Source organism: Apus apus, chromosome 2 (genome assembly GCF_020740795.1).
Source record: "Apus apus isolate bApuApu2 chromosome 2, bApuApu2.pri.cur, whole genome shotgun sequence".
Classification (NCBI taxonomy): Eukaryota; Metazoa; Chordata; class Aves; order Apodiformes; family Apodidae; genus Apus; species Apus apus.
Window position 1 is genome coordinate 43,277,617 of NC_067283.1, and position 230,917 is coordinate 43,508,533.

The following is a 230,917-nucleotide window of genomic DNA, read 5'->3' on the forward strand; positions in this document are numbered from 1 at the left end:
TAGACATATCAAGGAGATGGGGGTCATCAAGAGCAGTCAACATGGTTTTACCAAGGGTAAGTCATGTTTGACTAACCTCATAGCCTTCTATGAGGAAATTACTAGGTGGATAGATGATGGTAGAGCGGTGGATGTGGTCTGTCTTGATTTCAGTAAAGCATTTGACACTGTATCCCACAGCATCCTTGTAGATAAGTTGATCAAGTATGGGTTTGATGATCAGGCAGTGAGGTGGATCAAGAACTGGTTGAAAGGAAGAAGTCAGAGAGTTGTAGTCAATGGGGCAAAATCTAGTTGGAGGTGTGTGACTAGTGGAGTCCCTCAGGGGTCGGTACTGGGACCGGTGTTGTTCAACATCTTCATCAACGACCTGGATGAGGGTACAGAATGTACCCTCAGCAAGTTTGCTGATGACACCAAGCTGGGAGGAGTGGCTGACACACTGGAGGGCTGTGCTGCCATTCAGAGAGACTTAGACAGGCTGGAGACTTGGGCGGGGAAAAACCTGATGAAGTTTAACAAGGGCAAGTGTAGAGTTTTGCATTTGGGGAAGAAAAATGTCATGCACCAGTACAGGTTGGGGGCTGACCTGCTGGAGAGCAGTGTAGGTGAAAGGGATCTGGGGGTCCTGGTAGACAGGAGGATGACCATGAGCCAGCAATGTGCCCTTGTGGCTAAGAAGGCCAATGGCATCCTGGGGTGTATTAGAAAGGGTGTGGTTAGGAGGTCAAGAGAGGTTCTCCTCCCCCTCTATTCTGCATTGGTGAGGCCGCATCTGGAATATTGTGTCCAGTTCTGGGCCCCTCAGTTCAAGAAGGACAGGGAAGTGCTTGAAAGAGTCCAGCGCAGAGCCACAAAGATGATTAAGGGAGTGGAACATCTCCCTTTTGAGGAAAGGCTGAGGGAGCTGGGTCTCTTTAGTTTGGAGAAAAGGAGACTGAGGGGTGACCTCATCAATGTTTACAAATACGTAAAGGGTGAGTGTCAAGAAGATGGAGTTAAGCTTTTTTCAGTGATGACCAGTGATAGGACAAGGAGTAATGGATACAAATTGGAGCATAGGAGGTTTAAGGTGAATATCAGAAAAAATTTTTTTACTGTGAGAGTGACAGAGCACTGGAACAGGCTGCCCAGAGAGGTTGTGGAGTCTCCTTCGCTGGAGACATTCAAAACCCGCCTGGACGCCTTCCTGTGTGATGTGCTCTAGGTGACCCTGCTCTGGCGGGGGGGTTGGACTAGATGATCTTTCGAGGTCCCTTCCAACCCCTATGATTCTATGATTCTATGATTCTATGATTCTATGATTCTATGATTCTATGATATGTATTTCCTTCTAGTCCATCGGGCTGCAGCTTGGGTGCCACTTCTGGTTACAGCTTGCACGGTGCTACTGACACGAGGCAGAAATTATCTACCTGGTGTATTTTTAGTCAAGTAATGCTCCAGCCCAGCCAGTGGTTTAGTTGCTGAGTCTGAAAGCTGTGAGGCCAGGGATGCCAGGCCTGGCCATGCTCTGTTTAGCTTGATCTCTGAGCAGAGAATAAGAGAGGCCATGGGGAAGCGGTAGGAGAGGGAAGTTTGCTGCCAGTGATCTCCCAGGGCCAGGAACCTTGCACTAGCACTTCACTGTCAGAGATTTTCAGGAAGATTGCGAACTCTGAAACTCATCCCTTCTCACAGCAGGAAGCCAAGGAAGAGCCAGGACTTTAAATAGTCAGTATAAACCTCATCTGGACCAGTTCTTAAACATGAGGTGCATTTCTTCAAAAGCATAATATAAATATTTCAGTAATTCTTCTGACATCAGAATTACTCAGATGAACTGAGATTTAAAAAAAAACCCCTCAAATACAATGCATGAAACTGCATTGCATCAAATCACTCCCAGTCACCAGGTACTCACCAGAAGGGCATGATTAACAGGTTGGATTGCAGGAGCCTGTCACCTGAGCTCAACAAGAGCAGAGCAGGGCTCAAAAAGGTTTGGGGAAAACAAGCGAAAGACTAATGCAGGAAACAGGAGCTCTGCAAGGCAGAGACACAGCAGAGTAGGACTCCGTCACCAGTGAATGACACAAAATGACCATGGCAGGAGAGAAGGTGCCTGAGTTGCAGGAGCAGTGGGCAAAGGGTGCGCCAGGGGCCTTTACTCGCCCTTCCAGGGCTTGTGTAAGAAACCTGCGGAGTCCTCAGTCTTCAAAGAAAATTAAATATTTAGAGATCAGATTAATGAAAAGAAAATGTTTACTTCCCCCAAAAACCCCATACCTTTTTTTAGACAAGCACTGTATGAATTTAAAGAATTCATTAGTATAAGGTGTAGCAGACCCCAAAACCACAAGTGAGTGAAAAAAACACGGTTGAACAAAGACACAAGCCTCTTGCTTGCCTCATAAAGTAAAAGCTTTATGAGTACTTGTTAATAACTTTATGAATACTCATTTCACATAATTTAGTTTGGTTAATATTGTTTTTCTCTACATTTCCTGGGGTTTTTTGCTAGTATTTTTGGGATTTTTAATAGGACTAAGCAGGCCAAAGTGTTTGCTTGTTTAGTAGTATGGCAAATTGGCAGATTTTTGCCTGGTTCTGGGAGCTTAGGCACTGATTTTGGAATATTGCTGATGGCCTGAGAGTGAACTTAAACATCCTAGAAAACTGGAGTCTTTATAATCTTGGCTGTTTATTTGTTTGTTTGTTTGTTTTTCCTTTATTTTTTGTGTTACATTTGTAGGGGTAGCATGAATTGCTAGAGTTCATGTAGTAAATGTTGAGGAGACAGCTGAGCATCCTCCTGCTGTATTTCAGTCCAAGGGTAACTTCCTAAGCTTTTATGACTTTCTTTTGTTATGAGAGGAGTTCAGGGATGTCTTTTTATTCTGACAAGGAAACTGCTGAAATGCATGTTAAAGAGCGATTTTCCTTCCTATTCTGCACCTTTCTCCCCTTCGGCGTTCCTGCTGAGATGCCTACACTGAAAAGTCAACATCTATAAAGAGATGCTAATGCAAAAGTTGAAGTCAATGCTGGTGTACATGTAAGTTACTGTAAAAGCCAGGACAAGCCAGCTGGATTACTAGGCAGGGTTTATGGCTTCTCTGGAGACATGAGGAACCACTGTCTGCTGCAGCTGGTGTCCCTCTGGGCACCTCTTGCCCACATTCTGCAGCCAGAGGTGACTATGAGCTTGGCACCTTCTTCTCTGCCCCAGGAGGAAGGGGCCCTGAGCCAGACATTTTACTGTGGGAATAGGGCTGGTCACTAATGGGAATGCTGGTCTGTTACATACTGTGCAGGCAATTTACCTCCTACCTCCCCATCATGGCCTGATGCCTTGCAGAGACACACTGTTTAGATAACCTGGTCATCATGCTCTCCACTGCAGAGGAGACCCTAGGTTTCTGAGAGGGTCTGGCCATTTACATCCTGCAGCTGATGCTGAGCAAATGTTAAAGAAGAGTCCAGGAAGACCCTCCTGCCAAGTCACAAGGTTCAGACTGGATGCCCTTGCTTTCTAATTCCATGTGATCCTCTATCAATCAGTCTGTTTAAGGTACACCTCTCAAGGTGATTGGTGTCATGTCTCTTCTGCATGTGCTTTTGATGTCATCTTTTGTTTCACCAGCACCTGAAATTCACTGGTCTTCTGCTGTCTCCAGGTAGAATGGACCCTTTCTTCATTATCTGCACCTGGAATTATAGTTTCAGTTGGCCCTCTTCCTGTCATGTAGTATTGTCTTACTGCCATGGGGGGCTTGCTTCAATGCTTTTTCACTATATTAATCTATTCCTAGTACCTTTCCAGGTAACATTTTAACTAGAGCTCAACAACAGTCCAGTGCAGCCTGAGATTCCAAAATCTCAGCTGCTTAAGCTAAGCAAGAAAGCAAAGCAGGGTCTAGTTTGGCCAAGCTCTAAGTGTCTAGCTGCAAGCAAACCCAGTATTCATTTGAATCCCCAATAGGGAACACTTGGCAGGGCCTGTGCATGGGAGTGGGACACATGCATACACACGTGCATGCACATGTGTGCTCCTCTGACACGTTAGCAATGAGTGTGCAGGGGGAGATGGGCAGGAATGGACCCACTTACGGTTTTAAATTAGCCTGAGAGAAGACAAAAGTCTGGCTCCCCTCCATGTCCCAGGGAATTTCTGACGTGCAGCTGCAGGAAGGGTTAATAACTGGGGCTGCTTCTTCAACAGCCATCCTGGCAGGCAAGCAGCCACGGCCAGAAAATGAATCTGGTCCCATGGCATGGGAAGGAAGTGGAGGCAAAGGCCATGAGCCTGGCACATGCCATCCCACTGCAGATATCAGGCAGGCTCCTGGGCTCGCCAGGGCTTTGCAAAAGCCAAGGTAAATATGAAGCAGGGGATCTGGGATAGACCTGGTGTAGGAAACTAACAGCAAAGCACGGGAAAACAAGTGGTATGGTGTGAGATAAAATGAGGAATGGAAGGGCTGTGGGGTAGCAGCAGCCTTGGTTTTTTTTTAGCCTCAATCCAATTAAAAGAGATAGATAATTAAATTGAAGCAATTAACTGTTCTGTAATTAAATACAAAAATAATTAAGTTGAAATTGAACACAATAACATCTAATTGTCAGGACAGGATTTATTTGTACTTTAATCTGATGAATTATTTTCATTGTTCTACTGATTGCATTCCTGCGGAAAGAAATGGGTCCTTTCTGCAAGGGGGGATGCAGGCTGTAATTCCATGTCCTCTGGGCTTGTTGAAACTTGAAGTAAGATGCGACTTGTATATGGACCTTGATTCCACATTTCTGCATTTTGGCCAGTGCACCAAGGATTTCATGGTATAAGCTATTCTTACCATTACACTTGTTTATAACTATTTTGAGGTGAAAGCACCATGTTCCACGTAAAGTGCCTTCTTTAACACTGATTTTGTTGCTGCATAAATGGTGGTGCTTTGTACAAAGTTTCAGACCAGAAGGAATAAGTACCCAGACATGAAGTCCACTGCAGTGTAGCAAGTGAAGGAATGAATTTACAGCCACACTTGGACAAGTACACCCTGATCTCTTGATGTTTATGAACCTGCTTATGTTTCACTGTGCTTATATGTAGGGTGTTTATGTTCTTTGCTAAATAAGGGCATTAAAAAGCGGGATTACAAATGCCCAGGTTAAGAGTAGGTCACTCATTCTGATGCCTTTGCAGAGGTTTGAGTACATGGGTTTAGACTTCCCACCTTGAAGAAGGGATCAGACAAGTCTTTTCCTCTTTCTCTGAGCCAACAGTGACAACTCAGTATCGCTCATCTCAGAACAAGGACATGTCTTGGAGCCTTGCTTGTCTTCAGCAGAGCTGCAGTGATTTATGAAATAACTGAAATAATCTGGGCAAAAGACAACCAAAAAAAGTTAGACATAGTGTAAGGATGGAGATCCATCTTTCATTTGGACATTTTCAGCCAACAAATTTCTTGCTGGTGTGGGGATTTAGGACATGAGTAGTGTCCTTCCTTGCTCTTTACTTGAAGCACATTACTATTTGTGTAGCTTTTGGTCTTCTGTACTACAAGTCTTGTGCTTGCAACAGTGATGGAGTGAGCCTTGTCCTGAGAAAATATATATTAGAAGGTTGGTGGACTCTTTCAGATGAAGCATCTGTTTCAAGCAGCTGCCTGTTAGTGAGACGAATGGTGACCTAAGGACCTTTTTGCAGTCTCACGTCTGCACTTGGAAAAAAAATACAAGTGTGGATTTATCTGTGAAAAGAGTAATTTCAGTTAAGATCACAGGATCTGCCAAATTTTTCAGCCTCATTGGAGACAGGATACTGGGCAAACCCAACGTTAGGTGCCTTGAAGAGAGGCACAGGAAAACCAAAGCAGGCAGATGTTAAATAATCTGCTCCTGCTGCTCGCATAGTTCTCTAATAGTTAGGCTGGTGTAGGATACACACACACACACACACAAAACAGTTTAGTAACTATTCCAAAACCTGTTGTCCAATTTAAGGAGCAAAGTTGATTGTGGGAGGTAATTAATAGGAAATCTGTACTGCAGAGAGAAGCCCAGCTGTGATAATGGATATAAAAAGAAGCGTGGTAGTGGTGAGTAGTATAGCTCAAAGAATACCTATCATATAGTAAATGTTATCTCATTGTTCAAGAAAATGATGGCACTCCTCCACAAAGATTAAAATATAATGCTAAATTTGCTCATAGATACCTCAGTAATACCAGAAAGATGGCAGAGAGGGAAAAAAACCTCATAAATGAGGAACAGAGAAAAGGTTGAAAAAGCTGATTTGTGGGGAAAGATTAAAGTAACTAAACACATATCATTCAGCTAAATGACATCTCGAGGGAACATAATTGCTGACTCCAAGGACTTGAAGGATTGGGCACCAAGGAATGGGACAAATCCCCAGGGCAATGCAAGGCTGAGAGCTATATAATGGAGAGAAACGGGTGAAACTGGACAAATGAGAATTCAGATGGAAGCATGAGAAAAGGTTCCTTATGAAGAGATTCCTTGAACTGTGTAATCGTCTCCTAAGGGAACCAGTGAAATCTTGGGTTATTTAGCACTAGAGTAGAAAAAGCAATTGAAAACATAGTAAAAGACACAAATCTGCATCTGCAGTGGGTGCACCGAGTAAGTTATAACTCTTTTTTTATCTCTAAACACTATGGCTTCATTTTTTAAAAAAATAAGCTGAGTTATTTTTCTCTTATCTATAACATCTGCCTGTGACCCACTGGTCCTTTGCATTCAGCATCTTTCAGAGCCCCAGCCCTGTCGAGCCCCAAGCTCTGATGCAGCAGACTCTCCGAGCTGAGTCACGCCTCAAAGGCAGCCGATGCCACATCTCCACGAGACGGCTTCTTTGCTTTGTACCCTGCAAGAAGAAGGGTCACTTGCTAATTGTATAGAATCTCTTGTCTCTCACGTACTTTGCTGGCAGCAGCAGAAGATGTAGTGGTCTGTTGGCACACACCAGTGGGGCCAGCCCTGGGTGACAGCCAGTTGCACACATGCAGCAACAGGAACAAAAGTCTTGACCTTCACTTCCAAAGGTGGGGATGTCTGCTGAAGGACCTGCCTGGTTAGCTAGTCCACAGTATTTTAGAGGAGTTAATGCATGCAATTTAGTAAAGGATAGCAGAGGAAATAAAAAAGTGTTTCTTACCAGTGACACCAGGTTGCAGAGTCATTTCAGGTACATTGTAATACTCAGAACACAAGCTGATCCCAGAATAAAGTCTCTTGAAAGGCAACGGTTAAAAAGTCTTAAAAAATCAAAACAGAGCAAGGGTATTGGGACTGCATTTTGTGCTAGAGAAAAATATATATGTCCAGACATTGTCCCATTATTCATCTGATTTTTTTATGGCAACCAAGCAGAGCTGGACTGGTCATCCTTCTTCCCAGCAAGCTAAGGAACCCCACAGAGACAGCGGTTATCTGAGGACAGCTGGTTCCCAAGCCTTCCACACATCCCACCAGCTGTGGGTAGGTGCTGGAGAAGGGATTGGAGGGGTGAGCTAGACTGTGCTTATGCTGAGATCCAGCTCAGCTCTGCAGCTGGGGCTGTGCCAGAGGATCAGGCCAGCACTACCTTGTGCTGGTGACAAGGACAGGAAGGAGATGTGCTGTCAGACCTAGGCAGGTAGAGGCTGTTCACAGCTCTGATCATTAGGTGGGTGGAAATTGTTCATTACCTTAATCCCCACTACATGATGTAGAACAGCCAGCCAGTGATTTTCACCTGTTTGCCCTTTCTGTCTGGGTTTTCCCGCTCCTAATTTTTTTTTTACATGAAAAAGGAGGAGATGGGGCAGAATGAGAATGATGTCAGCATCAAAAGGATGATAGTCCCTGTGTGGATGTCTACTTTTTTCCACTCTTACAGGGTGACACTTGCTTTGGTAGCTGATTGCAATGCCCATTACCAGCAGCCAGGATCCTCTTGACTGGCTGAGAAGAAAGCAGTGGCATAAATGTGTCAATAGAGCACCAGCCGTTTGTCAAGTGGTTATAATGCACTAATCAGGGGGGTTGATGGGAGAAAACCCTGCCAAGACTCAGCCAGCTCAAAGGGAGCCACTGCTTGTGCATAATGCTGAGAGGTTCTTTCATCTATGGGCAAGCCTCGTAACTTCCCAGAAGTCACTCAGTAAGGAGGAAGGATGGGGCTCCCCTGGTTTCATTCATGGCTGCTCAGCCCTGCTCTGGTCCCCTCACAGCCACCCTATGCTGCCAAGGTGTGCCACAGCCTCTGAGTGCCCCAGCAGCAGGAAAGGGTGTCTGTGAGCATCAAGTTCTTTAGTATGAGGGTGGTGAGACACTGGAACAGGGAAGCTGTGGATGCCTCCTCCATGGAAATGTTCAAGGCCAGGTTGGATGGGGCTTCAAGCAACCTGGTCTAGTGGGAGGTGTCTCTGTTCATGCAGGGGGGTTAGAACTAGATGATCTTTAAGGTGCCTTCCAATCCAAACCATTTTATGATTCTATGAAGACAGCCTTCCAAGCCACCCAAAAGGACACTGCCTGTGGGTGTCATCCACCTCTCTGGGCTCACCTCAAGACCAAACAACCTCGTCTTTGCAAAGGTTAAAAGAGTTGGACCTGTTTAGACCTGGATTATTTGCCACAAAGTACCACTCAGCACCTGCTTTCCAAAGCTTGCCTCACATAAGAAAAACATTCCAGTCCTTCTGTGGTACTCTCCCAGGTTTTTTGTTAATGCAGCACATTTTGGCTGAGAAAGGCACTTGAAAAGCATTGGTAGGCACAAATATAAATATACCCATGCAGACAAGCAGCAAGGGAAGGAGTACTGCAGTCATGCATAAAGTTGGGGGATACTTCTGCAAACCAGCCCCCATAGTCCTTAAAAATGCTCAACCTCCCTTGGGGTTGGCAAAAAAAAACCTTTGAAAAAAAAGACATCTCTCATGCACCTAGGGTTGTCTACATTCTTTTCCTTCGTGGTCAGACCAGACAGGAGCAGTATTGATCCTTTACTTCAGGATTTGGGGGGTGGGAGGAAGGGGAGGGTCGGCACACGGCAGTACTGCATATTCCCCATGCTATCTTATCATTAATGCATTAAGGAGCTGAACAAGCAATAAGGGCAAATGGACTTCAAAACACAGGGAACTGTCTTCACAGGGCTCAGACTGATTTACAGCAATTACATCTTGGCAGCATCACCAAAGCCCATTAAGCCCTGCACCTGGCTGTAACTTGAACATCCCCCGGTTTCAAGGGGGGACTCATCATTAGTCACCCCGGCACTGCCACGAACCCTCCTTCTCCGTGATGGAAGGCGAGATGTAAAACAATGTGGGGAGGATTAACAAAAGAGTTAATAGGCTGCAGAGCACAAATTGATCCAAACTTCAGGGTCGGATACTGTTTCAGATACCAGGATGCTCTGCTGGCCTCCTTCCAAGGTCTGAGGGGAAGGGATTGAGACGGAGCCTGGAGCCATTGCATTTGACTCAGGTTCTCCTTGTCTACCCGCTTTCTGTTTCATCACCAGAGGTGGGTTGGTTGCTCAGCTATTAATTACCTTTTCCTGTTTTAAAATTTTTATTGCTTTTTAAAAGGTGTCTCTTTGTGACACCATGACGGTGGCAGGGAAGCTGTGTACAAATCACCAAAAGAAAGTGCAGCACTGCTCGAGCTGAGACAGGCAGTGTAAAGCCATCTGAGGGATGCTGCTGCTTGCTCAGAAAGCCAGGGCACAGGAAAGCTGGGTTAGCCATGTGCATGCTGTTTGCATCCAGGGTGGGAACTGATAGTGGGGAATCTCACAGCAAAATCACAAAAAGGAGGGATACTTCTACAGCATCAATGCACCAAGGATGCATAAGGAGTCTCATGACAGATCCCTATGCTTGGACAGATGCGGGTGGATGAGGTTTTGAGGAGAAGCAGTGAAATATTTCATTGCAGATACCACCAATGCAAAAGACCTTTGGAGGAGTTAAAATTTACTCAGTGTTCCAGAAGTGTTTATGGCCCATGTAAAATTTACCAGAAAAATGTCAGATGTCAGTGGATTATATTAAATGTAAATATTATACAACTCGCAGCCTCTGTTTCTTATTGCAGCTCGACACGTAGCTCTCATGGATCTCCTGTTTGAAGGAGAGTCTCTGGAGGTGCTGCTGCTTGGCAGTGGGTTTGGAAAGGTTTCATCTTTACTGGTGCCAGCCAGCACCTCCCCCTCGCCCCTGTGCTGCACTGCTGGAGACACCGACCAATTTATGGTAGCAAGGGTGCCTGCTTCATCAGAGAAGCCCACACTGATATGTCTGCGACAGGCACTGCTGCAACACCACCATCCATTCCCCCTTAATCATCTGTGTCCTCTGGCAGCACCCTGGCAGGGAGAGGAGTGAGCAGCAGAGGATGCTTTCCTGGGTCCTACCACTGCTGCCTCCAGCCTCACGGGCTGAGCTGTCTCCTATGGGTGATGCAGGGAAAAAGCTTGCTTGGAAGAGGCTCAGGTGCATGGTGGCAATGGGATCGTGCAATCATTAAATGAACTCGCATTTAATCAAGGGGAAGACACTTTGTGCAGCTGCCCTTGGGGCTCAGGCAAGTCCCACCAAGGCTGAGACAGGGCTCGATGCAGCTTTCTCCATGAACCTGTCCTCAGCAAGCCTGAGAGACATCTGGCACGCTTACATTACTGCTGAACTGCTAATCAGCTTTGTTGGATGTTTCGCCCATTTAACAAATTACTGCTGCTTTGGCCTGGCCCGTGGAACTCAAATGCAGCTTCGTGCACAGGATATGACTAAGGGCTTGGTATATATTTTCAATATTAAGACATCTTGAGGAGTTATGATGCTAAGTCACAGCAACACGCTTCCGCAGCCAGGCCGAGCCAGGGAAAGTGAGTCAGTGCAGAGCACTGCGGCTGGTAGCAACAGACACTGGGAAGGGACTCCATGCCATAGGAATGATGCTGGGTGTAGTTCATTGTGCATGTTACTCTCATGGTACCAGCTCTTACAAAAAAAAAAAACCCAAACACATGGAGGGATGTTTTTGTTTGTTTGCTCCCCAGAATGTGTGAACGAAAACCCTAGCCCCAAATGCTTCTTCCTGCAACTTATATAGTTTAGAACTACAGTGGATTTCAGAGTACTTTTCCCAAAAATATTAGCTTTGATAGTACTGTTCCTGAAAATCTCTCTCATGCAGTCTCTGGGAAGATCACTGGTAGCATGCACAAAACACGGGAGCCTGGCCCTCTTATGCTGCAAGAAAAAAGTGGTTCAGAGCCACACTTCTCCTTTAGAAAACATAAATATGATTGCTTTTACAGATAGATTTTCATTCTGCAATTTAAACAGTGAGTTTACTATTTTTAAGTCAGGATAATGTACACTGGCATTATCTGGAAATAGCATCTGGAAAACAATTTCAGTTCTTGCAGGCATGTAAACAGGGACGAATCTCAAATACAAATTATATCATGTATTTTTCTAATACGAGAGACAAGACCTATTAACAGTTCATCCATGTGTTTTCCAGGAAGCTGAGGAATCCTGTTGATATTAGGAGGAGGGAGAAATTGCCTGAATGAGCAAAATCCTTCTCACTAGTCATTACTGCAGAGCCACATTGCGGATTTGGCTTTGAGAACAGATCTCTCTTGTGCAGACCAAAGAAACAAACTTGCTAAAACCGTATAACGAGATAAGCACGTGCAATTCCTGCTGATATTCACAACAAGCCGAGGCGCCGTGTGCTTATCAGAGACCTTGGCCTTCCTGAGAACAGCAAAATGCTTGGCCACCCCCTCAATAATAAGCAGCTGAAAGATGTCCCAGCAGCTCACTGCATCTCCTGGATGGCTTAGGATCAAGCACGTGCCACAGTTCTACATTTGGCTGCCAGAAGGCAATTTGGAAAAAAAGCAACAGTGCAGTTTTCCTGCTCAAGAAACACCCCCACCAAATCTACCAGAAGTTGTTAAAATAACTTAAGGCATTATTTATGTATTTTGATCTGGCTATACATAAATGTTTTTGCTGGGTCATGGGAGAATTTCATACAGGGTTTAGGGTTTGCATTTCTCCATAATGCTGCAAAGCATTTAAGACTTGGGGCACAGGAAGAGCATCCTGTGAGCCCCATGGACACCTTCACTCTCTTCACAGAGAAAGAGCATGATTTTTCCTGTTCCATTTGACATAAACAGTAAGACCATTTTGCTTTCAGTGTCTTAAAGGAAGGGTTTGCTGCAGCAGTGAGTAGATCTCCTCGGACAGACACAGTTGAAAGGTTAGCAGTGTTTATTGATTTAATAATTCTCACATTCTTTCTCGACAGATTATCTTCCCAGAGACATTAGCAGAGGCAGGGCCCAGAAGTGCATGAGAGCATCTCCGATACATTAGGAAGGCAAAGGATAGGGGGGAAAGGTGATGAATTGCTCTGTTCCTGACCTATTAAGCCCTTGGTGCAGACTGGAACATAGAATAGGAAATCCATGTACCTATTTTCTATAGGGAGTGTTTATAAGGGCACTGTTTATGTTGAACTTTCACACTGAGGTCATGCACCACTTCGTATTACATATTGGTTAGTCAATCACTGGTGCAGCCAGCAGGTAGGAAGAGATCAACACTCAGCACCTTCTTCCTGTGGGAGCTGGCAAGCTCATGGGCTGGGAGGAATTATGCACCCTGTTCTGAATCAGTGTAAAGTGTTTGTCTAGAGGCAGAAGAGTGGGATTGCAGCCCTAGAGTGCATTGGTCCTGAGTGGCAGCAACTGCCAGACACCTGCAAACATGCTGTGGGCTTCTCCAGCCCAGACTTCACCCAGCCCACTGAACGGATGAACAGCTCAGCTCTGCTACCCTGCCTTCCACTGCCACCTGGTTACCATTTCTTATTATTTTCAGAGCATCAGAGGGAATCATCGACAGCCCGTCATGTTTTATTTGGTTTCAAGCTGCAACAGGGGAGGTTTAGACCAGACATTAGGAAAAAAATTTTCACAAAAAGAGTGGTCAGACACTAGGATAGGATGCCCAGGGAGGTGGTTGAGTCACCATCCCTGGATATGTTTAAGGGTCATTTGGAAGTGGTGTTGGTGGATACGTTTTAGGGGAGAACTTTGTAGAGTAGGGATGATGGTTGGACTTGGTGATCCCAAGGGTCTTTTCCAACCTAAATAGTTCTGTGGTTCTATGGTTCTATGATTTCAGCTCCCTCTGGAAAAAAGGGGTTTGTTACATGTGGGAAGGAAGCCCCATATATCTGGCAGCTGAGCAACTGTATTTTGGGCATGCTGGTGCCAACAGAAGTTTATCACACTATCCAGCCAGATCATGGCAGATCCTGGGATCTTGTCCTCTCACCACTAAGATCAGTCCAAAGCAACGCAGTGATTTTCATGATTTTGCTGTATTGACTGAAAACTCCCTTTCTGAGCACCCAACCAACACTCTCGCTCTAGGTTTGCTGTCCTCTGTAGGTTTGTTGTCCTTCAGAATGCGTTGCTGCTAGTGGGTCTTCTGCCTGAGTTTCAGGGCCAGGGTGGGCCCTCTCCTGAGTTGCACACCATACCCTGCACAGCCATGGGCATGCTGAGACCTTTAATGGGTTGTTAATTGCTCTGATTACAAGTCAAGACAGAGGAGAAATTGTTGGATGATGAGCTCCCTGGCAGACAAGAAGATACCAGTGGAACATTTTGGATGAATAATTCAGTAGGCAGGAATGGGAAATGAACAAGTGTTCCGTCTGCTAAAGAGAAGGAAAAAGAAAAAAAGACCAAAGAAACAGAGAAGGAAAGACATCTCCTGCATGAGTGAGGCAGACCCCTCTGAGCTTGGGTTTCAGGTCACCAATGGCAGCACAGCCTGGCTTTGTATGCGAGTGGTCAAGCACCATGCAGGGCCTTTGTATGATTGCACCATACCTAGTTACAAAACACTTTGCACAACAGATTAAAACCCTCTCTCTATAGAGATGGCTGCAAAGTGAGAGCTCACAGGATCAGGTTCTCATGTGGTGTAAATCCCTCAAAGTCTATTCAGCTGAAAGAACATGCACTAGTCACAAGCTAGCAAGCCATGAAAGCTAGAATAGAGATCTCACTTTGGGGGAAGGCAATAAAAGGGGTTTTTTTGGATGTGTTTTTAGTGGAGTTGGAAGGTCTTAGCACAAATATGTCCCTCCAACATGAAGAGGAATTATTTGCAAGCGTTGCTTTTTTGTTTCCAGACCAAAGGGAGATGTGCAAGTACAAGTCTTAGTGTAAGACAGGAGCATTTGCAGTGAGGGCTGCTTTTATTCCATTCATCTGCTTCAACGTGCCAACAGCAGTGCAAAACTTTCTCTCCATGCATGATGCTGGAGTTGCGATATCTTTTTTTGTCTCTTAATACTTTGCAATTACTCCTGTAACCCCCATTCTGCAGATACAAACTAACTTAATCTCTTTGCTAATGAAGGTCTGCTGCTTTAATCCGATGGTGACAACAGTGGCAAATATTTCAATTAAAACCACGTTCCACAAAATAGCTTTATTCATTATTTTTTCTCCTTTCCTTTGCAAGAAAAGAACTAGTTGCTAACAGCCGTGTGAAGGACTTGCATCCAGAAATCTGCAAATAGAAAGACGCTGGTTACTCTTCAAGTGGGGAGAGAGGGAAAGCAGCAAATGGGAAGCAAGCATTCCAGGAGTGAAAGGCTTCAGCCCAGTGTCCTGGACCATCTCTGGATCCATTCCAGAAAAATCCTTCATGCTCTTGTAAGGTTTCAATGCTGCAGGCTGTGGAGGAGCCCATTTACTCGGTTGCTACAAAGCTGTCATGGATAGGGGTGTCTGTAATAGTTGAGCTTTGGCACCAAAGACACAGCGTGCTGCACATCTGCTGCAGCTAGAGGTCCCCACAAAGGGGAAATGAGGAGGAAACTTGATTTAGGCTCTATTTTCTGTAGCAGTTCATATGCATAACTCATCTTTGTGGCACGTTCTTCAGTTTGCTTTCTCCCTTGGAGTCAAATTTGGATGCTAGTTCATTTGGACAAAACTGGTAGGATCTCTTTTGAGACTTGAGGCCTTAAATCCTAGGCTTTGCATCCAACCATTGTTTTTTCCTTGGGAGAGTAGCTCACATGAGGAAAGTATAACTAAACTCCATGCAGTTCTCCTCACAAGCAAGTGCAAAAATAATTTCCCAGCTTCGTTTACAGCTACATCTAGAGAAGTTAAAAGCCTGCTGAGACAAAGACTGGACACCCCTCCCCACAGTAAAGAAAGATTAATTTCATTTGGGACCCTGTTGAATCAGTGAATTGTACATTGAAATCTTCTGTACTGAAAAGCAGCCAAGTTTGCCATTGAGTACTGTCTTAACAAAAAATAAATGAATGGCTGCAGCAAGGTGTGTTGCAATCATTACTCTTGAGCTGAGGGGGTGGCACAGATCCTTGCCCAGAAGCTTTGCAGCAGTGTAAAACATGCAGTGGCAGGACTTTCTTTCTCTGCTCTCCTTATCCAGAGGCTGATAGGCACCACAAACACCCTGAAAGGTTGTGGGTCAATTTACCATCTCTTTCCAGAGAGTTTTAAGTAGGGTTTTCTAAGAAGGTCATGGATAAGCTGGTAAATGTGTGCTGCTGCTGGTAAAGCTCATCTCTCTGATGATGTCTAGTGAGACCTAAGAAGCAATAGGAAGGAGAGGATTGAAGCCCAGTATTTCAGTGTTCACCTGCAGTAAACCCACAATTTTCAGATGGTGGAGGATCCTCACACTGCTTCAGCTTGAAACACTGAAAGAGCACTCATCCTTTGTACCACACCGAGTGCTTTCACCATTGCTCCTACTCCTTGTTGTGTACTTCTATGCCCAGATATCTGTAATCTGAGCTGCTGTGCTGTATGCAAAGGCTCTCCTGAAACCCAGTACCAACAGCTTGACTTCTGTGTTCTTATCAATTTATCCATTGTGGAAGTATATGACACTCATGAAGGCAGTGTTTGCAGCACAAAGGTCCTTGATGAGGTTGGAGAGTGTGTCTCACTTTTGAGTGTTGGACATTACTCCTTGGCCACTCCAGTAATATTCAGGAACCTCATTCTGTTGATTCAGCCTGAGAAGAGGACAAGGATGGAGTCAGCAAAATGTTGCAGTGTGGATTTGAAATCTTCTTTCAAATGCCTCTTCATGGTTTTTATCTCAACAATGAAATATCATAGACTCCATAACACTTTCCTTTATGCCAAACGTTATTTCAATATCTTAAACAGACAATAATGTTTGTTTTTCCAGTGGAAACCGTAGACATCCCTCTTCAAAAGAGGTGGGACTGAAGGTTTGGAATATAGTTTTGCTCAAAATGTAAACAAGTTTCCGATAAAAATTTCCTCATTAAATACACCCAGTGGAATATGGCTCTAGGGTTATAGGTCACAGGCTCTGTCTCAAGCTTTGTGAACACAGAATCCTTCTATATTGTTGCTGCATCATCTTTCACTAGTTCTGAGTCTGATCAGTTTGAAAAGCGTGTGTGTGTGAGGGAGCCCAAAGACAATTGTAAAGTAACAAAATATTAAGGAGAAGGCTTATGTAAAATCTGGGCAATGCCAAAGCATTCGTGATGCAAATGAGCTTGCAAACGCAGCCCATCCGCTCTGCTTCAATACTTTTCTGACAATTTAAAGCATTATTTATTTGGTTTAATAATTTTCTGACCTTCCTCTTGCTCTCCCTCCCCAAGGAATAACCTTGACCTTTTTCCTTTGCAGGGAAAGCTTTAAGAGTGGCTTTCAAATGAAATCACATTGGAATAAGAGCAAACCCCAAACATGCTATAAATGAAAGCAATTCCATGTCAAGAGGCACCAAAGTCTTACTAAGCATTGTAAAGAGCACTTCTACTCCTGAGAGGAAAGGGAGACTTTGTTCTTCCAGGTGGTGCAGCCGGTGGGGGGAAGGATTCAGTAACAATGGTAAATAATTTGTGGTTTCACACAATTTCCTCCAAATCTCAGAGGGACTTTATGTGCTAACTCAACCCAGACACAGCAGAAATGCTTCCTAAGTTGCACCGGGCAGCAGAGTATCCATTCCATGCCCCTATTCAGGCACATCCCATGTGCTCTTCTAGGCACAACGGTGGCTGGCAGTGCCGGGAATCGCCAGCAGCTGGACTGTGTGTCCCTGTCTGAGCAAGGCAAGGCAAAGCAAGGCAAGGCAAGGCAAGGCACAGCTGGGACGATGCTGAGCTTTCAAAGGGGAGAGGAGGGAAGACTCACCACTCAAGCAGAAACATTTTCAGAATGAGAATATAAAAAGAAAATAGAAAAGAAAAGAAAAATCCCACCCCAAACTTTTAGAAGTCTTGCAGCTGCTATTGCCAGTCGTGTGTGTGACTCAGAGGGTAGACTGTACGCTATAAATGGAAATGGGTTACTTACAATTTGACTGATAATGTCTTGGTTTTTGTAAGAAAAACGTCTTTTGAAGAAATACTATAGTGGGGTGGCAAGCTGTACCATATGTTCTTTACTGCAGCTGACTTCATAATACATCTCAGCTATGCTTTAAACTGTATAGCGCTGATTGCATTGTACCTCCTGTGTCCTCTGCAGATAAAGTTATGGAAATATAATGATTGAGCTTCAGATACGTGCCAGCTCTGCCTGTGCTATTTCAAATCATCAGACAAGAGAAGAGCACCTGCTTGCCTAGGCTTTCCCCACTTGTTTATCACCTCCTGCATCACAGCAAGTGAGGCCTGCAGGTCCCCCAGGGAGAGCCATGACCAAAAATAAAAATTCATGCCTGCTGGAGCTGTGCTTTGACTGTGCAGTGCTTTGTGGTGAAGGATGGATGCCTTGTGCTCTAACACAGGGCAAAATTATGGACTACAGCTGCTCAGGTAGTTCCTTCAGAGGACTGACAGGGGAGGGGACAACCAGGAGACAATCTAGCTGATGCCGTCCTCTCTGAGGGAAAACAGGTCTGGAAATGATGGCTGTTGCGTCCCAAATTCATCTCAAAATGACTTGTCTGTTGGAAAATTCCTTGGATCATCTCCTGCCGTACCTCCAGTAAATGCTGACTGCGTTCACGAGAGCTGCGGTTTGGCCAGCACCCCTGCCATTATTGACCTATTACGTTGTGAGAAGATTGAAGCCATCCAAAATGCTGTGGTGTGGTGTCTTGGTGGTGTCTTGTTGTGTTGGAGGTAGTGGAGCCCTGCCTTGCTCTGTCTCTGGATAAACAAAGTGGCAAGATGTCTATCTGCACTTGAAAGCCTGGCTAAGTATTGACATTTGGAGAGGAAGCAATTTGTCACTGTAAAGCTGTCTGTATGGGGTGAGCCATAGAAACTGGCTGAAAAATAACTTTCTCCCTGAAGATTTTGATGCAGTGTCTTTGTTGGTGAGTTTACCAGCAGGAGGCCTTCACCATTGCTTTACAAATGATATTTTATTGTAGGGCTGGATCAAAGTCTCTTTGCACCATGCAGTCAGCCTCACTCCTGGGCTGTTCAGGTGGCCCAAACGCTTTACCATATCTTATGGCAGGGGAATGCCATAAAATCATTGGGGAGAAGCAGCCACTGCAGTGTAAAGAGTCCCTAAGACCCTGCACAACCTCCTGCAGCACTCAGTGCAGCCCCTCTACCACCTTTGGTGGTAGGGTTGTGGTGGTCCTGCATGTTGAGCGAGATCTCAGCAGCTCTTCCCCTGGCTGCTCCACCCTGTTTCCCTGCTTTCGTGCAGTATTTTATTTGTTCATGATATCACAGCTTGAGGACTGTGCTAACCTACACCTGCCAGGATTGGCCAAAGTCTCAGACAGATGCTCAAGCTGTTTTTCCAGCAGCAGCCAAGGCCAGTTTTCTCAATTACCCCATGTGCCTCCAGCAGGCACTTGGGCAATGTCCTCTGCATGGCTGGTTGTTGTGGCATTAGGCACATACCACTTCATGAATTATGTTTGGGTCCCCAACATATGGACATGGAACTGTTGGAGTGAGTCAAGAGAAGGGCCATGAAGATAATGAGAGGGCTAGAGCACCTATCCTACGAAGACAGGCTGAGAGAGTTGGGGTTGCTCAGCCTGGAGGAGGCTCTGGGGAGACCTTATAGTGGTCTTCCAAAACCTGAAGGGGCTACAGGAAACCTGGGGAGGACAAGGGAGGTGGTGGCTTTAAACTGAAACAGGGTAAATTTAGATTAGATATTAGAAAGAAATTCTTCACTATGGGTGTGGTGAGACACTGGCACAGTTTGCCCAGGGAAGTTGTGCATGCCACATCCCTGGAAGTGTTCAAGGCCAGGTTGGATGGGGCTTTGAGCAACCTGGTCTAGTGGGAGGTGTCCCTGCCCATGCAGGGGGGTTGGAACTAGATGATCTTTAAGGTCTCTTCCAGCCCAAACCATTCTATCGTTCTATGAATTCAAAAAGCAAACATGCCAGGGCAGGGGGCTTGATCCTTCTGTGCCCTCCTAAGCAAGGTTGCCTTGAAAGGTTATCATTTAACCCACATACTGATTGCAAATCATTTTATATAAGACCAACACTGAACAAGCAAGGAAAAATGCTGTGAGAGATGACAAGAGGCGATGGTTTATGCATTGCAACGTCGTACACCTCCTTCATATACATGTATATATATCAGCCTGAATGCACTGTGTCTACTGAATGCTTTATGGGGTGAGGAATGCACAGGCTAAAGGTTGAAAGGAAAATTTAATATCACATTTAAACAGTGACTCAGTGACTTGCAGAGCTAATTCCTGATATGCTGGTTGGGTCAGCACCAGAGAGGCAGCAAGCGTGACTCAGAGGCAGGGGGGAAGGTGGCGAGGGACAGGAAGGTGTCAAGGCTAGGAAAGGGGTGCTTTGAAGTCTGGAAGGTGAGTGGTGGAGCAAGCCCTTGGAAAGCTCTGTGGTCTGGAAGGATACTGTGGGAAGGAGCTGAGGGGCAGGCCAGTGCCAGAGTCCGTGGTAGTGTGTGACGAGAAGACTTCTGCTGTCCTCAGTTGATGGAAGTACTCAGGGACTCCTAAAAATTCAGAGAAATGGCTTTGGGCGTAAAGCTATTTTATAGAGTCTGTGTTGGAGGAGTGCTGACACAGGGAAGAAGCCTCAGGAAATATTCCCCCCAAACAAAGACTGTTCTATGTGGACAGCATCAAAAGAACATATCAGTGGTGGTGGCAGATGGTGGGAGGAGCAGAACAGGAACAAGGGCACCAGAGCCACACCATGCCTGCAGCCTCATGGGGTGTCATCTCTCAAGCAGTGGGATGGCATCACTGTTACTTGCTGCCTTGCCTGTGGTTTGCAGCATCTGTGAGTCATGGAGGGGATGATGCTGCTCTTCCAAAGTTGGACTTCTGCAAATCATAGTGTCCTGGGCACAGTCTGGGTGCTGTCATGGTAAGAGAGGAACAACAAGGAAGTTAGTAGAGAGCCTAGACCTGGAAATTAACTTATATAACCTGTGAGGTCAGAGCCTAAACTGGGAATAAGAATTTTGGCAAAGCCAACTTAGAGATAAGAGTCTATCAGCAGTCCAGAGGTAAAAAGTTAACTCATAAAAAAAGGCAAGGAAACATGAAGCTTGTGAATCCAAATACTGCTAAAGATGACACCTTACCCAGCTCAGCTAATCGAGGCTTCCCCAGGAGGCAGCTGAGAGACAGCCAGAAAGTGACCTGCACAGAGGCCAGTCCTGGGGGATCTCTACACTGGTGTCAACCATGGCTAAAGATGGACCCAGGCAGACCAATGAAGGAAAACATCCTTATGGAAGAGAAGGGTTTTGGAAGGAAACTGAGCATGCATCCCTCTAACACTCATGTGTCTTGGTCCTTCCATGGCATGGCATGGAGAATACAAATGGAAATGATGCTGAGGGGAGGTCTGCTGTTAGTCCTTTCAGTCTCCTGTTTGGTTATTAGCTGTGATCCACTCCTGATGTACAGTGGATACAGTTTTATTGCAATAAGCAAGTAATTAATGCCCGTTGCTTGCTGTTTTATGCAACTTGGTGCACACAATTGTCTTAATACACCTCAGATGAAGTGTGGTAGGGGAGGATAGTCCTTATATCAGTATGCACTAAATTTCATCAGATTATTTATACTCCTATCCTAATTTTTTGGCAGGCACAAAGGAACCACAGGATTTGCTTAGACTGGGAAAGAAATCCTGTACTACTATCAGGCAGGATACCAGTGCTGTTCCAGACTGCTGCATATTATTATCCAAATATCATTTTTCTCCTTCAGAACCCATGCCAGCAGTGGTGTCAATGGAGCAGCCTATGGAAAGGACTGGTTCCTGGTGCTGGCAAAGGTGTTTTCCCTCCTCCTTATGCACAAAACAACAGCTGAGTCTGGAATTGACTATTTTTGGTTAAAGCATCATCATGTAACTCACCAGGAAATATGAGTATTGGGAGGAAAGGAGCCCCAGGTCATTACTCTGGCCTGCGAGTTGGCTCCTGCTGTCCTGTTCTGTCAGAACAAAATATAGTCATGTTTGTTCCCTGCTCTCCCATCATTGAGATATCATTTAATATTAAGATGCAGAGGACCAGAGACCTCAAAGGCAGCAAGAGGAGATTTATGGCAGAGTGGTTGTCAGTTGCTTTGGTCTAATTAAATGGCTCCTGCTTCCTTGATTCAGTTCCAGTGCAGTGGAGCTTGACTTGTTAAACATTAGGGAAGCATTCTGGCCACTCACTGTTACTAATTCCTCAGCCCCAAAGTCTAACTGTCTGCCTGAAATAGTCTGTAAAAACTTGTCTTCCCACCCCACTGCGGGTGGCTGGACCTCTCTCTCTTGCTGAGTGTCTGCTGAGTGACAGCAGCGACAGACCCGATGGGGCAAGGGGCACCACACAGGGGCAGCTGGATGTGGGGCTAGATGCTCCTCCTGCATTGTCACTGCTGCCCTTGGACCCTCTTTGTAGGTGTTTCTTCTCTTCTCTGCCTCCTTTTTGGAGGGGACAACGGGAAGTTGACAGTAGAAAGGCAGTCTGGAGGTGAGGACCAACCCCAGCAGTGGTCCCATGAGGTCCTCTCCATACATTCCCAGGCCATTCAAGCAGGAATGTTCTCCCGCTTTGCCTGGAGCCACTCTGCCCCTCCTGGGGCACTTCTCAACCCACCCTGTTGCTTTCTGAATTTCTAAACGTCTGGAAACTAAGCCAACCAAGACATCCACAAGTAACTCATCCAACACCCTGAGCTTATTTTTTCATGTCATTGAAATAAAGAGCAGGTCATGGTTTGAGTAAATATGTCTATTGGCCTCATTTGCTTCAATTATTTTTGATTACGGATTATTAATTATGTCTTGTTAGCAAATTGGCTGGTGTTTGTCATCAGAGCACGTGTCATTTAATTGGCCGTTTACATCACATGTTATTCCCTCCCTTCCCTGATTGGATGAATTAAATTTTCTTTCACAGCATTCTTTCTCTCTTGTTTGCAGATGATGTATGGACATTTGTAGCTAGTTGGCAATTCTGTTGTGAGACAATGAAAGAGCTTTTCAAAATGCCAAGAGAGGAAATCCAGTGTGAATACTCTTGCAAATATTTACTTGTGCTTGCATTTGCAATATTTTTTATGTAATGGATATAATGATGCTATTTATCAAATAATTATGATTGCTTTCTTTAATGTATTCAAATTTAACAAAGTAATTTCCAGAAATATCTATCAAAATGAAAAGAAAATTCCAGTGCACTAAACACACAAGGTAAGGGAAACCCTTATAAACAATTATGGCTACATGGTGCATAGATATTGCACAAATGTGTGTTTCACAAGTACCTTAGAGGAGAGAAAACAAGCACTGAGTTGGATCAGATACAATAACAAACTAGCAGGCAGTAAATCTCCACTTCCTCAATTCGGCAGCACAGAGTCAGGACACAATGAGCCGTCCTTTCCTCTGCAAGCAGAGCTGAGCAAAGAGGAACAAACCCAAAGGTCTGTTGCTTCAAGACAGGGCTGTGATACCAGCTGTAGTTTAGAAACCAGAGGTGATTTCAGGGTTTGGGGATGAGCAAGGCAGCCTCGTCCCCACAGCCTTCCCTGCTCTGCCCTGCCCTGTGATCCTGGCCCCGATGCCACCCAGCTCTATCTCTCCAGGAAGGAGGAGACAGGACCCAGAAGCAACAGGGATGTCTGAGAGTCCCTCAGGTATAATGCACTGGCCAGCCAGCTCTGGTCATGGGGCTGTCCCATGACCATGGTAGTGGAGACACTATCAATCCCTACTTATTTTTGGCTGTCCATTATGCCTGTGAAACTTCCAGCTTTCACAAAGCTAATTTCTTGCTACCTAGTACATTTTTTTAAAAAATAAGAATCACAGAATCATGGAATGTGTGAGGTTGGAAAGGACCTTTAAAAGTCATCTAGTCTAGTTGCCCCTGCAGGGCACAGGGACCTTTTTGACTAGATCAGATCACTATGAGAAAACACTGAATTTCAGAGGTATTAAAGAAAACACAGATGAGTCTAGTGAGATCTTCCTGAGGTGTTATCTTCATGCTGTTATCTTCATGCTTTTATTTTAAGGATCTTCAAGGATATGTTCCTGAAATACTGAGGCTGAGGTCATCTTCTAAGCCTGTTCCCTTTACCTGGAAGCTGAGGGTTGGACATATTCCAGTGGTCATGACTTGAAAGGCTCCATACATACTTCTATTTAGTCACTAAGCTGGAAGTTGTGGGCTGCAAAAGTCCCTCAAAATCTACAGGATCTAGGCTAGGTCTATGAAAAAGCAATAAGGACACGTTCTTAGCCTAGTCTCAAGGGATGCCTAGTGAGCATCAGAGAATGGGACCATCTTGAAGACACGCTGAGTCATACTGAAATCAAACACAGTATTTCCTCATCCGATAAAAATGGAGGTTCTGTCTTTTTTCACATTGCTGTTTTGACTCATGTCTTGTTTGATTATGCAACACCAGCCCCCGTTTCCAAGAAATGCAGTAAATGTGGGTTCTTGGAGAACCACATTTCTCTTTACTAGTTCTGAAGCACCCAAATCTTCAAAGCAAGAAATATTTCCTCCAGCTGTCCATGCATGAAGTTGATTTATGGCTAGTTTTCTGTTCAAACCACTGTAATTTTGTGAAATGATAGCAGTATTGATTCTAGCAAGAGTTTCACTTTGCTGAAACTACCACGGCAGAGGGACTAAATGGAGCCTTGGAGTGAATAATATAGCTTTCCACTTTATCAATTTCATCCGTTTCACTTCCCACCTTCACTTAACAACCTACATCTCTTCTTTCCTTCCTTCTTTTTCCTTTAAGGCACTGCTCTTTTGCTCTGGTTCACAGCTATAAATGATGGAGCATATTTTCTTACCTAGGAACTCTGAGCAGTATCAAAATACAGTCGGAGCAATGGATAGACTTCTTGACATCTCTGAATGGTTTGTGTTGCTGTGTTGGAAGCTGATTTCTGGCTCTGAAAGATACTGAATTATGGGGGTGAAAGATTATTTTTCTTCTTTTTTTTTTTTGCAAGATTTTTTGTTTAGTTTTTCTTAAAATAACAAGAGCAAAAATATTTGCTTAGGACTAGGAAGTTTAGTCTGGGCTAGGTTCTGCTCTCAGTTATGTTGATATGAATTAAGATAAACTTCACTGAAGACAATGAAAATATATTGGCATAAAACTGGTCTAAATACCAGCTCCACAAACACAGGTAAGTACTCACCTATGTAGGAGGGAAATAGAAGGGAGTCGGATGATATTTGTGGACCAGTAGCATCAACAATGTCCAATTTCAGAGAATAAGTAAAAACTGCAGATTAACTCCACACATATTCCATCCATACTCCCTGTGTGCAGGTGTTGCTGTGTTTCCATTTTTAAAGTTAGAGTGGAAAAAAAGCAGAAAATATAAATGCTTCAGTGGCACTATTAATTCAGCCATAAGCACAAGATGTATATCAGCATAAATCTTCAGTAGCCTAGTAGCTACTGAAACTGCTACTTCTGCATTTCCTCTCTCTGTACTTACTTAAAGGAGGACATTTCAGAAAACCAGAAGGCCATAAAGGTGCTAGGAGGAACTGCCACTCAGAAAAATTAAGAAAAAAGTTAAATAAAATATTCTGCTGGTCATACAACATAGAGTATGTATTTTTATAAATAACTTTGAGCTCTTGGTATCAAATTTGCAAATGGACAAGTTGAGGTTCCATAAGCACATTAGGTGTCTGAAGATTTTAAGGCAAGTGCTCATGAAAAAAAAAAAAGCAAATAATGCAAAGAGGTTTTATTAAAATCAAGTAATAGTTTGGATTCTACCATAGGAAACAGGACTTCAAGTAGAGCTGCAACATGCTACATTACCCCAAACGCTGCACATGGCAGTGGGGCCCCACCATGGGGATGTCACTGACCAGCCCCACACACAGGGTCAGGTTTGCAGGTGGAGGTGGATTATGGCCTCCAGGTGGGTGCTAAACATCTCTGTGGTGGCCATAAAAGACCACTGCCTGCAGACTGTCCCCTTGGCCCCAAGGAGAGGGAAAGGCAGGTAATAGTTCAGCAGCCCTCAACATGGAGAGCAGACCCACATCGTGATGCAGGAGGGAGAAGCAAGCCAAGGATGAAATTAGTATTTCCTTTACAGTGGGAAAAAAACAAAACAAAACAAAAAAGAAAGCCTGTAACATGAGAATAAATGTAAACTTGAGGCTTTGAACAAGGCTTTGAATCTCCTTTCCAGAAGGGGAATGCTTTGGCTGGTTTATGTCTGTCCCTGTCAAACAGCACAGCTCCAAAGAGGTCTAGAACAAGCTGCAAGGTGACATCCTGAAACCCAGTCTGCTTCCTGGGTGAAATGCCTGTGGGTCTTGTATTCTCTGCTCACTGGGGAAAAGTCTCATGCCTTTGCAAGTCTTCATACCCTCAGGAATGGATTAGTTCCTTCTCCCCCCAGCTCCAAACACTGCTCATCAGGCAGCCAGCTGCTGAAAAACACTGCAGAAAGCTGGTGAGACTTCAGAAGGGCTTCTCTGCAGACTAAAGGGCAGCCGTGCTGGGGAGGTGTGTGCATCAGTGGCCATTTTTGTTTCCATGGTTGGGTTTCATGAGGTATTTTTATTTCTTTATCCCTCTGTTGCCTTTAAGGAACAGTTCCCAAACACGTTGTGTTTGGAACCATCAGCACCAGGACTGACCAAACTGTGATGTGAAAGTAGAGAGATCCCCACAGCATCACTGACACTCCCCACGGGGGGGAAAAACTCTCAGTTTTGCCATCACTGCTGAGTAGCTGAAGCAAAGCAAGTGACCAGAGCCAACAAACTGGGTGACAAGCGGAAGCAAAGCCACCTGCAGTGGAGAAGATCCACATCCACCCAGGACAGGAACATTTTGGAGGATGCTGGCACAGGCAGCAAGCAGGTAAATATCCAAAGTGTCATGCACTTAACTGCCTTAACACCCTGAAAGGTGTGGGATGAAGGAGGGAGAGATAGCCGCTCTGCCACAGAAAGAAATGACCCAGCTGGGTTTTTGTGTTTTGAAAAGCTTGTGTTTGGAAAATGCACTTGAAACTAGGCTTCACCTGCCTCTGTTCTCCTGCCTCTGCTGGGTTGAGTCATAGCTGGTTCATGAGATTTGATAGGAAGCAATGGTGCTGCTAGGTGCATTGCCATCTTTTCCCTGCCATTCATCCAACTTTTTGGTCACTCAGACATACCGGAGCTCAGTGCTGCCTTGAAAAGCCACCATCTCCCTCTAGTTCATCAAGTTGCCCTCCTCTCAGTGAAGAAATGAACATGCCTGTTTAAAACAGCAAAATAATTCCTTTTTTTCCCTGCAACTGCTGTTTCAGAGACAGTCCAGCCAGTGCAGCAGGAGCTGGACTTCAGCTGGTCTGCAGTACCGGCTTTTCCCCAAAAATGCTGTGCTGGAAGGGGTCTGACAGGAGGCAGCAGCTGGGGTGAGGAGTCACCCGGTGTGCTTGGGATGCCATCACACTTTTGGTCCCTTTCCCTGGCAGGCTGCCACCACCCTCCCCCCCCACCCCACCTCCAGCCTTCAGTGTGCCCCCAGGCCTTTAAATTCCCCAAAAGCTCTTTGCTTTGGGAGAAAATAATAATTTATAGATAAATAAATTGGCTGAGGAAAATTCCTCCTTGATTGCTGAGGCACTGATGGCAGGACCCCTCCTCCCCAGTGGGTTTTTTTTTCCCCACTGAAGCACTTAATCAGGCTGGCTCCGCCACCTCCTTCAGCCCCCCTGCTCCTCCGCCCCCCCCTCCACCAGCAGGTGCCCACTGAGGTGGCCTCCAGAAATCTCCTCATCACCATCAAATGGCCCTGATGATGGCACAGCAGGCATCAAGTGAGGCTGGCTCTTAGCAAGCGCAGAAGAGCTTCACTGGCAGTGCAGGAGCATTTCAGGCAGGAGGAGACTGCTCCATGGCAAGTCCATTGAGAGGTTAAGGGGTAATGGCTTAAAGCTGGAAGAAGGGAGATTTAGATGAGACATTATGAGGAAATTTTTTACTGTGAGGGTGGTGAGACACTGGAATAGGTTGCTCAGAGAAGCTATGGATGCCCCGTCACTGGAAGTGTTCAAGGCCAGGTTGGATGGGGCTTTGAGCAACCTGGTCTAGTGGGAGGTGTCCCTGCCCATGAAAGGGAGTTGGAACTAGATGATCTTCAAGGTCCCTTCCAACCCAATCCATTCCATGATTCTGTGATTTGTTGGGTTCTGGCCACTGGCTGTGGATGCTGAGGATGCTCAGCCCTGAGCCCTGGCGCTGGCAGTGATGGCACAGCCCAGTGCTTGATGATTTTGAGTGGAAGGACCTGTAGCTCCTTGGATGGTGAAGAAACACTGTGATTTCAGAAGAAAGGAGGCATCAAGGAGCCACCTGTGACACAAACCAACTTCACTTACCATTTTCCTGGCATCGCACCTGCTTTTTGCTTACAGTAACAAGTTCAAGCAGGCACTCACCACTCATCCTCTGGGAAGATGTGCTTTCACATATTGCCTCCATACAGGGCCCTATTACCAATCTGAGCAAATTTTTATGAATGAAGATGGAAAGCACAATTTTGGCACAGCTGCAGTGTTTTTTCCTTGGTTTCCGTACCACAAATACCAGTGCTTTCCTGTGACCTGCAGCTCTCTGCCCTGGTCATTGCATGGCTGCCCTCTCAACTTTACTTGAGGTGACGTGATTACAGTCCCTGTCTCCTCTGGATAAATGTCTTCAGTTGCTCAGCAACCTCCACACCAGGATTAAATTAACTTTGATTACAATTACAGACAGCACGAATCAGCCTGCAACATCAGAAGAAAACAAAGCACGGGCTGGTTTTTTTCTGGAGAATTTTCTTCCCAAAGCACAACTCTCAGGGTGAGTTGCATCTTCCCCCTTTGCTTTGTGCTGAGCATGGATGCATCCCAGCCCCGATGCTTTAAATGAGCAGTGAGATTGAGCACAAAAGAATATGTTTACATGCCTGAAAGTATTTCCCTGAACAGGGAAGTAAAGCAGAGGGGAAGCCCAAGTGCAGAAGGTAGATTTGCTCTCATGCCAAGGTCCCAAAACTTCCTCTGGTGAAACTGATAGGCTTAAATAGGGCTATTTATCATCCTCCTAGGGCCTTTGCTGTCACTTCCTCCAGGTCCTCAAATTAATATATGGGAATGTGCAGTTGTTATATATAGCTCCACAGCTTCCTGGAACAGACTTCTGGCAAGAGGCATCTAAAGCCTGGGTATGGGTAAAAGTGAGGTTGACTTGCTATGTGCCTTAGTAGAGGGGCAGTATGGATGCTTTCCCTGGGAAAGGATGAAGAGGAGGAGGAGGAGAAGACATGGCAGGGCAGTGTGGCAACTTTTGCTCCTCTCTGAGATTCCCTGGCTGAAGACTTTTGCAGACTCTGTAAATAGGAGCATCATTTGCTGCAGGAATTGGTCAGCAGCAAATGACTGTTCCCAAGTGGGAGCAGGGAAGGAAGTGTGGAGGCTCATTACACTTAATGCAATTACTCTGGACTTACAGCAGGGTATGCGACAAAGGAATTTGGCCTTAGCTCCTTTTTCCCTTCCCTGCCTTAATTTTCAATGTCATGAGGGCCTGGTCGTATCAGCCCTGGAGCCAAAGCAGCTCTCTGCAGCTTCTCCTTGAACAGGGACATTCCTGGCCCTGCACAGGCACAGGTAACATGGCAGAAAAATTTATAAATAAGTCTAAAATTTGGCCAAGGCTGCTGCTGTGGAGAAGTCTGACACAAGCAGCTCCTACCTTGGCGTGCCGCTCCAGGAAGGTCCCTGCTTATGGAGCTGCTCCCCACCCAGCTCTGTCAGGACAGGTTTCGAGCTGCTCCTTTGCCATCTGCCCATCATGTGCACAGGAGGAACAGCCTTGGAGGCCAACAAAGGGTTGCAACCCACCACTAAACCTGTACCAGCTGCAAAACAGGTAACTGCAGAAGTTTTGACTGTGATGTCCCTGAGGAGGTTGGGATATGGGGGCCTTGATCCACTCAGTCCTCCCACCCCAGCTCTTGCATTTGCCTTCTGAGCTTACTGCTGGGGGAGAAGGAGGTGGCTAAAAAGCTTTGTCAGCGCTGTCCTGCTCCCCTGGGATTGTGCCCCTCCTCGGCATCCTGTGCATGGGGATTGCACCCCTGTTCTAGCTTGGACCCCCTGGTTTCCAAGTACTTATCTTCACTCTGGGACTCCCAAGGCTTGTCTGTGAAAGTCAGGCTGGGGCCACCTCCTGCTGGACGCCTTCATGGGTTACACAGGCAGGTCCCTGAGTTATGGCAGTGAGTAGTCACCCTGGGAAAACGCGTGGTCATCATCCATTACTGCTCACAATTGTCTTTCAGTATCTGTTTTCTCTCTCTCGTGAATGTCTTGATGTTTCCTGACACTTTCACCTTCCTCTTCCTTGTGCACACCCAGGGGAAAGTGTTTTTGACTCACATTTCCATTTCACTGTGATGCATTTCAGTCCTGCTGCAGCCTCCTCTGACCACTCGCCTGAGCGCAGTGTGTCAGATGCACCAGAGATTGCCAGGATTTGTCTTTCCTGACTGTATTTCTTATGAGAGGAACCTTTGCACAGCCCGCCTCTCACAGACCTTGTCAAACACACTACTTCAATCTTGCAATAGTCAAGAAATTGCAGGCCCATGCTCACCTTTTCCTTGGGTCGGGTTGGATCTTCAAATGGCTTGAATTTGGCTCTCTTCTGTCCCTTGCTGTATTATTCACAAACATCTCAACTCCTCTTTTTTCCAGCAGGAAACATCCTCTGGCTGATTGTCTTCAGGACTGCAAGGTATATGTGTTTCATGCTGCCAGCTCTACATTTGCTCTCATCCTAAAGCAGCCTGCTCTAAAGAAGCCCCCATCTGTGTTCGCTTCTCCTCGTTTTCTGATACTGGAGATAGTGCAAGACCGGTGATCTTTCCAGTCTGGCCATGGACAGTTTGCTGCCTTCAAGCCACCCTGCACCCAACCCCACTCAGCACTTGGCAGGAGTGCCTGAAGCAACCCACCTGAGAGGAGGAAAGGGTTAACCTTTTCTTCCACTGAACCTTCCCCGTGTGTCCCACTTTCATGGAAGACACCTCCTGCTCCACATACACGTGGAGCCACAGCTATTGTGTTTTGCAGACAGATGATGCTGTCAGCCAGGGCTCCTTCCTGGTGCTTCCTCCTGGATGGTGATCAGGCTGTGCATCCTGCTGGCAGCCAATGGTAACCACCCATCTTCTTCTCCCTGCACCTCTCAGGGCTCTGCTGCAGAAAGCTCCAGGACATTGTGTCTGCAGGAGCAATGCTCAGTCTCTCGTCCCCAGTGGCACCTTTCCATACTAGCAGCTCCACCTGCCCCAACATGTCAGGGCTTAGGCATCCTTATCATCTTATCGTCACAGTGGTGAAACACTGGAACAGGTTGCCCAAAGAGGTGGTGGAGGCCCCGTCTCTGAAGACATTCAAGGCCAGGCTTGATGGGGCTCTGAGCAACCTGATCTAGTTCAAGAGATTCCAGCTCACTGTAGGGGAGTTGGACTAGACAACCTTTAAAGGTCCTTTCCAATCCAACGCATTCTGTGATTCTGTGATCTTCTTGATGTTTCCAAATGCTGGTCACAGGCTGAACTGCTGCTTGCAAAGGCGTCTCCTTCTCAAGGGTTCTTGCGGTACCCTCAAGTTGTTGCTTCAGCAGCAGTGATGGAGGCATTGAAAATGAGATGCCCAGGTGTTCTCACTGCCCCCTCCCTCATCTCAACAGCCACAGAAACACTATTCCCTGCCATACAATCCACACAAGTCAGCCTACAGCCTCTGGTCCAGGTACCATCTGTCTTCTGTTTCCCTTTCAGGAGCGAGTGTCCATGGCATCCGTTTCTCCTATGCAGATAAATCCAACTCTCTGATTATGAAGGACTTTAGGTCCATTTAAATACTTATTTGCTAACACAAAAGCAAGTGCCCCCATAATTTAATATTCTTCTGGAAGAAATTGGATAGAAGCCCTTTGTTTCTTTTCCTCCTGTCAGCTTGCATTTGTTTAATTTGGTTGTCATGACACGAAGTGACAGATCCCATGCTCCTTTTTTACAGATAGCAAAACTCTGGGATTCTTCTTTCTGCGTTGTTAGAAATTTATGTATTCTCCCCATTCACCCGTACATCACTATTGTGTCAGATTACTGACCCCCTTAAGAATAAATGCATTTTAATACAGCTGACCCAGAAACCTCCCAGAGGGGAGATAAAGTGTAGCTCTGAGAACCAGCTGAATTTGCTGTAGCTTAGAGAGGAATCAGAGAAGGGTCCAAAGCAGGCAGTGGCTCAGTGCCATGGCTATTTCCTATTAACAAGCCTCCCACCATGTCCACATTTCCTGCTGCTCACAGCACTCCAGTCCCAGGGCCACCTCTGCCCCTCTGGGTGGGAAGGAGATGCTCGCACAGAGTTTTCTGCAACACTTTCCCAGAGATACAGATGCAGGGGAGGATCCGGCTTTATCCCTCTGCAGAGCAGGCAACAGGGCTGTCCCAGGGTCCAGGGATCCTGGTGTGAGGCACAGCAGGCACCCAGGGCAGCAAAACTCAAGGACAGGCTTTACTCAAGCTCAGTGTCTGCAAGGGTGAGAAGGCAGGGGATGAAGCTGTCTGCAGAGGGTGGGGAGGTACATTGCAAATAATGCCTCGTACTACATCTGCCTGGCAGGCAACTTTCCTGGCGTTTCAGTTTAAAGAATATTTTTCAGAAGAAAGGAGAAACAGCAGGAAATTGCAGATTCAACCTTGTATGGAAATGCAAAGGTGCAGAATGCAGGAGAAAAAAAAATAAAAGTAATCTTCTCTTTCAGGAAGTCTTTAAACATTTTTCTCAAATTTCATACAATGAATCTTGCTCCCTGTCCATTTTAGCCAGTTGTTTTAGACTGATTACTATTAAAATTCATTCAAAGCTTGCAGGACTGGATCAGTTTTCAGGATCACAGGCCAGGAATGCTTTTCTTGCTTTTAGGGTTCTGAGTTGTGTGTTTGGGTCCCTGAGGGGATCTTCAGAGGAAATGTCTTCACATGGCTGTGGCAAAGTGTTGGGGCAACATTTGTGTCATGTTGGATAACTGCAGTTACCCATCATGTTATTCTAATACCTTTCCCAAGCAACACAGGCCTTAGCTGCTTAATCTCTGTCCTACACCGTAACAGTGACCAAATAAAGACATTTTCAGGCAAAACTTCTCTTAATTTATGAACTGCATGTGGAGTGTTATCCTCAAGCAGTTTAGAATGGCCACTAAGAGCTTGGTCTTGCAGTGGCCCTGGCAACAGCCTTGCCTTGTAGGAGCAGCAGACGCTGGACGCTGCCTCCCAGGAGCCCGCCTGCACTTTCAGTTTGCTGCTACAGCTGGCTTGGCTGCACGGGGTGTGGGTCCATGTCCCCAGGAGGGATGGATTTCCCATGCAGTGCTGCTGAAAGAAGCACCAGGAAGGTCCTTTGCCCCAGCAATACACTTTGCACCCATCCTTGAAAGGACCATACCCTCCACCGTGCTCTCCCCATTTTCCATCCGCACATGGAGGTAAGGTCCCCTCTCCCACCCTGTGATCACGAGCTGAAACAGGTCTCTAATCTCACTGGCCAAACACAAAGTTGTGGGCAGAGCAGGTAGTTTCTCACAAACTTGCCATGAAGGTGCAGGAACCAGTGCTTCTGCATGTACTGGGAGGTGCCACACCTTGTTTAACTTGTTAACCCAGGAAGGGCAGAGCCTTTCCACTGCTTTATCACTGGTGATCTGTGGTGTAGGGATGGATCAGAAACCAGGCTCTCCTAATCCATGTTTCTCTTCCCCCGGGTGGTACGAAAGCCAAGTGGAGAGTAGCTGAGGTTTCAGATCTCAGGTTGATTTTGCAGCACGGCTAAAGAAAAAAGAAAGCAAAGCGCTTCTCTTGTTTGGAGCTAAAGAACATTTGCTCTGGAAGCCCTTGAAAGACAGTAAACACAATGCAATATGGTGTTGTTTGTAAAACCAGTTTTCTGTGAAAAACTTCACTTTAAATTGTTATGAAGATCTGGGTAATGTGTATGACACTTGTGGATTTAAGAACTATACAGTAACCAGGGTAATATTTCTACAAATGCCTAATTAGGGAATATAGCAGGCTACAGAGAAAGATGCATTTCTGAGGACTACTCTCCTCTCGGATACAACAGGCTCACACTCATGCATATATATACATATATGTACTATAATTTGTTTAGATCTAAGGCTCATTAAACAACCTGGCTTTAAGACTCATGATGAGATTAATCGGGCATGGTAATTACATGTGCTTGAAAATTACTTAGCAATTATACTTGAAGTCACCAAGAATTTTTATGATGAATTACCTTAGGATTTTAATTTTGAAAGAGGTAAGGACAAGGTTAACAGAGGCCTAGTTTGAAGACACTCAAGCACCAGATAATTATCTTGTGCTGCTGTATATTTACAGCATGTACTGCTGCCATGAATCTTCAGACCTGTTGCAATGTAATTATTTCTGTTTTCCATAATATGCAATTAATTTTGCAGCATGGCTTGGGATTCCCTACTCAAATCTGTCAATATTTTTTGTTGGTGGTCCAGAGAAGGGACTTGGCAGTTTCTCAGGTCACTTCAAGTGGCTTATCCCACTCTTCTTTCCTTACCCACCAAGATGTGGATTACGATGCTACATGTCAGGCACCTATTTTGGGAATTTTCATGGAAGAGGATTTTTAAAAATCTGTTTTGAGAAGCTGAAGCATTAAAGTTCTTTAAAAATGCCCAGTAAGAGGCTGCTGCTTGCCTTTATTAGCTGAACTAAGGAGAAGATGGAAGGCTGGCATACAGAAGCACACTTCAATCTACAAACATCTACTCTGTGCATTAAAACCGAAGAGGTAATGAATTTCCTTTGCTGGCTTCAGCCCTCCCAGGCTGTATGAGGGTGTGGTCCTGGTGAGAGTTGGATGGAGCAGGGATCTCAACCCAATGGGGACCAGGGGATGGTTTCAGCAGCCAAGTGTGGCACACTGGGACTGCAGTGGCTGCGTGGGCATCGCTGGGGCATGGTGTCAGTCCCCGGGTTCTCAGGCAGGACCTGCACCCTCCTCATGGCAGATGACAGGCAGAGCCCAGCTCGTTCTCGGCAACATCACTGGGTCTTCAATGGAGTTACACAAGAAAAGGGTTTCATCTCAGGTGCCCAGGCAGCAGGGGAGAGGTGAGGTTGAATGAAATCTCTGCAGCACTTAAGTTCCCATGTAAATATCTAATTAGAGAAATGTTTGACTTTAATAATACATGAGCAGATTATTAGGAGACATGAGTCCTGGCAAAGTACATCTACAGCAAAGTCTTCACAATGGGGGAATTTTTGGCCTGCCCTCCTATTTAAAATCCTCATGTAAGTGGAAAAACCATGTGCTCAGCTGCTAAGGCTAGGGCATGACTTTCCTCTCTCTTGCTCTAACAATTTGGAGGCACCCATCGGCAAACCCACCCTCATCAATTCTGCATCTTCCTGAAAATGTACTTTTAAGCACCTTAATTGCATTTCAGAGATAACCCTGCAGGCAAAGTGACAGGAAGAGAAACCATATGGAGCAGTTTGGCGGTCGGGCTCTTTGTTTTAAATCAATCAAACATCTGCGGCTAATGTAGCTTTGGGCTGCTCCTCAGGAAACATTAGCCCTATTAGTCTGGGCTGGCAGGAACACAAAATAATATATTTATGGACAAAGCACATGTGCATTACTGCTGTAGAGCAAGTGGAGGAGAAGGAGGAAGAGAAGATCTGTGGTCAGCACTTTACCTTCTCAAGAGGTCAGCTCCAACCAGCAAAGAGCAGGGATGTGGGGTCCTGTCTCCTTGCCCCAGCCCCATGCCACCCACATCCCTGCCTGGGTGCAGCCTCCACGCTCGCTCCCCCAAGCTCAAAGGAGAAAAGCCACCAAAAAGAAGCTGGGCAACTTCTCTCCTTGGAGGAGATGAGGTGGGACGGTGCAGCACGACGTGCTGCAGTCTCGCAGGGGCAGGAATGAGGGAGGAGTGGTGGGTCCAGCCATGGGGCTGCATCTGGCTCCCCGCAACCCCGCGTCCCTGTAGGGGTGATGTACCCCAGCAAGCACAATGCAGGCATCACACCCATCACTTACAGCTGAAGGCAAAGTCTGTGCCCATGAGGTAGCAGGGTCTTACCAGGTTAAAACCACCATTATACACCAAGAGCTACAGAAGCCAGAATTCTACAGCTTTCCTATAGAGTGTTCTCTGGGAGATTCATGCCATTTCCCTCCCATGTCGTGCCTTTATGTGTGTTCACCTCACAAGAGCAGTCCCAAGGAGGAGGTGGAAGATGGAAAGGTTAACATGTTTTTTTTCATTTACACTGCCATGGAGTTAAGTGCATGTGCATTTGCATGAGAGGCATGAGAACATGTCCAGCACTGCCCCAGTGCATCCACCCACTCATCCATACTCCTGTACCCTGGGAAAAGGCGAGCCACGGCTGAGAAGAAGAGCAAGAACCTTGGGGCTGCCTTGCAGCTGGCCTCTGCCCATGTGTGGGAGGGAATTTGCACTAGAGAAACCTTAAATGGTGTGAAAATACCTTAGGTAGTCTTAATTAACTCCCAACCACAGTTTTAGGCTTCGTTGTTTCCATTCCCCACAGGGGAAACTGAGAAAGCCTATGACTTTGAGGGGGATGAGGTGGAGCATTCATAGTTAAGGCAGAGTACATCATTGGCATGTTTTAAATCTGCCAAAAAAAAAAAAAAAAAGTGCTTTGAATCCTGAAAACGCAAAAAAACTGTTGAATTTAAGAAAAGACCCGAACTTACTCAGAGTAAGAACTTTTATATTAGGTAGGCTGAGATAAATCGTAACTGTGCCCGTTACTGACACTGTGAAGTGATCATGTAACTGACATTTCAACTAACTTTTCAGTCCAGCCCTAGATGAACCTGATTTCCAAAATATAATTTAGTTAATGCTGTTTTATTTTTTTCTGATGCTATCAACACTACACAGAGTCAGGGATTTGGAGATGCCTCAACTGTGACTTTCTAAATTTTAAAATGTTTTATTCCATCTTTGCACTTCCCCAGATTATAATGGCAGGAGCTGGGGAGAGGAGGATGGCAGCATGTGCAGTTTGGGATTCTTTTTTTAACCATGTTTCCATGGATGCAGTTAGTATTAGTGTGCATGTATCAGTATGAGGAGTTTCCTCTTTTGCCCAGGTTGAAAATGTCAGATTTGTACAGTGACTGCAAAATTCAGGAAGAACACTATTATATGCAGGAAGTGTAATAACTTAAATCTGGAGGATACCAGTTGTATTTACATTTCCGGTCTTTCACGAGCATGCTCATTTGCAAGCTCCTGCCCTCTTGTAGGGTGGCAGAGAAGTTAAGGTGCTTTGGTGAAGCAGAGCTGCCAGAGCAGGTAACTAACTCAGCATGCCCTGCAGTCCTTATTGCTGCCTCTGCAGCTTATGTCCCCTCACATGCTCTACATTGTCCCCCTCTTACCTCTTGTTCACACCAGTGCAGATGTGTGTGCCTCCACATCCTGCTCCTTTCACAATTGTTGTGCATTCCCAAAACATGCCAGCTCCCAGTGTTTTCAGTTGCACTAAAACTACTCCTGCCCCAGCAAATATCCCAGTATCTGAGAAAAAAAACCTTCCGCCTTCCTCTTCTCTAAGGAATGGATGAACTGTGTCAACTCATGACCCCCATTCTCCCAGGAGGGAGCTCCATCCATGATGAAGTGGGGCAATCCCTGGAACAGCTGTTACTACCTTTTTCTTTCCCAAAAAGTTGACAAAGCTTTGGTGTTCAACAGCAGGAGAGAGACTCACCTGCCATCCTTTGAGAACCTGTGAATTCAGCCTGTGCAAAATACTTAGTCTCTAAGAGAAGGCTGGAGAAACATCTACGCATTTCCTCTGGCGCATTCATGAGGCAGCAGAAGTCTGAAGGCTGCTGCTAAATTTGTCAAAGGACGTATTTTCCAAAGTACTTCTAACTCAGTCAGATTATCCAATTTATTTGCAAATTATTTGAAAATCCATCCTCTACTCGAAAGAGTAAGTGCTGTAATTGTGCCAGAGCTCTGCTGCATCCACACCAGTCACCCACCACTTTCTCCAAGTGCAAAGAAATGTTGAAATTCTCAGCAGAATTCCCATCATTCAAAACTCATCAGTTTGATTTGAATTTTCCCAGCATCACAAGCAAAAGTTTTCCTTGAGTCATTCAGAGCTGAAGGGCTGCAGAAGGAAACTGAGGGATAGCTCAGCTGTGAGGACAGGGATACTGCTGCCAGAGGAGCTTCCCAGTGTGGTCAAGGGCCTCCTGAGAGGGTGGGAAGAATAAGTAGGAGGTGTTTCTCAGAGGGAGAAACGGTAGATGGGAGTTTGCTTTGAAAATAATGTGTCCTTCCCATAGGCCACAAACCGTGAAAAGGGAAGTACAGGAGGTAGCTGAGGTCTTGCAGCAGACCTCCCTCGAGCACTGGCTGCCCCACAGTCCCCTTGGTGGCTCAGTGGAGCTGATACCTGTGTTTTGTGAGTCACAGAGCCCATCAGCCCGGACAGCACATGGGATTTGAATTGACCAAATTTCCACAGCTTCCCACAAAGAATATCACTGTTAGGGGTCATCCTTGCACACACAGTCTAGGGAATCACTGTATACAATATATATGTAATTGTCAGCTGTAACAATATGAAATTTTTGTCTTTCTTGACCCATACTTCGTGGTAACTCTTTCTCCGAGGAAAGAGATTGGGAGCTCCTCATCAGCAATGACAGCAACCCAAAGCAAGCGCGACAGTCCGTCCCCACATGACTGAAGGTCTCTCACCCAAAGAGGTGATACTGCAAAAAAAAATTCAGAGAAGAGTCAGTGTAATTCCAACTTTGGTTTATCCTGTTGCCAGCTGCTTGAAAGACTTCAATGCTGGACCAATATCTGAAGCAAAGGACATGGAGAGATAATGATGCAAGGAGAAATGAAGTTCTTTGTCATGCATATTTGTTGCTGAGGGGAGAGAGAAGTTGTGCTACCCTTGTGAGAAGTGTGCCTCACAACTGAGAGAAGAGAGAAACAATATGGTGGCCACGTACATTTAAAGATGGTCTGACAAAACTCTGATCTATGATCAGAAACAGATCTAGGGGAGGAACGTGACCTCAGTGGAGTAGTCCCACTGCCTTCACACTCCTTTGGATGAGAGCTGTGGTATCCTCCCTCCCAAGGAAAAAAGGATGTACAGGGCTGATATCAAGTGAGCTTTGGCCCTTGGCCTCCAGGCTGGGGTCTGTTTGCTTCTTGCCCCTTTGTTAGAGCTGTTCCTTGATGAGGCTGTCCTTGGGTGGGCTGCAGCAGCTCTTTGCAAAAAGGCAGTGGGGAGCCTTGCCCAGCTGGCATGGTGTGTCACCAGATAAGGTGGGCTGATAGTGTTTCTTTGCATCTTCACCCTGACCAGCACCGCCTCTGTGAGCTTTGCAACACCCATTGTCCAGGAACATGAAGTGTGACCCTAACCTTCCCCTTAGGTAACAAATCAAATGGTGTTTGTTTCCTTTTGCTTTCAGCAGGTTTTCTAATAACTAACCATGCAAAAGGGCTTAGGGTTTACTGCACAGGTTACTGGGGAACACCTAGCTTGGGGAAGGTGCTCTAGAAAAGCCAGGGGATTTTTTTGCTCCTTGGCAGTCCTGCAAGATAAGCAAGACATTTACCCATGGGAACCTAATAATCTTAATTTTCCCCCTTGACCAGTAATTTGGTTCATGGCATTTTTTGTTTGCCACTGATGACTAAGGAGGTATTTCATCTTTACTCCAGATCTATGCATAAATGAGAGGTACACCTCGTGCAATGTAAAAGACTTATAGATTTAACCCCTTTGAGTAACAATGGACTGCTAATAACATGCGCAGATCTCCAGATTTTGCAGAAATGATAGATACACATCATACAGTGTGAAAGACATTGATTTAGTCCCTTTGCCCAGCAAGACACTTCTAATAATATGTGCCTCAGAAATAGTGCTGTGGCAGCAGAGGGGAGAAGTATTTTTTTTTTTTAAATCTACCTTTGATTAGGGAGATACATTTTTGGAGTGATGGCCTGCCAGAAATACAGTGTTACACAAGCTCTCATCATCTGAACCAGCATCCTGGAGTAGCTAATTTTTCTCTCTCAAGGTCATTTTATTATTATGCAATTGCACAAGCAAGGCAGGGACTAAAGGGGCAAAAAGACAAAGAAAGTTTTGACACACTCCCAGGAACACAGGGCCTTTAGCACTGTCCATTTAAGGATGTGATCTTGAAATATTCCCCATTCTTTCTCTCAATTTGGCCATTTTTTGTGCAGCCCCTGTGCAGTCTGGGGCACAGAAGTGCCACCCAGCTCTGCATGCCAGGGTGCCTGGAGGTCCTGTTCTCCCTGTGCCAGCCTGCAGCCATGTGAGAGGGTCTTGTGCAAACACCCAAACCTCCTTCCCACCTATCCATAGCATGGGACGTCTGCTGCAGTCTCCTCCTTTGCAGTCACAGCCAGAAACCCCTGTGCCAAATCAGCCTGGCGGTCCCTCCAGCCCAGTCCCTTCTCCAGCATTGCCCAGTACAGCAGAGGCTTGCTGCCACTAGGACCAGTATTGGCTATGTGCAGCGGCACCCCAGCTGGTGAACAGCACTCACTCATGTCCCCCTGACTCCCCCCAGATGCTGGCAGGATAATATATGTGCAGGCTAATAACAGTACCGAAATGGTGGTGGTTTTCCAGAGCCCTCCGGAGCTGACTCATGGAACAGAGCTGAGCCAGAGACGACAGGGGGATAGAAGTCAGGGTCCTAATGAGCTTCCCTGTCCATTATCTATTTATTTCGCTCACCGTCTTCTCCTGCCTGTTAGCAACAAGGAGAATTCATGAATGACGGTAATAAATGCGAAATGACAGCTAATCTTAATTGACCAAAGCTTCCCTCAAAAGCCTGGGTTGTGCTGGATGTAATATGCTCTAAACGTAAAAACATAAGCCAGAAAATTATGCTGGCAGCTTTACGTGCTTTTAATCGGGTGGGGTTTATGCTGCCAAGCAACAAAATCAAGGTGGGAGCTGGCTACGAGGAGTGATTTTTTTCCTTCCAGATGAGAACTCTGCAGTTGGGTGGCCTCGTGTTGCTCCTCCACCCTGCTGCCTCTGCTGCCCAGACCTGCAAATCCGGCCTCCCAAGCAGCACCACTTGGTAGGGGCTTATTTTCTGCCTAATCTAACCTCATCACTCTGGGCATCTGCTCCCTGCTCGGTGCAGCTACTGTGTCGAGATGCAGCCCCATATTTTGCTGGTGAGATTTTACCTTGGTGAGTTACTTTTTTCCCCTCTACACTGTTATTTTTCCAAGATAACATTTTTCCTCCCGGGAAGTGGGTGTTGATAGCAAGTTGTCTCCTTCTGTCCCATCAAGTCCAGCACATTTCTCTCCGGCAATTGACGCAGGATGCCCAGGGACTCTTTGAGGTCGTGGCGGGGGGGGGGAAAGGAGGAGGCCAGGCACAACCCCAGCTGTTCCCTTCCAGACAGGCAGACAGTGCTTGGTGCATCCCTGGCAGACCTCTCCTCCCTTCAGAGGGTGCCCTAAAGCTGCAGTATTTTCCACCACTCCCCACAGGAGCAACACTCTGCAAATTTCTTGGCTGAATGGGCAGTGCCTGGGATGCTGGGGCTGGGACATGTGAAGGATAAGGGCCAAAGGAGAGGAGAAGATGAGAAAGGAAACTTGAAGGCGACAGTGTTTTTGCAGTCATGCCAGCATACTCCTGCTTGGGGTTTTTTCCCCCCCTTCCCCAGCTTGGGTGGGTCCCCTCCCTGCCTCCTCCACCGCCTGTCGTGCCAGCTCGGCTGGGGTGGTACTGCAGCACTTTGGTGAGAGCATCCCAGAGACTTCAAAACCTCCTCCTCATCCTGGCAGAATGACTTGCAACTTTTCTAAAAACTGGCAGGCAGCCTCAGTGCTCTACCATGGGAGGAGGTTTAACCCCTTCCCTCCTTTTCTGCTCCTCTCTCCTTCCCCTGGCATGTCGCATCGTCCTGCTGGTTTGACTGGGAATTGGCTGGGAGGAAGGGCAGCAGAGGAAATAGTTTATTTTGAAGAGCATTTTAAGAGTCCTCACAGCTCCGTGGCTCAGGGTGACCGGAATGCATCCTTGTTGGTTCAGGGTGATGGGAATGCAGCCTTGCACAGACAGCCTGAGGTTTCATTTGTCTGAGACCATGAGATAAAATCATTGGCATGTGATTTTTGAAAGAGGCAATTAATGAGGATTAGGAGGTTGGTTGATTGGGGTGTGTGAAACATTTAGAAGTGGGAAGAAAAGGTTTATTCTTCAGGTGTGTTGCAGTGAGGAGCTGGAACTGGCTTAAAGGGCTCCTAGCCCCAAAGGAATATTTGAAAGTTTTCCTATTTTCTAGCTCTGCCTAAGAGCAACCTGCAGGAATTGTCAGCAGGAATCAGGGACTCCTGCCTCCTCTTCCTAGATTTGCCTTGGGCTTGTGGCATGATCTTCTTCAAGAACACTCATTTGTTGTGGTTTTTTTTTCCAGGAAGCTTTGCAAGTGCAAAAAACTTTGGGGTTCAATATACTGCAGCTGCAAACCCAGATATCTGCCTGGCTCCCTAGCTTCCACCCAGTTAAAATGGCACCCTGGGGTGCTGCCTCCATCCCCCTCTCCCCTTGGAGCCCTCCATTCCCCCCACCTCCCCAGGGCACCCTTTTTCTCTGCCACTGCTCAAGCAGGAACAGCCATCCTTCATCCCTGGCAGAGGAGAGGGATGTGTAGCAGGAGAGGTGAGGGCTGAGGAGGAGAAAGGTTGAGGGGATGTTACCAGGAAGGGGTACAGCCCAGTAAGCCAGGCTTTAAACTTTTTCTTTCTTCTTTTGCAGACATGATTTCCATTCCTGCGATGTCAAGACTTCAGATTATTGGGAGATAAATTTAGAATAGATCTGAAAAGTAATTTAGAGATGTAAAAATAGCCTGTGAGCCTGTCTATCCAGCAACTGTAAAACCAGAAGGAAAGAGAAAGGAAAAAAAAAATGACTGGAGACTGGGGAAAAATTCAAATAAACAATTATTAGACTGGGCAACCATGATAGAGAGAAATCTTGAGCTCCATGTGCCTGATCACTGGGATCACAAACGAGACAGCAAACAATTTTAACTTGTCCCTGCATGCATCGAGAAAATACGGCTTCCTATTTTGATACTAAAATGGAGAGATGCTATTTCATGCCACAGTGGTGGACTTGTGTGACTGCCCACTGGGCTGTGCAGGGAGGCAGACCCCCTGCACCCTTTCCCAACCAGAGGCATCACTGGTGCCCTTAACCCAGCAGGATGTGATCCCTCAACTCTTTTTTTTCTTTCTCTGATGAAGTCGTGCAAAAAGACATTTGCTCTGGGTGCTGAACCAGGCACAGTACTGGTGGGAACTTTATGGCAAAGGAGGTTTTTTTGGTGGAAGTTTTGGGAAACTGAGTAAACACAACTTGGCCAGTGATGGAGGCTGGGGTAACAGGGTTGGACCTGGGGACCATTGACAGTCCCCACTATGGTGAGCCAGGTCTGCGATACCACCGGGAAATCTAAGCCAGAGCAAGATGTCTGTGCTGGGAAGAAGCCACTTGCAATGCAGAACCACAGTCCATGCTGGGGGCAGTACCAGAGAAAACGGACCCACAGTGCAGGCAGGACCAGGTGCCCCAGCCAGAGCTGAAGCGTATCTCATGATGCCCTGTGAGAAAATTAACCAGAGTACTTGACCCCCATCGCAGCACTAGGGTCCCCTAGGAGGAGTGTGTCTGTCCTGGGCGGGGCATGAGGAGGGGCTGGTGGGGGTTGCAGGTGTTTCCTACACACTGAATTTGAGCTGCGGAGAGAAGATAAATGTTGGTGCTGTGAGCTAAGCCTCGCCTCGTATCGTGCCTTGCTTTTATAATCTCTGCTTTTTAATATCCTGTTGAGACAAACAGCCCATGCATGTGTGCTGGGGGGACCTGCCAAGCAGCTGAGCATCTTAGAGCATCTCAGAGCATCTCAGTCAGAACAGTGTGGAGATGTCACAGAATTTCTTAGAGCATCTCAGTCTGAAAGATGCCCAAATGCCCCCTGGGGCGGGGTGGGAGGAGGGCATTTTCCAGGCTGAGATGTTCCAAGAAATTCAGTATTGCATCAAGTGCTGGGATGCCAGACTGCTACTGTCCTGACCTCAGCTCCTCCAGAGAGATGTGACATGGCCACAGGGTTCGGGTCGGGCACCTTGGTTTGGTGGTGACAGGCGATGGAGGGCAGGGATTGCAATGGGACAGGGAGATGATAACACAGGTGCCCAGATGGTCAGTTCAAGGACTCGTAGGATGCCACAGACATCTTCCACCTGATCCTTTCAAATGTCACCTGAGCACTATAATGCTCTTGCATGAACACAGGCATCAGGTAGGCAAAACATGGCTTCATGTGTAATGACACTGTTGGCTACCAGGAGTCTGTGTCCTCAAAGCACTCCTGATTGCAGCAACGTCACCTCTCCTTCTGTATCTCCCATAAAATAAGAGGTGATCTTGCTGCAGCTTGAAGTATCCTTGACACAAATCCCTGTTTCTGGAGGGTGTTTTTAGATGTCTGGCAGCACATGGGAGTGAGGAGGCAGAGAGCAACAACCCCTCCTTTACTTGCACCCATGCCCCCCTGATGGGGCACATGGTGGCATTTGTTTTTCCCCTGAACTACAAATCATGCCCTATTTCTGTAACAAGCTCTTTTAGGGCAGACGTGTCACCCCTTGTGTGGTCTGTCGCTACATTCCCACCTCTGATTGGAAGGAGAAACACAGAGGAGGTTGTGGCCATGGGCTCGGGTGTCACCTCCTCTTGCATCACCAGCACCCAGACCAGGAAGGTGGATACCTAGCAGCCAAGTCCAGCAGCACAATGCCCATGTGAGCTTGGCCATGGCAATAATCTCCTAAGCTGTGTGATGACCTTTCAGCCCTCACAGGCTTGCCCCAGCACCCTTCAGCATCCCAGCCAGCCCCATGATCCAGTTGTGGTAGGGTCAGATCCTGCTCCCCACTGTGGGGCTGGTCACCCTCCTGGGTAGGGGAGCTGAGGCGAGGGAAGCAGCCTCACCTTGACCCAGGTCCCACCATCACCAGCCCCACCAGTAAGGTCCAGTGAACTCTCCCTTTCCCTTAGGAGCAGCTGGTACATCCCCAGTTGCTCCATTGAGGGACTGGGGTGACTGGGAATGGCTGGGAATGGAATTTCCAACTCCCCTGTCCTCAGTTATCAACACCAGGTGCTATTTTGGTGCCTCTCGGAAAAAAACAAAAACAAACAAACAAACAAAAAACCAACAACAAACAAACAAACAAACACAAAACAAAAAAACACAAAAACAAAACAAAACAAAACAAAAAAACAAAAACAAACAAACAAAAAACCAAAACCAAAACCAAACAAAAAAAAACCAACAAAAAACCACACACACACACAAAAAAACCAAAACCAAAAACAAAAAAACCCAAACAAAACAAAACCAAACCAAACCAACACAAAAAACCCCCCCACCAAAACCAAACCAACACCCTTTGAGCTAAACATGCAGCTCCTCGTTTCCGTCACTTTGTGGACAACCTATCTTTGCAGAAGGCACGGAGCCTTTCGGCTGCTTTGCCTCCCCCCCAAAGCCCGGGCTCAACATCCTCTGGTGTGGGGCGCCCGCAACCCATCCCCACAGGGGTGATCCCTCCCTGGGGACAGCGCGGTCTGTCCCCACCGGAGCTGCACACCCCTCGGCCAGCCCTTCCCGGGCCGCGCTGTCCTAACAGTGACATGCAGCGGCGGCAGCGGAGCCTGCAGCACCCGGCGGCTGCTGGTGCCCGACAGGTACCTTTCTTTTCCTGTTTTGGCTGTTTGGTTTTTGTTTGTCTGTCTGGTTTTGTTTTTTGTATTGTGTGGTTCTTGTTTGGTTTTGTGGGTTTTTTTTTGTTGGTTATTATTATTATTATTATTATTATTATTATTATTATTATTATTATTATTATTATTATTATTATTATTTACTAATGGGCCAATAATGAATTCTGCCCTTGTGTCGCACAGCATTGTTTTCCTCTGCTCTCGTTGGGTGCAGCATCGTTTTCCACACGCTCCTTTTTGTGACGCCCGTGCGTGCACACACGCCATCCTACTCCAAAATTTGCTGGGGAGATCCAGGGAAGCAGCAGTAAGGCTGCCCCTGCTGGCCCCTGGGCACGGCCAGCTGTGAGCTGCTGCATCTCCCAGGGCGAGCAGGGTGCACCGAGAGGGAAGGCTGGCACAGGCTGGGGGATCCCAGCTGTCTCACCCAAACCCTGCATCTCTCCATCTTTGGGGGTCTTGACAGGTGCTGGTGGCAGCCTCAGTGGAGCAAAGGGTGTTTCTGCACCACTCTGCAGCCTGGGGGTGGCAGCCCTCCCCCTCAGCAGGCTGGCAGGGCACAGCACCCGTTCAGCCCTGGCAGAGCATCCCCACAGCTGTGCCCCAACACATACTTCGGTGCCACATACCTGCTGCTGCTTGCAGATCAAATATCTAATGTCTAAGCAGTCCCATTTAAACCCACAATCAAATTACAGGAACAAAATTAGAAGCCAGACTGGAGCCACTTTAAAAGTTGCCCCTTATTTAATAATTCTGTCGCAGTTATTTTTTCCTCTTATCACCATTTATTCTCATTCTGGGGACTGTCTGTAATAACAGAGGAGGTTCATTTGTGTACCCCTCCTCTTTCCAATGTCTAGCCTTTCTGTGTGGGTTTCATTTCTGCCTTGTGAAAAGACATTAGGATAAATAAAACTACGATGCAGTACTACAGATGTCTGCATTAATGGGACCACATTGCACTCACCTCATCCATGACCCTCCCTTTCCTGTATGGAAGTGGTGAAACAAATAGATTAAATTCCTATTTCACCCGTTTGCACCTATAGGTATCTTGGATTATAGCTTGGACTTCATGATCTTAAAGGTCTTTTCAAACCAAAATGATTCTATGGTTCTATACTCTATCAATCTGCCAGGTGAGGAAAAAGAAATTGCAGTGCAGCTCTTCCCTTCAACGCAGCACCTTGCAGAAGCAAGGAGCCCAGAGGGGGTGCTTGGGTGGTTTGGGGGCATCATCTCCCCTCTAGCAGGATCTGAACAGAACTGATGGAGGAAAGGAGGTGAGAGCCACTGCTTCCCAGCTGATGGGTTAAAGGAGGCAAGAGTGTTACCTTCCCCCCTGCTCCTGCTCACCCCCTGCACGGCCAAAAATGCAGGCATGGTGATAACAGGGTGACAGGAACACACAGCCCTGACTGGAAGCTGGCTTGCACTGAAGGACCTGGGGAAAATGCTTTTGTAATATTTTTTCTGTTATAACTAAAGATGTGACTGAATGAGAGCTTGGATTCATTCACCTGGCTGGATTTTCATGTTTCCAGTTATCACCAGGGAAAAAACAAACACAGCTTCTCACTAACCCTTTAGTGTTTAAGTAAAAACTATTTTTAGATCCCTTTAAAAATCAAATCTATAGCTAGCCTGAAATAGGCAAGCACTGCTCTGTGGTTAATAGTTGTCCCCAAAACTACTGCTGAAATCTGCCAGTATTTAAAAAAAAAATAGTTTATGTGACATTTTGGTGTCAACTGCCTCTGTGCCACACCTGAATTCTTGTTTTCTATGAACAAGGCATGACTCTAACTCATGGAAGGTACCAACCTGACCATTTGCTAGCAGGAACCATGGCAGGTGCCATACAGCCTGGAAGCTGCTACAGGAGGATGCAGAATCCCAGCACAGCCTCACCCTGCCTGGGCAATACAGGAAGCCCGAACATGGGAGCTGAAGCACAGGAGGTCTACAGGATCGAAAGTGTGAGGATTTTGGCCAGGGAGAGGCATTCCCAAAGCAGAGAACCAGCTGCATGCCAAGTGCATTGCAGGGCATGGAGAGGGGCTGAAAGCTGGGCAGGAAGCAGTTGTGGGGGATGAGCTGGCCAGAGGTGATCTCCTCAGCCTTGTATGTGCCTTACCTGCACCTACTATTACCCTGCAAAGGTTCTTTATAGAAACAGGCATGTATTCCTGAAGGCTTCAGCTGGTAAGTGGGCTAACTGATGGTGGATTTCTTGGACAGGGATGTTTAAGATGTCCAAGAGGATTAAAGGTTTCATCATGCAGCTCAGGACAGCTGGATACAGGGAATTAAACTGTGAGTCGGGGGTGTGCAGCAGAGATGACAGTGGTATCAGGCCCTGTAAGCTTGGAAACAAGCCAGAGCAAAGGGCTGGATGGGGCTCATCATCCCACCACTCTCAGGAGTCCTCAGGTGTTGGTCCTTCTCCCTTACATCCCACTACCAGTGTATTTCATGTGCACATCCTTTCTAAGCAGAGTGTTTGCAGAATGGTTATTTTCCTTGACCCTGTATTTATCAAAGCATGTGCTGGGGGTATTCAGGAGACAAAACTGGCCACAAGTGCATGGTCAAACACAGGGGCTCAGCATCCAGCAGGACAAGCTGAGGGAGATGGATCTCCCTCCTGGCAGGTGCTGAGGAGAACATAAACCTGAGGTAAACGGGAGCAATAATCCCCTTTTCAGCTGGGCATTCTAGCTGGGGGGGTTGTATCCACTGAGCTGTTCAGCCTGTTTTAGATTTGAGCTCTGAGTGAATGCAAATATCTTTAAATAAGTCAAAGCAGAAAGGCTGCTGAATATCAGACACGCATTTAAATATCCCAAAGCTGCAAAGGAAGTGATAGCCTCACCTTGCTCCACACACAGCTCCAGTCATTCACACATCCAGGAGGCGAATCTGAGAATGCAGAAATAGACCTGTAAATATATGGAGATTCTGCTTTGGCAGTAGTTAATTTTCAAAGCACATCCACTTCTTGGCTTACATTTGGGGTCACACTCCCCCTCACAGCCCTCACCCTGCTTTCCAAAACAAGCAGTTTCAGCTTGGTAGCTTTCCTCTACAAGTTAAGCATAAAATACAAGTGAACACCTAACTTTTAGTGTTGTCACCATTTTCATCTTGCTCCTAATTGCTTTGAAAATTATGTACATACCCAAAAATGTCTAAAGTTCAGTGCAGTGCGTTCTTGCTACTTGTGTTTCTTCTTTTAAAATACATGTAATAAATCTTTCCACATTTCTACATTTTACTGACGGCATTCAAATCTTAAGGTAGGATATTCCTGTGATCAAAATGCAATGAGGCAAACTGGAACAGAGCCAAGGACCTCCACTCCTCTTGTACAAGACAGATTTATGACCTTTATTGGCAAGTCTTGACAGACATCTTGATTTTTCACCATTCCTCAGGCAGTCTAGCATCTCCCCCCTACCTCATGCTTCACCATTCGCTCATTTTTGACTTGTGAGAATCCAGTTTCTCCTCATTTCCCCATCACTGCAGGAGACAGTCTTTCTTTAAATGTTTCCCACCCAAGTCTGAGGCAACGGTATCCAGCTTGTGAAACAGCACTTGCATTCAGAGGACAAGTTTTAGTTAAAGTGGGGATACCAAAACTTGACAGTGCCCCACACAGTGTAGATCCAGGCTCTCCAGCCAGGTCTCCTTCTAGTTGGAGCTGCAGGCATCTGTCCTACCTCAGTGAGCCATGTTGTTGAGCAGCAACCTTAGCTAGTTCAAATAAAACTAAAGGGAAGGGAGTTTAGAGATGGCAATGCTAGCTTGCTGTCTAGTTCCAGCACCCAGAGAGAAAGCTATTGTTAAGACAAACATACAGTGTTTTATGAAGGCACTAAGGAATTGATTATATGCGATACTTCAGTTCAGCACTCATCTGGATCACAGATGATGGATGCCTGGGGATTTGTCATCTCCTTGCAGCAGCCAACCTTCTGCTCTAGCTCAGAATTTCCCACCTACTCCAAGAACATCAGCCAGGTTCTTCTGTCTCCTTGTTTGCCAGTCCTTGCTCTCTCTATACCCTAAGCACCCCAAACCTTTCCTTCATCACTTCCCTTATCCCCACCCAGAGCTGAAATGGCTTTTAAAGCAAACATTTACACCCTCCAACTCTTCAGCTGAATTTTGCTGTTTTCAGTTGCCTTGTTCCTTTCTAGCTCCTACTGTTCCTTGTGGTACATGCGGTCATTCTAGTAGTACGTGCTGCTACTCTATGCACTGGTCCATCCATCATCTTACTGAAGACCTGAAGTCTCTGTCCATTTCCATCTACTGCCACTAACACCAGAAAGCAGTTGCTGCTCATAATAGGACTTGTGTCCTATTATGATCTTACTAGTCCCACTAAAATGCGTTTCTCTCCAGATACCTCTAGTGACTCTTTGAAAAGCTTCACTTGTGTTTCCTGCAAAATAAACCCCCAGATGAAGGCTTCTGGCAGCCTGGGTGCACTGCCATGCTTAAACATCACAGGATGCACTGATGGCGAGCTGGCAAATGTAAAAGAACCCAACAAAATGACAGTGGAGGAGCCCCAAGAAATTACCTACTAAAGAGCAGTCGACTATGCACCTTAGGATTCTGGAGGCTCACATTTTAATGAATGCTGGCAAAACAGGCATTTGTGAGGGTATCTGGCTATACACTGATTGTTGATGTTTTTATGGTCATTAATCTTGTTTTATTCCCAGTCAGAAAGGTGAATAACTGTGATCTGATAGGGCTAGGAGTTTGAGGAACCACAACAGACCACTGAGAGGGCTTCAGACAGAGCCTGTCACATCAATTCAGCATGACCAGTTGTAACAACATTAAAAAGTTAAAGTTTAAAAAGAAATGCCAGCATTGGTTGAATCTGACTGAAACCAGATGACAACATTTCTCCTGTTCGGACCCATTTTTCCAAGCTCAACACCTACAAATTCATATTCTCCATTTCCATTTCACAATCAGATACAAACAGGGACTTGCTTGTGATGGTTGTGAATGTTTTATTATAGAGTCTTATCAATAAATTACTTCTCCGAAAATCAGTTTTTCAGAACTAAAATCTGATCTAGCAGGGTTCAATAAGTAACAAGATGAACTCAGCCATGCAAACAAAATATCACTAAGTTACTTTAATAACATTTTATCACAACAACCTCAGGAAGAAAAGCGTGTCCTGGAGACTCAGACTGTTAATCTTGGATTTTTATTAATATTTTGGCTTCTTTTTGTTATGGCTTAGCCTCTGGTACACGGCTGTCTGCATTCTGATGATCTTTGTGTGCCTTTATGCCTGGGACTCTTCTTTTATTTTGTAGCACTCTTATAAAATTAGCACCATCAGTTTTCAGTGCTCACAGTACATATAGGCAACTGGTTACCACACTGAAACTGAACTTCTGGAGAAACTGAGCTTATTCCTAGACAGCAATTACTCACAAAAGGCCTAGCTCCCAAAGCTTTTCACTACAGGCCATTCATTTTCTGTTAGGCACCTCTCAGGATGTTTATTAATGTAACTTTATTGGGTTATGTTGCACACAACAGGATATTCAGAATTCCATCTTGACCTTCACAGCAGTATCTAATACTGCCTGGAAGATATCCAACAAACATTTTCTTTCTATATACAACCAGCATTCTGAGCTTGCAGCTACTTGTTGACAACTGCTTACTAGTTTCAGTTAAATACAAGAAAACCTAAGAACACCGAGACATCTGAAAACAAGCCTGACCATATTTTTAATGTATTTTGGATAGTTTAGCAACTTAATACTCTTGACTCCCAGGGGGCTTAATTACATACAACTTTTACAAAAGCAACATCATGTCTTATTATTACACAAACATAATGTTTAACTTATTTTTTATTGTGCAAAATTTAAGCAGTAAGTCTTATCAGTACAATAGGCTAAAAAAGCAAGGGATATTTAAAACAATATTCATGTTCAGTGTGCAACTTTTATCCATCTTTTGATGTGGAATCTAGAATTCCCAACAGTAAGTGCTACCTGATACTAATAGTTTGATTCACCTTTTGTTATTTGGAGAAGACTCAAAATATATTTTTGCATTAGTTTTTTTACACACAATTAAACAGCTGTTTAGGTTGATAAACACAAATTAGACACATAAAAAGGTTGAAAAAATACATAATGAAGGCATCCACCTAAATGGTGGCACATCTGATAATTTACAGTTTACATTAAAAAATATAATTGCTATTCTGATTTTCTGTCTTAAGCTCAAGATTTTAGAAAATAACCCAAAATTTTGTTTAAAATGTGGGCATCTGCTAAGTGAAAAAGTAATTTAATTCAATAGTTAATTTTAATTAAAATCTTTAGCTGGTTAGATATTAAGTGCTACCAGTCAAGGCAATTACAAAGACTGTTTGATGTTTACATAGCACCATATAGATAAATATCTCCTGCAGAAAGAGAGAGATTATGTTTGGCTGGGAACATAATCAGAGTAATTCCTGAACATTTTAGGTATCATTGCTTTCCACATCATGTATGTGCAACAATTCCTTAATTTTAGAAAAAAACACACAGAAATCTACTCAAGCTTTAAGACAGTTCTATCATTAATTCAAATTCTCCATGTATAAAAGTATCAAGAACTGTTCAGTAGTCAATTTAATATTCAAAAACTGATCAGTAGTTTTATGTAAACTTGTTAAAAAACAAACCACCACATAATTTGGCTTTAAAGTGACAAAGTATTTTGCTTAATATAATTTACTAAACATGTGAAGACCTAATGTCAAGCTATGATTTTAAGAAGATGCAGAGACTGGATTATCCCTGAAATTTAAATCTACATTAAAAATATATATTATAATATAAAGACTCTCCAAAATGTATAATTATAATTTGTTACAGTGGCATTGTTCATTCCAGCAATAATCCTTCTTATAAGGAGGCTGCATGTCAACGAAACTACAATAACCTATTGTAGCTCCCCATGAGAGAACATCAATATTCTCCCCCTGCCTCTCCTCCACCCTGAATTTCCTAAAAAGTGGACTAGGTTTTCTACCTAAAGAAAAAGAGAATTATGGTCACTATCCAGATGCTGTTCTCTAGCCCTAATCGAAATCTTGACAACTTATCTATAATTGTTAGCTTTAGGCTAGGAACAGATCTTGTAGTAAAGTGTTAAAAATAGATGGAGTAACTAACAAGTCATCTTCTGTATTTTAAATCACTGAAATCTATATATCAAAATATTTATGGAAGCATGAGTGCTGGTGACATCATTGACTCTTTCAAATCGAGCCTTCCGTAAAAATTGCAGAGATGAAAAAGATGCCTTGAGATAAATGGAAATAAAATCCATCAGAAGAAAGACTTCCTAACACTGAGCCCCAATTCCTTACAAACTAACACACATATTTCAGTGACAGACACTGCTCATTGTTTTTGGACCTGCTCCTTCCCAAAATCAACTTAATAAGCTGCCATCAATCCAATAAAAAAAATACTACACCTTCTTAAAATATTGGTTTTGGAGTTCTGGATTCCAAAAATATTTAAAACTTAGAAGCAATTTCATATTTTTGCTATGAAACATCAACTAAATAATAGAAATCTTTATAAAGAAACCAAATTGCATTTTATATTGCATCTATATTAATACAGTTCTCTGTGTTAGTGGAGAATTCAGCAGTTTTAGAGAGTTCAACACGTGCAAAATCCAATTTTGACAAAAATTCCAGTTTTAAAAGTTACATGTAGTTTCATATAAGACAGGTCAATAATCTACAGACCAATCTAAACAAAGCTGTACAAAGTTTGCTTCAAATCTCCCTACACCCCCCCAAAAAGGCACTCAGTGGTTTAAGTGTGCAAATGGCTTCTTAGAAGAAACAGTGTGCAAACATAGGCTTTTCCATTAGCTTCTTGCTCTTTAGTGATTTCCTAGAGAGTATTGCTATTAAATGCTACCTATGGTATGACTTTCTAAAGAACAGAAGACAGTCAGTCCACAGAGTCACAGATATCTTTCACTTTCTGATTGAAATCTTCCGGTTGATCAGCATACACATAATGACCTGCACCAAGGATAGCCTGGAGGATAAAGGTGAAGAAATAAGTCAAAATCACAAGAATGTAATGAACAAACAAATAATTAAATACTGGGATATGTGAAGAACCTGACTTTTATACCTTACCTACTTAATAGTTTACTACTTGAAGTGAAAAATTTCAAAACCAGAACTGATCTCTTGCACCCTGCCTGGGGTAATGCAGTTAAGCACAACTGCTGCCAGGGGGTGGTATCATACAACCTAAAAAAAACTGTAAGCAGAAGGAAAAATGAAAGCTTGTTTCGTTGAAGAAACTTTGCTACACAGGACAAGAAGGTGAAACTACTGCTTACTAAACTGCACACCTCACTGAAAAAAACCCCACCATTCAAGCGGACATAAGTCATTGCAAAATAAACTTAGACGTTTGATATGTAAAGCATGTTCTCCTGATTCATCTTCATCCTCTGCCATCCTCCACTCAAATAGTTCTGCCATACTGCTTTCTAGTTCTCTAAGTGTTCACCTTAAAGAGAGAATCAAATAATTTGTATTCTCTTATTAGAAAAATGATATGGAAGAGACTAAAGGTACCAGGATATATTAAGAACTCAGAAGCTTTAATTGCTGGGGATTTTCTGGACTTGTGGAAGCAGATTTCAACTCTCTGAATTAACAACTACTGTGTTAAGCAGGGACAAGTAAAATCCAAATGATGCAATACATGGGGGGAACCCATGACATTTGTGACCTAGATTATTTCACTGCAACTATGTAACAAAATTAAGGGCTTAAGTATCCACACACAGGGTGGTTACCCTATTTCTAGAATCTAGTATTCTCTGCCAAAACCAGTACGAAGCAAGTCGTCACCACAGTGAACAGTAAAGGTATTTGACCTATTTTCATTTCATAATCAGGCCAAGAGCAGTTTGTATATAAAACTATTTTCCCCTCTTTCCACTAAAATACTCCCTCTTAAGTCTCTAATTTAAGCCCATGAAAGTATAGCTATGCTATTGCTTAAAAAAACTCCACAAACTAAGATTAAAAATTAATTAGAAATAAACACACACAATAAAACTGCAGAACCTCTGTGCATTTTACCAAGGATGGCACTGCCAGTCCATATCTCAGCCTCAGTCTCACGAGAACCCTTCTGTCCTATTTTTTTTAAATGTCCCTATACCTTCTACCACTCCAATCTACCTTTTAGAAGCTGTATTTGGCTTGCTAAAATTTTTACTTGGAATGAAATGAAGTTTTCTACAGTTCCTTCTAAAAGCCACTGAACGGATTGGAAAAAGCTGCCTGAATGCTTATCCCAGCAATCTTGCACACTTCTTAGCAGTGACTTTTTGTTACAACTTCCTCTCTGGTAAAGCAGTTAAGTGACACTTTGAGTCTCAATGTCAACATTTATTAAATATGTTTGTGCTCCTTAACATATGTAAACAGTTCAATGTCTTTTCTCTGAGTTCGAGCTCTGATGTCAGCTATATAAAGATTATAAAATTTTATTTGAATGACTTTTTGTAGTGCACTATTGACATCACGTATTGTACACTTCTGTCCAGCTAGATCTAGACATCAATAAAAAAACAGCTGGTGTATTCAAACATTTTATCACCTCATAGCAGTGTAATGTTTATATATATCCAATTATCACGCTGACTGATGTGACAAGGGGTGAAGAATACTTTTAAATGTTTGTTTTTATAGAAATCAATGCAAAATGCAGTGTGCACATTCACATCAAGTTACAAGTACACACAATTTAGATGATTATGCTACACCTCTAAACAGGAATGTACGAGCAAGGAAGCCCACACGAAGTATTTTTTAATGACTGAAATAAAGTTAAATATGCTTACAAGAGCCTAAGCACCAGGTACAAACCACTCTCTTATGAGAGAAACAAAAGCATTATACAGACATATTAGAACTGTTTATGAGGGCCTCCTCACTTATGCCTTACATACATGCAAATATTAGGACAGCTGTGGCTTAAAACAGAGAAAACCACAGATACTTACAAGTGACCACAAAAACTACTTGTATTAGCACAGTGAAGAGCAAAATATTTTCTAGCACAGAAGAATGACCTTACTCAAAGATCTAATTCAGCTTATAGTGCTACAGTTAAGTTTCCTTCTTCCTCTGAGAAGTCAATACTTTTTTCTCTCTACATTTCCTCTGATCTAACACTTATTTTCTCTCTCTCTGTTACAGAAATCAAAAGTTATTACCCCAGGCTTTAAATCAAAGGGTCAGCGTTTCCACAGTTAGTATAAAAAACAGACACAATTTAAACAAACCCACACAGTTAACAAAAAACTGCTTTAAAAGTCAACTTACTATTGTCTTCACGTAGGAATTTGGTCTCAGAGACTGGATAGTGCTGCCAGAATTGCCATCTATACATGAACGTGCTCCATAGATCACAGTGATAGGAATGTCTCGATCCATCTGTGAAATCCGTTGCAGCATTGGCCTTTTTGCCCATCCGTAAGGAATAGTCATGTTCTTGAAAGCTGTTTCACCACTTCAAGACATTTGAAAGGGTAAAAACAACTGAATTTCCATTGGATCTGCCTTTTCTCTAAACTGGAGTATCTGGGCCTTTTGGTAACATGAGTGCACATGAGGCTGGGATTTTTTACTATTAAGAAATATAAGCTTCCACGATTTGCATGTAATTTTCAACAGAAAGAGCCTATATTTTTACAGTACTGAGTGACAGCACTTAATGTATTATTTTACAAGTTTAAAAAATAAATTCTTTATAAATACAACTACTGTATCAATTTTTTAATTAAAAACTTGTGTCCAAACTCTCTCAGAATTAACACACAGGTAGTTTAGAAGAAACATGGCATTAGGATAGCTTCTACATTTTTTTCAGTTTCTGGAATTTAGAAAAGGTGCAATGCTATTTTTTTTCTTTAACTAATACAATAAATGTTTCAATGTTTTAAAAAACCAGCATGCACACTGCTGCCATGGCCATTGGAGGGAGCAGCAGACACAAAGTAAACGAAAGATGAGCTTCAAAACATACACTGGGAAACCCATACTCACCTAGGTGACTGTACATTGCAGTGATAGATATATTCAGCCACAGTGTTATCATCAAACATCGATGAATATTTTCGCTTGAAATCTGGTCTTAAACGCTGAACAAGGCTTAATCCTGTTAAAACAGAAAACACTATTAGAGGAGGAATTAGTACAGACCACTTTATCAGGTTGGCTAGTGCTTTACATTACAACCCTCCAAACAGAATCACAGAATCATTCTGGTTGGAAAAGACCTTTAATATAATTGAGTCCAACCATAACCTAATGCTACCAACTCTATCATGTTCCTAAGCACCACATCTACATGCCTTTTAGACACCTTCAGGGATGGCGATTCAGTCACCTCCCTGGGCAGCCTATTCTGGTGCTTAATTACCCTTTCAATGAAGAAGTTACTTCTAATATCTACTTTAACACTCCCCTGGCACAACTTGAGGTCTTGTCCTATTGCTTGTTACAAGGGAGAAGACACCAACTCCCACGTTGCTACAACCTCCTTTCAGGTAGTTGAAGAGAGCAATAAGGTCTCCCCTCAGCCTCCTTTTCTCTAGGATAAACAGACACAGTACTTTCAGATGCTCCTTATAAGGCTTGTTCTCTAGATTGTTCACCAGCTTTGTTGCCCCTAACACGTCCCCTTGAAACTCACGTGTCTCACGTGACACAAATACAGTCTTTCTTCTTGCTCTGGCAGCACTGGCTGGGCCAAAAGTATCCCATCTTTCAGAACTAGAACACAGTGTTGGAAAAGCTGGGTTGTTTTTCTTCCTTAGATGGAAGTATGTGCTCTCCTTTTACAGAACACTTCTTCTGAAGCTAGTTCGTCTAACTAGCGTTCAGTTGAAAGAACAGCAGTCTGTGTTGGAAAGCAGCTGTAGAAATCTTGCCATGAGTATAAGACACAATAATTTGTGGAAATTAAAAGAGATTTAACCTAGGAAGGTTAATGTCTCCATGTTTTCTTAACAGCCAAAGTAGAAAAGCGGGTCCCTTCTGGGGACAGCTCAGGCTTTCTAAAGTTAAGCTCCTATTCTGAATCACTTTTGTAAGGAAGAAGCCTCTTCTAGTTGACCAGATGGATCTTTGGGACTAGAGCCTCATCAAAGTCTAATCTTAGTCTAAGAATATTATTCATCCCTGAAGAGACAGGCTCGTAGTTTACCACTTGGGTTTATCAACTGAAAAGACCATTGTTAATCTGTGCAACTACAATGATGTCACTTCTTCCCACCTGCCCCTGGCCAAAGGCCTGGTACTATTTATGTAGACCTTGTCACAATCATCTACTACACTTCTGTAACTTTGAGATTAGAGTATTGCAACACACCCTTACGTATGCTTCCAGTCAATTAAAAAAATGAGAGCGCAAGACAAAACAGTTCCCTTATGAAACAACACTTTAAGCCGAGAAGAGTTTAAGGTTTTGCAAACATTCTGCAACTTGCTGTGCTGCTTGCATTTTCTTTATAGAGTTTAACTCCTGGACTTCTGTCCTATTCTGTCTGTCTGGGTTGTTTTTTTTAACACAAACAATACAGCTGGCTTGGAATAAGAGCATCTGGAAGGCAGAGACTAATTTTGTGTCTTCCCCTGCTACCAGCATAGAGGCCACAGCATTCCCACTTCCAGTAACTAAGAGACTGAAAGTTACAAAATTCACTTTCCTTTTCGACAAAAAGTATTTTGTCTGTGGGCCCAATTGTAAAACCATTCTCTTTCCCCAGGAATTTACAGGGGAAAACGAATCAAGGAATCAAGGCACATTGGAACAAATGAAATCACACTGATTCATCCTTTAAAGCTTAAGTTTATTAAGACACCTTCAATTTTCTGGCTGATATTTCCTTAGAGCCTATGAGAAGGCTAAAAGAAATGGTAACATTAAAGACTGAGTTCCCCAAAAAGGATGTGACATTACTGTTGTCCTGAGAAATTTTTAGGCATTCAACTCTAGGAATGGAATTCACAAATCCAGTCTAAGCACCAAACCCCATATACTGTCAGCCTCCTGGTTGACTGTGCCAGTTAAGTGAAGGAAAACATGCAAATCAATTAACAGGAAACTAATCAAAGATAAAAATCCCTCTTGATTCTGTATCTCTCCCGGGTTCATGTATCTGCTGGAGGGTCTGATTAAATATCCATGTGATACCATTGTGATATTCCAAAGAACATGACTCACATTTAAGTGCCTAACTCATACCTTTGAACAAGAGCAGTTGGCTTTACAGTGAAGCTCAGCTATGCCTGCCCAGCAGCTTAAACACAAGTGCACAAACCTGGGTTTGGTTCAGTGACTTCACCAGGCTGGGTTTGATGCCTAACTTGCAGCACAGTAGTAGAAGTTCCAGTAGTTCTAGAAAAACTATGCTTCAGTTGTCAAGAATTTAGCTGTCTACACTAAGTTGATGATGAAAAACTTTTTTAATACATGGAGTGAGAAACAGATGAAAAATTTTGAGAAGCTCTGCTCTCCACAGCAACCTGTAAGTTAGGCTAGTCTGGGGATACTTTGCCAAGACAGGGTTTGTTTCTCAGCATGGTTCTGACTGCACTTACCTGCTGGGGGAGACAACTTCAGCTTTGAATTCTTTCAAGTCAGTTGACTTACTGCACACATTTGTTATCGAATAAAAGGCATTAAACCAGTGCTTATCATTCAATACGCTTCAGGTTGTTTTGTTAACTGATAAGCATTTACTTAAAAAAAACCCTTTTGTACAAAACCCGGTGCTTGTCTGAAAAGCTACTTTTTTCATACTCCCAAACATAATCTAATAGATCAGCTTATTAAAATATATATTTTATAGAAAGTGATTTAGGAAACAGATGTGGTTTAAATGTAAACAAAGCCCTGAAATGTCTATAGTTTATCTTCAGGCTGAATACTACAAAGGATGAAGAGGTGACCTACTTGTAGCTCGTGAGGGGCCCGAAGGCTATCATTTTCCAAGCCTCTGCGGCAGATACTGCTGTAGTACACAGAGTAATAGACAGATAACCTCTTTCCCCTCTCAAGGATGAATTTTAAATTTGATCACATTCTTCCCCCACTCCCCACATAAACTAAAACCATAGTGGGTTTGGGTCTTCCCTACCCAGTCCTAGTAGTAGGGTAAATAAAGTTTATTTAATATCAGTGCTGTTGAAGAAACATAGAAATATGAAGGATACACCAATGAGACCCACCAAATTTGCTAGAGTACTATGAAAATGGCTAATGGAAAGAACTCAGATTCAATTTAACTTCTCTAAACTCAGGCCAAAGACTAATAAGTTTATGAGAGATTGCCTTCTGATGTTAACCAAATTTGGAAATCCTAGTTGTTAATCAAACTGCAGCTGGAAGGGAAACTAAATGGACTATGACTGGAGGCAACCAGAAAAAAAACTTTTCCCGTTCATGTCTCTTTGTCAGGCTTCCCCAACAGGTGTCCACATCTGATGCACTGTAACTGTAGCCTACAACAACATAATGTAGCTTGCTATAAATGATCTTACTAGTCTTTCTCATAAAGAGCTTGCACTCTTCTCCTGAAGAGTTCATCTTTCCTTAACAGCTCCCACTTTCTCCTCCAATTCTTTTCTTTGTGGGTGATACAGGCTTCCAACAAAGCTTATCTTAATGGAGTATCTGCCCCATGTTTATATTCAACAAAAACAGAAACAGTACTTAAGAGTAGATAAAACTCACCAAATGGTCCTGCTATCCTCAGCCCAGCTAATGGATTAAATGGACTCAGTATAGCTCCTAGTGCTTTGATCCAGATTGGAATTGGTCTTTCATGCTCAGCATTGTCAGGCCTCTCTGGAAAACCCCATGGCTCCACTAAGATAAGATGTTTGACCCTGTTGGCAAAGAAGGTTCAGAGGTTTAGAGTACATTAATTTTTCTTCAACTGAGTATGACAGAAATGTGTTATCCGTGGACTACGCAACCTGCTTTAATCAATTCTATCATAGTGGCTTATTACCTCATTTCTGATTCATCAGTAATTTTGCTCTCGATTGCTAATTAGAGAGACTGAATTGCAACTAATCATATGTATGAACACCAGAAACCTAGAAGCTCATGCCACAAAGAGAAACTTGGTATTCGATAGATACCCACTGACATACACATGAGAAAAAGGCCAGTCTTGCTTTTCTTTTTAAAATTAGCCTAATCTATATGCTGAGTCAATATTATTTGCAAGGGCAGTTTAATTTGAGAGAAATGAAGATCATTATATGTTTCATTTAAGAACACTTGTTAGAAGTCTTTCTTTTCCAAGCCACGTAAGATATCTGATGTAAGTAGAGATGTAATTTACCTGAAAAAAATCTTCTTATCAAAGTAAAATTTGAACTGAGAGAAGCAGAGCAAGATTAGCAGATGTTTTCCAAATGTATTGATTTTAGGTCAGGAAAGAAATGTCAGAGAGACAATTTATAAAATTATTACTCAAAGGAATCTGAGTACAGAGAGCACAGAAGGAGTCTCCAGCACACGCAACTATAAATCACTTCATGCTGCAAATCCCCCTCAAGCAAAAAAATCTATTTCATCTTGGAAGATTGGAATCATCCATTTCTGTTTAATCGCGTAACAACACCTACTCTGTCCTAGATACTTCTGATTTCTGAAAAAGTTACTCCTAACTATAGCTTTGCATATTTAAGGTGATTTTTCATGCAAGCTTCATCACCTTTACTTCTTCTTCATGAGCTCCTTCTCTTTCAAAGCTAGGAGATCTGGTATTTAATACCACAGAGTTCTTAGTGCCTAAGGCAATGTCAGAAGTGATTCCCAAGGCTATTTCTGGACTATAATCAGTTGGGAAACCAAAAATCTGTGCTTGAAATGAGGAGCTGAAAAGGATGAAGCTCACAAAGATATTTCCTGGTTGTCAGCTCAGGCATGAGCACATTCACACACAGGATGAGACACCAACACCAAGAAGGGACTGGGTAGAATTTAACTACAGAAACTGAGCAGCAGAGATCAGAGGCGAAGCAGTGCAAGCACTGAGATGTTCAGGAAAGCCACACATTCTGTGTATAAACTATGACATTAAACAAGACACAGCAAACATATTAATAAAAATAGACTAAGCTTTTTTCATGTTTCCTTTTCTTAGTACTTCCTACTTGGTATTTTCCGTTTGGACATCAACCCTAAAACCCAGCCCAGAATAACAGGAAGTTGATAATGAGAATAATTCCAAAAGTAGTAGGCCAGAAGCTGCAGTCTTTGAAAATTATGAGCCATCACCACCCAGAAATAATCTAAATGGGAATCTTTTGGCATTAGTAACATCAGTTGTCCCATGAACAACTCAAGTACAGTGCAATAAAATTAAAGGATCATCTAAGCTTGGAGAAACAGATCTACTTTCCTAACACCATGTATCCAGAATCCTTAAGCCTCTAAAGCATTGTTAAATAATTTGGCTGTGCTCTATCACTGCTGTCTTAAGATCCTATCAGTTAATTTGCTAATTTGATGGTGTTAGTTTAATTTCAGGGAAAAAATCAGTAATGTGAGTGCACAAACTAAAACACCCCCAAATTAACTAACCCCAGCTTAAGCACAGTGAGGCATGAAAACATAAAGTGTCACTTTTGAGATAAGTCAGCAGGAGACAGAAACAATATCCTATGCAACAAGGATTGGATAGAGCCATTTATAAATACTTTAGAGGAATGCATAAGAAACTTCTAAGTGATCCCTGCAAGAAACTATCTGCAGTTAGCTAAAAGTTGCTTTATGCCCAAAAGGAAAACAGGCTTGCAGGCCTAGAGAAGAGGACAGCATTTATACCCTGCAATTAAGGATTTAGACACATGCCTGCTTTCACGTATCATTTTCAGCTGCATGTGCCAGCTGTCATCCACTTGGAAAGAAAGAGGCAAAGTGTCTTAGAAAAAAATTATGTCTTAATTTATTTCAAGATCTCAAAATCAGAGACAAAGAAATGTGTATGGCATAAATTAATGTGATTATAAGATAATAAGCAATGTTCTGTGTCATACGACGTGGAAAGCTAAACTCATATTCACGGTTTTTCAGAGGAGTCCACATCCTTTTTTGATACAGAATGACCTCAGCTAGTGGGATCTTAGCTCACCATGGGCTACATAACCAGACTATAAAAAAGAGGCAAATTCTCAGTTTAAGGGTCAAAAAACGGCTTAGCTGTTGGCCACAATGTGGTGCAGAAAAAAGGTGATTAAATACAATTACAGGACCACTGCAGAAGGGTTGTTTTGCAAACAAGAAATATGCAGTGGCATACAGACAATTTAAATCAGTCACTAAAATAGTTTTTACATCATCACGCTGGCACCAGGCCGACTGCTAGCATATGGCATAAATTACTTAGGGGAATTACGTTCAGAAGTTTTAATGTTATCACCGTAATGGGAAGTTTGGCAGAAACAGGCCTGTTTTCCCTTCACAAACCTATGTTGCATCAGAGATGTCACAAAACATTCACCCATGAACAGAAAAGTACATAGAAAAGCATGTTTACTGTATCTATGTCCTTCTGTTCACCTGGAAACAAACCATACAATACATACTTCAGGCTAAAAACCCAGTATTAAGTTTCCTTACATCAGCACTCACATTTACTGGAAAATAATCTTTAAAGAGCCTTATGAAAGAAAATCTGTATTAAAACCACTAATCAAATACGGAAAGGAATTGCTTAATTCCTTTGTTATTTACATACCTTGACGGGTATTTTAATGAGTAAGCAGCTGCCAGGAATCCACCTAGGTTGTGTCCAAGTATAATCATTTTTTCTATCTCCATCTCCTTTCTCCATTCTTCTATGGATTCCACGAACTGATTTTCTGCTTCCCGAGCATCAGTGTGAAAGTGTGGCCTACTGCTACGTCCAAATCCCAAGAGGTCGAAAGCATGAACGGTCCTGTTCTCACAGAGATCTTCAAAATTGAGAGCCCACAGTCCAACACCTCCTCCAAAACCATGCAGGAGAACAAGTGGAGTTTTACGTGAAAGGTCCGGAGAGAATGTCAGTGTCCATATTTTATTTCCATTAGATATATACACATATTGTTTATTGTATGTGCTTGTAATACCTGAAGAAAAAGTGGAAAAAAAGATGTCTCTGGACATACTAGACATATTCTAGACATACATACGAAGCACATTCTATGGAAATTGCTGTTTTAAAATGTAGCTCCCTTTCAAAGGAGAGAGCCTACAATCAAATATCCAACTAAAAGCCATAAAAATCTAATTCTAAACCTTTTTATTTCATCCTAGTGCAAAAGACATCCTATAAAATTTAATTAATGTAAATTTATAGAAAATCTAGTTCTATCTATAAATCTTACTAAAGACCAAAGACTTACATTTTAGCATTTTGTCCTCAGCTTCTTTAAGGTGTAGCAGCGATGTGGGACACCAGGCAGGAAGCCAGCTGAATAACCATCCTAACCTATAACAGCAGTACAGAATAAAAATTTCTTGAGCAAGATAATAATTTCTGTGCACAATTTGATGCTTTGACGACATTTCTTTTGCTGCTCTTATAAAACAACCACTGTAAGCTACACAGCATGCAGGACAGGAGTGTGCAGTGGGAGGGGAATTAACATTCTCCTGGCTTTATAAAGTAGTGTCATGATCAGGGGTGTTCTTCAAACAGCGCACTGCTTCTCCACTGTGTGTGGAGATCAGAGTGTACTGATCTATGTTTGTCAGAGCAGGCTTCTTCTGGGAACCTGGTGACACCAGCCACATGCCAACACAACAAGCCTGGCAGGATATGTAACTCAATCACTGGGGCTTCCAGCTTTCTCTCAAGTTCCCTTGGAAGTCAGCCTGCACACACATTATTCTGCATGAACCTACTATTTCTAAAAATGCAATAAACTGCACTCACTAGCCTAACCTGAACTGATTAATACACTAGATAAGTTTAAAAAAGGAAAACCAAGCAGTAGTATTCTAGCAAAGCAAAAAACTAAGGCCTTCCTTACCAACATAGAAACAAAGTCCCAGAAGAAAACAAAATATAGTAATTTCAATTCCCTAACAGAAGCTGCTTTTCCAGCTGTCAGCTACTATCTTGGTAGCATTAGCTGAACCATGAGAGCAGGGGCGATGACTCAGCTAGCAGCATTGCTTCACCCAAAGTGCTTCAGAGGACAGAGCAATTGAGTACAGTGCTTCTTGGATGCTAATTTATCCCTTGTTTTCAAGAAGGAATCCTCTTTTTCCCTCTCTCACCTGTTTTGAAGTGGCCCAGATTATCAGTGCAAATGCTGCTACTGTAGGATCCCAGACCATTCCTCATAGGGAGGAGGATAAGGTTTCCAAATTCACAGTCAAATTACTTTCTTTAGCACCTTTTTCCTACACTGAACTTATTTACTAGTTAGCTATAGTACTTTCAGGACTGAATACTGCAAGTATTAGTTGTACGATTGATGTTAAAAGACTAATTCACTAAACTGTTACTAATGTCCAGTTTTTCAGAGTGTACACAACCGTAAAATCTGAGTTTAATAATATCACTAATTGTGTCCAATGTTTTTAATTTCTCTGGTAAATTATTAAACAATACTTATATCATCACCCTTCTGAGCCAAACTTTCTGCTAGTTATATGCTTAACTAGGCACTTTCATTCATAATTCCTAGGTCAGAAGCAAAAAACTCAGTATTTCCCTCAAGCCAAAACTGTATTAAATTTTTCTTAGCAAAACCCCTAATTTAGCAAAGAAACTTCTTTAAAGATTCTTTTTCTAACAGACATGTATAGCTGCAACATGTCAACATGAAGACAGTGCCGAGACAGACCCCAGTGAAATAAATATTAAATCTACTGTTCACAGTTCCAGAATTTGATTTCCCAGACTTAGGGAGACACCTGGATACTCAAGAAAAATATTTAGAAAATTGTATCAGAAGTTGTAACACAGATGCCTACTCTTTCTTCTGCTAATTATCAGTACTGTTTATAAACACTGATATTTTCATTTAGAAGAGCCATCAGATATGCATGACAAATACAGTCAGCAAGCTCAAATACTTAAAATTATGTTTGCAATTCAGTCATTGTGCACTTGCTGAACTAAAACAGAAGTGAAGAAGGCTGTCAAAAAAAAACCCACAAAAACAAAACAAAAAAAAAAACCAAAAGCAATCACTTCCTAGAAAAGTTATTTTAGAAAGAACATATTGAGTTATTTATATTCAAGACTTAATCCTTTGGTTTCCCATCACTCCTTCCAAAAATTATTTATCACACTGCTAATTGTTTTCTACATGTGGAGAACAATCAACTATTTAATCTACTTGAATAATTCCTCTGATAGCTTTGGAAGAATAGAGTGTGGCTGTACAATTTATTTTGTATATCTGTGGTAAATGTGTCTTCTAAGTGCACACAGGAATGTCAATTGCTTACAGACTCTATAATATTTATTTCTGTGACACAAAGTTAAAAGAGCTACGTAATGTCAAAGAAGAAGCAATGGACCTTTCAAGACAAGTGTGCTCACCAGCAAAGGAGAGAAGATACTACACAAAACTTCAGATTTCAACAGTAGTTTCACATTTTAAGTGCCAGTAAAGGCAGACCCTACTCTGCTTTCACCACCCAGCACTTCCCAGACACTGTTTCCATCTCTCTTTCTACAAAAAGAAAACTCAGCAATGGAATCTTGTGTCTTGAGGAGTTAAGAAATCCATTTGGCTTAACTGCTTACTGTGTGAAATAAATTAGGCACCTGATGGCCCAAATTCCTACCATTTTTATACTAATTCTACACATGGGTGTTACACATCAAATTATCAGGCCACATAACTAGAGGAATTTAACCTGTATGTTTGCTTGTGGCCATGCATAAACCAGTGTGCACATGCATGATAAAACAAGCAATAACCAGCAGGGTGGAGAGAGCATGCCACAGGATGCTTCTTTACATCTCCTACTTGGGGTCAGTTACATTTCACAGCCACCTGAAAAAGTCTGGAGTACAGAAGGCCTGAAAAATCAGAGGCCAGTAGGTGGGTCGCTGCTGACCTGCTGAGCATTCAAAGAAGATGCTCTCTGCCAACAGATATCCATACTTCTTGTAATGTCTGGGGGCAGGATGCCAGAAGGTAAGAGAAAGCCCAGGGGACATCCACTGAACAGCCTTAGATACAGAGAAAGCCAAGGTGATTAGTGTAAGGCTAGAAGATTAGTGAGACCATCAGTGCCCTATGCTGATGATGAAAACCAGTAGTAAATAATAAAAACAAAAGGGTCATGGGCACAGACATCTGAAAATGTGGAGCTGCAACTGCTATGTGCAGGGGCAAAGCTGCTGGCCAGGACATAACATGTTAGCTGGTCGAAGCAAGTGACCCATTTCCCTGGGTCCAAGCATAAGAAAGGACAAAAACAAATAAATAAATAAAAAATCATTATTTCAAAACAAATGATTACTATGTTTAGACATCTAAGGAGTAAAGAACAATGGGACACTGTTTAAAATGTAACTAAGGATGATACTGCTTTTCCTTAACTGCTTGAATGTTAATTTAAATAATGAGCTTGCTGTCTCAGCACAGCTTAAATTGCCCAAGGTAACTTTCAGAAGAACTGAGAATCAAGTGAAGGCACAGGCATAGTTAACCTGAGCCACCCATCACCTCTGCTAATTAGGTCAAAATAGATGAAGAACATGGCAAACAGGTAACTCAGATATTACCATTCTGTCAACTAGATTAATCCTATTTAGCTGGCTGATAACTGATTACATGGAAGACAAGTGATGGATCCACAGCCAGCTACAAATTTGACACACTCCACAAAAAGTTCATGACAGCTTAGATAACAGGGCAGAATTGAAAACATCTGTTGTAACACTGAGGTATGTGCTCAAAGAGCTGAATAGTCCCTCTGATTTCTGGCTTGTAACGTGGATTTAAAACATGAAGGTCTACCATATAAAGATGTTCAATGAATGTTCAGCAGAAGTTGCTCAAAACTCTATCTAGGAGAAAAAAATGTACATACTTGGAGCTTAGCCTCTCGCTTTTCAATATTATAATTTGTTTACTCATATTAGTATTATAAGAATGCACAGCTTACAAGACATATTAAGCTTAAAATCATTTAACAGAGGTTATTTCCCCATGTGCACCAACACTGTAGAGCTAGCTGTAATAATCCATGCAAAACCTGCATGGCCAAAAAGCAAAACAAAAACAACCTGTAAGCAACAGAACTCCACTAAATCAGAGTAAATTAAAGCAATGTCATTTGGTTAATTATGATTTGTCAGAAATTGCTGATCCATTGAGACAGGAAATGCAGAGGACATTTCCATGATACTGAACATAAAATTTCAGGTTTTCACTATGAATGTTGAAGTTAGTAAGGTAACCAAAACTCCCTGTATAGACCAAGAAACAGGTGCTGAAATGTGCATCCATGACAGAAGAGTGGAGAGTAGAACCTCCTGTCATGAAGATTACTTGGATTTAAAAATGACATCAGTAGGGAAGTCAGAGCTCAAGGTACACAACAATTACACAGTAACACACAAGCAAAAGATTACAGGAATGTAAATGAATGCACAAGCAACAGAGCTGCAAATCTTTTCTCGTCTTGCCCTCAGCAAATGAACATACATAATATTTTTAACTGGATTTGTCAAGACAACGTAGCGAATTTATCAAGGGTTTAGCTAGGGAACAAGCTCAAAACTTAAAAAGCTGAAACAATGAGTAAACTAACTCATAAACTATTTCAAGCTTCACCCTTGCACTTAAATCTTATTAGAATCAAGCTGATCTTCCAAAAACCCTCACCCTCTCCTGACTCCCAGAATTAATTCCAGCTATTTATAAGGAGGGAAACAAAATCAGATTAATGCAGAGAATTTGTTGAACTGTTTGTCCCCAGCACCAAGAGGAATGACACTGTGATTTTTCAGGGCTACCTAGCTGGCATGGTGGTTATGAATATCCATCAGTTTGAGCTAGACCCAAATTAAGATAATCTGGCACTGTAACAGAAAAACAAGGGTAAAAAATGTAAAGACAGCTCAGCCCTTCCCATCCTGTTTCTGCATAAAGTATTTTTGAAGTACTGTGCTACCAAAGGAATTAAAAACTGCGAATGTACTGAAATCTAAATATCATAAGCATCACAGGGTTACAGGAGACCTTAGAAGAGTAAGCCCTATCACACAGAAACACTTAAACATTGTACTTCAACAAAACTAGTCATACATTTAAGTGTTCTGCTGAACTAAGGTTGGAGTGCTCAGTGTTTTATCCAAACAAACCCTAAATACTTAAATATTACCATTAATCTGTAAGATCAATAATTAAAAAAATGAAGCAATCACCTGCAGGGAAATGAAACTCACTCAGCCCTTTCAATTGTTACAGAAATAATAAGAATGGGCAAAACAACAGTGAAAAGGAGCATCAGGTATTCATAATGGGGCAAGAGGTCAACATATCAAAGATAGGACAAAGTGCCAATTCTAGAAGAAAAACTATTTTACTCTAATGCTCTAAGAATACTCTACAGTTAAGCATAGGATTTTGGATGGATAGATGCTTAAGTGAAACAACCAGAGATACCCTCTTACCCTTCTCATTATCTACTTTTCTCTTTTGTCTTTTTTTTTTTTTAAGAGGAATAGTAGAAACAAGTCTGTTTCCTACATGTTTTCTGCACCTTCCTCAGCATCAGCAGTAGTCTACACAAAGCCTAAGAGGTAAGTAGCCTGTGGTTTCTTCCATCTTCACCACCACCAAGTTTTCAGAGCCAATTCTATTTCTGATTACTAAATTTCAAGTTTGCAGGTAATAACCTGAAACAATACAAAGTAAAAGAAACAGTCAAGAATAACTCAATCAAATAGAACTCTGTGTGTCAAAATATAAGTGAAAACTAGCAGGTTTACATCTGGCTAATTTATGTCCAAGATAGAGTTAAGTTATAATAAACGTTTCCTTTTCCATTTCATAAATTTAATGGCCTGTAACACCAGAATACTGAGTGCTGTTTACATGACTGGTTATGGCAAGAATTAATGCTTTTTTATTAACAATTAACAGCAACTTTACCATTACAAAACCCATCATATTTAAGTAAAGAAAAATATTTTTCTTTCCAGCATTAACTATTATCCAAGGTCCATGTCGTTCTCTATTTACTCCCAGGAGAATTTCTCTTGGATGTAGGTTGTTTAACAAATCACTGGGGAAAAAAAAAATACTTTAGAGAAAAATGTAATAAACCTGTTTCAAACTAGTGTGTGAAAGAACAAGAAAACGTTTCTAAAGTTACAGTAAATTGAAAAGTAAACTTGAGTGGATACAGAAATGGCAACTATTTTCAATTCAAGACAGTTTAAAATGCTTTTATATATTGGAATTGTGTATCTCTGAATCAAATTTAATTACATTTTTTAATGTTTGGTAACAAAATACTAAATTACTAATAGTGATAAGAAAATAAATGCATAAGGTAGTACCACTAAAATTAGGATGTTACTTAATCATTGCAGATTTAATTTTATGAACAGTTTCAGGTTCTTTCAAACAAACCAGCACACTCGTTAGTACTTCAGCAACTGCAATAATCTAAAATCCAAGAAAATTACACATTCAAGCTTGGTACCAGTTTAAAGCAGAAATCTTGCTACTAGCGAGAAAGCTGGGGTGGAGAAAGTGTTAATGTAAAGAAGCAAATAAATTAAATTCTGAAAGACTTCTGTTCAAAGAATATAAGTGAGATTTTATTAAGTATAAAATGAAGTAAAAACTATAAAGCAAAGCACATTTAATTGAAAATGACAGAATGCATTACTGATTAGCATTAAAGAGGATTCAAATTCCCTAATTAAATTTGGAAAGTTTAGGAAATTAGAAAAACATGTTTACCATGTGAAAGCAATATGCTGTACATGAAACTGAGAACAAGATGCAGCAAATAAACACAAATTGGACATAAACCTTTGACAAGAAGTAGTTGCCTGCAGTTAATACTCAGTGTTAGTCTGCTAAGTCAAGGAAGCCAATTTAAAGTATTAGAAAGATAAAACACACAGAGAAGTCTGTGTGTTAGTCCAGTTCTGAGAAGAACCCTACTACTGTGTTTTATTCCTGCTGCTGTCAGGGTGAGGTAAACTAGGTGATATAATGCCTGAATCTCAGACCATCCTCATTACCAACACTTCAGATCAAATCAGATCTACAAACTTAATATTCCCTCCATTTTGCCAATTCAACTATTTTGTGGCTCTCTCTCTACCAGATTTGTGAAATTATCCAGCTTTCAATGAAACTATGTTTTAAATCAGATAATTATGGAGACCCAGCTACAGAGAAGCCAAACAATTAACTGGCAGACCCATGAGCTAAAAAGGTAGGAAAAAAAAAGACTAGTGAGGCACGGTGGAGGATAGCAAGAGTTTAAGTCAGAGCTGCCACTGACAGACAATAACATGTAATCATGACCTCAGTCAGCCTGGATTGAACTTGGCAGGGATGTCTCAGGAACAAGGCTCAGGATATGGTTTCACGAGAACTTCAAGGGCATAACCAATTTTAGGACTCCTTATAGTCCTTCAATCCTGTCCCCAAAGTGCAGCATGTTCTTTAGTGCTTCAGTTTTCTGAGAATAACAAATACAGTCAGAACCATTCCAGCGTTCACAATCTGTGTACAGTAACTGTTATTGCAAAGGCTCTATATCCAGGGACAGAGCTTCTGTATGTACAGTAAAAGTCAGATGTAGTAACCACAACAACAATTTGAAAGAGATGTTTGTGGGACAAAAATTAGGCTCTGGCATTGCAGAAAACAGCAGAAGAAAAATATTCCATATTCCAATTCATGATCATTGCATGAAAAGACCAAAAATGTTGCAATCCTCAGGGAAAGACCTTGAAGAGCATACCGAAGTGGCAAGACCCAGAAGCAAGCATTAGGAATATAGTATGAGAATGAAAAGCCTCAATCCTTTAACAAATACCTGTTTAACATTTTCATGAGGTGACCAAAAAATACTAAATTGCTGTGAATGGGTTAAAAAGGAAACAATTTTTTTTCCCAAATGACATTATAGCCCTGCCTATAATGTTCTGTTTAGATGTTTGCAGCCAAGATGTTCCATAAATATAGCTGTTGTGAAATTCTTGGATACTTCAGTAACATTAAAATGGAATGTTTTTAAAACCTCTGCATAATATTTCTAGGAAGTGTAATGTACACCACCACCATTCCAACAAAAAGCCCATGATAGATTATTGCAGGATATTGCTACACCAGGTCAGAGGTAAAAACAATGCATTCCTCATGTAATCACTGCATTTTGAACTCTGTATTCAGAACATTCAGCTTCAGAATTAATGTAAAAATTCAGAAGCAAATGTTATTGCTGTCTCTATTTATATTAACAGTGATACACAGGACTACCACTTATCAAAATTGACCTAACAATGTAAAAAACAAATGTGAATACACAACCAGCATATACTTTCTGACTGTTTTAGGGATATTGAACTTTATCACGTTATTTAAAATTATTTGAGCAACTTGAGCATTCAGGCAGTGGAAATAACTTATAAATTTGCTTTCTCCCATGCTGAACCTCAGCCACAGGTACACCTTGCTGTATACCTTGCACCACTGCAGCCCCCCCCCCCCATTTTCTTCTCTGTCTCCCAGTATTGCCTTTCACATACTTTTAACCAAATTTATCCTTTTAACGTTTCTTTCCTTTCTTTTTTCCTTTCTTAGCTATATACAGTGTTGCTCATTTCAGTGTGTGTGCATACCACAAGAATCAAGTTTATCCATGGACCTTCACCCAAGCCTACAACCCTCTAGTGTTCACACTGCTTACAAAGTAAGCACCCTATGTGTGCTAGCACCCAATGCAAGAAACTATTAAGCTCATGGCAGGGAGGTTGGAACTAGATAATCTTCAAGATCCCTTCCAACCCAAACCATTCTATGGTTCCATGATTCTATGCGTGCAATAATGCAGAAACCATGTGCATGATCAGCTGTTTCTTATTCCTATTACTGCTCACTGCTGTATAGGTTCCAAATCTACAAACGAGGGTGGTTTCCTTCCATCTCTTCTATAGACCTATTATTTTATATTTCTATTTAAAAGCTAAAATCAAAGACAAACCTAGAGAAAAAGTGTATTAGCAACTACAGACCAGGTATGGAAGAGTACAGAGATAAAGATGCAGATGCAGAAGAGAAAAAAGGGAGGAGTCCCATATAAACTACTCAACTTTGTGACAGAGTTTATGTGTGTAACACACAGGTTAGGTACCACTGAGGACCTACAACCCTCTGGCCACTCCGCAGTAAACTCACATCTGATAGAACTTGGCATTGCCACAGCTGTTAAGCGTTTTTACAAACAACACATTGCACTAAGAATTTGTGAAGCATAATTAAAGAAAATTAAAATATCTTAGTGCCCTTCAGATGTTATGTAACTTTCTACCACTTTCATTTTATTCATCCACCTACTGACATACTCCTGCTGCCCTTCAGGTACTGCATAACCTCAAACTAGCTTAGACCTTCTTTGTCAGCACTCTTATACCTAACATGAAAGAGATGCACATATCAAACTGTCCCCAAGTGCCACCAAACAGGACAACAAGAAAACACACATATGACAGGTACTTCTCATAAATCTGCACTGTTGCCCACCCACACTTTACCCCGCTTATCTTTTGTTTACATTCCGTAGTGTATCATGCACAATTTAGATCACTACTTAAATAGGAGATGGAGGTTTCCTTTTTCCACAAGCAGTCACATAAGAACAAAGATAAAAGACTACCTAAAGCACCGGACTATTTCCCTTAGCTCCAAACACACTATACACAAGCCCCACTCATAGTCGAGTTTGAATACACAGGTTGTTTCACTGCAGATTATCCTAACAGCTTCTACATTGTGTTCCTTTATCATAGTCACCTATAGTGACTAACAGTTACCTATATTAAACTTTAAGAACTGGGTTACCTAGCCTCATTTTCACTTCTTGAAAAACCTAACAAGTTCACAACCTTTTTCATAACTGGCTCTTCTGTGCACATGACTACACTACCAGTGCTTTAGATGTCAAGGAAATGTAAGTAGTCTTAAAAATAGGTGAGAAGTCATATGGGCCAAAAAATCCATTGAATCAAATGTGCCCTTATGGAAAGGTATGATGTAATTAATAAGCCTTTAGCGTCACTATGATAGTTACTAAATGTAATCAAGATAAAACAATTCTACAATCATCTGCAGTAACCCACCCCACTTATTTATTTTCTTCATTGCAATACCTTTCTCCTCCTGTCTTCAGTAATGGGTGGACTTCCTAAATGGCAATAAGTGCTCTTGCATCTTCTGTTACACAATGCATTTTTACGCCTGTATTTTCCCCTCCTTTCTGTAGTCTCCTATGATCTGGAGTTTTCTATTACAGCTCATTCAGAGCAACTTCATCCTCTGCCATTCCTCACCATGTTTTCTTGTTGTCACTTAAAATCCTTCTCTTTTACCCTCTTAACCTTATTCCAGACTGACCTCATTCCCTTACACAGCTTCACTGACTCACAAATCTCTCTTCTCCACTGACCTCTATCCTGCTGTTCAGCTTCTCATCAGGACCTTTCAGAGCTAATGCAAATGCAGACGCTCACCTTTCCTCTCATGCCCTCTTCTCTCTGGCTGTGAATACAAATAATGTACAAAAACCTATCCTGAAACAATGTCAGAGTTGCAAGTAAATACTCAAAAGTTACGAAACATGAGAATAAAAATTTCTTCAACAAGCAACTTAATAAACCACTACAGAAGAATGGAAGAGAAGAGATGCTTTAATAATTGATCAGTTGGAAAAGTTGTTCAGATTTTCCCATAAAAGTTCAGAAAAATCAGAGATCCTCCTGGCACACACACTGTCCCTTTTGGAGGGGTAGGTCTCAAACTGAGCCTACCATCCCCCTAGCAGGCTCTAAAAACTTCAAATATACCCAAATGCATGAAATACTGGCTAAAGTTTGTGCTCTTCAATGACCCATAGTCACCAACACTATGACAATCTCTCAGTTAGTTCCCCCCTCTGAATTTATAACTCCACTTTAATTTCCACTGGGGCCATAAGCCTACTCGCTCCCAGGTACCCTAATCCTACTTTGACAAATTTTGGAGTAATCTTTGCTTGATACTTGGAAAGTTTCCCCTTGACCCACACTATTAGTAGCAGTTTCTAATGCTGCCTCTCTAACCTGCCTTACCTCCATCAATAACATCCTAAATGTAAATCAAAAGCTACAACATAATTATTACCTTCCTCACTCCACTTCTCGTACTTTTCTTTAAAGACTTGAGATGGTTGATAAATCTAGTCTGATTTGATTTTTATGGTGGACTTCTGTCACAGCACATGACTTGGCCAGGTAATCACTGAAGAAACGCTAGATCTTCTATGGGGGGCAGTGGAAAACTTCAGGCCAGGCACTGCAAGTGTCTGTTCTCCAGTGACAGTACCTGTAAAAAATTATGTCCATCTACTGCATACATGAAACGTGAAGCACATGGAGCATGGGATCACCAGCAGGCCCAGGGGTGGCAGTGGAAACCATGCACTGGAATGCTGCTTCATCAAAGGCAGAAACCAGCATTTCCACGGGAGACTGGAAAGGAGAAACTGAGAGGATGCCCTGCTGCTTGAAGAGAGGGACAGACTTTCCACAGCTTGCTGAAGCACATCAGTGTGGCCTTTACTCCTATCATGATACCAGAATGAGTTTCAGAAGGAGTGGAGAAGGAAACCTCTCAGCCTAGATGTCTCCAGCCTGTGGCCTTCAAACCTCTAGATGATGTTTCCTAAGGCACTCTCAAGAGCCATAAGGAATTACAAAGAACTAAAGAATTATCTGAAAAATCACAAACTTATTTGCTGAATTATATAATAAATGTATGAAATGACCTAATTTTACTTGGTTTGTTTAAAACCATGAAAGAAAGTCCACGGGCCTTACTGTTACCTCATAAACACGTTTTGACCGAGGCTGTGGTCCTTCAGGAACTCCTTGCCAGCAATTCTGTTGTTTATTTTCTGCTAAGCTGAGCAAGCTTGAAAAGTGGTAGATAAATGTATAAATGGGCTTATTCAAAATCTAAAAAATCCCCTTCACGAAGATAAGTACATTACATAAAACCACAGAGGACCAGTGTGAAATAGGTGAAGCAAACAAAAAAACCTAACAAATAGAAAATGGGTCACTGCAATTCAGTCCTAAACCTAAATTAAAGCACACCTAGAAGCAAGAGAATCTGAAGAGTAGTCAAACCCAAGTAAAAAGAGCTGAGCAGATCACCTACTCGTGTATACTCACTGCATTAATATTTTTTTTAACCTTTTTTCTTATAGTGTTTAATCCAAGCCTCTCACTTGGGCATTTAGATGAGATTTTTCCTTGCCCAGGCCACAATCACACTGCCATGCCCATCTTTCTTGGAACAAGAAGATTGCCCCTCCTATATTTTTCCGTCTTTCCCTCCCTCCCTTGATTCTATGCTGGGGGAGAGATCTCTCTGATCACCAGAAACTTTCCCTTCCCAAATTAATACATGGACAGGAAAACAGAAACAATCCTACAAATACCTGAAAACCTGCTCATACATATACTTTCAGATGGGCATACAAATGTAATGCAAAAGGCATTAAGCACTGAAGCTACAACTGACACAATCCTGCCAGTGAAAAAGACAAAATCAGAAAAGAGGAAGGAAATGCCCTTAACCTTTTGCCACGTGAACTTACCACACTGCACTTACATCTCATGCACTCTTGAAAAATGCAAGTTGAAGGTCCCAGATCTTGTTATCTGCCGCTTATGCTATAGGCAAGGTCCTTAGAAATAGTCTCTCCTCACACAGAAAAGCAAACATGTCCCTTCTGCCAGCAATCTGCTGACTCAGTTTGCTTTAAAACCCAGATGATGTAATGAGCAGAAAAATCAACCAAATATTTTGAATTGAGAGGTCCTTTCATGGACTTTTCATGGTCCTTTATGCTTTAAAACACCACTATGACATCCATGTGAACCTTCCAACTAACACGCAGACATAGGCTCTAGTAAGCCTAATAAACTTCTGTTTTATTAATCAAACAAGTCACTTTAAAATTACAAAAAGAATTCTGTAACAAGTTTGAAGGATAATACAAAAATAATTGTGATTACTGGTGTTGCCATATAAGTTTTAATCTATTACTCCAAGCCATTATTTTGTGAGACTACAGGCCACTTATACACAATGTAAAAGCAGATCCCTTAACATTTTTGTTTTAAAGAAAGCTATTCCACTTATCTCAGAAGAGGAAAAACCACAGCATTCCATTTTGGGGATTTATTCCATATATATACACATACATATACTAGTTTCTAATACTAGTTATATTGCAAACCATAAGCAGTCCTGTTGAATCCAGAGTGAGTATAAGTTAATTCAATACTGGCAAAAGACTTATTCTAGGCTGTTTGTCTCACAGGCAGAAACCTACATCTAAAACCTATGCAGAGAAGGTCCAAGGACGTGAAGAGGTTTGGAACTTGTTAGCAGGTGACATGTTAACCAGACAATCTCTTCCATGATGAAGACCAAAACATCTGTTTAATCTTCTCATTCAAAAGTAGGGCAATGTAATGAGTATCTTTCAGCTGAGATCTTCTAGAAAACAACTGAGCCACTCCTGTTTTCATCACACTCTTACAGTTACCAGTTTTCAACGAACTGAACGTGTTGCATAACAAACTTAGTCATTCCCAAAGCAATAAATGTCGTATTTATTCTTTGTATACACCTGTCACTAACAATTTAATCCAGGATTCTGATGGTATATCGAAACTCTTCTGCTCACTGCCACAGTTTTAAATAAAAAAAATTATAAACAAGTGAAATATGTTAAATATTTCCTCTGAGTCCTGAGCTTTGCTCAACTTGAAAAGACTTAAGAAATGCTGCTCATTTTGACTAGTGTTAGAAACAGACCAATAAAGCACTAACAACTTGAAGCACTAACAATTCATCAAAGCTACTGGGCTTTCTGAGTTCATGGAAAAAAAATACGAGACTTTGTTCTTAGAAGTCTTTAGTGAACTAGGAGCTTACCCTGAATATTTTCACAACAAATGGCCTGATTGCTCAGGAGGACACTGACAACATCCTGGAAATCAACCCTCTTTAAAAGCTATCTAGCTGAGGCGACCGTGATGAGGAACGTGCCATAATCCTTTTGAAAATTTAGCCAGCGATTCCTTACTCTGTCTCCAGACCATCTGGTGTTAAAATCCTGCAATCCTGACAGGCGACTGAAGTTGAGGATGCTTGGCACCATTTAAGCAGCACTCAGCACTCCTTCTGATCAAACCAGACAGCTAATACAGTTCAGACTAATGTGCTGCATGAGCATACAAACAAAAAAGGTTGAGGCAGAGCTATTTTAAGATTCTTACTTAGAAAACCTGTAAACTGTTACTAACGACATGTATTTTATGAATGTTAACAGATCAGAAAGTTACACACCGTGTGTCCCCGCTGCCCACACAGAACCAAGGAGGCTGCAGTTTCAAATGGGTAGGGTTGCAAAAGGCAGAGGTGGGGGGAAGATTATTTTAAACAGCTATTTTTAAGTTCAAGGAAGGGAAGAGAGGACAGAGTTACAGAACCGACGAAACTGCAGAGTGCTTTGAAAGGGAAGCCTTTGAAATTTATACTTAAAAAGAGAATGCTTTGTATAAAGATGGTGGTAAAGGCATAACAGGAAGTTTGGAAAAAATATGGTCCAATTCTGATCAGATTGAGCTGGCAGAGCAGCAAAATATGTAAAATGTCTCAAGCTGGAAAAAGGACTACAAAGAAAAAAAGACTGAAAACACAAGTAGTTTTGAGTAACAGAACAAACACATAACATGACAATATTCAAATAGTAACATCCTTGATATGAAGTCATGAATGCACAGAACAGTTTTCATGCAAGTAGCTAAAGAATTTTAAGTAGAATTTCTCAAAATAACATTAATTATGAGAAAAGGGTAATGAAGGAGAAAATGAAAGAGGTGAGTTTTTGAAAGCCAGGCAATCAGTAATGAGATACAACCCCTGGTACTTAAAGGATATTTGGTTAACAGATTCAGAGATGGTTTGACTGTATTATTTTACAGTGGAATAAAGGAGGGCAGACAATATATTTGGGGGCAATGGAAGTGTATAAGAAGAGGTCTATACTGGAAGCTGAAGTGCATAACAAGAAATAAAACATACACTGAAAGACAAAGTATGAAAAGGCCTACATGACTAACGATATGTGAATGGAAGATTAACTGACCACTGATTAGTAACTTGATTACTATGGAACCCTTTGGTTGGACACAAACAAAAGACACAGTGGGGAACTATGTTATGTCAGCCAGAACAGTGATTAACACCTATAATGAAGTCATACATTAAGGCTGTGAGTAAGTAGTTAAAAACAAGTACTAGGGATGCATGGTAAGAACATGGAACAGGTTAATTTAGGCCAGAGGAGTTATTTTGTTACACACTTGGAATAGTAAAAGGAAACAAAAGTTTAGTAGAGACATCTGGAGATCAGGTAGGCATACAGTATTAGAAAAGTGAAAAGTTAGAGCAACAGCAGATATGTTCATAATTTGAAGATGTGGTATCATATCCTGTTCGTATCAAGGATTACACAGAAGAATTATGATACAGTAGCAGAGAGGCTGACAAGCCTTACTGTCTGCTCTAAATGAAGATACCGAATGGATAGAATGAGAAGACAGGATACTTCTGTGTACAGGTCAAGTTGCAAAGGCAGGCAAAAGCACAAGGCAGCATTATACAGACATGTGCATCCCGGGCTCTGGGGTGCAAAGGCAGGGCAGATGACCATCAGTGTCTACATCTGCCACAGCAAATTAGATAGCAAAACACCTACGTACACAGACAGGTGCGCCATGACAACAGCCGTGCCAGGAAGGACAAGGCTCGTACGCGGCGGCTGAAGCAGCAGGGCACGGCGCTGAGGCAAGGCCTCCCGGGCGGGAGGTCTCACGCAGCCCGTGCGCGGACGCCGCTACCCGCGCGGGGGGAGGCCAGGGCAGGCAGGCGGCCTGCGCGGCAGGGAAAACGGCGGGCAGCGTGCCCGCACGCCGCCGGAGCGCTGCGGGGGCGACGCGGGAGCGCAGCGGGCAGGCGGGACGGCCGTGCCGGGGACGCTGCGGGGCGGGGACCCGGCGGACCGCTCGGGGAAGGGAGAGCCCAGCCGGGCTCCAGCCCCGCGGCGCGGAACGGCAGACTCCCGGCGGCACACCTGCCGGTAAGGGCTGCGCCGAGCCGCTGGGGCAGCCGGGCGGGCAGAGCCTGCGGCGGCAGGGCCGGCAGCGGCAGGGCACCGCCGCGGCGCCCCATTGGCGACGCCAGGGCCCGCCCCCCGCGGAGGACACCTGAGGAGAGGGCGAGGGTCGCCGCGGGCGCGCTCCACTCACCCTTCGCTAGAGCTCTCCTCCTCGGCCATGGCAGCGGCGCGGCGGCGGCCGGGCGCTGACAGCAGCGGGACGGCGGCGGCGGCGGCCGGCAGGGCAGCGAGGGACAGCGCGGCGACGGCACCGGCCATCACGGGCTCCGCCCGCCCGCCGCTGCGTCATCCCCGCGGCCGCCACCCACACCATAGAGCGGGGCGGCCGCCCGCGGCCAGAGCGCCGCCTCGCGCGGCGGGGGCGGGGCCCGGCTGCCAACCGCTGCCAACGGCTGCCCACCGCTGCCCGCGCGCCCCGCGGGGAGGGGGTGGCGGGGGTCGGGTCCGCCCGGGCGGGGACGAGCGCCCGGGCCCTGCCCAGCCGCCCGGCTGGGGCCCCCCGCCCGCCAAGGGGGGCCGCGGCTTCCGGGGCAGGCCGAGAGAAGGGCCTCTGCCCTGCCGGCTTCGCCGCTGGGCTGCGGCGCCCCCAGGTCTGCGCTGGGCGGGTGTGCTTGCCGCTGTCTCCCCGCCGTGTAGCGTAACGGCCCCGGGAGGGGGCGAAGCCTCGGAGCCCGCGGAGAGGAGGGGTAACGGCTCGAGCAAGAGTCTCAGCCGATCCACAGACGGGCCGTTGGCCAGCTTGGCCTAGCAGGGCCCACAGAGATGGCAGCGCCGTTGAGCACCATGTTCTCGGGTTAATAGAATCACAGAACGGTTTGGGTTGGAAGGGACCTTAAAGATCATCTGGTTCCAATCCCTCTGCCATGGGCAGGGACACCTCCCACTAGACCAGGTTCTTCAACATCCAACCTGGCCTTGAACACTTCCAGGGAGGGGGCAGCTACAGTCTCCCTGGGCAACCCCTTGCAGTGTCTCACCACCCTCCTAGTGAAGAATTTCTTCCTAATGTCTAAGCCTACCCTCTTTCAGCTTGAAACCACTCCCTCTTGTTCTATCACTTCAAGGCCTTGTAGAAAGTCCCTCCCCAGCTTTCCTGCAGCCCCTGCAGGTACTGGAAGGACCCTATGAGGTCTCTGCGGAGCCTTCTTCAGGCTGAGCAGCACCAACGCTCTCAGCCTGTCCTCACGGGAGAGGTGCTCCCGCCCCATGATCAGCTTTGTGGCCCTCGCTCCAACAGGCTCACGTCCTTCCTGTGTTCAGGGCCCCAACTTCAGGTTTGTGGTTTGTGTTTGGTATTAGATATAAGAAGCTAATTACGAGCTTTGGATGCAGCTTAAATAGTATCTGTCCTGACAACCATGCAAGTAGAACACCTACTGAGATTTTAACTTTCAGGTGTTTTGAAAGACTTAAGTGCAGCCATGCCCGCGGGAAGGAGAATGCTGGGCAAAGGGATGTGCTTGTTTTAGACAGCATTTCGCCTCATGATTCAGGTTGCGTTATTCAGCTGCATAAGAGCTACATTTGTATTGAACAATCAACAAACTGATTGAAATAAAGCAACAAGGTGCAGTGAGTAGAAGGAATGGCAAGAAGTTTTTAAGTCTTACATTTTTTCTCTGAATTTTGCCACTGAGCTGAAGCACTTCAGAAAAACAGATGGAAGACTGATTACTGTTTCTTTTAGTTTCTGAAATCATGTGATAAAAGGCAGAAGGTGAATGTGGTAATAGCTGAAATTATTCTCAGCTAAAACCATTATGAAATTTTAAGAACAGTAATTGTTGAGATTACACAATCTCAGTTAAAGTTTGTTTGGCTGTGTCACAAGGGTTTGGCAATCTGACATTTTACTCTAGAGAGTGTATTTATTTTTTATTATTGCTCTGAAAGATTTTATTTACTAAAAATATGACTATAAGTGCAGAAGTATGTGATTGCTGGCAAACATTTGCAATGGTGTTCTCTAGAATTTGCAAGCAGCCTGAAACAATAGCTCCAAATGCCATCATTTTTTTTTCTTCCTATTTTCAGTGAAAAAGTAAGTTTGAAACCTCATAAGCAGGATTTATGCCCTACTCCTGGAACACATAATTACCGCTGTGATTTTAATTCAGTAGGGCTCACACAGTCACTTGTTTAATAATGTAAGTGTGTAAGTAGCCCACTCTCACTTAGCAGCCCCTCTTTCTCTTACTTTTTCAGCCTTTGATAGAAATTACTCCGTTTCTTTAGAACTGATTTGATGACATGGATAAATCAGTTGTATTTCTGTGCATGAAGAAATGACTGCAACAGTGCTGATAGAAAAAAGAGGGCCATGCATCAGTTGACTGATGTGGAATTTTAAGTGAATGAAGGAGAGCTCTATCATAGTGAGAAGCAAATAGGTCAGATGAGTATTTACATTTTTCTATTTTAGAGAACTTTCTGGACAATGAAAATGTCTCTGACTCTTAAGGGAATGGTCCCTGCCAGTGTTTAGTCTCCCACTTCTTTATGTTGATTTCTAATGGGACTGCATCTGGCCCTCTTTATTTAATTAGTTTAATGATTTTCCCTTTAATTAAAGGTTGCTTTTGTAAACCAGAATTTTATTTTTATATTCCATCATCTAATGTAAGTAAGGTTAAAGTAGAGAGACTTTCTTCTCTCACAGTGACAAAATTTTAAAAAATTTTACAGATACCTGCTCAGTTTGTTGTTATTCTTTCAGCTTCCTTTGTTAAATTACAAACATATTTTTCTGCTAGCATCAGAAGAAAAAACAAATTCTCTTTGGTGGGAGAAGAAAAGCAACCCAGATGACCTCACAAATCATTCTGCTCCTGGACTGGCATTTAAAAAAAAAATAAAATCAATCTTCATGCTAGAGAAAAGACTCCATGTGACATTACGGAAGTTTGAGCAAGCCATCTTGCTCACTCTGGATTTCACCTAATAACTTGGAGGCTATCTGTTTTAGAGGTCAGTTCACAGTAAGTATCATTGTTCTTAGCTGTCTAAGATTTGGGGTTTTGGTCTATGCCAATATCCTTCAAATACACAGAATTTCTATGTTATAAGTTTTATGCTTGTGATCCTACTTTTGATCCAACAGGAATCGCTACTTTTCAGCTAGAGATTGTGACTTATTGAAACATGAAAAGAGAGCAGTAGTGCTCATCACCCACGTATTTTATAACAACCCACTTAATTAACTACTTCTCCAAACTGCATCACAAATTGATTTCTAAAATCAGTCTGAGCAAAAATCACGGAGGAGGCTGACCAGGCCAAGTATGTACAGACTGAGGGAAAAGGTTGTTTATGCTTGTTATTTATGTGAAAGTGATAAAACCGGCAGCTTGGTGAAGGGAGCATCGTATACCATGCCTATTCTGATTTGGTAGCAAGAGCTAAGAAGGCACCCCAGCTCACAAACAAATGGGCTCACATCAGCTGCATCCTGTGGTGCTTCAGCAAGCACGTAATTAGTACCATACAGCCCCTACAGGCCCATTGTTTCTTGTTCTTGCAGATCCTTTTCCTCTGAATGTCTGCTCCACGTGTTCTCTGTTTTAGTTCAGTTCCAGCTGAAAACTTGAGCCTTGCATCCCAGGTAGCCCAGGTCAAAAAGGAGAGCCACCTTATTTTGACATTTTGCAGGGACTCAGGATAACAAGGAAAAAGCAGAATAAAACTGGTTGATTTCTGCAGATTAACCTGTTCATGATGGCAAGAGGAAGCCACCCATGATAGGATGTCTGTAGGATCTCCTATCCATGCCTTGCTGTCACTGGAGGACTTAGCTATCTACCATGCCTGTTCAGGGGAAAAGCCTAATGTTTGTCAGCTGTCTCAGGGTCTGAAGCTGCAGGTGTTGGAGCTAGCTGTGGCTGAGCATGTCAGTCGTTGGTAGAGCCTGGAGATACACGTTATTGGAGCATTGTTTGGAAGTGATCTCATGATAGTATAGCACATTGGGCAGTGTTCTAGAAAGGGGGAAGAGTGAGCTGTAGGGAGCTTCCAAACTGTGTGGGATTGGGTCCAAAGAAGTATTGGCAAGAGGGGAGAAGCTGCATGCCTCTAAGCAAAAAGCAAGTGGCAAATGGAACATCTTCATTGCTTGGAATCTGAATGGTGAGTGCGTTTTCCTGCTATGTCAGGTGCTCCCCTCCAAGCTGGAGTAGAAGTCTACGACCATGACAGCATGCTTGTTATGTTCCCAGTGTGACTGCTCATGTTACCCTGTTTCCTAGACACATTTGGGTGTGGGAAAGGAGTTTAAAATCAGTATAGGTTGTCCAGGAAGTGTTCAACTATTTGGAGGTCCTCCTTCACATGAATTTTGCCCACATCCCAGCTACCATGACTCTCCCTCTGGTGAGCATAAGGAGGCTGTTTCTACAGATACCCAAAGTAATGGAAGCTGTGAGAGGTGTTGGTGATCCAGAGACCCTGCTCAAAGTAAGGCTAGTGTTTTGCTATGGTCTTCTTGCCTGAGGCCTGCTCTGCATAGGGAAACAATCTCAGCCTCTTGTTCTTTTAGTTTTGCTGTGCAGGAGAACAAGCCTTCTTCTGTGTCTTCTAAGACTCATGTCTGATCCTGCACTGGGAGCAGGCTGCCTGTGGACTGGGAAACCTATAACATTGTGGCCATGACTGAAAAGGGACAGTCCTGGAGTGAATGGGTGAGGCAAACAAGAGTCTCTGTGAGTCTGGCACTTGAATAAAAGAGGTGCAGTTGAGGAGCTGCAAGAAAGTTCCACTGGTTACTTCACCAGGGTCCTATCATGTAAGCAAAGTAAATACCAGTCCTGGCTGTGTTGCTACTTACAACATCTCAGAGTGGGTTTGCATCTCAGAGCCCCTGTAGCACCGTTTTGAAACAGCGCCCACAGCAGTTGCAATGGGAAATTGTGTAAATTTCTGTGTGCAAGGGTCAGTCACAGGGAGGCCAAGAGACGTTTTAAGTTCTCCAAGAAGCGAGTGAACTGCAAAGAGAGGTGCCTATATATCATTATGGAGGTACCAGTGCCAGCAACAGCTGTGGCTGTGACAGGCTGTGTTCCTAGCCAGAACTTCCATCTTGTCATACTTGGCTATTTCAGAGTGCATGACTCACATCTGATTAACCTGAAATTCCCTCCTGGATACATGAGTGGCTGGGGAGAGTGGATCGTGTTTTCAGGTGGGTGGAGGGGTGCTCCCATGAAGGGAACTGTGACTATGCCTGCCTGTGTTGTACATACTAGCTGTGAGAACCCATGCCAGTGAGACATTCAGCTGTATGAGACAGGACATCTATTTTAAGCAGTGTCCCTGTGCCACAACCTTCTGTCTTCTCTTCCTCAACTGTGAATGTGTACCTGCATGAACACAAGCTGGAGACAGGTGAGGCTTCCAGGCTTCTTGGAGAAGTGCACACCTAGCGAAGAGACAATTCTAGTTTTGATTACAACCAGTAAGAAGCGACTAGTTGAAAAGGTCAGGCTGAACATTAGATGAGACTGTCCGTGAAGCAGCACGTTTAGTTAGTGATCTGTAACACCAAAACAAGAAGTAGGATAAATGTAAACACCATGAAATTCTGGATGGCAATCTTCAGTGAACTTGAAAAATTGGAAGGTAGGGGTACCCTGGGAAGCTTGTATAACAGGTGAACAGAAAAAGTGAATTCACAGGAGTTGCTAGTTCTTCAAAGGAATAATATTAAGAGCAGAAGCACAGGTTTTCATTGTTAAGTGAAGTCAGCAACTGTAGTTAGGAAACCAGCTTGGCTAAATCACTCAAGATAAATCTGCAGGGACGGTGAAAGCACACTAAGCTATGAGGACTGAGAATAAAAGTATAACAGAAACATGGAGGAAAAAAACTTTAAAAAGGCATAAGCATGAAATTAAATGCAACTAGCAAGCAAAATAAAACCCCTACATCACTCTAGAAGCCCACTAATTATATGTGAAAGAAAGGGTTCTCTAACTGAAGTAAGAGACAACCATGGGTTGTTATTGCAAAAAAAGATCAGCGTCATGCTGGGATGTTGTCCTGGTTTGAGCCAGGATGAAGTCAATTTTACTGATTTTTATTTCCCGCCCCGCCCCCCCCCCCCCCAGTAACCTTTCTTTTAACTAGCAGCAGAGTGTTCCAACTCAGACTGATAATGGTGGAATGTTTTTCTAACTGCTGGGGCTTCAAGGTCGCACCTTCACTCTGCCGGCTCAGACACTACGGGGAGATCTGTGACCCTCCCATAGGAGGCTGAGTTAGACAGACAGCAAAGTTAGCCAGAGATACTCCATTCCATGTATCTACGTAAGCTCAGAGGAAGGTCAGAGATCACAGAAGACAACTTCCTTCCTGCTGCTTCTTTCCTTCTCTTCCATCCATGGCCGATGTCCAGTGAGGACTCTGTCCATCCAGCACCGTCGACCCCCAGGCTCAAACGGTGACGGATGTATTATGATGATCAGAGTTTGCAAGATTTGGCAAGGAATTGTGCTTTGCTTAGTAGTTGTAAAGCTAGTTTTGGATGTTGCATGCGAGGAAGGATGTGGACCACCTGCAGAGCAACCAAAACGTCAAGGGGCCTAGAGGAAATACTGAATTATTTCAGATTGGTTAATTAAGCAAGATGAAGATGAGTGGGAGAATGACAACAGTCCACAAGTATGTGAGAGGTTACTGAAGAAATGGAAATAACCTGTTTTCTATGTCCACCAGAGCAGAAATTGCAACCAGGATATTTTAGGTTAAACATTAGGACAAATGTTTTTCAAGGGTAGAGGTACTGTAAAAAAATTGCCAGTGGTATGGCTGGGGTATGTCATTGAGGTCTTTAAGAACAGGCTATGTGCATACCTTCCATAAACAGAAATTAAGTAGGTGTAGTGGAGCTGCCTGGAGGCAGGGAGGCTGTCAATATGACTTTTTGAGGACCTTTCAGCCCTATGTTATCCTCCTCGTGATCCTGTTCCTACTTAAGTTCATTTACCAATGAAACAGTGCAACTTCTCTGGTGTAATCCTGATCTCATCCTAACTGCTGGTTGTAAATAAAAACTTATGCAATGTTTTCTTTTTACATAAAGCTACATCTGTCTTTTTTAACCTTAAAACTTATGCTGTAATATACAACTGGTCAACAACCTCCAAACATCTGCTACAGGTGAACACAGGAAGTCACTTGTAGGTATTGTGCTTGGTATCTGATAAACTCCAAACCTGAGAATTTCTAGTCATTACTCCTGATAAATTATTTTCTACTGCAGGTTTGTTTGGGGTTTTTTTGTTTGGTTGGGTTTTTTTTTGTAAAAAATGTGATTTTAAAAACTTCTCTGTATGTGAAATAAAATAGTAAATGCTTAATTTTTTCAACCAGATTAATAAAAATAACTGATAGCTTTCCAGTCATGTTGAGCCCAGTTATTTATGTATACAACAAGAGTAAGAAATAATAACTTGTAACATCTTTGTGTTTATGAAGAAAATATTGAAAGCAATATTTAAAGTCAGTAAACATGTTTGGTTACAATTTTTTAAATTGTTTCTTCTTTTAAGATAAATTGTTCTTCTTTTGTTCTCTTTTAATAATAAATCATTAAGGCTCAATAAGGCAAAAGGAAATATTTGTTATTTGTATTGATTCTAGCTGGTAGAAAATAACAGTAGTAAGTAGTAATAGAGTGGAAAATACATCCTTGGAGTTTGACCTTTTTAGCATAAAGGTAATTTTTGTAAGGTACTGTCAAGATGCATAACTGCTTAAACTCAGTTCAAAAGTTGTGGGATTTTTTTTTTCTATTTTGTAGCCTTTGTCACTTGGCAAATTAATCCTTTTGAAGTTGTTGTTGTTTTTTTTTTAATTAGGGAGCACAGTGACAGAGAACCCAGTTATGTCTGTGATGCACTGTTTTCATTTACAAGAAATGTACACAAATTCCCGTGTCCCTGGAAAGAAGAAGAATCAAAGAGCACGAGGCAGGTTTTCTGCTTACAGTTTGCTCCTTTTCCTTTCTCTTGGTGACATACTACTATTGGTTCTCTTGCTCTGTGTGAATTTTTTTCCATTTGCTTGCTGGGTGCTAATGACGCACAGATACACACTGTCCTTCCAAACTATCCTCAACCTTTGCATTTGCATTCAACCCAAAGTGCTACCATTTATAGCACGTATCTTAGTTCCTACCCCAGTCTTGTCATTCTTGTCTGGATTTCAGCCAGTATTTTTTTCCTGTGTCAGTTATTGATAAGTAATGGCCAGTTTAGCATGATTAGATAATTCTGTTCTGCCCACTACTCTCAGCACTGCTCACAGAGCAAAGTCAGTGGCTACTCCCAGAGACAGCAATCTATAGGTCAAATTTATATGAAATATGCATTTATGTAATCTTGGTGTTCAAAGTGCTGCAGTATATGGCAGAATGCATGCTGCATTTGTGTCTTTTTTTCCCCTCTGAATGAAAGCACACTATCACTTTTGAGGGAAAAGGTCTCTTTCTCCCACTGGTATTTCCTGTAGGACTTTTAGAGAGGGCTGGCTTTGGAATTGCTGCTTCCCACAGTAACAGAATGGTGCTGAACTGTTGCAGTGAGAGACAGAGACCCCTGGAGCACAGCTCCTGCTGAGTTTTGCACTAAACAGAAGGAAAGGACCAGTGACCCTGCTGCTCACAGAGGCAGCCCTTTCCTTTTCTGGATGCTCTTGAGTCTCTTAGTTCCAGCTGTCCCACAGCTACTGTCTACAATGGCTGCCTCTGTGTTGGGCAGGGACTGCTCATGGAGTTCAGAGCTTGCCAAAGGTTGGAAAACCTGCTGTTCAGCATGGAAGTAATGGCTCCTGTGAATGGCAGAGTTGGTGCATCTGAGGTTGCAGAAACTCCAGTATTACAACTAATGCTATCTATGAGTGTTCAAGTATTTAACGAGACAGTCTCTGAAATGGAGTAAAAATCCTTTGGGGAGGAAAAGATTGTCAGTTTTTTTTCCTAATTCGTTATGGAAGAATTATTCTTTCAGTGTTACCACATCTGTGCCTCACGACAGCTAGCTGTCACTCACACCTCCAGGTATAAGCTCCTTGGTGAACAAGTTCTTCAGCTGAACTACCTAGATCCCAATAGGATGCCAGTGGCAGCTGCAGTGACACCTTTTCATTAAATCAAGCATATGGTTCTATGTGATGTAGGGGAGTTCTGCTATTTATCTAATTAGAATCAAAACCAAATCCTAATGGCTACCTGCAAGACCCTGTGATGTCAGTAAAAGTTTTGCCATTGTACTTTTATACCAACTTCTTGACACATCATGACTTCCATCTGCATGTGCACAGACCAAATCAACTAGAGCTCATAGCAAGCTTCTGGGATAATGCTCATAAAAAGTAAAATACTGGACCAAAATCTGATTTAAGTTATGTTTCATACAAATTTAAGTCACTTAATTGTAATTAAATTTCTTTGCAGTTGCCCTGTTGCAACCAAATGCAGAGCTTTTGCCTCAAATGTCTTCCAGCTTCAGAAAATGTTCCGATCAGGAATCTTTCATTTATGTATTTTCTTTCATTTTTCTTGATATTGAAGTAATTTCACTAGCCTTTCTTTATCTTTGCTGCTGAATATACATTTTATTACTAAATTTAGTCCTTCTCTTCACATGACCTATTTCTTTTGAGTCTTAATGCTGTTGCTTGGATACGCTTCTCTCTTCTAAGTGAGACACTTGGTTTCTTCTTGCTTTTTTCTGTGCTTTGGGCAATACAAATGGATTGTTATTGAATATTTTTTCAGGTTTTAAAATGTATTTGGTTTGTCTGGCACCTTGGTTTCAGCAGAACTTCTGTCTTTGATGGCAGATTTGTGGTTCTGTGTTTAGTATAACCTGTGTAACATGGAATAGCTTGCTATTCTTGCTTTTCTTTACAGTTACAAAAGTGACACCATTGTGCCAGGCTAAGGCAAATCACTACATAACTTATTAGAATACCAGTATTTACAGAAAAACAGGGAGACACTAAATTTCTTTTTTGTATGTGTAGTGTAGCTGCAAGTTTAATGAACTCATATTTTTGTTTTAGTCGTGGGCTAGCAAAAGTATACAACAGGACACAACAGGAATAAACTAAAGCATTTTAATTTGGACTGAAGTTTTGCTTAGACCATTTTGTAAAAGGTTTAGTAGACTAGAACAAGAAAATGGTGAAGGGTAGCAAAGTCTGTCAGAGGTAGAGAGTAGCTACCATGTGTGGTGAAGTTAAATAGGTTAGAATTCTTGGCCTAAAAGAGTGACAATGGAAAACAGCACAAGAAAAGTTCTTTAAGGGGATGGATGGTACAGAAAGGCAAACAAGAAGTAAGCATTCACATATTTTCACAGTATAAGAATTGGTGCATCCTATGAATTACATAACAGATTAAAAAAAACAAACAATAAAGCAACCAAAAAACCTGAAACCATCAAAACAGAAGGAAGTACTTTTTCATGTAACAGAAATAGTGGAGTGTGATGCTGTTGGAGATGAAGAACCGGTAGTATAAAAAAGGGAGTGAAGATGGCAGGCAGATACAACCCCCATCTCAACCTTTTGGTCACTGGTTGTTGGAAGCTGAAAAAAATGTACAACAGGAGGGTTCAGAGTGTGTTGCTGAAATGAGTTAAGTACTTGGACATTCGATTTATTAACATTACTAGATGTTACTTGTATTAAGACATTACCGTAGGCTGTGTGAAAGAAAATGAATGCATATGCTTGTTAACAATCAAAATATATAATGTATATACTATTACTATGTACTTGATAGGTAACTTAACTCCATAAAGAACTGTTGTTTTTTGAGGCTGATGCAGAACACTGCTCTCTCAAGAAAAAGAAAAAACTGCCCACCTAACTAGAGAAGCAAAAAGCTAAATAAGCTGCCTAAACATAGCTATCTACTACCATTCTAGTTGCTATGTGGTTTATCTCTCCTGTCCTCCAGTTGTTGCTTCAGAAAGCTGCAGATCTATTATCAGTCCTGGGTGTATCTGCCAGCCCTCTGCAGTCGTCTTTGATACTCAAGGGTGTGTCAAGTGGCACTAGATGATGCAAATGATTTCTGTGAGTGGCAGCAGAAAGGTCACCTGGGGGGCCCTCACTGACACTCCTTCAGGAAACAAAAGTGTGGAGGAACCTCTCTGGGGAGCCAGTTCCTCACCTAGAAGTGTCAGAGCACTGATGTACAGTCCCAAGGATACAGAAGTGTATACTTCAGTTACATGTGCTGAACTTAGTGGAGTCAATACAAATAAATCACATTAAAAAGTCATGTATGTGAGTTATGCAAGGGCAGATTCCACACTGTATAGGGTACAGTACTGGATACATTACTCTGATTAAATTTTTACTTGATTTTTGTATCTAGTATAGAAGAAACTTTAATAAAGGTCAGTTAAATGCTAATGTATTGTTTATTCTGGTCTTTTAAGGAACTATAATTTCTTTACCATTTTTGTCCTTATTTGGGTAAGTTCAGATGCTGTTGAAATTGTCCTGTACCAAATGCGTACATTTAAAATAGCAAATAAATGTATATGACTTTTGAAATTAAAAAAACCTAATTTGTGAACTAGCTTTATTATCAACTACATCCCTCAGAGAGTTGAATAATCACACATTAGAAAATAAATTAACTATTAAATGCAACTACCCCATGGCACAGAAATAATAATGAAACAACCATTGCAGATCTAGATAACAAAATCCAAGAAGATATTAATATCTATAATATTATGTAAAATCTCCATTGATAAAAAATGATTAAATATTATTACACAAATAATATTACATCATACCATAAGAGGTCTGCATCTTTTAAATTGATGTTAAAAAATTTGGCAAACTTACCATGTTTTCTTATTATTTATCACACAGCAGTAGTTTGGTCATACAACAAAATTCCAGGGCTATATTGAGACCTCCTGAAAGACTCTTGTCACCGTTTGACTCAGGTCTGACAACAATGCTCTTGATCCCCTTCCCCTCCCTCCCAGGTAGGGAAGGAGAGAGAAAAAGAGAGAGACTTGGCTGGATTGAAAACTAAACTACACAGCTTTAAGTAAACACTAATGATGTAAGAAAATATATACAACTATATACAGATATGTTCAGATATGAGCAAAAGCCTCTCGCCTCCTCCCACCCCCAGCAACTCCCACCACAGCACTCCCCTGAGCTGGAAACAGTTCTGAGAAATCCCGGAGCTGCTGCTGGTGAAAGCGGAAAGTGATGAGGGTCAGGAGAGCTCGAGCCTAAGGGTCGACAGTGATGGATGGACAGAGTCCTCCCCAGACATCGGCCATGGATGGAAGAGAAGGGAAGGAAAAACAGGAAGGAAGTTGTCCTCTGTGATCTCTGACCTTCCTCTGAGCTTACGTAGATACATGGAATGGAATATCTCTGGCCAATTTTGCTGTCTAACTCAGCCTCCTATGGGAGGGTCACAGATCTCCCCGTTGTGTCTGAGCCGGCAGAGTGAAGGTGCGACCTTGAAGCCCCAGCAGTTAGAAAAACATTCCACTGTTATCAGTCTGAGTTGGAACACTCTGCTGCTAGTTAAAAGAAAGGTTACTGAAAGGAAAAAAAAAAAAAAAAGTAAAAGGAAGATTGGCTTAATCCTGGCTCAAACCAGGACAACTATTTAACTAAATGAGGCACAAATGTTCATTGCAGGCAAAATGCCATTCACCTTTGAATCTTACTATCCTCTTGAAAAATGTCAGAAAGGAATATGTGTTTGCTTACTTTGTTAGTAATTAAGGAAAAAAATCCAATGTATCTGATAACTCAGTATTTCTTCATATCGACAGCTGCCTAAGAAAGGGTTATGGAAAACCTAAGTATATTCACAACATCTTTCTTCTGGCTGGATGATATTGATATCTATAGTCTTACAGCACAGTATGTCATTGTTGGTAAGAGGATGACTACCTTCAGTGTGAGGTATGGTAATTACATCATCTCATATTGCCAGTATTTATCCTAATCCTGCCATTTAGCAATCTCCCTACTTTTAATAATGTTACATGCCCAGAATCTTTTAGATGTGAGTGTTGCAAACCTAGGTTAGTGTGAGTTTCAAACTTCACTGAATTGATAAATATCTGCAGCTGTGTACATTCTCAGAGGTTTCCAAGCACACAACTGCATTAAGCAGGAACAGGCCCAGAATAGCCTGTTCTACCAATTGTTGCACAGGTCCACATTTCCAGGCACACAAAGATCCTAATTTCCAGCAGGTCCCATGTATCTGGCATGTCATAAACCATCTCTCTGAACACACTTGTCAGATACTACTAAGGGCAGCTTTTCAGCCTGTACCACCAGCTCCTTTTAAGTGCTTGAGGGAACATCTTGCCTGTGTGTGTTACCTGTGCACTTACACCACTACTTGTGGACACCTGAAACCATCTCATTTAGTCTGGAGGTGAGATTTCAATTCAGACAAGCTGTCTTAGCTGGGACACTGAACTAGCCCTGCTTCTTACTTTTGTTGGTAGGCTTCCAGTTTCAGAGTGACAACATAAATAAGTGCTGACAGTCACCAGTATTTCCCAGCATTTCCAGAGTGCCCAGAAGAGCAGACAAGGTCTCTCACAGTTAAGTGAGAATCATAGATACTGTTGCAGGTGTATGTTTAATAAAGTAATGAATGATTTAATCCTCCCACATTTCAACATTAGCCTTCACTGTCTTGTCCCCTGCTGTAATACAGGGAACTCGTGCTATTAGTAACAGCACTGTGGCTTCTCTCAGTCTTCAGTCCCATGTGCCAGAAGCTCTGGCTGTCTCAAACAGTCAAGAAACGCGTACCTCTCTGCCTCCACTGCTGGTCCATGCAGTTGTGTGTGCCAGCCCAGGGGGGCTGCCTATGTTATATGACCTCAGGGGCAGTGTGTTCATGCTGTGTAGTCCAATGTGGCCAGGGTGTGCACCTCTCATGCATGGCTCAGGAGCCTTTGTCCATAGTCATCCTGTAGAGCCTCCATCCACCCCAATACTGCAGTAATGTATGAAGCATTCTGTTCCCTGGAGTTACAGGGTATTAGTTGGGATACTGTGGGGCTCACTGTGACTCACATACAGCTTTAAATACACCCACTCATCCCCATGCTGGACTAACTGAGATTGTCTGTACCCAAACACCTGTCACTCTCATTAAATCTGAAGGGAATAGAAACTCTGGGTTGTGTAACATAATACCAAAATACAATTTTATTTTTCCTGAAAAAGAAAGAAATCCCAAATGGAACTTGCATTCTGTGCTCTGTTTTCAGTGTAGGGCTTCAAACCCCCCAGGAAAAAGGTTTTTAAGGGCAATATTAATTTCTGATCTTTTCTTGACTTTCAGTTGACTTGACATTTGATATTAAGAATGGAGAATCCTTTTTTAATTTAATGTTTTGCTTAGCTTATTTCACCATAGTACTAGCACAAAGGAGCAGTCCCTTCTGTAGATTGAAACGGGGCAAAATACTACACTTTTCTGCCATTCCATCTTGAAAACACTAGACTTCTGCTTCAAAATTAACTAAATGAGGAGAACAGAATAGGATTCTTTTTTCCTACCACATTGCATTTCTAATTGCTGATTGGAGTGGATTTTCACTAAAATAAAGACATTTTAAAATTAGTTTTGATACATCTGAGTGTTCTTCAAATCAGATTATAAAATTATACACCACAGAAATGAAAGACAAATTCAATGTCCTTGATAAAATCAAGGTTTTCTGTTAGTCTTATAGTACTAAATTTTAAGTGGACCACTTAATATTAATGAATATACTAGTCTCTAATTGGAATTTATAGAAAATTTATTTAAATTTACAAATATTATGCCTCTGATATTTCTGAATGTATTACTATAGCAGACAGGTCAGGTTAAACACTTTTTCAGTTTGACTCAGAGTGCCCTGTGTTCCCCTGAACTGACAGAATATACCATATATATTTATTACCACATGTTTTGAATGTTTTCTGACAGCAGTGGGACCCACGTGGATTCAGATGGGGACAAACTACCAGACTTTGCATTCAAGGAAGCAACTAGCTACCAGAAGTACATATTGAACCAGATTGGCACATGCAGTCTTTTAACAATAGCATATGCACACCTCCTTGTTCTGTTGGTACTTTGCCTGCCAGCCCTGTAGAAGACATCACAACAAAAGACTTTCAGCTTTAGTGATGCTTTGCATTATTCCACTGATTATTTCAAATGGTACTATTTTCATGACTTCGGTATTTTGTTCTTGGAGTTGTTGGTTTCTAAGGGGACAACTTCCATAATTTTGCAAAGTTCAGTGATCACATTTGTATTTTGGTCAAAAAATGAAGAGTGATTTATTCAAGGATTGCCATTTTAATTTCTGTTTTGGAGTCTTGGATCAGTATATATCTGTATGGATCAATTGGGGGTCATCTGAAAATGAAGGGGAAGCTGTGTTTCTGAGGATGTAAAAGTAGTATGTAAACTAGACTGACATCAGTAATTATGAGAAGCTTGGGCCCTTAGAAATAGCAACTAACGGGGTTAGCAACTAACAGGGTATCTGTAGTTCAATGGTTTGGACTTGTTTTGTCATTTTCCAAGCATTGGTGTGAGCAATCAAATGAACAGATGTACGTTCATACTAGGGCATAGTAAATAAATAAAGAAATTATATACAGACTTGCATATGTATCCTACAACACAACAATGTATACTGCATGAAAGGAAAACAGATCTCAGAGTTTTTAGATTTAGAACTGTTGGAAGGCTGTCAAACCTATGATTGTTTTGCCAGCAGTATGTCAGTGCTACAGCCCTTGCCTCACTGGATAAGCCAGTGGATTTCCCTAGAGAAATAAATTTATGACAGTTTGAAGAATCAGCTAGGAAAACTTAAACAACTCATCTTTTTATAATCAGAAGTTTAAAAGTTAGAGTAAAATAGACTGTATGAAGTAAAAATGTGGCATCTGCATTTTATCTAGATACTTTAATGAAGTTGTCTTTAAGAACACATGTACTTCATGAAGCACAATAAAACCCACTGTGTGCACGTCTGGTGTAATTTGGAATGGCTGATGGTATTCCTGCTCTCTCATTCTGGTTTGCCTTAAAGCCCCTAGCTGTGGTTGTCCAGCAGCTGAACATGAGCTGAATTCAGGCACAAGGAGTGAAAGACAACAGGAATAATTAACTTCTCCAGCCCTCCTACAGCCATTCCCATTCATAATTCAGAGCCCTCAGAGCAGGACTGTAAGGGGATTTATCACATCCTTATCTTCAGCGAGTCTTACTTTGAAGGTAGTGGCTGGAAGGACTTTTACTGATTACAGAATTCCTGCACTTGCCTCTCCCAAACCTTGGTTCAGCTCTTTCTGCTATGATCATAATTTAGCAGCCTAGCTGAGAGTTAGCATCATCTTCCTTCAGTTGCAGAATCTGGGCAGAGGTATCATTAAAACAACTCTTTGAAAAACACAGTCTGCTGGAAGGCTGCATCAGATGGTGCAGTCAGGGACCTCTGGGAGGCACAGCCCCAGTCATAGCATCATGGCTATCAATGAATCCAGTCTCTGCACATTTTCTTAACATGTTTTAATTTTGCTAATTTAATTAATTTGCTAGAAACAGCACAGTGCTGTTTCTAGCCACGGACTAACAAATAGACCAAGTATGTTCTGCCCAGGTGCAATGAACTCTGGATCTTGATGACTTTTAATTCACTTCCCTTTGGTTAATGTATAAACTATAATTCACATCTTATGCAGATGTTTTACATTTTATCTGCCTCTTTTTGGGTAGTAATTTCAGAGTAGTTTCTCTTGCATCTTCCAGGCTTAGGCAGGCTGATCCTCTTTTTATGCTGCTTCCATTTTGTTTGGCAGGACAAGGTTTTCTGCTCTTTGATTAGCTAATTTGGGAATAGATACCTGAGCTAAAACTAGATATTTCTAATCAGCTAGACACTGTGTGAAATGGAAGAGACATGTCTTCCTTGTAACTTACATATTAAAATTGATCGGCTTCATTGTTCAGTGTTTATGACTCAAAGCTTCCACACTTTGATACCAACAATGTTTGGACTGTCTGAAAAATTCACAAACTTATGTGAAAATTCTGGGCAGGATGTAAAAATTGTGACACAAAAAAAGTATTATCCCTTCCATTTGCAGGAAGCTGAAAAAAATTTAGTAACATTTATTACACTGTTGGAAAGATCCTCTATAATGTGACCAAAACCACCACTGAGGATTCAGAAAATGTCACTATATCTTACTCTGATAAATATCTCAATTTAAATTTAATTACAAAAAATTTAATGTAATTACCCAGTTAGCCTTAAACTTTAGGTGTGCCATCATCCATTTTACACCCAAACCAATATGCCATTAGGTTGTGAATTGAAAGCATATTTTTACTTTTAATTGCTCCTTACTTTTATGATAACACCGTGTTCCAGTATGCCTCAAAACCAAGACAAAGGTAAATCTTAAGAGAGTGACTATTATTATGTGTGACTTCAGATAAGAGCCAATAGTATTCTCATTTCTGAGGCTATATAAAGTAGGGTTGTCATACCGTGCATATGTCTATCACTAAATCACTAAAATAAAACCAAGCAAAACCAGCCAAAAAGGCATAGTTTTCTGTGGAGCTGATGAATTAGAATGATGGAGAAGAATGTGGTGAGCACTAGAGCTGGTGCAAGTGTGGGGCAGAGCCTAAGAGCTGGCAATGAGGGCACAAGGAGAAGGAAATGGTAATAGTGGACTGGGAGTGTCACCCTTTTAGTAGCAATGAGGCCGGATGGGCTCAGCTAGCCACTGAACTATACCCAAAATATCAGCAGAGTTTAATCTAGGTTTAAAGAGAATTTAACTTCACAGTAGGTTAATGGCTTGTTAATTTTATTAAGTACTGGGCTAGTTATTAATTCAGGGAGAAGGTTAACCGCTAACTAAAAAATCCTCTGCTCTTGAAATGTCGATGGATTCTTTTTTTTTTTTTTTTTTCTTTTCTTCTTCTTTCCCTGCTCATCCACTACACTCTGGCTACAGTCTGCATTGTGACTGGCAGAGACAGACTGTGAAAATTATATAACCAGCTAACAGAATCACAAGACTGGACTACAGTAGCAAATGGTTACAAGCTTGGGATTTATATTTAGCTACAGTGATAGTGCAGTTTGCAATTTAGGGTGGGCATACCTGATCCAGCCTTAAATTAGGTAATCCTGCTAATGGAAAATGTCTAGTCACTACAGCACTGTGCTTGGCACAAGGTAACTTACTTTTTGTAATCGTGCTCCGACTGTTCCCACTGTGCCAGCAGTGTATGTGTAATGCACATTACTCTGTAGACACATCCACCATCTACTTATGATTCCTATTTTCCTTTTGTGAGCATGGGATTATGTGCTAACCTTTACGCATGGTTAGCAAAATGCCAGCCTTTTAGAAATAAAGTCTAACAGTTAAGAATTCATTGCATAGCAAGAATGTGACACCTAGTGGATAGATGACATTGGGGAAATATGACAGTCCCATCAAGGAATATTGACATTCAATGACCCTCTGCAGTACAACAATTAATTTGATACCAGAAAAGACATTGATCTTGAATGGCTTTATGCAGAGAGCCAAAGTAATTGGATAATGACAAGTCCCCACTGAAAGCTCAGAAGTGATGAAGGTGTCAGAGATTGTTTCAAAAGGATTTTTTGTAAACCACTGGCAGAATGAAGATGTCAGCCCCGGGGCTCCTAAAAGACAGAGACCAAAGCCTATGAAGATATTGTGGCTAGTTAGGAGATACATTGGAAGTGGAGACTTGCAACATGCAAAACACAAGAATAAAGTGTGTCAAAAAAACCATCGTGTGTTAACCTCATGTCTGTTATTGCCACGTTTATCTCTTCAGGAAGTGAGAGTTTTCACAGTCAGAAATACTCAGTGCTGAATAACTATATGGTTAGGCCACTGGGAGCGGGACAAGACTGAGACACATTTTAAGAAGTCTGACTGATACATTCTGCCCAAACTAGCTGATACAGACTGTGTCTGTCTGCTAGTCTCTACTGCAGTCTGTAGTGCATGAATTTCAAGTATTTACATATCTCCATTTTCTGGGGTGCCTGCTTCATTGGCTGTTGTAAGAGTCGAACAGAAGGTTGGTATTGTCTCAACATTGTCATCAGTGACTAGAACCCAAAATCTGGACTAACATCTCAACATGAGTTTGCAGTGGCTTGCTGAACTGGCTTGCAGATGCAGAAACCATGGAGAACAGACTGAGGTACGGATAGTGCCGGTGCCTGGTACAGGTCTATTCTACTGGACCAGCAAAGGGAAGAACTGCTGTCCAGGAAGATGGATCACACTTGCTGTGCCAACACCGATGAAGCCTCAGTTGAACTTTCCTTATTATAATGTTATTATAAAACAAAAACACACCTCCTGGTAAGAAGCTACCCGCCTCCAAAGCTGGCCATGCCTCAGACGCTCCTCCCTGGGCATGCCTGGAAGCCTCATTCCAGACAGGTGGAGGTTGGCACATTTCCACAGGACAGAGGTGGAGTGGAGGTGGGTCTAAGGATGAGCAAGGTGTGCTACCCAGGATAAAAGATGGTTCCTTAGTAACTGAATTTTTAAGATCTTCCCCACCGAGAGATCACGATGATCAAAGAAGCAGCAGCAGAATGCCTTCTGGATTCGGGACCATATGGACGTGTTTGGACCTGTGGTGGTAGCTACTATCCTCTTTCCCCCCCTTTTTACCTCATCTTTCCTATTTTTCTTCCTTTCTATCACATGCTGCATTACGGGCAAGGCCAATAAAGTCATTGTGTGTAGATAACTTAACTCCCTGGGCTTGTTGCCATTTCATTTTTGCACTTCGGGATCACAGCTGAAACGAATCATCATGGCTCCACCAAGGAGTGGACCATGACAGCTATAAGTAACAGAAAAAAATCACCAGAAACTGGTATTTTTTTACTGGCTATGGAATACAAACCAAATTTTCCACAAATTTTAAATCCGTATGTATTTCCAAATACGGCGAAAAAAATGCATGTTGAATAATAACTATATGCTAGAGGAAAGATGAAGCTTACCCTCTGGCAGTTGTTTTGTTCTGTATGGGGCCTATACGTTGGCTCTAAAAAATCCTCTCACACCAGGGGCTTTTTTCTGCCGTCAGTCCCCAGTTCCAACGGATAAGCCACAATGAAGCTGCCTTGCAGCCAGCGGGTTTACACAGGTCTCAGCTGGTAAGCTGTTATAAACTAGCTCTTGGTAGCTCAGAGCCACTTGCTGTAAGGCAACGTGGTGTGTGCCGACGTGGCATAAACCACAGAGGCAAACTGTGCAGCTCCCAGCTGGCACCTTCCAAACAGTGAGGAGCAGCTTCTGTAATCGCTCTAGATCTCTATGCACGGCTCACATCTGCGGGTCTGCCTAACCTGCAAGAAACGCTGAAGGCCCCACTGTTGCCCAGAACACCAAATATTGGGAGGACATGGTTTAAGAGAGCTACCACAGGCCCAGCAGGGCCGTGTGGTTTGCTAGGCAGCCTCTGCATCTGCCATCCCTACTCACTTTGCCCTTCTCAGCTACAAATGTGGGACTATATTCTCTTTGAAAATCTTGGCATCCAAACGCAAAAGCACCTCCTTTTGCCTGCAGGACACAGCGCTTAGGCATAAAACCAACCCAGCTGACGTGCAGGGACTTCAGCTCAAGCTCTAGAAGGAGAACTGGCCCGACAGGAGACAGCACCGGAAGGGAAAGGTGCAAAGAAGCCCCCAAACAAACAGAAGAATACGCAGAGGGAGCTCACGACCCAGCACGGACCCAAGGCCTCCCGGGCGCCTCACGCCTCCCCCGCCTCAGGCCTCCCGCGCTCTTCCCGCGGGCTGGCGGACGGGGCGGGGCAGCGCCGCCTCCGGCCAATGGGAGACGAGACCCGGCGGCGGGGGCGGGGCTGGGGGCGGGACTACGCGCGGGGGCGTGGCCAGGCGTGGCCTGTGGGCGGCGCCACGTTGGGGCGCCCCGGCAGAGCCCGCTGCCCGCCCCGCTGCCCGCCCCGGCAGAGCCCGCAGCCCGCCCCGCAGCCCGCCCCGCGGATGTGGAGCCGGCAGCTGGCGGTGAGTGGGGGGGAGGGGGCGGCCGGCACCCGCTGGGAAGGGGCTCTCGCCGCCTTGCGCCGCCGCCGCCGTCAGGGGAGGAGCCTCCCCCTTGCCCGCCCCCCCCCCGGCCTTCCCCGCCGTGGCAGCGCTGGGCTGCCCCTCACGCACACGCGTGTTCGCCCGGCGGTGAAGGGGGGCCGGGCCCCGGGGCGGGGGGGGCTGTAGGCCGGGCCTGGAAGCGGCTGGGCTGCGGGGGCAGGGCCCGTTACCGGCGCGGTGCCCGCCGCAGCGGTGCCCGCCCCGCCCCCCGCCGGCGCCAGCACCGCTCGGGCCCCGGGGCGGCGGCGTGGTGGGGGGGCAGGGGCCCGGCGGCAGCGGGCGGGTCACCCGGCGGGACGGCCGGGTCCCGCAAGCGGAGGGCGAGGCGCAGCAGGGCTGTGCTACCGGCCCCCTCCGGTTGCGTCCCGCAGCGCCGGGCTGGTGGCGGGGCCGCGCGGCCACCGTGCGGGCCGCCCTTCGGCAGGAGTCTCCGGCTGCCTCCTCCCTGAGGGCTGGGAGACCGCCCCGGGCGGCCGTCCCCTGGCTTCGTGGCCGCGGGGACAGGGAAGGCGTTTTTCCTTGGGTGTCCGTTCCGTTGGGCATAGATAGGGAGGAAGAGGCCGAGTTCCGTCCCGGGGAGTCCGAGCGAGGCGTTAAGGCTTCCTGCTCCGTGGTGCGGGGAAGCTGGAGGGATGCTTCCGCCGTCTCCTCGTCTTCAGAAGTAATAAGCCTGAAAACAGCAAATCTTAACTGGAGCGGCAAGCGCAAGGATCCTGAATAAATGGCAGGAGCCAGGTTTTCCGAGTAATGAGCTTTTCACACAGTCTGTTTCGGGAGGTCACTGAATGTTCTGGTTTCGCTGTGTTAAGAGTCGTAGAAGCAATTTTCTGCTCAGAAAAGCTACGTTTTTGAGAAGCCCAGCACCCGGTTTGGTGGGCACAAAGTTGATAGGACACTTGGTTTTAGTCTGCGGCCACAGCCCTGGTGCGTGGGTTCCCGCAGGGATCGGGGCCTGTAGCCCTTGGGAGTCGTGCAGGTGCTGAAGCTGGGAGGCTCATTGGCCAGGGCAGCTGACCCAGGCTGGCCAACACAGCTATTCCGTACCGTAAATAAAATTCTCACTATATATTGGAAGTTCCCTGGGGAGGCATCTCCCTCCTCGGCGGCTGCCGTCCCTGGAGGGTCGCTCCTGTCCCGCTGCCAAGGCCTGCTCTCCCGTTGGTTGTGGCTGTCACGCTTTCAGTGGAGCTGTGGCCTCGCAGGGTTTGACATCCCAGCTGCCCTGGGAGCCTGCAGCTGGCAGACGCTGCCTGGCCCAAGCATAATGTCGTGTACTTTGTATCCGTGTTAGTATTGATATTAGGTTTTTTATTGTTGTTTTTTTTTTGGTGGGTTTTTTGGACCCTTCTTTTGTTTTCCTAATTTCTTTTCTTGGGTGGGGAGGGGTCATTCAGCTGGTTGAATGAAGACACTGTCTGTCACTTTAGATAATTAGCAATAACTATTTTTTTTTTAAATTCCATGGAAGTGGCAATATGCACAATGTGACAGGCAGTATCTTTTTTAAAAACATAAAACTGATTATGAAAAGTCATTCAGTAAAGCAGAGTGACTTAACAAGACAGTGTAGTCAATCATTGGCAATGACAGTTACAGTGCGTAGTTCCTGATAATTTTGTCTGATTCATGCTGCTTGTTCATCTAAAATGTTTTTAAATACTTTATTAATCTTGTGTATTTATTTTAGAAAAAAGTATATTTGAATTCTCAGCTGTAAATCCAAATACTGCAGAATTGCATGCCTATGAACTGGCAAGTGAAACTAACTGAAGACTCCATTGAAATTTGGCCTGAAATCTTTTTTGCTCTGTCAGTAGCAAATAGATTTATTATGATATGTATATGTTTCCAGTATCACAGTATTTTTTAGGATAATTTATATGAAACACGAGATTGTGATTTCTCTGTGAATCACACAAGTATAACACATAAAAGCTGAACTGCATCCTTAGAGCAACTACTTAGAAACTAATTTCAGTCTTTGAACAGAAGAGGTAAAACTGCTTGAAGACAGTGGGTAAAATCCATTCTTCAGTGAAGTTAATAGCAAAAAAAATCCCAAAACCTAAGTTTTCCCTTCACTTTTAAATTCAGTAAGTTCAGTCTATGATAGTTTTTTGTTTGTTTTAATTACTTTTAAAAAAAACTGGTTAGGTTCTTTACCAGATGTATCTTTTTATATCAACACCTCTAAGTTGCTTTATGAGGCATGATATTCTATCTGTAGAACCGTGTATATAAACATTGAAGGCACAGTGTCAACAAGACCTACCAGGAGTGGCTGAGGGAACTGTTTAGTTAACCTGCAGAAAAGGAGCCTGAGAGGAGACCTTGTTGCTCTCTACAGGTACCTGAAAGGAGGCTGTAGCGAGGTGGGTATTGGTCTCTTCTTCCAAGTAACACGTGATAGATGAAAGCAAATGGCCTTCAACTTGTGTCAAGGGAGGTTTAGACTGGATATTAGTAAAAACATCTTCACCAAAAGGCTTGTCAGGCACTGGAACAGGCTGCCCAGGGATGTGGTTGACCTTGGAGGTATTTAAAAGATGTGCAGATGTGGTGCTTAGGGCCATGGTGTAGTGGTGGACTTGGCAGTGTTAGGTTAGTGTCTGGACTCAGTGTTCTTAAAGGTCATTTCCAACATAAGTGATTCTATGACTCTTAGGTCATTTGGACTATTTACATATAAAGTTATGCTGATGCTCATCACTTTGCAGCTGGACTTTGTCACCGAACACTTAGTTTATATCTTTCAACAAGTCATTTAAATGCTTTGTTCATAGTTCGCTTATCTATATGATAGGTGTCCTGCTCACCTACCCAAGGTGGTATGAATTTCCTCAATATGGTTAAAGCTTCACCAGATTAACTGAGAAGGTTCCTCCTTAAATGTATAATGTGTCTGCACACTCTTAACAGGATAAACTTACTGGTTTTAGATATCTGTTTGATTAGTGTTCCTCCCTGTTAATCATAGAATCATAGAATGCCAGGTTGGAAGGGACCTCAAGGATCATCTGGTCCAACCTTTCTAGGTACTACTATAGTTTATATGACATGGGTCAGCACCTTGTCAAGCTGAGACTTAAAACTGTCTGATGTGGGGGAATCCACCACTTCCCTTGGGAGACTACGCCAATGCTTGACTGTCCTCCTGGTGAAAAATTTACCTCTTGTGTCCAATCAGAATCTCCTTGGGGAGCAACTTGTGCCCACTACCCCTTGTTGTTTCCATGGGACTCCTTGTGAATAGGGAATCTCCATCCTTTTGGTAGCCACCCTTTAAGTACTGGAACATTGCAATAAGGTCTCCCTGAAGCTTCCTCTTCTCAGTATTTTCATTTGCTGAATAAATACTCTGTAGGAAGTTGCAATCTGTTGCTTTTGATGTTAGTTTCTCCTTTGGTTTTATGTATTTATTTGCTTTCTCATCACTACTGCTTTGATACATAGCAACAACAATTTCCCTACTTACAGAGTAGGACATAAATGCCACTGAAGCCTGCTACCATCTTCCCAAATGACAGTGGGAGAGGTGACTCAAGCTCTTCTTTTCAGTAGGTCCACAGAAATGGGCAATTCCCACTTTGCGAGGCACAGACACGTTAACTCACTATAGTAAAGTTTTGTGTCTTTGAGGTTGATGCAAAATATTTTTTCAACATTGGCGTTTTTGTTTTGTTTTTTTTTACTTAGCAAGCTCTCAAAAGATGGCGGAGAGCTGGTCTTTCTTGGATACTTTTGAGGCTAACTTCAGGCCTCTGGTAGTAATTGAGCTTGCAAAAGGCACCAAAGAGGAAACCATAAAATGGTTCACCAAGCGAATTGTGGACAAAAAAGCGAATGGAGGTGAGTACAGTATCGTCTTCTGCAACACTTTGAAATCACATTGGCTGTCGGTATAATATGAAGACATACAGACATTAGTTTTCAGGTGATTTGTTGAACTCATGAATCCTTCCATTTTCATGGTGAAACCCTGATAACCTCTCCTTCTGTGTAGTTTTGATACCGGTTTTCATAGTAATTGTCTAGGGCATATTTCTTTTGTTGCTTATGATAATGTTGTGAGCCTTGTCAAAATGCAAATGCATCACATCTAATGTCCTGTCCACAAGACTTGGTACTATGTTGTAGAACAAAATTCAAGTTAGCAGGAAGCAATTTCCATTTGATAAATTCATGTTGGCTTGTAATTATATTTTTGCTAGCCTGTAGGCTCTTACAAATACAGTGTTTCAGATAAGTCAGAGATGTTTCTGTTTTTAAAAGTCTGTTTTCCTTAAAACAAGTGGGACTGTTTACCAAAGCACTGGTTGCTTAGGTGACTTGAGCATGATGGGAGTAAATCCACACTTTCCATCTTGTTCCAGTTCACTGTGAGCACTTCCACAGAAACAGGGCTAAATCAGGGAGTGACCCTGCAAGATTCTGAGCACCACACACCCACCAGCTTCTGTTGAAGCCTTAATTCTTTGTGCCCTTAAAAAGATACAGCTTCAGTGCTCCTGATAACTAGGTCCAATATGATGCATGCTAAAATACTAGTGTCTTTATGTACTCTCTTCCTTTTTTTTAACCTTTCCTTAAAGGTGCACAACTGCTGGTAAAACCATTGGCCATGGAAAATGGAGATGAAAATATTTATCTGGTTGGAGCTTCCCACTTAAGGCTGTTGCTGGGAGCTGAAACTGTGGGTTTGGTGAAGGAATGTAATGATAATTCAATGAGAACTTTTACATACAGCAGTAGAAAAACTTTCAAAGATTTTGCAGGTAAGCTATTTTAGAGCTTTTCTGTCATTGCAAAGCTGTAGCTGAAGATTATGAGCAATTACACTGTTAAATCTTTCATGGTCTTTCTATTCCTCAGAATGGTTAACAGTGAACATAAATAGGAAGAACAAGCTATGAAAAAATACACATTTTTACCTCTGGAAATTCAACACATATAATTAAGTTAATTTTTTTCTTTCACTTTTTGTTTGTGCTTTCCTTTATACTTTTATGTGCTCCAAGTATGGCAGATTTTCTTGGAGAGATTTTTGTTCGAAATGAGACAAGATAAAATTGTTGATAAACATGAATGCAGGATTAACAACCAATGTTATGAATTAACATAGCAATTTAATTTCATATCAACACCTGTGAGACAGTTTTGAGGCTCATTATCTTTTGTCTTGATAATACTTTTCATGCGCCTGTTTCAGTGATGCGTTTTACCACATTTTCAATATGAAGGTTCTTGAATCTGCTGAACCAGTAACAAAGCTGAGTATTGTTGTTTGTTTGATGCCAGTTTATTCAACATTGCCGCTCTGTTCAATAACTGTCGCAGTGTCTTTTCTTTTGTGACCTTGCTTTCCTGAAATTAGGAAGCCTTGAGAAGAACTGTCAGTTGCAAAGGTGCCATTTCTATTTCTGTCGTGTGTTTACATTCTTAATGCGAACCTGACTGTCATTGCTAACAGATTCTTTAGTAGCAGCTGGAATTCCAACTGCTGTGTCTTGCTGTATTTCCTTGTCTTTTTTAAAACACTAACATAATTTGTTCAGAGATGATTAGGGGATAAAAGAGTTGACCATGCTTAGACAAGGTGAAAAATGTGTCATTTTTTAAATAAACCCTGTGGCCTGTGTTGTCGTCCTGATATTCCTACTTGTTGTGTTAGAGATTTGTTGCTGGTTTAGCTTCTTACATAGTGTATTTAGGGCCATCCCTATAGTCCTTATTCCTAAGGGGGAACAAGAATAACCAACTAGCTGTTATCTCAAGAAAACCAGATTCTGTTTCCTTGATTATAAGTTGATGGGGTTGATAATAGGTTTTTTGTTGCAGCTCTTCAAAATCTGGGATTTTTTTTTTTTTTGGAACATGTTATATTGGTTTACCTTATTTCTGTATTTTTGCCACAACTAATTGTGTCAAATGGCTTATCATTATGTTGTATGGCTAATAAATAGCAAGATACTGTGATATTTGGCCTAAATGCTTACAGAAAAGGAGATTTGTCCTGATGTCTTACTAAGTTTCATTATGAAAATAGTTCTGGAACTCTAAGGCAGAAGGAGCTGTAGGAATTCTAATATTGGCAAAGGGTGGATGCCAAAGTGAAGTCTTTCATCAGGGCAAGAGTATGCAGCACTGGTTCGTGTACTATCTCAGCCTCTGTCAAACAGTACTTCGTAAGTGTCTTGGTCTCTTGAGTGGTTTCATTTCTTATTTCACCTAGGTGCTCAAAAATGCAGTGAGCAATATGTGCCAGTTAGAGTAAACTGCTTCCTAAGATGTTTATTTTAAAAAGGGGAGTTCTTGCTACTGTATGTTGGTGGCATTAATTGTCACACAATTTATATATATATGTATTTTCTTATTCTGGTAAGTTTTGATAGTTACTTGTAGTCTTCCTGCGCTGCACACTTTCATCCTACATTCTTTTTTGTTTAGATGATAATCACAATTTCCTTACAATGGCAGAATGTCAGTATATCATCAAACATGAACTCGAAAATTTGAGAGCTAAGGATGAAAAAATGATCCCTGGATATCCTCAGGCAAAACTTTATCCAGGAAAGTCAATTGGTAAGCAATATAGTTTGTTGCCTGTAACTCATTGTGTTGATGGTGTTCATGATGGAAAAAACTTAATTTTCCTGCAGTGAAGAGAAATCCTTCAGACATTAAAGTCCCACTGTTTTAAATCAACTTTGTCTTTTCACTGGTCCATGGTGATAGGACAAGAGACAATGAATGCACAGTGCAACAAGAGAAATTCTGAATAGATATTGAGAATATGTTTTTCACAATGAGGGTAATCAAATATTGGAACAGGTTTTTAGAGAGATTGTGGTAGCTCTGTCTTGGGAGACTTTTAGGTCTTCATTAGACGAGGCTCTGAGCAGCCTGATTTAAGCTGGACCTAGTTCGAGCAGGAAGTTGGACCAGATGACTCCCAGAGGGCCTTCCATCCTGAGTCTTTCTGTGAGGCTGAAAGTCTGGCCTTATATTCTTTTCAGTGGGATAATTTACACGTATGTTCATGTCATCCATTATTTTTATATTTAGTATGAAAAATATTTGTGTGTGTTTTGTTTTTTTTAAATACATAATGCACTGTTCCAGAGCCGTAAATTTAAAAATACGAAGGAAGTTAATTTTATTTAATTTATCTTCTTCTTTGCTTCAAGAACTCTTCCTTTTCATGGGAGAAAGAAGCAATGAGAGCTAGTGCTGTTTTTGTGGTAGCTGGAGCTAGTTCATTAGTAGAGATGAGACAGTTTCTTCAGAGAATTGATCATAGTGTTTGTATGTCCTTCTAGTGACAGTGTCTTTATTCTTTAGTGTTGGTGCATATCAGTGGTTCAAGCAATGTAAATAAATGTAGATGTCTGATCAGTTTACACTGGTGATTTTTTCATATAGCTAAGATATTTTTTTGGTTATGCTAAGTGGACACTGATGGGAAATGGTAAAAAATTATCACAAAACTTCCAGTGCCTCCCCTCTTCTGTTTCTGAATTTATTTTCTTTCTTAATGTTTCTATAGTATTAACTTTCAGAGCAGTTTGTTACTTGTTTATCCACACAGGTAGTATTGCTTTCCATAGCAAAGTTAAATACAAATTCTGGAATATTTGGGGTTTTTTGCAATGAAGATGTGTTGTAATTTACAAATTAGTGTAAATGGACAATTCAAAAATGTTTTTAGTATCTTTCCCATAATTAATGCAACAATGGTTCTTCAGTTTAGTGTTTTGTTTTTACTATGTCAGTTTGATTTTTTTTTTATGCTTTTCTTTGCTCAAATGCAAGTGCCAGACAACAAAATTCCCCACAAATCTACACATGGCATTTCACTTCTAACCTTAGCACTTTTTTTTTTTTTTTTTTATTCAAGCTGCTACCGATTAGATTGCAAAGCTATGGAATAGTTACTAGACGTAAAAAGGTCACTCTTTAAGTGGACAGCACAGTCTTTGTAGGAATAGGTAGAACTGCTCTCTATAACCAATAATTTTTAACTAACATGCAGACAATTTGTTTTTAGGATTTAAATGCTTGATTTATTTTGAATAAACTTCAGGCTTGCTAAGTACAGTGTAGCCTGTTTACTTCTATCTGTTTCAGTGTCCTTTGAAGGAGTACTAGGTACCTCATTATTATTATTATTATTATTATTATTATTATTATTATTATTATTATTATTATTATTATTATTATTATTATTATTATTATTATTATTATTATTTTAGTGAGAAGATTATTGACCAGTGGTATTCTAGTTCAGATTTTCCCACTGCATGATAGAGAAGAGTTGAAAAAGCTCCGTCACAGCTGGTATGGCCGAGTGAAAGTTGGCTATCAACCTTTAGGTACGTGAACAATTCTACTACAAATAAAGTGCACGGTTTCTTCTGGGGAAGTTTTCTCTGCAGTTTGTGTGAAGAAGACCAAGGGTTCTTTCTGTCTTCTCCAGCATGTAGCCTCTATAGAAGTGAAACTTCTGTGCAGAAGGTAAGTATAATACCAGGAAGTCTGTTGTTTCACTAAGAGTTTAGCTTTTCATATCCCCAGTGAACCCACTGCAGTTCACCTTCTCTAACATTACCTCAAACATTTATTTGGCCATTGTTAACCTAAGTCCTTGTTTTACCCAGCCTTGCTTTTACTGGTCTTGGAAACAGTAGACTGGCTTAGGCTCTGGTTAAAGAAGCATGCACGTTTCTAGACTTGTTGACACATTGAGGTCTCTTAATTCTTTTCTATTCTAAGATAGCTGTAAGATAGTTTTTTGCTATAATGACTCATAATGCAACTGTTTTGGAGTGAAACGCTCTGTGTGCAGGCTGCTGTCTCTCTTAAACAGGGCCATTCCTGTTTAACATCTTTATTGATGATTTGGATGAGGGGATAGAGTGCACCGTTAGTAAGTTTGCTGAAAACACTAAGCTGGGTGGAATTGTTGGTCTGTTTGAGGGCAGGGAGGCTCTGCAGAGGTATCTGGACAGGTTTGATCAATGGGCCAAGGCCAATTGCATGAGTTTCAATGAGGCCAAATGTTGTGTCCTGCCCTTCAGCCACAACAACCCCCAGCAGCATTACAGGCTTCGGGAGGAGTGGTTGGAGAGCTGCCGAGCAGAGAGGGACCTGGGGATGTTGATTGACAGGCAGCTGAACATGAGCCAGCAGTATGCCCATGTGGCCAAGAAGGTCACCATCCTGGCCTGCATCAGGAATAGAGTGACCAGCAGGACCAGGGAGGTGATCCTGCCCCTCTACTTGGCCTTGGTGAGGCTGCACCTCGAGCACTTTGTGCAGTTTTGGGCACTGCAGTATAGGAAGGACATTGAGGTGCTGGAGAGGGTGCAGAGAAGGGCAACTAGGGTGATTAGGGGTCTGGAGAACAGGTTTTGTGAGGAGCGACTGAGGGAGCTGGGGCTGTTCAGCCTGGAGGAGGCTGAGAGGAGACCTCATTGCTCTCTACAACTACCTGACAGGAGGCTGTGAGGTGGGTGTTGGTCTCTTCTCCCTAATGACTAGCAATAGGAAAGGGGGTCAACTTGCACCAGAGGAGGTTGAGATTGGATGTTAGGAAAAATTTCTTCACAGAAAGAGTGGTGAGGCATTGGAACAGGCTGCCTAGGGAGGTGGTGGAAGCACCGCCCCTGGAGGTGTTCAAAAAACAGGTAGACAATCAGGAGATGGTTGAGTGGTTAGGATTGTAGGGCAGATGGTTGGACTTGATGATCTCAAAGGTCTTTTCCAACCTTGATGATTCTATGATTCTATTATTTTATTTCCTGTGGCTGCAGGAGTTGTGTGTATGATTGCAGGAATTCTGTATATAGGCCGTTGGTCATAGTTTCCCAGTTGGAGCTGGGGGACTGTTCAGAAGCTCAGCATTTGCACATTGATCAACTAGCATAGAGTCTTGAGATGAGACCATTGCTCTTTTACCAGTTGGATAAGTTTTTCATTAATAAATGAGTATATTTTACACACTGAATAAGCTTAAAATAAAAATAATTTTTAGTTTGGCCGTGTGGAAAGTTAAGTTCTGGATTCTAAACCTGTAAACTTAACTTTAAGAAAGTAAACATTTAGAAGTTTGCCTGATTCTCTGGGTCTTGCGGTTGCTCGTGATTTTTTCCTGAGCTACAGGAAGTTCAAGATCTAGCTTGATAATGCCTTCCTCCAGAGTATTGTGTGAGGGGTCTTATTGTGTGCTCATCTTGTTTATGCAGGAGAGAGAGTTTCTTGACTGACCTTGAATACATACAGATTTTCAAAGTAAATCCCAGGAACCCTGTTATGTATTTGCTAATTTAGGGATACCTTTTATGTTGTGTATTTGGAGTGTGAAAGGATGCTGATTTTCTACATTTTAACTTACTTGTTAATAAATTTTTGATTGAGATGCATGTTGGAGTGCTGGTTCTTCTGTCCGTTTGCCTTCCTCTATTGCTTTCAGGGACTTACCTGGCTGGCAGTTGTGAATTTTTTCTGCTTTGTAAACCATAAGCCCTAAGAATATTCTGGTGTTGTGCATGAGATTTTTATGTGCTAGTGTGTTATGGAGAGTACATTTTTGGTGTCAGTTCAGAAGTCATGATGTCGTGGCTATTTTGTTAAGCTGGTGAATACATAGGAGTGGCATACAAGCAATCTGATCTTCCAAGCAAAGATAAAATGGGTTTCAGGATTTGTTGGTTTTGTGGGGGTTTTTTTCCCCCCTCTAGATATCTGATATTGTTACAGTATTTAGATATTTGACTTCCCTGCCATCTGAATATATGGATATATGTTTGTGTGTATACATATAACATTAAAAAAAAAAAGTGAAATAACTTTGAGTTTTTAGAACATGGGAGAAAGAGGAACTAAAAAGCAGTAATATTTGTTGTGTTATTTAGAAAAAAAACCTTGGGCTAAGGGATAAATGTGAAGTCAAGTTTGATATTGCACTGGCATCTACTTTAAAGTGTAGTTTGAACTGATTGCTTTTTCTCTGCAGATGAGATACGCTGCTACTTTGGCGAAACCATTGCTCTCTACTTTGGCTTCTTAGAGTACTTCACATTTGCTTTGATTCCAATGGCTGTCATTGGGATTCCTTATTATGTGTTTGCATGGGAAGACTATGACAAATATGTGATGTTTGCCACATTCAATCTGCTGTGGTCCACTGTGATACTAGAAGTTTGGAAGAGGATTTGCGCCATCATGACATACCACTGGGGAACGCTGCTGATGAAGCGACAGTTTGAAGAACCAAGACCAGGCTTCCATGGTGTCCTTGGTATCAATCCTGTAACTGGGAGGGAAGAACCAGTGTACTCAAGTATTAAGCGACAACTACGGATTTATCTGGTGTCCTTACCATTTGTGTGCCTTTGCCTCTACTTCTCACTATATGTGATGATGATTTACTTTGACTTGGAAAACTGGGCTCTGGATTATTATGAAGAGAACGAGTCTACCTTCAGTAGCCTGATGCTGTTTGTACCCAGCATCATATATGCTGTTGTGATTGAAATTATGAACCGCATCTATCGGTATGCTGCGGAATTCTTAACATCGTGGGGTAAGAAATGTGTTGCTGCTTCTTCCTCAAAGTTAGAATCCCTGATGTTTAGAATTTGTTTCTCTGTAGAATATGTTACTGTGAGTTCTTGTTCAGTGGAATGCTAAACAAATTTCCTGAGCTAGATTTTTACTATGGTTTAAAAGAGATGGCCATTTAAACTTCTTAGATTTATTTTGGGTGCCCTGAGACTGCAGTTTCACGTCTGTTTTAATTTGGTCTGAGTCTAGCATGCCTTCAGAAGGGATTATCCTGCCTGCCTCCTCAGCCTCTCTCTGCCTTTCGTGCAGAACTCTCCCTTCCCTGATTAGGTCTTTATCTGGCTATATTGGCTCCAGTGATGGCAAGAGGGACAAGGTGAGATCATGAGGGTGGTGGCAGCTCAAGGAGTGGATGGCAGGAGGGGCTGTTGTGGCAGCTTGCACCCACGATCTGGTTTGGTTGAATACTGTTAGTCTACTGCTAAATCTGCACAGAGGGCAGAGGCACTAAGATAGTGGGACAAAATCTAAAATCACCAGCTGAATGTCATATGAGAGTGTTTCTGTATGCTATCTATAATGAAGACTAAGATTTTTCCATCCCTATCAAAAGATTTTGTTCTGGGCACTCTCAGAAGTGGAGTAACGTTATAACATATTGCCTTTTTTGCCCTGTGTATGTGACTTATTTAGCAGATTAGGCCTTGGGCCTATGTTTTGTGTCCTAGCATAAGGACAGTGAAATGTTAGTGTTTATTTGGAATTTTAGCACTTCTATAGACCTTTGCAGTTAATTTCAGACAAAGTTAATAGATGAAGCTAACGAGGAGTTAAGTGGTTTGAGTAACACAATATGGCATACGTTTATAGGACAGCATTCACGTTACGGAAGCTGAAGACCCAGAAAATTAACCTCAAAAGGATTAATCAAAAGGGAGGTTGATGCCAAAGATAGAATAAAAAACAGTGTCAAAGTGGGAATTTTTTTTTTTTTATTCATGCCAAAATTATTTGCTCAGCAAATTCAACTTGACAGCAGCAATAGCAAAAGCTAGCAATTTCTTGATTTATGATTGTTCAAGGATTTCATTTAAATAATTACTTTTAAATTAATGTCTAGGTTTCATTTGCCTGTTTTGTTTCTTTTTTCACTATATCGCAAGAAAACGCCTTTATGCAAAATGCCCGTTTGTGTTGATCAGGTAGATTAAAATGTCTTCAACAGGTAACACAAGTATTTTTTTAACGCAGGTATTTTGTTTTAAGCTGATGTTTCATACTCAACAGCAACAGTATTTACGTAACTCACTACACTGACAGCTTGTGCCTTTTCTTTGCTATCCAATGTGTTTGTGCTGCCATGTTGAGAAGAGGTTGAAGAGCTCATTTGGCTGTCTTTCCTCCCCTCCCACCTGGCATATTTCCTGCTGTTACCTGACTTAAGCAGCTAAGCTGACAAAGCATAGGACACAATATGGGTTATTTTAAATCACACCTCTTGCACCCAGTTATCATGAGGACTGATCATTTAGTGAAAATTAAAAGTGAAAATGGCCTTTAGTCGCTTGAGTGCATCTTCCATATGTCAGGTCCAATCTCATGCCCTTGTCAGAACAGAACTCTGCTGTTTTGTCCTGAGCAAGGTCAGCAGGTGACCGTCTCTCAGCCTTGTTTGACACAGCTCATGAGAGTGTGCTGCCTTCTCAGTTACTGCTTACCCAGGGTTTTAAAGGTACAATCTGACAAACTGGCAAAAAGAAATAGGAAATCTCCCATTCATTTCCCTTTCCTCCCCCCTAGTATCCAGCCTTGCTTAAACATCAGCTTCTGGCAGTTTATCTTGAATGAACTGAAAAATCGTAGTTTTAGAATGAGTAATGCAGCTTCATGTACCCTAGTGTTGCTTTACAGCTTAGTGTCTGATTTAAATTCCTTGGAGGTGGATGGGAATATTTCTGTGAGCAGTTACTGGTTTTGAATCAAATCTGATACTGTTATTCATCATATATTCCACTTAGTTTTGCGTTTGCTTTCAGTCAAAGAAAAATCAATAACTAGGCACATTTTATTAAGTGTTAGGAATGATGGATGATTTTTCTGTTATAAAACTGTTCTTCTGATAAAGATGTAAAAGGAAGAACTTCTGCATTAGAAAAAATACTAGAGTTGTAGCCAAAAATAAGCATGTCAATATTGTGCATCAGGTTAGCTTAACAGATTAAGTGAGGTACTGGTACAGTGTGAATTCATCTTGCCATAAAATGTTGGAGGAGCTATTCCGCATAAACTATCCGTTAAGTAATTTTCAGGTGGAGTAAAAGAATTGGTTTACTCTTTTATAACAATGTCTAGTGTATGGTAAGTCCTTCTACTGTTTACTAATCAGTAATTTTGTTGGTATTTTAGAAAATCACAGGCTGGAATCTTCATATCAGAATCATTTAATTCTGAAAGTTTTAGTGGTAAGTATGTAGTATAAGCAGCTTTTAAGATTATTTAAAAAGAGAACTTGTCATGTGTTTTATTCGTGCTTTCCCAGCATTACCTCACTGACCTACAGTTTTGTTCAAGGCCAAATAATAGCACAAATATCAGAGTAAACAGGATTTCTATTGTGGTTGCAGTAAGTGCTGGACTGTTTCAGAGGCCTCTTTTTATAGTGGAGAGGTTTTTTTGTTGGTTATTTTTTTAAATGTTGATTTGTTCTTCCATTAGGATTCTGTATATGTAAGTTTTTCTGTTAATTGATGTGGTCCTGTGTTCAACTGGGAACTACTTTCACTTTTTCCAAGACACTATGGTAAACCATATTTTAAAAAGTTCATGTATTAACCTTGACCTGTACTAACATTCAGACCATCAGTCAGAGGAAGCTGGAGATACATGTCCATCAGACTGCTCTTATGCAGTAGTGTATACTGATCTATTTACTCTGTGGCTCTGAACAAGTAGGTTTTGTGTGTCTTAAGTATATGTTTGGCTTATTTTTTGAGATTTAATCTTCTTGTTTCCTTTTTGAAAAGATCATTTAAGTCTCTCCCAGTGTCCCCCTTTTTTCTTTTTTTTAAATCTGCTTGCTATCCTGTTACTGCTAGTCTCTAGAGCTAAAACACTTGTATGTATCAACTATAGCTTTGTTTCTGCCTTTCTTAAAAAATAGCACCATCTCTTTTTCCCCATAGGAAATTTATCTAAAATAACTTGAAAAAATTATGAAATATGAAATCCAAGTGTGTCCCCCCGTTTTTGGTTTTGCCATATAGGTGGCTCTCTGCATTCCCAGTATTATCTGTGTTGTCCATGAGCTCCAAAAAAGTAGCTCCAACACTGAGAGCAAGTAGGAAGCTTCAAAGATTGATTATGATATTTTGGGAACAATACTAATATTTAATTTTAGAAGTAGCGAATATTTCTCTTGGTCATAAAACATCTTGAAGTGATTAAATGTAAAGCTCAACTAACATATATTGAAGAACAGTTGTACATACTGAAAGAGATGTAATCCAACACACATTTTGATAAAGTATTTCTTAAAAATAATAAATCATTACTCTGAATTAAAATCAATATGTCCCATTTATTGTTAGTTTTATTATTACTTATGAGGAAGCAGCCAAAAGATGAGAATTAAGTAGAAAAGGACAGAGTTTTAATGTCCATATTTCATAATTGAAGTGTAGTTCTCTTTGTGTACTGTGCTTTAGGAAAGCCATAAGGTTATCAGATAAAATCTGACTAAAACCAGTATTGAAAACTGGGTTTATCTGACCTAACTTTAACAAATGGTAAAGAAAATTTTAATGAACAGTTTACATCTGCATGGAAGCTATTTAGTCAAGGTAACTGTTAAGGTAAGATGATATTCTGCATTTGAACTTCTACTTGAGTACTAATAACAAGTATTTTTATTTGCAGTTCAACTTCTTAAATTGTTTTGCATCTCTCTTCTACATTGCCTTTGTGCTGTTTGATATGAAGCTTTTGAGGCAGGTGAGTTCCAAGAAGATCTTAAGAATGTTGATGAATCTAGGAAAATAAAGGATTGATTGGAACAGGACTTTAATCGTTTTTCTATGATATTAGCTTGACAATGAATGTATTTCATATATATATTCTTAGAAATCCAGCTCCATATTTCAGTTTCTCCAGCATAGTTGCAGGATCGTGTTAGAGTGGAGCAGTTATTTCCATCCATATAAATGAGGAGCTATTTTCAAATAAGCTGGTTATTTCCTCACACAGATGAGGCAGGAGAATTTTCATTTCCTCTTGCTTTCCCTTTATGTTACAAAATGGTTTTCTCTGTCGTGTACTTAATGAGACACTCTTGAGAATAGGAGCATGATTAAATTTATTGCTACAATGAGGAGCTGAGACTAAATAAAAGCAAAAATAATGTGTAGTTGGTATTTTAAGTTAGCTTTTAAATTCTTTGTGTTCTTTTGCACTCCAATGCATGAAAGTTAGGTATAAGGAAAATATTTTTGCTCTAAATATTAATGAAAACACAAGAACTGTAACTCAAGATCTGTGTTCCTCTAAAGGGATCTTGACATATTTATGTCAGACATGACATTTGTGACATTTCCTATACTTTGAAGGTAAAAAGCAAAAAGAAGAAAAACATTAAGATGTTCACTGTTTAGCTCTGTGGATGGTGATGGCATAGTGTGTATCTTTACCCTTCATTGGACTTTGTGTACTGTCTCCAAGATACATGCATGTCCAAAAAATTATTAGACATCTAACTGCTATTTTTTCCTTCGCAGCAAATTGCAAAGAATGAGAACTAGAGCACCTATACTTTTCATGTGGTATTGCAAATTTTCTTAGGCTGGTCTTCTTTTGTCATAATATAACAACTTGCAGTGTTACTAGAATGCGCAGAATTGGAAATTATCATAGGTTTATCCCAGGTCTACTTATTATTTTTTTGTTTGTTTGTTGTTTTGTTTTTTTTAAACTTAAGAGCTTGGCCACTTTGCTGATAACTTCGCAGATACTCAATCAGTTTGCAGAATCCTTACTTCCTTACTGGCTCCAAAAGAGACATAAGAAGAGGATGAAGAAACGCATGGGTTCTCTGAAAACAGATACGGACCTGTCATTCGTTGAACAAGTCAACTTGGAGAAAGAAATGGGCACCTATGTTGTATGTTTTACTGCTGTTAAAAGGGGTAAAAGTTTCCTGGGCTGTAGTTGACAGAGACATCAGCCAGTGTAACCTAAAATATTTCTGGCTGTCTGGCCTGGCAGGTTGTTTCTAGCTTCATCACTTTTGCTGGTAGTTTTGTTTATGCAGCTATGTAGTGCACTGGATCAAGAAACTGATACAGTGTAGGATCCCAGTTACACCAAACAAAGGAGTAGGAATGAATAGCTGAATCTGGAGCTTCCTAACCCTGTATCACTGGAAGGAGTATTTAAGTAATATGCCCTTAGTCTCCAAGGGCAGCCTGAAGACCAGCAGGATGAGTAGCCTGGCAAAGGGAAGGGGGAGGCTGTTTCTGGTTTAGTTTGCTTTTGCAGTGATACTGGTTTAAACTGTTAAACTACAGTTGGAGAGAGTGTGCTCATGTCTGGGTAGGGCCAGAAATGGAGAGTGCAGAGGAGACCAGCTCTTCAAACCAATACCACTGTTGGAAACTCTTGCTTTTTGAAAGCACACTTTTGACATTCTCAGTTTTCCTAATTCCATTCCTGACCACATCCTACCCAGTACAATTTTTAGTTGTATTTAACAGACTTTGTGCAATTCAGTATTTGCAGTTTTAAATCAAGTTAGACATCAGTGTGTATGTTAAGGCCTTACAGACTGGCTGACAACTTGCTTGATTAGATGCCGTAAGCATAGTCACAAGTCTTTTAATGCTGTATGTCTCATACTTTCCCAGAATAAGAATTATATGCAGATAGTGTACCTTCTGAAGAAGGTAGACAAGAGCAGTTTGAAATTCGATATTAATACCATGTTGGATTCCTATCTTCCCAGATTAAGTACCATGAAATGGGAAGAGGAAAAATTTGCAATTGAAAAACTGTACAAATGTTAATACTTGTGTTGCTCTGGGAAGGTTGGCATTTCACACATTTTATATGGAGGGAAAGAGATTTAGAGAGCATGTCTGTCTTACAGTGGAGAACACAACAGAAATCCCCAAGTTAGCATCTGAACTGATAAATCAGCACAGCCCAGTACTGTGCCTGCAAATAGGCCAGCACAGCTCCAAGAGCTGTGTATTGGCATCAGGCATTGATATGCCTGACCAAATAAGCTCTGTTGCTTAGTCCCAGTGCTTCTTGTGCAGAGCTGGATCAAATGTATCTGCACCTGTTGAACCATTCTGCCCTGAACAATTTTCCATAGAGACCTGACAGGTCAACTCTAAATTTATGAGTTTGCCTTGGAGTTGTCCACTGATAGCCTTAGTTTCCATTCAAGATACTGTGTATTCAAGGATAAATTTTATTTTCAATCTAAGGATTTAATTGTGCTGTCCTTGTGAATTCACAGTGTTAGACCTCTGATTTGTTTGCAAGCCGTGAGCTGTCAGCAGGCAAGAGTATTTCTAAAATTAAATCTGTCACAAGGGGGAAGCATTTGACTATGTTTAGTTACTGAGTAGTTTAGCAGGAGTCTTGACAGGATACTGCATTTCAGGGTCTTCTTTCTTGATTTCCTTCACTTGCTCTTTAACAGTGAATTCTCATTTATTTCCCCTCTTTCTCACTTTTCAAATCTCCTGCCCAATTTAAGATTTAAAAACATCCTGCAAGAATTTTTTATTTATTTATTTAATTTCTGCTTCTCTAGTTATTTTTCTCCCTGAATTTCTTTGCTTCCTTGATGCCATAGCTCATGTGCTTGTGGCTGACAATGGCTCGCTTTGAAATTTCTTTCCCATCATATCAGATTCCTCTATTCCTGCACAAAGTGTCATAATTTGAGTAGGAGAAAAAGAAATACTCATTTACTTCTCATAATCTGCTGTTCTAAAAGTCAATAAGTACTGGGCAAGGAAATGAGAAGAAAGGTGTGAGGAAGCAGTGGGAACACTGTGCAGTTACTAGGAGAAGCACAAAGGGAAGCATAGCTCCCTGCCGGCAGCAGTTGTCTGAGAAGGTGATAGCAGGGACAAATATGTCACTACCACTCCAGTGAGTGATCCTGCACAAACAATCCTAAGGAAGACCTTACTAAAATTTAGAGTTTGTACAACGTGTTTCTGTGGGAAAACCTCAGTGGTTTTCAAGTTAGTTAGCTCCTCATGGCCTGGCCTGCAGATCTGTTTGTCAGACTCAGCTATACTCTACAACTTGAAAATGAACTCAACTGAAAAATGCAGCTAATGACAACCCCACATTGATTTCTCTCTCTGCTAGAGAAAAAAAATAAAAGCAGTAGGTTCTAGAGAGGGCAGTCAGTTTAATACTATAATCAGCAGAAAATATGAGAGAACCATATGTCTGATGCATGGAGCCAAAACCAATTTTATGTGGTGTCTGTAATAATCTCAGTCAAGTCTTTGTTATTTCATTTTTGAGAGAGGACAACATATGAGTCTAGGTGAGTACTAGCTAGCTAGATTCCAGTTTAACTTGTTCATCCTTTGTACAGTGAACAGTTTTTCTTTAAAAATGGTTTATTTGATTCTTCTCTTTCCTAAGTAATAGCTGCAAATATAGAAAACTCTTATTAATACTACAAAACTAATATGCAAAGATGAATGATAACCTACATGCAAGTACTTAGCTTTTAAGCACCCACATTCTTGTATTAAAGATCAGGTGATAGATGTGAGTTTGCCAAAATAGGACTTTTTATTTGTACTGGTTGTTGGTTTCAGATGTCAGTGCTGCATTTTGTCATTTTAACTGGATGACTAATTCTGACGTAGCCTTTTTTGAAATAAACAAGAAGAAATACCAGAAAAGGGTTGCCTCGCTAGCAACCTACCTTTCTGGTTAGGTCTTTCACAGGTGGTTTGAAATACTAGGACTTCTCTTGTCATAATGTTCTTAGAGAATGTTCTTCCAGTTTAAATGTATGGTGCTGTTTTCCTATCTCCCACTGTTCCTTCTGTAACTGTTTTACCTAGTTAGTCAGGAACTTGAATGGAATGAATGTGTTTATACAATTACTTCATGTAGTAAGAAGTGTGAGCGTTGCAAAAAAAAAAAAAATGCATTGGGCAAGAGGAAAAACCTTGGTCTCCCTTATTAAGAAGTTCTAAGTAATTGAATAATTCCATATTGACTAGATGAGGGTTTTTTTTGTTGTTACTTTGTATCACCAGTCATTCGTAAACAACTGATTTGAGATAAGGAAGTGTATTTACAACAATATGGTTAATTCTGTTTTTCTTCATATATTTTTGTGAGTTAAAGTTGCTTTTACTTTTGCTCTGTTTTTCAGGGTACTTTTGATGATTACCTGGAGTTGTTCTTACAGTTTGGCTATGTGAGTCTTTTCTCATGTGTTTACCCACTGGCAGCTGTCTTTGCAGTGTTAAACAACATCACAGAGATATATTCTGATGCCTTAAAGATGTGTAGAGTTTACAAGCGTCCATTTGCTGAACCCGTGGCAAATATTGGTGTTTGGCAGGTAATTTTTATATCTTTTTCAATTCATTTGTTTTAAAAGAGGTTTCAAGAAATGTATTTAAACTGTGGTTTTGACCCATCAGCCACTTTAAAGTTAGTAGGTGCTTTATTCTCTTTAATGCCTTAGGATAGTATCTATCCAACTGTATATCCAAGTGATTGTAGGCTTTTTGACCACATGTCTTTCAGTTGCCTTTGAAAAGAATACAAATCTTTCCTTTGAAGAGTGGTATGTAAGTACTTGTATTGCTAAGTCATGCTTAGCTCTGTGTCCTTGTGATTAGTGGTACTCAAGCTAATTTTAAATAACCTGGATCTGTCAGAAGGAGCTGGATCTTTCTGCACAGCCTGAACATTGTGGTCTGTCTAAACAATTTAATGCTAGTTGTACTGTGTTAAGGATTTCCTGTCCTCAGTTGTTTGCCCATGCAATTGTCCTGGCACCAAGCTAGTTTAGAGCCTGCTGAGTGAGCTGTATCAGTGAACTTATTTGGCTGAAAATTAACCCTTTAAAATCTCTCCAAACCCAGAGATTTTTCTGAAACAAAGGCAATTACCAAGTTTTATCCAGACACTTCTGCATTCTGTATTAGCAATGGCCTGATAAGGAATGTGATGTAGTTTGGAGGAAATCTCTAGGGCATGATCCATATTCTAGTTTTATTTGGCAACTTTCTGATGATGCATAATGGAGACAAGCTGCTGGACTTTTTAATTTGGAGGGTTTGCAAATGTTGGTACCAAAGGAAACAAATGGGAGATGAGAAATGAAATAAGGAAACCTCACATGAAACATACTGTAAAAACATGCAAACCAAGTATTCTGAGCAATGTTCATTAGACATGTACATAAGTATTAGCAAAGTGGACTTAATGGAGAAGTTTTCATATTAAGTCATTAAAATGTGTATGTTACAATGTGATTGTGTTTTAACAGTCTGTATATTTTCTCAGTCCAAGTTGATGCTGGGTAGGTTGATGGCGTAGCTGCATTAACCAGTGGTGTGACCGCCACATAAATGAGGCTTTGTTCATAAGTCCCAGACATAGCTGCAGGTATATTATAGTAGCATTTGGTTTTGCCGGAATAGTTGGTTTCAATCTAGGGAGTAAGCCAATAATGGTACAGTTGTGTTGTTAGGTTTTATTTATAGTGTAGTGTACTAATAGTAGAAATGCATTTGCTTTGTGAACTAAAAATAATGACTTAAAATTTTAGTTATCTCAGTGTTTAGTTAGAACACTGGCTGAAAGATTTTTGTTAAAGGAATACTGGAATGATTTTATCAGGCAAGCCAAGTCACCAGGTTGTTGTCAAGAGGTTACTTCTTCTAATTCATTGTGACAATTGTTACAGTTCAACATCAGCCTTTCTCATTCCAGAGAGGAATAAATAACCATATTACATTGCAAAAGTAATTGTCATGCTGTAATAATATTTTCAGACATTTTGTGGGAGCTCTGTAGGCAAGATCTTCTTAGACTGGTGCAATTGCATGTGTTTAAGTGTAAACCTTTCAACGAATTTCGGCTTATATAACTGGTTCTGATTTTAAAAAGGCATTCTGAGCCATCCTTACAGTTTCCCATGACTTAACATTCAGACAAAACCTCCCAAACCAGTGTGTTCGGCTTATTGGTTTCTCAAGGAACTTTGCGTTTTTTCCTTTATTCTGAAATAAATTTATGTTTGCAACTATAATTGTAGATGAGCACATGCTCTTTGTTGTGTTCAGGTTATGAATAATTAATATACCAGGGATAAGGCTGCTTTCCTGTCCACTTTTTTCCTTTAGTATTCCAAATTTTTCAGGAGGTGATCTGGCATTACCTACATCTAGGATGTCAGTGGTCCCTAAATAAATTCTCGAGTCCACAGTACTGTGGACTTGTGAAAGAATACTGCTTTAACTTCTTCATAGCAAACACACATACACAGAGACAAATCTGAGAGTGGTTTTTGTGGTAGTGCAAACCTTGTCCTTGCCAGTTCTTGAAGCTCATGCAGTCTGAACTGCTGGCCAAACAAGTCTTACGTCATAGAATTTGAAAGATGAAGGAAAATAAAAAGTTAAAATAACGGGTCTTCAGAGGATTTGATGAAAAAGATGTATTGTCCAGAACAATTTGGGGACTGGAAAATTGGAGGTAATGGTCATAATTATAAATATATTTGTGTTTTCTTTCAGTTGGCTTTTGAAACTATGAGTGTAATATCTGTTGTTACTAATTGTATACTGATTGGAATGTCTCCACAAGTGACTGCCCTTTTCCCAGATTCAAAAGTGGACCTTATTCTGATTGTGGCATTGGTAGAGGTAAGTTGGCGTTCAAACAGTACGTGTGTGTTTTAATAGCAAACAACATGAGCAGCAGTGCAAGTGATACCAGTAAGTGGTTTCCCCCCCAGCCCTAATATTGAAAGGAAGACTTCTCTATCAAACAACTGTTTCAAAGTTTTACTTTTTTTGATTTCTTTCTATTCTGTGTTTTAATTTACTCTGAATGTTGTTGACATACTTCTCCATACCTTCCCAACATATCATGTATTTGTTGCTTCATGTCTTAAGTGTCATTCCTTTTCAGACAAGGAGGGATGACTGTGGGCGTTTTATATAATAGCTGAGATTGTAGGACTTTGCCTTTATGTATCTTGCTTTTGAAGCTTTCTTTTATTGCATTGCTTTGACTCTCATCATTAATGCTATTTTAGCTTTTAGGAACTGGATTACTTTTCTTGTGGCAAAAAGTCTGGGTTGTCTGTGTAGTTTTTAAACGGCATTACCTTACAGAGGTGGAGCGGGAGCACTTAGTTGTTTGTTGTTGTTTTTACAGGTGTTAAAGCATTATGCAATTAATTATGCGCTTGCTTAGAATTTTATTTTCCAAGCCTCAAGGTTTGCAGAGTTAACTGTAAATACGAATCATGTCAACTGGTTTACTGAAGTTGGAGTCTGCAGACAACCTATTGTATTCTTCTATTATGTGTGTGTAACATTCGCATTAATGTCAGTCATGTATTTTTATATAAAACTAATTTGGCAATTTATATGTAGTGCTATAGTTGCTTACCTAGCAAGATGTTCAGGGAGACCATATTATGAAAACTGTATGACTAAATGTAGGCAGTATGGAGCTGTTTTGCCTTTGCTTTGTCGGTATTTGTTCCCATCTTACATGTTACGCTGGCACTTTCTTTTATCTGGTGTGTGGTGTATCGGATTAGGGACTTGACCTGGGAGAAGCTGTCTGACCCTGTTCACTGGTGAAAGGGAGCAGGGCAGAAGCAACTGTGTGTGGCAGACACAGTGGTACTGTGGGTTTGTGCTGGATTAAATGTGTGGGACTTCTGTACCACTGAGTCTTTCTCCTGGAAGTACTACTTTGCCTACAGGAAGATAGCTAAACTATGAGAGAAGCACAAATACCATGCTCCTTTGCTAAATAAATTATTCAACTGTGCATTTCACTTATAAAGAAAAAAACCAGGAACAAAATACAGCACATTAAGCCTCTAGGACAAATATGGGGCATCTAAGGTTTATCAGTGTCAGGGTACGAAAAAATTCTGTTGAAGATATCAGCGTGTTGTCAGAAAAACATTTTAGATCACACAGAGATACAGAAACATATGATGCAGGGTGAGTTATTTTACTTTCTGGTGTTTGCTGCAGGTGAAGATGAGAATTTTAGTGTGTTTATGCTATTTTGGCAGAAGCTTGACAGGCAGTGTGAAAATGTTAAGGAACCCAATTTCTTTTAGTAGGTTATCTATGCTTTCACATGTTCAACTGGTTGGGGTAACCTAATTAAGACTTATCTGTCATCAAGTATTTGTATTAGGTTTAAGTACTTGAGACTCCAGTTTAATACAGAAAAAACAAAAGCTGGGCATAGGTATTAGCAATGTCCTGATTATGTCTGTGTTTGGTTTTTGTTTTTTCAAAAGAATATTAGCACTTTTTAATAATACTACTATTATTCTTCAAATGGAAACGTTAATATGGCAACATTTGACATCAGTCAGTACAGACATAGTGAAGAACTATATGTGAGATTCTTGGAAGCATTCTGTACTCAACCCCTACAGATTTATGCAAGATAATTTTTTTTTTGCATTGACAACAGTAACTCTACTGCTGTCTACACTTTTGATGGGTGTACATACTGTATCAGCAAAGGAAATGCTAATAAAATAAAATATTAAGGATTTCATACTAGATAATGGCAAGCATTAAAATAATAACTTATAATATTTTTTAAGTATTAAGAGATCAATTTATTTATTATTTTGAACAGTTGACCTATTTTTATCAATCCAACATCTGCTTCCATGGCAACATGATATGAACCAGGAGCAGAATCATGAAACTCTCCTAATTTACTTATGGATAGACGCTAACTGAGTGCAGGAAGTGCAGTTTTCAAACAGAAAGAAGTAGGTGAATGTCCTAAAAGCAGAAAAAAATAAACCCGTACTAACATTTGTAAAACAGTTATATCCTATAGCGTGTTTAGTTCTTCAGGCTTTACCATAGGCACATACTTCTGGTATGAACCACGTGTGCTAAGTAGATATTCCAAGCAAGTCATTGTACTTGGGTGAAACTCTTCCCCCTCACATCTGATGTGTTACACTGATTGGAAGAAAAAAAAGAAAAAAAAGAGGAAATTACTCTGAAGAAATCAGGTGAATAATTAGGGGAGTGGGTTAAAACAAGGTGTATCCTTAATTCTGCAGTGCTTTTTTATTTTTCTTTGAAAATTGTTGACAGGGTTTTATTCCTGATGACCGTTTCTTTTCCTTGTAGACTGACATAAATTCAAGGAATGCTAATTAAATCAGTTTCAGGACAACTCTGAAAACTGAGTCCAAGAAATCAGTTGGATCTACAACTCTTAGTAGTGATTGTTTTTCTTTTTAAGCGGTACATCAGTAAAGGTGTTTTTAAGCGGTAGCTGTAAAAAGTACAGCTTAACGTGACTGTATCCTAATCTCCAAAAGTAACTCAGTGTATGTTCAGCATTCAAATGTAGTAAATGAATGGAAAGCTTTTATGTAGAAGTGCACTTAGCCTGGATCCTTTGTGTCATGTCAAGGCATTTGGGGATTAGCTTGGAAATATTAAGTAATAATGGAGGGCCCTCTTGATAGCTGTAGTATAAAATCTGACCTTACAGTCTATAAATAGGCTTTTGAGAAGAATATAATCAGTTCTGTCACAGATGAAAATTAGGACCTTAGCACAGAGGACAAGACTAGCATGTTTGTAGTAAACATGGCTTAATAAACAGTTGTGCCTTGTGGATTTGATTTCATGGGGTCCTCATAAGGATTTAAATGGATCTGCATAAGCTTCATAAAAATGCATAGATATTCAAAAGTCAGTTCTGTAAGAGGTATGTAGTAGAGTAAGGGAAGTAACCCCTTCTTAAGCTTAGTTTTTTCTGCGGAAGGAGGAGCTGACAGTCCATTTATCAAAGGCTGGAAAGCAGGAATCATAGCTTGTTGATAAACTGAAAAATTAATGGTGTTAAATTTTAAAAGTGATAGCTGATCCAAAATCAAAGGGGTTGAGAGTTGTCTGGTACATCTGCTTTTCTCTAGAGTTTCAATTTATTAAGAGTATTTCTTCATCAAAGGTCTCCTTGTGTACAGTAGAAGCTCTTTGAGCTTCTGCTGAGCACTCTTAATGTCATGGCCCCAACACCCAGGCAGCTCAGCAGTAAACATTTGTTTCTGGAATTATGTGCCAAAGAAACAGTGAAACACTACCAGGGTCAAGCAGTTTGGATTCTAGAAGATGAGGAGATATACTCATAACCTAGTTTTAGACGTTGTCCTACTTTGCTTTCTGGATAAGCTTGTAAATTAGTAAATTAGTTGCATTCTGAGTGCGGTTGAAGATCTTGTGAATTCACTTCCTGAGCAAAAGTAATTTCAGGTGGCTTGTTATATCAAAATTAGAGTCTTTTCCCTTTATTTCCTTTTTTAAAAAAATCCTTAAATGTTTTGCAACCGATTTCAGTGCTATCTGTTTTTTCCTGATAAATCAGGGGGTTTTATTTTTATTTTTTAAGAAACAGTACCAGTTGGCGTATTTCTTGGCATTAATGTACATGACTCCATTACAGCAGGGTGGAAGTGAGGTGTGGTTCTGCATGGTGTAGTGTTATTCATGTGTGGAGCAAACAGTTTTACTCATGTAGAATTCAGGAGTTTGGGATTTCGTAGGTATGCAAAGTACACTGACATTTCCCAACTTTACATAGTAAATAAATTGGAAAAAGTGTGGAAAAATAGGCTGCATCAGCATACATACATACATAATAAATCCATTGTCACTAATGGAATTATAACAATGCAAAGCTGAACCAGAACAGCTGTGCGTAAAGCAATTTTTGTTTCTAAATTATTGTAATGTTTTGGACAGGTACTAATTTAAAGTACGGTAGCTGCAGAGTTTCACATATAGAATCAGAGAGCAGTCTGGGTTGGAGGGGACCTCTGGAGATCATTTGGTCCAATCTTCTTATGAAACCAGGACTGGAGACTAGGTTGTCCATGTCCTTGTAAAGCTAAGCTAAAACTTGAAAACTTCCAATGAGGGCAAGTCCACCGCTTCTCTGGATAACCTATTCCGTTGCTTAGTTGTTCTCATGGCAAAGAATTGGGGATTTGACAAGAAAAAATTTCCCTGGAACAACTTGTGGCTCATGGCCTCTTGTCCTTTCCATGTACATCCTTGTGAAGAGGGCACCTCCATCTTCTCTAAAATTACCCCTTAGGCACTGGAAAATGACGCTTAGATCCTCCCCACCCTCCCAAGCCTTCTCTTTTAAGCAGAACAAACCCAGTTTCTTCAGCCTTTCTTTGTTAGGTTCTTCAACCCCGTGGTCTTGTTGCCCCTCCAACAGGACAGGTTGCCTCCAGGTTTTCAGTGTTGGTTTCCAAGCTGCCAGTGCTGCTTTTAAAGAAACAAGAAATATTTTTAATGTGGGCTTATCCCTTTATATCTTTCTGCAAGTTGCAGTGTGTATTCTTGCTTTGTCCTCAATCAGTTTGCTTTTTAATCAGACAAAATAATACCTGGGAGCAGCTGTGCAACTCCTTAACTTTCTTACTGCTGGAATTTTTTTGACAACAGTCTCCAGGTATCTGTCTTCCCATGTGCTAATTCTTTTCTGTGTGGCAGTGTGCTTTTTTTTTCCCACAGTGATATGCGTATATCACTAGATGAGGTAGCTTAATTATAGCCCGAGTAGTTTGTCAGTTTTCAGGTATAAGCTTGAGGAGTAGTATTTACTGGTAAATATATGATGTGTGGTTTTGAATGTGTAAGAAAAAAATATTTATTATTTAGCTATAAGGGATAGGTATTAATTAGGAAGTGATACCCCTTTTCTGAAATGTTTCATGGTAAGCTACAAACCTTACTGATAGCTTTACAGTTCCTTCTTGAGAAAATACTTAGCAATCTTACTAATCAGGTGTTTTATTTTAGGGAAACAGATATCCTGGCCAACAACTATATATGCTTGCACTTGTGACAAAATTTGGAAAATACAGAAAGACAAATGGAGAAATTTACTTCATGTAAATTGTATAATTATTTGGTTCATTGATGTGTACATACATAAAATAATCCTGAAGCTTTACTAATTCTGAATGGTAAAAAAGGTTGATCCAAGCCACTGGTGATTTCAATTAACATATTGTTTCTGTTCAAGTATACCACTACTACAGCTGCAAAAATATACATAGTATATTCATAGTTGGCCAATTCTAAGCCATAAAAATAATTTGATATTTTAATTTCAAGCTCGAATCCTGTCAAAAATTACCAGAAGAAGCTGAATAGCTTTGTATAACACTTTGTGGAAGTTTCTGAAGGTTACTATAGCATAAAGACTTAAAAATATAACTGATTCTCTAGGTTACTGTTGGAGAACATTTTAAGAACAAAAACAAACTAAAATTCCTGTGCATTTTATGCACATTGTACTTTGCATAAGATTCTTGAAATTTTAGGTCTAGGTCGAATATAAAGTTAAGAAATATGAGTAAAAGAGGAACAGATGGTTCTCAGAGTTTTTTTCTCACCTCAGCAAGATTTCTAACCTCTCAGATGAGGGTAGAATTTATGGATTTGTCTGCATAAAATTTTACAAATGCTTGCTGCTGAGCCAGACTCCTGGAACCATATTATCGGGGTTAAAAAAAAAATGATGATTTTGCTGGTTGTGCATTAACACAGATTACATTTATTTCCAAAATTGAAATTTATCACAGATCTTTTTAGTGCCATCTACTGGTTCTTTTGTGATGCACACTCTGATTTGGTGTAGTTTTTGGTCACTTTGAATAGTAAAGCTTAATGGCAAAAGCTTGACACAATGAAAACAAGCATTAAAAAATCAAAGATCTAAGTAAGTTTGTAGTTGCTGGTTGTGTTTCATAGCTTTCTACTAGTGTAGAAATGCATATTAACATCTATCTGTTCTTAAATAATCCAGTGGCTTTCTGGAAGTCTCCGAATTTGAAACAGTACTGTTGCATTGTCCTATCTGAGAATAATTTACTGCGTTCCTCCTTACTTTCTGTTCTTTTCTCAAACCCTTTGTTTTCCAGGTGCTTAATTTGCTTTGTTAGAAATTGGAAAAAAATCACAGATTAATGAACAGTGCTGTTCAAGCCATGTACAAACAGTGAAATGTGTTAAATATGTGGGTATGTGTAGTAATGTGTAGGACAGCAAGAAGCTGCTGTATTGCATCAGTTTTTTCAACCTGAATACCTGAAATGTGTTGATATTTTAATACTGTGTTCACCCCATCTGAAGCATTGTATTTTGACAGTAATTTTGTTCCTCACTTTAGAGTGATGAAATTCACAACGTGATTTTTATCTTTAAATACAAATACACGTCTTTATTTGTATTTAAATACAAATACATTTAAATACACATCTTGGTTGTAGCCATGCTTCCTTAAAATCAGTTCCTAGAATCTGGTGATTTGCCGTGTAAGGACCTGTTTCATTACTGAAAACAAGATGACCAGACTTGTATATGAAAGTGTGCAATGCTTTTATGCAGTGGCATATCCACCATTTCAAAAGAACATTAATTACAGTAAAAAGCTAGCTAAGCAAATAATGTTAATATACTCTTAGCTTAATAATGGATTTTTCTAGCTTTTCTCTGCTCTACTTGTGGTTGTCTCTTCTGTTTAAGAAGGACTTGTAATTCTAAATTGTTTACTGCCATTATGGGTGTGACGTTTAGTGGAGGTTAAGAAATCAGTGGCACAGGAAGCCCTCTCACTGGGAAAGAACCTGGGAGGTTTCTTATGGAAGCAATGATAGCAAATAGGGAATACTCTCTTCTTGCCATCAGCCAGGTTGTGGTAGGAACAGGGAGCCCCAGAGGTTATCAGGTGCTACTTAGCTGAAGGACCTGAACTTTCCAAAAGGATCACAGCGATGCTTTAGCTCATGTTGGCATCCCTCCAGTAAGAAGCAGAAATGGGTGTGTCACCTGGGTGTCTGCCATTCCTCATTAGTTTACAATTATCTGGTAGGTACTGCAGTATTTTTAAACCATGTGCATGGTGAGAAGGTTGGATGAGGGAGATTCCTTAGGATTTCTTCCTGAGAGACCTATACTTAACTGGGAGAACTTAACTATTGCTAGTAAGTGCTTTAAAAGTGTCAACCTGGGAAAACCGGAGAAGACTGAGTAGGAATGTATTTCTGTTCCTTCTGGAATTGTGCAAGGCTGCCAAAATGACAAAACTTCAAAAGAAGAAGGTAAACAGAGAACAGATCTTTGGAGACAATTACAAGACATTTTAAAGAACTTCATAAGAATCAGACTTTTGGACCTCTAAAACCCACATAGCCAAATACTTCCCACAAAGTTTCCTTAATTGTATAAATACGATATTTCCAGCTCAAGCCTGATGAGGATGTGCAGCTTCCTTGCTGGCAGTTGGAAGTAGAACGGCCAGAAAAAAGCCAAGTCAATACCTATTAATATTAATTCTTTACCTTCCACTTGATTAAGATTAGTAATTGTTTAATGATAAGATAGAGTATCAACATGCAAGGCCTCCTGTCTTCACAACCATTCCAAGGTTGGCTTAGCATTTCATGCACCTGAATTGTTTTGTAAATAATGTATTAGCTTATTCAGTTAAATTATTTAAATAATTTATTGCAAATGTTGATATTTGTAGCTGCCATCAGAAGCCTGAGTAATGGCGTTTCCTAGAGAATAGGTAGAGCTATAGGATTCAGACACCAAACCTTCCCTACAGCTTTGATGCATTTCACAGTAGCGTTTCTTTGTATCGTTCTTACTAGCACTTCCTTTTCAGGTACTGTGATGTTCTTCCTATCTCCCAAGTTTTATGTCACTTCTTTGTCTAAGGTGGTATGTTTTGGTTGGTCTGTTTGGTTGTGTTTTAAACTGTGTGTAGGGGATGAATCCAGTTCTTCATTTGTATCCTTAGATGACTGAGCATGGTAATGAGTGGCTCTGACAGGCAAGGGAATCCAAAGGTAGAAGATGTGCAGTTTGCAGCTGCAGTTGGAAAAGAAGTGGAGAACAGGACAGTAAAACTGTCTCCAAATAGCAGGAGAAAGCCATTAATGCATGTGTTGGAGCCTCTGATACTCAACTAGATAATAAGCACCTCTTTTCAGAGAGAGTCTTAATGATTAATTTTCTATTTTGCATGTTTTCCAGATACATGCTTGCAAAAGAATTTACTTTTATTAAATGTTCTTTGCAATAATTTCTAATGCTCTGGTTTGGAGTGTCAAGCCTTCTGGATCAACTTTTGTGTTCATGTTGCTGACTTTGTCACACACCTACTTGGTATTGTAAATGTAATTAGCATTTATTTATTGGAAACTTGTAGTGTGATTTCTACTGTCTCTTATTTAAAAATGAGCTAATTTTTTGCTATAGTATTTTTCTCTCCTGACTTGCTTATAAGAAGTTCTAAAGCATAATTTACTTCTTAAGATCTGGGTTTATTTAAAAATAATAAAATCCCTTTGGTTTTTGTTTGCTTGCTTTGTCTTGATTTTTAAGTGCTGAGAACCACCTGTCACACTTAACTGAAAACTGATTTTGGAACTCATACTGTGCAAGAAAATGCAGTATTTGACTGGAAGGCTGTCTTTAGCAGTCTATGTGAAAACGTTTTTTTTCTAAATGCAAACTGAAGATGGTCATATGCCATGCTGTAGAGTAAATGTCTGAAGAAGTAAGGCTATTTACTTCATTTTTTCACTAAGTTTTTATCTTACACTGGAAGGAAGTGTCAAGCCAGAATTTCACTCTTCCAGTCAGAAGAAATTAGTGGAATGATGTGTCATTTTCAAAGGGATTTTTCATCAACCGTGTCAGTGTGCAAGCCACCTGGGATGCTGCTTTCTATTCTAATACCTTGAACAGTCCTTTTGAAGTCATGGGAGATTTCTAATGCATGCCTGTAATCAGCTAAATCTCTACAATGAATAATACAAAGGCAATACAGTTAGAAGCTGCTGAGAATCATAAACCATAATATGTTTGATCAAGGTTACTTTTAGTCCGAGATAAACAAGTGTGTGAATGCCTGGTATAGGGATTACAGATAAACCAGAATCAAATATAAGAGTATCTTTTATTAAACTATAAATACAGAATGTGCAATTTGAGTTTATCTGCATCTGAGTGTGTTTTTTTCCAACGTTCATAACCATTGCAAATTCTGAGTGACACTTGTTTTAAAAGCTGGTGAAAAGGGAATAAACAATTTATTAAAGGAAATATTTAAATTTCTACTGTTACTGCTTAGCAAATAAAGTTATTGAATTCAATGACTTTTTTGTTCTTCTAGCTTCTAAAAGGCTTAGTTAAAAAAAAAACATAGCAATGCTAGGAGTAGTTTGTAACAGATAAATTATTAATATGTCTTGAAGAGTAGTATGTTTGAAAAAAATGAAGTATTATTTTATTCAAACACTAGTTGCATTTGGTAGTCCTGCTTTATTTCCTGTGTAATTATAGGAACTGTGGGAGCAATCAGGAGAAATGTAATGGGTATTAGTGTGACATCTTTCCAGTGGTTTTCATGCCAGTTTAACAAAATAGTTCTAGGAAAAATGTATTGCTTTTTAACAAGCAAACAAACCCCAAAACCACCACCACCAAAAAACTCAAAAACAACAACAATGAAAAAACCATAAAAAGTGACTCTAGAGAGCATTTGAGGGTTACCTCTTTACATATGCATAAGGAATCCACAACCCAGACTATAGTGTTCCTCTAAGTGCCCGTGTGTTTCACTCCCTATGAGTACAGGAGACTATAAAATTAATTTAAATTCTGACTTCAAACTATCCTTTAAGAGTCAAAGTACACCCAGCAGTGAGAGTGGGATGTGGCCATATTCCTCCCTGTGAAGGCAGCTGGTTGGGAAGTGACACTGGTACATTATGTTAATAGGCTTATTAATTGGTCTTCCCTACACTTAGATGTTCCTGTCAGGGCCAAATAAAACTGACTTTGGGTATGTCAGAAGGAAGGAGTGAATCTGCCATTTTAGGGCTTCTAGTCTGGATTATTTTTGGTGCATATCTGGGAAGCCACGTGTAGCACAAAACATAACTGCAGATTTCCTGGGTAGAATGGAGCCTGCAGTTCTTTGACAATTGCCTGATCTTAGAATCAATGTGATTGAAACTGCTGAATTTGCTTAATATAGGTAGAGCCTTCTACCATTTTGTTTTTCTGTTTTTATGAATTTTTCAAGCTTCTCAGGCTTTCCAAGCAACTTCTGATGCTCTGAGAGTTACACTAAGGCCTTAACTACCCAGAGAAATTAACAGTAGCAGGTCAGTTCCGTAACAGTTAGTGAAGAACAAATGTCATAGGTTCACCTCCCCATATGAATGCTGTTACAATATAATAATAATTTTATTCTAGTGTAAATCTTTAAAAAGAAAACTGCACAATCTTCTGAGTCTTTAGTCTGTTTTCTATGTCCCCCCCCAACTGTTTCTGAAGGTGAAGTGAGGAACAGTAATGGCAGCTCACTTTCCCCTCTGGCCCTCCCAGCCAATGAAGATAAAACTCTGAGATCTGTAGTTACGCTTTAAATACTAAATAGCTTGTATTGCAATGGATCAAAAGCTTTGCATTGTAAAATGCCTTCTAAAGCTGAAATGTAAGAGTATGTACAGCTAGCTGCATGATATATTTCTCAAATTTTAGCTAAGGAAGCTATCTGCAATAACTGCCTTTCTAATAGAAACACTGAACAAAAAGGGGGGAGGGAATCCAGTTTCCTTTGCAGTGTCACATTGTATTAGCAAACGCAGCTGTGTCTTGCTTTGCTCAGCTTCCTTCTGAAGACATCTGAGCTGCAGAGGTGTAGCGAGTGATAGGAGCTTAATCTTACAAGCCATAAAAGAGAAAGATGCTTGTTTTGATTCCACAAAGCAGTTGTGGCTAATATGAAAAAAAAGTTGTATTGTGGCTTCTTTCAAAGTTTCAGAGAATTACAGCTTTGACTTGTTCTTCAAACAAAAGAAGCCTTCTGTCTTGTCATTTTCCTTTAGTGTATTGTCTAGAGATTTTGTCTTGGTACAATAACTTTGATATAAATATGTTCTTGTGTGTGTATACAATTTATAACATACAATGATAGCTTAGAGGTTTTTGGCAGAAAGTCAAGACTTAAAGATTAATTAATGTTAGATTCTTAGTACTTACTACTATCTATAGCTAGCTACAAACTGTATAGCTACATCTGGAAAACTGGTGTTGAAACTGTGGAGATGAGAGAGTTACCTAGCATTTTGGTGTCTACTTCAGACAAATCTTGACTTTGTCAGGATGAGACTCAAGCATGTCATTCTCCCTCTGCTTCCATCTAGCCTATATTCCATCAGGAGAAAGCATGAGTGACTGTTAGAAAGTGGAGGAGCTGCAGTGCAGGGTAACAGCTCCTCAAGTCTGGTTGATTGGGGAATGAGAATTCAGTGTTTTGTGAACCCTGCTCCTATGTTTAGCTTATCTAACTTTTTTCCCTGCTCTAAACCAGGATCATGTGTGTCTTGACCAATCCTAGGAGATGTGAGGTTCCTGGCATGGGGGTATTCGGCCTTCCAAAGTAACCTATGCATGAACTTTCTATTCTTGTCGTTAGAAAGCCTTTAACCAAAGTCTCCCAGGTACAGGTTAAGCTCATTGCTACTTGTACAGAAGAATAATTGGTCACTGCTTCCTTTATGAGACCTTCAGGCTGTTATTATGCCCTTCTTTTTTCTAAACTATACAAACTCAAAAAATCTTTCAGCTCCTCCTCACAGGTAATTTTATTTCAAAATAATTGTTTTTGTGCTTAGCTGGGTTGTCAGATTTTATTTTTTTAAAAATTATTATACTTGAAATCAGATACAAATGCATAAGCTTTACCACTTCTAAGCATAGAAAAAAGTTCAAGCACATCCTATGTTGCATGTGATGCTTTTTCTAGCATGTCAATTTTTAAATATTTTTTTTCTGCCATGGCCCTGTATTGAATCTTTTTTTTAATGAATTGATGCAATACATCTTTTGATGTGTAGCTGTTGGTGTTTGCTTTAACTAAACCTGGTCTTGTTCATTAAGACTATTTTTCCAGTTTTTCAGGTTCACTGAGTTCTAATCCTGCTCTTCAGAGCGCTACTTGCTTGATACTTGCTAGATGTGCAGTTCTTAAGCAGATTTTCCTGTTCATTCACCAAAATTGTTAATGAAAATACGGAACGAGGGTCTTAACCAGCACAGATATTTGTAGGCCCTCAGGGGATAGTCCTTCCAGCTTGACAGTTGCTAACAATTACTGTTGGAAGGATATTCTTTTCCAGTCAGTTGTGTGCATCCCTATTCAGTAATTTGGAGTGTTGTGAGAGTGACAGCTACTATCAATCATGTAAGACAAGTTGCATTTACTTTTTTTGTTGCTTCTGAACCCACATTTGAGGTTATATGCATTTCTGCACTATGATTTGATTTGTGAATGGTTTTGCAAAGAATTTTTTAAATGTAGAATTTACTTTTTTTAAAAAAGAAATTTAGTTAGGAGACATTATGAGAGTAACATTTTTATCTTGGAGAGAAGGTGCATAGAAACTCTGCATGTGGTAGGTCTTACGATTATTTTACCACTAGAGGGCTTATTTGTGTAAGAGTGAAAAGTGTGATTAAGAAGGTTGCCTTGAGACAGCTTTCTGATGCTTCACATGGTCCAAGGAAAATGCAGAAAAGCTCCCCATATAGAATTGTGACATTGAAGAGATGGAAATCAGACTACAAAGTTAAGAATGTTATAAACTAGCAATTTGATATTCCTTGTTCTTCTAAACTTGGAAGTTTATTCGGAAAATGAAATGAGAGATTGTATTTCAATATACAGCTAGGCCTGGAGGCTGGTTAGGAGTAAAAAAAGATTGGAGAAAACAAATTAAAATGTCCCATTACGTTGTGTTTTTGAAGAGTTTTTCTGTTTATTTTGGCTATGCTTAGAGCACCTCTTTGAAGGAGCCATGCGTTTTTTTACATCAGTTGCATTATCTTGGTTTCTACTTGTATTTTGCTTTTCCTCACATTGAACATTTCTTCGTTTTTACAGTCCACACTAACATGCAAGATACTCCCTTGGGAATCAGCTTAGCACGGAATGTGCCTCATTCTCAGTGCCAATAAGACTGCTGGTGCAAGTATCCTCTCTTTCCTGTTCATAAAGCTTGAGTTGTAGTGGCAGAACATAACATCTCTTTTGGCACTTTCCAAGAGCCTCTCTTTTGTTTTGAAACATTTTTTGGCAGTTGCTTGGCTTGTCAGCACAGAATCTGTGGAGACAGCTTTCCTGAAAACTGCTACTGGCTTTGGAGTTTTGCATGCACATGCACCTAAAACTATTTTTTGCAAAACCAGAGTTCTTTGTCTGACGCTATTATTTTGTTAACAGGTCCTACAAATCCTGTTTAATTACTCTTAATATACACAGTTGTCATTCTGAGTTTTGTGTCTGTCATTAGCAAGTATGGAATCCCTAATGTAGACAGCGAAGCTTCATATTTTCTCAATAATCTCTAGACATGTTGTTTTGGCTTTGTTGGTTTTTTTTAATAAAAAGTACATACAACTTGGCAACAAACCTGTTGATTATATACGAAAGTTTGTTGCTGGTAGTAATAACACAACAAAGAGGTTAAAGGGAAATTTGATAGAATATCCCCTTCTAAAAAAAATTAAAAAAAAAAATTAAGGCAAAATTTTGTATTTTAAAGCACACAAAGAGTAGTTGGCTAGTTTTTATTTCTGTCTTCTTCACTGATAATTCTTTTCCACAAGAAACCATCTCTCGGCAAGTCTAATGTTCCACACCACTGCAAAACTGTATCTCTGCATATAATATTTTTCTCATTTGATGTAGTGGCTTAGTGTCACAAGGCTGTGATGAAATAAGTGGTGGCATGTATTGCCTTTCAGCGCTAACTTGGCTCTTAATAGTTGTAGATAAAGATTTGGGTTTTTTTCCTCTTCCTGTTTTGCATCTCTTTCCAAAAACTGTGCCTTTTCTCATGAGTGTCCCTGACAGCTGTAAGACCTGGATGCCAAGTTCTGGCTTCCAAGCCTTGACCTCTTCTTTGACATCTTTTCTGGTCTCTTGGCTGGCTCCTTTGCTTGTTGCTGTGGCAGCTGTGGAATTGTTTCTGGAGCTGATTGATGCAAAGTAAGCTCATTTGGATTCTGCTTTATTGTTGGTGATGCCACTTTTCTTAGACTTAGCTCAGTGAGAATTATACGTATGTTTTTATTTTATTCGAAGAGTGAGAATGTTTTTAATTCTGAAATTGCTGTGATACAAACATTGATTTTTAATTTTCTTATAGTAAAGAGCTTCTACTTTGCTTGGAAGTAAACCAGTCTGAAATATAAGTACATGGCACAGAGAACAGTGATCTTCCATCCCTGACATTTTTGTTTGGCACTAGTTTTCTGGATAAAAAGAATGACAGTGCTTTCATTGTGTGAAGTATTTCAGCAACTTTGTGAAGAGCAAGTATGTATCAGACATGTTTTAAATGGCTTAAAAGGCATGTGCGTATAATTTGGAGACCAGTATGTATTCAATGTGTGTTACCTATTCATGCATTTAGTATTAGTAGCTGTGCACTAAGAGAGACTAATCTGATTTGAAATAGGTTTTATTAGAGGAAAAGGGAGAGGCAAATGTTGATACGGGGTGCAGGGTTGGGTGGTGTGGCTAAACCTTGTTTTAGACAACTGAAATTTATGAAGAGGAAACAAGAAGTACAATAACATATTTTTATCTCAGCAAAAAGTGATGTTTTAATGCCTAACAAAACTGTCTGTTGAAATGTAGTATCATTAAAGTCAGACTTATGGTGAAAAAATACAAATAAATATCCAGTGATGTTAGAGGTGAAGTACTATCCATGTCTTCAGCAAAACTGTAAAGCAGGACAAAAATCAGCCCTTCAATGATAATTACAGGGTTGCACATTGACAGAGGATGTGCAGAGTTTTAAGAAAAGCTGCTGTAACTAGATAACCTCTTGGTATGTTTATCGCAATGCCTGTGGTTGTATTTCAGAGCAGAAGAGACAGTTATAAATACTGAGTAAAGGAATGTAAACTGTTTCTGAACATTTCAATAAAAAAAGATGGTGGGATAAAAAAAAAAACAGGTTTGACCTTAACAGTATATTATAACATAAACATTCTTCCTCAAACCAGTCCAAAATAGCTGTGAAATAAACAGAGAGAGAGAGATTCAGAAGGGCCAATATCCCATCGTGCTGGAGGAAACAAAAAGAACCCAGGGTGTTAAACTGTGACAATTCCTTATATCAAGAATCATCAATATAAATGATGGGTTGGTTACTCATCACAAGCTGGATTTGAATCATTCCATGTGGGCGGACTCACAGCGTTTCAAGATGGTCAGGGATTGGTTATATCCACCAAAAGGTGTAAAATGCCAGATCCTTCTGTCTTCTTGCCATCTTGCATCTCAGAGAATGAGAGAATGAAAAGCAGAACAGTGCCATAGTGGCTTGCAGGAGAAAATGTGGAGCTGTAGGAATGAGTAAGCACCCAAACCAGCTGCAGTCTGCAGAAGCACTAGCTCAGAAAGAAGCAGGGTCTGTTTAGTTGGGGTTTTCATTCTCACAACAGTTTCTGATGCTGTATGCTGAGTTAATACTCCTTGCGTCTATGAACTGGAGAGAGAGCGAGCTTGTCATGCTCAGCCTCAACTGTTTGGAGAGGCAGAAAGAGAAGATTTAAAACAGAAGTTAAAAATATAATAAGTATATGAGTAATTGCAATACTTCACAGATTTTTGTGGACAGGGAACATCCAGTGCATAACTCTACAAAGGATGGGAGAAAGGAAGGACTAGATCAAAGTCCTTCTGGTTGGAATTATTAAAAGATATTTGCATATCAGTTAATAATTTGCTGTAATTCTTAAGGCACATATTAGCTTTCTAAATCTTTCCAGAAATATACACTGTAATTTACACAAGTAAATTAATTCCCTACTGTAGCCACTTCTTAGTTTTTACCATTTACAGTTTAAACACTAGTAACAAAAATAAGGATAAACTTAATAATGTTAATGCCAAGATTTTACTCTAAGTGCAAAGTCAATCCAGAACTGATTTAATTATATTGATTTGGGTCTCTTAATGAATATATAACTTTGCAAGACCTTTAGTCTGAATTTCTAGCACATGGGTAGTTTTATTAGCCATTTGTAAATGTGTGTTCCCAAATGAAAATTCCATCCAGACCCACCTCCAGATCCAAGGTTCCAGACATTCCCTTAATAGCCTAAATCTTCTTCCTCTGACTCCTGGAAATCTTTTAATATGGTTTCAGGTTTTGAATCTCTGTGTTGGTGCATATTTGAATCTACATTTCAGCTGTCTGTGAAGACATGTAGCAGAACACTGCCTTTGTTTTGCACAGGAGTGGCCTTTTAAATGCAGAAGGCTGTGAATGCCTGGCATTCTTTAAGGACTTCTGTTGTATCTGAGATATAAGGGGAATGTTACTTTGCTTAACGGATTTTCCTCTATTTGTTCTTATTCATCCCAGTGTTACTGCCTCCTGTTGCCTAACTATATATCCTCTTATGCCACCATGTATGTGTTTTTTGGAGGTTTTTTTTGTCAGTTGCTCATTCAAGCCCTCTGAGCTTGAAGCTGCCTTGGCTGTGTGCTGATCTATTTTTATCTGATAATTGGTTTTCCTGCTTGAGGGATTCACACATTGTAAATTGAACATTCTGATTTGTTGTGTCCCCGCATAGTGTTTTTATTTCCTGGTGAATTGCCATGTTGCTTGGTCAGACTGGTTTATTTTAGAATATTAACTGCAGATACCTTGAATCAACTGAAGTGTAAATGAAGGGAAAAAACCCACAAGTAAATATGCTTTGATTATCAAATTCACAAAGTTTGATAATTAGTTAAAATACGCTCTCCTGTGGGCATACAGAAGAGAATGTTCAATTGAAGGCCATCTCTTTTTTTATACAAAAATAATCAATTGATATATGATACATATTCTTAAAATTGGTTTAAACCAGCATTAAATTTCAGCATTTGTGAGTTAGAAAACTGGAGTTGAGGGATGAGGTTGCTCTTACCAAAGCCAAGCACTAGTCCATGTATTGGTGGAAGGAAAATGAGGAATTTAAGTTCCTCATTTATCTTAGCTCACATAATGGAGGACATATAAATACTTTACTTGGAATTTGGTCAGTTTACTGCAGCTAATGCTCTCCTCTTCTCTTAGAACAGAATGCCTGCCCAAGGTGATCCATGTTATTGACCTGTAGCTCAGGTTCACTTCCCCTGACAATAATTCTATAGGCAGATTTCTTTTTCTGATCTAGCTGCATTTTTCCACTCATGTTTTCCCCCCTTCTGTCAGAGTCAGCTTTCCTGCTAATATGTTGTGAGAGTGCTCCTATATCCATATCAGTCAAAAAGAATAATAGTAAATAATATATATTTGCTTATCCAACATGAAACTGATCAGAGGCCCATGACCTTCAGGCTCCGTAAAGGTCATCTTGGAATAACCAATTTAAAAATATCCCAATACTCTTAGGAAATCACTATAAGAAAAAGTTGGAGAAGGCTAGAATGCTGAAATATGTGGAAAATGTATAGTTATAATCAAAAAAGGCACTATGCAGTGCATCATCCAGGTAATTTTCATGACGTTAATAACTGTAGGAGTTGCTAAATAGAAGCAGTGTAGTGAGTTTAGCTAGCTGATGTATTTTTTAAATTAATCCTGGGAGTTGTGTTGTTGCAGGGAAATAATTTATTACAATATCCTTTGATATGTAACATTGTTTTGTAACTTTGTGTCAGATCTTCACATGCAAAACTTTGAAAATATATTTGAGATGCAGTTTGATCATGGATGTTGAATTGAAACCTCCATACATTCACTACAAAATCAGTTATTTCAAATATTCAGTCAAATTAATATTGAATTACTACAGCATTCTGTCATTCCACTTTCAGTATCGCGATGAGTTCATACAGTTTTGTATATTAATGTTTTTTTCAAGCTATTTTCCCCTAACTGATAAATTTTTATTTCCCATTTAACATTATGAGCATGATGTTAAAATTCTGGTTAACTCTCTTGCATGACAATGGTATTATTCCAAAGTGGCATACTAATGTTAGTTTGTTTAAACTGCAAAAAAGCATCTGCAAGACAGATGTATATATTTTCTAGCTGATGGCTAATTAGTCAAGGTTAATAAAAAGGAGAGGTAGTATGTTTATAGCCTCTTAGCAAAGGGAAAGTATAGCGAGTGGGATTGAAGAGCCACTTTATGGGACAGAGCTAATTATGAAAATGGAGTTTATAATGGGAAATATAATTTTATAGTCCGTATGTGAGTTATCTCCATAAAAGATAAATTGGCAGTATTTTTTTTACTATATCTTTAATATTTTATTTTCTGAATGTGTTGACTCAGTAGATTATTATTTTTTTTTTTAATTTTACTATTTTACTTAATTTTTTAAAGTGATTAATACATGTATATTACTGCTTTTAACACTGTTTTGCTGAGTGGTGATTGCCTGCACAAACACAGGACATCTTCTCATAGGGTTAAAAGAAAAACAAAAAGTTAATGCATTCTCAATAGCAGCATGTTTGGTTTGGAGTATTAAATAGGGATAATTCAAAAGAAGTTTTTAAACAAGGTTTTGAAGTTCTCATTTGTAATTTCACATTGATAACTTCTAGTGTGTGTTACCATATGAAAAATTAAGTTAGATTTTGTTGGAGTGGGACTCTTCACGTATTTTATTAAATACGTTTTCATAGATGTAATTTTGTTGTAGCAGTTGTTCTTTAACTGTTTCTCTTCCATGAGGCACTCTGACTTTTGCCTGGAATACTTTTGATTCTTTCTGAATAACCTTATATACTTACAACTGTGATCCCTATTAGGTAGCTAGAATACATATAAAGTCAGAGACTTGGTTTTATGTTATTCAGTTTGTTACATCCAGGAATACAATACCATTGTCTTCACTTGCAGTTGTACCTTGCACAGGACTGTTCACGATCTTTGCTCAGTGGGGGGTTATTTTTTTCTTTCAGCTAGTTACCTCATAGCTCTTTCTCTAAAATAGCTTTGAAATGCAGGATGTGAAAAAAACTACATAGTTAAGTGAAAGGACCTTGTAGTGTTAAGTTTGTTACAATGTTTCTTTTTAAGTAGCTTCTAATAATAAAACAAAATGTTACATATATCTGTAGTTACAAAAAAAAATCTTGAAATGAGAGAGTGACAAAGATTGACTGGATAAATCATGTTGCCTCAAAATTTAGACAGCTTTTTCGTTTTTCTTTTTTGATGATCTGTTGGTGTTTTTTCTTTTTCCCTCCAAGTTTTAACCTGAGAAAGTTAAAATGGTGCCCGTGTAATTATTTTGCGCAGTATGCTGCATGAACTAAAATTCTAAGAGGCGTACCAAACTACATAATCTGCTCTTGTATCAGGTTTAAAATATCTGCAAGGAATTACAGTGAAATAACTCTACTTGTATAATGTACATATTATCCCATATTGGTGTCACTTCTTGATTAGACAATTTCTAAATATTTATAATATGCATTTCATTGTTCTGCAAATTTCCCTTTTTCACTGCTGATTTACCAAGGTACTCAGAACTCAAAACAGTTTCTGCTTGTTTACTCTTAGAGTTTTTAATTGTGTCCATGTTAGCCTTTTTAACTGTGTTCTCGAGCTAGATGGGTTTGAGAAGTTCCTTAGTATCGTTTGAGAGGTGGAAATTTTAGTCCAGATCGGCACTAAGTTGGAAAATGTGTTTGAATTCTGATAGAGGATAATTTTGGTAGGGTTTTATGGAACACACTAAATGAAATAAAAGTGACACTGAACTACCACCAAAACTGCTTCAGTCTAGCAGAAATGTGGAACTCATTTTCAGAGAGATTTTGATTGTAGAGTTGTTTTAAAAACAAAGGCAAATTCTTAGGCTTTTTTTTCTTTCATGCCTCCTCAGACGTAATTGGTAATTTGCATTCTTGCATGCAGATGTTTCCCTAGTGACAGGATGTTTGGGCTTTGGGAAATAAACTCAATGAAAGTTGACTTAAAATAGTTTTAACAGGTATCTGTTTATGATCAGCAGTAATGTAGGTGTGATGCCAGAATAAGCAAAACAATTATTTTGCTCAGTGGAGAAGAGCAAGTCTGTAATGACTTAAAATGAGCACTTAAACAGTTTTTTCACTCAGTGCTGAAAGCTTTTTAATAGTGCACACAGACACAACCTGTTTCATTGTTACATAAACACAGTTTTGTAATACAGTAAAACTAGGTTGCTGATCCTTTGAACCAGTAACACATTTTAAGTGAGGAGAAATGTTTTAGTCCTGTGTCAAGGTAGGTTGTGATCCTGTGTACGTTGCTGGGTTACCTGAGGAGTTGGAAAAATTGCCTAAGCACAAATTAATGGTCTGACAAAGGCCAGCATTCTGTTTCGTCTTCCATTTGCAGGCATGTTTTCTCCTGTTGATTACTACTATGTGGGAAGGTGTGTAATGATGAGTTTAGGTTTTTGTACAGGTAAATTAATGTATTCCTTCTTGTTATCTGATGCATACTCATTTTGTGGTAAATGATAAAGTTCTTGTGAATTTATAACTCTGCTTTTATAATGCAGCTAAGATGCTATTTTAAATCCCAACTGTGGGAAGCAAACTTTGGGAAAGTATTACATAAGCAGATGGGATGTCATTTGCTCTCCTTTTCCTCTGCTTGACACTGAGCTGGCTCTGCAAGTCTCTTGTGTATACTCAGGAGTATTTTGAGCCAAATATTTCAATATTTATATCACACAGAAGCAAACAAAACCAAACAAAACAGGCAAAACACAAGCCAGGAACCCCAGTGGGGTTAATTTGGCTGCTCTCTTCCTCTGCAGCTCAGATTTAATGTATTTATTAAAGCACAGATGAGTCTTCTTATCTTAACATCCAGAAGATATTTTGAGAATCATTGTTGTGCAAGTCTATCTCTTTTTAAAGGAAGCTAATGATGAAACAGAAATGCTAGCTTTGATCTGTGCTGTCAAAGTTGTTTTGCAATAGTTGCTTAAATGTAATATCTGGTTTTTTAAGATGCAGTTAGGATGGGGTCCCATGGTTGGTCCTGCACTTAATCCATTGTAAAGAGTAAATTTTAGGGTTAAAACGTTTTGATGAAAACAGCTTATTGGATCAGTTTCCCTCTAGCAGTGCTGCATAGTGATCAGGCAGCGAGGAGTAATCAATGTGTTTTCAGTTACATTTTTCAAAATGTTTTATGAACAAAAAGACTGACCCAAAGATACAAATAAAACCTCTGGTATGAAGAGTCCTGAAGCAGCAGATTACTTAGAGGTGCACTGTGGGAAGCCATCATAATCCACTTTTCTTCTGCACTTTCTTCCAGGGACAGGATGTTGGATGGTTCTTTGTTCTGTTCTTAAGTAACACAAAAGCATTTACTTCATGACATTCTAAAAACAGCTTTCACATTCTTAAATTTTAAAACCACTGTCAGTGGGATATGGCAAAAGAAGAAAGAAAAGGAAGGAAGAAAGTTTGAGGAGGATTGGAAGGTGGGGACAAAGATACAGCTTCTGCACCACATACTTTCTGGCTAATCTGCAGTATGAAACCGTCAGTACTAACTTCATTATATTGTTTTAGGCAGGGCAGGTGTTTTTTTTCATGGAGACCTGTGTAGGTAGAACAGAAAAGTTACACCTGTTTCAATCAGCAGAGAGTCAAAAGAGCAAAAAAACTTGGTGTGAAGGACAAGAAGTCAGGGAAATGGCTGCTGTGCTTCTGCAGGAGCTTGTCTTTCTCCAGGCAGTGCCGTTGAGCAGAAACTGAGCACCATGAGTTTGAGAAAGCCTAAGCACTGGTGCAGAATGCATGATGTTAAGGGGAGAAGGGCAGTGCACACAGCGAGGTGCATCTGAGGGCAAAAGAGATTTTGGCTTCTTAGGGGAAGGGCTGGTGGCGCTTGGAGATTGTAGGATGTGAGTAGGATGGGATACAGAAGTGTTGGGTAGGAAACCTTTCTGAAAAGGTATGGAGTTTCTTTGCATTTTTGCACATTTAACACTGAATTCCTTGGAATGCATGAAGTTCTTCCTGAGATCTCAGAAAGCAGGCTTTCAGGCCATTTTCTTGATCTCTGGAGTCTTCCTGATTTTTGAACTTGATTCAGCTCTGCTGCTGCTTTTTTATCAGGTAGTAAGAAACTGTTGGTTATCCACCCTGAGTAATTCAATAATAGCTTGTAATAAAAATTGCATAAAGTGCTTAGAGGAATTGCACCAAAGAAGTATTCTTTATCATATCAGTACATGATCAGGTATATATATTAGCTTCTTTTTTTGGGTACATTTATGTTTGTAAGGGAATGGATGCTGAAAGATTAGAAAGGACATGCAAATAATGATTTGAATAGTTACAGATTGCTGTTTGGAAGACCTGTGGTGGTCTTTCCCAATTGTCTGTCTGCACGAATATTCAGTAATAGAAATATCAATTCATGGTTACGTGTGGTAACGTAATTCTTTCCCATATCTTAAAGTTATTTTTAAAACAACAAAAAAACCCCCAACCAAACAAAAAAACAAGAGCTGCTTGGTGTAAATATTGTGAAGCATTAAATTGTGCTAGATACTGTCAGACTTCTACCTTAAAGTATGTTGTTTGGGGTTTTTTTTCTGTAGTTTGACAGTGATCTTAGAAGGGGAAACTTTAAAAAATGCTACGTAGTTATTAAGAAAACCTGTCTTTAACAAAGTGGGCAAATGCTTACTGTGACACTGTTTAGTAGCTTATGTCTGAAAGGACATGAAAAGAGATGATAAATAATTACAGTGGAGTTATTCTGCTTCAGCTATTACTCTGTAATAAATTATGTTCCTGTGTTTTTCTCTTGTTGCTAATAACAACATAAACATATGAGTTAATGAGGCATCTTTATGTATATTGGCAATCTTGGTTTGGTTTTGAAAGGAAAAATCCACATGTAATAGTGTTGGTAAGAATAAATTGCCTTTTACTGCTCGATCATTCCTCCTGTAACTGTTTCTGTAGTCTCTGTAGCATGTAGTGAAGTGTAAGGCAACTGATCTCTTCACTCCTGTGATCAATGACAGGGAAATGGCAGGAAGCTGAACCAGGGGAGGTTTAGGTTAGATATCAGGAAAAGGTTTTTCACCAAAGAGCAGTCAAGCACTGGAACAAGCTCCCCAGGGAAGTGGGAAGCCTGCCTGAGTTCAAGAAGCGTTGGGATGGTGCTCTCAGGCACATGGTGAGATTCTTGGGGTGCCCTACATGGGGAAAGGAGTTGAACTTGATGGTCCTGATGGGTCCCTTCCAACTCAGTTTATTCCACGATTCTGTGATGATTCTTTGATTCCACGAGAACATGTGGCTTTCTTGGCCATGCAATGAAGAGAGAGGGCTGTTGTGTATCAAGTGGTATTGTTTGGGCTTTGAAGAGACTGCTACAATTATTACTTAGTTGGAAACATGGTGACCTTCTGCAAGGTCTGGATACTGTTAAAATTTATACAGTGGTAAACACACTGAAATTAATTCCAAAACCAAATCTTTAACATCTTTTTTAGCTACCTAAAATACACTTTAGGATAGGTACAAATGTTAAATAGAATTTTTTTTTGTACATTTGTATCTGGACTGAAGTTTTCTAAATTTAGAGTTTCTGCCTTCATTGCAGACAGCCCTAAAATTAATTTCATGCTTGTCTATTCTTATCAACACTCTGCAATAATAAATCTTAATTTTGCTTCATGATTTTTGTTGAACTTCTGTGTTCTTTTCTTCCTTCATGGTGGTGTTGAACTTCAAACTCCTCTCTACTTTCCTTCCTCCCTCTGCTCCCCAAGTGACAGCTGCCTTTGTTTTTGTGGCTATTTCTGTATACAGTGCTGAGATATCTTAGCCTTCAGACCTTATCTTATCTGACGCACAAGCTTGCTTTCTTTAAGTCCATAGAGGGCAGTTTTATACACTGCTTTCTTAGTATTAGATTATTCTGGTTAACACATTCTCTACATATAGAGTATTAGAGAGGATGTGGAAGTTACCAGGGCTCTGCAACAGCAGTACTGGCTATTGCTGTATCTTGCTTAAAATTCCTGTGATCATGTCACAGACCTGACTGAGTGTCTAGTAAAAAGAATGGAGAATGAGTTTTTTGGAGCTTATGCTGTCCATGGTGAATAGCAAAAAGGAACAAGGCCTTTCAGAGGGGCATTACTTGCTGCTTTAGAGTGCATGTGTTACTTTTTTTGGGAAAACATGATACTATTGTTCAGACATCCCACATTATAAATTTACGAGTTTGGCATAATTTAGAGTACCAGTATGTACTTCTTAAAAGCTCTTCTTTGTATACATGTGATTTTTCAATGGGTGGTTTTTTTGTCAGAACTGCACTGCCTTTTTTCTGTTGAAGCTAAAAATTAAGATCTGAATGATGTATTTATGGCACCTGCTGCTCAAATTAACAGGCACAGGATATCAAGCGGAAACTCTTGTGTGATACTTGAAGGAAAAGAGAACAAAAGTAATTCTTTGGAGTCTGTATTTTGTGAACAATGCAGGGGACAGTCTCTAAAAATGGCTCACTCTCCAAGCTACGACTGAAATAGTTAAATGGTAATACTCAGAAATGAGAAACTGTGACTTTGTTGTTACATTGTTTCTTTATTTTTAAAATGGAAAAATAACATTTTAATATCCTTGTCTACTTGGTGTTCTGTGGTCTGACATGCAGTATTTGGGTTCCTGTTTTGAAAAAGGGACTAGCCAGACAGTAAATTGAATGACATTTGATTATTTTACTTTGTGGAAGTGTTTATATGCTTCTTGTATAATGCAGCCTGCCCTGTCAGCCTGCAAATTTTCTACCTTTAAGATGTATTTGAACCATTGCATCTACTATGAAACTGCTGAATTGGCTGGTGTGTGTTTTTCAGTATAATTGTTTTATCAAAGCAGCTATAAGACTTGAGTTTCAGTAATTACAAAAACAATTTAAACTTCATTGTGTGTGTTGGAATGATGCTTTGTTGGACTTCATGTAAGTTTGTCTTGGCAGATGACAATCATTTTTCACTTTAACTTTCTATGCATTAATTCAAGAAAAATTAAGAAAACAATTTCTTGCAGGTTGTGTATCTTTAACATGAGGTCAACTGATTTAACATTCTTATCTAAATATGCTACAGTGCTTAATAAAATATACAATTATATGACATAAGAGCTAACTTATGCCTTATTAAGAGCTGCATGGGTTTTTTACAGCTAAGTATGATTGCTTTGTCCTGTTTAAGAAGATTATCTGCTTTCTGTTTTTAAAACTGTATCATCTCTCATGGCTAAAGATAGAAGGAGGACAATTTAAACTTTTGATGAGATAGTGTAAAGGCTGTTTGGGAGCTTAATAGAAATGTAGTTGATTTTAATTAAAAGTCAGTAGAATCAAGTGCATATGCCCAGTTTAATGTTACTCTTTACCCTACTGATAATTTACAGATGAATCTTATTTCAGTAGGAAAAAATGGCTAATGGAGGTGACAGGAACTTCATAGATTATTTTTTTTTTAAATGTATTGTGCTTGTTTTCAAAAGCAGACCAGCATTTAACCTGTCAATCTTTGCGAAGTTCTGAACACCTCTATCACACGCACACAAAAATATCATTACTGTGATTTAAAATCTGAATGTTTATCCTTAGCCCTCGATAAAGGAGCTATTAAATAGTTTTTCCCACTCTAAATTTATCACATACAGGGGGTCAAAACGAGTTCACTCGGAGTGAAGATGCTTGGATAGCCTCATTCGTGTGTAGTGTTGGAAGGCTCTGCCTATGGCTCATGCCTGAGAGCTGATAATCACTGTATCACCCAGCAAGGCAGTAAGAATTGCATATATTCAGCATTTCTGCACAGTGCTGCTTTTACTGAGTTCATACATATTTCTGTCTCAAACATCTGCATTATAGTTAAGCAGGATGTTTAAAGATAGGTAACAGATAAGAAGTTTGGAGAAGGAAAATATATAAATCAAGGTATTTACTGGAATAATCTGTGTCATACATCCATTTTTTGTTGCTATTTTTTATTATTACCTATGAATTTAAGGAAGTTATCCATAAGATAGTTGTCATGGTTTGGCTCAGAATTGGCAATTAAACCAGTGACAATAATGCTCTTAATCCCCTCTCCCTCCCATCCAGGTAGGTAAAGAGAGAGAGAGAGACTTTCTGGATTGAAAACTAAGCTAGACAGCTTTAATTAAATACTAATGATAAAAGAAAAGATGTACAATTATATACAAATGTGTTCAGGGATGTTGCCTCCCCCGACCCCCAACAACTCCCACGGCATGTCCTGAGCTGTGAGCAGTCCTGAAATGTCCCGGAGCTGCCAGAGAGAGCGGCAGAGCAGAGAGGAGCTGAGGGAAGAGTTGTGAGGGTCAGGAATGCACAAGCCTGGGGATCAACAGTGATGGATAGATGGAGACCTCCATGGATGCTGGTCATAGACAGGAGAGATGGGAAGAAGAAGCTGGAAGGAAGTTGACTTCCATGGTCCCTGACCTTACACTGAGCTTATATAGATATATGGAATGGAATACTTCGGTTAATTTTGCTGTCCATCTAGTCCACTCCTCCCTATGGGAGGGTTGCAGATATGACTCTTCTGGTCTTTTATTATCCTAAGCACAGCTAAAGAGTTTATGTCTCAGCAGTAACATAAACATTCCAGTGTTATCAGTCCACTAGCTGGAAAAATTGCTGCTAGTTAAAGAGAGCTCACTGAAGAAAAAAAAAAATCAGTAAAAAAGAAAATTGACTTCATCCTGACTCAGACCAGGATAATAGTTCAGCTAAGGTTTTGTGCTAAGTTTTAAAGATGGGATTGGGATTGTGGACAAATGTATGGATTGCCCTATATGAAAATAGGGTCCTTCAACAGAAAAAACTGAGATGTGTGTATATTCATTTCTGTACAACTCTGCAGTGCTATATGACTTTTAAAGTATAGCTGAATGGCTAAATTAAATGCCTCTGCTTCTATTTTCCTGGACTGTGATAGCTACTAAAATGTAATAGCAGATGTTGTTTGTAGAGGATGCTGAATAAAAGGTGCTGCTGCAGAAGGTCCCAAATTTTACTTGAAATTAATGTTGGTAGAGGCAACAGTGCTTTTTTAATTTATTTTTTTTTTGAACACTAGTAATGCTTATGCCAAATCTTAGGAACCCCGCATATATTAGGAACCCTGTATATATATTGTGGAACTTAGGAACACCATATATACGTGTATTGTGTCATTGGTGGATATGACTTAGGGGAGAACTTTGTAGAGTAGGGGTGATGGTTGGACTCGATGATCCCAAGAGTGTTTTCCAGCCTGAATGAATGGTTCTATAAAAGTACATGGCTTAGAAGAGAAGATAAATTGTTACCAGAAAATCAAGATCCAGACCAAGACTCTTTATCCTGCCTAGAGAAACCAAAGATGCACTAAAGTTTAGACAGCAGTTAAACTGATAAAGAAAAAACAATTAATAAAAAGATCTTGTTTATCAAAGTAAGTGCAGTTCCACATCTGAATCTGCAGATTGATGATTTCTTGGGAGGAAATGGGACAGAAAATACCAGAGTGTCTTATGTTCTGTGACATCAGTGCATCTTCACAATGCACTGCTAATCCAGATAGTCCCATGTAAACTCTTTGGGCTATTTAACAAGATTTATGCTTGTGTTAGATTGATTTCTTGCATTGCTAGTAGTTACGTCTAATGAAATGGTAATAAACCAATGTAAAATTTTTGAAGGATGGAATTAATTAACATACAAAACTGAACAGATATCTTACAACTTGTTTTAGCTATGAAAGAAAATGAGACTGACTTCTAATCCAGATGGAAAAGTAATAATGCTAGTCTGCTTAAATAGTGCATAATGATTACATGGGCTAGCCTCTGGAAATTTGCAATAAAAGTATCTCCAGAGCATTGAACAGTTGCAGATGTTAAAACATTTAATGCCTGTCTCCTTTTACACTGTACTTTCTGTGACTGATTTATTCCATAAACATGTTCTCAGTGAAGCATAGACAAGAAATAGCACAAAATGACATGAACCTGAAAGGGTTCCAGAGTGCCCAGGCTGAGAGACTTACCCCTATGGCTTAATTTTCTTACTTAGGAATTATCTTTACTTACCTCATAGGAATAATTCACATTATCAAATATTTTGGAGATGTTTGAATGAAATTCCTTCCACCAAGCTAAGAAAATGGAAGAGAAAAGCAAAAGCTATTCTTGTCTTAATTATTTACTCCCACAAATGTGTTACTGGTTTTCTTACTGTTCTCAGAGTAAACATGGCAAGCCCTTTATACTTGTGTAATGCCACATTTAATATAGAACAGAATGGATGATTCAAACTTATCCCCCATTTTTGGAAGGAAAAGATAGCTCAGTTACCCATAAGCATTTTAAGGAAAGTACTTGATGACTTTATGTAAATTCCAAGTCTTTCACAAAAAGTTCCTACCTACAGAAATAGCTGTTCATGCAAGCAGCATTTGCAAATGATAATTTTCATTCACAGATGCTTTATTTCCTATCCTTGATTGCTGTCAGGATCTTCCATTCATCTATGACAACAGAGTCACACAGAGTCACATTTCTCAAGTTAAAAATAAAATACCTCCACCAGTTATAGCTGCATGCAATGCTATCTGAATTCCGATAGGGAAATTCACTTTTCTTTTTTCCTCTCTGCATATTGAGACACACTTCTCTATGTCTCATGAGTTGCTCTCATTCCAGCATAGGGAGATGTTGGCATCCTTTTCTTCTAACTGGTTACATTTCCATTATTTTGGTTCTCAGGTCTTCTAAGCAGCTAGCTTGACCTGCTTGCCAGTTAATCCGAGAATGGAAGATTATCACTTCCCTTAATCTAGAAACTGACAAAAGAAAGGAAGTCTTATAAATCTCATGTAATTTAAAGCATCCTAGGTACTTATCCACTTTAAAGGTGCTTATTACTCACGTTTTCCTCCTCCTTGAAAACATCCTTTACTGCATATTTTACTAGCAGAAGTTCAGAAGAATATTGGGAAATGTCACATTCCTGTGTTTGTTTAAATGAGTTTAGGTACACCTAAATATTTATTACGCAGCAGAATATTAATTGAATTAAGCTATGTGACACGTTCATTACATACTTATGTCAGCCTCCTTAAACCTCACGTATGCAATCCTTAATTTTTTTTTTGGGTGGGGGGAGAAGGGGGGCCAGGGGTAGTATGTTAATGTCATATGGACAAATCAGATTTGAGTTTAAACCATTTTCTAAGCCCCCTCAAGGCAATTTCATCTTATGAGACCAATATGATATCTGCTGGAGATGGACATCTTGATAGGTTTGATAAATTTGTCTTCCTTTGTTTCTTTTTCTTGGTATTCAACCTCTCTGTAAAAGGTGGCTGGTGACCTCATTGCAGTCCATGACTTCCTCACGAGGGGAAGAGATGGGGCAGGTACTTATCTCTTCACTCCTGTGACCAATGACAGGACTTGGGGAAATGACAGGAAGCTGAATCAGGAGAGGTTTAGGTTGAATATCAGGAAGAGATTTTTCACTCAGAGGGCGATAGAGCACTGGAACAAGCTCCCCAGGGAAGTGGTCACAGCACCAAGCCTGCCTGAGTTCAAGAGGTGTTGGGATGATGCTCTCAGGCACATGATGTGATTCTTGGGGTGCCCTACACAGGGACAGGAGTTGGACTCGATGGTCCTGTTGGGTCCCTTCCAACTCAGCATATTCTATGATTCTGTGTTTTATCTTCTCTGTGAGTGTTCTCTGCAGATTTGATGCCCTTTATCTGAAGTTCTCCTTTTCAAATGCATTGAGAAACTTGATTCCTTTTAGGGTGTGATAAACAGAAACAAAACTGGTCAATCAAGAAACCCCACCACTTCCATGAGTCAACAGCTGCCTACTTCAAAATAAATCTCTGAAATGTAGCTGTTGGGTGCTGTAACTTACTTGAAATTTGACTGAAAATATACTTGATCTGAAGAACTGGCGCGTCGCAAACTGGTGCAGCACAGGGTCAGCTGTTTTTCTTCTCTAAGCAGCAATAAAAATTGTACATCATCAGACTTCATTTGTGATAACAGGATTGCTAGGTCCTATATCTTATTGAAAAATTGATTATAAAACTTAAGTGAAGTCCTAAACTGGTTTTGGAGTTATTTATTAGGAGAACCTCTGAATTCTTGGCCTGTTTGTTCTTTCTGCTACTAATCCAGTGGTTCCCTTCAGTTGCCATAATTTTCAGTCTGTTCTCAGTGCTTCCCATATCAGAGAAAAGTCAGTGTATCTTAGTGTTAATTTGATGATTTATGTGTCTTTTGAAGTATAAGCAGTCTGGTTTCAGGCATGTGGAAATTATTATTATTTTTATCATTATTAACTGTTGCTTTTTTGTGTATTATTTGAAGTGAAGAAAACAGGCTTTATACATTTGGCTAATTCATTAGTTAGTAGTGATGTGCTGATCTGCCGAGACACTTTCAGCTCATGAAGTGAAGTTCCTTTACTACTAAAGTAAAAGTACAAACATTTTTTCACTGTTATGGAAAAACTTGACTGAGAAAAGACATTATGCAGCTTCACAGTTTTAGTTTTCTGTTGCTGCTGTTTGTAGTGTGTATGTAGTGAATGAGTATGCAGTATTTGGTACGTTGACATAAGGGAATTAGAGTAGATTTCAAGTAAGTTGGAAGCAAAATTAGGTTACTGGAAAGGAAATTGAATAATCAGTGTTTTGTTTAGTTTTTTTGTTTAGCCCTTTGGGACTCAATTTCATGTGTAACACAACCTCTTAAATCTGGATTTCAGCTAAACAGAAATTCAGTGAGTATGTGATATACAGGTGAACAGTTTACTGAATGTTTTTCAAAATGTCAGTTCCAGTTCTGCTAAAGAAGATGTTACTTTTTAAGTTCTTGTTGGTTTAAAATTGGTTCTTTGTCTTATGTTGCCAGCTTCTCTAGAACATTCAAGTATTGTTTATAAAGCAGTCTAAAACTCAACAACTTAAACTGTTTATCACATTATAAACAAGTTTGCTGTAAGACTAGTGGACATCTTATGTGATAAAAGGTTTCCTTTATGCACTACAAAATTTCCAAATGACATTTGCATGTGTGGAAGTCCTATGCATGAGAATACAGGCATAGCTTGAAAATGGGTGTTTTGCATGGAACACTTTATGCACATAAAAAACTATTGTTTAGGCAGCTGTAATTTACTTGTCTTGAATATTTCTAAAGATGCCAGGTTTTAAAGCCAGAAAACCACTCAAGTTGTCTTATCACTGGCATGATTTTCATAATATATTTTCAGTTCTTGTATTTAAAAGATTTGAACTTACAGTAAATTTCAAAAAAGATGCTGAAAATTATGCATTCTTATGCACAGATTGCTTGATGCTTTGTTTCAAGCATAAATCATCCTTGCCGTGTAAGAAAAGAAAAATCACCTATTTTGCATTTAATTGCCTTCAATTTGTTGTCGTTCATTCTTCTTTACCTCCTTAGGTTTAGGATCCTTCCCTTTCATGTGTCATTTGCATACTTTAATCAAATTACCCCATAGTTTTCTTCTTGGTAAATAAAGGCTTCTTTACTCTGTGACTGTGATTCCTTAGTCATTCATATGTTGCTGTTTTTCTGTGAGCTTTTTACATTTTTTCAGCATTGTTCTTGAAGTGGGGAATATGAGATTTCCTAGCTTTTCCAGTACTAGATGCATCAGCACCAGAGGCCAAATAATTTTGCTTCTTATCTTCTCCAGATTCCTTATTTTATAATATTCAAACTGTGATTATTCAGTACCCAAATCTCTTTTTGTGTACTGCTTATGAGAACAGTGATTCCCATTCTGTACCTGATCTTTGTGAACATTTGTAGAGATAGCATTTCACGTAGTTGCTCTCAAAAGTTTATCTCTTGGTTGTATGCAATGAAGAGATGCAGTATCTTTGCATCAGCACCTTGATTTCTTCAGAATTTTTCACTGCTCAGGTGCCATGTTTTTTTCCCAGAACTTATTCCACTTTTCTTCCAAATCATCAACAGCTGAATATTCTGATTATTGCTGACTGGTTATAAGCTGGGTCATGTTCTGCTGCCAAAGAGGTACAACCATACTGGGATGGTATCCATGAGCTCTATTGTCTCTCATTCTTAAGCCTGATTAATTTATATCATGCTGGTGTGTGTATTTAATCAAAATGTATAAAATCAAATCACTTTTTTTTTTTTCACAAACTGTATGTATACTACATCAAAAGTGTTGCTTTTTATCAGCCAAGTTTTATAGTATCTTGAAAAAACATTTTCCACTTAATGTGATACATTTAATGCTAATGCAAGTTGATTTGCACTGATTGTTAGTGGTGAGAAGAGCTTATGACTCAGGCATAAAACAGGCAGTGTTGGTGTAAACTTTCTTTGTCATGCTCTGTGTCTGTACATCAGATGCTTCTTATTTGTATACTCATTCTTTCTGATCTTTTCTAGTTAGCATAATGTGTCATAAACACAAACGTATTACTCGGGAATGAAGACATTCAGGAAACTTAGTTGTGACTGTAAATATGTGAAAAACAAAACGGATCTGTTGCAGAAACAAGGCCTGGTCTAGTAATAGAGACCACTGTAATAGAGACAATCTTCTCATACTTACTTTGGAATTAATGAGTTGCATACAAGGGGGCCCTGAGATTGGGTATGGAACAGAGTGGAATTCTTCGTTATCTGTAGGTACTTAATGCTGTGTCACCGTTTGACTCAGGTCGGACAACAAAGCTCTTGATCCCCTCCCCCTCCCACCCAGGTAGGAAAGGAGAGAGAGAAAAAGAGAGAGACTTGGCTGGATTGAAAACTAAACTACACAGCTTTAATTAGACACTAATGATATAAGAAAATATATACAATTACATACAAATATGTTCAGAGATGTGCAAAAGCCTCTTGCCTCCCCTCACCTCCAGCAACTCCCACCACACTCCCCTCAGCTGGAACAGTCCCAAGAAATCCCGGAGCTGCTGCTGGAGAAAGCAGAGGGTGATGAGGGTCAGGAGAGCTCGAGCCTGGGGGTCAGCGGTGCTGGATGGACGGAGTCCTCCCCAGACGCCGGCCATGGATGGAAGAGAAGGGAAGAAGAAGCAGGAAGGAAGTTGTCTTCTGTGATCTCTGACCTTCCTCTGAGCTTACGTAGATACATGGAATGGAATATTTCTGGCCAATTTTGCTGTCTGTCTAACTCAGCCTCCTACGGGGGGGTCACAGATCTCCCCGTAGTGTCTGAGCCAGCAGAGTGAAGGTGCGACCTTGAAGATTCAGTAGTTAGAAAAACATTCCACTGTCTTATCAGTTCTTAGCTACAACACACTGTTGCTAGTTAAAAGGAAGGTTAGTGAAGGAAAAAAAATCAGTAAAAGGAAAATTGGCTTCATCCTGGCTCAAACCAAGACATACTGTCATGGCCCCACCTTACCTTTATAATATAACTGTGCTATCCAGTGACTGTAGGAGTCTCTTAAAAAGATTGATGTAGTTAGTGAATGCAGAGTACTGTTGACAAGTAGTCCTTGATTTCAGTTCAAATAGTTCAGCCTCTCTCTCTCTCTCTCTCTCTCTCTGTATATATATGTATATGCATAATATGATGGTTTTGTTTTTGTAATTTTGTACTTTATATTAACTTGGAAAGATACTAAAACCAAGAGTACATTTATATTGAAGTGGATTATTAGAAAGTCAACAGAAGCACAACAAAAACTGAAGTGGCTGAAAATTGTCAGTAGAAATTTATCAATCATTGAGATACTCTTATTTTCTCAGGTGCAACTGAAACAATTATACTGCAGTGTGGGACAGGGAAAGCTTACCTGAAACTCCAGAAAGCAAACAAAAAAAAGCCACTGTAGTTTTACCACTGCCCAACTGCCAGAATGCTATGGGGACCAATGCACCATAGTTTTGATACTCTGTTTCTGTTACATGATGAATTTTTTCAGTTTAGCTTAATGTCAACATATTACAAGAACATGTTATTTACAGATGTGAAACCATGTCCTTTGGATATGAATTAAATAAGTGACTTTGTTTGACACAGTTATATAGATTGGCCTTTTGGCTCATGTTCAGAAGAATTAAAAAAAGGAAATTTTTTTCTGTCTCAGAAGAAATAACTAAGCCTTTTTTGTTTGTTTCATGATGAGTTTTTTGCAGTAGCAGGTGTATGTGCCGACATAACCATATTCCTAGAAATGCAGCAGGCATTTCAGCATTGTTTAGAAGCTCTCATGTACTGTTTTAAAACTACTGAAAATTTTAGAACTACTTTAATGGGCAACTTCTCAAAAAAGTTACTCTTTATACTGTATGGTGTGTTTGGTATCAGTTTCACTATTTTTCTTCACTACAGTTTCATGTTAAAAGATAGCTAATATGACATTGTCAATATTTCAATTTATTCTGTGCACACAAAGCAGTACTGTCAGGAGGTGACTTGTTCAGTGTCCCAGTAGGCTCAAAAATCTTGGACTAGTCTCTTTTATGACAGTGAGCTGCTGCTGTTAAAGCTGATGAGTCTGTTTAGGCTATAATAATGTCTGCACCATTATTTACCAAAAGAATTCCAGAAGCACATAGTATGAGGTATTATTTGGTAAGACTGTATGTTTGGTGGGTTGCTGAATGTAAGGAAAGAGGAGAGGAGAAGCACTTGTTATATGAAATGCCTAGACTCTTCTCTCTGGGAATGACTTGCTGCTCACCTATTTGTATATTCATAACACATATCTCTAGCATCATCATTTTTCTCAGCTGTCACTTCATGGCAACAAAGCAGCAGCAGCAGCGCCGTAGACATGGCATTTATAACCACCGGCACAGTAAAACAAAACAAGCAGTGATTCCCTGTTGTGCGGTGTTTCTTTTGTTTTTCTGAAGGAAGAAAGGAACTTTAAGCTTCTTGAATATTATTTTCCAAGATTAAAGTGTGTTAGATGTTTCTGTTCTCTTTCAGTCTAATATGTTTTCGCTTACGATTTTACACACACCTCACTTACTTTGTTTTTTAAAACCTGCTGCGCTGTATGATTTTCTAAAGACAATAACTTTGTCCACACTGTTTGGTTATGCAGTTCCTTTCATGACCTGTGTGGCTGCTAGTCAGACTTGATTGACAGTGTTTTCTCTTAGACATAGTGGATGTGGATGCACAGGAGGCACTTTTAAAAATTTAAATTACTTTCTGACACCAGCTTGAAACTTACGTAAAAAAAAAAAAAAAGTAATCCGAATAGCATTAATACCATTCATGATAAGGGGAAGAAAAACTGAAACAGTATTTTGAAATGTGAACTTCTAAAATAGCTTCAGGTGACTGACACTTGTGTGCACAAATAAATTCCAAAGAACTCAGTAGATTATATCCCATACATGCATTTCTGTAGTTTTTTATTTCCCCCCTCTTTAATATTATAAGGCTTGTGTCATGAAGCCTCTGTAGCACTAAATAATACATAAGATTCTGTGTAATAGTTGGTGAAGACTATTCTCTGTTAATAGCACGTCAAGGACTATTTTTCAGAAAGCCCTAGAATGTTTATTTACCTCTCTGTTACAAAAGAATAAACTAAAAGGAGATAGTAAATGCCGATCCTTATGAGGAGCATTTTGGTTTGGTAGTAAACACATGATATGATTGTAATGCAATTCTCCACTTAGATATTATGTTCCTTTCCCTGCATCTTCCCTGAACAATGATAAGCCCCTCTTTTCAACCAAGACTATTCCAGGAGATTATGTAATTTGATTTTGAACTGGTTTAAAAAGAAACAAAGCTCTTTTATGAAGAGAGTGTCATACTTCTATGGCTCAAATAGTTCTTTTGTACAGTTTAAGTTTCATGAAAATCTATTAATTTTAGCTTGATTTCATAAAAGGTAAGGGTTTTGATCCTGCTACCAAAAAATGTCAGTAGACCATTGCATACCATATATATATTATTTTTAGGATCAGGTGTAATGTGAAACCTTCAGATGTAGTTTGGGATTGCAGTACGTTATTAAACACAATAAAATGGAAGGATGAGTATATGTATGTTGACATGAAGTATGTTTATAGTTAGGAAATAAGTCTTGGAAGGACTCTTTTTCTTTTTTTTTTTTTCCTATTTTTGTTGCTTTTTTTTTCCCCCATCCTTGAAATAGAGAACTTCTTACTTAATGGACTGTGAAGTGGATGTGTCCTGCAGGGCAATTTTTTACGTGAGAGGGCTGAGGAGCAGTAGGTGTTGTTTGGACTATGAATTAAGCATTTCCCCTCTAGTGAGTGCTTAATTAACCAGGACACCTGATCTCCTGAGTGCTAGCCATAAGTGCCTGGCCAGCTGACTTGAATTGAAGTTGGTCAGTGCTTCTCTTCTTTATTTTAAAGATTTTAAAAAACAAAACATAAAATGGAAGTGTTATTAAGAAAATAAATAAAATTTTTAAATCCTCTGTACCCCCTTTGGTAGGGTATTAATTTTTGTTTGGCTTTGCTAACTTAGAATTTTGTAAAATAGATCTACTAAATGATGATATATCTATATAATGTCTAGTAAAGATCAGTCTTCTCAGTTTCTGCTTAAGTGGAATATTGACAGATAAACTAGCCTGAGAGGAGCAGTGATTTATTTGTGTGCTTCCAGAGAGGGAGAGACAACAACTTAATGAGAGGAACAGAAGGCAGAGTTGGTAAAGCATATTATCTAGCACAAGGAAAAAGATTATACCATTGCTTCAGGAGAGGCATTGCCCTAAGTGCTGGCATTTAGGCTTAATTAATACTGTTAGAGAAGCACACGGAATGAGACAGAAGATGAATTACAAAAAACAGTGCACAAAATAATTAGGTTCTTGGTCTTTATACCTATCAATTTTGAGTTCTTATACTAGGCAGTCTTAGGAATCCAGGACTCCCATCTTTCTTGTTGATTATCCTCTTCTTGGGAAATGTTAGTCTCATGAACTAGCTCACTGCCCCAGTTTCTTGAACTGAAAGGTGCAGATAATGGTTGCAAAACACCTGAATCAATAGCGTGTACGTGTGGATGGATGTACCGGGTTGGTATGCTGTGAGCTCATGCTGTAATGATTGCTCACCATCTCCTGGGAAGGTTTTAAGATGAAGGTCTGTTTTTTGATTAATTCAGATGAGCTCATTCGTTTTATCCTAAATGACCAAAAGCTACTTTGTTTTCAGTAGGATGTTACCTTAGATTGATTTGCTTGTGCCACAGAGGGTGTTTTTGTTACTCTTTTTTTTTCCTCCAGTGAAGACAAGGTCAAAGGAACTGAGGTTGCTTCTAGCTATCATATGTATTTATGGCTTCTGTGATATTCTTTTAAGGTGCTTGTTTTTAGGTCTGGTTTTGCTTTCTTTTTTTTTTTTTTCTTTTTGATAAATCAGATCATAAATATCTGCAGTTGTTTAAATAAATAGGGGGGAAAAAAATCCCTCTTTTCTCAGGTGCTCTGGAAGAGAATGAAAAAGATCGCTGAATTCCCCACAGATTGGCAGAATTTAAATAGAAAAGTCCTTTAACCAGAAAACATTAATTTTACTGTCTCAAACCGGAGAAATAACTAACCATTAAAATGAGCAATAGACAAAATTATTCATTCTGTAATGCACAGTCAAGCAACTTGAGTAAAATATACTCTTCCTCCACCCAACCCCCCACCCACTCCTTTTTTTTAAAGGGAAGGAAAAAAGGTTTAGACTGTACATGTGTTAGTGCTGTGGTATCCAGGTTACGGTAACTTATTTATAGCTGGGTTCAGAAGTTGCTTCACTGTCCTAAGATGGTCTCTTTTGTTAAGATTTGTCACTACTAATGAAACATGTTTATCTTTATCATTAAAGGCTACGTACCACATAATAAAATCTTTGAGTTGCTTGTTTACTGTTAAACACAAAGTCTGAACAACTGCTTTGGAAATAATTAAGTCTTATAGCTGTATTCAAGGGACAAGTTAATACTTGAAAAATATTGTAAATGAGGTCTTTAATTATGTTTATCAAAGAAGTAAAAGGCTAGAGCAATATAGATCTGTGTACTGTACATGTATGATTTTTCTGAAAAATTACTAAACTGCTGCCAGAGCAGATAGTTGATTTCTATCAAATTTTACAATAATTTTGATCTGGAGAAACTGTCGCTGAATTGCTTCTTGTTAACAGTGATAATGTGGTTGGTGCATTATCATTGTTTTCTTATTTCGTTACAGACACCTACTTCATATACTCATCAACATTGTCTTAGAAGTTTAATGAGTAAGGGACCTTCTGGAAATGTTAAATATTAAAGCAAGCAGTACAGTACTGGAATCTTGGGAGTATCAGTACATTCTAAACTAAAAGTATTCCATTCTGCTTTGGTTTTTTAAACTTCATTAAACTCCCTTATTAAAACACTTTATAAGCAGCACAGTGAATAAGACAAAATACTGCATGTTAGCTTAGTTCTGATATGTGTGTGTTAAATCTTCGTAGTTTCAATCTGTACATACCTTGATAATTTTGCTTTTTTAGCCTTGAGTGGTCTTAGCTCAACACTAGGTAGGTGTGGTGGATACAAACAGAAATATTTTTCAAGATAGAGTTTATATGTTAGAGGCTTGGTATGTAGCCAGTTGTGAGTTTACACTGGGGAAAAGCTTTCCTTTACAATAAGGGAGCAGGCTGATATTAGCTGTTTGTTTTGCATCATCTTGTTTTCTGTCAAAAGAATCACAGTTATCTTTTTGGAGTTGTCGTACTGTGTGAAGAGGAGAGCCTAGAATTATGGGTTGGTGTTTATTGTAGAGATTAGGACAGACAGAGAGGTGTTTATTCATTGGAACAGTGTGCTGGTTCATTGAGCTCCTTCTATCTCATAGGAATTCTGTCACACTTGGATAAAGCCGAGGTTTGATTCATGTGTAGTCACTGTAAACAGCATTATAGCTCTGGATTTTATCATCACCTGATGGCAGGCTCATATTCTTCTGAGAGCTACCTGTGTGTAGGCAAACTGAATATGCAGCCATAGTGAAGAGCAAGATTTTAAAGTGTCTTTGTACTTATTAAGGGGAGATAGCTTCTGGATATTATATGTTTGAAGCTTGCATTGAAGTAATGTAGAGTTGCTGGTATACATCTGTAACACTTGTATATGCCTGGGATGTGGTGGCATTTGGTTTTCTTATAGTAGGGCAGATAGATCTTAAAAAAATGTATCTGTTGAAGACATTGCATGGGTGAGAAAATGAGATTTATTTCTCTGAGCTTTATGTTTTTTCTGTGCTGTATTGAAAACTTAAATATATTTATTAGTTCTTACTATTATTCATCATACTGAAGTCTTAAAGTAATTTAACTTGAATTTAATTCTTCAATCATTTGTTAAAAGCTTTAATGTTTTTTTCCCTGTGATAATTTAATGCAGAATTATAATTTTTTTTTCCTTTTAACTTTTCTGGCCCATGAAATCTTTCATTTTTCTCCTTTTATTTACAAATTTTCTTAATCCATGAATTTTACATTGTAAATTATAAATAACTTTACAATATCATATAAAATATCTAAGAGCTCCATTTACAGAACCAAAGTATATGTAGTATTTCCAAATTTTGTGGAAAGGGATGAGTGGGCCTGAGCCCAGAATAATCTTTGCTTGACTTTGAGATTCTTCTTTTCCTCTGTCATCACAGTATCTGTCCACCAGAGCACCTGCCTGGAACAACTCAAAAAGGAATTTCCACTGTATTGAGCTTGAATGTAGGCAGCGTTTTTACCTGTTATCTTTATTTTGTTCTTCTGTATTTTTTTTCATATTTTTTTATACTTTTGTTTGAGTTCAAATACAACACTTTATTGTAAGAAGGGTCCTGCTGTTGCTTTCTAATCCAGTGTTCATGACCTTAGTGTTCATTATCAGAGCTGTGATGAAAGAGGGGGAGTTTGGCCTAAACACTCTTGTCAAAATGTTTGTGTAAGAAAGTAATGAAATGAGAAATATAATAAATACATTTAAAAGTCTTTTACTATTTGTGTAGTAAGCTGTTTTTAATTTTGATAGGAAAATTAATTCATTTCTAAATTCTAATTGCTGCATTCTGCAGACAATAAATAAAATGGCAACATAGAAGGAGTTTTATTTTCCAGCTGGATGTGTGTTCAGAGTTTTATTTGCATAGAGCATCCTAGAAGACAATAAATAGTGGGATCTGTGGTGTTAGGTAAGACAAAGAGCATGAAAGGAATAATTTAATATTTCTGAAGTTATTGGTAAAACCTCATGAGAACTCCTGGCCTCATTTACAAGAGTGCAGCAGTATTGGCTTATTGACCTGAAGCACTTGAAATAACTGTCTTGCAAATGTCACACAGAGGCTGGCTTCTGCAGCTGAATTACCTGGGTGCTGAACTAATCATGTTATAGCTAATAATAACCAATGTTTAAAAAAAAAAAAGGAAAAAAAAAAAAGGTGATTTGCAGTCTCAAGAAGTAGGATAGTCCCAGAATTCTCAGGACATGAGACTGATAGGCATGGGCAGTTGCGCATCCAGGTTATTGAAAAGATAATACAGAGTTGTCATGAAATGGAGAACATTAGGTTTCAGCATTTTAATGTAACCTGCTCTTCTAATTTGCTGCACAGCACTGGGAAAGTGGATTAACCTCAATCTTTTTTTTCAGCAGTGTAGCAAAGAGAACAGTTTACTCTTTTACAACAGATGGTATGAATATTTTGTTTTATTATCCAAGTTCTAAGCAATTTTGTAGTACTGTAATCCCTTTTCCAGCTTAAGAGATGGAGTAGCACACAACAACCTAGTAGTATGTAATCAAGAAACTGGTGTTTGGGATTGCTGAAGACTAATGGAGATTAAAAGGTTTGCATTTGACTTGTTGATGGGAAATATTAAAAGGGAACACCAATGGCCAGGGGGCTTTACTGTTAAATTGCTATGAATTTTCTGAAAAGGTATGAGACTTGTAATTTAATGTGTCACTTAAAAGTACATTTGACTGCATTGGTTTGCCCCGGGAATTACCAGAGTAAGCAGGCTAAAGGGAGGATAGGTAGAAGTGTGGAACTGCAAGTTAGCAATTTTGATCTGGAATTCTTGGACCACATCTGACAAAATTATCTCTGAACACCTAGTAAGCAATTTCAGAATACTGCTTTTACCCCAAGTTCCTATGTCTCTTCATTGGTTTTAATTAGATTTAATTTCTGCTTTGGTCCTGCAGAGGTGGACTTTTGTGTGTGTGCTTTTCTGCAATTTGAGTGAGTTTTCTTTAGGCTTGTCACTGAGGGGCTACTGAATCAGTAAAACCAAGATCAAATGTTTCATGATGGGGAACTTGCACTAATGTGATGAAGGTTCACTTTTCAACAAGACAAGAAAGTTCTTTCTTTAGCAATAGAGTAACTGGCACAGGTGGGCAATGATGAGGAAGATCCAGCAAGTCAAGTGGTCTTTCTCTTTTAGGAAAGCAAATGAAGTCAGTAATTTTATTATAAATGAAACAAATGTTTCGTAATTTCATCCCAAAAGCTGGAGAATGATGCATCTTTCCTGGTTTTCTTTTGTGATGCATGTGTGAATGTTCGGCACGTACTAGACAGTGAGCTGGGATCATGGCTTATGGAGCCATGACCGAAATTGTCAAAATCCCATCCAAAGTCCTACAAGGACTTCACAATTGACTGCTAGTGTCTAGTTAACATCACTACGATAGCATTAGGAGGAGAAAGGCTGAATTTTACTGCATTCAGCCAAATGAAGTCATGAGGTTACTCAGGTTCTGATTAATCTGTATGGCCTTCTGTTGCTGTTAATTATCTTTTCATTCCTAAGAGTGGGTGGTTTACTAGGCTTAACCATCCCAGCTGTCATGGAATATCATCCTGTATCCCATGACATAGTACTTTGTTCAGATTTAACTAACACTTCAGTGGAATACTCAGACATTCAGTTAGATTGGCTCCATTCAGTGACTGGTACATGACACGTCTTACTCTCTCTCATCTGGAGACTTCATCAGCTGTAAAGGCTGGAATTAGAATTTTCTGCAAAAAACAACAACAACAAAAAGCTGTTTCTTTCTTTAAGTTTGTTTTTTTTTTTCTTTGTGTATTTAGTATTATTGAGAATGGTGTCTGAGTTAGTGAAGCTACAGCTTTGTGTGATTTTTTTTTTTCTCAGCAGAAGTCACGAATTAAGAAAAGGTTTATCTCCTGATAATCCAGTAATCTTCAATAAGAATACAGTAATTTTAAAATTATTCAGACTGAGCTCATCAAAACATGTATAAAGACCGTTCCTAAAATATTCTCCAGTACTATAGTCTCAACATTCCTTATGTATATAAAAATAGTGCGCAAAATTTCCTCTAATATTCTCCATTTCATATACAGGTTAAAAGATTTCTGAAGTCTTAGTTATTCTTATTAAAATATTGAACACATTATTATTAACACTGTATGGAAGTCCCAAAGAGCACTCTGTTATAAAATGTGAGACCTCTCAATGCACCCATGCACCCATTGCAGGTGAATAAACCTGCTGAAGTACAACATTTTGCAGCCTAAACAATCTAACTATTTTAGTAGTTAGCTTCCGTAATCACAACAAACTGGAAATTGTGCCTTGTACTTCATATTGTGTAAGTTACACATAGACATTTTTTTAAGGTTTAAAAATTACTTTAAATAAACATAGTTTTATAAAAAGGTTTTGGAGTTTTTCTTCTATTCGAGCACTGTTATGTTTATTTCCTACTGTGTTCAACTGGTGAGATTTTTATGGCATTTACTATTAAATTTATATAAATTGGAAAACGTAAGTCTCCCCTAACCTTTAACTATATGAAAAGTAATATATATCTGAAGCTAGTTGCCTGGACTACTACTGAATGGGTGAGGGAGATGTATAGGCACTTGCAGAGAGGACTTCTTGCCCTCATTTGGAAAGGAAGGATGCGTAGTCTGCTAGCTTTGGCTATGCTTGATTTCTTAGATAACTGAAGTTAGATGAAAGAAAGTCTCAGACATTATTTTTATTTACTTTTGCTTAACAACAACGACAAAGTCTTGGACGAACTTTGCGTATCTAGCCTTTAATTTCAGGATAATTATCAGTATCATAGAATGCCAGGTTGGAAGGGACCTCAAGCATCATCTGGTTCAACCTTTATAGGTAGGGAACACGGTTTAGATGCAATGGCCCACCACCTTGTCAAGCTGAGTCTTAAAAGTGTCCAGTGTTGGGGAACCCACCACTTCCCTGGGGAGATTATTCCAAAGTCCAGCTGTCTCACAGTGAAAAATTTTCTTCTGATGTCCAGTTGGGATCTCCCCTGGAGTAACTTGCACCTGTTACCCCTTGTCTTTTCCATGTGAATCCTTGTAAAAAGGAACATAGCAATAAGGTCTCCCTAAACCACCTTTCCTCCAGGCTGAAAAAAACCCAGTTCTCTCAGTCTTTCCTTGTATGGTAGGCTTCCCAGTCCCTTGATCATCTTTGAGGCCCTTTTCTGGACCCTCTCCAGCCTGTCCATATCTTTTTTGTAGAGTGGGGACCAGAAGTGAATGTAATATCCCAGGTGTGTGGGATACTGACAAGCATCATGTGGCCACTGACAAGTGCCAAGTAGAGTGGGATGATGACTTCTTTGCTGGTGATGCCCTTGTTGGTGCAGCCCAGCATCCTGTTGGCTTTCTGCAGCTGCTGCAGCACACTGTTCACTCCTGTCAAGCTTGTTGTCCTCCAGGACCCCCAACTCCCTTTCCACAGAGCTGCTGTCCAGCCTGGTGGATCCCAGTCTGAGCTGCTCTCCTGGGTTATGTTTTACCAGGTGCAAGACCTTACACTTGTCCTCGTTGAACTTCATAAGGTTCTTGTTAGCCCACTCCTCCAGCCTATCCAGGTCTTCCTTGAGGGTTGCTCTCCCTTCTGGAATAGTGCTTGTTTGTTTCAGTGACCAGACAAACTGTAAATATTGTATAGTAAGACAGAACTTTTAAAATACAGGTGTCTGATTTCAAGCATCTGCATGTAGTTGCAAAAGTAGCATTGACCTGATTTTCAGAACTGGAGCATTGCTGGTTGTGTCAACAAAAATACAGCATTCTGACACTTTCTCAGAAAGTGGTCTTCAGCATATCATCATCTCCAAACTCATGTGCTGAGGTGTGTGGTTGATGATAGGGGACAGCTTTTCGGTTTTCATTTCTGAAGCTATTGTCCCACCTTGGTAATATTTGGTATTCTATTATATGGAGGGAGACATGTTCCACTTTTAGCTTTGTTTTGCCTCTATGCTTGGAGCAAGAATGGAGAAAAATTGCTATTAGTGTTTTAAAAGTTTTAAAAGGGAGCCATCCCATCAAGATAAACTTGTTTTTCAACATTCAGCCCTAATCCTTATTTTCTAAAGAAAATCTGTGCTTTCTTGCTTGTTTGGAGTTGACAGTTAATGGCTTTGTGATTGATCAAAACTGTGGTGTTTGAAGCACGAGCCCTTGCTCTAAGTCATTACTGTAGGTGGAGCATGTGTGACTGAGGAACATGCAGGTATCTAGGTGGACTGACTTTAAATGGCTTTGCCCAGAACCAGATGAGGAATTTTATGTCAGTTGCACTGCTTTAGGCTCCTACCCATCTTCGTGCAGCATATGACCCACCCCTGCACACTTGCAGTGGGAAGACTGCTCTCAACTGGCTTTCTTCTGCCCAGAGTGGATGCTCTGTAATGGACTGTAAGCAGCAAAGGCTGTTTGCACTGTTTAAGATTGAGTGGAGTTAGTGAGCACGGGGATGTGAGTCTATCCCCTGATGACTGGCAACTGTGTTGGTAATCATTCAAGATAAAAGCAAAGCTGGTATTCTTGAAAATGCTTTTAGCCTGTTTAAACCCCTTGTTTTCATAATGTAGTATTGCTCAGTTGTAAGCACTTCTGGATACAAAGGGTTACTTTTCTTTGCAGGTGAGTATTTAAAAGCAGAATTCATAAGGTAACTTTGTGTAAAGATCTTTTCTTTAGAAAATTTTAAAGGAAGTTAATACGGGTCAGTGAAGAATAGATTGTCCACTGGGAAGCATCTAATTGCATAAAAGGAAGAAATATGATGCTCTACAGAGGTAATGTAGTTTGTGCAGTCATCTCTCCTAGACCTATTATTATTGACTGAGAGTAACAAGATGCGTATTACAAATAGCAGACCTGGTTGGCCTTTCTAACCTGGTAGTTCTGAAGCTATTGAACATAACCTCATAGCATCGGAAAAGAACAAGCATTAAAAAAAGCTCAAAGCTTTGGTCAGCACAATGATTTTTTAAAAATTCATTTTCAGTTGGAAGTTTTATTGGCAAAATCAGGTTTTGCAACTCCTTGTTGCCTTAAAGAAAAAAAGCAGGTGATCCCAGATCTTTAAGACCAGTTTTCTCCCAGTGACACTGTCTTATCAGACTTACTTTCAGAAAGCATATATAAATGTTGTGTCTAAAGAAAATATGTATTAGATTAAAGCAAATAATGGCTTTCTTTATTCCTTATCCTTCTTTTAAGGGAGACAAGTATGTATTCTGAAAAACAGATTCATGTGTAATGTTACAAACAGCATTATATGCTCAGATAATTGTGTGGGTTTAGATGAACCTTTTTAAAAATGCTGCTGTTGTGCATGTATCTAGAAAGAGAAGACATGTACAACACTTGAAAATGACATGTGAGCCATTGCCTTAGGTTTCCTATGTATAGAAATTCCTTAATGGTTTAATCTCTATAATTCTTGTAATAATCCTAGATGCTAAACTGTTACTGTTTCTTCTTTGGAATGGGCCAGGATTACTGTGTTGGATGCAAATGACTGGTCTTTTGGAATACATAGGAGTGGTGCATGAGTTACAGGAACGGCTATATTCTTGCTGCAACATCAGGTACAGAGAACTGAGTTGAGGACTCCAAAGACGTAACACTCCAGGAAGCTTTGGTCTATGACAGAAGTCATTAGAGTGCATTTTTAAAGGCAGTTTATCTGAAACTGGCTGTGGAAGTTACAGACTCATCAGAGAAGCCCAGTAATTTATCCTATTAAGCATATCCTGTTGCTGACAGTGCACAAAAGACTAGTTTTACTGTGCAGCAGCAAGTTCACCTAGAGAGAACAGATTTGACAATATTCTAAGACTATGGAGGAGAATTCAAGGTAAAATAAAGGTCAGCTGTAAATATTTAAGCTTAAAAAATAATCAAAAGACAAAAAGGTTGAATAGGCCATGCGAAGATTAGATTGCTGGCATGGTGGGGAATGCAAAGAAAGGAAAGACAGGGAGTGATGAACTTTTAACCCAACCATGGATAAATTAAATTTGTGTCCCTCAAAAGCAAAGCATTGTCAGAAAAATTACCCCTGCTAACAATCAAGCAATGTCCTTAATGAGGTCAAGGAATCAAACCTCTGACAGAACAGGGTAACAAAGCACTGCTCTGATCAGGGCAACTGTATCTCGGTTGTTTTGCAAAACTAACCTCTGTTGTATCTCCTTTGGTGTTTACAGCAATAAAATTATATAAACCTTTCTCTAATGGCATTCCTTCCTTTAGAAACCATACTTTAGAATTCTGAGACGTGTTGTATTCACTTCAGGCAACTCAAGTTGACAAACTCTCACAACTAACTGTTCATCTTGGAAGATTAATGAAGCTACAGACTGGCTTACATCTTCAGAAGAATCTTTAGAGTCAGTTGTCCCCCAATTTTTTTTTTTTTGAACCATATTACCTAATGCTTTTTGTCTGTGTGAGAGGAGCTAGGCAGAAATAAGGAAATGGAAGATGCAAAGTTACTTAAAAAAAAGTCCCTTCCCTGCAAAGCAACAATGGAAAACCTCCAGATTTCTAAAAGCCACAACCAGGATAAAATGCGGTTATACACATATGTAATGTGTTTAGTGATACAGTGTTTGAAACACAGCAACTGATTTTTAAAGATGAGGTAGGCAGTAAAAAAAAATCATTGCCTTCATGGACATGTAAAACAAAACCAGAAGCAGTACAGCATTTGCTACTTCTCTACAATAGGCAGGTGCTCTTCAGTTTTGAGGTGACAGGGTAATTAATATGCTTGTTCCCATTGGAACTGAGCAAAACAATATAATGCATCTCTGTATGTCTGCTGACTAGTAAAGACATTGAATCTGGCTTTAGAGAGCTAGGTATCTGTGATGCTAAAATGATTAATCATAGAAGTGGATTTTAGATTGTTATATACAGCAAAGTCATCTTATTTAACCCAGAACCATTCTGCACTATCAAGAAAGGTAATGTTCTTCTGGGTGGAAAGAAAAAGATCCTCAATTTTTTTTACGTAATGCTTTTATCTCATGTTGGAAGGTCTTACTTTTGAATGCTGTTGAGGAATTTTTTTCCTATATTTGAGACATACTGTTATTTCTTCTCCCAGTAAAAATGCGAGATGAGATGTTTGGAAAAGAGTTTGAAGTAGCGAAACTTATTTATGAGCCTGTTATCTGACATGTCTTTAACTTATTAGGATTTTTATGTGACAATTTATTACATTAGAAGATAATTCTTAGATTGTTATATCACAGAAACCTGCACAACTTCAAGTACTGCCAGATCCCTCAAACACTCCTGGACAAGTTCTTCTATTGTTTTTTTTAACCTTTTTAAGTGTATGAGGAATATTTATCTTATACATAAGGATGTGTGTGTGTGTGTTTGGATTATCAAAAAGCACTTGGTCAAGTATATAAAAGAGAAAAAAAAAAATTCTAGGCCAAGGGCTTTTAGGGATTTCTTCTTTCAAGTAACAACTCTTAAAGGACTTCTAAGTGAATAAGGCAGGGTTGCAGCTAAGTAGTGTTTTGAATTCATGGTTTGCCTGTTGACTGTGCTATAAATTTTTTTCTAGTTAAGATTCCTGTGACTGTTGAGAGAGTCTGTGTTTGGAAAAAAGATTTGAAGTGCTATCATCTTCAATGCTCTCACTTTTATAAACATGTATCTTTTTAAAACAGAAGTTGCATTATTTTATCAGGACTGCCTCTTTTTAGAGGTGATCACCTGCCTCTACACCCCAGGAGTCATTTGTTGCTTTTGAAGACAGCAGGGCTAGGCCATGGTGAGCTGGCTCATGCTGCTGTTCGGGGGCAGTGAAGCTGAGGGAGTGGTGGTGTATTGCAGCTGAGTTCAAGGCACACTGCTCTGTTTGCAGCTACAGTCTTGCCCTTGTGTGCCAGGCTTGCTTAGTCCTTTGCATTTCTGTGGTGTGCATCCTTTTGTCTTTCCCTCTATGCTTCTTTCGTTTTTCCTGAAGCTCTCTCCTTACCAATGTTTAGCACAAAAAGGAGTGGCATTTTTTCTTCATCTAGAAGCTGAAGGAGAGGCACTGCAGAATACTTTCATTTCCAGCATTTCCTTAGCTTAAAGAAGAAAGACAATTGCTTTTGTGTCTGGTCTTAAGGAAAATAAAGAAATACAAATGGTCCCCAGATTCAGAAAATAAATATATGCTTTTCATCTGTGAAGACCCAGGACTGGATCAAGAATCAAGGTGTTCAGCATACATATTTCTGTAGCACCATCCTCCTGGTTCACAGGCCAAATCACTATATTCCTGTAGTGAGGTAATGCCTCTTCACAGGTTTTTCACATTCCCAGAATGAGTTTTGAAGCTGAGACACCGTGATTTTGGTACCGTGTTACCCCTTTTAATGATGAGTAGCTGGCCAGTCACAGGAATTGGTGAGTTCTACCTTCAATCCCTGAACTTTTCTGATTCCCATGATATCACTGGTCAACTCTGTCAGGATTCATGTGTGAAAAGTCCCAGCTTCCCACCTGTCTCTGCGTGCATGTTATATTATGGTTTCTTAAGGACCTCTTCAGATTTAGTCAGTGGTCCAAGATCTTGTCTGACTTCTTGCCATTGCCTATTTGAGATGCTTCAGGCATCTTTCAAAGCCATGTTTAGAATTTCTTCTTAATTCATTTCAAATTGAAAGTGGCCTTCTCAGCTGAGATCATTTCAGCCAGAGAAATGAGTAAGCTGCAGGTTTTTATGGCTGATTTTTCCTATGTAATAATGTTTCATAGCAACAAAGTGATGCTGAGCCCTGCTACAAGTTGACTCCCAAATGGCCTTAAAATTCTAATTCAATCTGGAAGTAGTGGTTTGGGTTTTTTTTCCAGCCTTGCTTTTTTTAGGAAGATGAGAAGTTTTGCTCACTGCATGTTGCCAAAGCTGTTACACCACTGAGATTAAAGTGTTAGTTTTCTGTTTTGCCTATAGTTCCAAAGGCCAAACTACCAAGTCTCAGAAAAAACCTAAGTGAATAACAGTCTTTGTTGCTCTGTTACAAGTTTTGCTGGTATTTCTTTCACATCATACATCAGAATTCAGCTGAGAATCACCCTTGATTATTCAAACATGATGGTTTTTGAGATGTCCCAGATGCCCATTGAATTTGTCAAGCAGTAAGCATAGGATGATGCTGATAGAAGCTCAGTTTTGAAGAACTGTACTGCATGATGCAGCTGTGTATATCCCAATGTATGGAAGAGTTACTGTTTTCTAGTCTTTATGTTGGGATTCACTTTCTGACTCACAGTCTCAGCTGATAGAAAGACTTAATGGAATCTCTTACTGTGGAGAACACAGCTTGTTCTTCCTCTCTTCCACTATCTGTTTCCTCCCACCTCTCTTCTGGAGTCTGCACCTTTTGATGGGCTTTGCATTCCTTAAGAACATAAGCATTTGTAAAAAGGTTCTATAGGCTGCTTTTCCATGAGCGCATGGAGAGCTAAAGCTGGGATGTGGGTTATTGCTGAAAAACTCAATTGCATGCATGTGACTTACAAATGGATCTGCATTAATTGCAGCATTTTGTCTCAAAAGTGAATTTGGCTCACAGTTAAAATTCTCTTTCTGTCAGCTGGTGCAAGCCAGTTAAGTTCCCAACAAGTTGAAGCAGGTCAGCAGCTAAGGCTAAACTCTGGGCTGTGCTCTGTTGCACAGATCTACCATGGCTGTAAAAGTTGACGTGAGAATTGCATGGCTAGCTTCCAGCAGCTTTGATGAGGAACTCTTTTATAGCAAGGGCAAGTACTGGTGTTGCAAATCAGAAAATCATATGTAATTTTGTGAATAACCATTTACAGAAAAGACGGATAAAGTGGGCCTGAGGATGTACAGGTCTATTTTGTCTTCGTTTTTTTTGAAGACACATTTTTTATGCAAGCCTTTCAAGACTTGACAGCATATCCAAACACCTGCTGCAATGTTTAATTAAAATACTCTAGCTGAAATGAAAGCTTTTCTTCTGACCTTTATTGAAAAGCAAAGGATTATTTGACTTGGTTCACATGAAAAAAAAACCCTCTAGTTTTTACAGGAAAAATGCAGGTGAATGTAAATAATTATTTTTTTTTTCCTCCCTACAGAACTGTTTCCGATTAGCTAGTTTATTGTACCCATTTCAATTAATTTGTTTTGATTAAAGTTGCACAGGAAAAGACAACAATCTGCAGCTTACTGTGTGATGTATCACAACACCATTTTTTTTCATGGCTGTGACATTTTGTTCATTATTTAACATTGCATGATTCACCTTTTGGTCCAGATTAAAAAAACGTGCTGTGTCCTACAGAATTTACTTACAGCTTCAAACAGAAGTAAGGATGCCACTTACCACAGGGTGAACACACAGAATAAAGCTATGCATTACACTATATTTGTGAATCATTCAATGAAGATGCGTTTGCAGTGTGGCAAAATACTCTTTTTTGCTTTAAATATTTGTTCACATCGTGTTCTTGTCTTGGTGCTGTGAGATGAACAGATGTTCTAGCACAAATAACATTCTTGTGATCAGCTTTGAGAGCATCATAAGAGAGTTGTAAAGCCAGGTAGTTGTGGGAGAAATAAGGAAATATCTGTAACTACAGTGCAGTGCATCTGCTTGGGTAACTTGTTAGTCACAGTTAAAAATATCGGTGTATATAATCTTTGAAGAACTTAATACTGAACCCCAGTTACTTTTTATGTTACTTGCTGTCAAGGTGACAGACAAAACCATCAACTTCAATGTTTAAAATAGTTTAAATATAGATGCAACATTATCTTTTCCTAGCATGAACTGAAGAAAAAGTTAGATTGACAAATCTGTTAATTGTCTCACAATCTCCAGAACTCACATACAGTTTTGGGAAAACCATTGTAAGGCTTTTTAAAGTAGAGTGGTTTTACTTTTGTATGTGTACATTTTAATATTTTTGTTAAGTCTGTCCAAAACTCAACTGGGAGTTTTATACCTGTCCACTTTGGCTTGGACTAGGACAAAGGAGGTTTGGTTGAGGCAGGAGCAAAGAGTTTTCAAAATCTGCGATGCCTACAGTAGGTGACAATTTCTGTTTGTCACTGGACTGACTTACAGGAGCTTCAGACCCCTGGCAGAAGTAATGCTTCATATCTCCTTGCTAATCTCAAGGCATCCAGTTGCAGAATTTCTGAGTCCTGACAAAGAGAATTCCTTACAATGTGTAATTACAATGACATGCACTGTAATTTACTTGCATCTTTTTTTCATAGAGAAAAACATATGGCTTCAAGGTGGAAAGAAGTGTAATTTTTGAGGATTAATAGAAAATAGCAATTTATTTATTTTTTTCCCCTTCGTTGATATGGAACATGAGGGCATTTTGACAATAAACCATACCTGTCAGAATGGGAGCCAATATGTAATGCTAGCAATCAGCTAAGAGGTACATCATATGGCTTGCTATTAATCATACTGTCAATTTTAATTTCATGGGCTTCCTACTTTTCACTTAGAATTTATTTCAGAGCATGATCAAAGCTCTACTGTTCATTACATTCAGTATTAGGTAATTTGGCTTTTGGCAACTCTTATCCCAGGTCCTATTAAATGCTAGCCATAAATTGAGATAAGGGTTCTGCCAAAACATTTCAGGTTTGGTACCATAGAGATGGATGCATAATCATGCTGCTTTCAAGACTGCTGGGTTACTGCAAAATTAACCACTAGGAGATACTAGAAGCTCCAAGACAATTTTACACCTATAGTATGTTGGGTTTTTTTTCCCCATGTCTCTTAAATTAGCTACAGAATAAAACAAATATGAGAAGAATCATGTTTTAGAACATTTCTGAAAGACTCATTAGTGTATGTTGTGTTTTTATAGAGACAGTTTTGCAAGTGTGCTGAATCTTGAAATATTTTGGGTCACATAATATGCTGTGTTTATGAAACAAGATTATTTAAGGGAACTGGTTTTTGTTTTGTTTTATTTTCCCAAGTTGCAGTCAGTCAGAAGTCTGTGTACAAGATTGGTATCAGAAGTTTTATTCAGAATTTTTTCTTTCAGGAGATGTTCCTTGAACCTGCTGAATGCTTAATTTTGTGTGATAGACCAAAAAATGGCAATTTGCCTGGAGAGATGGCAGTGTGTTGCTTGTGTGTGTAAATAAAATACCCTTCCTTACCAACCCTTGCTTCTTTTTTCCATGCTTCAACACCTCAGAAAGTACTTAAACAATTCAGAGAAGGTCCTGAAAAAGTAATCTAAAAGTAGGCTTAAAAATACCAGTGTAAAAATCTATAAAAAGGCTTGAACAGATGAGTAAATGCTGAGAAATAAAGAACTAATACCTCCTTTTGCACCATCAAATAAGTCAGTGACAAAATTTCTATAGATTTCTGGGCTGCCTAACATCTTAATTGCTGTTGTTGGAGAACATTATGGAGGACAGATGGGCATCTAAATCTTAAAAAAGACTACTAAGACTAGATACTGCTTCAGTTCATTAGTGACTGAATATGATGTATAATAGCTGTGGTTTAAACATTAATAAGAAATAATCTATAAATAATAATAACAAATGTTGTTAATGAATATTGCATTACTAGAAAGTATAATGGCACTGTAAGACCAAAAAAAAAAATTGTTGCAACCGTACAATTAATCAGATTATTTGTGCTTTGAACTTTATTAGCATTTGCGTTGGTAGAATATTTATTTAACAGGTTGCCCCTGGTGACTTATATTTAAAGTTGTATCTGGTTTAAATACTTGCTAAGGCTTTCCAAGAGGAGGACTAAGTTTCAGAAGTAGTACTGACTTGCTTTGCTTGGTTTCCAACTGATCTTGCAGATTCTTTTTGTAAACACAAGGGGAGCACAAGAGACCAGCTCCTTCACTAGGAGATGATGTTTTCATATTTTTTCTTTATTTTTTGCTTTGCTTAACCCATTGCTTCTGCAGTTACTTCCTGGAAACATGAACAGAGAATTTGCTTCCTTAGAGGTTATCTTTACTATTTTTTTAATCTTCCAGGCACTGGAACAGGCTTCCCAGGGAAGTGGTTGAGATATCATACCTGGAGGTATTTGAAAGACATGTCAAAGTCATTCTTAGGGACTTGGTTTAGTGGTGGACTTGGCAAGGTGCTAGGTTAGTGGTTGGGCTTGAAGATCTTAAAGGTCTTTTACAACCTAAGTGATCCTATGAGGTTTTAAAAGCAGCATTTGTCTGAATAGCAGAAGAAAGGCCCTTTTTGAAGTCCCTTACCTCTGATGATTCTACTCCATTACCAAGTCTCTAATGAAGCCAGTTCAGTCTAAAAGTGGGAGGGAAAGTTTGGTCGTGCTTTCTTTTTATGTATATTTCAGGAATATTTGCTCATAAATTTGTTTTATTGCTGTCTGTTAAAGACATTTTAATTTAACTTCTTGCACTTTATGGAAAATTTTCTTTGCCAGTATTGCTCCTTTGACAGAGTTATTTTTCACTTTCCTTTTCACTTTTTTCTGCTGTTAGAAAGAAGCAAGACAGAGCTGAAAACTTGCCACAGAAAGACTGACATTTTTTTTTGGTCTGCTCTTAGTGTTGGATCTGAGCTGAATTTCATATCAGATAGCTGTAATCCAGAATCCTAGTGAAGAATCTCATGATCTCCCTGCTTTCTGTTCTGACAGCAACATGATCTTGCAGTGATACTTTACATTTGCAAAGGCATTTTGGATATACCTGTAGAGAACAGATGTTCGAACAATGTGCCATTCTCAGGTGTTGGCTTTTTTTGGGTAGGGTTCCTTCCACAGAGTTAGTAACCACTGTCTTGTGTCATAGTATGTACTGGTTCTGGGCAGAACTAAATCCAGATTTCTGATTTTAATTGGAATCTTTTATAAGTATTTGATTCTGAAATAGGCTTTTGATAGAATATTTTAATAAAATCTCTCCAAACTGACATTTGGCATGCACTTTGTCAGCTAACCAGCTCTCCAGCCTGTGTTGTGGTTTTTTTTCTTTCCTTTTTTTTTCAGTTGAGTAGATTTTAACAGGAATTGCTGCTGTAGGAACACTATAGAAATCAAATTAGCTGTTCAAAATTCCAGGAATTTAACCCTAATTTGCATTTTCTGTTTTAAAAGAGATGAGGTTGGGGACCCACTGCTGCAAAACACAGCTGCTGCTTCTGCTCTTGTTGGTGGCTTTGCAGAACAGAATAGTTCTTCTAGCTCTCTAAGCAACTGGCAGAAGACCACAAAGAATTGGATGGCACTGCATTTATCAAGGGGGAGAGACTCATTGCTGTTTCTCTCTGTGCCCACTTGGCAGACTGCAAAATAGGAGGGGACTTTGCTGTTGGCATTGGAGAGCTTTACAGCTTTTGTGAGTGTTACCCTGGGCTTTGCTCACAGTGAAATAGTCCTCTTGTAATCATAAAGGGCATTTTCTTGGAAGCAACACTGTTTTTTAATGGTTGTGGTTAGAAATAATGGTTAGGTTTGTAACCTGCTTTAACAGAAAAAAAACCAAAACAAAAGCAAAACCAGTTCTGTGATGAAGTTTAGTATTGGACAAATATGTTTACAGTGGTTGTGTAGCAAATTTGGTTAGACTTTAGTATTTTCTTTTTATAATATATTCACACCAGTGTTAAAGTAGCTTTGAACTATGAAAGAGAATTTTCATGTGTATTCTGGTGATCTATACTGTACTCTTAAGACATTTCTTTTTTGAAAGTAGATGTCTCCTTTTTATGGATCTGACTTGCAGGAGTGATACTAAAACAAGATTAAGAAATCACTATGGAATATGAATGATACAGAGAACACAACTACTCATCTCTCTGTTTCTCCCTTCAGTTACTCTTGAATAGCTACTTAACTTTTCTTAGTCAAATGGCAATTCTGAAGTACAATATAAACTGTTAATAAAATTGGACACATTTAAAGAGATTTCATTAAACATGTGGCCCACATTCATAATTTCTGCCAGTTACCTTCCCAGTTTTATTACTATTACTCCTAATTTGCAAATAGGAACAGCTGGCGACATTATCCAAGGGAGGCTGTTGCTCTGATGTCTTTTTTCAGGTAACTGGGAGTTATGAGGTGGAATTGAGTTTGCAGTTTGTTAAGTCCAGTATGTTTTCTGAGGTCACAGTCTTGCACACAGGGACATCCCATGCAGTTCTGAGCACTTTATGACTGATAAAGCTTTTTTCTGATGGGAGGGAAAACAACATTAAAAGGCAATTCTGAGGGGTCCTTGCTGGCTTGAAGGCTTTCTGAATCTAAGGTTCTGCCTTTCTGTTTAGAGCCGTATCCTTGCGTTTACAGGCTGTGAGTTGTGCTAGCATCAAAACTGACTTCTTTTCTGACAAACAGCTAGTTTTTGTCAAAGGCGTTTTGCAATACATGTAACAGGAAGCCTGTTGCCAGGAAACCCATTTCTGAAATACTGCTGAACTGCTGGGTTCTGATTAGTTGATAGAATAATAAAACTCTTCACATGGTGATGTAGTTAAAACTCATTGCCCTTGTAAATCTGTTTTTTTAAATAGTGTTTTCCAGGATTAGCTGCAGCAATGTTGTTTTCATTTTTGTTTCCCCAGATGTTACTTCTATTCCTTCCTCACTCCTATAAAAAATGGGACAATCTTAGTGTCTGTCCTGCATAATATTATTTACATTTCCCTGAAATTATTTTTATTTATTTTGTTATTATTTTAAAATTTTATTTGGAGCTACTTTGAAGAATCTGTGTAAAGTTACTAGCTTGGCTTATTTTTCAAGGCTCTTCAGGAGGCAGTGGCTAAACAACTGCAGTTCCAAAAATTGATTCTTACTCTTTAATATTATTTAAAAAATGCAATTATTTTCTTTTGTGAATTGCACCGCAGTCTAAAGGACTTTGGCAGCTAGAAGCTACATTGTGTGATGCTCTGTCTCTTTTTCAACTGAAATGTCTGTTAAAACTTTTCAAATAAATATCCCTGTTCAAATCCCTCAGTTTCTGCTAGTTTTGTCAGCCTTAAGTGTAAGATTTTACCCTAATCCTGTTATCTGGTCTTGAGTTACTCCAAATTTGATCTCCTTATTGTCCTGTATGCAAACAAAAAATTTATCTGTAGATCAGTTATTCCCTTTCAATTGTGATTCCTTATGAGTCTATTCTGTGTAGTATTGTCTTATTTTTATTAAACATCTTATCTTTTTCTGTTTAAGAGATTTCTCCAATGCTAGCTCTGAGATATTTTACTGTTATATATTTCTAGCATTGTCTGCTATCATTTATTTTTTTTGCAAGACAGGTTTCTTAGCAGACACTATTTGAGTGGGGAAACGAAAATATGTACAAGTGGGAGAATTTTCTACTGTTGACATAAATTTTGTAATAATGAGATATTGCCCATTGCATCACACAGCTGACATGCTAATTGCTTCATTAACTTCTTGTTCTGTGTTCAGGTTTTCACTGAGGTTGTGTTAGCATTGCATTGATTTTGAGCCTTGAGGTATACCTTTGAGGTATTATTCTGTGCAGTAACAATTTGTTTCCTAGACCTACTAACTGATTTTTTGTAATATGTTTTTGAAAATAATTTCATGTAATGCTCTTTGTTGTTTTTCTCTTCCTTGTTACTATTACCTGATTTCTTACTTTAACTCTTATTTATTGGAATTGGCTTATTTAGAGTTTCACGACCACTCCTGTGAAGTCTGTAGTGTTTTTGCTAGTTTCTTGCTAGCTAGATTCCAGAATCTCAGGGCTGTTTGGTCTGTTACATTGCTATTCACATGCCCAAGTGCATCAAGATCACATAGTTCAGCAAAATGTATTTCAGAAAGGAGCTCTGGTCTGTTCCACTTTATAAAAAATACCAGGGAAATGTGATAAATAGCCTGGACATGCAATCTAAGTTCAAGCATATAATAAGTATCATTGTGTCAGTGGAACTTAAGCATATGCTTAAAGTTAAGCACATATATTTAAGTGTTACCTTAAATTGGTCAGGGTCTTCTCAGGTAGAAGCAAGTTCCTGCTTGCAGTCATGCAGCATACTGTTAGCTAAGCCCTTGATAAAATGAGATCTTATGGTTCTTGTTTAGAAGATATTCATAGTTGATATGAATGAAGTAAACAAAACCACTAGCTTGTTAGTTTGGCCCTTGGTTTTGGTGAAATGAGGAGAATGGTGCATATTTAAGTGAAATTTGAAGACAGGTCAATGACTAGGTTCAACAGAACTTCCTGCTTGTGTTCTCTTAGATAAGATTATAATATTTTGTGATAAATTCTAACTAATTTGGCATCCTAAGTGTGGAATCTTTCTCCATTTCCTGAAAAGTTTCTCTTCATGAGTGTGCCACTTCTTAGATTATTTTGTTTCATTCTCTTCTGATGCTTTTAGCTTTCAATAGCTTCTCTAATGCAGAAGTTCTGTGTTTGTGATATTTTTTACAAAAGGCTTGTTTCATTTGTATTGTGACATATGTATGTGCATACGTGCATGTATGTATGTAGTTATAATTGAATCTAATTATATGTAATTACATTTGTATGCATGTATATGTAAAAACTTCACTATGAAACTGTATGTCCAGGGTACCATAATTCAATTTCTGTGCACCAATAATATGTTTTAAAAGGTTTTTTTTAATCTGGAATCACAAACACAAAATTCAGTTAGAAATTTACAGTGCATAGCAGAAATAGGATCATCTTGAAAATAAGCCAAACTGTGTTTGTTTTTAAATGATGAATTACTGTAAATAGAAAAAATATGGAGTATCTGAGTCTCATTTTGGTTATAGTGTGCTGGGTTGTACATGTCACAAGAAATAATTGTTTATATGTCTATGACTGAAATTTTGAAATTGTATTATGCTGTTCTTTCCATGCTTCAAACTCTCTAGAATAATATTTTTCTTTTTGCTTTTTTTCCAGCACTTGCTACTAGCAATAAAGTTTATAATGGCATTTGTAATTCCGGATAAACCAAGAGATATCCAGATAAAACTAGCCAAATTGGAATTTGAATCTCTAGAGGCTCTCAAACAACAGGTAAGAGCAACTGTCATGTGGAACATTGAAAAGCGTGAGTGGCCTGAAGGAAGGATAAACTAGGAAGACTCTGCTTTTTTTTCAGATGGATGAATACATAGATCCAGGGGTTCTGAAATTCCTGTTTACATTGTATTTATAGAATGATAGAATGGTTTGGGTTGGAAGGGACCTTAAAGTTCATCTAGCTCTCACCCCCCTGCAGAGACACCTCCCACTAGACCAGGTTGTTCAAAGCTCCATCCAACCTGGCCTTGAACACCTCCAGGGAGGGGGCATCCACATCTTCCCTGGGAAAGCTGAGCCAGTGTCTCACTGGAAGATAGCGATTAGCAAGCTTAAACTGTTCCACCTCTATCCCACAGGCTGTACTGGCAGACCTGGGGTGACTGAATGGGGTGTGGAACAGTCACTGGTAGTACAGTGTACAGCACAGAGTATTAAATAAATGGAAAACATTGCTGGTTTACTTCTACACATTGGATTGTGAACTGCTGCAGTTCAGATACTGCTTTATTTTCTGTTAATCTGTCACTGCTTAAGAAGTGGAGCAAAGAGCTCGAAGTTTTAATAGATTCATCTATCCTTTAACCCACCGATGTATGTGAACCAATGCTAGGAAAATGGTCTTCCAATTCCTGGTTTGGCTAGTAATGTAGCAGCTTGTAATGACTGTTGTCCTTGTGTGTGCAGACACGCTTTGTTTATATTGTCACTTTTAAAGGACATGGAGCTCTATGAAACCTCCTTTCATCCCCTGGAGGTGATGGATTTCTTTAATTACGATTTCTTGGATTTCACTAGGATTTCTTTCATTGCTGAAATACCATCACAAATAAGCATTTAACTTGGCTGTAATATAAACAGAAATTGTGACCAGGCTGAACATATTTGAAATACTTGTGTTGAGAACTAAGCATGTATGAGAGGATGGTACTGTTGCCTTATTTTACTGTCCATATAATATTGTAATTTTATTACAGAAATAAGTTACATTTTACAATATACTTAGCAAGCATTCTGAAGCAATTTGGAAAAGTGAGGAACCAGATTTTTCTACTGAAGATTTCTGTTTTAAGAAATTATTCTGTAGAGAGAGCAGTCAAGATCACAGCAGGTGAAGCATTGTGTGGAATTAGCTTCAGCAGGATACAGAGCTGGTTTTGTAATGGCAGAGTTCTTCAGGAGTTTCTGACTGCACCATGCTAGATAGGATTTCTAAGCTTAATTATATAAAAGAAAAAAAAAACAAACAACAACTAGCATGAAGGGCTTTTTCAAATACATAGCCGACAAAACTAACACCAGAGGCAATATAGGCCCACTGCTGAATGAGGTGGGTGCCCTGGTGACAGAGGATTTAAAGAAGGCAGAGGTGCTATATGCCTTCTTTGCCTCTGTCTTTACTCCTGCAGGCGTTCCCCATGGGCCCCAGTTTCATATAGCCCCAGAAGAAGTCAAGATAAAGGAGGAGTTTGCTAAGGTAGATGAGGATTGGGTTAGGGATCAGTTGCGTAATCTGGACATCCATAAATCGATGGGTCTGGATGAAATGCATCCAAGGGTGCTGAGGGAGCTGGCGGAGGTCATTGCTAGGCCACTCTCCATCATCTTTGGTAAGTCATGGGTAACAGGAGAGGTGCCTGAGGACTGGAGGATAGCAAATGTCACACCAGTCTACAAGAAGGGCAAGAAGGAGGACCCGGGTAACTATAGACCGGTCAGCCTCACCTCCATCCCTGGAAAGGTGATGGAACAACTTGTTCTTGTCACTATCTCCAGGCATATCAAGGAGATGGGGGTCATCAAGAGCAGTCAGCATGGTTTTACCAAGGGTAAGTCATGTTTGACTAACCTCATAGCCTTCTATGAGGAAATTACTAGGTGGTTAGATGATGGTAGAGCGGTGGATGTGGTCTATCTTGATTTCAGTAAAGCATTTGACACTGTATCCCACAGCATCCTTGTAGATAAGTTGATCAAGTATGGGTTTGATGATCAGGCAGTGAGGTGGATCAAGAGCTGGTTGAAAGGAAGAAGTCAGAGAGTTGTAGTCAATGGGGCAGAATCTAGTTGGAGGCCTGTGACTAGTGGAGTCCCTCAGGGGTCGGTACTGGGACCGGTGTTGTTCAATATCTTCATCAATGACCTGGATGAGGGTACAGAATGTACCCTCAGCAAGTTTGCTGATGACACCAAGCTGGGAGGAGTGGCTGACACACCAGAAGGCTGTGCTGCCATTCAGAGAGACCTAGACAGGCTGGAGACTTGGGTGGGGAAAAACCTGATGAAGTTCAACAAGGGCAGGTGTAGAGTTTTGCATTTGGGGAAGAAAAACTCCATGTACCAGTACAGGTTGGGGGCTGACCTGCTGGAGAGCAGTGTAGGTGAAAGGGACCTGGGGGTCCTGGTGGACGGGAGGATGACCATGAGCCAGCAATGTGCCCTTGTGGCTAAGAAGGCCAATGGCATCCTGGGGTGCATTAGAAAGGGTGTGGTTAGTCGGTCAAGAGAGGTTCTCCTCCCCCTCTATTGTGCATTGGTGAGGCCGCATCTGGAGTATTGTGTCCAGTTCTGGGCCCCTCAGTTCAAGAAGGACAGGGAAGTGCTGGAAAGAGTCCAGCGCAGAGCCACAAAGATGATTAAGGGAGTGGAACATCTCCCTTATGAGGAAAGGCTGAGGGAGCTGGGTCTCTTTAGTTTGGAGAAAAGGAGACTGAGGGGTGACCTCATCCATGTCTACAAGTACATAAAGGGTGAGTGTGAAGAAGATGGAGTTAAGCTTTTTTCGGTGATGACCAGTGATAGGACAAGGAGTAATGGATACAAATTGGAGCATAGGAGGTTTAAGGTGAATATCAGAAAAAATTTTTTTACTGTGAGAGTGACAGAGCACTGGAACAGGCTGCCCAGAGAGGTTGTGGAGTCTTCTTCACTGGAGACATTCAAAACGCGCCTGGATGCCTTCCTGTGTGATGTACTCTAGGTGACCCTGCTCTGGCAGGGGGGTTGGACTAGATCATCTTTCGAGGTCCCTTCCAACCCCTAGGATTCTATGATTCTATGATTCTATGAAGCTGCAGAGACTGCTTCACCTGTTTATTGTTACCTCAGATATTTTTACACTGCAGCATGTGGTTTTACATGAACATATTCTTTGTGTGCTCCACATGCAGATGTGTAACCTCTATACTGTATTTTTTGTATAAAATGGGAGGTTATTTTTTTAAAAGATCTACCAGAGCTGCATGTGACAAAAATGATCTCTTAGTTTTGGACAAACTGAGCCTGTAAACAATACACTGCCTTTTCTAGTTAAAAACCCAGTTTTGTGTGATACTAGAGTATCACTATTGAGGTCAGCTCTGTCTTCTGTAATCAGCCATAACAAACAAAATCCACATTACAACTGAATCTAATGCCTGATAGTTTTGTTTTGCCTTTCCTCTGTGTTGATGTGAAGGTACAAGTATGGTCATGGATCTTCTGTGCTTTTTAGATAATATTAGAAGGAACAGGAGTGCATTTCTATTCTAGTTGTTAACTCTCTGTTTTCATTTCGTAGACAGGCAAAACTAGGTCATCCACTGGAACCTTAAGCTCAAGTAAATATAGTCACCTTTGATGATAGTGTGCAGTCTAGAATATGTATGGAGTCTATTTTAATATGAGTGTGCATGTCAGCAGTTAGGACTTCATCTCCTATCCTTGCATCTGTGCATTCCCTGCAATAATATATACCTGATTCAAAGTTCTTCAGGATTGTTTCATTAATTCAGTGGTGAAAAGTTAGTCTGAATTTCAGTAAGAACCAGAAGGCTGGTAGTTCTCACCTAATACTTTCAGGCTTCCTTCAGGATCCAGGAAGAATATTGGCTGGTTTTCAGGTGCCTTTGTAGGTACTTCAAACACAAGCGTCTACCATCACCTTTTAGTATTTCCTCTAGTTGGTATTGTGCTATGTATCCCATAGACGTGGAGTGATTTGACCTTAGTTTTTTTCAGTGAAAAATACCTGAATTTAGAAGTAATATATTGGCAGTGCAAAAACATAAACATTTCTAAGAAGTACATTTTCTAGTCCTTCCTCTAGTTACTGACAGTCATCATGGTAATCGATGCGGTATATCTTACTTTGAGCCAAAAACCAGCAACAAAATTCCCCAAAACTACTGTTTAAATAACAGGTATAAAACTCTGGGGCAAATGTGTTGTGGGATCACATGTGAAGGAGAAACTGGTTTATATACTTTTGTGCAAGTAAGTTTCACATTCTTCTGGTGCTATGGAGACATGCATGCCCTCGTGTTTTACCATGTGAGCCTTCAGAGTACTGCTATATTGGGATGTAGCTATTAGAAGGGTATTAACACTGTCAAACTGGAAATTTCTCAGATGCCAAAATGGATTATTAGGGTCTGTATATGGTGCATGGAGAGAAAATCATCAGTTGTATTGATTATGCTTGTGATCCTTAACTTCAGACAGTGTGAGCACCTTTACATTTTCATTAATGCTAAGCTAATTGCTTTTTAACCTGATGCAGTGGGACTGTAACTGTCCAGTGTTCAAATCCATTTGAAGACTGAATTAAGTGTCTATTTGAAAAGGATTTTAGGGAATACAGTGTCTCAGCTCCTAACAGAGATGAATGATTATCATTAGAGCTTGTTAAAACCCCCTATGTGGTGAAAAATGCCATAATTTAAAAAATAAATCCCTTTAGATTGGAATGACAGTCTTGTTGTAAAGTCCTCAAACTTTAAGACAGGTTTTTAGGAAGTTCTGAAATGTTTCTTTGAAACATTCTTTTACATAGTTTGTGCTAAGACTCTTGGAAGGGAACTGATTGTTGGTTTGTTAATAATTTGATCTATTTTGAAAATACTTTGTTATGATCACTCAAGGTATCATAACAAAGTTTGTTTACATAACTCAACACAAAATACTTCAACCTTTCTGTAACCAAACTGGGGAATGTGCTACATTTGTAAATTATCTTCAAATTTCCCTGATGTTCTTTAGTGTAAAGAATGGTAGAGGAGATTGGTTAGACTCTTATTTGGGGTGGGGGGAGGGGTGGAGGGGCAGAATAAAAATTAGTGTGAACTCCTTAATAGAGGCCTAAAGATAACATGGATCAGGATTTTTGAAAGAGGAACCATTCACACTGCCTCAAGTGTTGTCAGTTTCTCTGTCATCTGGAAGGAAGCCTGGATGCTGGGTAAATAGAAGAGGGTTCTCTCTGCTGCTAGGGTGATGGACCCTTTTCTGGAGAACATCATGATCCTTCTCAGGGAAGCAGCCAGGACCAATGCTGTAAAACTTGTGTGAGGACACTATCTAGCATTTTCAGACAGTGATGCTGAAAGCTACACAGATAAGCATTTTAGCTTCTGGACAGATCAAAGCTTAATGAATACACAAAAGGTTGGAGATGAGTCAGCAATCTATCCTTATGAAAGGTCTAAGTTCCAGAAACACAAGACAACCACAGATTAAACAGCATAACTTCCATTTCATGGACTAGATTACAGTCATGTTTTCAGGTATTATGAGATCTTCCCAGTATTACTTTATTTGAATTGAGGCAAACATCAAATTAATACCTTTTTCCTGCACTGAAATTTACCCAGGCAAAGCAAACGAGAAACAAATTTGGGGCAAATAATTACTAATGAAATTATTTTCTGAGCATGAAATACAGAGAGTAGTAACTCCAATATGATGGGTAACTGGTAGCCATTTCTCAAGGAAAAATAAAATTTTAAATGGAGGGAAATGGTGTTTCTTTTCACAAAGTGCAGCTACCTAGACAGCATCTGTATTAACTCTGAGAATAAAAGTTTAATGATGTAAAAATGCTTGTGTTTTTGATGACACTTTTGCATTAAAAAAAAGAGATAAATTATGTAAAGTGGATAAACATGTTTTTGCTTATAGCATCTCCTTCACTATCTCAGCAGAATAAACATAGCCCTGACAACAAAAGAGAAATAAACTTTAGTGCAGCAGTTGGCTTTTTCAGTGCAGCTACAGGGGAAAAAAACTGTCCTTAAACTGGAGCAGAAATGCAGATGTGGGGGATTTTTGTTCTGTGCGTCCCTTCCCTGTTCCCTCCCCACTCCCAGCCCTTACCTCCAAGGGAACCTGATCTATAAACATCCATCATTTCTGTGTTCTAATTTACTTCCTTAGTGTTCTGCCTTTTGGTGGCCAGTATCTTTTAACTGGAATGCCTTTTCATTCTGATAAGTGAAGCCTTTCAAGGCTTCCTCTGAAGAAGCATGTCCTTATGTTGGATATCTGGTGTCTGTCTGCAAATGTTCCACCAGAAAGACTAGCTATCACCAGATAGCTAACATGCTCTTGAGCAAAGGGCACAGCTAGCTGATTGACAGTTGTTATCCTTCCTCAACTGCCAGCAAGGAAAAGGGTCAAGCTCTTGGAACATCATCCATGAAATTATGCCTCCTTTATCCTCCCTGGTCCTTCCTGGTGTATTTTGTTTCAGAGTGTGATAAAGCAATCTAGTTGTTCAGCCTGGGCCAAATGGAGAAAGACTTTTTGCTCTTTCATGCAGCATCTCCCATGGTGGTTCTACCATCTACATTCAGTTGCTTACTGGAGGTGGTATAGTCTGAATATCCATAAAGAATTGCTTTGGAGTGAGATTTAGGTGTTTATAAACCAGTATTGCCCCTTCTTAATGATTTCCAGCAAAAGAAGTTTTTCAAAACAACAGTAGGTGTGACATTCACCAGGATTTCTCCAGCAGTGTCATCTATTTCCTGAAAACGGGTCTCGTGTGTCTCAGTACCCTTTCCAAGAAACACAAGAAATGCAGAATGCTGTAACTGATCTCTGCATCCTTTTCATTGTCTCACCATCCCTTTCAAAAATAAGCTAAGTAACGTACTGTCATGTTTTGAGGAAGCTTTTGGTCAACGACAGAAAGAGGCAGGTGTCTGTTTGCCTAGGGGCAGTCATATGGAAAGTTTAAACTCATTTCCCTCCTTCTACAGTTATTCTGGCTTATAAAAGTTGCTGTTCCTTACAGTAAAAACCTTCTTTGAGTCATTTCAGTGCTTTGACATTGCAGTGCACTGCACTGCAGCAGCTCTAATTGCAAAGCTTTCTGGTTTCTGATTGCAATGACTGGACCTTGCTATTTCCCCTAGGAGTAGTACCCACTAGCACTAATCACATCCTTTCCAGAAGGAATACGCTAAATTTGAATGCTCTGGCCCATCTGGCCCCTGTCCTATTAGAGTGAATAGCCTCTCTGAGGACAGCTTTCTGTAGCTGTATTCAGAGCAGAGATAATGCTAACTTGAGGGCCTTCTGCACTGGGTGACTTTTATGCTTGCTCTTTGCACCTCTTCAAGCTGTTGTTCTTGCAGAGATTTTCTATTTCCTAGCATGTCATGTTTCTCACAATATGACTGTGGATGTGATGAGCCAACATAGCTGCTTGAGCTGCCAGTGAACCTCAGAAATGACCCTTCTCTTTTGGGTAGGGGGAGGAAGAGTACAGGATCTCTTTTTATTAACCATCTAACACTGGGAGAGCATGAGTTGGAAGTTCTTAACATTCTGCTCATTTATCTTGCAAAATGGGAACTGAAGTCGGTTTTTGTGAGGCTGATACAAACTCAGTGGATTTCTGCCTCATTCAGTGCTATAATTACCAGAATTAGAGGGCTTAGAAAAGGACTACCTGTAGCTTCAGGATGTCCCTCAAAACACCACTGATAATAAAAGCAGAAGCTTGTTCTGTGCTCACTGGTAATGCTGAGGGCACACAAGGCATTGACTTGACTGATGTCAAGCAGGAGGAAATGCAAGTAGCTAAAATGAAAAGATTTCATTAAAATAATCAAAGATTTGCAAGCATCCTGTTGGAAAGACTGATAAAACTTGAATTCAAGCAATGAATTTAGGTTAAAAAGCATGAGATTAAATAAACCACTTGCTTTGTGTTTTGACAAAAAAATTAATCCTAAAAAATAGTATTGTTTCTGAAGAAAGTTTTTTCTAGCAAAACCTCATTTTTATTTATTTTTCTTTCAGCAAAAATGTGTGACTGTACTTTTTTTTTGGTAGGCTTTGCTGATTTGTGTAATCAGGCATAACTCACAGGTGATGTTAAAATAGAACCATTGCTAGTAATTGTTGCTTGCTTTTTTAAAAAGTCCAAACCTGATAATTCAACTTTGCAAATGTAGTTTTTCCCTAGTGAATAGTCAGAATGCCTTCAGACATGTCAATATAACATTTGCATGTGTTTAGTAGCAGTGGAGATATAATGGAAGGAAGATTCATTATGTTTTCATAATCTAGTGGTTTTAAATGTAGAAAAATTTGCACCCAGTCATAGGGGAGCAGATTGTGTTCAAACATGGTTTTGCCAGTGTATTTTAAACATTAATTCCTTTAATGCTGGACCTTTCTTGAGAATATGTTTCTGAAAATTACTTTCAATATAAAAGTGTTAGCAAAACCAAAATAAATGATGGTCCTATGAGAAAAAAAAATAAAATCACTAATTTGGGAAGGAGGTTTTTGTATCCCTGTAGATGACTTTTCAGCTGAAGGTGAGATGGTACCCAGTCTGCCTGGTTTGCAGAGAAGTTAAACTTCTAAATATGATACCCTTGAGAGCTAGCAGTGTAAATATAAGCTTTTAAATAGATCTGAGTATGATGTGATGGTAGCTGATACTTTTGCGTACTCGTAACAGGAACAGAAACAAACAGTGCACCAAGTTCCCAGCAGGTGTCGTTTTCTTTTCCGACAGTCTGTTCATTCTCTGTGACTATTGCCAAGGGTAAAATTGTCCATCAAGTTATGTTTCTGCAAAAGCTGAGTCTCTCTGGAGAGATAACCTGTTTTACCTTTCTCAAAACCTGACCTAGAGCCTGGTGGTGGAATAAACATCAAACAGTTCAGTCCTGTCTTTTTGCCTGACATTCCAGATCATTGACAAGATACGGTCTCAACAAGGAAACTTGGAGTAAGGGGATAGGATAAAAACTAGGTTAAAATTGTTCCTGCTGTAAGAATACTGCAGCTACCTCAGGCCTTCATAGTTTCAGAACCCAGAGGGGATCCCAATTATATATTAACTGGTTTGAATACAAGGGAAAAGGTTATTCCATTTCCTATACAAATGAGACTAAAATGCACAGTGAGATTTGATTTCGAGAACTCTGGTAACCAACTTTCAACAGGACATTCACCTCTCTGTAGTTACAGACTTCTAAATAATGGTTGCATCTGTTACTGAGACGGTGAAGGAATAGAGTGAGAGAAAAAATGAAATCTCTTTGTCTTGTTAAAATTCCTTCAAAACAAAAGAATCCCAAAAGATTACACTTGCCATGATTTGATAATGAAATTTCTTTATAGAGCTGAACAGGACTTGGTGATAAAAAGTAGTATTTGTTGCAAGCAGCTGTGGACTCCTACATGCTTAACACATTTTAAATATCCTTTTCCCTGTCCCACCTCAAAAGGTCCTAGTGAGAACAATAAGCCTTTAAAGGAAATGCTAGTTTAATTGAAATAACTAAATTTGACTCTGAAAAGCTTTCTCTGTTAGGAGGAAGATAGCAAATAGGATATATCTCAACTTCTCAGAGATTATGATTTCAGTCACATTTTAGATGCTTAAATATTACCTGATTCCTCTCCCTGCAAAGAAAATCCCTGTCACCCTGTCTACAGGGAGAGGTCTTCCTAAGACTTAGCTGGAGATCAAAAAGCCCACAGAATTCCTGAAAAAGATAAAAAAATTCCATGTCCATGTGTTGCTGGTGATAACACTTGCACCATAACTGAGTCTTTTGCACGTGCTATGCAGCCTAATCATGGTGATTCCAAGAACGAGTGGCCTATGCAGCCACTGGGGTTTTATTGGTTTTGAACTTGAAAAAAATCTCTGTGGCTACGGTGCTGCCTTGAAAACTCCTACTTTCTGCTGTACAAGAAATAGCACTCTTGTGTATATCCACTGCCAGTGAGGTGGGTAAGATACATGCCAAATAAGCAAGTTCTTGCTATAAATACGGGTTGATAATTTTTGTTCTGAAACAAGAGGCAGTTGCTTGTCTCAATAACATAAAAAGAAAAAATCAGTGGTTTAAATGTGTGAATTTTGTTTAAACTGCACAGTGGCAATGAATACTTTGTTATATATACAACTTAAGTAGCACGTGCTTCTTCTATGTTAGAGTGGTCCTTATGCAAATATTTTTCAAACTTTGATCATGAAGTGCTGTGGTTTCATGGACCATTGGTTCTTGCACTTTTAAGTATCTAGTTCTTTACCTTCGCTCGGCATCTGAAGAGTTGATATAGTTGAAAATGTATTGAGAGGGGTGATTTTTAAAATTCAAAAGAAAAATTAGCACTCGTTATGTTCCTTCTGTGTTATTTACCCTCTTTTTCAGTGTGTTGTTGAGCTGAACGTGTAAGTTAAAGAGGTGCAGTATTTTAATGGGTAGCCACAGCTTTCTTTATAATCACAGATATGTACAAATAAATTAGGCATAAACAGTGTCACCAGTGTAAACGTAGATACAGAACATTTTCATTTAATTCACAAGAGACAGCTAAATCCTTCAGTACAGTCAAGGACTGTGTTGCAAAGTAACAGAGGAGACATGCTCTACAGACATACTGATCTGTCCACCACTGAATTCACTCCCAGCACCCTCTTTCCTGTTACTTCCTGCTGCAAGTGTGGCTTGAGTTTCAATCCAGTAAGGGATCTTTTATTGCAGAGACCAGTCCCTTGACCATCACAGACTGGTCTCTCTCCTGCATGGCTTGGATCCCTCTCACAGAAGTAGTGACAGTTTGTGCAGTTAGTTCTCCAACTACTGGTCTGTGCTAGTAATGTCCATTAACATGACCTTTTTTTTTTTTTCTATGAACCCTTTCATTGTCAGTGTTAGCAAGGAATTATCTTAAAGCACTAACTTTCCTCTCCCTTGTCTTCTCATCTAGTTGTAGTTGAGGATGGGTGGAATTGTTGCTCTTTCTTCTCCAAAGCCAGCCAGAGAAAGACTGCATTGCAGGAGGTTTCAGGCTTAGGATGCCTCTGTCTCTTGAGGTGTTTCACTGGGGACACCTGCCTGGCAGGCCATGCAAGTCATTCACTTTTAGTCAAATTACTGTCCCCTGGGAGCCACTGAGGTCCCACAAACTGGACAGCATATGGCCTCATTTTGGTTTTGGCTTGAGGTTTTTGTGCCACTCATAATTTTCTAGAACAAATCATCAATTCTTTCATTTACATTCTTGTAATTTATGCATGTGGTTTGGCAGCTCAGTTTTGTCCACTTACTCTCTTTTGCTGCTTCTCAAAATTTATGATAATTCACAGGTTTGAATGTAGTAGAATTTGTGTTGAGGAAAGTCTTCCAAGTGAACAGATGGCTATGAAGCAGCTTGGTCTAACAAAGGTGGTTTTATTTGTTTTAACTCCAGTGCATTAGAAGGCTCCTGCAAACTCTTCATATGCTCATCTGTGTTAGCTGAAAAATAAGTGTGTCTAACATAGGTATTTCTGTTGTATCAGAATAGACACCACCCGCTTGTTCATATATAAGTAGTAAATGCGTGTTCTGTGTCATAGAATCATAGAATCATAGGGGTTGGAAGGGACCTCGAAAGATCATCTAGTCCAACCCCCCCTGCTAGAGCAGGGTCACCTAGAGCACATCACACAGGAAGGCGTCCAGGCGGGTCTTGAATGTCTCCAGTGAAGAAGACTCCACAACCTCTGTTGAGTCACTTGGCTAGAAGAAGGCAAGGGGAGTGTCCCTGTGTATGCGGCAATTGGGAATGGTCAGAAAGAAGTTATAACTTGCTATTTTCTTCATTTCAAGTGTATGCCCCACCAAAGTAACTTGTTATCTTCTTAAGAGGGGACTGGTAGCACTTGTACTCCCAAAGGAACTTGGTTTTTCTCTTTTTTTAATCTGATCTATGAGATTAGGGAATCAGAAAGGAGTTGTGGCGCCATACCAAGAATGCAGGAAATTAAGATGGAGAAGTCTGCAGAGATTAAGCTGTGACAGTGCACATTTAAGATGTGTGTGTGGGAAGAAGTCTGTATGGTACATGGGTACATTTGTAAGCATTTTGTCCCAGTATCAGCAGTTCTTTTTAATACATCTACAAAATTTTCTCTTGATTTATGTGACAGTCTGAACCAGCGGTTTGTAACCTTTGCTGCCATAATATAGGGGAGATTATTTAGATACGTGAGGTATGTAAGACTCCTTCTATTTAGCTTGTCAAGAAAAGAGTTGAGAGATGCCTTGTGATGTATGTATGTACTTAATTGTGCATGGAAGGATAGTGGGAAACTTTTTAACCTTCTTCATAAAAGCATAATGCGGCCCAGTGGCTGAAATTAGAGGTTACATAAAGGAGGCACAATTTTGTACCTGAAAATAGGTCAGTGTTAGTCCAGACTAGGAATGGAGTGTATCAGGGCCAAAACAAGTTTATCAAAGGTGGTATTCTGTCTCTACCAGCAGCCACAAACAAATGTCTAGGAAAGAGCAGAAAAGCATGGCAAATAGGTTTTGTGCTTCCTCTTAACACTCTCCTGCTTTCCAGTCATTTTGAGCTCTGACTTTTCTAAGCTGGATGTAGTTTTCTTGTATGTAGTAATCATCTGTGATTTTCTGTTCCATGGTAGTGTTCTGTCTCCCTTTGAACCATTTTTAGCTTTAAGGTCCACAGTGTCCTTTGGCAAGAAGTACTACAACTCATTCATTATTCTTGATGTTAAGAGCCTGAGTTGATTATTTGCAGGTGTCTTAATATATTCTAATCACATTTGGTGGAAAAATGCTTTAGCTTTTACATATGAGAGGAGGTATTTGGCTGAATCATCACAGAGGTCCTTTTGGTTTCTATAATCTGTGAATCTGAGTTTCTGTAATTTTATGGGCTTTATGGAAAATGTGATGGCCTGATTTGCTTTTATCTTGCTAATGACACTTGCTAACAACTCGAATCATGTGCTTCAGGGTTTTAGCTAACTCCTTTTTTCCTCTGTGTGTAGATGGCCAAATTTGAATTGTTTCAAAGAGTCCTTTTTCTTGGAGGCCAAATTAACGTTTTGCTAACACAATGAAAGCCAGACTGATTACCAAATTTGGGAAGACTCAAGTTGGCAAGGTTCATGTCTGGTCTTCCACTATGGTATGGTACATTAATCAATTTACCTAGTCAGTTCCATGCCATGACAGTGGGAATATTAGGCTCTGAGTGTTTTCCTAATCTGTTCTCATGCAAAATTGTTTAATCTGCCAAAAACTGAAAAGTCTGAGAACTGTCAGTTTAGTAGGTGTCGTTAGTTGAGATATTCAGGAGTTGTTGGTGGTTGATTTCATGGCTTGTTGTGTCTGAAGTATGCCAAGCAGTTATACTGCTACATAGCAAGTGATGTTGTTTAGTTTCTTAAATCAGCTAGGGTAGTTTCTGTCACTTGGGACTTGGACACTTAGAAGTCCATCTTCCAAAGTCTGTTAATTTTATCGAAGAAAAAAGCACTGCATTGGTGGGGAATAGGTTTATATTGCTTGATATATTTAGTTATTTTCATCCATGGCTCTTACATAAAATTGTTATGTATCTAAAATTTTAATTTAATTATAAATATAAATTCAAAGTAAATACTCCATTAGCAATTATCTATATTGTTTTTCTTGTCAGAGGCTTTTATGTGTAGAAGGGTCATGCATTTGTTTTCATGACAGGAGTGCTCAGAAATACTAAGAAGTTGAATCTTTCTGCTGCTTGAGATCTCCCATGTTTCAAGGGGGACACTTCACTTAAGGAGTTCTGGCCAGTACCTCCATAACGCACAGCCAGATTTCTGCAGCCTCTGCTTTCTGCCTAGCAGTTGAGTTACATTTTTCCTTCGTAACTACGTTATGCCTTTATTTTCTTTAAAGTATCTTTATAGTCACAACAGGCAGTTTTTTAAAAGTACAGCCGAATTATAGACATTTTCTTTCCCTGGAGTAGATGCATTTAAAAGTTACTGTCTTTCTACTCATGTATTGTGTGCATAATGTTTTCCAGTGAACATTAATCATACTGGATAGCTTTGAGGGCAAAACTGTTGCACTAAGATAAACATTTGAGAGTCTGCTGTAATGCCCAAAGCCTCTTAGCTTTTTTAGGTCAAATTATCTTGTATCCTCTGACTATGTTTCTAAAGCTAAATGCTGCTTTTTAAAGTCAAATTCTGTGTTGTATTTTTGTTGACAAGGTTAGAGACAAGGTCCCAGATTCAGTGGCAAGATACTTAAAATATTACCATGCTTTTTGTATTCTGCCAATGTAAATATAACAATACTGGTGCAAAAGGAGCATGTTCCATTACAACAGTGTGCTAGGAGTTAAAATTTTTGTTGACGAGAATATATGAGTTCAAGTAATTTACGCTTTCAGTTTTCTGAAGGACTTTATTTTACCAATACTCTTTTCTGCAAGCTATAAATAATAGAAAAATGGAACATGATATACCATGGAATTATCCGAGAAAAGACAAATAGAACTAATTGTCTTAAAAGCAAAATTCCTTAGGTTTTTTCATTGATATTAGCCAAGGGCTAATAACTCACCCCTTACAAATATGTAAGGGGTGAGTGTCAGGGAGATGGAGTTAGGCTCTTCTCAGTGATGACCAGTGATAGGACAAGGGGTAATGGGTGTAAATTGGAGCATAGGAGGTTCAAGGTGAATATCCGAAAAAATTTTTTTACTGTAAGAGTGACAGAGCACTGGAACAGGCTGCCCAGAGAGGTTGTGGAGTCTCCTTCACTGGAGACATTCAAAGCCCACCTGGATGCGTTCCTATGTGATGTACTCTAGGTGACCCTGCTCTGGCAGGGGGGGTTGGACTAGATGATCTTTCGAGGTCCCTTCCAACCCCTAGGATTCTATGATTCTATGAAGGGCAATAACTCAATTGATAAGAATTGCTTTTTCATAAGATTTCTTTAAAAGCTGTAGCTTTCTTTTTAAGTAGATGAGCACCACACAACAAATTTCCTTTCCCTTCCTGCTCTGTGACTGCCCTTGGCTGATACTTTCCATCCAGTCAGTTAAAGATTGAATTACTGTGGAATGAGAAGAAACATTTGTGAAAACAGGGATTTCTGTTGCTGTGAAACAGTGGCTGTAGCGTGTGCACAATGTGATTTTTCTGAAGTTGGTTTACTTGCAGGGGATATACATGAAAATGCCAAAAAACAGAGACCTCATCTGCTTCTGCCTGTAGCTAACGTGATGCTGTTAATGCCCATAAACTGTGGTGGGGGAGAAGGGAGGAGGGTTGTTAATAGTTTTTGAAAATATCTCCTTAAAAGCCAGATAGTGAGAGAATTGGAGAGGAAGAACTGTTGGACAGTCAAATACTCGGGAGATGGTTTGGCTGTCACAGTATATGGAAGTTACGTAAGGTGTATTAGCACATTATGTAAATGCTCCCCGGTCACTGGCTGCTCTCCCAAAACTCAGCACCACCCACGTGAAACCAGCCCAGAAACACAGGGAGCACACTTGGAAAATGGGCATTGCCATTTTTTCTGCAGTAGTGGCTGCATGTTTGCATGAGATTATGTATATGAACATATTGGGAAGTAATAGAATAATTTGTAAGAAAAACAAAATCAAATGCCCATAAGAAATGAATTGAATTTTACTTTGAGTATTTGTTTAACAAAGAGCAGACCATATACAAAAGCTTGTATTGCAGTGGAATGGAATATGTTTCAGTAGTGTGTTTGATATGATGAGGAGTCTACAGGTCCAGCAGGAGGACCTGCTGTTTATTTACAGTCCATATCAGCATATCTGTGCATTTGGAAAAAAAAATTAAAACCTGCAGCTCAGCTTTTGCTAGCTTTTCTGATACTGCTAGTAAAATCTTCTGTGGATTTAACTGCAGCTCTCTTGCAAACAGAAACATGGATAGTTCTCTAGAGGGAAAAAAGAAAGGTGGGGGCAAAAAAGGCCTTTTTAATCCATCACAGTTTAAGATCAAGAGTGAAAGGTGTTTGATGATGATGAATCTTTTCCACCCTCTGAAGTACAGTTCCATGGCAGCAGTAGGAGCTCAATTTTTCATGCTTCAGTCAGACAGCTGCAGCACCTTCTTGACAGTGTGCCAGATTTAATTTATATTACAGGTTGTTGAAATCCCTGTGTTTAGTAATTCTAACAGACAATGGGTGATAGCTTTTCAAGATTTTCTCTTCTCCTTAAGGTTTTGGACAGATTGAATTCAGCTCTGTGAAGGAGTACTCTTTTTCATCCCTCAGCTTCCTCTCAAAAACTCACTCAAGAGTTGGGCGAGATGGCAGAATACCTTCATACAAATGGCATAGGGTCTTTGGAAGGAGCTTGTTTTTATCCAGATGTTCTGAAACACAGATGGCATGTCCTCTCCAAGTGCTGACAGAGCTCTATGATGGTCAATCAGGAGTAGAAACGCCCTTTCTTTGGAATTGGGTTATTCATCACTGTATTAAGCTGAAGCCTCTGTACCTGTCAAACTTCCAGCTAAGCTGAACTCATGCTTTGTTAGACACGTCTTGAATGTTGCATCCTGTAATCACACTGGTCTTGAAAATCTTAAGAAGAAAAGGATATGCCTAAAGCTCCGTTGCCATGATGCAGCTTGTGCAAGGCCTCTGCTGATGGGCAGGTCCAGCCTATGGTGCCATTACCTTCTCTGCCTAATCCTGCATCGCAGAGTTGCAGTCAGGATCTCCGTTCTCATCCAGGTGGCTGCTTCTGTTGTGTTACAGCTGGGTTAATACAATTCATTGCCAGAGTTGGGGGAACAGATCAACTGTAGGGTAGAACCTTCCCGTCCATAAAACAAAGAACAAAATTTTCTGTAGATGGACTTGCTAAGTGACTTGAAGGAAATTCTGTCCATTGGCAGTCTAATGTTAATTACTAACCTTCTGTGAAAAGCTTTGTCCTGTTTCAGTCTGTTGGCTGGTCCTAGAGCAATCACAGCTTTCTGGTAACTCCACAAAGAAACATTTGGCAGAAGTTGCTGCAGCCCGTTTTCCTGCTTTAGTACCATAGAACACATTTTGTCACTTTACAATTTCTAGGATCAAATTGTCTAGTTTGTGAGCCATTCCTTTTTGCTTTGTTAGCACAAATAGAGTTTTGTGCCTTTTCCTTGAGGAAAATCTCTGTTCTGATTTCCTGTGTCTATGGAGATTGCCCCCTGAAGCCATCCTGCAGTTCCTGTTCTTTTTGAATGGAACATTTTACACACACCTCCCATCCACATGGTAACTCATTGCTGGTCTCTGGGAGTGAGATCTCTGTGGACAGTTATTTAAAGAAGAATAATTATTTACATGGTGTAGTAAGTAAAAAGTTGTTCTTCAAGATGTATAGCCTATGTGCATCATATCCTGCATTCTAATTCTTTGTCTCAACATATCTTACTGTTTCCTTATTGATGAAGAAATGGGGAGCTGATTGCTCCTTCTCCAGTTGGGACTTCAGGACAGCTACACCACAATGATCATGGGTGTCAAGTTTATCACCAGCGAAATCAATATGACAATCTTAACTTAAAGAACTGGTTAAAGAGTGTTTCTTGAGCATTTGCTTTGCAGTTAACAAGGGCTGAACAAGTTAGCTCAGTGTTCTAGTACTGTACATCAATCTGCAGCCAGACTGTTAAACTTTATCTGACTTTTTAAAGAGTCCGTGACTATGGATTAAATGTGGTTCATAGGATTGTTTGGTATAAAATGGTCTCCTTCCCTTCTTGCCCTATTCTCTCAAATTTTGTACTTGCTTTTTGTTTTAGTCCTTGTGTTGTGCTTTGTTTTGGAAGGTTTTTTGTCTTTTCCGATTTTGGTGCTTAGACTCTTCTGATCTTTTCAGTTTTGCATTTCTTTGTTTTACTTATGTTTATAACCCTCATGGCAGAGTCATTGTTAGTCTGTAATGCAGAGCTTCATGAACCTGATTTAATAAGCGTACTCTTTGCCTTGTTGCCCTGAACTCTAATCAGGTGTTAGGCATTTTAAAGTCCCTGTACAGTGAGTATTTTGAAAACATCCATTTATGACTGTTCCATAGCTCTACACACAGTGAAAATGAAACTAATCCAGGAAAAGAAACTAACTGAAAAAAGTCATTTAAGTACCCATGCCAGCCTTGCTCCACTAGGCAGTTTGTTTACACAGCTTTTATTAGGACACAAACAAAGAACTAAGGAAGAAAAGAATCTGTTCTGAATTGTGCTGTTCACTCATCACAATATTCAGTATTTGAACAAAATCTTCCAGCCTCTCAACTAGATGAAATTGCATTTAATTTACCCTCATTATACACTCATTTTAGTTATAACACTCAAAATATTAAGTTCTCAAAGGCCTTTATTTCAATGAGAACAGAATGTGCTAGTTTGGAAAGAAAGCCTGGTGAGTAATGTGCTCTAGGCAATCCTGCTTTATCAGGGGAGTTGGGCTAGCTGATCTCTAGAGGTCCCTTCAGACACCGACAATTCCATGATTCCGTAAAACCTGAAATTGGAAGTTGAAGGAGGTGGAGGAGTGAGAGCAAAGGTATTGCACATAGCGACTCATAACATGTTCCTTCATTTGATTATTTATTTTGCATTGATACAAAAATCAAGAAATTTCAGTGTAGAAAAAATGAGCGATTCCTGCCTTCATCATCATGTCAAAATGTACGTTAACCATAAATTATCTTGTTTCTGTTTTATTTATCTAATACACTCGCTCCTGAGCATGTATACGTGTCCTTATACACACACCTGTGCATAAGGGTCTGTACATAACCATATGTCCTTCATAACTGTTCTTTGGTAATACTGAATCAACTTGTCAGTGACAATTTTCATGTTAATTGTGATACTGGATCATTCTGTAGCTGCTTTATTTAACTTTTATTTAATTTTTTAAGGTTATTTTTTAAGTATTAATTTTTTTCCCTTTGGGTATTATGTGCTGGTTTTGGCACCGTTACTGCAGAGGCTTATGTGGAAATAAAATTTTATCTGCATGAGGTGTTCCATCTCTTGTAAAATAACTTTGACTTTTACGTGTCTTTTTGAGATAGAAGTTCTGTAGTTTTATTAAAAAGGCTAGGCTGGTCATGACAAATTTTTGGATGTATGAAATCCTGGAGTATTGGAGTAGAGTCTGGTTTAATTTTACAGACTGGGAATAAAAAATGCAGATTTAAGAAGGTCAAGCCAGTGATTCTTTTACAGCTGAGTGGAAGCCACAGTGTCTGAAGACTGGATTGATGAATGAATGCTCTGTGGTTGTGCTTTGTAACTACTCAAGTAAAACATTAAAAGATTACAGTAACATTGTGAATCCATAAGCAGTGTGAGATAATATAATATTATTTTCCAAACATGGTTCAATTAAAATAAGAAAAGCATCATTGCACAAATGTGATGAGCTTGACTTTTATATTGCTTTCAGAAGATGCATGCTGCTGGATAAACTTTGTGCACTTTTATACACTCAAGGTGTTAGCTATTTTGGATATTGGACAAAGAACATTTCTGTATCAATGCTGGGTATATACAGACATACAGATACTTGACATACACCTTAAATTGCTGAAGTCAGTGGGTACATAGAGAAGTTAAGGAGCCCTGTGCACATGAGGAAAAGTCTTTTAAAAACTTCATAAAACTTCTGTAACTAATTGGAAGTATTTGTATAGAAGTAGCATTTTGCTATCATAGCTAATATAATGAAAATATCTGCACTAAATATTATATAGATATATTGGGAGAATTTGCTTTAGAAATGCTGGTCTCCCATGCTCCTTGAAAAAAGCTGAAAAACAGGAAGGTGATTCAGAACAGGGACCTAACTTTTGAGTTACAAGTGGTCTGTGGAGGAACCTACTCCTGTGGAGCATCTCAGGACAAGTCTGCCCTAGGGTAAAGTGTGAATATCTTTGTGAATAGACACCAGCTAAGAACTTTCTCCATATAATGTAAATTCTGCTGGAAGAGGAAAGCCTTTATATTTGGACCAAGCAACAAAATTAGTTATGTCATTATTTACTGGAGGGTGAATAGTGGGGTCTGTTAACACAAGGCTGAATTTGAGCTTTAGAAAATGCGAGTATCGTCCCTGTCAAAGATTGTGCTTGGTATTGTCTGTTCATTTCTTTCATTAAGCTTTATTTAAACAAAACAGCTTGGCTGAAATGGACTAATGGAATGTCTTTGTAAGTGGTAGTTTTACAAATGGTTTATCTAAACATAGAAACATGGAAAAAATACATTCATAAAAATGGAGCATAGGGTGGCTTTGCTTGTTATCTTGTTTATTTTTTTAATAAGTACTTTAGATCTGTTTAAAGAACACTAGGACCAAAATTATTTGTATCCACTTGTTAGTGCCTAAAAGGTCTTTCCATTTTCACTTTTAGGTTTGTTTTCTTCATTATCATAATCGCCCTCTTACGCAGAGGGAAAGTATACAATTGATTTTTCTTCAGTATTACACAAGAGTGATGTAGTTCATCACAGGCAGCACAAAAAAAATAAAATAGAGGTACACTGCTGTCAGCAAACAGCACTGCAGACAGCTTCTGTTCTAATCTTAAGAACTTTTGCACCTGCAGTAGGTAGAAAATTAGCAATTGGAAATTTGACTTCAAATTGACTGAATCCTTTGAAATGAAGACACTAGAGAACAGTCTTTGTTTCCAAGGCAACAATCAGCTGCCTTCCTGAAGACATGGAAGATGTTTAAATTACAAAGTTGGCTTCAGAGAACATCTTATTGAATTTAAAGTTTACATTAATCCAGAATATCTGGAACTACAAAACTTTCACAATGTGGAATACAGCTCTCAATGCCTCTTCAGTCAGTCATAAGAAGTACTGACTCCTACAAAATACAATCCATCCCCAATGCTAAATTCTGAATATGTTAACAGTTCATGCTGCATTTCCACTTTCTCAGTGTGGCTATTATAGGAGACCAGTAGTGATACCAGATAATCTTTGCTTTAGATACTTTATGTTCCATTAAACTACAATATTAGAATACTAGCATAAATAAGGCTCTGGAGGACATGGTAAAAAAAAACAAAACAAACCCAGGTATTCTCTTCATTAAGAGCTCTTAGGCCCCCAGGAGGACATGATCATGATGACTCATTAGTACCTTATCATAGTTTTATGCAATGTTCTTTATACATCAAAAGGGATGTTTTCAGGATACTTTTTATGGATGCTCCTGGAGAGCTTTTCTACACCTGCATGGCAAGATGTAAGAACAAACCGAGTTTTGAGGAAGAAGGATGCTAGCAAGGAAACAAAGCTGGCATTTATTTGTCAAAGTGGTGAGGAAAGTTAGCTCTCCTTGTCAGAGTGGAGCAAGTGGATGAAGAGTCGGTTATAAAAATTATGAAAGTCAATAGTAGTTAATTTCATCCAAAGGAACAATAAGACAAGGAGAATGACAATAGAGTCAAAAGGACAAATTAGAAAGATTATGGTGACAGTGACATTTATGTCTATTCTTTTTTAATGGACAAGAGGGAGGGATGAATGCAGATGTAATAAATACTCAGTATCAGCTGATATGGAGACAGGAATTTGGTGTTGGGACAGGTTTCATATTTGTGAATGATTCTTTGCTCCCTAGTTACATGTTTTACTTCATGAATGTGCATATTAAAAATACTAACACGTTTTGGAGATTTGTCTAGCTTGTTTGTGAAGTGAAAAGTAGATTTGGAAGATAATGATCCTGAGGTAGTGCTATTGGGGAGAAGCGATGTACTGAATAATGTAAGTACTTCTGCAAGTCCTTGGAGACAGAATTCTCAAATTACAGTTTCTAATTCCATGGAAATATAACATCCTGAAATTGTAAACCTATTTAGTACGCTTTATACAGTAAAGATTAGTTTGTTTTGGAGGTTTATTAATCAGCAGATAACACTTCTCTGAGAACTATCATTGCCTCAGTTGTTTTCTAGAATACAGGTATTAAGACCTGTGTAGCTTTCCTGGTGAGGCTAAATGGTGAAATGTACAAAACTCCTTCACTTCATTACTTTTTACAAGAGTCAAGAAGCACAAAAGTCTTCAGCTGGAGTAATCAGCTCAACTCCATTAGATTTGAAAGCCTCCTGCTCTCAAGAGATCTAACTCAGCAGAGTGCTTTTTGGTGATGTTTGATGCTTAAAATGCCTAATGTTTTGCAATACCCTCTAAAACTTAAACAGCATTAATTATCAATACCAAAATGGGGACTGAAAGTTCGTTAATTATATGATTGTAAAGTGGGACTAAAGTGAGAGGCAGTAAATTGAAGGGAACTTGCCAAACCACAGTTCTGCTCCTTGTGCTTTGAATCATTATTCAAGGTTTCACTGCAATTTTTACTCCCCCCAATATTCCTAATTCAGTCTGTTGACAAGTCAGATGGTGTTCAGTGAGTGAGGTTGCTTTACCTAGCTTTATTTTTATTTTCACAGTTCAGTGACAGAGTGAGTACTTTCTTCTCTGCTTAGAACCTAACCACTGTTCCTTCACTTACGTGCTGTTTATTATTCAGGATGCACAGTTCCCCCATACGCAGTACAGAGCACAATCTATACTTAAGCAGCGTAAACTCAGAATTGTCTCATTTGCAAATAAATGGTAGTCTGCATAAGTATTGGATCTTCAAAATTGTAATTACACTCACCACTTTTTGTTTCTCTGTTGCCTGCTTTAATGTATTCTGAGTTGTGAAGAAGGTAGGGATTTTGCAGAAATAATGTATGATAATGTAATCAAAAGCCAAGAGTGGGATTTTCAGAAATAGTGGTAGATTAAGTGTCTAATTTCCACTGTCTATCACTACAAATTATGTGTGGCCTTTAGAAATTTTTTAAAAGTTCATCTTTCATTTCATCTCATTTCATTTCATTTGCCAAATACAAAAGCGAATCAGTGCTATTTAGAAACTTCAGCATCAGTAACTTTAATCAGACTGGCTCAGACTACTTTTGAGGTGAACATCCTCTGTAACTAACTACAGTCCAAGTGTTACTCCTAACTGCAATCAACAGGAAAGCTATTCACTTAATGCAGCAAGTGAAGTACCTTTGTAGACTGTGGAAAACTTGCAGTGGTCTCAGAAGAGCCAACACATGTTTCTGCTTTCCTAAAACTAGCTGACTAGCTCTGCTCTTTTATGCTGTAATGGTTTGTAAATGGGTTTGCACTGTAAATCTTTTTTATTCCAAGTTCTTCTGTTTTGTATGTTGTACAATGTGATTGTTTGCAGTATAAGGAAATCAGTAAGCAAAATACTAAATTAAGTAGTTAAGATTCTGATGAAGCAGGTAGATGTTTAATATACTCTCCTTAAAGGTTTTCTATATATTAATGTCTTCATTGAGCTGTCTGGTGCTTATTAGAGCGTTTGTTGAAAAAAGTGGTTTGATACATACAAATAGGAAGATGCCTAATTATTTATTGAGATATGTCATCACCGAATTTTCTGTAAATTCAAAATGGCATGAAATGCATTAAAAAAAGACTCTTGTGGTCACTTACATGACAGTCTTTCTTCTGTGTGTTTATGTACTATGTTGTAGATTTTTTGGTAGCTTTTTGTGCTTTTGCATGTTTCAGAAATTTCAAAGTTTTCTTGTGAAAAGGCTTACAGTAGTTTCCAAATATAAATAAGCTTAAAAATAAATCCTGCAAAACTGCAGTGATCCATTTAATAAAGTACCCATTTTTGTAAACGCCCTGAAAAGAGTGGGTGAAAATAGTGTGACACATCATGTGGGCTTAATCTGTGTCATATAAATTTGCTGTGAAAGCTCTAGTTCAATATAGATAATGTGCAATCTGTTCTAAACATCCAGTTGTACAATAAGGGTAATTTGTGGGAGACAGTTATGGATCTCAAGAGCCCTTTCATCATTCGGAGTATTGAATTAATCTCCTCCTAAATGCTCATTCAGAAAGTGCCAGAAGACTGCTCTGTTTGGTTGCCATGGCAGATATTATTCTCCTGGCTCCTCGGAGAGCAAAATTTCTATAAACTGTGAGTGTTTTCAAGTTTATCAAAGCAGTAAGCTGTAGTTACTCTGATTTTTGTTGCTGTTGTTGACTGTTTCCTTCTGTCATATGCTTGCATTAATTTCTTCTTTAAGAAGTGTACTAAAATTTCTATATGTGCTTGCTCTCTCGGATAGAACGATATCTTTCCTTTAGAGATAAAAAAGGCTAAAAGTTATTTTGCATATAGAGTCTTACAGCCTTTTTTTTGGATAAAAATAGAAAGGAATCAGGAAAATCAGTAGCAGTGTGCTGAGAGACTAGTGAAAACGACAGAACTCTCCAATAGTGGAGGTGGTTGTAAGCAGGGAAGAGAATGAAAATACTTTCCTCAAGTCTGTATAGGTGCAGATCCTGTGAAGGAGACTTGACTGATTTCTTATGCAATAAAGTTTTCCTTTTGCACACTTTCATGCTACACCGGGTCTGCTTATGAGTAGCAGAACTTAAGAAGCCTGATTTCCTCAGGATTTTTGTTCTATCTTTGCTGAACCTTGCTGGACGGTAGGAGGAATTGAGTTGCATTTGTGTTTTCAATGACAGGTTCTTGGTTTGGGTTTCCCTTCATACTAAGCTACTAATTTTCATAAAATGAAGAGCCAGTTAGCATGCTTGAGACTACTGCAGATTGAAAACTTTTGTTAGAAATTGGCTGGTGGCTGGAAAGTTACTTCCTGGTCCCTTCCTCACTGCTCTTTTGACAGGTGATTTTGTAGAGGTACTGACACGGTGGAAGTTGCGGATTTTGGGGGAGACAGTTGATGGTCACTGCTGAAATTCAGAGACTAGCTTGAGCTTTAAAGAGTAATTATTTAATAATTATTCTGTAGTAATATATACTGTCAATTCAGGATATGGGGTTCTGTTTGTTCGTTGCTTGTTCAGATGCATATTGCAATGTGGATGTGCACATCCTTTGAGCACTCGAGCTTGAAATTTTTATTATATTGTGATGTTTTGGTTGCTCAATGTAAGTTTGTCACTAGAGAAGCAAACTGGACAACAATCATCAGAGTTTGCAGTGAGATACTTGCCTGCAGTCACCCAGGTACATGCATCAGTGTTCAAATTAGTGTTGATCTCACAGAAAATTCTGTGGTCCTGACATCTGAAAAGTGTAACCCCCTTGTTTGCTACCACATTACCAAACATTTCCCTTTGAGAGACATCCAGAAGCAAAGCTGTTCTTGGCAGTCGTGTGTTATCTGTGCAGCTGAAATACTCTCAGATCTAACTCCTAATCAACTGTGAATATGTGGGAGGATACTGCTTTGAATCAGTAACAATGTGAATGATCGTATGGACAGGCATTGAAGGGAGGAAAGGAAGCTACCCATTAATAATTGGAATTGTCAGAAGTGTTTTGTTGATATGCAAATTTACCATTTACCTACTTCCAAGTCCTTTTTAGTCTAGGGTGAAGGGACAGGGCATACATAAACTCTTTGGGTACTGGATAAGAAAAGAAAGTATTCATGCTCTCCTTCTGTTTGAATATGCATCCACAGTGTGAATCTGCATAAGGAGAGCATGTGTTAGGCTTCTTGGAAGGCAACATTTGGTGTGTGCACAAAATGTGAAAATATTAAAAGCAAACCTGAGGGGAAGGCAGATATTTAGAGAACTGAGAAACTCAGAGTAGGATGATACATCATAAAGCACTTGAAATGGATGTATAAAATGCATTCATTACCATTGCATTTCCTCTTTAAATCAGATTTGTTTCTAGCACAAAACTGGGGGAAATGGCATTCTGGATAGAACCTACATGTAGTTCCAACTGCCAGCAAATCTGTTACAGACCATCTCATTGAAACAACAGCTGAACTACGAAATGATTGAATTGTGAAGTGATTAAACAAAGAAAAATGAATATAAGGAGGTTAGACACATTAATATGAGGGTTTTTTTTTTCAATATGTAAGCAAAACACAGAGCACGTGAAGTAGAGCAAAAGAGGCCTGATGTGTTCATGAAGGAATATGGCTTTTTTTAACCTGAATATCTGCCACAGTCAACATATGATCATTGCCTGTTCTCTCATTCTCCTGTGATGCATCATAAACACAGCATTTCTGCTGCATATGAAATCTCATATGCATCTATGGAAAAGCAGCAAGATTTGACGTTTGGAAAATGTGAGAGGTTTTGTGTTCAAAGAAAGATGGTTAGGGTCAAAGAATATGTCAGTCTTTAATTAGGATGCAGAATCCTTTTCAGACAGCATGGGGAGTATTTTGGATTTTTACTGCCTAGTGTGGGGTTAATTCATTACATGCTAGGCTGTAAAAACTGCAAGAAATGTGTATTTGCCAAGCTGAAAGTAACATTTTTTTAAATTATTTATACAGAGGACAGAACAGTGTATGTTTAACAGATTATAAAGTACTAAAATGTATTTCGAGATAATTCAGAAAGTAGACAACAGTGGAGTTCCCTTAACCCTCTCTTCCTGAAATAAGTATTAAACTGAAGTGTCTGGCTTAAAATTTTTTGTCATCTCATTGTAATGTCCTGTTAGGAACTTTTGAAATCATAGGGCTGTATGGTCATACTGTAGCTCTCTATAGACAGGCATGTGTACATCATGGCATATGTATCAGACTCGTTACTGCTGTGTTACAGAAGCAGTGTTATGTTGATGCTCTTGTGTTTCTTTCATAAGAGCCTGAAGTGTCCAATATTCAGAGGGAATCTTCCTAAAAAACAAAATTTGTTGATGTAAATGGAAAGCATCATAGTACTCTATAAATAGCTGTATGCTTAAACAAGTTTTCCTGTATGTACTCTCAGCATTGGTTCTCTCTGATGTGCAGTTACATGAATTGCAAGGAACATGGCATGCAGTGACGGGTAGCTCATATGCAAAAGAGAACATTGTTTAGAGCAGGTCTTTTGGTGAGATAATGTCTTTTGCTTCTGAGAAGCAGGCTGTCAGGAGGTTGCAATGGCACTGTTAGGCTCTGCATACCAAAGTGTGCTTTTTAAGGTGCCAGCTCATATAAAACGGATTAGAGAAGCCAGGAGGAAAATACCTGGCAAAAGAACTAAATTCAGACAGGTACTTTTAAAAGCTTTATTGTATTTTAAAGTTTAAGTAAAATAAATGAAAACTGAATGAAAAAGCAGGACTTGGTATGCATAGAGTATTTTATAGTTAAGGTACTATAGTATGCTTTTTAAAGATTATTTTCTACTGACATCAAGTAAAACTTGAATAATTTCAGAGCATTATAACTCCTCTGTCGTTTGTGAAGTTTTTCGCCCAGCAGTAGGGGTAATGTGCACTGCTTATGGCTATCCTGTGAAATGGTTTAAAAAGAGAAAGAGCTGCTTTCCTAAGAAGCTTTTGGAAAATCTAAGTTTTAGTTGCTCTGGTTTTTTTCTGATTTATAGGCTTTGCTGCCTTTTTTTTTTTTTTTTTTTTTTTCCTTATTGCTTTAGTTCTTCAGTCTATGTTAGGGCTGTGTAGCCATCTATGATTTTTTTGTCTGATTCCCCTTTTTGTAGGAAAATATTCTTTTTTTCTTCCTCAGATAATAATGATTCCTATTCCAGCATACACTTTTTTTTTTTTTCTCCTACTGCCTCAATTTTTGTTTCACCTGGAAGATCTAGTTGGAATGTGTGTGGAGAATCAAGCAATACCTGGTAGGTCGTTTTTGCAGGGGCATTGCCTTGGGCACAGCCATCTCTGTATTTTCTACCTTGTTATCCTGGATCAAGGCTGTCCAGAGCAATATATACTGCAATAGTGCACATCTCAATTGAAGAGTCTGCTGCAGTTCTGTGTCTTCTCCTTGGTCGCTCAGAGCAGAGGAGGAAACACTCAAAACATGTCCTGTTGGGGCAGAAATTCTTACTTTGTCAAACACTGAAAGTTTTGCACAGTATTGGCTTGTTCTGGAAAAAGAGGACAAGCCAGAAAGTATCTCCCAGATAAAACTCCAGAATGAATCAATAGGGCAGGTGAGCAGAAAGGATGGAGAGGTGCAGAGAGTAATTTTTTCCATTTAGGGTGAAAAAAACCCCACCCAAAAACCTCAGGGAAAAGCAACAAAGACATTCAAGACCACAAAGCAAGGATTTTTCTTTTCAAAGATTAAAACCAATGTTTGATATGAGATCAAGTGCTTTCTTTAGAGATTTTACATAAGGACAGAGGTCAATTATTTTTGATATGCAGGTGAATGGAGAGAATACTAAAACCATTTCTAAAAAAGCTAGGCAAAAAATGTGGTGGTGTTTTATGTGATGCTGCTCAAATGATGTCCAGATAGGTTGATCAAGCCTTCAGGGATGTGACCAATCATAATTCCTTCAAAGACAAGTTAGGAGAACTTTATATTTCAATGCAAAGAAAATATTTAAGTTTAGCGGACGTGTGTGCATGCTGACTCCATAAATTTTGATAGGAAAGAAATAAGAAAAAGTTGCAGGATTTTAAAAGTCTTCCTAACTATTTTTGTAATTTTGGTAATGGTACATCTGCCAGAATGGCTCACCAGACCCAGGTTTCAACGATTCAGGTCAGACACTGAAACATAAGAACTCTGTGTGGTTACTAACTAGTTGTATTACAGTGTTTATATAGTGTAGCACTTGGATGACTTACGAACATTAGGGCTTCTGTTGACTTAGCTATGTATAAAAATGTGTAAGTGTTCAGTTCCTGCCCCAGAGGTCACCATCATATACAGGTCACCATCTGCTTGGCCATGCAGGTTCCACAAGCTTCGTACTGTTCTGCATGTGAACTGGTTTGGTTACTTAGGAAGAAACAGGATGATTTGAAAATGTTTGGGCAGCAATACAGACCTAGATGTTAATGGACAATTTTACCTGCTACTAGAAGAGCAGAGATGCCTGAAACAAAACAGGGATTGCAGGATATTTTTTGAAGAGAAGCTCTGCTTTGGTGCCCTCTTTGTCTCAATAGTTTGGAATAAGTTGAAAAAGTATGGAAGTCTGTTTCCCTAAAACAATAAGATTTTTATCAGCATCTTCTTAAGCTGATGATTTTTTTCAAAAAGCAAGAGTACTCCTGTGCACAGATATATATATATATATGTATGTATATATATGTGTGTATATGTCTATGTCTGTATAAAGAAGTAGTAAATTTGCTGAATAACATGTTTCTTGTGACTCTTGGTCCTTCCTGTTTCTGACTTGAGAAATGTTATCAATTAGCCAGTCAATCTCTTGAAAAGGGCTTGGTGATTTTGGGGACATGGAAAGGTCTGTTCTTACAACGTTTTAGCTAACATTTGGTTACTAGTGGAGAGGTAAAATCTTAATGAAAAGGAAAGATGGATGGGCTTGGGTTGATGGAAGTACTGTTGAGCAAATCCAGGATGTAGCTGGTCTGCCAAGTTGAGAAACTCTAAGTGACCAAATTAGTCTCACATGTGATAAGACATCTTTATTCTCCAGGTGGGACACACCCAGAGTTTCCCTTAACTTGTTTTTAATTTGGTCCTGTTGAAATTATAAGACCAAACTATTAATTAGTTCATCCAGTTACTTCTCTGGTAGTGATCAGTCCTGTTGTTTCCATGAGAAGTGTATGAAAGTGTAATGAACACAGTTAAAACTTTGAAATAACTATTAATGGGAGCAGCTGCTTACATTCTGGATCAACTATTATTAAGCTTATCTCATTAATCAGGTGAGTTTTTACATCTGCTTCAAAAACAAGATTATTTTTAATGCCACTGAGGAGGTTCTAATAGGCATCTAATACAAGAGCATTTATGTGGATCTTAGTAACTGAACTGTATTTTATTTTCGCTGATCAGCAGACATCAATAAAATAGACTAATTTATTCCCTAACACAGGACAAAGGGTTCTTTTCTTCTTTTTAGTTGAACCCCTGCAGGTTCCATAAGAGAGAAAATTTTGTTAAGGTGTTATTTATACATTTTTCCCAATAGTATTTGTGATTATTCCCATGTCACAGAAAGAACAAAGTCAAGAAGCAAGTTCAGCAGATGGCAGTTTCAATGGGATACTTTTCTTTGATCACAAGCTAATAAGATTGCAGAATTTGAATAGAATTATTTGAAGGTTATTCATATAGGAGATTAATACTAGTAATATAGAGTAACATATATATATTTTTAATTAATGCTTAGTGCAAATTAGCCTTTAGGGTATAATGTCTGCTGAAGAACTCCTTTGCTGATCCGAAGTGTGAATTCCCCAGTTTCCAGATTTCATGTGTTACAAATGAGGAAGATATCAGGAGGAGAATTCTCAAGGTTACAAAAACAAAACAAAACAAATACAGCACATGGAAAACAAAACCTAACAGCCTCATGTTAATATTGTTCATAATGCCCCTTTAAATACATGCATTATACTAATACTGCTCATTCCCATGGAACTGGCATTATGAAAATCTTCCTTATTTGTTCTTCTGTGTGTGTATGCATTTTCTTTATCCTTTCTATGTATGTATAGATGCAGCGTACAGGTACAGAGAGAGAGAATGAGCATCTGTGTGTGTGTGTATGCTACTCAGTTCCTTTCACAGATGCATTCTTACACTGGCCTATTGTAAACCACAGGCTACTATTCCATTTCCTTTTACTGGGCATACTCTTTTCCTTTGATGTCTTTCCTTACACCACTTATAGTTGCTGTTATTTCCTATTAGTATGGAAAATTGTGTTCTTTTTTGTATGTGTGAGACGTATTATTAGAGTATTGAAAGACTCTTTTGCTGCAGCTGTGAATTACCATTATTTTAGGAAAGGATGTAACTGATTGCTATGGATTTTACAGTTCTGTTGGTCCTATGATGGTATATGGGATTTTCACTCTTTGCTTTCTGATTGTTTCCAGTGTTAAAGAGGAGACACAAGCATGTGAGGAGTGATGTATTATCAAGCTGAAGGTGCAGAAAATGGATTTCTGGAGCTTGTTAATATTTTGTAATAATTAGTTCTGTCCCAGCTTGCATATTGTTTTGCCCTGAAGGATCTGTGGAAATATGTGTTCACCTTGAGTCTTACACCATCACATAAATACACAGTGAATTAGCTAGGTGACTCACTGGATAATGTGAACTCACTTTATTGATGCAAAACCATATCATGTCTTTAAACATTTATTTTGAGTCCTTTTTACAGCACTTACTGGCATGGTTTTTGAAATCTGGTTGGTTTGACAGATGTAACAACTTATTGTATGAAGGTCTTACTATAATATTTATAAAGCAATATCTATTTTCCAACAAATGGTAATGAATGGTGGTTATATAGCAACAGGACAGAGTTTTAAAGTTCAACAGCTAATGTGTTGCAGAAAAATTATTTTAGATACTTTTGATTGCATGCTAGTTAATGTATTGTTGTGATAGATTAAAATTGAGAAATAAAAATGTGGTGGTACTGGTAACCCAGAGTACCCAGTAAAAGCACCCTGCAACGTACAGGAAACATTTCAAAGCAAAGCCTTGAAGTCTGACAATTGGATTAGTGTGGCAGTTTAACCTGCATCCCCAGTTAATCCCTCAGTGCATGCTGAAGCTGGCACCATTAGCCCTAATTTCCATTGAAGCAAGAGCAGGTGATCAGTCTAGAACAGAGGCTGGACTGCAGCAGTGTGTATCTGTTCAACACATTTATTTCTAGGCTTCCGTTTGTTGCCAGGATTTATCCAGCCCCTCAGAGCAGAGCAGCAAAGGGGGCCTGTGCTAGCCAGACTTGTTTCTTCCTTCCCACTGCTCCTGGAAGAGCAGAGCAAGGACAGTGGGAATGGGAGGAGGAGTACGGCTCTCTTCCCACCCTGGAGCTGCCGGGCTCCAGGGCCAGTTCTCTTGGCAGTTTTTCTGCCAGCAAGTTTGACCCTTGTTGACCAGGGACATTTAGATGAAGAATTTAGATGCAGAAGGTGAATTTAGATGCAGAAAGGAACAATTTCGCAGTTTGAAGAAACTGGAAGTGAAAATCCAAGGGAGAGGATGGAACGAGGACAGCAGAACACAGGGCAGGGAATCAGCAAGAAGTAAGTAAGGGAGTAAAATGCTTTAATAAAAGAAAGCAAAAATACTTGACAGAAATGAAAAAGCAGAAAGAATAAGGAGGAGTGATACCAAAATGTATGAAAATACTTACTCTGTGCATGGAATGCCACAGAGACACAAGGTTCACGTTGAATAAGTGAAAAAATAATTCCAGTATGCTTACCCTTTTTTGTAATTATTCAGGCTTTGCTTAGAAGGGAACAGTTTTAATGTGAAGTTCTAAATCTAAAAATAACAATGTTATTAAAATAATTTTTTACAAATTCTTATATATATTGTATGTAATACAAATAATCTATGTATTGTTTTGCACAAAAAAATAACTGATCAGAGATAAACTGGGATTATAGGATTGGAAAGGCTTGAAAATAATACAATTCAGTAATCAGAAATAATAATTATTTTTTTTCCCAATCTAAACCTCATCCTAAAATATTTTTCTGTAATTGCTCCATTTTATAGAGTAGGGTATTCCAAGGCAGATCTCAGAAACAGAGTACAGTGTATTTACAGATCATTGTTTGTCTTCATGTTGCAAAGCAACTTAAAATTTCAGATCTCTTCATCATGAAAGTAGGAGTTGTTATATGGTTTTAATTTTCCAGAGTTTGCTTTTTATTGCAAAATAATTTCACAAGGTGTTGTGAAGAAATTGCTGATAGTATTGAGGCAGAAAACCACAACATTTTGTTAGGGTCTCTGACAGCAACACAGATGGATCTGAAGAAGGGCCTACAGAGGGAAGACCACCTAGGCATTGGCAGTGCTGATGAGCAGAGCATGTCACTGATGTAGGTCACAGGAGTACTTTGTCTTCCTAGTGAAAAAGCAGACAGACAGACAGGAGGAGCTTTACCAGCTGAGCACTACATCACTTAGCAAATGTCAACAACCTGTAGCAAAGATGTTTGCTTCCCACTAATCTGTTGGAAAAAAGAAAAAAACATTTTGTTCACTTGGAACCTATGAAGCACACAAAGGGAAAGTCTGGCTTTACTGATGTGAGAACTTTGCTGTTGTCTTCCAGGAAACTGGACCTTTACCCTTCGATAGGTTGTTTAAAATTGCTAAAGGCATAGATGAGTAGTTCAGAAATACTAGTTATGCCTATAATTTTGGACCATGTCAGCTGTTATAACTTCACTCATTTTAAAGAAATGGAGAATTATAAACTACCAAACCAACCTTTTACTTGTTTTCAGAATATCTGTGCAAGCTAATTCAAAGTTTATTCTGTCTCTCCTATGAGCTTATTAGACAATATTTTGTAGTTCTCCAAGAGTAATGCTTTGTATCTAGTTGTCTATCTTAAATGAAAATGGCAGGTTTAACAAGCTGTATGTGTCCTTTGTGTATGTGTCTATCTGCACAAGGGTTGTGAGACCAAAAGCTTCCCTAGTGCAGGCCCCAGCGTGGCAATAAGCAGATGCCTAGGATAGAGTGGAGAGCAGGGGTAGCATAGACATCCCCATAATATTTTACCATCTCTGTCTGTGCTCAGCTCAAGAACTTCCAGAGCCAGACGAAACCATAAATCCACTGTAACTAATATGAGTATTTGACTTTATCTGAATAGGTGTATGACTGTATCTGGTTAGATAGATATCAACTTCAGTATATTTTAGAAAGCAGATCAGTGCCTGTTCAATACTTATGCTTAGACCAGTGTTCAGTTAAGAGAAAACAAATTGCCTCTTTTTCCATGTGTGCATAGTCCTCCCAAGAAGTAGGGTGACTGGCAGAAGGGCATTTGCCTTGTCACAGGTGTCGTTGGTGCAAGAAGGAATTGTGTCAGTTGTGTCATTGCCAGTCCAAAAGTATTTGCAAAGAGACTTTGATAAACTTCAAAATTAGTATAACTGATTTCTTCAGGATATTTCTAAAATGACTGCAACTCGCAGTCGGTTACCAGCTCTGTGTGAATACTATTTCACTGGGCTGTGTGTGAATAGGCAACAGCAGGTTATAGCAGAGCCCCCACAGGACACAGAGGAAAGCTTTTCTTTGAAAAGAAATACAAGAATGAAAATGTTACTGGAAATTATTCTGAAAGAGCCTCTGCTAGGGAGGAGAACAAATAGGGTGACCTGGCAGGTCCCTCCTGTTGCTGGTCTTGGATTCCTTGCCTTTAAACTCTTTATGTAGAATTGACAGTAGTTTTTCATCACCAAATAGTTAAAACATTGAATAGCTTTTCTTACTTTACTGCAGTGAAATGTGATTTTGTGAGTAATGTGGTAACAATAACTTCAGACTTGAACTTACTTTCCATGGTGATATGGCAGATAAACTGAGAGGCAAATTCCTTCTTAAAAAAAAAAAAAAAGAAAAAGAAAAATACCTCATTAAAGATTATGGTCACTTTTTGCTGTGTGTCTGCCCAGCACTTAGTGTGGAAATCTAATTTCTGAACATGTGGTTTATAAAAGTATTTTTTAATATTTTCTACTTATACTGTGCAGCTATATGATTTCTCTGGTGTCATCTGACATAGTTGCTCGGCTGAAGTTTCTTGACTGCCATAAGACAGATGGAATTTTTGTACTTGGGGTATTTTGTCTGGTGTGTGGTAGCAGGACAGAGCACAGCCATGCACACTCCATGTTTATCTGATTTTTGTATCAGATTTATACCACAGATAGATAGAAGTTTCCAAAAATAGTGCCTTAGGTTGGGTTCTTTGTTTCTTATCTGGAGTCCAATCTAGATTACTTAATAAATTTCCTGTATAGAGGAGTAAGCTTTTTTTTCTCTGTTGTTATTACTAATTTTTTGAAACGGAGTAGGGCTCTGTATGGATCCACAAACAAATACATTTGGAAAGAAGTGTGGGCCCGAGTTGTTATTCAGGCAAGCTGTGCTTGGGATGGGGCTGGGCAATGCCTCTTTGTCCACTGGTGGCACAGAAGGTCACAGGGCACTAGTGCTTTGGGTGCTTAGGTGCTGGGCTTTGTGTGCCTGAGTTCCAGTGACAGCCAGAAAGTAACGACACTATGGAGTGTTTTTTGTCTTCTTCCAAGGGTTGACCGTAATTAATTTTGAGAGATCATCCTGGCTTTTCACATAGTCTATTCCCTGCTGTTGCGTGAGTTACATGGAGATGTGTTCCTTCCTGGTCGTGATGTTTTCTCTGTTCTTTCTGTGGCATTAAGCAGTTTAAAACAGTCTTTTGCCTTTTGTACCATATAGTTTGTTACAGGATGTTGGCAAATACTCTGGGTTTTGGGACGTGTAGTACTGGAATAGATGCTGTGTGGTCTCATCTGGGCTAAACCTCTACAATGTGGGTTCATGCACTCAAGGGAGGCTTGTTTCTATAGCCCAGTGAGCCCCTTCCAGCCTTCAGTTCCTAAAATGGAAGCACAGAGAGCTCATGTGGCTTTGCTTGTCTTGAAAGCGTCTCAGAGCCATAGTGAGCTGTGTATTTTTGCTATCACCTGAGCAGTTAATAATTCTGGCTGAAGTGTGAGCAGGAAGGGCTGATGGCTGTTTCACTGCAGTGCCTTGAAGTCCCTGGCTGCTGTCATTTCTTCAGATGCTGGTTTAGCTGTGTCTCAGCTGGGCCTCCTGAATCATGAGGCAGTGTGAGTGCAAAGCTTGTGAGCTTTAGGGAATAAATTAGTGTATATATTGAGCAACCTGGTTCTTAGCCAGGCTGTTACTGCTACAGCAGTTGGTGTAACTGTTGGCTAACTCAGCTATGGCTGCAGTTACACTTCAGTGTCAGGCTTATCCATAAATTATGGATTTGTGTCCAGAGGCCTGGTTAAACTCTGAAAGTGCTGGGTATTTCTCCACAAAGGGTAGGTTCATGCTCAGGGACATCCTGCCTCATGCATAAACTTGTTACACTTCAGAGAGGAGGACTGGGCTGGTTTACCCACTTCTTCTTGATTGTAACTAGTAACTGCAAACTGGTAATTAACATTTTCCAAAACTCCTGAGAAAATAAATTTTATCTTAGTTCACCCTGAAGTCATTAAAACATTTTTAATGTGCTATTAACACAGGGACAAATTGCACCCTTAAACTGTAGTGAAATCTGTTAGATTCAGGTCACTAAATTAAAGCAGAGTGTGACTGAGAGGCACAGATCTGGAAGGACTGTGCAGTCCAGCCCTCTGCTTGGAGTTGCAATCAAGGTCATGTCACTTTGGATATTTTTGCATCATTGCTCTCATAGCTAATCAATAGTTTCTGACTTCAGAATCTATTGACTGGCTGATTATTGAATGAGAAGTAATTGCATAAGCTGAAGGGGAACATTTGCTGGGCTGGCATCCTTTGAGTGTGGTTATAGACCATGCTCTTCCTCAGGCATTCAGACATATTGTTTAACTTTGTGTATTTATCTTTTGCTTTGCAACTGTATTATCAGATATGGTGAAGGAAGCGAATTTTTTAAAGTATGAAGCAAAAAAAAGATTAAAATAAATGTCCAGAGGGTCACAATACATATGCTGTGCTTTTGAAGAAAATACGATGATATTGTCTAATGTGGCTTCTATTATTACCACATTTTTGTACTATCTAATGAACTAAAACAAGGTTCAGCAAAAGGTGACTTTTGCAATGAGAGTATTGTAACGAGTCTTCCTTAATACCTTGCAATTTAAATCAGGGACCATATGAAGTAAATCAGAAAAAAATCTTGGAAAAAATCTGCTACAAATGGGGTTGCTTTGTCTGCTGCAGCTCACAGTGCTATTAATCAGGCACAATTCCCCAAGGCATATATTATGTGATTCTGAAAGTTTTCCTGACTCTGCACTTACTGATTTTGCAAACTTACTGTTCCACTAACACTAACTTTTTGTACTTGGTGTTCTGTCATGAATTAGACATACAGGAAAGGAAAGATCAGAATGTTGTTTTGTTGATTTTTTTTTTTGCTGTTACCAGCTATTTGTTGTAGCAGATTCCACTCTAGTTCTGTAGATTCCAGGAAAACTTCTCTGCCACAATTCCTTTAGGAACAACAACAAAAATCTTTTTACCTGGAAGGGACCTCAGAAGGTCTGTAGTCCAACTGCCCAGCTCAAAGCAGGGTCAACAACAAATTCAGACCAGGTTGCTAGCGGCCTTTTGCAGTTGGATCTTGAAAACCTCCAAGGACAGAGACTGTGAAACCTCCCTGGGCCCCTGTTGCAGTGCTTAGTTATCCTTGTAGTGATTTTGGGGGGCTTATTTCCTTATGACCACTTTCGTTTTTTTTCTTGTTCTGTTGCTGTGCACCTCAAGTGAAGAGCCTGACTCCATTTTCTTGCTAACTTCCTTGTAGATATGGCAGGTGTCTAAGCCTTTTCTCACAGGGCATGTGCATCAAGTCCCTGCCCATCTTGTGTCTTAGTAAAGTTGATCACTATCCTTATAACTGGACAGCCCAAAACTAGACAAAATATTCCATGTGCAGCCTAGAGGTAAGGAGAATAATAGTTGCAGTTCTTGGTAACTGTTCAGTCCTGAAAAAGGACTGCATTTTGCAATTTCCTTATCATCTGCATTTTGGCTGTTTAATGTTAATGTATGGCTTTTATTTATAGAGAGATGTTTTCAGTGGTTTGCAGCATCACAGGGTCATTGGTCTTGGCTCTGGTAAATAAGGAAGTTGCAAAATTGTTCCTACAAGTCTTGAAGAGTAAGTCTTTTATCATATTACTTCAGTAGGGAGAAAACAGTATTCTGGAAATCAATACCTTTCAAGAAGACATAAGAGTTGTACTAGCTGAGTTCCTGACAGTAAGCATTCAGTGTTCTGTTGTGGCTGCGTGGATTTATAAACAGGAGTATTCTAGTATAGAAAGTATTTATTGCTACTGTAAACAAGTATCCCTTATCTGCAGCTGTAGCAGCTAAGAGGTTGCTGAAAAACTGGTCACAGTCAGAAACGAGGCTCAAAGTTAACCCAAACCTAGAGTCTGTTAAGCTCCATTCCCTGCAGAAAGTGTTAAATGCCACCTGTGGAAGCCTTGGGGGATGGCTTGTGGCTCTAGATCCGAAGCTACCACAGTTTTCCGCCTTTATTATCAGTGAGAACAAATTTCCATGAAATAAGTCCTTACACTTTTACACAGGATAAAATATTTGGTGTGGAAGAGGCTGACTGAGCTGTGAAGTAGGTGTTAATTTGCCTCCTCTGCAACTGACTGGTACTTATAGATTAAGTTGATACAGTTCTTGCAGTCATCAACAAACAGCTCAGTGCCCAAGAAACGACCTTTGCTGTGACTGTACTCCGTTAAGGAAGAATAATTTTAGTAAATATCCATCATGTTTTGGTATTATAATAAAGAAAGTGAGAAAGTTAACATGCAATGCTCCATTTTCTGTAAGCAGTAAACTGCTAATGAGCTGTTCTACATGGTGAATACTGGAAAAGTAGAAGATGGAGCTGCTGATTAGAAACATCTGCCTTTGTGTATTCTTATATTTAACTATATGGCTATTTACATGTCTTTTCTTCATATATACAAGCATATGTGTACATTGAAGCAAGCACATGGAAAAGATGCAAACCAGTGAGTCATTAACTTCTGGTTTCATTGATTTTCCCAGTTGTTTTTAAAAATTGTTTTCTTCAAGTTGTGGTTGAATTGTCCATTGGTGTTAAGAATGCACAGTGGTTAAATTGTGAGTACTTAGAGGCTGGCTTACCAAGACCAATCCTAACTGGAAAAGAACAGTGTTCTAAGCATTTGGCACAGAGCTCAGCAAGTACAAGAAACCAGCTTTGAATAGTCACCCAGACGTGTGGAAAGCAAAGACTGTGTCCCACCTGGTAAAACGTTGGCTGCCCCAGAGAAACCATTATAGGAAAGCTGAGAGTGTTTTATTAGGTTATGAGTGCATGTGAAATGAGCACTGGTAACAGCAGAAACACTGGTTATCTCTGTCATCCTCTTGTGCAGAAAGGAGGTCACAGATGGATTTGCAAGATAGGGCTTGTGAAAGGCAGTGCCTGCTTCCCAGCCCCAGGGACAGAGTGAAGCATCAGGCCAGGACACACACCCACAAACCCCCACCCACCAGCCCCACCGTGCAGAGCAAGCTGCAAAGCATCCTGTGATCTCTCTGTGGGCTGTGTGCATGCAGGGTGTGAAGGTGAAGGTGGGCCACAGTTCTCATGCCGTGAAGAAGTGACCTGGATTTCCAGTGAGGTTGGGACTTGAACAAAGCCCTAGTGCTGCTAGTGGTAAATCCTGTGACAACCCAACTGGTTTTGCTTTAGTCGAGGTCTGTGGTGTTAGTGTGTATTTCTGGTAGTTCGTGTTTGGAGCTGTTTCTTTTCCTTGCATTGTTCATAGCACTAAATCACAAAATCAGACTTCTGCAGGCCTTCTAGCTGGAGAGATACCTGTCATCCATCAGTACAGTAAAAATTGTGTGTACTGACATTTATTCCATGTTTCTGGTTGTTAATACACAAAGGAAGTCGCCAGATTTCCAGGCTTGGCATGCAACTGTGTTTGTGGTGTGAAAGCATCAGTCATGTTTTATTGAAGTGTTTTTCAGAAAATTTAATGTGGAAATGTAGTGAAATCTAATTAACTAGCAAAGCCTATTTGTAAACCACATTAAAGAGGTTTTGCTATTTCTGCTAAAAGTACTAATTATATTATGTGTCCTTTGCAAAGAATTTTAAACTTAATAAAATGGAATTAGTAAATGCATTGAATTGCAGCAGATAAATATTTATAGCGATTCCTAACAGTAGAATTTTAGAATAAACTATACTATACCCACTAAAATAAACTAATATTAGCTTAAAGCATCGTTTACAGGCTACTGTTGCTGAGTGTGCTGCATAAAATAGACCATGAAGTTAGTAGAGCCACACAGCAGGGGAGAGACATCGTCCTCAGTGCTGTGCAGAGCCAGGCTGAGCTTGCTCAGGGGTAGGAATCTGCCATCAGCTGTCATGCACCAGCCACCTGTGTTGCAGAACAGAAGCATAAACCTTTTTCTAGTAATTCTCAGCTGATAATAAATGAAGAAGGCTTCACTGAGCTACCTGATTTCTGAAGTGGTTTTCAAAGGCTTTTAACACCTCTCAACTGAGCATTGTTGTAATTTGTTATTACGTATCTTGTAGCTTTAAAAATAGACTGAAAACTTTTTAATTCCTCTTTTTATACATTTTTAAATGCCTCTTAATACTTACAAAGAAGTGTCTTTTTGATGGAAGAGCAGTTAAGTTAGTCCCACATGTTTGTCACTGGGCCTGCTGGGGCCAACAGGGGCTTTTTACTTTTATTCAAAGTAAAAAGTACCTTCTGAGCTTCCTCAGTATCAGAAAAAAAATACCTTCCCATATGTTGTCCTAGAAAAATTTTTTTTCAGTAAAAAGAAACAGTAAAGAACAGTAAAATATTTAGAAATTCTTTAGCCTGAACTTGGTGAAGAATTTTCCTGATTGTGCCACCACGTTCTTTGCAGAAGTGATAGCTCTTAGGGGAGCCTGGTGCTGCCAGATCATGCCAAGTGTGTTGGTATTAGAAATTATGAAGAAAATATGAAATATGCAGTTCTTGCTGTTTTCACTTTGCTGATGATTCATTTCCTGAATTACATGAGTGTCTGCATTTGGGCTGGTTTTGCCCAGCCTGTGTGTGCCACGGCAGCATGTGAAGCTGTTTTCAAAGGTTTTTCTACTCCCTGGCCCACTCAAGAAGTGGGAAGTTTGTTCATCATGTATTTAAAATATACTAGTGTAAGATTGCCAGCATAAGAAAATATTAGCCTAAAAGTACCTCAGTTAAAATTAGGAGAGCCTTAACAAATAAATTATAGTAGGCCTGCTGGGACATAATTTTTGGACAGTTTACCATGTAGTCATCATTAATAATCATGTGTTTTTGGGCTTTTTTACCAGACTTTGGTGAGTCCTGCAGAAATCAGAGAATAAAAATACCTTTCCAGTTTTCTGTGTTCCTCATCAGTCCCCTACAATTACAACAACACTCAGAATTTAAGAAAATAATTCTAAAATAAGAGAATTAGTTTTGAATTTGATTAATTAAATTGCTGTCTTCTGTAGCTTTTTAATGTTTTTGCAATAGGGGTAGAAGTCACTTTTAATTAAATGGTGTCATTTAATACAGACTTTTATTGAAAGAAGTAATCAGACAGAAGAGAGATCTGCCAGCATGTAGCTATGGCTTTTTCTCTTCGCTGTTGCTATGGAGAATCATATAAATATTTGTATCACAAACTAATTTTACTTCCTTTATAGATGGCATGGAAATACAGATAAAAATAGTAAAGAAGAGTTATTGTAGGTGTATTTTATCATGCAGAGTAATGTTTTGGAATGGGTTCAGGCACAGACTGGCAGCAAAGGAAAGTTAGAAGGTGCCGTGTTAAAACAATCTGAGATCTTTATGTTATGGAATAGAGACTGAATTAAAGCATCCACTGTATTTGCTGTTTCCTCCTTTCCAATCTTATTAATTATTTTGTCTTTCTAATAGCTCGTGTGTACTGAGCCATTTGTATAAAATTAAGTGCAGGCATAAAAGAAGGAACTTTAACTGAGAAGGGTCCATCCACCTCTGGGTGGATGATACGGAAACTATACAACTGCTTAGGAGGTGGAAGATGCATAAATAGTTTCTTCATATGATCACTCACATTTTTTTTCATGTCCAGCCTTTTTTTGTCTATCAAATTGCCTCGGAGGCAGCAGTCATGCTGGACACCAGCAGTGGATTCCAGCAGTGTTGTGTATCTCCTTGCCTTTGCTCCTCACCCTGTCCTTTGGGCTGCTCTCCATCTAGTCTCCTTCCTTTGCTGTTGTCTCCATCTTTTTTGGGAAGGACTTAAGTCAGTGTAATTATTTTCTAGTATATCAGGGTGGTTTCCAGCCTTCTAAATGTTGCAAGGCCCTTAGCTGATGACCGCAGGTGATGTGTGAGAGTTTAAACTCTGCTCTTCTTGCCTCTGTGATTTCTGTGTTATGGAACATCCTCTCTAACCAGAAGCTTCAAAGAATGGCTGGGGTTTCTCTTACTCAGCAGATATTTTCGATGCCTGGAATTGTTATTCTGGTTTCCCATCAAGATCTCTCTGGTGAAGTCCTAAGATAATGAAAACAAAAACAGCCACAGGACTGGAAATAATGTATCACCATAGCAGTCCGCTACCTCTTATATCACAGGATGTTTGTGTTCAATTCAGCAGCAAAAAACCTGAGCATTACAGAAATACTGGAAAACAGTCACAGCTTAACATTTGTGCAATGGGTATTGGGGTAGTGTTGTGTCAGTAGTTCATTGACCTTTTAAGATCTTTTAAAAACCTACATTTTAAGGCTGAAAGACTTAAGATTTTTCTAAAAATCGTAAGTATTTATCTACAGTATGGAAGAATTCACAGTGAACTAAAGTTTTATATCAGTAAAGAATGTACCTTAAAAATGTGCACACCACTTGGCCAGTAGATACATACTCCAACTGACTGAGCAAACTGCATTTGTGTCTTCAGAATGAGTATCTGCTATAACAAGGAAAAATTAATAATACTGTTTTTTTGAATTCCCTTCTGTCTGAGATTGTGATATCATACATGCCCTTCTTTATGGTGAGCATTTTGCCTATCATAGGCAAAATCATTAGTTATCTCAAAGAACCATCCTGTATTTTCATAAATACATAAGATTCAGAGATAAGCATCCTTAATTCCAGCCTGGTATTGTTGTCTTCCTAAGTTGTCAGAGCACATTTCCAGGGAAGCCCAGCAGCTGTGCCTGCCTGTGCTTAATGCTGGTTTTTGAGGTAACAGCCGGTGCTGCTTAAGAAGAGAAGTAGTGACAGCCAGGTGTCCTGCACACAGGTGTGGCCAGCAGGAGGGGCCAGGGATTTTGGGAGCAGGGGTGGCAATGCCAGCTGGTGCAGTGCACAGTCTAGGAGTGGCAGAAGACAGTTCCAATGCAACAGCCATTTCCCCCCAGCTTTTCATGTCGCCATTCTTAGAGCTGTGCCCTCTGGTCATGAGTCTGAAGGAGAAGGGTTGGTTGTTTTTTTTAACATATCCCAGTAATTTCAGAGCAAAGCATTATTCATCACAAAAAAAAAAATTAGTTAACTTAAAAATTGCATAATCTCATGGTGGGAAAAGCAGTGCCTCTGTTAAAACTGTGTCATTTGTAAAGTCAGGCGTGACAGATTCGTGGTTTTGTTTTTAACCACTGAAGCTTGTGTTAATTATTTTGTGTCGGTTTGTTGTTCAGTTGAATTCAGAAGTGCCCTGCTTTTGGATTTGGCTGTTTTGTGTAATTCTTCGTGCTGCCACTGCACTTAGCCTGCCTCTTCTTTCTCTCCCTTCCCTCACAGCAAATGAAGCTGGCGGCTGAGTCACTGAAGGAGTGAACACCAAGGAAGGAGGATGACTAAAGCTGTCACATGCGGGCATGGGCACTTCTGCATTTAAGATGGTGTGTAGTTCTCTGTGTGCACTCCACCATCTCTTCAGTAGGTGGCACCTGCTTATATGACACTTGGTATATACTCTCTGCCTGACACCACAATAAAAGGTATTTTCTCCAGCTCTCTTTGCTTCTCATGTGCAATTGGTGAACACCAAATGAAGCACTCCAGCTTATGCTAAGTCTGGTGAAAAATCTGCCAGGCTCACTGTGCTTTCAGTGATTGAAAACAGATTCTGTGGGTAAGCATCCAGAAGCTAACTAGAGTTTTCAACTGTAACTTTGTGAAAGAAAGAAAAAAAAAAGAAGGTAAACTAGCATATAATTCACAGTGTCCTGTCTCTTTGGGGTTGCTGCCTCTTTTGTTCCTTTATTACAATAGCTAATCAATACTGTATTATTTCAGAGTGCTTATGAGCTGCTGTTTGCACATGGCACATTAATTTAAATATTTTATACGTTGCATAACGATATACATGGTTGTTCCCTATATGATCTGAGAAATATTTGAACATACATATTGTAAAGTATGCATTATACACTCCTTTGTGTGAGTTATCTAAATAAGCCGCAGCTAAAACCTTTTCAAAAGTTGGGCAAAGAGCATTCAGTAGGAAACAGATTGCTGAGCAGTAATTTATGAAGTGTATTTATTTTTTAATTTACATTAGGCTTTGGTGTCACAGTCCTGGCTCCTGAACTTCATTCTTGTAAGATGGATCTTTTGATTATACAGACTGATAATTACAGATCAATTAAACTTGATACTCAATATACAAGTACTCGTGGATATAGTGAAAACCTGATTTTTGTCTTGCATTTCATAAATAGGTAATTTTTCTGATGTTTCATTGTTTTCTGACAGTAATAGGACCAAAATCTACAGTGTTTGCTCCCCTGACCTTGAGACAATTTATTCTCTCCTACTGTGACCTTCAGATTTGATAGATGTAACTTACCTATATGCAATACTAGCTGGAATTCTGTTTGGAAAAATCTGCTGTTATAATAATTGAGGTATTTGCCTACTTTGCACATTTCAGATTTCTGCCACAGGGCCCCCACAGCAGAGTAATTATAACTAAGCCAAAATAATGTGTTCTGTCTGGAACTTAAAAATAGCATTTCTCCAACTCTGCAAGCCTGACCCAGTAAGAATTGACTCCATTCCCTTGGGAAGAGGAGCAAAACCAGGCTATGGCTGCTCTTTCTGTTCCTGCTTCTCCTGCTGTGCATCCCCCACTCCGCTGCTATTTCAGGGGTATCTCACGGGCTGCTGCTGTTTCACTGCCTGTTGCTGAAACTGCAGCAGGGTTGTGGTTGCACAGGCTCTGCCCTCAGCAAGGATCTCTGAGGGACAAATGTCTCCCTTCCTGTAGCATGGTAGAGATCCCCAAAATGAAGCTGATTTGAGGAGATGACTGGCGTATTCTCCACAAAAGTTTTGCAGTTTCTTGCCCACTTTCATCTGAAGTAGCTCATGTTTGTTCAAGCCTAGGCGGTGTTTTTGAGGGAACAGTTAAGGAGAAGAAAAATCTGTGGGATGGGATTCTGGTGCAATATGTTCTTGAGAGCTTGTTGTAGATGAAGAGATTCTGCTGGTCTGTTAAATGTGCTGGTTTGTGAGCTTGAAGTTGGCGTGTTTTGCTGATAGCAACTGTATCAGGTGTCTGGAATAATTTTCTAAGCTGGGTTGGAAAATGAATGGAGTCATGTCTCAGCTGTGATCATGTGGAAAAAAAAGTAATGATTTCTACAAAACTGACTTTGTGGTTGTCCTTGTGGACCTTCCATTCTCCTGTTTCCTGTAGACTAACAGGAAAATCACTGGTATGGTTTAAGCAGCCACTGACCTAAGTGACATTAGCTGTTGCCTTTGCCTCGGGCAAATCCCTTCAGTTCTGCTTAGTTTCCTTACCTATAAATGGGGATAATACGGTTTGTTAGGTGGATTCTTCACCTAAAGCTAGTAAGTTTGGAGGAATGAAGACTTTCCATAGTGTGAGTGAGAGAAAGCATGGTAATCTTCTGTTTTATAAGGTTAGGATTTGTTCTAGATACATCACAGCTGCTACACAAACATGATGGGGGTTTTGTCATAAGCATCACTTTAGCTTGCTGAGAAATGTTACCTGTATATTGCCAAATATTTCTGTCACTGAACTGATATTTAGCTCCTATTCCTCTGAAAGTTGCTCTTTGTCCTTGATACTGAATTTATATTGGGTTTTGCTTTGTTTGTTGTTTGTTTCTTTACATCCGTGATGTCACCTGTTTTCCTTTCTTAGTTGAGAGAAAAAATGTTTCTCTCTATGCTTTTTCAAATGTCTCCATATTGTTTTCTTTCTGTCTGTTGTAGGTGCATCTAAAAATTGTGGGATGCTAGGGATGAAATGTACTGACAAAAAGTCTTTTGTCAGATGAAGATATTAGACTGAATAAATATTTACCTGTAACTGCCATTCACAATCTGTGACATCTGTGTGTCTGTTCCCATCTGGGTAAGTGTGTCCCCAGGGCACATGGGTGTGCAGCCCTCATTGTCCCATTGTGCTCAGGCCAGCCCCTGGTGCAGAGCTGACCTGCAAGGCTGTTGTCCTGTTTTCCTCAGCATGCAATAGAGGAGGGCAAAGGGGGACGTGCACTGCAGTGAAAGCAGCAAAGCCACCTGGATCAGGAGTGTTTGGTTCTCCATAAGGGTCTTCTGTCTCCTTCCTTGGGGTCACTGAGCAGTTATATAGGGTGACAGCTGAAGCTGCAGCTCATGCCCTTTGAGCAAATGGTGGTGAGTCCATGGGGGGTTGGGAAAAGCCTGAACAGGCTCTGAGTGGCTTCCTTGGGACTAGGCATGGACCCATTCACGCTTTGCCTTTGCCTCCTTCCTGGGCAGCGAGTGCATCCCTGGAGGTCGATGGCACAGTTTGTTACCCACATAGAGAGAGCACTCCAGAGACAGCCTTGGCTCTGGGCCTTTCAGGAGTGAAGGCAAACAGACTTGGGTCTGTGGCAGTTCTTCTGATGCCTGGGTCTAAGAAACAGAGTAAGTGCATCTCTGATCTAAAGCTTTAGGCAGGAACCTAGGATAAGTCTGGAGACATCCTGCTGGGGAAGACTGCATAGGCATAGCCTGTACCTATCCATAAGGGTTGGGTTTTACATGGCTCTTTAGCAGCAGCAGTTACTACCAATTTTTAAGCTGGAAAAGGGCAGTTATAAATAATATACTGGTGATACTGAAGTTCTCTCATTAGGTACATTGTGAGCCACAGGTCTAGTTGTGTGGCCTGGAGGGATCTGCTGACTCAAGTTCTCCACTGTATTTGTTGGACTGCCACACCTTCTGTGAACTTGACAAGAGAAGAGGAAAACACTGGGATCGTTACATGAGGAAAGGTTCCTCTGTAAGCAGGCAAGCAGGTCCAGTTATTTTAGACTACCATGGTCTGAGAGAATCAATCTCAAATCTCACTCAGGACTCAAACCAACTGAGAATTTACTTCCTTATTCAAATAAGCAAAGCCAGTGGGAACCATACCTACTGCCACCATGTGTGTTCTTCTGGAAATCTCTCCCGTGTTTCATCCCAGAGTCAGGGGCGAGAGTCAGCATCAGGCTGGAGCTGGCAGCAAAGCCTGGTATCTCACCTGTCAGCTCTGAAGTCAGATGCCCTCAGAGAGGAGGGCTCTCTCTGCATCCCACTGCTTGATACAAAACATGGTGACGACGGCAGCTGTCATCACTGGTCTGACAAGGGCAATCCTGGGCAGGCTGTAAGAGAGCTTGGAGCTCCCGGGGCGGCAGCGCTGAGCCCTGCCTCTCCCAAGCCTTGGGCACTCGAGCTGCGTGCACGTGGCACCCAAGTGCCCAGAGAAAAACAGATCCTCCCTTCCTGCCTCCCCCTGCCCTGTGTTTCTCAAGAGAGCACAGTGAGAGGGAAGATACAGAAGGTGTTACACAAGGGTTTGCTGAAATTAATTCCTAAGGACATCTGACATGACAGGTCTGAGAGCCTAGTGACATCCTTACAAAATCCCCATGCTTTTCCAGTTCTCTGAAGTATCAAGTAAACTTGCTGTTTTCATATGACATGATTCTTCTACCATCTGGGAAAGTAAATAGAGATCATCTCTTTTTCCCCTAGTATAATAAGCTTTACTGTGTCACTAATTCAGGGTTCTTGACTTCTAAAAATTGACATCATTTGTAATACACACAGATAGCCAAACTGAGTCAGCATATTACAATTTTAAGCTGGGAAAAAAAATAAAAATAGCCACAGCCTGTACTTCAAAGAAAAGGAGCAGCCTAAGACAGCTACACAGCCATTGTTCCTGAGGAGGTCAGTCTGTCTGTCCCTCAGACACTGTCCTGACTGAACAGGGAGGAAGCCCCATCCAGCAGGCAACTCAACAGGTGAGTCACCACTGTGGTTTCCCAGGCACAGTCACATCAAGGTGTTGTTATTCAAACACCTTTTATTGAAAGCAAGTAATAATCTGGAATTAGTGACTGACAGAGTGGTTCT

At 40.1% G+C, this 230,917-nt stretch overlaps 2 protein-coding genes across 3 annotated transcripts; one reads left to right on the forward strand and one right to left on the reverse strand.

Moving 5' to 3' along the window:
• Window positions 1-50,587: 50,587 nt before the first annotated feature.
• Window positions 50,588-80,444, reverse strand: ABHD5 (abhydrolase domain containing 5, lysophosphatidic acid acyltransferase). The gene is made up of 7 exons (XM_051610606.1): window positions 80,276-80,444; window positions 64,086-64,171; window positions 63,437-63,809; window positions 60,415-60,569; window positions 56,721-56,832; window positions 55,998-56,184; window positions 50,588-53,679 (listed from the first exon to the last, which is right to left on the reverse strand). The coding sequence occupies exons 1-7, from the start codon at window positions 80,401-80,403 to the stop codon at window positions 53,590-53,592; spliced, it is 1,131 nt and encodes a 376-aa protein (XP_051466566.1). The 5' UTR covers window positions 80,404-80,444; the 3' UTR covers window positions 50,588-53,589.
• A 20,759-nt stretch (window positions 80,445-101,203) lies between these two features.
• ANO10 (anoctamin 10) lies at window positions 101,204-228,854 on the forward strand. 2 transcript variants are annotated; one of them, XM_051610593.1, is made up of 14 exons: window positions 101,204-101,297; window positions 103,606-103,750; window positions 105,075-105,227; window positions 105,971-106,153; window positions 107,826-107,960; window positions 109,631-109,750; window positions 112,393-112,962; window positions 115,350-115,405; window positions 116,859-116,933; window positions 117,913-118,095; window positions 121,360-121,551; window positions 123,740-123,868; window positions 182,673-182,789; window positions 226,301-228,854. In XM_051610593.1, the coding sequence occupies exons 3-14, from the start codon at window positions 105,089-105,091 to the stop codon at window positions 226,334-226,336; spliced, it is 1,935 nt and encodes a 644-aa protein (XP_051466553.1). In that variant the 5' UTR covers window positions 101,204-101,297; window positions 103,606-103,750; window positions 105,075-105,088; the 3' UTR covers window positions 226,337-228,854. The 2 variants fall into 2 exon arrangements, with proteins under 2 accessions (XP_051466553.1, XP_051466554.1); XM_051610594.1 differs by lacking the exon at window positions 103,606-103,750 and having other exon boundaries at window positions 101,206-101,297.
• Window positions 228,855-230,917: the final 2,063 nt, after the last annotated feature.

Excerpts from the sequence above, each read along its gene's own strand:
- ABHD5 (XM_051610606.1), bottom strand. The coding sequence starts at position 80,403 with ATGGCCGGTGCCGTCGCCGCGCTGTCCCTCGCTGCCCTGCCGGCCGCC. Across the intron at positions 63,810-64,085 it reads TGAGGACAAAATGCTAAAAT|GTATTACAAGCACATACAAT; the intron begins GTAAGTCTTTGG and ends CTTTTTCTTCAG. Across the intron at positions 56,185-56,720 it reads TGCAATGTACAGTCACCTAG|TGGTGAAACAGCTTTCAAGA; the intron begins GTGAGTATGGGT and ends AATGTCTTGAAG.
- ANO10 (XM_051610593.1), top strand. The coding sequence starts at position 105,089 with ATGGCGGAGAGCTGGTCTTTCTTGGATACTTTTGAGGCTAACTTCAGG. Across the intron at positions 116,934-117,912 it reads ATATGAAGCTTTTGAGGCAG|AGCTTGGCCACTTTGCTGAT; the intron begins GTGAGTTCCAAG and ends TTTAAACTTAAG. Across the intron at positions 182,790-226,300 it reads TAGAGGCTCTCAAACAACAG|CAAATGAAGCTGGCGGCTGA; the intron begins GTAAGAGCAACT and ends CTTCCCTCACAG.